Here is a 251446-nt window from a genome sequence, read left to right on the forward strand (position 1 = left end):
CCCTACCCACACCATGTGCATCGTATAGTGGAGAGTAGTACTGTGGTCTTAATGGCATTTTTTTTTTAGCTCTGTTGCATATTAGTTTGTCCTTTTTTTTTTTATTCCGTTCAGTTGTTGTCCGTGCTCTTCTCAATGTTACTGTTTAAAGTACCTCATCTTCCATGGGTGACCATTTTGTTCTCAACACCTCTCAGAGTACAATTAAAAGACCCTGTGAACATATTTGCATATTAATTTAAGCCATACCTAATAATATGTTTATAAATGTCAGCTAGAAAAAGCTGATGTTTCATATTAATGTAAAACTATGATCAGATAAACTAAGCCAAGAGTTTTAAACTCAAGTCCTTGTGGGCTGATAGCCTGCAGGCTTTATATGTGTCTCTCCCTTGATACACCCCAATTCAATAATTATCTCATCAGCAGAATATTGTAAGGCCAGACTACATGCTGAGTAGGTATTTCAGCCATTCAATTCATGAGTAATTGATATGGGGCACATCTGAACCCCGGCGTTCAAGAGCTGAAGTTTAACACCTAAAGGACTAAAATTCAATGGTTTAAGTGTTTGTCAGAATATCAAACAAGAGAAAAATCATAGGAAAGGTGAACCTGCTGAGCTTTCTTTTCCTTGTGCTGAAGATAATCAGCAGGTGTATTTTGTCTTCTAGCAGAATGCATGAGATCAGCATTAATGCACTATTCGACAGAAAAAAGAACTAGGACATGAGAATACATTACAGCTGACTTGAGCACATTCTGTGTCAAGTCTTAGAACCATCAGCATTTGCTAATACAGGTTTTATGAGCCTCCACTGTCAAAATTTAAATCTCATATTTACTTATCCAACAGAATGTTTCAGCTTCAATGTGAAAAAGTGAAAGTCCCTGTATTTTCCAGTAACTATGTTTAATGCTTTTAGCAATACAAGCCAAAAAAGTTTTGTTATTAAATTCTACCATGAAATGTGAAAAATTGTGCATTCCAGCTGTAGTTACTTGACAGAATATTATAAAGAACCCAAACGCAGAAGTAAAGATTTTTCCTTATCTATAAACATAAAAATGTCCAGGCTAATTTCAGTTTTCAATATGACACACACAGCATGTGAATAAATCCAGTCAGAACTAAGAAATTGAGTTCACTTAATGATGATTTGTGTCTCAATATTCAACTCTACTGTAAGATATCTTTTATCAGAGATGGGAAGTAACGAAGTACAAATACTTCGTTACTGTACTCAAGTAGATTTTTCTGATATTTTTACTTTACTACTTATTTTTATGGCGACTTTTTACTTCTACTCCTTACAGTTTTACACAAATATCTGTACTTTCTACTCCTTACATTTTAAAAAATTGGCTCCTTACTTTAGTTTTGAATCATTTCAATGGAGTTACCGTTATTATTTTTCAAGTCATCAAGACCAAATTCAATCTAATTGGATGGGAATCTACGTTGCATTTGACGCACCACTACAAGATGAATCGACAGATTCGGCGGTATTCATTGGCGGCAAATCATTGCAGCTTGGTGGCGGTGGCGTTAGCATAGTAGTATGGACGACGAGATGATTGAAAATGAACACAACGGAGATCTAGTCCTATTGGCAGACATCCATTTAAAATGTAGGCAACGGCATGAAAAAAGTGGTTTCTACTTTTACTTTTATACTTTAAGTAAATTTACAAGCCTGTACTTTGTTACTTTTACTTGAGTAAAGAAGTTTAATCAGTACTTCCACTTTTACCAGAGTATTTTTTAACACAAGTATCTGTACTTTTACTCAAGTACGGAAAGTGAGTACTTTTGCCATCTCTGTCTGTTATATCTTGTACCTAATAGACTGACTATTTATTCTGTTTACATCCATAGCATGAAGTAAATTAAATATCATTTAATTATTTTTCTAATAGTTATCAGCACCACATCAGTTAGCAAATCTCACTGGTTTTCAAGCTTAAAGGTATAGTGGAGGAAAAAAAAAACATGCACAACCCTATTATAAAGTTGAAAAATAAAAAAAACTTATCTTCCCAGGAAAGTTACAATATAAAGGTAGATAACTTTTACTAGCAGTGATGTGAAATGGATTTCTCCAAATAGTGGAAATTTTGAGTAGAAACTTTGCAACCAAGGCATCAGATGGAAGCCCAACCTGTACTTTCAGTGTGCGCATTTGCGTGAAATAATCTCCCAACACTCTGATCATGTTTTTCTATTCTGAGGCCTTATTTTCTTCTCATACACCTCGTAGACACATTTGTCTTATAACCATCTGCCATTTTCAAAGAACTGCGGTGAGAAAGGCGAGCTTCAATGACTGGTTAAAACCGTAGCTCGACACATAAAAGTGTGCATGCACAGAAAAAGATAACTAACTAACATGTCACCAGAATGATTGACAATCAGAGGGACCACTTATATTGATGATCCACCCGGAAAAAGAACATCCTCCACTATACCTTTAAAGCACCTAGCTCAGTGCTGAATGAAGTTTTTTATAGAAATAATCTTTTTTTTTTTATTAGCCTCCATTTAAAATTGGGGGTGGTAAGTAACTTATATCTTTGGAAGTCTAAATCCTGAGTGTTTTTCAGACTATGAACATTAGAAAAACTCCCATACTGACTGTTTTACTGCTTACAGCTTTCCACTGGCTTACCCTGCAAAGACAATCTAAAAATAAGCCAACATTTATTGAATTAATAGTATTTACCCTTGGTTTTAGCAGGTAAATAATATGATTTGCCAATGGAATTAGTTTTTTACTCCTAAAATAAGACAATTAGATAATATGTATTTAAAATAGAACAGTGCCATGTTTTTTTTTCTTATTTTAAATGTAAATTGTCTATTGGCAAAGTATCTCATTCAAGCTGTTTTCCAGCCTTTATTTTAAATAAGACAAGTTGTTGTGATTTATTATTTAGAACTCCAACTTACTTCAGGGTGGCTTACTGATTTCAGATGTTCTTATTAAGCACCCTGTTTTTCCAAATTCCCTCTATTTTAAATTGATATAATTTAACAACACATTCAATGAAGTTAAATAGTGCAGTACTGGTCACATAAAATTGCTGATGTATGGCATGCAAATTGGCAAACTAATAGAAAATACTCAATTAAAGTAGGTCTAGAAATACTATGAATAGAAAATTATACTGAGAGTTGTAAGTTCTGTTCTAATAACTTAAGGACTAGAAATGGTTTTCAACAAAATATTATTATACTGTTTGTTTCAAATTTTCTATCTCAAGGGACCATTCAGTGTGAAATAGTTTGAAAGCTCTGAAAAAAGACCTATTTTTATGGCACATTCGTGGTTTGCAGATAATTTACTGCAGAGGGAACTATTTTGTTCCTTTAAGATGATTTATGCAAACTCCATTTTTGTCCCTTGTCAGAGATGATGAAAGCACAGATTCTTTGTCAAGATGAATAACTAAACAGCTGTTGAAATATTCATGAGACCAAATGAGAATGGATTGCAACACTGGCCTGATTTTAATACTCCCGTTATCTTTATCCATTGCTTCTGTTGCTCTCGTGGTGTTGAGAACAGGATGTTGCTATCATAGATGTCACTCCTCCCCAAACCAGCCCTATGATGTTTCCCCTTTCCTGGTATTTCTCAGTGGAAATTAGGTTTAGAAGACAGTAAGAATGTCTGTAGTGATTGTTAATGGTGTTATTGTGTAAGCATCATGCAGAAATGTAAGTGTAGACGAAAGTGTGTTGTTATATTTCCTTCACTTGCCTCTTCCTGTTTATCCCCTGTCATCTCCCATTTTATTTCTGTCGTCTTCTTAGTAAGTCCTACCTCTGTCGTCCCTGTTCACAGTATTAGGCTGGAGTATGGTTGTGTGGTAGTAGAAACGTATTCTGTGTGGTCGGTGAGTCGATGTTGTAGTGCAATGATCCATCGCTACTCGTCATGTCACCAAACAGAGAAGTGATCGGATCGATAAAGAATAAGATGAAAGGGGTGACCCAGGTTCCCTGAAAAAACAACAACAACAATAAAAACTGGTTCCATGTCACACCCAACCATTCCTTTGCAAACTCATCCTGAACATTTCCAGTCTGCACCGTGCTGCTCTGGGATCTACTTAGGATATGAGAACCATGGACTGTACTGTATGTATGTTGGATATCTTATAATTGTAGAAAGGTGGCTTGAGATTGTTTTGATTTTTTATTTACTTTTTTTGTAAAAGCCTACTCTGATTTTCTGCCTGCTGATTTAAGCTGGCCATTTATTAGAAAGTGATGTTTCTGAGATGGTCTGGGTGGGAAAGAAGTAATTATATCTGTTCAAACCTCATAAAATCCTTGAAAACCACAGAAAGTATTTTACAAGATGATCAGAAAGTTTGAGTGATACTTGAAATCTCCTTCTAAAGGTAATAACAGATTTTACGGAAATTCAAAATATTTTAATAGACAATAAATCCCGGCAAGCCGTTCTTTCTTATGGATTTCTCTAAAATGGCCATATGCGTAAAGTTCTGCAGCAAAGCCTTAACCTTTCTCTAACTAACAGTGTCTTATCTGTTTTGCTTGTTAATGTTGGAGACCAGATTGGTTTATTTTCAGCTTCTTCTGCTGGTTTTAAATGTAGATTCAAAGAATCCACTTCTGCTTCCTTTGGTTTATCCTTGCCATTGCAGTGTTGTCTATATGTGTTTCCCTGTAAAAGTATTCAAACCCCCTAACTTGTTGGTATTTTAACACCATACAGCAAAAGACCTTTATGTATTTTATTGGTAATTTAAGCCCCTACCGCGACTTAAGCCTTGCTGCCTTGAGCGGGTCTTCTTCAAGGAATAAAAGTTTATTCATGACCTGAAGACCAAGGTATTTTTGTCTTCATGTTTCTTTTTCACTAATGTTCCCTCATAAACTTCTAAGGCCACATTTGGACAAATTAGGCTTTACACAAATGCAAGAATATCTTTAAAAAAAGCAAATTTTCTTAAAATGTACATTTTTGTCTTAGCCAAGATCAAATCCTGATAAATGCACAGACATCTATGGCTGCCGCATGATATGAGGAAGGAGTATGAATACTTTTACAAGGCAGTGCACAAATCTTCTACAGCACTTAAAAATTTCACTGCAAGACACTTTCCATTTTGGGAAGTCCTTATTCACACAATAAAGTGAAACCCCAGACATTATAATTAAGCCATTATTTGGTTCAAAGCCTAATTATTCCAATTTTGCTTTGTTATACTGTTTCCATGCAGCTTCAAATTATAGAAGGCTTTGCTTTCATTATGTTAAAATGTGCTCTTATTATTTCTGATGTTTAGCCTTCCATTTTAAATCTGTAATTTCTGCAGCATTTCTCTCCACCTCTGTCATTTCTCATTCTGCTTTAGCTCGGATAAATCCCTCTCCCACTCTACACCCTACAGCTGCTGTTTTGATTAGATTAGACTGGAGCTGAATTTATCAGAGCAAAGACGAGCAGTAACGAGATGACGGAGAAGTGAGCCCGTCTGATTGGGTGATTATTTGCCTTATTAGTTTCATTTCCTCTAAGAACACTGTGTCGCTTTAACACTGAATTAAGGATTTTTTTTATTTTTTATTTTTGTGGAATCTGTCAAACATAAATTGCATCTGCTGTCACCTTTTACTGCAGGCCAACTGTCACTGCTAGCAGATATTCAGTATTATTTGAGCAGAGCTTTTCCAAGGCACCTTGGGCAGATAATTGCTTTATCCTAACCTTGACCAGTGGACTGTAAGAAATCTCTCCATTTTGTTTGATTACACTGCCATCAAGTGGAAGAAATGAGAAAAAGCAGCACGTACAACCCTGCTGGTGCACCAGTATTTTGTAGAGATTAACCAGATAGGTTGGAAAAAAAATAAAGAGAGCAAACTGACTGTTAGATTTCTTCATCGGATCATTTTAGCAATAGCAATGGATGTGTGGGGACTGATCTGAGCTTAATTTGATTAAAATCTGCAGATCAGATAATGGACTCAGTCTGTAGATTATATTCATGGCAGAAACTCCAAGAATCTAAAAGCTCTTTTCTTTCTCTGATCAGCAAATAATTGGTTCCCCTTAAGAGGAGAGACAGCCTCCAGCTTGTGGATTCAACAGGCTGAATCTATGCATGCCTTTTGTATAAAATGATTGGTAGTGCCAAACTCACACCTGCACCTGTACCAAGCGCCAGAGGTGCCATTGTTGCTGCTCCTATACAGAGCAAATGAGCTTAATCCAACTGAAGCCAGAGGAGAGGAGTTTACAGAGTGCATTTACAGATATTTAACAAGAGGGTGCATCTTAAAGGTGAAACAAGTGTTTACTTGGGATGATTGTACCTTTACACATATCTAGTAACAGACTCTGATGTACAAGCTGTAGATAAAGTGACTGATATTCCATGCAGGCAAGTGGGACTGATCAATTCTGTTTGGGAATAAGATTATTTATGGCATACTTTTATATATTTTTCTGCTTTAAAGATACTTTGGGGTTTCTGCAAGGCGTTAAGAGCTGATTTAAAAGTGGCTGGCACTCATTCCCAGGTTGTTGTTTTGTTTGTTTTTTTCTTAAGAAAAAGAAGGCTCCATATCGTTACTTTTTCTTTACTAAGCCTAATTAATGTGTCATACTCTCCTATTTTCATCAGGTTTTAGAGGAACCTTTTGCAGGTTTAGCTCTATATTTGTAAGGCATATGTACTGTACAAGATGGCTAATACTTGAAAACCCATTTTTTTTATTCTTTCCTTTTGTTTTCTGATTTTCTGCCATTTTCTCTGTTTTTACAAATTTATTTAAGAACAGATGCATTGACCATTTTTTCCTTTTAGGTATTTATTGCAAAGTCTATGTGTTCTGTCAGACACAGTCTCTCCTAACTCATAAACCTTGAAATGAGTGCCCTGGGCTTTCACTACAGCACCTTGCAAAAATTTTCATTCCTTTTTCACTTTCAACATTTTTTCTTATAAAACCTACAAACTTCAAGATATTTAATAAAGATTTTAGACCAATAGACCAAATCCAATTAGTGGATTATTTTTTAGTAAAATAAAAGCGATAAAAATTATTTAAGATTACTTTACGAATAAATATCTGAAAAATGTTAATTACAATTGTATTCTACCACGAAAATTTTTGCAGCCATTATAGCTCAAAGTATTTTAAAGTTGATCTCTAAGAGCTTTGCACATCCAAAAACTGACGTTACCTAGTCTGGATTTAAAAAAAGAATTAAAAACTGCATAATTTTCATATTTTTTATTAGGAAATTTTGAAATTAATGTGTCATTTTCCTTCAGCTTCACATTTATGAAACACTTTATGTTGATCTGTCATATGAAAGCCCATATAAATCCTGCAACATTTTACTGTAATTACATTGAAATTTAAACAAATAGTAACAAACATAAATATATATATATATATATATATATATATATATATATATATATATATATATATATATATATATATATATATATATATATATATATATATATATATATATATATATATATATATATATATATATATACATACTGGAAATGCAGAGCTGACTGAAAGAGGAAAAGTTTCAATCGTTAAAGAAATTGTGTTATATCTGTTATATCTTGGTATGAGGGACAAGTTCCCTCTTGGCCAGGACTCCCTTGAAAAAAAGCTTTTTAATCTCAATGGGATTTTGTTCCTGGTTAAATAAAGGTTAAATAAAATAAGAAAAAACAAGTATAACAGACTGTTAGACATAAAGTAGTAAATTTAGACCGTGTTCCACTTTAGCTACATCACCAACTGTGAGTTTTTAAAAGACACATTTAATGCCAGAATATCTTGATCCTTGGATGACATGAAGGGAAGATGTAAATATTCAATCTTTTAGCCATATCACGTCATCAAATCTGTAGACTTCCTTGCCATGTCTGACAGAGGAAAATGACTGTTGAATTGTAAATAGTGTAGGTATGTTAACATAGGATTTAACTGCTGCTTCTTTCATCCAAGGATCACCCAGGCTTTGTTCAGTCCCATGGCTGTCTGGTCTCAACGGGATGGATAATAATATACTATGTCTATAAGGAACATATTTCTTTTTTATTTCAGTGTTTGTTTTATATAATGTTTTGTCTTGTAAATGAATTTCTCTTTCGTCATAAAAGCATGATGTGACTTAACTGAATCCCATGTCTCTTTTTTGTGATCCATTGTCAAAATATGCTGGAAAATGCTTTTTAAAAATAATAATTTTTTTAACCCATTCTGGAGCCATACTTAAAAAAACAGGGGTGGATTATGAAATTGCCTTAGCCTGATTAAAATAAATAAATAAAACAACATTAAAACACAATTGCAAGAATAAAAAATGAAAACAAAAACTGCTTTTTAAAGGTGTAGGGGAGGATTTTTGCAAACTTTTGGAAACACTTGCCCTCTGCACTTGCACACTTGCAAAATACACATGCACAGCCCCGTACCTGCTCCCGAGAGGGAATGCCTATTAAACACGTGCAAGAGCATTGCACAAGCCCATTTCTCCTTCTGCACGCTCTGTTTAAAAGTTGCTGTTTGCATCGCTCATACAAGCTTACTTTCCAAAAGAAGATTTGCAATTTTTCTACTATGTCACACTCGCCACCGGTAAGTGAAAATGGTGATGAGCATGTAGGATGGCCTTACGTAAACATATCACCAGAATGCTTGACAATTAGGAGGACCACTTCTTTTTTATGAGAAAAGAACATCCTCCACTATACCTTTAAGGTTTCTGCATATCATTTATGATCAATTAGCTAGCACTAATCCGTTAGCAAAGGTTAATGTCATTTTCAGTGATTGAACTCATTCTCTAGCATGAACCAAAGTTAACATTAACATTAGCATACTGTGCAGAGGCCTCATCTTACTATCATAACATTTCTTATTTCATCCTGATAGGGTTACTATACATTTAAATATGGCAGTCCGTGATTAATAACAACCTCAAGTATTCCCTTCTTTTACCTAACACAGTAGGTTGAAATGTTTAATTCAATATAACTTTTTTATTCTATGATTGCACTTCTATTATAAAAGCCAACCTGTCCAGGGTGTACCCTCCAATAAATGAAGGATGGATGAATACTCTATGATAGAAGCATCTCTGTCTTTGCCATCTGTTAACAGGATGGAGTATTGGAAAGACCATTAATAATACCCACTGTTAAAGTGAGCCAAAAATGTTTATGTTTAAAATAAAATCCTTGAAATATTAGAAAAGATGTAAGCTGATAAAACAATTCGTTTAAAACTATCTGAAAAGTTTCCAATCCTCCTTTAGAATAAAATTCATGAAATAACAACACACAGCTGTATGTTTTTTTGTTTTTTTTTTTACCAATATAGCTTTGGAGTTATAAGAGAAAATCTATTTCTGTTGCTCGGCTTTGTCTCAAAGGAAAGAATAAAAGTGTCACCTTCCAGAATCTTTTTTTTTTTCTTTAAACATCTTCAAATCGCTGCCTTTTTAACAACATGAAGGGTGCTGAAATGCCCAAATACCAAAACATCAAGTTAGAAAAATAAAATGATTAACATTTATAACTTTGCAAAGGGAAAATAATTTTTTTTTTAACTTAAGCAAGAAAAAGTGAAAGCAGTCATTCATAAAATGGAGAAAACACTGAAAAATTATCCACTTTGTCATGGGTGGATTCACTAAAATGACTTCAAGAGTATTAAAAAATGTCTTCAGTAGGTTCCAAAAGGACCCATTTCAGCTTGACCTCTGTAGATGACTTGACTTTAAAGGCATGCCTTGCCTTAGCTAAGGTGAGGGTTTATTTTTCCAAAACAAGAAAGAAATTTTGCAAAAAGTTGAACCCCGTGAGAGTTACACACTAAAAATGGAGAATGTAGCTCCAAATTAAATTGCTTAATTTGATAACAAGCAGCATATGAAGCTTGGAAAACAGGTTTCTATTTCCATCACTCTGGTTCTCTGCCGCTCTGCAGAGAGGGTAACTGGCTGGAATCTTCCAATTCTCTTCAGGAACTGTACACCTCCAGAACCCAGAGGGAAGCAGGTAAGTGACAGGTGACCCCTGCCACCCTAGAAGCACACAGCTTCAGACTGCCCCGTCTGGCAGGAGACTGCGGTCCATCAGGACCAGAACATCCTCGATGATCGGCTTTGCAGAGGCAGAATGGATCCAATCAAAAGAGATTTTTTCTTCAGTCCAGCTGAATTAATGTTTTGGCATTAGAGGCCTTTATTTGAAGTCAGCTGACAGGATAATGTGTTGGGATAAGAGGAAAACATGCAACAGGCTGGGACACAAACCTAGTACCTTGTTGAGGACTGAAAGCCTCTTTACATGGGTTTCACTTTTACTCATGCACCCCCATTGCCCTAAGCTAAATACTATAAATCTTGGTTCGAGCCCCATATATAATCTGACACTTTAAAAAAGATTTAAATAATTTGGATAAAAACCATAAAAATTGTATTTTTTATCAAAACTCAGTTTCTATATTAAGGTTATAATTACTTAAATAAAGGCTAAACCTTTTGCGAAAAGAGGATGGATACATTTTCCTCAAGGTGAAGATGATGTTTGTGGAAAATGACTTACTTTAAGTGTCAATCATCTGTGTACATTTAAGACAGTTATTGGATGAAAACCAGACAAAATACTAAAACTTACAATTGATCATGTATTTTTATTGAGAAAAATCAGTTGGATCATTATCATTTTTAAGCAATGTTATTAAGAGCCATTGTGGAATGTCAAAAAGCCCACTTAGAAGTTACTGTGTACATTAAATGTTTTCAAACAATAGAAAAGAAAAGCACACATAGGTCAGTTTTATTGTCAGACAAAAAGAGGATATAATCTCACGTGTCTTTTTATTGTGTGTAAACATTATGTCAATAGTAGTAAATAGCTCAAGTGTCAGGGTTCTGCCCTGTGCTTGGGTTTATTTATAAGTTTCTATGTGTTCTGTGTCTTTGAAGTTTATTTCTACCAGTGCTGACTTCTTTAGTTACCCTCTGTTGCCCCCTTGTGCTTGTTTTGCTTTCCTTTTGGCCTCCTCCTAGTTGGTCTTGCCCACACCTGCACCCAATCTGCTGATTAACCTGTCTTGGTTCAGTCTCCCAATATATATACCACCTCTGCAGTCACTCAGTGTTGGTTTGTTGTTCCCTCATCTCTGGCTTCCCTCATGAGTTTTCCTTGATGTAATCTTATTTTTTGGTTCTCCGTATTTTGGATTTTTGGATTTTACCTAAGTTGCCTCATTCAATTTGCAAGACTCACCTCTCTCTCCTGGTCTCTGCATTTGGGTCCTCAAAAACCTTCACCCAACCGTTACATCAAGTGCTTTGTATAGATTTAAACTGTTTAAACTTATACTTTAAGATAGCTGACAGGAGGCCCCCTCTGTTAGAGATGTCTCTAACCATCCAGTTCGCCTACCGACGGAACCACTCCACTGAAGGGGAAAAACACCCATGTGCGGATGCTGTTCCTGGACTTCAGTTCAGCTTTCAACGCCATCATCCCACAGCATCTACTATGAAAACTGCAACAGCTGGGCTTCAATACAACCCTCAGCAATTGACTGCTAGACTTCCTTACCAACAGATCTCAGTCAGTCCAGGTCGGACAGAACACCTGTGATGTCATCACTCTAAGAACAGGCTCCCCTCACGGCTGTGTCCTGAGCCCCCTGCTGTTCACGCTGATGACACATGACTGCGACCTCAGGTTCACAGGAGCAGCTGTTGGACTTATGCAGAAAAAACAACCTGATCTTGAATGTGGAGAAAATGAAGATCAATCAACAGTTCAGCTGTAGAGGTGGTCAGCAGCACCAAATACCTGGGGGTGCACATCACAGACAACCTCACCTGGACTGTAAACACCACCTTACTTGTCAAAAGGGCACAGAAGCACATGTACTCTCTGCAGAGGATGAGGAGAGTCCACCTGCCCCCACCCATTCTGTAGAACAAGCTTCTACAGAAGCACCATAGAGAGCGTTCTGACCAGCTATCTCATGTTGTGGTGTGGAGACTGCAGCTCCTCAGACTGGAAGAAGGTGATGAGAGTAATGGGAACTGAAGAGAAGATCATCCTGGATCCTCTTCCCCCCATAAAATACATTTCATCGCAGCTCTGCGTGTGCCGAGCCATTAACATTATAAATGAGCCCTCAAACCCCCACCATGGACTGTTCTTCCTGCTGCCCTCTAGGAAGAGGATTCAAAGTATCCAATGCAGGTCCAGCAGATTCCTAAACAGCTTCTTCCCCACTGTCATTAGACTGCTGAATGTTGAATGAAAGAGAAAAATAGGTAAATGTTTGAAAAACTTTAAATTATATTATATTAGTCTTATGTTTACTTTTTTATCAGCATGTTTACATTTGATCACTGCTGCAATTTAAGAAATGGAAAAGCCTTGAAAGCTTTACACACCTTGTGTGTACAAAATGACATTAACGTTTGTCTAAGTCTAAGGAATCAAAGTTAATGCCAAAAAGGAAAACAGTTCAAACTAGTGTTATACCGCTAGATGGCAGCAAAGCGCCACAGTGAGGAATCATGAAAGAAAAAATGAAAAACATGTTTAGTTGCTTATTTCTTTTATTTGTTTTGTTTAAAAACACATAATTTTGATTCATACTATTTTGTTTTTGCTTTTTTACTCACTGTATCATTTGTAGCCTACAATTCGTTTCGTCCTCAGGTTGATTACAGAGCAACATGACTGGCAGACTGCCTGAATTGCTGAGATAACCAGCAGAAGAAAGGATCGGCTCTGAGTATTATAGTGAGTGTGCATATGCTTTCAGGCATTTGATCAGCATCTTCGATTAGATGTCCACTTAACAAGTCAGATCCCCACTACTATCTGCCTCATAGCCAAGGGACAGCCCTGAATTTCCCGCCCCCACCGTAAAGGTCACTCTGCAGAGGTTAAAGGTGATCCAACACACACATTCTGACATATGTATTTAAATACGCACAACCACACCTAATCTGGAAGCCCTTCTCCTCCCTCTTCTTCCATCTTGTCCAGTCAAGTTCTCCACCATCCTCCATCACTCTCTTTCCCTCTCTCCCTCTATCTTTTTTTGTCTCTGTTCAATTTGAAATTGATTGTCTCTACCATCACAAAGACACTTGGTTCTGATTGATTGGTAAAGGATGGGGGAGAAAATGTTGACACTGAGCTCAGAAGGAGAAAGCAAATGACACCCCTCTCGTGGTTCTGCTTGCGTCGGTATATCTTTTGTATAACAAGAAAGAACGATGAAGTAATTCACAAGAGCTAAAATAAACTAAAACGCAACCCCAAATCCACAATCGTACCTTAAATCGACAATATGTGCAGACAATTAGAGACAAAGAGGAAGGAAAGACACAGTTATGAAATATGAAAACTAATGCATAAATACACACATTTTATACAAATACACAAATGGCACAAAAAAGACTAACAAAAATGACCAAATGCAGCTGTTGTTTTTTTACCCGTTTCTCTCCTTTACCTTCACCTTGCTGATGATACATTTCATCCTAATAATTTTATACAATTAAAATCCATGCAAAAAAAAAAAAAAAAAAAAGAACACAGATGTGTTTCAATAAATCAGAATGTTATTATGAAATGTAGTTCACAAATTCAGTTTAAAAAGTAGAGCTTCTGTTTAACATAGATTCATTACACACACTATGACTGCAGACTGATCCAGAATGTAGCTTGCAAATAGTGTCTGCGGGAGACAGACACCAGCAGAAGGAAGATGAATTATTTTAAATGTTTCTGTACTGATTATGAACTGACCTGGTGTCCCAGATCATCACTGATTGTAGAAACTTCACAGTGAGCCTCAAGCACTTTGGATTCTGTGCTTCTCCTTTCTTCCACCTTGATCCAAATGAAATGCAGTCTTTACTTTTTTTTTTTTTTTGAAAAGAGGACTTTGGACCACTGAGCAACAGGCCATCCTTTCTTCTCCATTCCCTGCAAATAAAACCTGCCCCTGGAAAGGCTTATCGGAGAAAATGCTACAGTTGGGGTTCATGTCCTGGATATGTCTGTTTTCTCACCTTCTGAATCTCCCCAAAACTCTTGAATGAGCTTTGCTCTGAATGCTACAGTTTTCCAGGTTAGTTTTCCATAAACGTTTGTCCTTCCACTTTCATTAGTATACTTTCCGATACATCACTTTGTTATTAACCTGGCTTCTTTAACAGCAACCTTCTGTGTCTATGACTTTTTTCCCCACACAAATGTGTACACCTTTGTATAACAATATCCTATTAAGAAATACATTTTAGTTAGTTATAAAGTTCTAAAATTTGAGTTTTTGTCAAATGATGAGCTTCATTGAATTTAACAGAAATATATCACTTTGTGTGTAATGAATCTATTGCATGGACTTTCCTATGATATTTAATGGTTTTGAAAATGCATTTGTAAACCATCCCACCCCTAATGACAGAGGTCATCTTGCTTGGTTCTGTTTTTTTAATATGGACTTTTGCTGTGGAACACATATGATGCAATATTCAAACAAATATTAACCCAAAAACTAATAAAATCAAAAGTAAATGAGTACTTCATGTGTCAGTATACATTCCCTTTTTGGTTTCATTATTCCCCCCCAAAATATTCATGTTTTTCTATAGTTATATAGAATCGCAGAAATCCAAATATACCATGTGAGTTATTCTCTCTGTATCTCACTTTCATGATAAAAGAAAACAGTGGAAATCTACGAACAATAAAAAAAGTCAAGCACATGAAATAATATAGCTGCTTGTATTCCACACACTACAGTATAAGAAAGTTGATACATAAATGAACAAATTTTGCTGTGACTTTAATGCCACATTCATTGCTAAACACTGTATTTTTTCACTACATGAACCTTTACAATACAGATTTGAGGTATATCGAGATGAAATGTCTACAGATGCCTTGCTTGTTGTAAAGCTACCCTGGTGGGAGGGACCAGGGAAGAGGATTCAGATGGGCAGGGAGCAAAGCTGGTGGGTTTCACTGGAAAAGTTGAAAATTCTCCAACTATTGGCTGTAGGGAGAGTGGGTGGAACATATTTTGTAAACAGTCAAATACAGACTCACAAACTATAAAGTACACAAAAATATCTCTGACTGGAGTGTTTGTATAACAAGAAAAGACCTTTTCAGATAATGTTAACTCAAAAGTAGGTTAAAATAAATAAATGCATTAATAAAATTGTGGTGGTAAAAGTACAAATACTAAGAGTTATTTTAATGGTATACGTCTACACTAAAGAGACTCTCCCAGGGCCAGCCCAAGGTATAAGTGAACTTGAGTTTTCTAAAATATATGTTGGTAAATGCACAGTTTGTATAAACACTAAGAAAAACAACACATTTATTGAAGGGTCTCTCACCAGCAACATAGTTTAAAGCCTATTCAATCATTTATATCACTTATATCTAAGTAGGGAACAGATTTTATCTAACTTTCTAGCTTAGATGAGATGTTTTTTTTTTTTTTTAATACACACCGTTTTAAGACTGAATAAAACATTTACCAAATAATTTTGGGAAGTTTAAGAATATCTGTTTCCATGTTATTCTCTAATACTGTAAAATACTATTTTTATATCCTTTTAATCAATAGATATTTGTTTACAGTTGTCATGTATTCCATTGTGGAAAATTAAATATAAATGTTAAGTAATAAGGAATATCCTTCCTGATTGTTTATAGTGACACATTATAGTGTGCTATCTTCAAGTTTGGAATAAAAATGAATGACAATATGCCTTTCTTTTGTTTTGTTTTATAAACAAATTCTGAAACCAAACTTAGAGTCATACCGAATAAGTCAGGAAATAAAACCCCTAAATGGATCATGAGGTGGCTTCTGTAATGCTATAAAAGCCTGATCTGTGATTTTTAATATGCTCTGTGTCGATACAAAACCTTTGCAGATGTATGCAGTTTCCAAAAAAAAAGCTTAATAACTGCTCTCTCTCCAATTAATTATGCTACATGTTTATATATGATCCTCAGCTTAGGCTGCAGGACTTTATGTTATGTTCGTATGAGACCAAAATGAACAAGAATGACAACAGCTTTAGCTGGACTGTATGCTAGTGCTTTGGTGTTCCAACCATCCACAAAAAATAGAATTTTTCTTTTAAACCTCTCAGTTTTTCATCAAAGTAATAAATGTACCTTTGATCAGCTTATAGACATGTAGACAACTGACAAGGAAATTGTATAAACAGGTATATGGAAAATTTAATTTTTGGCACTTTTGGTAACCGTTAGCACAGCTTTAAAAAAAGTGGCCAATCATGAACAAGAAAAATTGGAGTCAGAGGGAAGATGATGGAATTTACCCAACATGTGCACTCCAAATGATCTGCTGTTCTGTTTCAGGGCTTAATAGAGCCTTGGGCTGGCTCCGGTGGCTTCCTATTAGCATCCTATTTAGATGGCATGTATACCTCCATTTTACAGAGATCAGAGCAGTCCAACCCTCTGGTGGAAGGAAAAAGGCACTCAACTCTTCCCACATTACAAACACATTGCAGTGTTTGCAATGCAGCGCAACTGCTCTGTGAAACCTCTGCACATCCACCACATCTAGCTAGTTTTATTTATGGTTGTGTTTTTATTTAATTAAATTTTTTTTTTGCTGTTTTCTGTTTGTTTTGTTTTGTGTGCCTGTATGTTTGTGTTTGTTTTTCTGTGTGCATGCCCGGGTTTCATCACAAACACAGCGAGCTTGATGCTGCTTTGGTATCAGCAGCTGTGTCACAGTCCACATCATTCTGCAACAAAGAAATGTTTCCATTTCTCCTTCTCTTTTTCTCACTTCTGAACTGCAAACGCCTGCACTAACAAGCTCTGCAAATCTGTAGAAAAAACACAACAGGTAATGTAGGAATATGATCTAAATATATCCTTTAATCCTCACAGATGTTCTGAGATGCTTGCTGCCTCCACTGCCACACCCGCGTTCCCCCTCTCTGAACCTCCTCCTTTATATGATTATCTCCCGCTTGAAGATGCTACACAACAAGTGGCTTTGCCCACATAAAAATGTAAAAAGACACTTAAAAAATGAGCCAAAGAACATAAACAGCAGAGGAATGCAGCGACAGTCCAGTTCAAAGAAGATTAGAGATCAAGGAAGAGGTCCTTCACATCCAGAGAGTCCATTGATTCCACACGTATTCACAGATATGCACAGTCTTTCCACTTGTGATATCCCTTCCTTGTCTGTGCATAGCATCAGTTTGTGACATGTTGATTTGTCTTGTTTCCTAATCTAAACATTTTTTTTTACATATTATCAAGAAAGTGCTTCTATACATATAATTTCAGCACAACATAGCACAATAGCCACAAGAGTGTGTCTATAGTACTAATTTTACCCGCATCAGTATTTGAGGAAGAGGGGAAAACTTGAACAAAAGACACAGCAAAGGGGGGGGGGGGTAGAAGTAGAGTAGATAAATAGGGAATAGATAATACAGAGAAGAGGATGAAATTAAAGATTATTTACAGTTTTTCATGTTCATCTGTGTTTTTCTGAGGTACGGAGCTGGCATCGGGCCTGTATTAGTGCTCGCAAATTGAAAGTTGTGATGAAAAGAAGCAGAAAAGATGGCGACGGAGCAAAGCTGCATCTGTTCTCTGATTATCATGAAAGAGGCAAACATCATTGGCACTCTGAATCCTGTATTGTGACATTTGACCTCTGTGTTTGGCCACTAGAACAGAGCAGACCCGCCCTCCGTCCCTCCTTCGCCCCACTACACTATAGGGAGGACACCTTTTTTTTGGTTGTGTGGAGTGCCGTCCCACTTTGATTGTTCTCCTTTTGGTAACCTGAATATAACCTCTCATATGGCAGCATAGCCGCACAATGAGCACTTGGAAGCAAACATTCAAATAGTATCAAAGGGTTTGTTGACAAGAGCTGTAATCATATGGATTCACCATCAAAGTGTGTGTGAAAGCTACACTATGGTGCTTGTTTGGATATTGTTTCTATAAAGTAGGCAGATTTTTGTTTGCAATACCTAATCAAAACCCATTTAGATTTATTTTTTAACAGGGCATTATAATTATCTCTCCACCAAAAAGCCTGGAGAGTAATGCATGTTACTTTCTTTAGCTGTTTACACAATAAGCACAGCTATATCGGGTATGTTTCTATATTAGGCATCAGTAGAAAAGGATGATGCATTAGCCTCTTGAAGAAGTCTCCCATTTCACCAGGGGATATATTAACCACTACCTGAATTGGGTGGAATAGAAAGGGATATGGAGTGGGTGAGGGGCAATCTTTGGAAATGTGCTGCAGCCAAAGCCTTCTATGACAGAGCATATATTTTCTTCCTATATTAATGCTCCAACACAAACCTTCAATTCAGTGCAGATTGATTTTCTTTGGTTTTCATTTGGAAAGTTTAAAGCTACATATTCTTTGGTTTTAAGGAGACTTATTTCAAAATGCAAGTCAGCCCATTTGGAAAGGATGTTCAAATGTAAAAGAAAACACATAGTACATTCCATTCATTGGTACAAGAGGAGCAAATGAGATCCAAGGAAGAGTGCTGAACCTGCACACTCAAAGAACTCTACAGAACAGCAGTTTTTAAACACTGGTTTATAAATTAGGGGGAAAAAAAGAAAAATTAAATTATCCCTCTTTAGCCATCAGGCTTTGGAGAACGTGTTTGCAGACGAGGTGCCGGGCTGGATTGGGGATGCGCTGTTGGTGCTGCTGCTGTTTCCGTGGGGAGCATGGACATGGCCATGGCCGTGCACGCCATGACTGTGCTCCTCTGGGTCCCAGCGCTCTGGACAGCGGCGCCGTGAGTTCATGAAGAAGTTGGAGACGGTGGAGAGCTCCAAGCCCAGCTGCTGAGAGATGGTGAGCTGCATCTCTTTGGAGGGGCGACGGTTCTCTCTAAAGATGGCCACAAGGGTGCGACGCTGCAGGTCTGTGAAGACCAGCCGCTGCTTCTTTGGCACCTGGCTGCGCTCCCGTCCCCGGTCTTCCTCCTTGCGTTTACATGCTAGATATAAAAAAGGAAAGAGATTACGTTAAAAGAGATACCAACATGCATTAATAGGTTTGTATGTGCATAAAGAAAGTGAATTAACAGATTCAGAATGCCTTTATTGTCATTATATGTGGTACAATGGAATTAAAAGCCATCAATATCAGTGCACAATATAACAATATAAAGAAAAATATGATATATATGCAATGTACGATGTAAACATGTGTACATCAGAGTAAAGTTAAGTCTTAAGACTTTAATGTAGTGTATATAATAGCAAAGAAAATGTCAAATCTGATGAAAAAAGTAATAAATATATATTATATAAATATATAATATATTACAGCTTTAGTGCAGGGCTGAAAGCAGACAATTTAAAAAATATACCCTTCATAATACAGCCCATACTTTCTTAGAATTTAGAGGTAACCTGTCAGCACTAATTTCCTGGAACTTACCTGATACTTTCTGGAACTCACTAAATGCTTATAAGGATTTAACAGATTCTAATATAGAATTTAAAGGCATACTGTGGACTTTGTGGCCTAAAACGTTGATGCATAAGAGTTATTTTATATGATTCTTCAGCCCAATATCATTGAAAACAAAAAAAATGCAACCACTTTTGGAATTTATTTAATCATATTTAGTTACTTTAACGCAATTGTTTCATGTTAGCAGGGTGGAAGATAAAAAATTGTGTTAAAGTAACCAAATATAATTAAGTAAATACCAAAAGTGGTTGCATCTTTTTTTTTTTTTTTTTTTATTGTACAGCGCTCGACACTATCAATGCTATGAGCCGGGCTCCTCACTTGAACTACTGAACCAGCTCATATGGCCAGCTCATATGACCTGGAAGAACATATAGCTTCATGGCCCCAGGCTCTTATATAGTCATGGAGCTAAGGGTTTTGCTCTACTGTTTTTTCTGCTGGATTGACTCCTGGTCATGGCTGAGGCAAGGAAAAGGTTTAAACCTTCTGAGGAGCAGAGGCGTAGCCAGAAAATCCTAATAGGGGGGCCCAGTCAATAACCAATGAACATTGAGGGGTGGCCGAAAGGCACCAGAACCTCAGGGTCAATCTACACTGTTCCAACAGGAACAAGCACAACATCCATATTTTCTAAATAAAAGCCAAATTACTTTTATCAAAGGTCATTCTGCTAAAAAAATATATATTTAAATCTTCTAATATCCACATTTAATGAATTTTTATGTTATTATTAAAGTAGTTATTTATCTATGATTTCACTGAAGACTCCTAGATGACTTGCAGAGGCACATTTTCTCTTTACCCCAAATATTTCAAAATTTAGTTCTGAAAAGAGCATGAATTCTGTATCATCTTTAATGTTTGTATATTGATGTGCATAATTAAAAGGTGTTTCTGTTGTCAAGTATTTGTTAATATATACAAAATTTAAATGTTTGATAAGTTTGAACATTCCCCTTCAGGGTATTACTGATGCCACTGTCTGTATTAGAGGGAAAAAATGGTCAGGGGAAAATGATTGGCTAAGGGTGGCCATGGCCACCCCTGGCCCCCCATCTAGCTCCGCCCCTGCTGAGGAGGCTAAAAAGAGAAAATGTGACAGGGTCTGTGCGTGAAGAAAAAGAAGAGTGGATCATGGAAAGGAGTTGGCTTTGGCGCAGGCTGAAAAGAAGCCAGATGTAAAACCGATTCTCATTTCTCAACTTTATTATTAGACTGGTAATTTAACACTTAGCTCCTAATATACAGCCATATATTTTTGTTAATATTTTCAATGTTTAAAAGAAGCAAAATACTGACAGAGAAAGTTAGCAGACTACAAACAAAAGCTACTAGGGGAGCTAGACGTGAAAGTTACCAGGCTAGCGCCCCTAGTGGCCAAAACTACACGTTGTGCCTTTAAATGAAACTTACTCAGAAATTATTGTTCCCTTTCCTTAAACTTAGTTTCAATCATTTTAACAGAACTTACTGAAAGAAATCATTCATGCATCTTTTGCATCAAGTTAAGAAACTTTACTGATCAATTCCCCAGAACATGGAGTATCATTGCCAATAACTAACTGTTTATTTTCTAAAACTTGTAAAAAAAAAAAATAATAATAATAATAAAAAAAGGTTTTTGGCCTATCCTTATGAAATATTAAATCTTAAGCGACATCAAAGTACAGTCTGGTTCTAGGACTGAAAGTCCTAGAGGGTTCAATTAAATTATTTTGCATGTTTTGGCGAAAATAACACAAAAATGATTTACATTATAATACCACTCAATAGACACATCCTCCACTCCTTTAGGTGTCAGTTCCATGAACATTCAAGAAATTCCCCTTTAATAGGAGAGCAAATGTCAAAATTGTCAAATTCAAGGCTCAAATTCTTGAATTGGTATGGTTTCCATCAAAACTTTTTTCTTTCACTTAACTTTCTCTCAAAATGCTTTGGCATAATACTCTGTAACAACTTCTTTAACAACATGCATGCTCATCATGTCACAATCTGATGGATGGCTGCAAACTTAAGTATTTTAACACAATGCAGATATGGTGTATTCAGAAGGAAATCTGCATTTTTTTGTATCTGTTATGCTAAGCATGCATCAACATTAGAAACATTAAAGCCAATAAAAAGGAAGAACATGACTAGAATGTTGTTTAGTGGTTCAAATGGCCCAGTTTAAATTTGGAAATCAAAAGAAAGGCAGTAAATTCAAGTGGTGTTGGGTGAAGATTTTGGATTTTTTTTTATAGGCATTGCAAGCAGGAGATTTAAAAAATACATTTAGTAATTTATAAATGATAAATAAAATGTAGCAGTTTTATTTTTTTTTTTATTAACAAGTAGTCTGAGGTTGAGATCTATTTACAACAAGTTAGTTAAATGTGATTTCTGCCACCCAAAATAAGGCAAAGCCTGTCTTTAAAGAAGGAGGTTATGGATTTGTCTGGAGTGTTTTGATCGTGGGTCGGTGTGGCTGTGCGTGTGTGCGTCTTGCTGAAACCGGAGGAGCGTGATGTGAAATGCTGACAAAGAGAAGCGGATTGCCGCGCTGCCTGGATGCACCGTCAGTAGTGCGGGGCTCGGCTCTGGCTGTGTAGACTGGAGGGAGTCTGTTCTGTTCTGCTGCCCTAAAAAGCTGCAATGATCGATTTTCCGCGGTTTTCTCCTGAACACGTGGTCCAGTAATCAGGGCTCCCTTCCCCACCCGATCGATCCGCATCGATCTCCTCGAGCGAGGTGCATGAAAGTGTGATGGTTTGTGTGTGAGTGTATAGGTGGGGGCGCGTGCGTTGGCGCGCCTTTGTGACAGACAGATGAGAAGAAATTGTTTATCTGTGGAGGAACAAAGGAGGTGAGGCGGGAAAAGAGTGGCAGCCATCCAGTCTGTGAGCTCTCAAACGAGTCACTGGTTATTAAAATAAAAAAAAAAAGATATGAAATGTTCTTAGGAGACAGAGTTAAGACTAAGAGGATCAGGGAGGATCCCAGGCTAAGATGCCTGTGTGCATACGAGGACCAGAGGAAATGAGGAGAAGATTAAAGGGGAAAGCAGTGGGGCTGGATGCAGTGTGCAGCTGGAGTACATGCAAATGATTGATGACTTTACAGCAGGTAAAGGCAATGGCTGTAAAACGATCTGAATGTGAGATAGGGATCAATGTGAGTGTGCACATGCATATCTGTTTTGCGTATTTGCTAGTGTTTATCCTTTAAGAAAAGTCTAAAATCAGAAACATTTCTCCTCACTTAGATGCAGCCATGTAGGCTACCTCTGTCTTCCAGTTTCCTACTTGACTGTTTTCCTCTTGTTGTTTTCTCTATTTTTTTCTCTCAATTGTTTTAATTTGCCCCCAGATTGATAGCCCCCCATATTGATTGATCCTCACTTCAGAACCATTTCATGGAACGTTTATTCAATGGGTTCGGGCCCAGCCTTGCCAGAATTTCCTGCAGGCTCTCCCTAAGTGCTGTCTCAAACCAAACTCAATACTCTCTAATGTAATGACTGAATTCTAGTGCTAATATAGTGATAATTTAATATGTAATGCCTGTTTGCGAACAAATTGTGCTACTGGCCATTTTACAACGCCAACACCAATCTGGTTCTCCTCTGTGAGCCAATGAGAGCAGCTCAGAGGCCCATGGTAGGAACACAATGAAACCGTGATCATAACTAAGCAAAACTTGAAACTAACCACAAGAATGGAGGCTGGTCAGAGCACATTTCAGTTAATCAATAGGTTCCTTTTCAAATGAGACCCCTTCAGTCTCTGAACAAGCAGAGGATAGCACAACAGGGAAGATGGGGGATGCTCATTAGAGGGACCTCTCTTGAGACAAGAACCAAACAGTTATAGGCTATCTTTAACTACCTTGTTACCAAATCAGTTACACTGAAGAGACCAAAGGCAGTCTCAAGTGGCTCTTGCACTTTACGTCTTTATTATAATATCCAAGTGTCAACAATGGCAAAGATTATAAGGCAACAGCCACTTCAGTCTAGTCTCATCTCCTGCTGATCCCTCATCAAGCTTGTTCCTATAAAGCAACAATACCTTGTGACTGAGGTGTTGGCTGAAGGTTTTCCTGCAGCTTTGATCAGTTTAACTATTCTCATGGAGCTGTGTCTGTTCCCCCATATAAAAAATAACTCTTAGTAAAGAATGTGGAATTGTGATTAAAAAGAGCAAGGGGCCACTGAAAAAAATATATTTTTCAGTATTTAACATCTATTTAATTATATTTACTTACATTAAACATTTTTTTTATGTCCTACCCTGTTAAAACCAGAAAAACAAAAAGACATTTAATAGTGATTACATGGTTACAACCATGCTGGGGTCAATCAACCTGAACTGGTTTGTTTTGGCTAAGTTTCAATGGGACCTATGAGTTTAGAAAAAAATACAATTTTAACATGATTCTCTAAAATAAAGACAAGCATTGTGCAATCTTAAATAGAAATAAAAATAAATCTATGTACATCCAGAATATGAATAAACAATGATGCTGATGTTCAAAATATGTTGATGTGTACATAGATTTTTGAAATGTTATTTCTTCTATTGCAGGAAACATTTGTGAAGCTCATCATGCTTTGAGGCTAATGTTTTGTGATTAAATTAGAGTAGCATTGTCTTCTAAACGTTTTTAATCTAAAAATTGGACTCATAGGTCAGATCACAGGAAAATCTTGCTCTTTCTTATGAAAACATATTTATAGCAAGGTCTTGAAGCTCAAATATCCCTATGATATGGCTAATAGTGATAACAAAAAGTAACAAAATAAGAAGTTAAAAGAAAAATAAGGGAGATGTTTAAAATGGTACTGATTTTATATTTTTCAAAAAAATAACTGCGATCTAACTGAAAAAGCAAGTTTAGGTATTAAGAGAGAGCAGCACTGATTCCAGGACTCTGTTGTTACACCTTCAGCAAGTGGAATAGCAGTCCTGCATGATGAACTTTGCTTCAATAACTTAAGTTCTTATTGTGAATGTCATTGTTGAATAGAAAAATAACAACTTGCCATAAACCCAACTGTAAAAAAAAAATTAGAGCTTTAAAATCAAGATATTGAAAACATTCTGCTAATTAAAATCTTTAACATGTTCCTGTTTGAGTACATTTAACTTAAACCTTTAGATTACTATGGTTGTGTGTTAATTAATCATAACTTAAATTACTTAATAAAGAACAATTTAACTGAAATAAGGAAGTACTCCTGCAGGTTTTGACAAAAAGATCCCATTTGTTAGTTGGCAGTGTGTATGGCCGGTCCTGCAACACAATTAGGGAGGTTGCTGATGGATTTAATGGGGACTGTTTAATGTTGCTTGAAAGATGTTAATGCCAAATTTCTATCACAATGGTGCTGTTCATATAAAGAAACAACATTCTAAATGCTACTTGTTGGTACAAGACCATAAATATAAAATTCACTCGCAAGTAGATGTCTTAATATCTTTGTCTGAACAGTGAAAGAGAAGGAAACAAAGCTTTGCTTATAAGTTCATAAAATAAAAAACTATAGTAAGTGAAACGCTTTGAATGGGCATAATTAAATATATTAATTAAACTGAAATCCAATTGGAGACGTACAACATAAAAAATACATTTCTGAGAACTTGATATTTTCATTATATTAAAATTAAATTTTGCAACTTATTCAGCTTACAGTGCAGACAAAAAGTGGAAGGACTCTTAACACCCCCCCCCCCCCCCCCCCCCCCCCAAAAAAAAAAAACACCACTGATTAATTTACATTTGTTAAACAGCTTGGAACACAGCTGGACATCAAGTGTATGAACGTCATTGTATGTCAAGACACTCCCTCACTTCGGCATGTTTTAAAATTCTGCATATGCAAGAAAATACATGATATCGTTGGGTATGAACTACGTCTCCTGGGGTTTCAGTGACATTGAAGAGAGATGAAAGCTTGAAAGTGGAATTGAGCCAAATGGAAAGGTCCTTTATATGTTTTCCCAAAAGCAGCAGCCACAAGAACCACTAATTATACTTAATAACGTATGCATGTGCAATTTGCATCATTTTAACATTTAAAAGTAAGGTGTGTGTATGTGTGTGTGTGTTGGAGTGTTGATGGGCCATGTGAGGCAGACGGTGAACTAACCGCACCGTGCTGCTGATAGTCGACGCCTGGACGGAGGGATGAGATCGGGCTTTGTGTGCGGTGAGACGGGCCCTCTCCCGCCCTGGACGGACTACTGCGGGCGAGAAACAGTTTGGTGTCAATCACTCTCTGTCACACCCCTTCAGATATACGATTATTGATTATATTGATCATGTGCATATGGGCCTATTCATTGCCTAGAGTTAAAACGCCTCGGTGCCTCCTCTCACCTATCCGTAGCAGAGCAGCGGTGGAAGCCAAGCCGTCCTTTTTTATCCCTTTTTCTCATCTAATTGATTCGAATTGGCTTATTTGGAGGCTGTCATTTATTTCCCTGTGAAAATCCCATGTTTTCGTGTTTAAGCGAGTGATCGGCAGCTTTTTAGCACATCAGTTATTGACTTGCAGCCTGTAAAGCTTCCGAGGAGATTTGAGCGACTTTGTTAACGACCCAAATCGCCATTTTTAAAATGTCACGGCTTAAAAGAATCGCAGCGGGTATGGATGGAGATTTATTAAAATGAAGAAAATCAGTAATTTTAACTTTTGAAAAACAACAAAATTAAAGAAAACTAAAAAAAAAAGAAGCATAGAAACAAAGGGAGGCGATTTATAGCCTACTATTTCTGCCCTCGTTGAAATTAGGCAGTATTTTTTTTTTATTAAAGAATAAAATACATCTTTTTTTCTTTTCTTTTTTTACAAAAATATGAAAATAATTTTTATGAAAACATCGAAAGTCACTAAACACTACTTGACATCCGTTTTGAGGGAGCAATTTTAGGTTGAAAATTATCATACCCCCCGGACAACTTGAAAAAAATATATTTATTTATTTATTTATTTTCACCTAAAAGGCTTGCTTCCTCTCTAAATGTTACTATGTTAGACAACAACTTTGAAAACCGGACTTAAAAAAAACATAAACAAAATATTAGATTGACCTATTCCTTTCAAACATATTAAGACATAAAGACTGTCCGACGAATTTCTGCGCTGTTAGTTAATTTTGAGCGCGTTTCCGGAGACGCTAAAAACACTTTTGGGGATATGAGGCCTCTTTGGGACTCATTTATCAATGCACCGTATTAACGACAACGATAAAAAATACACGTTTGAGCAGATTGTGATTTATGATCAAGTAATAAACATTGCGTATATTATCAACTATCCATTTTTGACTGAACAAAAAGGTTTGTATCCTCACAGCTTATAAGGTCGTAGATTAGAAACTATGTAACATATTTTACATTAACAAGGTGGTGTCTCTGGGAAACAAAAGTTCACACATAAAGTAAAATGTTAAATTAGATACATGCTTCCCAAGCTAAAATTTTCATATATTCACTTTAATATATGAATTTTTAAGGTAAAAAAAACTGTTTACAGGGGGAACTGAAGACTTAACACCAAATTGCACAGGTGTAAATGACAGGGAGCTGTCCTTTCAGCACCACGAAGTTACATCTGAAAGATGAACCAAACTGAATACTATAAGGGCTTTCATCTATTGTTTGATGTTTTGAAATTATATAAATTATTAAATAACAATTTTGCCAAGCACCTCCCAGGTTTAAGTAGCTTGGGACATGATAGTGGAACTTTACAATTACTTTAATTTACTAAACCAGATTTTGATTATGCATTAACCATCAAAATTCTCTTCACAGTTTTATACTTAAGCTTGAACAGACTTATCTGATATCTTTACGAGCTATATATTTTCAGCTTTTGTGAGAATAGCTACTCTAAACATTTTTTGTCTTGCTAAATACATATTGTCCCCATTGTTTTATTTATGTAGTTATTTGTGAACTAATACAGTCATCTAGTCATCAAACATCTAAAACTACATTTTGTGTTAATTTTTTACTGTTAATCTAAAGAAATGTGTTACACCAATGCCTCCTAAACAGAGGGTCAAAGAAGAGGATACACAAAATGCAAGTTAGAGTGAGATGACCAGAAAGCAGAAGTGAATTAAGGCTGGAAGGCTGGTATGGTGCCAGATGAAAAAGAGAAAGAAAAGAAGAAGGAAGGAAAGAGGAAAAGAATATGACAGAGCCGGGGAGAGCAGAGGAGAGAAAATCAATACCGATTCAGAGCGAGTCAGATAAGCCTGAACAATGTATAGTGCAGACACACTCTATAAACCAGTCACACACATGCAGTGTGCATGTGGAGGAACTTACGCAAACACACGGGGAAAAAAGCACTCAGTAAAATGTGCTCCAGTCTTCCATAAAGATGCTTTACAAAACCCATAAGGCATACCCACCTTTAAAATCAAATGACATCACAACCTTGGATTGCTGAGAGGATTCACATGAGCAGAAAGTGCTCATTAGGTGTCGATAGCTAGCTAGATGCTCTGATGCCCTTTGTCTACTGTATGATTCTCTTTGGATCTGATCTTCTAGTGCTTGAGTTGAGAGAATTCCCCCATCCTGCACTGAACCAAATTCTAACGTCTGCGGCTTCATTCAGCAGTAGCAGTCCAGGGCCTGCTAAGCTTGTACTATTGATGTTTCTCAGTATGTTTTGGTTGTAAACAGCAGTTTTTGAAAACCACTTACATGCCCCACGCTGTGATGTTTGGGAAGTAGTACTGGTGTGTGTGGTCCTCGGCGCTTAACCACAGATTTTACTTTGCTTACCAAGAAGATGCTGTTGCAAGTGCTTACACCACCACTCTCATGCCTCTCTCCCCCTTCCTCTCTCTCACTCTCTCTTGCCTCCGTCTCTCTTATACTTATCAATTATTAAGGCTGGTATTGATCCTTCCACTAGCCTGCCTCTATCTGACTGTTCACACAAAGCCCAAACCTGCCAGCCCTCTCTCAATCAATGGCATCTCCTGGCTTCTGCATGGAGCTTCTGCACTTTTTCTCATGTCAGATTTGGTTTTCTCACTTCTAGATTTAAGACGGGCTGACTGAAGTTTTGTACATTCCAATTTTGGTCCATTCTGACTCCTCTGAAAAAAAAAACACTTGCATCAATATTTCATAGCACAAGTATATTTGATGGGCAATAAAAAGGCAGGGAAGGGATGCCTTTGTACATCGTTTGACTTAAAGAATTTATCCTCATGTGTGCCTTTTGGGTGAGTTTGGCAATTCAAACGAGCTTCCTGTCTGTCGCTGGACTAAACAGAGAAAGATTAAAGATATTTTTGTCATGTGCTACAGAAAGGGTGAGCACTGGGGAGTGGGAGAGAAGGGGGTTGGGATGGGGAAAGGGCCTTATTGATCTTCTATGTGCAAAGCCAGGCAAACACTGAAAGGACAGAGCAACACTATTAATAACACTCAAACCCTTGGCACTAATCCTCACCATCTATCTATCTATCTATCTATCTATCTATCTATCTATCGATCATCTAGGCGTTATTCATAAGAGCATGGAGTTTGTGGACAAATAAAGCATGTTCCAAAATAAATGTTACACGCCTTTAGAGTTTCTGCTTCAATAAGGTCTGGATTCTGTTTTGTTTTGTTTTTCTTCTTCATACTATTCCATGTTCCAGATTCCAACTCCCAGTTTCAATCAATATTTCATCAAAACAGGCTACACATACAGTTGGAGGGTGCCATAAATCTGTGGAGGTTGCCAACGTTGGGATTGGATTGGTTTAAAAATATTAGGAATTTTTGTCAGGGCGCCTTCCAATGGGGATGCAGAGAAGTCATCCCTGTAAAGATATTTTCCTAATTATTAGAAATGAATTGCACATTAATGTATTTTGATTCAAGAGATTTTCATTATTGATTAGGTGAAAATGCTCAAATCTTGATCCAGTCTACAGCATTGGTTGCCTGAACCCACTCCATGCATGAAAACACTTCATCTTTCCTCATACAATAAAAAAAATCACCTTAACAACCTAAACCCTAATCCACCTGCTCTTTACTTAGCTTAGATTGTTAACGTTACTTCTATTTGAAAAGCAGGAGAGGATTGTATGGTTATTACGTCTTTCAGTTGTGTTACGGGTATTGATCGGTGTGCCACATTTAAAAAGGAGAGTGGGAACTCGCTTATTGATCAGGCAGTCTGAGGTCACCCCGCTTCTGCCGGCGCAACTAGTTGGCCCCTGTAGCCTCACCACCGCCTGGCGGTGAGAAACAGGCGTCGTGGGAGTATATTCATTTCTTCGTTATTGTGAATCACCTGGGATTAGATATTTCGATCAAAGATATGGATTACATTTTAGTTTACAACAGCGTGTCTAAATGTCAGCCTTCATAGCCCGGTAACTGATCTACTAGGTTTATATGGAGTCAAAATGTTCATGTCTGTTTCAAAACGAGTCGACCCGATATTCCCCAGCCTTCATCATTTCCTTCCCCATTTCCCCCCTCACTTTATTTCATCCCTGCAAACAAAGAAATCAATTACAGCTCACTTTTCCTAAGAATTTAAAAATATTTAAATATTTAAGTCTTAAATCTCCTCTATTTCTAAGGATTCTCCTGACCATCATTTTGATCAACTTAATCTTAAAAATATTATAGATAATGGGACCTGATCCAATTAGCTGAAATGTGCTGAATGGATTATTTTTATGGGCTCATATCCACCAAAAAAATATTTATTTAGGCTTGTATGACGGACTACGAAGTTGTAGAAGACGCCTTTAAATCCGCATCAATAAAGTTGATAATTTTCGTCTACAACAACTAAGGCACAAAATGACAAGCACTCTGGTCTTTAAAAAACTTTTTTTTAGCTGACTGTACCACATGAAAGGTCTTATATTAAACTTTTGAAATAACAAAGGTATAGCGAGGAACACAATAAAAAACAACTGAAAAGTGAGGTAAAAAGACAAAAACTGTAAGGGTCCGAAATGGTAATTGGCCAACTCAATCCTTTGCAACTTTTACTTTTCATATGTGCCTGAATCAACTAAAAAAGAATGAAATGACAAGAAGGTAAAAAGACCATTGCTTTTTTTCTCTCTGCGAAAGCTGCCCTGCAGAGGAGCTGTCTGTGGTGCTGGATTTTAGCTTATGTGCGGCTCTTTCAAACAACCCGTGTGCTGTTTAAAATAAGGTTGTAATGTCATGTCTCTGTTGTTTGAAAATGTAGAATGTGAAAGATGGATGTAGTGAAATGACTGCCTCACCGGCCAGCCGCAGAGCGGACATCCGCTGAAACTCAGGCTCCTGCAGCCACTTCCACATCCTCCTGAACGTCTCCCGGCCTGACTTGAGTTTACTCCAGGGCTTGGGGTTCCGCAGCAGGTCCGACAGGGTGCCTTGCGACCGGCTCAAGATCCGTTGGGCAAAAATAGCCTGCGGAATAGAGTAGCGCTTCAACTCGGCCGTTATCCTTTGAGCCACCTCCTTCGTGTTGATTTCCTCTGCCTGGATCCCCGACCCCGACGCTCCCTGACTGGCTACATGACCGTGCCTCTCCCGATCCATCATCACCGCACCGTTTGCCTGGGAGTGAAGGTGGCTGTGCGGATGGTGGTGCATGCCGTTTAGGTTGGAGATTAAGCCGTGGCCATGCCCCCCTAAACTCCTGGCTAAGTGCTCCTGGTCGCTTCGAGACAGCATGGAGGCGTGAGACTCGAACCCTGACACCGGCGAGAGCATCTTGGTTTCGGTGGAAAGGTGCGTGCTGGGACCGTAGGCGGATAGCGACTGTTGGGAGTTGTGCAGAGATCCAAGCCCGCCGGACAACGGCGACAGCGATCCATGACCCATGCTGGCAACAGACATCTCTTTGGGGTAGTGACTGTATAAGTTGCCCATGGAGGCCAGTCCTCGGTGGTCCTCCCTCATCAGCGTAAAGCTGCCGCTGACGTTCCCGGCGGACAGTCGTTGGTGGGCGGCAGGGTGGTGGTGCGAATGCGGGTGGTGAAACTTATCCGCCACAGTGGATATCGGAGGTAGATGCTGCAGAGGGGTCAGCGTGGTGTAAGTGTTACTAAGGCTCATCCCGGTCTCACACATGCTGATGGATGAATGGAGGTGTCCCGACAAGGCGGATGGGTCCGTCCGGTAATCCCCGCCGGACCCTTCCAGAAGTGAGGCCATGCCGGATACCATGGCCGGTCTCCCACCTGGAGCGTGCGAGACCAGGTTCCGGGGTGTGGAGCTTGGAGACGGAGACGGTCGAGCGTGCGGAGAGCTCATGAGGTCCCCCGGCTGGGAATGCGATGAGACGCTGTGTAAGTTGTCCATGGTGAGCTCCATGGCTGAAGGAGCGAATGTGCGCTTCTCCCACCCTCCCCTCGCTCTCTTTCTGTTCTTCTCACTCGCGTTCGCTCTTGCCTTCCCTTAACCCTCCCGGAGAAATGAAATTACCGATCCGTTTGAACACAAATCCATCGAAAAAAAATTCACCAATCGATTTGAGCCTTTATGAGAGAGGTTTGGTGGTTCACAGAACCGGCAGGCTGTGTGCTCAAACATGTGCTTTGGAGCTTTCTTGGTCTGGATCTCATCTGTGGTCCGACAGCGTAAGCACTTGTGTTTCAGAGGGAAGGGTGCGCGCCTCCGTGTGTTTTTAACGCAGCACGGGCACGAGCAGAAGTTCCTAACGAACTGACTCACGGCGCTGTCAATTCTGGCAAACAATAAAATATTTATTTAGAGTTCTCAGCACGAGAAAGAGCTCCCAGTCTAATATTAATTATAAGATAATTTTAAAATTACTTTTGTCAAGTATATGTTTTTGCCCACAAACACAACCTCCTCCATAACCATTTTCCACCGACTTTTTATTTTATTTTATTTTATTTCCTATATATAAAATTTCTATTCGAATTCCTATCAGAATCACTTTGTTTTCCCACGGACTGTATGGTTTTGCATTTATGCGCTCAGTGATAAACCTGATCGAAGTATTGACTGACAGAGATTAATGAAGGGGCGCGGGAGGGGGAGGGAGGGGGCGATGGAGGTCACAAAGTTAGGATCCCCTACTCTACTATAAGGACCAATGAAAGAGTACCAACTATGTAAAAGTTTTTACAAATCAGAGCGGAATTTAATTTCCCTGAAAATAATTGCGTAGCCATCTCTAGAATATAATTCCTCCATATTTTTGGTTTGTAGATTATTTAAAATAAAGAATAATATCAAAACAAAAGGAACAAAAACAAATATTTTGCTCTACTGTCGAGTCTGGCCCGAAATTTTAATTCCTGCAAATATGAATATAGCTATAAAAGTAACAGAAACAACAATTAGATGGCCGAGTTGTTAGATTTACAGGCAAACAGCAAAGAGTTCAATGATTCATGAAAATCCGCCTTTTTCATCCACAGCCCGTTTATTCTTAATGTTGATTGTGTTTGGTGAGCGCGTCATTTACTGGCCCATCTTAAACGAAAAGAATAAAAAAAAAAAAACTCAAAAGCCATTAAACCTCTTTTAATATATTTTTTAATTGCTTCTAATATTGCTCTCTTGTGCAATATTTCGGAGTAATAAACTGCCAGTCGAAAACGAATAGGCTATCTAAGATGTGAAGGGGGAAAATACGAGTTTCTCATAAAATTTTCACGTTAGTTTATAGATTAAGTGTACATTTGCTTTTTTTATCTATTTATTTATTTTTTTAAAGGCCATTGAACAGTGTCAGATTTTATTTATTCCGTTGCACAAATCTAGGCGGCCTTTTTAGAAATGCAGTTAAAAAAATTAATAGCTTTAATAAAGATTTATACCCGCCTTGAGAATTACTAATTAATCAAATCCCAAACTTTGGTTATTTTATCGAAACGACTATTTTATTTATTCAGTCCAGCAGAGAAAAGATTATTGTTCGGCCTATAAATGACAAGAATGTCTATTCAAAACATTTGTTTCCGGTTATCATAAAGCTGGAAGCTGTTTCCCCTCAAAGTTCAGCTATTGATCAGAATCATTCAATATATTGATCCTCGATCAGCCCGCAGTTTCCTAAACAAAGAGGCATTTTGCTGTTGGATTGTTTCAGCCGTTAGGTTTTGACCTGTATGGATGTTGGACACCAGGAATATTCTGGAAAAATAAATGTTAGCTGCGTTTTTCTGTTTTCTGCAGAGCAGAAGGCCGTTAAAGGCTTCACTCCCTGCTGATCCCGTTAAAGGTGATAATAATATCTCTGCAGGCCTTAAATTCTTAAATAGAATTTTTTTAACTGTTGCAATTTTAAGCACAAACACGCACGAAAAAAAAAAACAGAAATGAGGTATAAAGACTTACAGTTTCATCTGCACCTTTATAACATATTCTATTTAATTTTGGAAAGTAGGCCTTCCTGTTATTATCACAATTTTTTAATTATATATTATAATTATCACACATTTTTAATGCCAGATTTAAACTGTAGGTGCTGGCAATTAGTTTTGTTTTTAGAAGTTTGTTGTGTCAGCTGCTTCGGGCCTGCATTATGTGACCATAGAGCCCCACAAAAATACACAGCAATTTTGTTTCTGTGGTAATAATTGACATTATTGGAAAATATAACCTAAGAATTGTTGCACTCACTGTTTGCTAGGTTTGCTCTAAATGATGCATACATCATTATGTCCATGTTACTAAAATTAGAGTATTAGTCTAATTGGTGTTTTTCCCCTCACTGTAATTTTTGTAATTGAAGGGCTGCAATAGAAAAGATATTTAACTCTCACTGTTAAAGAAGACAACTAGGGAAAGGAAATCTTTTACACAGTTAAGAAACTTTGGAAATTAAATGAAAATTTAGAAAGCTAAAAAAAAAAAAAAAAAAAAGATAAGATGCTGATTAGAATAAGAAATGTTCTGTTTATGTTTCGTTTTTAACAAAACTGTTTAAATAATTTTACTTATTTTCTTAAATGAAAATCTACCTTCATGTGGTAACAAAAACATGTTTATTAGAAACTGTTATGATTTGCATTAGTTTGACTTTGACGTTTAAAATTATTTTAGAGAACCAAAGAAGAATCATTGCTTTAACATTTTATGTTAAGATTTGAATGATTTATTTATTTTGGGTTCATTGATCTCGGTTGTAATTTGTGTTGCTTGTATTTCTAAATACTTTAAAAAATATCTAAATTGGTACAGTTTGTACCTCCATGTTCTGCTCAGAACAAAATCAGTAAGAAATCATTGTGTCACAAAAGTCTTAACATTTGATATTTTTCTAAACATTTTAGGTACTCAACATATATCTTTAAAATTCAGCAAATATATAATGTTTATAATAAAAAAAATATATATATGAGTATGTTAGCAGCTATTGCCATATTAAGTGGATATATGGGTCACTGTTTTTAATTTTTTTTTAGAATTACTCCTTTTGCTTTTAGTGCAAAGTCGAGGCTCCTACTGTACATGTTGTAACAATGTCAGCTTGCTGTTTACCAAATTTCTGTATTGACTCTCTATTAACGGAAAAATGTTTAATATGTTTTATGACAGTATTATCTTTGTTGTCTGCCTACTTTTGGAAGCATGCTTAATTTGCAATAGTGGAAGTTTAAGCTGGTTTTATCTGATATGAATTCAGCTACAACTAGAAAATCATAGCAGCAAAATGAAACAAATAAAATGATAAAAACAATAATTGCCTATATGTACATCTTTTATATCACTAAAAGCTATATCTGCTATGTATACTTTCATAAAGCGTATCCATCTGTTCTTGGTCATAATTTAAATGATTTTTTTCTCTAAACCTTTTTTCCTCTGCTAAAAAACACAAAAGAAAATTTGTTGTTTTTATTACAACTGAGTTTGCACTATATCTAACTGAATTTTATTTTATTTTTTGTAAATTTGAGAGCAGTTTAAATCACAGTCGGCACGCCATTCTCATTACTCATATGTCTTCATCAATGCAAAATGCAGAGAAGTATAACTTCTCCAGCATCCATATCCTCCTAGGCTCTGGTTGCTAAGTAACAGAAAGGGAGATGTATTGAGACCGAATAGTCAATCAATTTTCCTTTGAGGTGTTTGGATGTGTGTGTGTGCATTCGTTTGTCCAAGTATTGCACATGCAGCCGTGTTGTTTGCACAGTTAGGTGTTGAGGAGAACACTTAGAGACTAAATTCAAAACAAAAATATGGCTGAGGGCTGCATAGCCAGTCATTGATCACTTATATTGTTTGATCTTTCACAGATATATTTTCAAAAGGAGGTAAAGTTTATTTAGAATAAAGCCACATACTATTAAGCAACACAACCACTGATAAACATCATTCTAACAAAAGTCAAAATGAATTGAGCTACAGTTGTCTGCCTCTCGCAGCTTAAAAAGAAAATCAGACATAACAAGTAGATTTGCACTTTTGTAGAACGTAAATGTTAAGGTTAATTTTGTTTTCCCTGTGAAATTTATGATGCCATTTTTAAAAAAGTATTTAAAAGACATTGTCTTTAGAGTCTTTTGTTTAAATTAGGGTTACTTTATCTTTTCCTACTGCATTTCTCCATATTTAATCTAAGTTAATTATAAAATATAACAACATTGAAAAATTAACGTACTATAAAGAAACAACTGAAAACAAAAACATTTCTTTACAGTAAAAATAACAATTTCTGATCAAGAGTTAATTATAACATCTACATTGATTCTTACTCAAATAGTTAGTGTATCCCTTTGCTGCTGCATGCGATTAGAAAAAGCTTCTCAACACTTCAAAAAAAGTTTGTCCTATTTAACCTCTCCGTCTTTTAAAGTGAAATAGAAAACCAAAGTGAGACTGAAAGATCTATTTGAGGGTTTCACAAAGAAAAATATATGAAAACATCATCAAAATGCCCATGAAAGAAGCAGTCTTCGAAAGCCGTCATTTGCCATGAGGGACCTATTGAATGCTGTCTGCCATTGTAAAGGTGCAAGCATTTATCGGGTGAAGGTGACGTGGGGTGTAGGAGTTTGCCCTGAAATGGAAGGATTGAAGGTTCAAGCCCTTGCTCTGGCTTCCGGTGTCGTTGTATCCTTGGGCAAGACACTTCACCTGCATTGTCTACTGATGGTGGTCACAGGGCAGCTGTGGCTGCAGTGTAGCTTGCCACCGTGAGTGTGTGCATAAATGGGTGAATGACTGAATGTAGTGTAAAGTGCTTTGGTCAAGTCTCCTGACTTAAAAAGTGATATATAAGTACAGATCATTTACCATTTCTAAAAAGAAAGAGACTGCAGAAGTTTCACCTTTTTTGGAGAGGTGCGAAACAAGGAAACCTTCAGTCTCTAAGAATAACATGAGGTCCAGTATGCAGACAGACAGACAAACAGACAGACAGACAGACAGACAGACAGACAGACAGACAGACAGACAGACAGACAGACAGGAAGGAAGGAAGGAAGGAAGGAAGGAAGGAAGGAAGGAAGGAAGGAAGGAAGGAAGGAAGGAAGGAAGGAAGGAAGGAAGGAAGGAAGGAAGGAAGGAAGGAAGGAAGGAAGGAAGGAAGGAAGGAAGGAAGGAAGGAATAATTTGGATTCCGGTACCTCTTTAGCATAGACCAAAACCAGGGAAGGAACCCAAAACTATATTTCAAATGGACAAGTCATTTTTAGGGAGTTCTTTGCTGCGCCATGAACTTTAACATGTGTCAGAGGGTGCATGATAAAAATGTAAGACCATATGGAAAACACTGAATGCTTTAGCAGAACCAGAACCACCTACAGGAGAATGATCCAAATATATTGCTAAAGCCACCATGAACTGGTAATTTAGAAGTTCTGAATATGTAAAAATAATCAAATCCCGTGCTTGTTGCAGTGAAATGCCATTTAAAATTAGGAGTGCAGCTAGTTTTCTCCGACTGATGTCAAACCTGGCAGACGGCTGAAAAATACATCTCACCTCCTTCCTCAGCTTCACAATTTTTATTGCTGCAAAAGACATGGCAACAAAAAGTTAACATTGAACTGAGTATTAAAAAAGGTGTTTTAAAAATGTCATGGATTGATCACACTTGGTGAAATAAACCAAAAAATGTATTCAGGTTTTATGAAAATAATCAGAATTGAGGAACTCTACAGAAGTTTTTTAACTATTTCAGATTTTGCCATTTTTACAAGTATTAATTGCATTTTATTAGGACTTTATATAATAAATTGACACAAGATTGCATGTAATTGTGGCACAAGGTGAAAGATACCAGCTTAATGGTGTTTGCATTCTTTTTTAGGTCTACAAATTATGACTTGCATCTGTTTTTTTATCCTCTTTAATAACCCTGAGTAAAACAGTCATCATTTGTTTGTGGCATGTTTCTCACAGTATAATATAATGTAGCGAGATTCCACCTTTGTTTGTTGATTTAGGTTTTGCTATGAACAAATATGATAACTTAATTGCTAAAATAATTTTTTCATAATGTGTTCTTGGGGGTTGGGGGTATGAAAATCTTCTTTTGCCACCTTATACATGCCTTTCATACACAAGTCTCCTTAACCAGGAGGAAGAAAGATCGACTAGATTCATATTTTCTATTGATTTCTCCCCAAACAATGACAGACAGGGAGAAATGGAACCTGGAAGTGGAATGAGGGGGGAAAGAAATGAGAAATAGATAAAGAACTTGCCACCTTCCTGATTTTTCTTGCTTTATCTTCCACTCACATATAAATCTAGCAATTATAGTCCACTACAGGAGGAGATATGAGGATGTGCATTTAATGTTTGGAGTCATCCAATATGCTTGTTTGTTTTTTTACTCACGGAGGAATGCATTAATGAGGCTGGCTATGAGATTTACAAATCTTGGGTATAAAGTTCTGTTTTTTTAGGGTAAATAAGTGTGACCACAAAGCAACAGAAGCAAGAGGCACAAGCAAAGAGCAACAGGAAAGGAAGATGAGGACAGAAGGGAAGGAGAGGGAACGAGAGCTGGGCTGGTGTTAAGGTGATTAGTCTGGTGGGTTGGCGATAGAGAGAGTTGATCAATAACCTATCGATTGCCCATTGCAAGTGTCAGGGGGGTAGTGGGAAAGAGAGGGACGGTGAGAGAGAGGATTGGGAGGGAGTCGGTCTTGGCTTGACTTTTAAAAATCCTTTACACCGCAGATGACAAATAACCCATTAGACTGCAGGAGAGCTGAAAAATGTGGAATCCCTGCATGAGGAAACATACAAACCCGCACCCACTCACTGGAATACATACATATATATATATATAAATATATATATATATATATATATATATATATATATATATATATATATATATATATATATATATATATATATATATATATATATATATATATATATATATATATATATATATATATATATATATATATAAATATATATATATATATATATATATATATAAATATATATAAATATATATATATGTGTGTGTGTGTGTGTGTGTGTGTGTGTGTGTGTGTGTGTGTGTTCATATAAATATGAACACACACACACACACTCTCAGTGAGAGTGAACACACTCTCCTGAGTTAATATGTTCAATTTTTCAGCCCCGGCTATACTGGAAAGAAAAATCATTCCTGCAAGTAGTGTGGAAGAACTATCGAGCTCAGTGCAGAGAAGTTACTTAGCAGACCATTACTTCAAAGTATTCCTGTAGGCTGAATATTCACCGGAGCAGGCCTCACTCGATACCCACCCCGAATCCTTTTACAATGTTCTGCAATAAGTCTTTTAGAAACAGATGACAAATCTGAGCGTAAAGCAGACAAGAATCATGCTGAGTTACACTTTTAAAGTGAGTTTTAAGCCTTGGGGACCAAATCAACATCAGGGCCATCAGAGCGTGCTCATTGCAGGTCTGGTTAAAATATTGAGAAATGCTGTAAAAGCTTCACCCAGTCTACCCTAAACCTAAAAGTTACATTAGTCTGAACAATTAACAAAGAAAAGAGTCCAGGTAGTAAGGCAGAGAAATATAAAACAGTTGATTGACAGTCTTAATTGATATTTGTGTCCATGTGCCTCAGTAACCATGCAAGAGGTTGAAATCTGCAAAGATTTGTACGCATTCAGTGTCAAATAGTCAAAGGTGAAAGTTCACTCATTCAAAAAGAAGTACAAAATCCAAAATGCTTTTTCACTACATTTGGAAAGCTCAGGGTTCCCATGATGGATGCAGTGGTTGATGTAGCTAGGTGCGTCATAAAAGCCACACCTTCATGCTGCCTGAATTTTTCCACATCGGTCAGATACAGTCATAAACTTTAATGGGATTAATCAGTCAGACCAACACTATTTTTATTTTTTATTTTTTTGTATAATAAGTTGTTTCCACATATTCAAAAGTTTTGGAGTCCTCACCAGATTTGGACATATTCCTATCATTTCTTGCAAAATACATGACTAAAAGTCTGATAGATTGATCGTAGGGATTCTGTGAATATTAGCTTTAAGTTCTTCCTTATTCTGAAATGGATTTTGACTTGGCAATTCTACCACACAAATGGGCTTTGATATAAACTGTCATAGCCTATATACACTCTGCTATGGCTATGACAGCATAGTAGCTTTTACTGCCAGCAGTTAGAGATTTAAGGTTGAAACATATTATGTCATACCTACATGCCTGTACAAGCCCACCAAAACCTTCACTTTTGTGACCTCCTTGGGGTTTTATTTGAGAGATCATGATGCTCGTGATGCTATAAAAGAGCTGCTAAGCTGACATCTACTTATCCAACAGATCTGAGGAGTCCCTTGTTAGGTGAGTTTATACAGTTCAGCACTTTGTGCAGAATGAGACTTCAGCTGTGCAGCTGCTGAAAGATTTTGAGAGACAGGGACTCAGGACAACATTTCCAGATGTTTATGTTATGCTATGACTGATTAATGGTGCTTTAAGGCTCTCTACACTGTTTTTCTTAGTCTTTGAACATTAAATCATGAGTGGACCTGGTTCTTTAAGATTATAAACACCAGTTTGCACAGTCAAAGACCAGATAAAAGCCAGTGTAAGATGTGTTTGCCAATTGACGGCAATCAGAGTTAAATATGTACTTCCGGGTGTGTAGGCGGCGCAGTGCTTAACACACACGGCCCATGGACAGAGGCCTTAGTCCTCGACCCGGCCGACCTGTAGTCCTTTGACGCATGTCTCTCCCCCACTCTCATACCCCTTTTCCTGTCAGCCTACTGTCGAAAAAAATGAGCCACTAGTGCCGTAAAAGCTCTATATATATCTATATATAGATATATATAGATACACTATATTGCCAAAAGTATTTGCTCACCCATCCAAATTATTGGAATCAGGTGTTCCAATCACTTCCATGGCCACAGGTGTATAAATTCAAGCACCTAGGCATGCAGACTGTTTTTACAAACATTTGTGAAAGAATGGGTCGCTCTCAGGAGCTCAGTGAATTCCAGCGTGGAACTGTGATAGGATGCCACCTGTGCAACAAATCCAGTCGTGAAATTTCCTCGCTCCTAAATATTCCACAGTCAACTGTCAGCTGTATTATAAGAAAATGGAAGTGTTTGGGAACGACAGCAACTCAGCCACGAAGTGGTAGGCCACGTAAACTGACGGAGCGGGGTCAGCGGATGCTGACGCGCATAGTGCGAAGAGGTCGCCAACTTTCTGCAGAGTCAATCACTACAGACCTCCAAACTTCATGTGGCCTTCAGATTAGCTCAAGAACAGTGCGCAGAGAGCTTCATGGAATGGGTTTCCATGGTCGAGCAGCTGCATCCAAGCCATACATCACCAAGTGCAATGCAAAGCGTCGGATGCGGTGGTGTAAAGCACGCCGCCACTGGACTCTAGAGCAGTGGAGACGCGTTCTCTGGAGTGACGAATCGCGCTTCTCCATCTGGCAATCTGATGGACGGGTCTGGGTTTGGCGGTTGCCAGGAGAACGGTACTTGTCTGACTGCATTGTGCCAAGTGTAAAGTTTGGTGGAGGGGGGATTATGGTGTGGGGTTGTTTTTCAGGAGCTGGGCTTGGCCCCTTAGTTCCAGTGAAAGGAACTCTGAATGCTTCAGCATACCAAGACATTTTGGACAATTCCATGCTCCCAACTTTGTGGGAACAGTTTGGAGCTGGCCCCTTCCTCTTCCAACATGACCGTGCACCAGTGCACAAAGCAAGGTCCATAAAGACATGGATGACAGAGTCTGGTGTGGATGAACTTGACTGGCCTGCACAGAGTCCTGACCTCAACCCGATAGAACACCTTTGGGATGAATTAGAGCGGAGACTGAGAGCCAGGCCTTCTCGCCCAACATCAGTGTGCGACCTCACAAATGCGCTTCTGGAAGAATGGTCAAAAATTCCCATAAACACACTCCTAAACCTTGTGGACAGCCTTCCCAGAAGAGTTGAAGCTGTTCTAGCTGCAAAGGGTGGACCGACGTCATATTGAACCCTATGGATTAGGAACGGGATGTCACTTAAGCTCATATGTGAGTCAAGGCAGGTGAGCAAATACTTTTGGCAATATAGTGTATATATATATTTATTACATTATATATAGATAGAAGAAGACATAGTAGTGCATTTGTAATTCTATGAGTATTTGGAGAATAGTACATCAAAATACAATTGATTACAATTGGAATTTGAATTATGTAGTATATTTAGTGTATACACAGTAACTTAATATGTGTTTTGCCAGTGATGGTGGGGCCCTTGAATAATGTTACCCAGGGTAAACCTTAGGGGTTATCAGGCCCTGGCCCTGCTGGTAGGTAAAACTTTTCCCCAGGCTCTAGTCTTCTGTTGCATCTAAGAGTATCTTTTTTCAGCAGCTTCATCTATTCTTCCCATCAAATCCCAACCACTATCGCTGTAAATGAAAGCAAGAAACTAAGTATATATACCTTTTTACTTTACTTAACTAGTCTTCCTCAGTATCTGCACTTAAGTATTTATTTTTCTAAGGACTTTTTACTTTTACTCACTGTATCTGAATACAAATGTCTGTACTTTCCAATCTTTACCTGCTCCAAACTGGTTCATTACTTCTATAGATATTTATGATGACAGGACAAAACGCCTGCAACAAAAAAAGATGGAAAATGAATGGTGCAAAGAGAATCTGTCCGGTTGGAGCCCAGCTTGTTTATAGACAAACACTGACAGGGACACGGATTAAGACAGGGGTCTGGTAAACATTGCAGATGATGGATCAGATTCTGAGATGTAAGAAATTCCCTTTGTTAGATTTTAAGTGTTCATGTTTTTTTTTTTATTAACTTTATTTAGTTTTTTTATTTCATTGTTTTTTTTGCAACTTTAATGCTACAGTATGAATAGCACAGCTCTAAAAAAATATATTCAGACTTCAGTTCAATCTACATTCTGTCTGAATTCTTAACTGTGGAAAAAACTAAACAGTCAGTACTTTTTATGTTCTATCAACACTGTGAGTAAAAGAGAAACAAATAAGCTAAATTCCGATAGAACTATTTTCAAAAATGAAAAATAGTTTATTAAGTTATTTTAAATAATTTAAGGAAAAAAACTCATTTGAATTTTGTACTTATGTACAATATAAACCTATACTTTCTACTTGTACTTAAGTAAAGGGTTTAAATCTTTCTTATAGAGGTTTTTGTACTTTCAGTCAAGATTATTAGTTCTTCTGACACCTCAAAATTAAAGTATCCCTAATACATGATCCTACATAACCAAACTGCACAGGATGATGTATTCATGTTGTTTTAGCCTACTTGTAAAGGGCTTTGAATGTAGGCTAATAGGTTTATGTCACTATAGTGTATTTTCCAACATGTTCAATGTGTCCCCTAAATGACTTGTCCCAAACTTTAAACAGGATCCCTCATTATTTCTAATAGTTTTCTTGTCCTCAAATTCTCCCAGGTGTAAAGAATAACAAAATACTTCAGATTAATGTTTGCACTGGCAACCTGTTCAGGGTGTAGGCCTACCGCCTATCACCAAATGACCACTACAGATAAGCAACCTGCAAAGGTAAGTTGGTATAGTCAACAGAAAGATGCATGTATTCTTCTCCCTCAGGCTCACCAAGCACTAGCTGTTGGTCTGTCTCTTAAAATCCCAATAAAATACCGTCACATTATAATGAATTTTGCAATTGTTATTTATTAAACATTTAAAATGTCTGTCGGTCTGAATACTTTTGCAAGGCACAGTATGCGGTGTGTGTCATTAATCAGCTTTTCACAGTTTCTCTTCACTGAGGCTCCTGTGTTAGATAGAAGACCAAGATGGATTCTCCTCGTACTGTGGCGCAGTATTCTAACAGCCATTATCGTTACGGATCCTGCTAAGTGCAAGGCTCATTTGAACAAATGGAAACACTCTTAGAGATCTAAGGGAAGATGTTTAAAAGAATGATGAGGAAAAACTAAACCTTTTCCATCCTCTCATCACGCTTCCATTTCCACTTTTTATTTTATTTCCATGCTCTTCCATCCTGCCTTTCTCCTTCTAGTGTCCTTGTGCCACTTTGCTTTATCAGACGGCCCTTCCCCCAGACAGTTCTCTCAAATTAATGTAGAGATATTGACAAGTGATTGGCTGGGGAGGAATAGATCATCAGGAAGATGAAGACTGGAAAAAGAGTGAGGCCTAGCCAAACTACTCTAGCTCAATCAGTTTTCTCATTATAGCCCCTCAGCCTTCCTTTTTATATCAAAACTATCCTCACTGAGTGATCCAAAATGTATTCCTCCTAAAAAAAACTTTGTGCTTGTTTTAGATGAAAAAAAAAGGTAATATGTAATGTATAAAGGTTTAAAGACACAAATGCACCTTTGGAAATGTACGAGGCACATTAATACCCCAAATAGCAGCGTTTGCGCCACACAATAGTCTGTGCAAACAGAATAAAGAGACGCAAACAATGTGCAAAGGGCCAGTTGGTCAATATGCCGATAAAACAGATGAGGGTATGGAAAGGGCAAATAATAGCCAATCACTGAAGTGCTTTTACTGTCCTCTAGCGAGTACTGACCCCATCTGAGGGCCCTTAGGCCAAAGGTCACCTCTCGAGAGGTCAGAGAACATATCCACACACTGACCAGGGAGGTATTGCCATGGCAACAGTGCTGACCAAAGAATAAGATGGCCAGGATGAGATGATTCATGACTGCAGCTATGGCAGTAATGTGATACTACGTACCTTTCTCCAGGTTCATCCTCAGATTGCAGAATTATTCTGACATGTTTACTTCTTTTCTTACCAGTATTTTCTGCTATACGTCTATTTTTCTATCATTAATGAAAACAGTACTTTAATCTCTTCTATTTCTAAGCACACATTGGTTATTCCATTAATTTACTTTATTTAATGTAAACCATGCACCCTCTGTAGTCTCTTTTTTTGTTACTGTTCTTATTTAAAGATAATTTTACCCTCTATCAATGTGTTGGTAATTAAAAAAAAATCAAAGGTTAGTAATACACATTTATCATAAATTTATTAAATTGATAAGTGAAACATTTTTAAACCAATAAGGCATTTTTTATTTGATTTTATAAATAAAAAATTTACCTCCATTTAGTTTTGGTTGTTATTAATTTATGTATAAATTTATTTTATTTTACCTTGAAATTATAAATTATAAAGTTAGAAAATAAAAACAATTTGGATTCTTTAATATATTTGAAAATATGTGGGTTAAAGTAATCCTTACTCTTATAAATATAATAGAATACAATACAATAATGAGTTAACAAGTGAACAAACGTTTCAGCGACTGTCCTGTTTTAGTGATTTGACTGAATTTATGTTTTTTTTTTGTCCTCTATTTAAACTGCATGTCTTTTATCTGGCAGCAAAATAATTTTTTTTTCTGTAAATTTAGCTCAATATTTATCAGATCTGTAGTTACCACACCTTTATATGTGTTGGATTTATTTAATGAGGTACTTTTTTCACTTTCACTTCAGAAATTAGGGGTTTTTCTTTCTCTCCAACTATCATACCAAAGATTTCAGATATTTTTTTTCTTTTGTCAGAAAACTAACACAATCATTTGCCCTCCTTCCTACATCTATAACAATGCATGTCAGATTCAGTCTTTTTTTTCAAACTTCCCCTGCATTTCTCATTGATCTTAAGTTAGGCCTGTGATGGACTGGTGACCTGTCCCCAGTCCATCACGCCTGCCTACCCTGCCTGCCTCCAGCCTTAAGCAGGATAAATCGGGTACAGTAAAAGGATGGATGCTGCAAAACCAGACCCATCAGATGAGATAATCACTTTTTACTGCTGCTCAAGCTTTTTTAAAGCACTTTGACGTATCTTCTGAATAGTGCAACATCATATGTAAAAGTCCTTATGAGTAAAAATCTTTTCTTTATATTAACAGTGAAACTAAAGGATTGCTCTTGATTGTCGGCTACAGCTCTGCTGTGTTTTGCAGCAGAAATCAGTTCAATTTATTTATACAGTCTAAATTTAAAACACCTGAAATCTCATTACACTTTAAGACAATTCTCTCACGTTATACAGATAGATTGCCTAGAAGGTGTTTCTATCGAAGGAAACCCAGCAGATTGCAGAATCATTGACTAACAGAATTCATTCCTCGCCCGCCTCAACCAAACGGGGATTTAAGAAGTACGTCTGCAGTATGTTTAGAAATACAAATGCAGTATATCACTATAAATGTAAAAGAAAATGTATATTTTGGTGAAAAATAAAATACATTGCTTTAAATTTAGTATTGGATTTTAGGTTTTTTGGGTTTGGGATTATTCTTCTAAAGCTTCACATTTTATTATTTGCTTTTAACAGAGTTTTTTACCTGCTTATAGAATGTATGTAAAGTGTCCAGGTAATGAGATGATATCTGAAATGCTATGCTTTTTTCAATTCTGTACCGTTTTTATCTCCAAGGAGACCCCCTGTTTATTAGCTGAAACAACAAACTAGTAAGGGGTGAGTTTAAACCTTTTTGTTTTATTATTATTGTAAAGCAAGTCAAACTTTTCTATCTACTGAATAAAATTTTGACTTTAATTCTTATTATCAGTTATAATAACTAATTTATAATCAGTACAACCATCAATTCTTCTTTAGCATCGGTGTTAATGTAATAGAAGCTTCACTTAACAGTCTTTTTTAATTCTCAATTTACCATTTTAGTTATTATTTAGTCAACTAAACTAGGTTTGTGTTTTCTTCTTACCTGTTTTCCCTTTGACGTGTCAAAGCATGAAACTGTTAAACCAAACACACAGATTGGCTCTGCAGACACCAAAAGCAGGATGGTGCAGCACCTTCTACAGCTTTCCTCCACTTATTTGTTTTTTTTGTTCTTTTTTTTTTGCCTTTTATGTCTTCGATGTGTCATATGTGTAATAAGAATCTCAATTAAGGGGAAATTATTTATAATAACTAACCTGGCTCTACTGCATGTAAAATATCCAATCCTTCCTGCGAGTAAAGATAGACCAATACTATAAACCTTAGGTTTAATTTCTGAAAATAACTTGACCCTAAATAAGAAAGGGCTATATGGTTGTTCAAGCATGTAGCAAAACAGAATCGATTAATTTTAGTTTAATCTAAGAGAGATAAATAAATAAAAAATCATTCATGCTTTATCCATGCCTGATTAGAGTACAACTAATTATAAGTTTTCATAACCCATCAAAATGATGCAAACTGAATCAACTTAATACAGCAAAAAGAAGAGCTTTCTCTCATTTGAACCTCCTTTCATTGGCAACCAATTAGTTTTAGTATTGATTTTGAGATTTTATTGATGACCTTTACTGCCCATGCTAGCTTAAAACCAAAGCAAAGTGCAGATCGCCTTAAACCACATGCTTCTGGCCAGAATCAGAGATCCTCACTGTTCTGACAATAACACACAGAGTACCTAAAGGTATGTTTTTTCTACAAGCATAATTCATTTAAACAACAGCAAGGCAGGTTTCCATATTATTACAAAGTTATATGTATTATTTGAATGATTTGATTGATAAATATTTATTACTACTTATTATTATTGTTGTTGTTATTATTATTACAATCATATCAATATGATCATAATTTCTTCTTTATTTCTTTATACTTTTGGATCTGCTGAACCACTCAACCTCAAGTAAAAGAACTAAGGATTTAAGATTTTAAACGCTTTATTATACTTTTTGAAATTCAATTATTGATGGATATTTTATTTAAAGTTTTAACAGTAAATAACAATATTCATTATTAATTGTGACTTAATTAATATATGCCTTTCTGCTGTGCTGCAGAGGGAACTTCCTCAGACCAGTCTGATGCAGCCGCACACCCAATATAAAAAAAAAAGGAGCAAGAGTGCCACCTGCTGGTAGGAAAGCAGTGCAGCGGTGGCGAGCAGCCCAACAGGTTCAGATCGCTTTAAAACATAATCAGGATTTGGTCTTGTGCGTCTTATTCTTTTGGTATATAAATCAGATTTTATTTTACTGCAGAAAAAAAAAAGAATGATATAACAGTAGATCTAATAGTCTATTAATGGGATTTTACTGTTGTATCTCGGTTAGAATAAGAAATACAGTGTTTTATTTTGAGCATTCAGTTTTACTTTGCACAATTTTTTCTAGTTTTATTGATTTAAGTCCTATTTTGTTGCGTTTTCTGAATGTATTTGAGTTCTCGGGTTTTTATTTGTTGCCCTCTTGTGATAGTCTCCTTTTTCCAAGCTCCTTTCTAGACTCCTCTCTTCAAACCTGCTCATAATCAGCTCATTAGTCCAGTCATTGTTCAGTCTCCCATAAATACTCTCCTTGTGTAATTCCTCAGTGCTGATTTCTCGTCTTTTCCTGGCTCCTCATGTTTGATTCCCCTGATGTAGCCAAGGTTCTGTTTTTTTTCTGTTTTTTGTTTTATTTGATTTTTGCCTGCAAGTACTAAGTCATTTCATTAAATCTACAAAAGCTCACCTCTGCCTCCTCACCTCTGCATTTGGGTGCTCAAAAACCACAACCAAACTCTGACATAAAGTTTAATTGTGCTGTTTTACATGTGTTAAAGTTAAAGTAATGGCAAATATAAATGTTATATTTTGGATTGAGGGATCAAAAGTCTTTCTACCTTATTCTGTTCTGCAGGTTAATGACGTGGCTACAGCACTTGAAATATATCACAGTTTTCTTTGCTTCATTTGACGACTGTTGTTTACTAAACATACTGACAGTTCTGTTGACTCACCAAGAAGATATGCTTCTTCTGCCAGAGTAAATCCATGATGCGTTACACTTAAATTTCAAGATGGTCTTCACTTTGATCCTATTTTAAAATATTTAATCTTAAACAGTGTAACTCAGCAGATCCCACTGGAAATGTTTCTTAAACGGTACAGTGGTAGAGGTTTCATTGTTTTTCTTTAAAGGAACAGATGGAGCCTCTGGTCGTGAAGCTGGAGAATTAGCACTGCAAAGTCCTCCTGAGTGAAGGAACTTGTCTGTGTTAAACAAACCTCTGAGAAAAGACATCTTCAAAGAAAAAGTTATTTTGGATCATTTTTTCATGTTCCTACATCTCAGTCAGTACATTTGTGGGATGGGTGTGAGTTCAGATTTATTCACCGACAGAAATTTGGAGTCACATTTACTGGGGGGGAAAAAAAAGTTTTTTCACTCAGATATTATTTGTACATTTTAAAGTTGAATCAATTTGACAAACAAAATCAAATACATTTTAATACCAAATTTCTCTTTATCAATAAAAGATGTTCTTTTTATTTGCTAGTAACTTTTACTCAACTCATATTTTTATAAAATTCTAAAACTTCTTTAAAATGTAATGATTTTTCTTTGTTTTAGATTTTTGATTAATATTTAAGTAAATTTTACTCAACTAATCTCAACTTTATACTTTAGTCTTTTTTTTCTCATTTTATATATATATATATATATATATATATATATATATATATATATATATATATATATATATATATATATATATATAAAGTCCAGCAATCTATGGGCAAGAGGCAGGCTACACACTGGATCGGTCGCCAACTTGTCACAGGGCAACACAGATCCCAGACAATATCAGAACCGAGCTACAAGCTGCACCACCGTACAGCCAACAAGTTAAAAAAAAGACATTAAATTTCTGATCTAAACATGGTCAAGCAAGGAAAAAAGCACACAGTTTGCTCCTAATATCCAAATACATTTTACTTGCATCAGTTAAGTTGGGAACTTATTTCAATTGTTTCATTAATACTATTTGGCCAAATAAATTAAATGAATTTTGATGGTTATAGATTTACAAATAAATTCTAAGTAACACATTAAATAAAAGGGTGTCATCTACTCTTTCTGCTTTGTGTCTTGCTTCTTGTTCTTGGGTTTTGGAGCTCTGCCTCCAATGTTGTTTTAAACAACAAAATGTAACATTTCCAGTTTAGAAATGTTGGTGTGGTATTGGAAAATATCAAGGAATTTTAATTATTCTAAGTTATTTTGTGAAAAACATGTTTGCTGTCAAAGAATGTGTTATTTCTTATGGACGTATTTTTATGTTTCCATATGTGTGTACAGTTAAAAGCATTGGTACTTTCATTGCATTTAATAAAATATGAATTTTAGATTTATTTATAAAATCTGCATCCCATTGACAAATAATCTAACATTACACATGCATAGAGAGGAGAGAATGCATATTTTTGGTACTCATAATCTATCTGTTTTGTTAAGGTGTGCTTTTTTCTTTTTTTGTATATTTTTTTTTTTTTTTTAAACAGTGCCACAAACTTTAACATGTAAGAATTACACAATGCTCTTTTAACCAGGAGCAATCCAAAGACACAAACACAATTTCTCTAATCAGAAAAAATCTGTGACCAAAAGTTAGATAAAATATTTAACTTAACTTTAACTGTTTTATCTTAACAGCTTTGTTGTTTTTCAATATTACTATGTGGGTCTGTATGAGATTGACTTATTTTTTCCTTATATGCAGTCAATACAAAAATGTCAATGAAAAAAAGGCATTCAAGATAAAAACAACACAAAATAAAATTTAAATAGTCCTTTTGCAAAAAGCCTGTCATCCTTGCTTCTCATGTTAATTTTTTTTTATTGTTGAGGGCCTACAGTAACAAGGACATTCATAGAAAGGACAAACATAAAGATCTGTTTCTCAGGAGAATTTCTGGTACGGTTAGAAAAAAAAAGAAGTGAAGAGTGGGGCTCACCTGCCTGGCTGTGTGTTTCCTGGACGGGGCCGCCTTTTACAGCTGCTTTTTGTGTCTCTGCTTCTGTCTCCTTGAACCCCAGTCGGCCTCGGCAGATGGCCGCTCACACTGAGCCTGGTTCTGCTGGAGGTTTCTTTCTGTTAAAAGAGAGTTTTTCCTCTCCACTGTTGCTACAAGCATGCTTAGTGTGAGGGATTGCATTTGAGTCAATGAGTCGATGCAATCAACTGGCTTTCCTTAGATAGAAAACTTTGAATCAATTTGACTGTATGATCTGTTGAACTGTAAAGTGCTTTGAGATGCCATGTGTTGTGAATTGGTGCTATATAAATAAACTGAATTGAATTGAACTGAAGTATTTGTGAGCATAGGAATCAAATTGTTTATGGCTAATTGTCTATTGCCCAATTTAGACAAATCTCTTTTGAAGGCTCTGCACTGCATTTCATCAGCTGTATTTTAACGTCTACACAAGAAATCAAACCTTAAAGGATTTTCTAAAACAAAGGACTGTTATGTTTTGTGAAGTTAAATGGAGGAAAATGCAGGGCCTCTGGAGCAGCATAGTGAAAAGAAAGAAATAATATGTCCCAAACAGAAATACTCAAGCAGCAGCACAGGACAAAGAATTTAACACCAAATCCAGTAATGCACAATGAAAACCAAAGAGCATATATACTGATGGACAGGTGGAGAATGACATTGAATGCAGGTAAGTTAATAAGGAGCAACAAAATAACATAAACACATGAGCTTGAGATGTAAGAAAACTAATTTCTAACTTTCAAAACAAAACAATGGACTCCTTTGCAGTCTTATTTTTGAAAAATCGCCACTAATATGTTCATCAATCATAAATGTCATTTATAGACTACTGAATCCTTGAAGAGAATGTTTTACTAAGACTAACAGATTTTATCTTTAAGTAAAGCAGAGTTTTTCTTAAATATTAAAAAAATTAAGGCCTGATCTTCAAAGATTTAAATTATGAGCACTAAATTGTTTGTGTAAAATATTAAAGATGACCTTGCATGTGCAAGTAAAGACAGGTGCTAAAGGGGTATGGACCATCCAGGTGAGTGTTTTTTCATGTTCTGCAGACAGTAAAAAAGAAATAAAGTTCTAACCATTAAAGGTTGAGGTAGTAATGATACAAGTATAAAGAATAATGTTATTTTTAATTTATCTCATCTGTAACTTACTCAAACTGCAACAAATATTAGTGAAAAGGCCCTTAGTTTTACATTTGACAGTTTTTTATATTGGTTATTTATGCAGTGCTTTGTGGTGGTTTGGTTTGCTTTTGTTTATTAATAGATGTAGATACTCTGCAGACATCAGATAAAATGTACCACTCTTAGTTATAGTTAGGCTCAATTATGACTCTTACAATTTCTATAAATATATTTTGATAATAACCATCTTATGTAGCTCTGGCTGCATGTTTGGGGTGCTCTACTTTAAGATAAGAATAAAAAAACTCCAACTTTAGTCTTGATCACCTAGATGGGTTACATCTGTAAGTCCTGTACAGAGGACATTGTCTCCTTTTGATATTGTTTTGGTTCTTGGAAATATTTTTTTAGAAACTGAATAAATTCTCTCATCTGAGCTACAGATCTCTGCAACTGTCACACACACTAGTATAATTTATCACCTTGGGGTGCTGTCTTCAGGGGTGATGTACAATGAACATTGCCCAAATATACTTGCCTAGAAGTTTCTCCTACCCAATTTATGGAAATCTGTAACTGCTCCTAATTCACCATAACCCAATTCTGCTAGAAAATGTCTTGCCATCTTTCATTTATATGTCTTCAGTGCTAATTGCTTTTCATGAAGTTTTTTGCTAAATAATATTCTCAAAGAAAAATAAATCTACTGATTTGGTCAAAAAGAAGAGAAGTGCATGCGGTTATAAGACAAAATATTTTTGATCCACTCATTTTTCAGTCTCATTTCATTTTAGTTTAGGCTTATAAAGACTTTTTGACAATTTAAAGTCAAATGCTGTAATTTGAGAAAATGTAAAAATCTTCAGGTTGCATAAATACTTTTACAGAGTAGCGATATATATCATATGAGCATGCATCATTGTTATGAGTTATAAAAGTCCAGTAAACTTTTAGCTTAAATCTACTATTTAAACAAACTCAGGTGCAACCATTGCTCATTGTTTTAAAAAAAACTGCATGGTAAACAGGACATGGCTTCCAGTGTTTTGTCTGTTTTGCTCCTTTGCTGACTTAATGTACCCTCTCACCCCATCCACCAGGTCTTTGTTCTTTATACAAGAGTCATCGAGGTCATTTGTTTGTTGTTGTGTTATGTTTTTTTTTTTCAAAAGATATGTTAATTTTCAAATAAATATGTACCAGAAGAATTGACTTCATGTGCACTTTTGTTGTACACTTGTTGTACCAGCAGAGGGCAGCACCTGAGCCACATCATTAAGGTCTTCAGGTTTAACATGTAAAATGAGCAGACTCCTATTGCAGGATTTGTTATAAAAAATATGTTTGATCAGGTGTTTTGTCCAGCAAAGTAAATAAATGTTGCTCATCCAGGGGACAAAAATTAGAGTTTCAGCCTCTGAGAAATACAAACAAGTAACACTAATGTGCTGTGGCTATGTGTGAGCAGTGTTGATGGGAGGAAGAGAACTGCTGCAGAAAAACAGCTAAGTCTGCAGTCATTAGTATGCAAATATGCAAATGAGGGGTAATTAAGATTGGGCGTTTGTCAGTGGCTCTTTGATTGCTAATGAATTCCTGTCTGCAAGAAAAGGGGGAGGGGAGCAAAAAAATGAACAGAACAACATTGTGTTTTCCCCCTTTTTCTATAAAGGACTACAAAACAATACCATGACCACATGAGTTTGTTGTAATTGTTTGCATTTTATTATTTTAAAAAATAAACACTGAGATAATAAGAAGAAATCAGCCATTTAGGGAAAGTGCTCTGCTGAAAGTCTGAACATTTCAACACGTTCAGGGGAGTTTTTGCTCCAGACAATTAAGCATGCACATTATCACCAAGCATTCAGCATGGCAGGATAGAGCCACTGCAGGAAGCCGGTAAGATTTCTGCTCATTAACAGTGATGTAGCTGACCCCTGTTGTTCAGGTATCATAGTGGGGGATTTATATTGGTGGCATGATATGTGTGATGGTGGAGCGTTGTGTTTTCTATGTTTTTTTTTTATTATTTTTTATTAGATTTCTTATGAAACAGCTCTGAGTTCACACACAAGTAAACACTGATGCTTTTGTATGGGAAATGGTCCCTTGGCACCTTTACATCTTCGACTTTGTTGTGTGAGAGATGTGTACATAAAATAAGGACAAATTGAATGTGAGCGATGGGGTGAAGCAGCTGCTTCTATCAGAGTAGTGCTTAATGACTTCTTTACAATAGCCTCTTATTGCAAATATTCTTATCCTTTGAATGCACCCCATATTAACACAATAAAAACCCAAACCTTAATGACACTTTTACATTTTATGCTGCCATCATTAAGTTATTCATAATTTTTAACTAGGGAGGAGTTGAGACATTTTTTTAATCCCTTTCAACAACAACAACAAAAAAAATATCTGAAAAGTGGGGTGTGCTTTTCCAATCAATGCTATGCGTATAAATAAATAAAAATTGATTGTTCTGAACCTTCTTTCCTGGTCCTTAGAACCCCCTGTCCTACATGTTTCTGGTATTTTTTTCTGCTGCAACACACCCAAGTCATACAGTTGTCAAGGCTCATAACAGAGGACCCAGTATGTAAGGCAGACAGACAGATTTCTCAAAAAGCATTTATTTAAAAACAAGGGATTGGCAGTGGGTAGCTAGGCAGGATTAACCAGGATTAACCATGTTAATCTAGCGGAAGATGATTACCAACGTGTGAGTCACTAACCTGGTCTTAAAGTTAAGTCCGTGCCCAGAGGAAGAGGTTTATTCCAGTCGAATGGCTGCCAACCCGAAGCGGCGAACGCTGCCCAGAGAGTTCAAAGCTGAAGCATTGAAGACTGAAGAACTGGCAGGAGATCAGATCCAAGCAAACGAAGGAAGGCAGGACAATCAAAGCCAGAGCTGGTGTCGAAGAGGTTCACAGGAGTACGGGCCAGAAGATCAGATATCTGAACAGGGAAATCCAGGCCGGTGTCAGGAAATAGTTCCAGGGTCTTCAACAGGCAGAATCTAGCAGGAGACGGGTCACGCAAACAGATCAGGATGGGAACAGGCAGGCTCGGAGGCCCAAAGGCAGAACATGTCAGGATCAAGCAATCAGAAACGCTATGACTTGCTAGAAGACTGTCACAAAAGGCACGAAAAATGTAGTATTGATGACAGGAAGCAGGCAGGTTAAATAGAGACTGGAGCAGGTGACACAGATGAACATCATGAGAAACTGGCCAAAGCTAGCCAGGTGAATGAAATGAACAATCAAGCAGTCATCAGCACCAAGATCGTGACAATTGGTTCCGGTCTTCAGCAGCCATTACAGCCTACAAAGGCCTGCTAATCACCTTCTAATGAAAGTCATGCTTTTTTGCAGGAAACACTTAACCCCCCCCCACAAAAAAAAAAAAACAAAAAAAAAAAACACAAAACTCTTGATCTAAACTGTCTCCTGATTTCTTCCAGAAATGTATGTTTAGCTTCACCAATTCTCCCTTTTTCATTGTGCTAAATGAAAAAAAGTTTTCGTCAGGATGATGTTATTGCTATGATGCTTCACAGAGGGAATGTTGTCTTCGGGGGGAAGAACAGTGTTTGTTTCCTGCTTCATGTTATGTTTTGCTTTTTGGCCTAAAGAGTCCAACTTTGCTCTGATCTTCTTTCATATGTTTTTTGCATTTTATTTCCACCACTCTTTTACTCCATAAGGCAAGCTTTATGGAAGCTTCCAACAGATTATGTGAGCATTGTGCTTTCTCATCATATCTTTGACCTATAGGGGTATAATGAGACTCTTGCTTATGCAAATGATTTCCTTTGCCCCCATTTTGCTCCCATGATGTCAACCCCCCATTTTAGCTGAAACTTTCAGCTAAAATGGGGGGTTGACAATTCTTGCTAAATTTGTATTTGTGAAACCCTCTTTCTGTTTCCATATAATGGTGAGAGTTTTAATCTATATAACTGTTTCAAAATCCAAAACTGGTTTAAAGATCTAAACATTGATACCTCTGACCTGTCTACTTCTGTCCTTGGTTTTCATGATGCTGTTTTTAAACTGATCCTGTAGTTGGCTGCCAACATTTCATTCTTAGGCTTACAACAAATGCAAAATTAAGTCTTCTTTGGAGTAAAAGACAAAACAAATAACGACACAATTAAAGCCCAGCACAATTTAGGCCAGAATTGAAAATGGAAACCCTCCAACTAATTTAATCTGTTTGCGGTGGGTTACTTGAAGCTGATCCCAGCTCTCTTCTGTTTGCTTTTTGACAGGCTGTGGAGTGTGAAGTGTGTTTGTGTGAGAGAACGAAAGCAGAGAGAGAGAGGGGGGGCTGTATTTTTTACAGGAAACAGGAAACCAGAAGTCATAACAGGATGCCCCAGGTTTTGATACTGTACCTGATGCGTGGGTGGCTTCATGGGGTAACCCATTTACAAAGCCTTACAGAGTTGATGCCTGAAAGAGGAGAGAGCCCAGGAAAGAGTGGGTGGAGAGGAGGGTGAAGACTTTTGGGGTTAGGAAAATGGAGTTCCACTCTATTTATAGTCTTCATTTCTATCTTGCACTCTGCCGTAGAACCTTGACGTTACTTTGCCCCAGCCTTGTTGTCCTACTTTCAAAGAGGCAACAAAGCAAACAATCTTTGATGTTCCGTGGAACACAGTGATATGATCGCTTCCATGCGAATGTGTGTGCCACCTTTCTCCAGGTGTACTGTTGGAGTGTCACACTGACTCTGTGACATGAAACTCTTTTTGTCATAATGAGGTTGATGTGCTCAAGCCCACTGAACGCTTCTCGCCCTATTGCAAAACACTCAAGCTGTGTGGTACTCTTGCATCCTTTCTTATTCAGGTCACTATGAATCAAACTATAGGATTTTAGAAATAAAATATTATAATATCTGCATTGCAAACCAGAAAAGCTTTATTTTTGAGCATAAACATGAAAAGATATTTGTGTTGAGAGTCTAATAAAAGCTTAACGAGGCTGAATAAGATTATAAACAGACCCACTCTGTTAATCACATACAGGTGTGTGCCTGGGTTGCATTTCTGCAATGCATGCCAAATATGTGTGTGTGCGTTTGTGAACCACAAAGTTGATGGTATACTGTTCTTGTAAAGGCCGGCACAGATGTCACTTTGGTTTTTTCCCCCCAAAGCATTTGAGGTTTTCTTTAGAACATGTGTTAGTATCCTGCACCCTTGTTTTCATAAAGCCAAAAATAGATTTCTTGATACACAACAACACTGGCATGGTGTTTTTTTTATAGATTACAGACCAACATGCTATACATTTAGAACTATTCTTAGTTCTAAACTGGCACAGATTTATGTGTATCCTTTTTTTTTCAGTTATCCTGGAGCTTTCTGAAATTTTTTTAAAGGCATGAGAGCACAGTTACTATGAAATACCTTTCCATACAATGGTATTTATTTATTTACATTTCATAAGGCTACATTATAGAACATGGCTCCACTTCATTTTGATCCAGGTACCCACCAAAAAAGAAATTATAACCTTTTTTTTTTTGTATTTTACTCACTTTGAATATTATTCAGGTGAGCTGACATGAGATAAAAGATTCCTCAGAGTTTTCTAAAGACTCTCAAACAGAACACTAACATTAAAATTAAAATCTCAAGTTGGCTGCTTTAGTTTTTTTTTTTTTTAGATTTTATTATCAGAACTTCACTTTCATTAGATTTAATCTAGACATGTGAGAATGTAGGTACTGATAACAAATGCATGTCACACCTTGTGCTGGTCTGATTACCTAAAACACAACTGAAGGGTCGTAAATCGTGTGACAGAAGGTGACAACATGTGAAAAATTCGAAAGGGTTGGAATATGTTTGTAGGGCATGTAGTCTAAACCTTAACTTTAGAAATAAGGATAACAGGTGAATAATAATGAAGAAAATCCTCTCAGTTATGTTACTGTGTGGCATTCCTGCGCATCAACCCTGTCATTTCTGTAAAGTACGTCTTTTTTTTTCTCTTTGTGATACAAGCAGCAAAAAAAAAAAAAAAAAAAAAAAAAAAAAAAAAAAAAACTGCCAAAAAAAAGCAATAAACCCTTTGGCAAATTAAGACTGTCCCTAAGGGATAATGCTACAATCTAATTGGTCGTCCTGTACGTCAATCAAAATTGTGCGTTACCCAATTGGTTCTCCCCTCTATATTAATGTTCCATCTTGCTCGGTTAGTCTGTTGTCCTCATCCGCGAATTGACGTAGATCCCCTAAATTCGTGGCTAGACGTTGTTGTGTCTCGTTCGCAGCTTTAGAGCCTTGACATTTTAGGGTGCAGAGGTTAAACGCTGCCTATAACATAAACTGACAAAATCTGATAGATTTTATTTTTTTCCTTCTTAGTATTTGAAACTCGACACCGGTGATGTTTCAGCGCCCTGTGTAGGCTGTGCTGCGGATGCATATTCCATTGGAACCGACAATGTGGAGGCTGTGAAAATGTCTACTTGGGAAAAGAAATGATTGCAGTTTAACTAAATAGAAGGAAACCGAGTAACGAGTTATGGTCCATGTTTAAGACGTGAGGTCGGCTCTGTAACGAAGACAAAAAAAGGAGGCGAGGCGACAGAGGAACCGTCTATATTGTCCTTCCTGCGCTTCATCAAGCCCCACACAGTCCGTCCGGGACCACGGGGAGGATTCTATCCCTAACTTTGTTTTTCCCCTTCTTCTGACACACTTCATATCACTCTCCGCCGCTGGATGCCACACAGCTAACTCCAGGTAAATGTGGACGCATTCACAACAAGCGAACTCACGGGAAGTTATTTAGTTAACGTCGGCGTAATAACTTAAGTTTTAGGCGCAGTGGTTAAGTTGTTGCGGCGCTTCAGCCGGTGAAAAGACAAGCGGGGTGTTGGATTTTCTTCACTTATTTCGGTCCCTACTGTCTTGCTTAGCATTAGCAGTCCTGGCTCTGATGTTAAACACTTTTCTTTGTTCACTTAAGTGAGCTATAACGTTTTTAGCATTTTGCCGGAGTGAGTTAGCTCCCCTGGGGGGTCTTGGTACTTCTCTGTAGGTTCTATGTTTAAGTGCTAGCCGTTGGCTTCTTTTATAACAGTGTTTGCGGTTAATATATACACAAATACCTTTAACATTCCAATGTGTTCAAAAATAACTATGAAATAGGCTCCTTGAATAAAAATAAAGACAGATAATGACATGGGTTATTTTCTTCTCCCCACTTCAACCCAACCTTCTACCGTATTAACCTTTATTTATTTAAAAGAAAGTGTCCCAGACACTTAGATTAAATTCTGTGATTTGTATACTTAGTAATATCAATATCTGTATTATGACTCTGTAATGTAAAATGAACTTTGGTGGGATGAGTCTTTGTGTTCATTTCGGTGTGAGGCAACAGGTTTTTTTTTTCTCAGATCCTTTTAAACTTCCCGCAGCATTTTCAAACCCTGAGGTGAAAAAGACCTTTAAATACTGCTGGGAAAACAACAAGCATTCGTGTTTATTTTATTTATTTATTTCGGACGCTATGTTTTCTGTAACAATTTGAGTAACTTTCCTCCAAATGTCGCCGGCCAAAAGGTGGGGGTGCTCAAGACAAGCTTAATGCAACTTCCATTTGTTAGGAGGGGCTAAGCACTTATCCCCCATTTTGACCTCGGCTCGGTGAGAGATAGAAATTGCTAGATTATGTGCTGTCAGGGTCCTTGGCTGCCATCGTGCGAACACTCTTATCTACAACCTATTGGTCGTTTTATTACATTCACGTTAAACATATTAACGCAGGAATAGCAAAAGAAGTACCATAATATTAGTAATATGAGTTAAATAAAAACAAAGAAAACTACATCCCCTATTTTCCCCCTCTAATATTCATCACATTACTTCTTATGTATGTCCTCCCACAATCCTTACATAATTTGCTAAATGTGTTGGTTTATAAGCCCGTGACATTCATGCATATGTAACTTAAGATTTATAAATGAAAGAAGAAGCAGTATGGACTTTAAATTTGATCAGATTCTTTGGTTGTCATTGTGATGTGTTGTCGCCTGTAAATGCATCACTGCCTATGACCAAAGCCTCGTGTAAACAAATACTACTAATTAGAAAAAACCTTCTTCATTACATTTAGCAGTACAACTTTTTATTTAACCAATACTAAACTATTGCATTAAATCCTCTTTTCTTTTTTTCAAATCACAAACAGATATCAATAAGCTCAACAAAATTAGAGTGGACAAATCGTTCAAACAGCAAAAGTAACAGCCCCATCTGTAATAACAGTATTTAGGTGTTACAACGTTATATATGTTTATTTTTTGTATCATGAGATTTGATGGGCTTATGCTGAAACATTGCATCATCACACAGTGTGATCAAAGGCTCTATCTTTAGTCAAAACCTTTTACAGCAAAAATAAAGGAGGCACAGAAATGTTCCTTATTATGAATGAATACATTATAGTTGCCTTTCAAAAATAAAATTGTCAAAAGATTTGTTGGCAGTGTCAAAGTCTGGACAAATGTCAAGTTAGATTACATCATTTTCCCCCAAAAATGAGAAAGCATAAATAAAATGAACTATAACAATTTTTTTACATTTAAAAACCCAGCATTTTATTTAAACAAACAGTATTAAATGGGTTTAAATTCTGATAATAATAAGATGCTTTGCTGCGTTACAGGTTCAGTGTTCTTTCTTATACTTAAAAAGCGTTTTAGCCATTGAGAGAGAACCCAGAGATAATTGCATGTTTAATTAACAGCGACCCTCAACACATTTGGCTGTTTTTTTGGGGGGGTCGATCCCCTTACACGGAGGCTTGAAAATAGACCAGTGGTGATAAACAAGCAAGGCCTTGAACGCTGTTTATTATTTCATTATTGAGGGGAAAGGGGACTGACTCTGAAATGCATGAATCATGGATCAGGTTGGGATTTAAAGAGTCAGCATTGGGTGTCTAATAATCCTTTCCCGATTTAAAGGCTTTTGAGTTAAAAATATTTTGCAAATGAGCCAAAAGACAATCAAATAAAGTCATTCTTAGGTAGCTGTATAGCTGTGGCTGCACGCCACAGCAATCAAGGCTTAAAATCATACTACTTTCCTAAAAATATGCAAATTTAAACTACGCTTCTTCAGAATACCATTTACATAAAGAAGTGGGATTTATATCATTAAACTTCCCATAGTAACAGCATTTAATCAAATTCTTTACATACCAATGCCCCAAAAGCTAAATTAACAATTTAACAATTTTTTTCCATCATCACTTATTCTAATTTATTGTTTAGACATTAAAATAGAACAATAAACAATAAATGCCCACCCCTACTCAGGATATTATAAAAACTTTTCGAAAAATATTAAAGGTAAGTCAAATACAGTAAAGAAAACAATATTAGTTTATTTTTCTGCTCTTTATGTATATGTTATTATGTTAAAGAACAAAAAGTCACATCAGTAACATGTAGGAAACACAGGAAGATCATTGTTTTGCTAATAAATGCTATGTTTGTTTTGGCATTCGGTATTTTGACTGGTGTTTCTTTTCCAAGCTTGCAAGTAAACAGTTTACAGTGTAAGAGTAGCATTGCAGTGTTTGAACACAACTGGAAATGTAATAATATTGTGTCATATTTCAGGAATAGCCACTGAAACCCAGTAATTATTGTGTTTCTCAGATGTCATAGAATGTTGCTCTAGTGCAACAATTAGTATCAAACCCTTTCTCAGCTAACAGGGTAAATGTGTTTAATTCAATACAGTGTGTCTTCTACAACAACACTGACTTAATTAGCTTTATATCTCACATTCAGTGATGATCCAGTGTAAAATCAAACCTTATCCACATCCAAGTGGAGCAGGACTTATCTGGGATTCTTTCTTGTATTTTGTTTTTTTTTCCTGGGTCCATAGTTTTTAAGATGTTTTCTCACTCCGAGGGAAAATCTGTTTATGCTGCCTGGCCAAAAAAAAAGAAAAAAAAAAAGCTTGTCTTGGCCAGCCAGCTTTGTTATCACTCTGTAAAATTGAGTGAAGATATACTAAACACAGTTGGTTTTGATGTGGAGGAAGCAGCTTAAGTCCAAGAGCTGACTAAAACCAAATGCAGTTTGGATTGTGGCTGAACCATGGTTTGATGTGGGCTACTTTTAGCCCTGCCTTTGCTGTTTTTACTACTTGGCCACAATGCTGACTAAATGGTTAGATGTGAGGGAATGCACCTTTAAAGGTGATTCAGATTGAGATGGTGATATTGCTTTTAGTTTTTAAATCTATTATTTTAAATTCTTTAAAATGGTCATATAAGAAAATAAGACACAGCTCCAAAATGTATTTGTGACTGTACCTTTTTGTAGATAAAAAAATGTATGAGATCATGAAAAGTGCATACGTTGCTTAAGTTACTGAAGTTAATTTTAAATCTGTTTATGAAAAGGCTTTATCTGCTCATTTGTCAATCATCTTTATAATTGTCGACGATGGAGAACCAATTTTTTGCAACGTTTTTTTTTTTTATTATTTTTTTTGCATCTTTTTAACCACAAATGAAAGCTTCCTCTTTTTTTGTTTGGTAGTTGTGATTTTATTTTACTTCCTTAATGTATTTGTGTGAGGGTCAGCTAGAATATCAAACCAATTTACAGATAGAAATAGTTTTATAAGTTCAAATGTAAGGAGGTCAGTTCTTATTCTCTGATCAAAGTCATGGATCCCATTGATTCGCCTCTACTTGCAGTGTAGCCGTTTGAAATGAGCCTTAAATGCTTTTTTTCTAGCTGAGCTTCACAGATCTTGCTTTAAATGAACTGAATAATTTTTGTCAGTCCACCCCTATCATTTCAAGCCACGTGAGAAGGGTGAGGCAAGTACATTATGGGAATAAATCGTGACGAATGATTGAAAATTTCTTGGTTTTGTGTTCATCATTTTCTTAATCTTACTCCTAATGAATCAAGTTTTGATGTTTTATTTAACATTTGATGTTGGATTTAAAGAGTCCACATAGGTAAACTTTTGAGGCTGAAATGAGACATTGATATGCTTTTCTACTTTAAGAAACACATGGCAGAAAACAGTCATCTTAACATGTGTGTTTAACTTGATAAGAATCGAGTTATTGAAGCAAAATGACACCCTGTTGTCCGTGCTTGTCCTTGTAGTCTGTTGCTGAGACTGAAAAGGCCCAGTGAACAGCATCAGAGAATGGCTGCAGTTGAAAACGACAAGGAGCTGAGCGACTTGCTGGATTTTAGTGCGGTAAGGCCTTGTTAAGTCTGAATCCTACCTTGATAATCCGGTTAACTTCAATAATAAGCCATGAACTGGTGATGAGTGCCTTGAAATATGAATGACTGGGGTTTATTTTCAATTAGCAATTGATGGATTTAAACAACCATGCCTTTATTAAGCTGTGCTTTTCTTGGATTTGTCTAAATTTTCCTTGTCACAAACCGTAGCTGAAAAGCTTAGGTTGGCTGTTGTTTGTTGCAGTTGTTAGGAAAAGCACACAGGACAGTTTGGATTACCATCTGATCAGCGTTTGCATAAACATCGAGGGAACATTCAAATGTTTTATTGCCTGGCAGTGGTTTTACAGATTTATTGCTCGCTTTTCAGATGTTTGAACCTCCAGTTTCGAATGGAAAGAACGGGCCGACTACTCTTGCCAGCAGTCAGTTTGGAGGTCCTGGTAAGAGACAATACACAAAGGAAACAGTTTGTTTGTCTTTCCTTCACTCAAAGTCTGTGTCCGTATATATGTGTGTATATATATATATATATATATATATATATATATATATATATATATATATATATATATATATATATATATATATATATATATATATATATATATATATATATCTCTTTTGTGGCGCTTCTCTGAGTTTCTAAAAATAATTCCATTAGAGCTGGTCTCCAGTCTCACTACCCCATTTTTATGCTCTACCTTTCTTTCCAGTTGTAATACAATAAAATGTTGTTCCTGTTTCACAGATTTCGTTTCTCATAAATTTTGGTGTATATTAAAGATAAGTGCTGTGAGCTTGTTTCAAGGTATATTGATCAAATAAAGAAAATTATAATAATTTCCCTCAAAGGTTTCCCTCCCCTCAATTCTTTTTCTCTATTGTGAAATTCATTTTGCCTCCATATCAGTCATTACCTTTAGAACCTATATGGTCTTCACAATCTGATATTATTATTGTTATTAGTTTCAAGTAACTTGGCTTTACCAAAATATGACAATAATGCTTAGAATCATACGGTATTGGTATTAGTTTTGTTTTGTATCTGGGCGGTGATGCTATGCAGATCCTAGTCAGTGTTTCCCTACTCTGCCAGACTCACTATTAGCAGACAAATAGAAATCTCTGCCTTCTTTGTATTTTTTTGGAGGTGCATTAAGTCTTTTAGTGAGCAATAGAAAGAAACACGATATTCAAGGGGAAGATCAAAGATGGCACGTTTGGTTGCTGGGTGGGGTTACTGGGGGCTCTATTTCATCTATTCACAAGAAAGCCGCTTGTGTGTTTTTCTGTAAGGATGAGGCGCGCACTTACAAAAGAGGCATGTAGATGTTATCAATTCAACGGCTTCTCATGAGGCACCTATAGCCCTGGGGAACCTTATCAGAGTTCTTACAACTGTTTGAACAAGTCTCCCCTCATTTCTGTCTCTAAACCAAGCTTAATAGTTACCCCCCAAAAGCCTTTTTCATTTTGTTTTATTTTCTGAACATGCAGCAGTAGCTTTTACAACATAACGATAAATAAATGCAACCCAAAATAGAAAATAAGAGGTGTGATTTTAATAATGTTTCTCAGTGATTTGTTTCCTATGTTCAAAACTAGATCTAATGATTTGATAGACTCTTCCAAATTAAACTGATTTGGCAAATTTTTATTACTAAAGCTAAATTGTGTTGCCCAGATGAGTATCAGTGACGTTACAGAAGATACAATGAAAACACTACTCCTTAGCTTACATAAAATTTGTATAGAGTTTGGATATACATCCCTGATTGTGGACTGGGCTTTATTGTATAATTTCTAAAATCAGGGCCAAAACTCTTATCCTGAATGAGTTTGTAATAATCAGTAGTCTTACATACACATTAATTCAAACATGAACTGATTACTTCTATAAAGACATGCCAAAGTTATACTTCAAAACGATTCCCATTCATACGTTCCCTGTGCTTTATCTGGTTATAGTGTTTTAGTAATGCAGCATTTCCCCACACCCATCTGCCCACTGACAGTGAGGTGTCTCACAGAACCTTACTACATTATTATCCTGTCAACAAAAACAAATTTTTCTGCTTAGAATAATTTAGTTAAAATAACAGACAGTGGTGGTGTGAATCAAAAAGGCGAGCTTTAATAAATCACTCTATAAATAAAACTCTGTTTTTTAGGCAGCATGTCTGAGTGCACGGTGGCAAGCCAGATGCCCAGTTAATCCCAGCAGTAATAATGGACTTTATTTACGACTAGTGTTCGTATAAAAAAGCAAAAAGGCTAAAAATAAACACCTTTGCAAATGAAACAGTTTTAAGCTACATGCAAACATGACTGTTTTTATATAATATGTTTGCTTAAGTCTATGGATCAGAATCACTTAAGCACTAAATATGTTTGAGTGAAAACATCATTATAATTTCAGTATTCAATATGTTTTATTGTTAATTGATACTTTTTCACATGTAGCAAGTATTTTTGTTTTAATTCAATATAGTTAGGAAAAAGTATTTATACCACTGGTAAATTTATGTTGGTTAACTGACGAAGCTAAAGTTTTGGAGCGGCCAGGTCAGAATCCAAAGTTTAATCTAACTGAAAAGTGATGGAGGGACCTAAAGATCAGAGGAAAAACTCCAACCTTGAAGTCCCCAGCTTCCAAAAGCTAAATCATCCTAATATCCGGGGAAACATGCAAAGTGCAACCATAAGAAGGGCTAATTTGCTGTAACTGGGATAAGGGTTTTTCCCTTGATTGTTAAGGAGGGTGTATGTCATTTACAACATGCCATTTTTTATATGAAATATGTAAACCTTTTTTATTATTTTATCTCAAATTTGAGTCCTTATATTATTTTATTTATGTATTAAGATATGCTTTTGTCCTATCCTAAAAGAAACATATTGGTTTGATGGAATAATGTAAATTCACCAGGGTATGAATTATTTTGAACTAAAATGTATATAATGATACCAGGGAAAGATCAACACATTTTTGATGATCTAATACATGCCTATTACTACATCGAATCATGAGAAACTTGATTTAAAAGAGTCTATATGGATCCTAATACCTAATAATAATTAAAAAAATAATAATAATACTTAATTTTATACTGTCGTAATTAATTTTAATAATTTTTTTTACATCAACATATCTCATTTTGCTCAATAATTAGTTTTTTAATTATTTGCATGGGTTAGATTTGCATTTATGTGAACGCTTGCTGCATCTTTTTGTGCTCTTTATCAGAGATTTCAGTAAATTTCATAGTGATTAAATCCAGTTCTTTTTTTCTGCTGTTTCATTTTTTAGTTCACGAGAAACCGAGACTTCTACCATTTATTTTTAGGGTGGTATGGTTAGAAGTTCTGAAGGGAGAGATGATGTAAATTTGCATGAAAAGGTTCCTTGTTTCAAGCAGATGTGAAACTGGATCTTAAAAACTCAGGTGGGAAAGTTACATGAATGTCTGCTGTGTAAAGCCTCAATACCTGTTAGACACCAATGTTTAACATAATAATGTTCAACATAAGCTTTGCTCCTGATGTTAAAAGGCTTGTGTGGCACATTGTCTTGGGCTGAGGAAGTCTCCTGTGACTAACAGGTTTAAAAACTTAGCCATGTGTCATTGTACATTGTTTAAGATTTCATTTATGGTGCTGACTCCCCTGAGATTTTATCTGACATCACACTTTGTGTCTGTGTGAGTCATTTTTCCAGGGGAAGGAAGAAGTTGTGTAGACAAACGGCACGCTCGTTTATAGCTGGCCCGGGGCAATGTTCCTGTAAAAACCAAGACATGTCTGCATGTTTGGTCAATATATCTGCCTGCGTTTCAGTCATGAAGCCGGGGACTCAGGCTGGCTGCCTGTTTCCGATAGCCCTGTCTGTGCTGTGTAATTATAGACAAGGCAACCTTAAAGGGGTGTTGCATGCTAGGAGGAAAAGTGCGTTGGGGTTCTCGGGAGAATATGTCTGTTACTCACTCGCTTTTTGTTTTCGTTGGTTTTAATATCTTAGTCTGTCTGAGTTCCTAACTGTTGATAGTTCTATCCTGATTTTGGCATGTCCTATCGGTATCATGAACGGTAATATGTTAGAAATAATGTTTGCTGTAATGCATCATTGGCAATCAGCACTATGATCTGGTAAAGCAATTTATTTTGGGATTAAATATTTGTCCATAGAACCTAATGAGCTGAAAACTTGCCGGATGGAAACGATGGGCTGTAAATGCATTTATTCACCAGATGTGTTTGAGGCCTTGGGTAGATTTTTGGGTAATAATCTATATGTATGATACGTTTTATTATATTAAACAAACTATCTGATTTAAGTTAAATATAGAGAAAGGCAACCTATTCCTGCTGCTATAAGAACAATTTAAAATATTCACTTTTATAGTTTTTTTGCTACTTTAATTTCTTATTTTATTTCCTAATATTTAGATAATTTTTTTTTGTCAGAGATGGAAAAAAAAATATATACAATGAATGTCTAGAAATGTGGAAGCAGTTTTCTAATTACAGAATATCATAACATTTTGCCTGTTTGATCTTAAGAGTAGCAAAGTTAGTATAAGATGATACCAATAAGTTTGAATGATATCTTCTTGGGCAGCCAACCCACAGTCAGCTACTTTACTCATTTATTCTCATAGCTTACCAAGTGTTGGTTTTGGAAAAAGAGTGTTATTTAAATAATGATAAAGACACTGTTTTATTTTTCTACTCCAGAACTCTTTGTGCTTCTTATGTCTGGGAACATGTTCAAGCAGCAGACATTTTCTCTCCATCTGATACGAAGCTAGCAACATGTGTGTAGCGCAAGTGTAACGACACAGGAGCCATGATCAGTTGCAGTTTTTAGATACAACCTGTGTGCTACATTTCCCAAATAAGTATTGCTCTCTTCTGATTTGTTGACCTGTAAGGTTTGACAAACGAATGAGCTCCTTCAAGACCCTGCTCTCTGCTGCAATGCCTGCTGTGGAATGGTATTTTTTCAGCAGCAAAAACGGTTATTATCCTCATTGTTGTGCAGTTTGGTACACTTTCATTATGTGGCTCAGCTGATTGACCTAAATGAAAATGCCTTATTGTCTGTCCTGTGAGTGTATATCCTATGTTGTGGTTATATATCTGTTTGATATTGATATTTGTTGATTTTAGTCAGTGATTAGTCAGGATTGTGGGATGTTTTACAGAAGCAATGTCAGCAATATGGTCGTTTTCTCAATGTGGTAGGTAGGGTAGGGCAACACCTATTTATAATAAAAAAATATATAGCAAGTTGATCAGAACAGAAATTTAAAGGATATTGATACCAGAGAAAATTTTCCATATTGGTGTACCTTAGTCATTACCAATTTATCAATACACGTATCATGTGAGTGACAAAGAACAAATATTCCATTCTAATTGGAACTCATTTGTAATTCTGTCAAGCTGCAATTTGAAAGATATAACTAAATGAAAACCGTAATATATAGGTAGTAGGTGAGCTTGATGAAGTGGAAAAACTGTTTTAAAAGCTCCAAGGACAGAACGACTACAGAAGGACTAATGAGTGCAAATTGATGCCCTAGCATGTAGTTCATTTCAGCTGCATTCATGAGGCAATTTATTCTGTGTTTCTGTGACTGAGTGAAAACGTGGAATTAGAGTTAAAATTTCCAAATATTTTAATAGATTTAAGCCTTTTATTGTGTTTGAAGGTGACAGAAATCAGTAGGAGGAAAGTTGAATGTGTGTTTTATTTTTTTTGATTGACAGTCAGCCTGGTAGACAGACATAGAGAGGGGAAATGAAAACTCCTTCTTCATCTCTTACTCCGCTGGTGTCGTGTAGATCACACTTGTCACTGCAGTATAGCTGCTTTTGGCTCTATACGGAGCCATTATTTTTGTTCTACTGCTGATGCTGTCAGGATTCTAGCACCCCCTCTCCCCTCCCCTCCGCTTAGCTTTTTAATTAGACAACAAAACAAAAAATATGAATATTCATAGGGCTAAGCCTCATTAATATGCACAATTATGCAAATCTGAGTGCAATTAAGCTTCAGATTTCCCCTAGAGATGCTGTGTTGCAGTATGAGGAGACTGAGAGCAAGGGGATGGGCAGAAATTTCTGCTTCACAAATCCTTAACATCTCTTTCTTCCAACATGCGCCACCTTTCTGAAAGCTGCTTCGACCAGCGCTAACACATGGGGGCCATGTGAGTTTTGAGACATAGAGCCTGCGTTAAGATGAAGGTGTGGGCCTTATGCGTGACAGTAAATGGGTTATGAATGACTGTTGCCATGGTAAATGTAAAGGAGTGTAGTAGGAGACTGAGGAATGTCGTGGATAATTCTGGAAGCTTTGCACTGGGTGTTAATTATTCAAACTTCCTACAGCTCATATCCAGACTATGTGACAGCACTGTCACTGTGCTGTCTCTCTGTGAGCTTTGAAGTGAAGCTTTTCAATTGAGGTTACTTAAAGGAGCCGGAAAAACTGCTATCAAAGCAATTCATCGCTTTTTCTAGTGACACATCTGTTGCAATACAAGAACATAAATCTGTGATTACATTTTTTTGTTTTGTTTTTTTACTGTTTACCTGACAAAGTTTTTCTCCTGCAGGTATAGATGACAGGAGAGGGTCCACCAGTCCTTGGGGACCGGGGGAACAGACTAGCCCATCTTTCAACCAAGGAAGGGTACGATTTATTTTAGCCCTATTCATTAGACTCAGACATAGAGTGCAGATGTTGTATTATTCTTCATAGTAAGCATGATTTACCACCTTATACCGCTTCACCACACAAAGTGTAAATTAATAAAGTGTCGTAGACTTTAACATTACAACTTTTAATACTGTTAGATACCTGGCTTCCTTATATCAGAGTTTAAGTTGTAACCCATATGATTTGGCAATATGATAATGAAGCTTTATAAAAATCAAGAGTATTTTTTTTATTTTCTGGTACATGAAATAAAAATGAAAGGATCTCATCGTTTTATTTTGATGGATGTATAGAAATCTGTGTGCTGTTTGATAATGAGTTATTGGGCTTACCACCCAAAAACCTCTGAGGGAAGCAGCAGGGCAGAAGCTGTAGTGACATCACTGCCATGTCCACTCCATTGCTCTTTTTGGCAGTTGTTTAATGCAAGCCTTATAATTTGTTCTCCATTTCGCCTCACTTGTGCTCTGAAAAAGAAACTGATCCGCTAACCAGAGATTAGGATCAGCCTATTTTCTGTATTTGATTAGGTCAAATTGTGAAAATATTTTTTTCTACTTTGCATAGTGTAAAAAAAACAAAAAACCTTTTTCATGTCCAGTCTGTCCGTATAAGTGACCAGCATATGCTTCAATCTTAGTTTAGTAAAAGTCAGATAAACAATAGAAAAACATGTTTCAATGCTTGGATACGAATACTAATGTTATTACTTTTTCTGTCAGACAACCTTCAGCATATTTGTTTTTGTCTCTTAAGTCTCATAGTCAAAATATCTGTCAATTATCTAAATCTGTGAGTCGGACCTTAGTGATAAGGAGACTTCTGTATTGGCTAATAAATAATAGATCCATCCAGAATCAAATCCCATTCTTATACTAACATAAAATGTAAGATGTATTAATATATGTGTTTATATGCATTTGTAGATAAGAAAAAAGAGATTTGAGGCCTTTTTAACCTCTGATTCTATTTCTTTCCATTAGGTTTATGAGGAGGGTTTGTACAGTGAGAGAGAAAGCCTGGCCTCTACCCCAGTATTTGGATCAGGGATCACTGGTAAGAAGATTTAAATGGACCATCACCACTTTCAAATCATTCGTCCATTTTTGCAAATGAAAGCTAACTGGTTAAATCTCTGTCACATTCGGACTAAGTAATGGAAGAACGTGTTTAACTGTAGCAAAGACTTCTGCATCAATGGACAGTGTGACTGAACAGAACAAGGAGCAGTTTGTTTTAGGGGGCAGCCATTCACAAGTCCAACACTCATGTAGCAGTTTAGGGTAGCGCATATTTCAGGATGAAGGGTGTACGGGGAGGATGTGGAGGAGGGGCTTGTTTGTGTGTGTGTGTGTGTTTTTTCAGTAAGGGAGGGGTGGGGGTGTAAAGGGCACCCATGCACAAACAGGGCTCTCCCTGGGGATAACAGTGGACTAAAGCTCCTCTCTGTTTAACTGTCAGTTGAGGGGCCAGAAGTTGACTACAATTGCCCCAGACACATTTGTGATGATTCCATTTGTTTAAATTTTTGCTGTTCAGAGCCATAAATACCACAGCATATATGTTTGTGAAGCAAACGGGATGAAAAGCGGGTTGTGTCATTTAACAGATCCATCAAAGCTGCATTTTTACAATCCTCGCATGTAAATGTTTTGGTTTTTATTTTACAGGGAAGGCTCAGCGAAGCTCTTATTCATCATTTGGGACGCAGGTAAATTGGTTTAATTTTCTTTTATGAGGTTTACATTTTGTCAAAAATGCAAACAAATAAATACATATATTAGACTTGAGCCCTTTTTCAGAAAATGTGTTCAGAGCGTCTTTTAAAGATTTATTTTTAGTGGATTTCCGGTCAGGTTGTAAAGAACTTCTTAAACTTCAGCAAAAAATTGTAGAATCACATAACGCAACGCAGGTGTTAACATAGCATTGACTTACCAGCTGTGGGCAAATATTTAGAACTATTCAGATTCACAAATGTATTAACTGCTCTAAATCATGTGAGCATAACAGCATAAATGCAGAATTGTTAGGATGAGTCCACCGTAGTGCTGCACACCATTAGTCCAGTGAAGCTGATTAATTATACCTTTTTCATCCTTATTGCAGTTGTAGAACCATACTTAGAATTTCCTCGCAGTTCATTCCTAATGTGTTGTGTGCTCCTTTTTTTAAAACCTGAACCCTAGATCTACTCTAATGGTGGTAAATCTAGCTCACCAGGTCAGCAAAACACAAACCCTAGTTTATTACAACAAACTGCTTTTTTAAGCTAAAATTGTATCCAAGAAAACCTCAAGTTTTTCTTTACGTAGACATTTTCTTATGCTGTTTCCTTTTTTTTTTCTCTGTAAACTGTCTGTAGCCCGGTTTTATGCCAAGTGAGTTACCCCTGCCCAGTCCTGATAGCCTTTCTCCTCCTGCTACCAAGTCCAATTCCCAGCTGTATTCATCCTATGAGAAGAGGAGAGCATCACAGGACCTCACTGGTAAGATTACAAGAAAAAAAAAAAAAATTTTAATAGTCTTTTAGGGATATAACAGTCATTAGACACTCATTTGTTTTCACAGATGTTGTTTTTTGCAAAGTGATCTATATTTACCTTTTACCTAATTTTTTAAGCAGTTTGGTGTTTATATTTCTTTTAAGGAAGGAAATTCAGCTTTAATTACTTCTAAGTTTAAAGAGCTGTAAAACTTTTGCTGGTTACTTTTCTGATCAGGTAGTTATGAGGCAACATAAAGGCTAATAGCTTGGAAAGGAAGAACGAGATATAAATGAAAACTTCTATTTTATAATGTGTAGTTATTTTATCAGTAGATTTAGCGATGTTTCTTGACTTTTTTTAAGCAGACTTAAAAGGTTTCCCTTTTGAATCTTTCCCAGCAGAACCGCAGCCCAAAAAGATACGAAAGTTGCCACTTGGCCTTCCTTCCTCAGTAAGTAAAAGCTTCAAGAAAATATTCAGCTTTATGTTACACCTTAGTCTTTAACAGTCATACAAATAGCAATTTTCTGGCATTCATTTCGATGAATGCTCTATGATAGGAGCAGTGCAGACCTTTCAGATTGTACAGCTGTGCATCTGCTGCAGCAAAGTCCAAAAGCAACAGTGGGACTAGCCACTTATTTACTCTTTTGCAGCATATATATATAGTATGTTGTATTTTTGTACCATTGGCTTTGTGGCTACAGTTCTTGGTTTCTGCCAAGTATACTCCTCGAATCACGGAGGAGAATTCATACTTGAGGGGGTTGATGGTTCTTGTTCCCCTATCTTTTTTTCCTTCCTCCCTGTTTCCCTCCATGGACACCCTATTTCCTCATTTATTTTTTCTCTGCTCCCCCCAACCTCACACAGCCTTGCTCTCTCTCCCCTCTTCCACAGCCATAAACAACAGCCCTCCCCTTTCCCCCACTCCCTCCCCCATTCCTCTATCCCAGCTGCCAGCAGAGTTGGCTGCCGTCCAGGATTCGGCAGATGGTTCAGTAATTAGGAGTGCATCTCTCCCTTCCCTCTTCTCCTTTTCCTTCTCTTTTCCTCTTATTTTATTTTCTCTGTTTAATCAAATCACAGAAGAAAACTTCAGTTCGCTCTGATCAGAGTTTTACGGGCATACTTCATTTCATGATTTGACAGAGCTTCCATTAATAGAGAGGTGCTAAAAAAACAGTGGCTCCTTTATTTCCATTTCAATATGCAGATTATATTTGATTGGTTAAAACTTTATGAAGGTGGTGAGTTACATGCTAGTTTTTAACAGCCTAGCATGATCAAATATAAATGAGACGGTAGATGTGAGCTTATAACAGCCAATACATTTAAAACTCTCTGATCCATCTAAAGAAATTTGTCTTTAGATACATTTCCAAACCAGATGAGTAAAATGCATATTAGCTGAGGAGGGATTTTAGCTTTTATGTTGGTCATTTTGCAACTCCAGCTAAGCTACACATGGTTTATTAAAGGTTTAAAGCAATAACTTTTACATAAACTCTTCAAAGATAGTGTATTTTTTGTTTATAATAATAGAAAACATTTATTCCCATCTGAGTTGTAAACAAGAGATTGTTTCCTTTCTTTTTGACTTTCTTAAAAGGAAGAAGTTTTCATAAGAGTCAGATTACTCTGCCTTTCAGCAATCAGAAAAGCTCAGATTGTGATATTGTTTTTAAAAGGTTGTCATTGTTTAGTTTAAATCAATTAAATAAAATAAGTTTCACCCCGGAAATCAAGACTGCTTGTGTGACATCAAGGTTGTATCAGAAAGGAGGAGACAAGTTCTTTGTTCCCTAGATTATTTTTTTTTTGTTTGGTCAAAAAAATATTTGAACCAACCCCAGAGCAAAAGGATAAAGATGCTGACTGAAGCTGAGTTTCATTACCAACTGTCAAAATATAAAGAAATATAAACTGAACATCATTGATCTCACAATGGAGAAATTAACTCTGCATTTAACCCATTCCCTTGGGGAGGGGAGAGCTGTTGTTGTGTGGCGCCCGGGGAGAAGTGTTGGGTTAAGGGTCTTGCTCAGAGACCTAGAGTGCAGGCTGTGGGGATCGAATCGGCTACTTGCCACCTTCTCAGAGCACAAGTGCACTGCTCTAACCACTAGGCCAACAGTCCCCCTATAAAATCACCCTGTACCTATTCTTATCCAATTAGAAGCCCTTACTCTAAAAGCAACATAAAAAGACAAATCACAGTTTATAAATGCTTCGATTTTTGGTCTGTTTAAACTAAACCGGAAAAATTTGATCATGCAGACCACATATATATTTTTTGAAAGAAAACAAAGGGAAGCATGGAAGTCTAATGAAACCATCCCAGCAAGTCCATTGGTCGCAGCATCATGCTGTGTTTTTTTGCAGGAGGGACTGGTGCATAAAAACATTATGTGGAAATATTGAGGTAAGATCTCTAGAGATACTTCCTCGAAAGCAGGAAGAATTGTCCTGAGATCTGTGAATTCAAAAACTCAACAATACAAGACATCCGGCAGAAGCAAAACAAAATGTGGGCCACTGAAAGTCTAAATGGAAAGCTATGAATGAATAGAGCATTGAAGCACAATAGATGAAAAAAAAAATCTAAATCAAATTTACTTGTATAGCCCTTTACAATAGCCAAATGGTACACAAAGTGCTTTACAACAAAGCCATTAAAAATACATAACACATATAAAACTTACAGATACAATTAAAAGTGCTGTATTGGTGGAGCGCTGCAGGACATTAAAAGCCTTCCAGAGGTGCATAGAAAGGAGCACACAGAAAGAGGACATCTAAGAGACAGTATTATCATAGTCAGAATTAGATGCTAATTTAAAAAAGTGGGTTTTAAGCTTTTTTTTAAAAAAAAGGCTGAGGTCAGTAGTGGTGCGGATGAAAAACTGTTTTAATTAAAACAAAGTCATTATCTTTTCAGACTCTAAACCTAAGCCTGATATATATAATATATATGGACAGGTCTGCAAATGTATAACTCAGTAAAGCAGGCCTACTTTACACCAATTTTGTCAGGAGGAAATATCTTAAAATGTGGCTAGAAGCTTGTGTAGTCATGCAGTTTAAAGGTAATTCTTCATGCAACACACTTTGGAAATGCAGGCAAACTACTGGACAATCTGAATAATCTAGAATTGTCTGATTTAATATAAGTTTGAAGATAAAGTGGTGACTGTTTTTTAATGGGTGTATGTAAACTTTTGGTTTGAGCTAAGGGGTGGTCCACTTTTGTTGTTCTCTCAGATCCTGGTCTGTCATTTCTTCATGTTTCACTTTTTTTCCAGGTTTATCCAACACCCACTGGAGATGATTTCAATCGGGACACTTCTTGCTTCCCAGCCTCCAAAGCAGGAAATGTCTACCCATCTTTCTACGGGCAAGGTCAGCTGAAACAATATTTTCCTCTGGAGTCTCTACATGTTCTTTGTGTTTAGATGAAAAGTTTAGTCTGGCAAAATCAACAATTTCCTGGAATTTTCCTTTGAAGCAGCTGGGAAAATCATCCAGTTTTAGGTAGAGTGTGTACAGATGAACTGTAGGTGCTGTAGTTGCAGCAGGACACTGGGATTATATGTTAAACCACAGCTGAATAAAGTCGTCGGGCTAATGTGACATGTCTCATATGTGGTCTTCATTGTCTTCTCTCCCGTGGATGGTTATTGCTTTCCCTTATTTTTTCCCCTTTCTCTGCTGAATGCCCCCCTGACAGAAGGCCTCCACCCGCCCTCTGATCCTTGGGGCTCTGCTGGGTCGATGATTCAGCCTGGTTATTCTGCGGTGTTAGGAAACTCCCCCCATCTGGGCCAGCATGGTCCGTTCACTGCAATCAACCCTCAAGACAGAATGGTGAGCTATTTTTTATTTTTTTCTAAAATGTTTCAAATCTTATATTTGTAATGAAGTATTTCATATATATTTTAAACTATGTTGGATCTGCTCTTTTAAGAAACGGCATCCACTTCCCCTCTCCCCGCAAAACTACCCCCTACACGGCAGTGAGGTGAATGGAGCTCATCCTGCCAGCTTCCACACAGGCTCTAGCAGCTTCGGAGTTCCTAACCATACACCCCCTATCGCTGGCACTGAAACTATTTTGGGTAAATCAAAATGTTTAAGATATATTTACATAGATACTGCTGCCCTAAATTAAGCGTTTATACTCCTTAACCTTTTTCACATTTTTATATCATGAGAAGTGCAATCTTCTATGTACTTAATAAGGATTATGTGTGATTGACTCTCACAAGTTGGTGCATAACTATGAAGTGTGAAAAAGCTAATGGTATGCTAAGTGTTTGCAAATTACTTTGGTGAACCAGCAGCAGTGCTTTACTCTACACCTCTCTCTCATTTAACTGATGACCTGACAGAAAATTTTGGTGGTTTTGAAACCATAACTTTTAAATCCCCATATAAATTCATACTGATATATTACCAGAGAATAGTACCACCACGCTTTGCGGTGAAACATGGTGGCAGAATAATGCTGTGGGATGTCACCGCACTGACTTTGTCACGCACTCTAAGGCAGACTCGCTCGGTTGTCAAAAGCAATACGGGGCTTTTTACTATGATCAGTCTCACTTGTTTCGTCTAGCTTTTGTCCAGTTTGGCTCTTTATACAAAATCGCAATTTGCAGTCTTTTATGCGATTACATAATTGCATAGCATGACATCGCGATTGTGATTAGATTAATCGTGCAGCACTAGTTTAAACCAAAGTATATTCATATGTTAGAATGACCTAGTCAAAGTTTGGATTGTCCTATAAAGTATCTTTGGCAGTGCTTGAAAATTATGTTCACAGGTGCTCCCCATCCCAGCTAACAGAGCATGGACTTTTATGCAAAGAAAATTGGGAAAAAATGTAGGTGTTTTATAAAGTATTTACTCAGGGGTTCAACTAACATAGTTCCATTTGTTTAAAAACAAACAAACAAACAAAAAAAAGAGAAAAGGAAACTGTGTATTTTTTCACTTCACAGTTATGCAGTATCTTCATATTGCCACATATAATCCTCACAAAATACATTGAAGTCTGTAATTACACTATGATCACACGTTTAAGAGGTTTTAATACTTTTGCAAGGCATAGTAAAATGAATGTTTTCAACTAAAAGCTGTTTTTTTTTTTCATTCAGCAAATCGAGGGGCTGTACCTGGAAGTTCTGGTGATGAGATTGGAAAAGCCCTGGCATCTGTAAGTGGTTATAGAGGCTAATTTGTTATCAAGTAATCCTATTACTTCCATGAGAGTGAAGTTATTCTCTGAGGCAGTAAAATTAGAAGTAAATAATAATAATTTCTTTGTTCAGGTTTATCCTTCAGACCCTAACAGTAACGCTTTCCCTCCATCGCCATCCACTCCCTCTCGCTCACCCCAAGCTTTATCAGGTGAGTCGAAAACATTTCTGTGAGAAAGCTTTATCCATTGGGTTTAAAGGTGACTGAAAATACATTATTCTGGCCTTTTCTCATTGTGTGTACTGGTGCGTTCTCATGTGCTCGTGTACTTGTGAAACGTCATCAGCCTCAGCCCTAGTACTGTTCCAATTCACAACAACACAAGACTGAGAATGGACAAAGTTGTTCTCGCCCCTCCTTCTTTACCGAGTATGCATCATAGCAGACTTGTCTGTTTTCGGGAGCTTCTCCGGCATGCACTGCGGCAGCAGCAGCTTCTAGAGGAGGAGCGCTTAGAGTATCAAGTTAAAAGTTCTCTTTTCTGTTGCAGTTGTTCTATAAAAATACGTTTTAAGATCCTTTGAGGTGAGAACAGCATCACTATACTGATTTAATGGGTAATTAAAAAAAAAGTTCTGATGTTGAGAGGACTGTGGCAACCAGTGGACCTCTGTGTCTAACCGCACCCAGCGCTAACCTTAGCCATTCTGCAGCAGCCCACTCTCCTCATAGCCGTGTGTTAAGTACCGCTGGCTCTGATGGCGATTTGTTTTTTTGTTTTATTTGGCAAAATCTTTATTTGATTTGAGTTTATCTGACTGCGTTACCTATTATTCCCCTACAAAATGAAAAAGTTGGAATTTATTATTATTTATTAATAACAGAAGGTGAAATGCAGCTCCAGACCACCCGAGCATGTGGTGACGTCACAAGTAGGCTTCTGTTCCAATTTACCCATATGTGTGCTCCCGTTCTCCCTAAGTCCAGACTTTCCTGTGTTCTTTTTAAGAACATACTTGGCGAGGACACGAGTCCGTACTCGCGTTTTTGTGATCTGAGAAATGGCCTATGTATTTCATTACTATTAAAAGCTTGTATAAACATGACCCACGCCATGACCCACGCCAGTGGTAAACAGAAAAAAAACCAAGTATAGGATCTGAAACATTAATATATTCAATTTTTATTTAATACCTCTGCCAAATGCACATTTATTTTGAAACATGTTTATTTTCTCTATTGATGTAGATTAAAACAAAGATCCACTTTGCAGAGATTGATGAAGACTAAAAAAACGATGAGATTATCATGAATAGATGAAATCAGGATATAAAAGCTACAGTTATGTTAAAGTGTCATAAATCTTACTTTAATTTTCAAACTAGCATTCAATTTCAACTTAAGTCAAAATATGTGATTCTAATTAATTCTAAAAAAAAAAAAAAAAAAAAAAAAACAGAAAGCCCCCTAACCTTAAAAGCGGAACAGCAGTATCTTACTTGGGTTTTGTTTTACTACTCCATCCAAGGTACAACTTTCACTTTATAGATGTGGTACACTAGCAAGTAAACTCCCCGTCCTGATATAGCTTATGAGAGAGGAAGGGAAAATACAGTAAAAGTAAAAAACAAGGTGGGGTCACTTCCCTCTTTGTCTCTGCAGTCAATGCAGGCATTAATGACACACTTGGTGTGTGAAGTTCTGTCACAAGACCAGGGACAACAGAGGGGTGAAATATGTGAGGCTAATTAGGAAAAAGAATAGTTCTATGGCCTAAAGATTACCAAGATATATTACAAATACAGTTATTTTTATTATTATTTACATAAGTGAAGTGTGAATTTACTGCAAAAAATGAAAGTGTGTTTTTTAAATTTTAAAATGTACCATGATTAGAAAACACAATCACTTACCTAATATAATAATGATAATAACAATTGGCATAGTTTTTTTTTTTTTTTATGGATGCAGATTTTTGTACAATTTGCTGCTCTTCATTCCTAGATTTAGACAGTTTCTGCATGTAATCCTGGTATAAGAGCTTTATGGTCTTCATACCATCTGTAGTGAGACCTTTAGTTCTTCTGGTGGCTGAAATCACAGTTTGTAATCCCTGCTTGGATTGTTTCCAATCTGCACACTTACACATTTGGAAATGGTTTCTCCAAATCTGCGTTTGCAATTACATTCCTCCACACCACATTGTTGTTTCAGAGTCGTCCTTTTAGTCAATCAAACAGCCTTCTGTTCAAGGCAAGCATTTCAGTTCTTGACTTGTTGGACTAGAGAACCCACTGTCAGCTTGGCTTTGTTTCCCCGTCAGAGGAATGTTCTCTGGCTTCTGAGACCAGACATCTCCAGACTGTAGGTGGGTGTAGCAGGGTCCTGGTGGTGTCTGTACGTTCTGAGCTGATGGCTGCCCGCCACAGTGTGGGACTTTAGAGGGCGATTCATAGTTGTCTCTTATTGGCGTCTTTCAGTTTTCATTACTGCTGCCTGGAACCTTTCTTTGTTCTTTTAAAGAAGCTTGTGCAGCACATTTTATCTCTCACTAATTTTTTGCCCATTTCTTTAGGTTGACCAACTTACTCCCCTTTTTCTGTGCTGGAAATTAAATTGTATGTTTAGTGTTCAGATAAGCACATTAGGGCTGGGCGATATAGAAAAAAAGCTTATCGATAAAAAAAAAATGCATAATGATCGATATTGATAATTATTGAAAAGATTTGAAACCATATTTTATGTGCAGCTCTGCCTGGACTTTTTATAATATTGCTAAATGATTTAATTTTAATAAAGAACACAAACACAGACTTCCAATTAAATCTTTATTTAACCAACTTTTTTAACCATAACAGAATTGTTTTAAAGAAAAATAACTTAAGAGACCTGAGTTATGTTATTAAATACTGACAAAGAATAAACTAAAGTGACCAGAAAAGTGACCAAAATAAATACAACAAATAAATAACCCCCCTGCCCGCATTCTTCTTAGCTGAACCTGGTTCGGCTTAGCTTCCTGCTTTAACCTGAGTTATTACTTTGAAGTTTCTGGCCCCTCAGCATTTTTCTCTCACTTGTTAGAACTACGTGGGAAACTGCCCAGAACTGAAAATATATATATATTTTCCCGAAATTCCAGAAGATTCCTCGGAGGACGCCGCAGATGCGCGCCGTGGCCTACACAGCTCGTACTCCTGCGGGTGTGAGCGGCTGAGATGATAAATAAAAAGTTGGTTGTGTTATCAGACTTCGTTTTCACTGGTTCCCTGCACATTTTACAGATGACTGTGGTTTGTTTTTTGTCCGACTTGCCATGAAGGAAATACTGCCAAACTGGCGAACTACAAAAACCCTTCTTTGGAACAATTTCCTCCGCCTCTCCTTGCTGCGACATCTTCATGTGCTCTGTGTTGTGGTTTGAGAGGGCGGCGCTTTGTGACCATGTGCCTGGGTCCGCGATTGCGATTGGGATTGGTTAGGAGGAAGCAGTGACTAGCATAAACCTACATGATAGGCTACAATGAGAAGGAAGGAAAACTGCGTTTTTTTTTATCGAACTTTTATCGACCCGATTTTTTTCTATTGCACCACACGTCTATCGATCAATATATATTGTTATTGAATTATCGCCCAGCCCTAAAGCACATCACAAGATTCATACACAGTCTTGAAAAACGTGGTATTTAACTAAAATGTTCTGTTCTGGACATCGCCCTGGTAATTCCAGATAAATATGTTCCGGAAATACAGAAAATTCCTCATGTTTCCAGACCTTATTCCCAGCCCTGTTGCTTAAATATTGTGTCTTTCCGTCCGTCCGTCCATCCATTCATCCATCCGCTATCCATCATCTCTCTTTATTCCTTCCTTTATTTCTTCCTCCCTACCTCCTTGTCTACTTCTGTCAATTTTTTCCTTCGTTCTTTGTTCGTACCCTGTCCTTCCATGCTTTAATTTATTTTCTCCTTTCTCTCTCTTTTCTCTTTCGGTCCTTTCTTGCTTCTCTTTCTATTTGTTCCTTCCTTCCCTTGTCTCCTTCATTTATGCTTCTTGCCCTGTTTGTGTCCTTTTGGTTATTCCCTTCTTATTGTGATTACTTTTTTCTACTGTGACTGTTTTTCTGGTTCTTTTTTATGTAAAGCCCTACCATGATAGAAATACCTGCCAATTATTCACCCTGACATTATAAGATTAATGGACTGAGTGCTCTGAAAATGTATCTGGAAAAATTTGAATTGCGATTGTGTAGAAATCCTGTACCTCTGTAGAAAAACACAATCTTGTTTCTTCAACATATTACGCTAGTAAGGTTTCCATCATGTAATTCCAATCCAAAAATGTGATTGTTGGATGAGTTCTCCTGAGGGTGAGGTGAACTTAAATGGAAATGAATCTCTATAACTTCTTATTCTTTGTTTTTGTTTTTTAAGGCTCTGCATCACAGTGGACTCGCTCCTCAGGCCAGGCCACCCCTTCACCTAACTTTGAGTCTGGAATTCAGTCTGTTGTGAGTCACCTGTAATAAGGTTTAATGTCAAAAATCAGGGTGATCATTTAAATTTTGTATCAGCTTATAAGTTGTTGTTTTTTTCCTGCTCTGCAGCAGAGTAAAGTGCAGGACCACCTTGATGAAGCCCTCAATGTTCTTCAGCGACATGCCAGCGGACAGGGAGGACCGGGACTTGCTGAAATGCACAGCCTGCTGTCGGCTGGTTTGGGGATAACACCGGGCTTTAACAGCGCAGCGCTTGGACTGGCCAGTCGCCTGCAAGAACTGGTTAGAGTCTGAGGAGGGTTAAAAATGCTAAACATGAGTCACTTAGGGGTGGGGTCTAAATTCAGTTAAATGAACAGTTTCTTTGCCTGTAAGTTGGCACTAACAGAAATAATTGCTTTAAAGGTTTCCAACCACCTTCAGGATTCTGCTGGTCTGCCCTCTGGTGGAGGACTTTTGCATCACGGGCCTTCATCCGTTCATTCAGGCTCCCACTCTGATGTTTTTACAGGTGGGATGTTATACCCATAATGCTGTCTATTGATTTCACCAGAAATGTTAAAGTTGCCTATTTTTCTTATATATGACAAATATTTCCATAAATCATCACATGAAGATTTGCTCAGTGCCTTATTGTTTCTGTGTGTAGGTCTGACTGGAAGCGGGAATCGTTCCATTGGCACAACTATCAAGAGAGAGGAGAAGGAGGATGATGAGAATTGTTCTGTTACAGACAAGTCAGAGGAAGACAGGAAAGATCTGAAGGCTCGTCTTCGAACAAGGTGTCCAAATCAAAACTGCACTGTCCTTTTGACATTATTTTGAATAGTATCAGAATATTTACAGCAGCAGAATTAGACAAACCTAATTAGATGATTGAAGATTCTTCAGGTGTAATTTTAATGCTAAGAGAAATTGAGGAATTTTACTCACTAATTCAGTTTCTGTGTTACAACACAAAACAGAACAATTGTTGGGAATAGTTTTATTATTATAATAATGCCTTAAAAATTGTTTAGGGCATAAATCTGGCCATAAGTTTATGTCCACTTATGTGAGGGATGAATATCAAAAACAGTCTGGGCATTCTTTTTTTTAAGCCTAATTTATTTTGTGAGTAATCATTACACAACAAAAATGATTTGTTTCACAAATTAAGTTCACTGCAGTTTTTCTCTAATTTACATATGAATCTGAACTAAAGGGCTTTTAGCATTCAAAACATTTCTGGTGTAATTTTCTGTAAATAATTTGATCAATCTTTGATGCAAAACTGATCAATCGTATTGAAATCATTAGATTACGTGTCCTAGACCTGGCTTTTAGGCAAAACCTATCAACATCTGAAATGGAGCAGTTCAGAGGGTAAAGCAGATCAGAAAGCTTTTATTTTTTCATGCAGACCAGAACCAGTTTAGATTTAAGCTCAGAACTTCTTGGAATTTCCAGTTGTGTTCAGGTCTTAACAATCCCACCCCAAGTCCAGTGCTTTGAGGAAGGGTATTTGAATGTTAAAAACAACCGAGCAAACACCAGACCTAAATGAAGTGGAATGTGCTGGAACTCCAGAGTCTCTGTCCTTACATCACCGCTACCTAAGAAGGCACCAACCACGAGAGAAGTCTTAGAACAAGTCTAACAACTTCCAACTCAACTAAAACTTGTAATAAAGATTAGACTATTTAGTAGGAAGTATACTTGCAGGTGTAGAAGTAAAGTCTTAAGAGCAGAAAACAATGAATCCGATTTTGCGTCATATCCGACAGATCGTGTCGGACGAGGTCATGGCTTTTAGCGCTCATTTAAAGTCAATAGGGCTGATCACACCTGACACAAATTTGTGCATTGGGGCTTGTGTATGTCCGACCGAGATAGACCCCATGTCTATTTAAGTTTAGTTTAATTCAGCTGCAATTTCGTGGGTCTGACAGGAAGAGAGACGCAGCTACAAAGTAAAACACATCCGCTTTGGGGGAAAATGCTAAATAAAACTGCATGCGGAAAGAGTCTGTTTCGGAGACACACAGAGCATAAACAGCAAGCGGGAAAGACTCATGCAAAAGCATTCAATGAAACATTGAAAAATATAATACTTCACCCACAATAGGAGTTCAGGAGGACAGAAAACGGATAACGGATTCAAAAAACCAATAAAAGTCCAAAGTGATGACATTTGTCCCTATCATAAGTGGATCTAAACACCAGACTGCAACTGTAGATGTTAATTGCCAAATGGGACTCTTGTCCAAATGAGCTATACCCATATTATTGTTTCCTTCCCTCCTTATCTGCTATGGACTCATCAGTAGTCTGGATGATGAGGAAGACGAAGAAGATCTACCAGTGGAGATAAAGGCTGAGCGGGAGAAAGCACGGAGGTTGGCAAACAACGCTCGCGAGCGGCTCCGTGTGCGGGACATCAATGAGGCTTTTAAGGAGCTGGGCCGCATGTGTCAGCTCCACCTCAGCTATGAGAAACCCCAAACCAAATTGATCATACTGCAACAGGCGGTTACAGTTATACTCAACCTGGAGCAGCAAGTTCGAGGTCAGTGGGTGTCCAGAGAGAAAGGAAGCAGAGGGGGAGGACCTCTATCCAAATTAAAACTCCCACACAGCTTCAAGGCTACATAACTGGCTTCTAAATCCTAACCAAACCTTTTACTGAAGTTGGCTAATGATTTTAAAACGGTTTCCTGCTTTATAGTTCCTGATTTGGTTCTAAAATGGTCTATAAGCAAGAATAGAGTGTTAGAAAATAAAGCTGTGTCACAGTTTTAAGACGTTCTCCAGTTCACCCTGAAAGGTTTCCATTTTCTCATAACACAAACGGATCTGTTACTTCTCTTAACGTGTCTGCTGCCTGGCTCACAGCTTGCTGTCTTTCAACACTGGACTTAATTAACGCTTGTTATGCATTCATTGAATATTTTTTCACAACCGCTTTTGTTGTGCTTGCATTAAACAACTGGGTGATTTTAATTAAATGTCTATTAAAATAACCCTGTTTTTTTCCAAATTAGACTTATTTGCCTCAACTCAGAGCTGTGTGCTGTGAATTAACATCCCTTCATGTTTGTGTTCTTTGTTCTGCATGCTCCAGCCTTTCAAACATTAAACCTCTCATGCTTTTTGCTACCCTGCTTTCTAATGCTTTACGTCGGTGCTCTTCCTTCCCTCATTTGCTCTTGCAGCTGGCAACAGGGACAACCCCTTTTTCCCTCTCAGATAAATGCATTGCTTGCTGATGTATTTAACATCGATGCCAATCGGCCTTCCTCTCCTGTTAACTCTACCTCTGTGCCTCTTTCTGTGCACGGCATTTGGCAGAGGGCGTTGCTTCCTGTCTTTCTCATAACTCCTGTCATTTTGTGAGACGGTGTCCATATCCCCCGACTTCCATTCTGGACCCTAATGACCAAACTTTATGCTCTCTATATGAATATTTGAAACCACTTCATCTTGACTCTATATTTGCCTAAAATTGGTTGAAATTGAATACCAATATGCAGGAAGGAGATGCCTCTTAGATGAATTATTATTATCACTTCGTCCATTCTCCTATAACACAGCCCCTTCTCCACTGAGATCTCATTTAACAGTTACACTCATCTTTGCAAAGTATTTGGCCTACAAAGAAGAGGCTGAAAAGTTTTATTCAAAATATACATTTAGATTGTTTAGGTATATCCCTGAAGGTTTGTGATTTGGGATTCTTAACCAGACCCTCCAACCTCCCCCCCACTTCTCCTCCGTGCAGCAGCCTTGTCTCTTTGAGCGACGAGAACCTGACTGCAGAGGAGAAGGAGCAGAGGGAGCGCGAGCGTCGCCTGGCTAACAATGCTAGGGAGAGAGTGCGTGTTCGCGACATAAACGAAGCCTTCAGAGAGCTGGGCAGGATGTGTCAGGTCCACCTGCAGAGCGACAAGGCCCAGACCAAGCTTGTCATCCTGCAGCAGGCTGTCCAGGTCATCCTGAGCCTGGAGAAGCAGGTGCGAGGTAGGTCAGCCGGTGCAAGCAGGTCTGATCCATTTAGACTACTTTATTTCTCTAACTAAAGATGGACACTGGGAGGTCGGTCGTTTAACTCTGTCTCCACTGACTGCTCTGTGTTCATTCTGGCTCCCTCTGTGGTTCTGTGGAAAATACCTGAAGACAGGAGATGAGGAGAAAGATTAAGGAAGTATAGCCCTGCTTTCTGCCAAATGCTTGCATTTCTTAACACACACACTATCCTTCTGTCTTGCTTTCCCTGTTCCACTGTTTTTTTTTTTTATTCTCTTTTATTGTTTTAGTATTTTAGGCTAGAAATGGTCTGAAGGACATTTGTTTCTGATTATCTTTTTTTAAGAGCGTAATTTAAACCCAAAAGCCGCCTGCCTCAAGAGGAGAGAGGAGGAGAAAGTCTCAGCGCTCGACCACCAGATGCAGCTGGGTGGGGGTCACCCCACTATAGGAGGGGATGGGCACAACCCTGTGAGCCATATGTGATACTCAGGTATGTCTTCAGAAACATAGAAAAAGCAGAATTTAACTTAGCTGAAAGTTTAAGTGGACAGCAGTCTGCTCAATGCAGCCTGCTGAGCCCCGGGAGGAATGAACACAGAATGGAAGCAGTTGGCATTTGAATGAAGCCATGCTGCTCAGCAAGAGTGTCTCTGATTGGTTGGGTCATGATCACATCTTACATCAGGTACATACCCCCAGCTAATGCATGTGATAATGTAACATCATTAAATGGAAACATTTCTTTCTTTTTTATAGATATCATTACTCAGTTTTAGTTGCTAAATTATAATGATAGTAATGTTTCATTAATATACTGTAGTTAGTATACTTACTAGTGTTTTGTGTAGTGTATTTGAATTAATTTAAATATGAAAATGACAACTAAAAGAGTCATTTGCATGTAACATCCCTGGTGAGTGAATTAGGTCCCCGTGGAGAAGTGGTTTAAATCTTTGCCTGTAATGCTGGGTTTGATTCTGTGAGCAGGTAGTGAAAACTTGCTGTGATGACCTCTGAACATGGGAGCAGCTGAAAGGACACAAATGCTTAAAAACAAATATGTTTAGTTTAATTATGAAATATATAAATTTTTAAGATGTTTGCAGCAGCAATATTTGTGCCAAATATAGAGGTCCTGTAGAAGTTCTTAATTAGACATGCTGTAGTCCTTTGATAAAAATTTGTCATCTACTGTTTTATTCTTTACAAACATCAGATATGTTAAGGTGACATTGAAAAGGCACCATATAGACATGCTTTTCAGCACTGGGTATGTTAAGAAAGTAAAACAAATTTTCTGCACCTGCACTGGACGGCTTAATGATGTCCTAAAAATGGCATTCAGATATTGACCTTATATACAATGTGTAGGCATCTATAATAGGTCATCAACCGACCATCTCAATATAGGTAGGATCTACATGTCCAACAGACGTCTTTATTTTTAGTGGGTTTAGATTTTAAAAAAAAGGCAGATTTAGACTTTGCTGCATCATCAGCTTAAAAGCTAACTTCAGTGTTGTGTTATCATAAATTATGGAACATTTTTATTGTTAAACTTGAGTCAAACATTCAGGCTTCACAAAAGAAAATAGAAGAAAAAAATAGTCTGAATTACACTGCGGGAGAGTGTAAATTATTACCTATATTTTTATTTTAATAATGGTGATTTTCACTTGAATATAAATAATTTTTTTTTTCTCTTCCAGTTCCTGTTGTCCAGCCCTATGAACATGTGGCCTTATCGACCGTTGTTGTGCATCTCAGTGCGTGATAATCACGCAAACACCTCATTACTGACAAAACAGGCGGCCACATTCCTGACCGTGAGAACAAAGAAGCTCACAGGAGAAAGTAAAAGAATAAAAACCTTAGTCGACCTTTACGTGAAAGTTCTTGGGACTGTACACACTGCTTTCGGAGACAGTGAATAATGGACTAAAAGAATGCTCTTATGATCGTGTATTTGTAGAACATTGTAAAAAAAAATTGCTTTATACATTGGGAGCAAAACCTGTTTGGATCAAATAACACTTTTGGATCAATTGCTCTTCTGAGTGAAGTTGGGATTTTTCTTGTTAAGTATTTATTGGCATTCCCATCAGAAAAAAAGAGGTCTTACATTCTTTACAAGCTGAGAAGGATGATTTGTATCTGAAGATTGAAGAAGAAAATAGTTTAACCATGCCTTAATCATGCCCTATGTGTGGTGTTTGTTTTGACTCCTCCCCATGGCTGGGCTGCAGAAGATGGAGATGTTGTGCCTCGCTAAAGCATTGCAACCACAAAGATCAGTGTGTTTTGTTTTGAAGATTTTATGTTATACTCCCCAAACCAAGAAGTGTTAGATTTTTAAAGTGCTTCCAACAACAACAACAAAAAAAAAAAATCAAAGCTCTAACTAATTAAATTGGTTCTTAAATTACATTTTTCTTTATTTACAGCTGAATGTTGGAGGGAATGTCTCTACCAGCTTTGCTCATCTAATTCTTTGAAAATCAACGCCAGTCTCTTAGAGTCGTATGTACTACTTTACATGACTGTCAAAATAAAATCCAGATAAACACACTGAAATTTGGGGTTAAAAGTGACAGAATGGAGAGCAGTTCAGAGGTGTGTAAATCTTTTTGTAAGGCACTTTACCCTGTGAATCAGAAGAAATTGGCAGTTTTTTTCCCCGAGTTTTTCTTGATTTTATTTCAGTGGCTGACTGTCACTGACTGGGTTACTTTTGTGTTCTCGGTTCAGAACTGTGAACTCCCCTCTAGCTCTTTAATTCACGTACAAGTTTTATTGTCACTGCCATGCAACTGGAACAGAAAGGCTGCCAAGAGAGGCAAACACACGACTCGCACAGGGAGGTTGATTTAGGTCTGATTTAAACCAAACTAACAGCCCGTTCGGCCCAGTTCTGGGGAAAGCTGTCAGACCCAAGCATTCTTCGACACACACATGATCCTGCACACATCATATTCCACATGAGTCTGCTGTTACAACATGGTGAATCATTTTAAGTCTAACAGCAGTTTGCCTTGGGATGAATAGCATTTTGCTTGTAGACAATTTACTAAGTATTGAAAGGGATCATGAGTGTTACTGCTACCTTTAAGATAGTTTCCTCTTTAGCCATTGACTGACTTGTTTTGGTTGCTCTGTGTTGAGCGTCCTTATTGACTCCCCTTATTGAACAATTGTGAGGCCTGTTATAAGGATCTTCCTGTTGTAGAATTCATATTATGTCTTTGTTTTTGTATTTCATTTTTTACCTTGTAACATAGTTGTTTTGTTTGTATTGTTTGGAATGCGCTTTCCTCTTTGTTTACGTTGTTTTAATGTAAGACGACAAAGTTTAGATTCCACAAACAAAGTGAGGTGTTTTCTTTGGTGCCAGGGGCTTGGAAATGTTAGCAATGACAAATTATTCCGCCATAACGTCACATGTTGTGATATTGGTCTATTTTCTTTTAGGTTTTAACACACCAAATGTAATGATACAGGTGTAAATTCCTTTTGTTTTTGTTTTTTTTATATTTAAACAAATTATTTCTTTCCTTTGTATACCTCCCTAGGCGGTTACAAACCAAATTTTGTTTAATTCTGATTAAAAACAAAATTAATATAGAGTGAAAAATGTGGCCTTTGTCATTTTCCCAACTTTGGGAGCTTAGATAATGGTTACTCCACCAGTGCCTGAATATTTCCCAGTGGAGGACGTTATTTCAGAGTTTTATCACTTGTGTCTTCTTGCAGTAGAATGTATCTACACTTCATTATCATCTGCCACATGAATTATGCTTGATGATGTATCCAATACATGTCATGAAATGTTACTTAACAAGTAACCGGATTTACACATTAAATAACTCCTCTTTTACATTGTTTGGTTAGGATTTTCCCCTTAGAACTGGCACATGAATTAATACATATGTACAGTTGTAAGATATCTTTGTCAGCTTTGTCGCATGAAGCTGATGGTGATAGGGATCAGTATTTGTCATAATGTCTCTTATCCTGCCCAGTGGACAAGCCTCAATGATTCAGACATTTCCCAAGGAAAAAAACAAACAGACTTTGTTTAATTTGGAAAACCACTTTTAGAGATTTTGTTTTTTTGTTAGTGGATATTTCTGCAGTAATCTTGTCTAAAAAATGTACAATTGATATGTATAACAGACCCTGTCTGTCCTCAGCGAACGATATCCTGCTACAGATTTCTGTCTTCTCATATTTGGGGACATTATCTATGTAGGCTATGTCCTCAAAGTGCCTCCAGTTTCCTATTTTTTTATATATAAAGTAGATATTGAGATCTGTTGTGTATATAACAGTGATGTAGCAATAAATGTGCCATTTTTAATATTTGTTCTTCCTGTCGTTATTTAAACCTTAATATTAAAAAGTTTAATTTTTATCATTAATGACCGTATTAATTTGATTTATGTTAAGATTTTATCTTATAATTGTTTTGTTTACGTAAATATTTAATTCTTAAAAACTAGTCTGTTGGTGTGTTAAATGTGTCAGTGTCTCTATAAACAAGAAACTGGCAAAGCAAACAGTCCTGTCATAGTTGGATTTTTGTGTTACTAAGACTGTGTATAGTAAAAAAAAATAAAATAAATCACCAGTTATAATGTTAAATTTGTATCCAAATCTGATAAAGCTGAAATGAAGTGTTTCCAGGTGGATTATGTGTGTTTCTAAGATTCTGCAGTGAGGCTATAAGGGATCTAATTGTACCAAGATTTGGGTCACAAGAAAAGAGGAAAAGGTCTCTCAGCATTATTCTATCCCACAATAAAAACCTCATTAAATAACTGTTAGGAAAGTATTACAGGGATGAATAAAAAAGTGGATATCACTGCTTATTTTTAAAAGTCAAGGCAGAATCAGGAAAACGGACAGCAATCCTGTCTAGGATTGTTTGTGTTCTGTTACAAAGTATTATCTTTATGTTTGGACTAAAAGAGTTTTACAGAGAGACCCCGTTTTATCCTGGTAAATACTTTATAAAGGGACCAGATGGGAATATGGACAACTATTTTGAAACCCTGAACATGCATCACTGGAACCTACTCTGTCACAACAAGCGAAACGAGCAGTGGGATATGGGGAGAGACCAAGACTTAAAAGAATTGGATATAAATCTGAAGGTCGAGATAATGTTCATTTCTATATTAGCAATAATTATTTCTTTGCTAATAGTAAATTATCAAAAAATTATGTTGTTTCATAGGACATCGTGCCACTCACAATATGATGGAGGTGATAAAGTAGAACAATAGTGTGCATATATATATATATATATATATAACTTTTTTTTTTTTTTTTTTACTTGAAAACAAATTTGAATGGTACCATTACAGAACTAGATAAAATCTCTTACAAATGTGTATAAAACATCTTAATATACAATAATTAAAGAAAAACAAGAAGGAACAATACTAATACAGGGGCATAATAATATTAGGCTTACGGTAGTTTAAGAATCAAGAAGATTGAATTTACTCGAAGAAAGATTGCCCTCTCAAATTTTAAAGACTTTGCCTAAGATTCATTTCATTTTTTTCATTGGGATATAAATACTTTATATTTTAAAAGATGGTATTTGTGTAAATACAATTTAGATAATAAAATTAAAATACTAACAACAGATTCATTATCTCCAATTTTGGTTATAATACTGCTCTTAGGGTAAGGTCAGGAAACTGAATCCCTTTAGCGTGGATCCACATCAGAAAATCAAGCCAAAGGCTTTGAACAACAGCAATCTAGGAAAAGGTGTTCAAGACTTTCACTTTCAACCTCAAAAAAATCAGTTTCCAGCGGCAAAATTCAGCTTAGAAATTAACAGGGTAAAATCGGTTGATAATTTAAAATTCAATTTCTTGCATTTGAGGTATTTTATTTTTTTTTTATTTGTACAAAAATCTTTCAGGATATATATATATCATCCTATTGTTACATCGTGTGCTGATAAAATGACATCATCTATAAAAAATATTCTAAATTTTGGAGAAATGTCAGAAAATGATACATCTTGTCCCACCATAGCCTGAAGAGGTCAAGGGGATGCTTTTAAGATCTGCATATATTTACTCTGGCTACAATAGATTCAATATTTTTCACAAAATTTTTGAAAACATAACAGCCCAGATTCCTTTTTTTATTCCAGTTGTCAATAAATATAGATTTCCTACTACTCAGAACCTATTCTTCCAGATAGTGGGGAGTAAAATTATGGTAAAAAATGAGTTTCCAAGAATAAAAAAAAAAAAAAAAAAAAAGAACCTGTTAATGAAAACCAGACAGTTTAAGTGGTACTTCATTTATCTCAAAATAATATTGTAAAAGAAATTGAATTCCACCTACCTTTTTTGCACATTAAATTGGGTATAAATGATCAATTGAATGATTATTCTTTAATATTACTAGTCTGTCTTTTCACCGCTTTTATTTTGAAAAGAAGCGGAAGTAATTGAGTTGTGAGGAGCCGGAAGTTCTTTTTAAAGCAGCGAGTCCTGTAGGTAGAAGGGCATCTGTCAGTGAAAATGATTGGCAAAATCGTCGGTCAGAAGTATATATCTATCGCCAAGTCGTGGTATGTATCTTAATGTTGGAGTTTTTGGTAAAAGATTGAATGAATGAAATATTTAGAGAGCTAAGTCGTGTCGTTGTCCTTTCAGAAGTTAGCAGTTAGCCTAGCCGAGGTCATAGCAGTGGGGACAGAGGTGTGAGTTTAGCCTTTTAGCTAAACCCTGGATCAAACCCCTGTGAAATTGTAACAGTAGTTTTATAAACAGCACTCAGAATTATTTCGGATTTTTCCAGATCAATTACGAAGTATTGATAAATGCCCCCTGTGTAGTTTAGTGGTAGTTGAAGGTGAATTATTAGCCAGCTGAGTGTTTTAAATACATTTGACATAAAAACAGGAATGAAAGCATTACGCTAAACTGTTTTTACATATATGGACTTGAAGAAAAGTATTCGTATGATATAAATATTTATCATTACAGTAGCTAAACTGGAAGAGACAAGGCCCAGTCATTTTTTTATTTTGTCCTGACTGTTCAATAACTGTCAGGGCAAAATAAGAAATTGTGAATAACAAAGTCACAATTTCTGGGGATTGTAGTAGCAAAGTTTCAGCATAGTTTTGGAATATATTGAAGATGGTTAAACCGATATTAAATATAAAAAGTTAAACCAAAAAGATTTTTGAAAATATAAAATTGAACATTACCTTTTTGAGTTAATTTAACATTCTTGAAGATAAAGCCACCCTGTGGAGAAAGCTCATTTCATCTGCTTGTATCCAGAATCTCGTTCTTTTGGTCAGGATCCAGATTTGTCGACCATAGGTGAGGGTAGGAACATACACTGACTGGTAAAGTGAGAGCTTAACCTTTTAACTCAGCTCTTTCTTCACCACAACAGACCGGTGGAGCTTCTGCATTATAGCAGCATGCAGCAGCCACACCGATCCGTCTATCGACCTCCTGCTTTGTTCTCTCCTAACTGCTCCGCTTGAGGCAGGAATTCTCCTCCAACCTAAACTTGGAAGGGATGTTCTTCATTGCCACTTTGGCTGCAGACTGCCCCATTGCATGCTGTAGATCTTGGAAGGAGGGAGCCAGCATTACCATGCCACCCGCAAAAAGGAGGGAGGAGATTTGCTGGTCCCTGAAGTAGGCCCCCTCCAGCCCTTAGCTGCACCTAGAAATCTTGTCCATAAACAATATGACCAGGAGCGGTGACTGCAGGCAGCTCTGTCGGAGTGCAACATGCACCGGGATCAGGTCCGACTTAATGCCTGGAATGCGGACCAAACCCCTGCTCCGCTTGTACAGAGACTGGAATCTGGATGCCCCCTAGAAAATCCCTCTGTACTTGGAACACACCCTCTGGTCCCCCTTCCTATGCAGAGGAACCACCATCTTGGTCTGCCAATCTAGGGGCAGTGTCCCCCACTTCTAGGCAATTTTGAAGAGGCGTCTTAGCCAAGACGGCTAGAAAACATCTGGAGGTACGTGGGCCGGATCACATCCACCCCCAAAGCCTTACCATGTGGAGTTTTTTTTAACAACCTTGGTGACTTTAGCGTGCGTGATGAACGAATCACATCCCGAGCACACCAACTCTTCACCACAGGAGGTGTGTCAGCCAGTGTTCCATCCACCGTCCAACAAAGACCCATCTCAGGGACCGCAGCTTCCCACTCCTACTGAAAATAGTGTTTAGCACTGCTTTCCCCTCTGAGGCGGCGTACGGTTAGCCAGAATCATTCTGAGGCAGACCCATAGTCTTTCTCCATAGCCTCCTCAAAATCATTATTATTCATAATAGTGTAAATGCATTTCAAATAAACAATCTCGGTATAAAAAGTATAGACTCATTCTTTTTATCACGTTTGGAAAAAAAATCTCAAATCTTGATATATTGCCCAGCACTGAAGTATTTTAACGTTACCTCCACAGTTGTTAATAGATTAAGAACTCATCCCGCAACCTGTTAAGATGAGAACAGCTGCATTTTGATCTATACCGTAGTCTGGGGACATTTTGGCAATTAACGTAGAGCAAATATTTTCTCTCTTTTGTAAAACAAAGAAACCAAAAAAAGTCTCTAAAATTAAAATGTCGGTGTGTTTTTTCTGTTGCAACATTTGATCACTTTGAATCCAAACGGCTCATAAAATCATCTTTATTGAATTAATGAGGTTTTTAGCTTTTGTAATTATTGTATGAATTGCTATAATGATACTGCAACATGATTGGCTGACCCATTTTGTGTTGTTCTCAAACGGTTTAAACTGGAGATAGATTCTCTTGTGTATACATATGGAGTTCAGGTAGCAGGCAAGGTTCACCTCAATATGTGGTGCTCTAGAATAATGAAGGGGTTTGAGTTGCTTAAGTATCTCAGACCAAATGCTCTTTACTTTTCAGGGTTCCTACTTTGGCCATATGGGGAACAACTGGAGGCGTGGCCTTGGTCTACTTCACAGACTGGCGTTTGATCTTGGATTATGTTCCCTACATCAGCGGCAAATTTAAGAAGGATGAGTAGATCAGTCAGGTCAGTAGAATAGAAACCAGATTATCTTGAATATAATTTCCTCTGTCTAAAAAGACTGCAGCTTTTCTGCCTTTAAGAAAAACAAAGATAGTTTCTGATGCTGTATTATCCAACTGAATACCATATCTGACATGAAAAAAATAAGTCTGATTTGTTATTTTTTAAGCCCAGATTATCTTCACAGGGTTTTATTTAAAGTCTCACAAATTTGTGCTGAGTTACTTTCTTTTTTGTTGTTGTTTTGACATTAATTTAAACTCTGCCTGTTGTGTTTCTGGAAGTACATTTTATTATACTAGAGTTGAGTAATGTAAAAGCTGATTTATTAAAGGTGCTTTGAAAAACTTAAATTGCATATTTGATTTGGGAGCACAAATAAAGGAAGGAAAAAAAGAATCAGTGTGTTTTAAGCACCAAGAAAATGGTTGGTTCACATACCAAATATATGTGGTGAAAAATAAACCATTTCTTCAGCATTGTGAACACCTTCTAGGATGCTAAAACTCAGAATGAGTTGATTGCATTTTATTATGATGGGGGAAAAAGAGATGAATGGAAATCAGAAGCAGATTAAATGCCAAGCAGGTCTGCTTTTACAAGCAATTTGACTTAGTACTGGCGGTGCAGATGAACTATATAATATATATATAGTATCTATAGCTATATACAATATAAAACGTACAATATATAGTATATAGCCATGTACTATAAATGAGGGTTGATTGGAGTTCCCATTATTATTGTAATGCTCAAAACTCAAAATGTCTAAAGTTGTAAAACCTTGGTGTAAGTATAGGAATCTTTGTTCAAATTCCACAATTAAATTACAAGTAAAGTAGTTTCTGATATGACAATTCTTGCTTGGGTTTTCTGAGCAGAGTGTATAATAAAGTGCTATCTGCTCTGTTGGGATCCATCAAATCAACTTTGTTTGCTATGTATAAACTTTATTTAGTAACCCCCTAAAATAAAACTTGCTTAAGATTTTAAATCCTCCAATATAAATAATATGCAAACATCAAAATAAGCCTAGTAAGACTTATAATAGAAGCTTAAATATTTTGGAAAAATACTGTTTGTGATTAGCTTTGTTATGGAGGTTGGATTCCCAGGACAGAAGGTGAGGAATTTGCTGATGATAAAGATTTTAGTGTTTAGAAAAACAGAACTTCTCAATTCCTGGACAGTGACATGTTTGGCTTTGGCAGCACAGTTGAGACTAAACAAAATTCTGAGACAATCGCTCTGTTTAGATGTCAGAATAACACTGAACTACTGTGGAATACTTCTGATAAGTATCGGCTTGTCGTTTTCTCTCCTCAGGTTGTTGCCGTTTCTTGTTTGCTATGACGAATATGGTGAGCATGAACCTCTGCAGCCTGACTGTGGTCCTACTGCTGGAGAGCCCGTCATTATCATCACCTCAGCCAACACTGAACTGTTTTCATCAACTTTCAATGAAATCCTTTAGCATTTGATGTTTTCATTGTCTTCTGCCAGTGTAAACAAAAAAATGGATGAAAAAGATAAATAATGGTGACAACTTTGCTACTTCCTCTCTTCCTGTTCAGTCCGGGGATTTATTTTTTTTATTTTTGAAGTCCTACTCGTCATTTGGATCAAATTTGATTTTTGTCTCTGCTTCAAAGAGAAGTAAACTATGTATTTTATGCTGTGTTTGTGTGCTTTTTTATGAGCAACTGTAAAACTACGAATACCTATAAAACCGGGTTGACGTATTTTTTACATCCTAAATTAAATTCCTTGAGGAATTTGCTCACAATAAGGACTGTTTACTTAATCAGATATTTAATTTGTTGGAATGTGCAATTATAAATAAAAGGTCTTTCATTCTTGTTTTAAAAGACCACGAGATAGGGATCAGCTGATTAGTTTGTTGAAGATGATTGTTCCTCTACATTTCTAAAGCTGCTTAACCTGCTACCTTTAATTTGGCCATATTTGATCTTATGAAATTATTTCCACCTTCATACGTATTACAGATCAAACACAAGACTATAACATTGTTAATAAACAAGTATTGGTTCTGATATGAATTCAGCTAAATTTAGAAAAATAAAAAACATAGATTTCCAAACAAAAAACTGATTTCAGTATGAATTCAAGATTGTTCTTTAACCACAGTTGTGTATTAATTTTGTAGGTTTAGTAATGGTGCAAAATGTCCAAGATTCTATGAATCTTTATTTGCATATGCAGTATAAATGCTTTGCATATAATAAATAAAAAAGTAAATCCTGTAGATTTAGGGTTCTCTTGCTTTCTAACGCTGCAAGAGAAAGTTCAGGGGATCATTTCGGACTAGTTTACAATGTTGTGGCGCATGCATTACAGTAGATTATATTATGTTGCGCGCCCGGCGGAGTGATCTTAGAGCGTCAAAAGGTCCTGTGACAGCAGGACTCGACTGCTTAACATACTGTAATTTCAGAGCAGGTAGATAGCAGACTTTTCCTCTATTTATTATCGCAGAATCTCCAGCCAGCGCAGCGATACAACCGGGACCATGGAGAGAAAGAGGTGAGGCGTTTAATTGCGTGCTAGTTTACTTGTTTTAACAACGGAGTGTGCAGACACGCGTTCGCCCTGTAGTTAAACATTCATTAGCATGTGTACATGTCGGAGTTATTTGTTTTCACTGTCACCGTTCTAAATAAATTCGCGCCTTTCGGGCTCTTTCGGTTGTTAATTGAACTAGACTGGATGCGTTACAACTTCGTGTGGGTCGTTGTTGTTCTCCAGGGTGCTAGCTTGATTAGCTAGCTAAGTTTCATTGTTTACACACGCTTGAGTTGCGAGGGCGCAGGGCCCGGTGTTACACTTTATTCTGTAACCCCAACACTGGGACCGTGTGACGACTTCCTGTATTTAAAGAGATAGCGCACTTTTTCCCCGTAGAAAACAAACATAACGCACCAGAAACTGCGCAGCACAATATCACATAAATTTACTACAAAGTGCTTGAATGTGGCAAAAAAGTTATTAATGTCGGATTATAACGTGTACTATTTTTTTTGTTGAAAATATAAGCATTAAAAATGACAATATTATACATACATATTTACTTTATATAATAAACCAGTACTGTACAAAGTCTCGTTAAGGTACAAACATTACAACATGGGTAGAGAAAGAAAATTGACAGAACATGGGGCTAAAAACAAGAACAGATACATAAACAATAAGGCTAATGAATAAATATAGAGCAAAATTTAAAACCAAGGAAAAGTAGAAATTCTGGCAGTTTTTTGGCAGAAACAGATTTCAAAAGTTTCAATGAGGCGCAATACAATTTAAGTTGGTTAAGAAAAAATTCAAAACAAGGAGTAGAACCTCCCCATTTACAGCAATGTATATGATATTTGACAAGCAAGAAAACAATATGAACCGTATCTGAAATTTTACTATCAAGGTCATCAACATAATGCAAGACGTGGGTGATTGTTATTTCTAGGATGTCCTACATTTTAAGGGACAGGAAAAAAAAAAGATGATTAAGGGATTCATCCAGACATTCTCAACAGGCACAGCATGTTAAATCAAATTAAAATCTTTTGTGCAAAAATTCTGCCACTGGGTAAATACTGTGCGAGATTTTAAAGTAAGTCTCTTTAACCTTTGGTGAAACCGGCCATTTAACAAGTTAGTTATTCGTTGTTGACAAAAAAATATAATGTAATTTAGTATTGTGGCTTCTTGGCCAGTCCCTCCCAGTTTAACTACCTTTGGTTTGCGCCATGCTTAAAACAGGAAGGATGTAGGGGCCTCACATCCAACCGACTATTTTTTGGTTTACAACAGTTCTGAATAGGTAAACTTAATGCTGGCATTTCTTTAGATTTTTTTTTTGTATGGGATTAATTTAGGTTTATACTTCGTATTGCTATTTATCAAATGATAAAATGTAAAAAATATTTTTTATTTTCTTTTTTTGTTTTCTGGAGTTGTTAGTCTTATCAAATAAAATGATTGACAAGTTTAGATTTCAAACAATTATTAACTGTGTTTTAACTATGAATTATTATGAAAGATGGTTTTATGTTAGTTTTCATACATTAAAAAGAAGAAGAATTAATACCCCCTGTGATGAACATTAGAATACTTTCGAATTTCCAGTTCTTTGAATGAATATAATAATAAAAAAAGTAATTTTTTGGTATCTATAACTGTGACATAATTTCCTTAAAAATTAATATAATGTTACAAAAATGTTTTGAAAAAAATGTGTCTGACATGAGAAGTTATTGAGAAATATTGGTAAAGATCTCTGAAAGTGGTCTGAAAGGATAATCCTAGTATGTACGGTAAATCCACAGCTGACAACCCAGACACAAATCAGAAGTTTCCACAGATGTATTTCAGTTTAAAGGCAAAGCAGAGTCAGAGAAAAAGATCAGTCATCAGATGGCACACAGGTCTTAGAGCATGGGAGACGACAGCGGCACACACAGGTGAAACATCGGCAGAGGAATTATAGCAGCATGAGGGAGTAACGGCAGACATAAAGGATGATTTAAGAGTTTAAAGACCCCACGTTATTTTTTTTTAACCTTTACTTCAACATCAGAATCTGTAGTAAAGCATTTGTTTAAATGCACATTAGGCATTTACTTTTTGTTTTAATTAATTGAATCGAATAATGAAACAGATAAAAAGGAAACTGTTAAATGATCAAATAGTGTCTTGAAGTGCAGCTTGTTCATCTTAAAGTATTCAAGCATGTATATTACATACTAGCTACATGCATACTAGCATGTACCAACTAAACAATTTATGAAATCTTCATTACAAACACGACCTTCATTCTTTAACCTATATTTTTTTGCACCATGTGTTTTTTTCTCCCACAATGTTTACATTTGACCAGTGCTGCACTTTAAGAAATGCAAATGCCATGAGAGCCATACAAAATGAAATGTCATTTTGTATACACTCTGTGTATTCATCATCGATTAGTTGTGTCGCGCGATTAATGCATCATCCGCCGCCATCGACAGCTGCTGCCGTGGGGCGCCTCCCCCATCCCAACCCCGTTCTCACGCTCCCGCAGGAGTCCCTCTCAGCGCTGCAGTCAGAGCAGCAGGATGTTTACCCTCAGCGTCCAGACTTCAAATGAAGCGCGCATGCGCCGGGATTGATGGCGCAAATTGATCACAATAATTAAAATAGCCTGCGCTTTGTAAAGGGAAAAAAGTCGTAACATGCAACTTTTGTAAAAACAAATGAACATGGCACGGAAGCACCACTGTTATGATGCAGCACCTGAAAAGAAAACACGTTGGAGCCTTCGATGGCAGTGAAGAGAGCTGATCAGCAGGATGAGCGACCATGTTTGTTTCATTTTAAAGTGGGGAAACGTAACGTTAGTTTCTCAGGTAGCTCATCTGATGCTTTCCTTACCGTGTTAGTAGGTTACAGACAGGGACAAGGTTGGCTACTTATTTTACTTTTAATTTCATTTGAATTAGCTTAAGCAGCGTTTATATTTTCTTTATAAATAAATTAACTTGCAAATTATGAGGGCAAGGCTTTTAAAGTTTAAATCTTCTGGCAAAGATAAAGTAAAGAAGATCCTGCAATTTATGGAAGTAAAGCAGAATAAAATCCAGCAAGATCAGAAATATATCAATTAATTATATGCTACATTCCCATGTAAATATCTGTCTTTGGAGGATGTGTTTTTTTAACACCCCTAGTTCTCTCATTTTTATTCCAAATACAATTTATAATTTGAATCACAGGGTTATTTTTATCTCTATGGTTAAGTATTTTCTCAAGTAGCAACTTTAACTGCTATACTTTCCTGTCTTAAAATGCAGAACTCTTCTAGTCTAAAAAAAAAACCTCATTTGTTGAAATGGGGGGGGCCTATTGTTTGAGCCCCTTAGGGGCTTAAAAAACAAAAATGCCTGTCTTTTTTTGGCGGTTTATGAAACAAAGTACCCTATATTTTGTGGAGGTACAGCTACATTTCTCATATAAGTTTGCGTAGTTTTAACACAAACATTTATTTTTCATATTGCACCAGTACAGTTAATGAGCAACCTGTACTTGTGTGCTTGCTTGTTCTGTCTAAAATGTTTATTTTGGAATAAAGAGGTTAATATAAAAAAATATTTTTTGTCCGATTCATCGATTAATCGAAAAAATAATCGGCCGATTCATCGATTTTTAAAATAATCGTTAGTTGCAGCCCTAATATATATGTATATATACATATATACATATACACATATATATATATATATATATATATATATATATATATATATATATATATATATATATTAGGGATGGGACGATTTATGAAAACCGTCCGAACCGTTCGGTTCGACTGTCTCGGTTCGATTCGCGTGTGTTTCGTTCGGTTCATGCGCTGCTCCTTTTTCTCATAGGTGAAGCGTTTACACTCCAGAGCAGAAGGTGGCGGTACTGCGACCAAAGCCAACCACCAGTAGTAAACAAGAAGAAGAAGAAGAAGCGAAGCAGCTTAGCCGGGTGTAGCAGGGAAAAAAATCAGTGGTTGTGGAGAGTTGTGTGGGTATGGCGAGTGGGAAAGAACAGGAGTTGGAAGACGAGCCAGCAGCACTTTATAGGTCTGCTGTATGGGACCGCTTTGCATTTAGAGTGACCTACGATGACTGCGGAAAGAAAGCTGTGGATAAAAGTGCAACAGTGTACAAGCATTGTGCAACACGTTTTGTTTATGCTAACAGCAACATGACCAACATGTCATGCTAACCCCGAAATCCCTCATACTCCGTCAGCAACCCCCGCTGCGCTCCAGACCGGCTGCTCAAAGCAAAGCCTACAGCCTCCACTGTGGCTCCCGTCCGCTCCGCTCTGAGTTCCTTGGAGATGGTAGAGAGCATGCGCGAGATGATTAAATTCAAAGCAGCAAAACATACGGAAATGATCTAGGGTTTCCGCGGATCATTAAAAATAATTACAATCCATTATTTTTTGGGGGATTTTTTCATTAATTTCATAAATTTTTATGGGATTTCGGTGTAACAATCAACATATACCGAATCGAACAGAAAACCGCGACCACGAAAACTATATATATATATATATATATATATATTGTTTCTGGTTGAGTTTCTTGGATTGTTTCTATTTAGGGGAACAAATAAATCACTAAATGGCCTTTGTAACTCTTCTCCTATTATGTCACCTATTATTCTGTATGTTTCGCTAATAATAAGTATATTCAAGATTACTTTTCCACCAAGGAAGTACCTGCTGAGCCTTGATACAGCCTTTTCTTTGGCGAGTATTTCACATGAGATACACCCGATCTCCCTTCAAGGTCTTTACCCGTCTGTAGCAAGTCAGGTCCTCTGATTCTCCAGCAGATCCGGTAATTTCTTGTGTAAAGCATTTGCCGAAAAATTCTCATAGTACAACAGGCTGTGCTTGATCAGGCCAGCTGTTCCTTTTCAGTTTAACAGATCTGTTTCAGTCGGTATTAATCCTCTTCATTACAGAAAAGTTGCACAAAGTTTGTTGGTTGTGTTTTGAGTTTAGTGATCTGATAGATATGAGGTAGATATTTTTTAATGCCATTTGCCATTTTCTGTAGTTCAGTTTGCTGGAGCAGAAGCTTATCTATAACTGAAAAGAAGTGATTAGACAAGCTCATCATGGATGCCCCCAGGACTCAGTGCAGGATGTCAGGGTCAAAAGACCTCCTACAAAAAGAAAATCAGTTTTGGACAATTTTCCCACCCCATGTATTAATGTTATATAGAACGGAGAAGCTCAGTCAGTGACAGGCGTCTGCATGTTCTCTGATCCTTCCTTTCAGCAGCTGTTAGACTTCATAAGCGTCACTGCTCCCAACAAACCTGATGGGTTCACATCACTGCGGTTTTTACATAGTTTTTTACATTCTTATAAATAGTTTGTTGATGTTTATACGATTAATTCGCATGGATGCATTTTGTAAATCACTTCTTTAATCAAGATTAGCTGTTCTTAATAACTGCATATCATGTTCTTTAAATAATGTAAATGTGTCCTTACTATACGATGTCTTATTTCCATATTTCTGTTTTTATGTGTTTTAATTGCCACAGTATATCTGTATTTCCCCTTTTGGGATGGTAATCGGATATAAGGGCTGCAACTAACAGCACATTTGCTAATCTTTTGATTCTTTTTCACCAAATAAATGACTAATCATAGCAATCGGTGCTTATTAAATGATGTTTTGCTGAATTTGAACTATGTGAAAATGAAGTAAAGCCACAGAGGAGTCTTTCATCTTACATAAATAAAAATGTTTGTATTAATTGTAAGGTTTTGGCTTTATTAATTGATTTAAGCTGGTTTAAATTGTTAAGCTTGTATTCTCAAGTTAACAATTATTTAATGACAATTAGTTGATGGTTATTTCAATAGCTGATAAACCAATTAGTTGTTTACTATCTATCTGTTCTATTATAATCGTTGACCTAAAATGAAAATAATTTATAAAAAAAAGATTTCTGTTTGTAATTGGACCTGTCCTTCGAAAAGAAATTTGAATAAAAGGTAAAAGAATCTGAAGGTTGAATCCCAAAGAAAGCTGTAAATCTGTGTCGGCCTGTAAAGCCTGACTGGTGCAGCTTTAACCGCCGCAGGTCTTTGACTCACAGCGGCTGACTGTCAATAATAATGTCATGCCATGCCACCTACTGGAGCCGGATATTCATCAGCAGCTGTGTACTTCTGTGCCGCAATGCAAAAAAAAAAATCAAATGATAACTCTAAAAAGTTTTGTTATCATTAGTTTCTATAGATAAGTGACTTTATTGAATCACCTCTGGTCTATTTAAAATGTTCATTTACAAACCTAATTTGTGCAGCGTCAAAGAAAACAATGAAGCTTTATGGTTTTGTTGTGTGTCCTTCTTTCAGTCTACCTGTTAAACGCATTCTCAACAAGCCCCAGATTTTCCGCAGCGACCTTCGCACCGATGTAAACGCCGGCCAGTTGCGGGCTGGACGGTCACTACAAACTAAAGTGCAGAGGAGCAGACACAAGAATTTCTACGATACAAACCATCAGATTAAGGTGAGATAAAATCGCTAACAACCAGGATTGAATCCATCAGTATTTTGACATTTCCAGTACATCCCATTCTAATACTTTTCTGATACCAGAGCTCTGTTTGCTTTAATGTTAGCATCATTACCGAGGCTGTCATAAACCCTCTTTCGTCAAGCAAGTTTAATTTGTATTTATTTACACCTGCGGATCACAAAAGGCAACTTGAAATTATGAAGTCAGAAGAAGAAGTTAGAAAAACAGTCAATTATGTGAATGGAGACATTTCCATCCTGAAAAAAAATCTGTAACTGTAAGGGTTCAGATTTTTTGCTTTATTTTTTGCGTTTACTAGGCGTTCCCTCTCGGTAGCAGGTACAGGGTTGTGCATGAGCAATTTCTTTAAATGGAGAGGGCTGGTCTGTTAAAAAATTCAGGAAAAACCTCCACAATACCTTTAAAGCACATCCAGGCACATCCAATAGCTGCAGGACAGCAGCCATTGAGGACTGGAGTTTAACACCCGGTGGAGACTTTTTAAAGGAACTCAGGAGAAATGTTGTTTACATGGACATGTCTTTAGATTTAAAGGTCCTCATATCTTCCTGTCTCTTGATGTGATCCGAACCACACTAGACATATTGTCTCATTTTATAGTCTTTTCTGTTACAGTAACCTTTGTAAATTTGATGAATCATCTCAGAGGACTAGCTACAGTTTTCATGCATTTTCTGAGCCACTTGGTTTGCTTCATGTTGGCCATGTGGCTTTTTGGATACAAGTCCTCCATGCGGATAGCTTCTGGTCAGACCTCTCTGGTCTGGTCTTGTGCAGCCAGATTTTATTTCCATCGGTTATTAGCTGTTCCCACTGCTGTATATCTTCCGATTCCTCAGGGAAATGAGCGTAATGGGTTTTTATCTGCTGCATTAAGTTTCCTTGGCCAACTACTGCATCTGCAATCCTCCAGCCTCTTTGCGCCTTTGAAGCATGTAAAGCACATTCTGAACCCCCCCAAAAATGTTGGTCAGGAAGAGACCTTTCTCATCCAGTATAATTTACCTTGTGGTATTTGATCTGGTATGCAGTAGAGTTTTCCTATTGCTCACTCATTTGTAAACATCTCACAAGGCTGTTTCATTCTCTCCACATAACTGTGAAATTAATGATCATTAGCAGCTGTGTGTTATAAACAGCTGATTTATGAACCCGACTACAAAATTCATGGAAAAAATCTACATGTACTGTAAATGGTTTAAAAGTGTAGAAAACATAAAACACAGATTTAAATTCGATTTTCTTCCCTTTTTGCTCATTTCGCAATTTTTATGTTAATTTTTTTGCTGTACATATAAACATTAAGTTATTTATAAAACAACCTATGTAGACTTTAATGGTCACATCAAATTTAATTCCAAATTTGGTATTTGGAGCCCTATAGGTTCTCCACATGCAGGTACTTCCTACAAATAGCTCCCTCTGATGTTTTTTATCACGATTCTCTCATGTCGTCTCTCCTACAGCTCAAGCCTGATCTAAACACAACACTCCCTGTGCGACAGACTGCTTCCATCTTTAAACAGCCAGTCACTAAGATAACTAATCATCCAAACAACAAGGTGAAAACAGACCCTCAGAAAGCCGTGGACCAACCAAAACAAGTAAGTAACAGGCTGGAGAAAGAAACGTGACATTTTTTCACGTTTCCCTGAATAAGGAATGTATTATTTGGATCTAAAGTCTAACATCTGCCGCTCTGGTTAGCTGTTCTGGGAGAGGAAGCTGAGCGGGTTAAATGCATTCGACATAGCAGAGGAGCTGGTGAAAACTATGGACCTTCCGAAAGGCTTGCAGGGTGAGGACAGCTAACATACCTAGGAGGTGTATTTTTAAAAGAGCTTGTTTTTGTAACTTGACCTGAGGTAGCTTTGTGTGTTCCTCCCCAGGTGTCGGCCCGGTGTGTTCTGACAAAACACTGCTGTCTGCCATCGCCAGTGCCCTGCACACAAGCCCAGCACCCATCACTGGCCAGCTAACTGCTGCAGTGGAGAAAAACCCTGGAGTCTGGCTAAATACAACACAGCCGCTCTGCAAAGCGTTTGTGGTGACCGACGATGACATCAGGTAGGACCAATTGGTGTTAAAAGAACCGAACCGTTTTTAGCTCTCTCTCTGACAACACTTGCTTTGGAAGTTTTAAAATTACAATTAATTGGACAATGGATATTTTTAAACTTTAAAAAAAGGCTCCTTTCCATCCAAATGTTTCCAGTAGTAGATCTGTTAATTTTTTGTGTTTCCAGCCATGTTACCCTGTGCTGATGAACTACATTTAGCTGCTTAGGTTGCTTCAGTTTCTAACTAGCTTCTGCTTGAATTGTTGCCATCAGTCTGAGTTTTTGTAGTGTTTAAAAAACGTAGTATTGGAGTACTAGTGTGGAGGCTTAGTATCCAGCTGAATGGTTGCGCCGTAGGGAAACAAATCTTAAGTTGGGTCAGAAGATGACATAACAGACCATGTTTATGGTTAAACACATAACTAAAGGGTTACACCTTCCAGCCAGTGTTGTTTTCATCAAAGATGACTATGACAAAATTATTTCATTTACTTTTTTTTTATGACTATAACCAAAACTGACGAGCTAAACGTGGATCTTTGATGACGAAAATGTGTTCGCTCTCAGCAGTATGTCTCTTCCTGCTCTCGCGACTTAATAAACTATATAGCACCGATCATCCTCTGCCAAGTGTTTAAAAAATCCTTTTGTCTAACTATAAAGATTTTATTTCTTCCAACTCACAAGAGTTGATACTAAACCTTCTTTAATCTCTACCAAAAGGAATCCCTAAATTATATCCAAAGCAAATATTTCATTGCATGCAGTTCATTTTTGGATAAAGACCCAGGTTGTTTTTTGGAGTAATGAAGATTGTATTGATCTGTGTGTAATGCATAATTCATAGTAGATCCAGAAGTGTTTGCTTTTTAATGGAAACCTTGTATGTCTAAAACCATTCCTTTATTGTACATTTTGTTAGCTTGTCTGTCTGCTACATTAATCAATATGATGTGTTGAACTAGATCTGCTATTTTCAGAGTTTTTGTGAGACACTTTAGTATAAATTAGAGCATTTATTCATAAAGATTTTTTGAATTCTATGAAGTTTTCTGCCCAACAGTAATGATGAACTGCATGGCAGCTTTCTATACCCAGCAATTGTAGTATCTAGGGTTGTTATTTGAAATTGTAAAGGTTAGATGGTTAGAACTGACTATAACCTTATATAGTAATAACTTAAACGTGACTAAAACTAATAGACTTCATCCTGAAGACTACATCTAAGATGGCTGTCAAAAACAAAACTGTGTCCAGCATGTTTACTACTTCATTGTAACATGAGCATTACACTTGCGATTAAGATTCCCCTGTATTAGTTGGAATTGGTCTGCTCTGTATCTTTGTTTAAAAGTCTGGTAGACAGGTCCACTCTCTGCGCCTCCTGTCCACCTATAATAATCAGAGCACTCTGACCAGCTGTGCAACGTGAAGATGGGCCGCAGGTCTGAGAAAAACAGGATGACTCGTTGGATTTTCTAACTGTTAAAAAAAAAAAAAAAAGAAAAAAACAACAAAAAAAATTACAGAAACAAAAAAGACATGAGAAATTATTTTATTTTATCCTCATTTCTCAATTAATAAATGATTTACTCTGAGCAGCAGCATTAAAATGTGCCTATTTAAAATGCTATGTAGAAGCTTCACAGCCTTGGTGGATATTTTCTTTTGAGAAGCTCAGGCTGAATCTTCCTCAGGAAAACAGAATGTCTTGTGATCACATGTTTCTGTATATTTAGAATTGCTTGTTTCCTAAAAACTTAAAGTGTAAATATAGAACGTTATGAACAAGCTGCCAAACACCAGTGAGCAGAGTACAGACAAATAACTAATTAAGATCACAAAGTATATAAAACATAAACATTTGCATGTATAAGATTATTGTTTCGTAAAAAATGAAAAGATAACTTGAAATAATTTGAAAGGCAAATATTGGCTGTTGTATCCCAAAGTAAATTCCTGCCATAGATTATAGTAATTGAAATACTGAAATAAATGAGAGAAAACATAAATAAATGCAGACTGCCTTGGTAGAGCTAACCCGATTTTAGACTGCCTCTGGTCATTAATGCTTCTTAGACTCAGCTGGGTCAGCTTTGAGGGCAACGAAACACTTGGAGCATTTAGCATGTAGAAAATTGGCTGTACTATATCATTTCATTTGCAACAACCCACCAAACCTCAGGCATCTTTTCGAAGACCTCTGAAGTCTCTTGATTGGTTCTGTTCTGGTGCTCTTTAAGCCCGACTCAAACAATGTGCATTACAGGGGGAAACAAGCTGCAAGGGAGACCCTACACTGATTCCTGGTCTGGTTTTTAATTAATTTCATGGATTTTTAATTAGAATTTATGGCTGGACTTTGACTGGTCCCTTCCATTGTAGCTCTTGCTTTATGTTTATGCCTTTTTTCTACCCTGTAGATAAACTGCTACTCCAATAAAAGCCTTTTAGATCTTCAGTATTGCCCCGTGTTAAGCTCTCTTTATCCCTATCAATTGATTCGATTCCCTTTCTCTAGAAAAACATTCTCAAATCATCATGCTGCCACCGCACTGTTTATCTGTGGACATGGTGCATTCAGATATGCAGTGATTGGTTCATATTTATAGACTGTATGGCTAATAATTGTCACTGAGCTGTGGATCTCTACATGATTTTGATCTACTGTGGGCCTCTGCTATGGGCATATGTTAAAACCAAACAAAACACAAATGCAAGTACATTTTTTCAGATTTTTATTTGCTCCTGAAATGTGCTTAATAAATAAACTTGCCTTGAAAATTTTTGGAAGCATGTTTATTTTCCCCTCCCTTCTTAGTTTCATGCTAAGCAGGTGGAACAGGGTCAGCTTCTCCAAACCTAAGGCCGTGGTTCTAGTGCTTTATGCTGGGAGTCTGGGATCCCTGCAGACTGATAGATCGACTGGGGCTGTGTCTGCAGTAATGATGCTAATACTTTTGGCCTGTCAAGCTTTTATGGATGGTTGCATGGCTATTGTGTGGTAGATTATGACATGTTTATATTATATCCATTTTAATGACAGCACTGTAAGAAAATGATGTGTAAATCGTGGCGTTATATGTTAAACGACATTGATTGCGTTTATTTGTGCGTCTCAGGAGGCAGGAGGACCTGGTGCAGAACGTACGGAGACGGCTGGAGGAGGCACTGATGGCTGACTCTCTTGCTCATCTAGAGGATGCTGCTGCAGATGCAGTAGTTGACAAAGAGGAGAAGAAGGCTGAACCGCTGGAGAAGGATGAGTTATAGCCAAGGTAGATAGAAACACAGCATGAGTGGCAGAAATCCTTTCATTCATCAGAGAAGGGTTTACAGAGATATAAACTATTATACATTCCTGATTTATGTTCTCATCTTTCCTCAGGTTTGCTGTTAAACTCCATATACTAAAAAAACTCCATTTTGAATAGTATGTAGGAAAAAGAAAAACAATGAAATCTTTCATTTTTTTTCTAACCTAAACAAAGACTTGTCATCTTTATGCTCTATAGTTTTTACACTTGTTAGTGTAATCCTCTAAGGGTGCTTCTTTTTGTTATGTTTGTTTTACCTCTACTAATGTAAGGCAGCTGTGGATGGTGCTCAATACAATGCAGTATTACATTTAGTTTCCAGCTGTTTAACCTCAGTGTTGAAGTTACAAACCTCACATATGTGAATTTCTATGTTATAACGTTTGTCTGTTCAGCAAAAGCTGTATATTTTTAACTACCCCCAGATTGTCTTGCTTTTACATTTTACTGATACTGCAGGTTGGTTGTTTTATGGTGTGTTTCTGAAAGCATTGATGAGCAGCAGTATTTTTATTTTTTTTTGTATGAAACACAGCACTCATGGCTGTAAATAAACTGTCTTCAAGTTTTACGGTCAGTTCTTCTCATAATTCATTTGAATTTACTAAACCGGAGTCATTGTATTTGCATTGTCAGATATGTTTTGTTCTTTTGCCAACAACGTTAAAGTTCGGAGATTCATTAGAGATCTGAACAGGTATCTGAAACTGTACAACGCTGATGTACTGTACGTTGTTACTTTACTTTATGGAATAAATGCAGCTTCTTTTGAACAAATCTGTTTATCTTCACTGTGTAAAGATTAATGAGTACGATTAGCTGTATTGAACTGTCAAGACTTTGAATGTTTGTGGGTTTTTTTTTCTAACAAACACATTCTATTGTACGCTTGATTGATACACTCACACAACCGAGGATACAGGTGTAAGAAATATTCAACAGTACTACTTAAATATATGAAACATTAGGGGATCTTAACCAGTTATCTTTAATCCTCTTTCTGCGTCTCATCCTGGTTAAGTGGGCTGACCTGCTGTGGGAAAAAAAGGAAATTGAAAGCAGCATCACTTTATTTCACATTGTAGGGGAAAACTCCCTTATCACAACAATATAAAAATGATCTGACAACGTTGACGCTTCGTGAAGCTGGTACAACAACCAAATTTGATATGTGTAAAGGATATTTGTGTAAGAAATTTTTCCACCATTGTGTTTGCAGAAATGGGGACAGTGAAACAAAATTATAAGAATATAAGAATCATTGTTTCTTTGAATGACATGATCTTATAAATTGGTAAAGAAACAAATATGTAAAATATGTATTTATTCAAGTGTATTATATAAAGGGTCCTTTCAGTATTTTTGTGAATGTTGTAATTTAATCAAAAACGTTCTGGTTCCTCCTGTTATAAAATAAGCCATGAAGCAAACAATACCACTGAGCATGAGCGTCGCTCAGAGATGTTATTGGACCACCCCAAACACCTCATTGGTAGCCATAATGAACACACCCAAATAATGACCATATACTTTTATTGGAATTCAGTTATTTTTCGGATCCATCCGTCCTGCAATAACGCGCTTTAAACCGCTCCTCCAGCAAATTAAGCCCCGCTGTCTGAGATTGGGAGCCAGTAGATGCTGCATGTGGCCTCTGAACCCATTGTTGTGTCGCGGCTGACGTCAGTGCCGTGTGTGCGGCAGACGGAGCGGCGTGCGCCTGGCGAGACAAAGGCGGTGGAGCGAGTGGGGTCAGGCGGCAGCAGCGAGAGGAGCAGAGAATCACTGGTTTCTAACTCAAAGGGAACTCCCAGCTTCGGCTTTCAGCCACGCTTCTAACGAGACTGAGAATGAAGACTGAGCGCCGCTGTTAGGACTGTGCTTTGGCTTTCCAGGAAGAAAGAAAAACACCACTGACCCCCTTTTCGCTTTTTAATGTTTTTTTCCTCTTCTCCAACGCCCCCCGTTTAGCTTTGCTAGCTAGCTGTCGCGCTAAGCTCACTGCGCCGCACTCATCTCCTCCTCCTTTCTTGCTGCTTTTCGTCTTTCCCTCGAGGCAGAAACACCAAGCGAAGAAAGGATACCAGCAGTCAGATAAAGTAAGTTTGTGATGTTTTTTTGAATTTAAGAAAAAATACAACAACGCTGCTGCTTTCTCTATTAAACATAAGTTGGTGTGGCAGAGCGGAGCTAACGCAGCTAGCCGCGGTGCTCCCAAACAAAGGGGTCGACAACGTGACTGTGGAGCTAGCTTGTTAGCTCTCCTCTTTAAGCTAAAAACAGCTCATTTTCATTCTTTACTTTGCTTTTAAACTGTCCTAATACTTATATTTATGAGCGGAGATAAAGGTGGACGTTTTCTGTGTGGATATTTTTAAGAAATGATTGAATTAATTTGTGTTGGGACAAGACAAAACAAGCAGTCTGCTGGATGGGTTCAGTTGTCAGACTTACTGCCACAACAGACAAAGCAAGGCGCTTAAATCAACACTTAATTCATGCTGCTTTTAATGGGTGCTCATCCACAACATGTTTTTAAACTTTTATTAAAAACATGCTTTAATGTTTATCATTCTTTAATTTATCTTTTTTTTTTTTTTGTTATTTCAGCTGAGGGTGAGATCACTCCTTACAAACGGGCATCCGTGATCTGATGTGAGATCCACGGAAAGACTATGCCTAGCCCTTTATTCCACCCCGAGATAATGGACCACGACGTGGTGATCAGCAGCCAGCACAGTGGCGTGGCTCTGCCCCGGGAGACGGACCAGGAGTCCCGGGATGAGGACCACCAGGAGGTTCTACGCTTCGCGCTGGACCAGCTGTCACTCATGGGCCTGGATAAAGTGGATTGTGGGGGTGGTGGAGGTAACGGGCTGGTGGACACTCTGGACGGGACCCAGGGTCCGAGCTCGGATGGGTGCAATGGTGTAGGTGGAGGGGGCTACGTGGATCTGCAGATGATGGAGCATCCCAACGGGTCCAGGGACTCGCCCTCGTCCTGCTCTCCTTCCCCAGAGTATTATGGTTCGGGCGGCTACCACATGGCCGGGTCCCACTCCATGCTCCACGGGGAACAAAGCTCCGTCCTCTGCAACAGGAAAAGAAGCGTAAACATGACCGAATGTGTGCCTGTCCCGAGCTCCGAGCATGTGGCTGAAATAGTGGGGAGACAAGGTAAGGGAGCGCGTCTGATGGAGGTGGTTGTGATAATTATGATAATTGCATGTTTGTGTTTATGTTGGAGCGTGGTTGCTCTTTGTTTGGGTGGTTGTCTGGTGGGAGGAGGGCTCCCCGGACTTAAAACTTTATGAGGATAAAGCATGCTTCTCTGATCACGTTGTTTTGATTATTTTTTTAAAAGGAGCACAGAGTGGAATCTAGATTTAAAAAAATGTAAACATCTTATTTACCGCCTTAATTTTCTTAATAATCAGACAATACTCTGACAGAGAGTGGGTGAGCGAGGGTGGCTGATGAGGATAGAGGGGGAGGGGTGGAAGAGGGTCAGACAAAGCAGCAGATTGTCGGGAGTCTGGACGTGTCTAGAAGGCTGCACCAAACAAAGAAAACCCAGCAAAAGCCTGCTCCGGGTCTGCATGGCGCATAGAAAGTGTCCGCTTGGACTCCTTACATTGCATCTCTCATGTAAAAACGCGTCAAAGTCTCTTGTTATCGCGATTTCTGAGAGGATTGGAAGCTAAAAACAGGGGCAAGCAGGCGCACAAACACGGGACTGGGCGGTGTAAACGCCCTGCACCCAGCGCTGTCTGTCGATGCTGCCGATCGCCTGGAAACCGATCGCTTTCACACAAACGGGTCCTTCCTGTCACTATATATCATTTTAACATATTAACTTAATTAAGGATGTAGGTGTGTTTCAGGGTTTGATATTTTCACCGCAGCCGCGCTAACGTTACGGCATTGTTCCCTTTGTTTGAAAAAGCCATGCTTTCTGCTTCCCAGGATGACATCACGCTCCGCGCGCCCCATTGGTCGCCGGCAGTGAAGAGCTGGCATTTAAAGAGACAGTGCCGCCTCCTGGCTTCTAGGCCAACATAACATAACACTGCACGGCCAGACTGCAGTTACCCACTTTAGGTTTTACTTTGCCTCGTTTATACCAGGAATACCTGCTGGCTGGGTTGTCCTCGTTTTCAGTGATGGCTGACCACGATTAGACAACACCGGATATAAACAAGGCGGCAGCAGGGTGCGCTGATTGAAGTTAATTATCCAATCTAACGCTTAGAAGTGTGTATTTTCCACATAATGGAAACGTGTAGGTGTTTGTGTAAAACATTTGCAGTGATTTAAATTAATACAATGGTTGCAGGATAACGTTAAATTCATGTTATTAGCGTCATGTTGGGCTCTTTGTGTTTGTTTTTTACTACTTTTACAATTGTTGACTTAATGCATCTTAACTTGTGCCAGGCATAAGCATCCATTACTTGGATTTTTGCAGGGAAAATTCTCAGGACAGATTTCCTATTAAACAGTATATTATGATTTCCTATTAAACAGTATATTATGATTTCCTATTAAACAGTATATTGTGATACAGTTTTAGTTATGAACCTGTATAAAAGTCATAGCATAGTTAAAAAAAATAAATAAAAAATGCATCTCTAGAACAGGATTTCTTTACCTTAATTTAAACCTAATAAGATCCATATTAAAATCTATTCCCTCTGTAATGTATTGATTAGTTATCTATAAAAGCTTTTGTAAGTGATTTCAAGAAAAAGCAAAAGAAAAACAGACCAAATATATTATGACATATGGAAATGTGACAAAAACCATATCAGCTTTTCTTCTAAAGGGAAAACAATGGAAAAAATAAATTGATATTTGATGGACTGTGTGAGGGGGTTGTAATTTTTTGTTGTGGGGTGGGGGGGGCGCCTTTCAATCGGACTACAAAAGCAGTCTGCAGGTGGGGGGGAGGACTGCATTAAGCTATCACTCCACATTGTCATGGTAATTAATAGCTCTAAGCTCTAAAATTGTATTGTAGTTTGAAAGATGCTTATTAATGATTTGGCTGTCTTTTCTTTTTAACTGCCTCCCTTCCATAAGTCTTTTTTTTTTCCCAGCTCTACTTTGTCTATTTTGTTTGTTTTGTTCCATATTTTGTCTCTGAAGATGTCCTCCATGTATTACAGACAGATGCTCCTGGAATTTCGAGTTTTAGCAGTAGATAATTGGTTGTAAACATGGGATGCATTTGAAGGCTTTACAAATGTCTAAAAAAAATGTCAAAATAATTAATATCATTATAACGACTGTTCCACTGAGCTTTCTTTATGGAAGTGAAATTAGAAACTTGTGATATTGTTTAAAATTATCCACAGAAAGCCTCCAAATTGTATCCTGTTTTCAGCAAATGCTTTAAACTTGAACTAGCTGCTGTTTTGTTTACAAATTTTAAATTTATATTAGGCTAAAAAGTGTTTGTTTTAAAATGTTATGTGTTGCTCTGACTTTTCAGGCTGTAAGATCAAGGCCCTGCGTGCCAAAACAAACACCTACATAAAGACTCCAGTCAGAGGGGAGGATCCGGTGTTCATCGTGACAGGGCGCCGGGAGGATGTGGAAATGGCCAAGCGTGAAATTGTATCTGCAGCCGAGCATTTCTCTATGATCCGGGCATCTCGCTGCAAAGCCGGAGGGCCAGGAGGAGGTGGCTCTCTGCCCGGCCCACCCCACCTGCCGGGACAGACCACCATACAGGTACAGACACAGTTTGGGGTTTAATAATTAGAAATATCTGAGAATATTATTCGGGTTGGATTAATGTCTGTTTTTGTTGATCCAGGTGAGGGTTCCTTACAGAGTGGTAGGGTTAGTCGTGGGGCCAAAAGGAGCAACCATCAAGCGCATCCAGCAGCAGACTCACACCTACATCGTTACCCCTAGCCGAGAGAAAGACCCCGTCTTTGAGGTGACGGGAATGCCGGAAAACGTAGACCGAGCGAGGGAGGAAATCGAGACCCACATCACCCTCCGAACTGGAACCTTTGTAGACCTACAGGGAGACAACGACTTCCACACCAACGGCACCGACGTCAGCTTAGAAGGCCTGGGCTCCCTGAGCGGAGGACTGGGAGCGTCTCTGTGGTCCAGGGCTACAGGCCACCACTCTGGCCCTCCTCCTCCTGCTCCCTCCCCTCCACCATCTCTTCCCATGTCCATACACCACTCCTCGAGCAGGAAGATGTCCTCCTCGGTTGCCTATCACACGCACAATGGCGGGATGAGCTCAGAGAGCTTCAGCTCCAACAGGAAGCCTAACGAGGGGGGCAGCCCCACCAGTCCTTTCAGCACAGGTTCCAGCAGCGCTGGAGGTGGTTTCACCTTTGGAGGGGACTCGACCCCTGGACTGACTTCCTCCGATGAATTGGGCTTTGAGTTCAGTGCTTCCAACATCTGGGCGCCTTTCGTCAACGGCGGAGCAGGGAATAAGACCTCCGCTTCTTCTCAACAGCAACCTCTACGCCGAAACAGCAGCGGCCTCAGCGGCGGTGCCATCACTCCGCGACTGTCTCCGACTCTGCCTCAGGATACGAGTGTTGGCCCCCTGGATCACCCACTGGCTCGTCGCGCGCAGAGTGACCCCCTCAGCACTCTCTCCTGGCTGCAGTCTGGCAGCACGGGAGGCGGCTCCTTCTCAGGCGCCTCCAGCTCCAGCTCTGGCGGCTCATCGACTGGCTACTCCTCCTGCTCGGCATCATCCCTGCCCGGCGGTTCGCCCACTGACTCCGAGGGCGGCGGCAGCGGCGTCGGGATCACCTCCGGGATGCTGAGCCGGCTCAAAGGTGGCTCTGGGGTCTCGGCACTGGTCGCCGTCGGCCCGGGGGTCAACAGGGACTGCTTTGTGTGTTTCGAGAGCGAGGTGACAGCGGCCCTCGTGCCTTGTGGCCACAACCTGTTCTGCATGGAATGCGCCGGGCAAATCTGCCAGTCTGCCGAACCCGAATGCCCCGTCTGCCACACTCCGACCACACAGTGCATCCGCATCTTCTCCTAATGCCATGAGCGGGGTCAGATATTTAGGGAAGGTGTGAGAGGCAGCCAGGTACCAGCTGTAGTGGAGGAAATGGAAGGAATCACACTAATAACCTTCACACAGATGATGGACCATATTAAATGCATTAATAAAGATGATGATACTTTAATGGATGTTGATATATTGCTGATAACTGTCAAGATGAATAATATCAATAATAATAATAATAATGACTTATTTTCCAAGGGAAGTGGATTGAAACGTGTCTGCAGACAGTTGGGGCTCAGGCAGTCTCTCAGCAGTGAACTTATGGAAGGAAACTAGTGTCTTATATCTCTTCAGGCCTTCATTTTGACGTGGAGCGCCCCCCCTCCCTCCCCCTCCCACTGCGGGCGGCCCGCCCGCCAGCCCGTCCGTCTCCACGCGTCTTCATTCTGGCTTCTTGAGATCTGCCTGCTTCTCTCTCTCTCACAGCCTTTTTTCCTTTTGACACTTTTGTACTTAACAGATATTTTTCGATAAAACTGTCAATGAGGCCCGCACTTTTCTACTCCTCATTTTAACGCCCCCGAATACCCCAAATTCTCCTCTGTGCTATTTCGCTCCTTCATGCCAATTTTTATTTTTTATTCCCTTTTGTGACACAAAGACGAAAAGGTTCTTGGAACATTATTCTATTTTTTTAGGTTTCTTTTGGTCGGCATGTCTGTCAGGCACCTATTGGGAAAACACTACATTTTAGCAGGAACCTTTTCAGGGTGAATTCTCATTGTCGCACGAAATTTAGCCATCCGATAACCAAGCCAAATGATTATTGAGACCTACTCCTTGATTCCGTTTGGTAAACACGTTGGGTAAAACTTGGATGAGTCTTTGCCGCATTATTAGTGTGGCTGTTTGATGATTCTGTAATAAGTGAAGGCGTACCAGTTTTAGCGATGCTGATGGCCTGTGACTGTGGTCAGTTTGTATGTTTGGACTGCCTGACAATCCCTTCACTCCTCTCTCTCTTGCGCGCTTGTGTTGGAGTGATGCCCAGTCGTACCGATGTGTCGTCACCTCGACAGGGCACCATTACCTTCATCCGATCATCTCGTCTGTTACACTTAGATCTGTGCATTTTATTTTTTTGTGGGTTCTTTCTCTAGTTTGTTATTGTCTGTGTAGTGAGTGTGTGTGGTTAAGACTTATGATCTTTAGGATGAGACAGGGCTTTGATGTCACATGAGAATGTTTTCTCCAATACGGTTTAGGACAGAAGACTGACAAGGGGGTTGATTTTTTTAGTTTTCACGCACTGAAACCCCTTTCTTAAAAAAAAAAGAAAACTGAAACGGCTGTTGCTGTTTTTTTATTTCAGTCTTCCACCTCTCTCACAGCAAAGCTGTACGGCACTCAGATGACACTGTTGTACCTATAGATGGATTCAGTCTCCCCCTCTCTAATGGCTGCTCCCCCATTTATTTGGGGCAGAAAGGAAATGAGTAATTTTGAGTGGGAGTAAATGGATCTTCCAGGGAGCTGGGTGTGATAAAAGCAGAAATGGGCATGGCCTGCTCGCATTGGGTATTACATGAAGGAAGTTATTGATTGGTTGGAAAACCTGGTCATGTTCTCATGCTACATGCAAACCCTGCAAATGTAGTTAGTATGCAGGCTTATTTAATGTTCGTTGGCTGTGTACAAGTGGATTATTTGTGCTTCTGTATGTTAAGCATCTCATTAACAGTGACTTCAATGGATATTTAAAGGTATAGTGGAGAATTTTGTGAATTTTTGAAATGTTCCGTCCTCTACAATTTAAACAAAATGCAAATGCACAACCCTGTACCTGCTCCCGAGAGGAAACGATGATTGACAATTAGGAGGACCACTTATTTTGATGATCCACCCAGATAAATGATATCCTCCACTATACCTTTAAGTCTTATGTATGCTAGAATATAGAAACCTGCTGGTTCACCATTATTGCAGATCATTCGATGCACCTAAAGCTGCAGTTTATGCTTGTTTTCTGCTTTTATTTCACTCAACACCCCTAGAAGAGATGCCCCCTTTAAGGGTTGAGTGCCCAGGTGTGTTAAATCTATCTATACAGCGCTGTACTCTGCAAAATGTAGTGCACTATTTAGTTAGTAGTTAGATTCGTCCTGTGTTTCATAGCATTACTTCAATAAGGCAGGAACGTCCTGTTTTGTGTTTGTGTTTTGTTCTTTTTTTCCCTTTGGGGGAAAAAAAAAAGCATTGAATGAGTTTGCAGTAACTGCCTCTTTATAAGTGTTAAACGCTGCATTTCTGGTGGCGGAGTCTGTATCGGTGGCCCTCCTTTTTTTTTTTTTCTCTCCCTCATAGAATGAGACAAGCCATGACGACTAAAAGTAAAATGAGCATTATTAAGGGCTTCCTCTGACTGCACAGACACATAATCACACATGTTCAGGCTCTCACCGTATAGGAAGAATCAACTTATCCTTTATGGCAGCTAGTAGCTAGGTCATCCAGGGCTTCCAGACACTTCTTGTGTTCCAATCCCAGCAGCTGCAGAATGTTCTTGCTGTTTTCTGTTTTAATCAGTCATCCCTGCACGCTTCATCTCATTCGGGTCCTGCTTGTGTGTAGCCAGAAGTCGGTCACTGATCAGGACAGGTTGCAGGGGGTTTTTACTGATTATATGAACGGTGATTTATCCAAGTTATGATTTTGGTGCTCCGGTTAGTTATCAACTTGAATGCAGACGCGTCCATGGTGCTTTTTGGTGCAACTCTCTACTGAGTCTCAGACGAACAAGGCAGTGAGGGAACCAGAACAACCCCTCCTAAAACCCTGGGTGAACCTTAGACCCGACAGCTCCCCCCTCCCGTTCTCGTGTTAAAACCGGCAGCAACCCCCTCCCTTGTTCCCCTCTTCTTTCCTGTCGGATGTGTTGCTGCGTTTTGCGTCTTTAAACAGGGAACAGATGCCGGGCTGTCTGAACGAGCACATCTCTGATGCCTGGTGCGAGTCTGTTGAGGCCCTTTCTTTAAACTGTCCAGGCTGACGTGTTAAAGAAGAAATCGTTGTATTCTACCAGGTGGGTTTTTTCTCGTTCACTCTTAGAGGGGTTTTTATTTTGGGCCAACAAGCAAATGTTAGGGTTGATGTACAGTAATTTTAAATGTTAAAAAGGTACAGTTTTTTTCAAATTGACTTTTCTAAATGTTTTTTTTAGATAATTGTATTGCCCTCCCCTAATTCCTTCCTTAAGGTTTGAAAACAGGGTTTCCTGAGGCATGCTAGTCAGTGACCTCTGACCTTTTTTTTTTTTCTTTTTTTTCTCTCTGGTGATTAGAGGGGGGATGCTAAGAGAGCTACGCCAGCTAAAGGGGGTAATGACTCCCCTCAAGCCTCCCTGCTCTCTTCTATTTTTGCTTTAATTCTCTTTGTATGCAGAACCAAAATGTTAAAACCGTCAGTGAACTAGGTTTCAGGCCTAACCTGTGTGTAAATACCCTGGATACAATCAACACCTTGTTTTGTTGGGTTTTTTTTTCTTCAAAAGCAAAAAGGACTTAATTGATAAGTGTAGTTTCTAAAGAACATGTATCATTATTTGTAAGTTAACCATCTGCATGTCTTCAAAGCCACCTGGCATTAGCTAATAATTTTTAAGAAGAAAAAAAAAAAGTTTTTACATGTTTAATTTTTTACGATTTTATTTGCTTCCTAAATATCCCAGACAATAATGTGACCCTTTTTATGACTTCAAAATTTTTATTTTTTAATTTTCCATTTTTTTGTTTTCCTTATTTCCTGTGTACTACATATAGGCAATTTATAACAAAATGAGAAAAATTATTGAAGAAATTTTAAAATTGAAATATATTTTATTTGAAAGTTTATGGACCTTTTAACCGTGAGCCGGAGAAATTGTATAATCGTATAATTTGAGCTGACTTGACGGTTATGAGAAATGTATCAAGAGTTTTATTTTTTATGCTTCTTTAATAAAGTCTTGTTTTTTGGTTTCATTTTTTTACTGTAAAAATACCACCTTGTGCCTCTTGTCCTCATTTATAAAGGGGGGGGGTGATCTAACCACATGATGGCAGCAGACGCACAGCTGATACCTAAGCTTAAATAATGAAGCACTTTAGAATGGATCAGATAATAGATTTTCCTGTCTTTTAGGGTGTAATTTAACTATTTAAAATTGACAAGTGGCAATTATTTACAGGGGGAGTTTATGGTAAATATTTTCTCTTTATTTGGATGCTTATGGTTTACAGCATCAAATCCAACTTTTTGATTTTTGAGCCTCTATTTTTTTTTATTGTATCTAACAGCAAATTATGGTTTTATCCATGTTTCTTTGTGGAAAAAAGCTCAGCCTGAATGAATATTGACCTGGTTGATGTGATCCAAACCGTTGCATGGCATCTCTATGCTAAAGACATATTTCCTGAGGTAGGTGAAACTCTATCCCTGCTCTCAAGTCTCACAGAATCTAACAGATCCTCTTTAATGGTTTAAATTAAATTAATCCTCTTTTTCAATCAATTTAGATAAACTTGACTGATAAAGGCATCCTCACAGAATGATGCTGCTTTCTTTCACTAATTAAAGACCTGCTAAAATCTACTTTTCTGACCAGTTTACAACCTGGGATATTCTGCTGCCATCATCCTTTCTATTCATTGTACTGTCTGCTTAATGATGTTCTCGATCAGGCTTTCACAGAATACCTCAATGACAACAAAGGTGGACTCTACTAAATGGGCGACTCCCAGAAGGTATTTGTAGCAATTATTTTTAGTTTCAGTGTAAAACGAGCTTAAAAATTAAATGCTTTTCAGGTTTTCTTAGACAGCTCGGTGGGAGATGCTATTAAAGGGAACCTCAAAGCAGGTATCCTGATCCAGTCTGCAAACAACCATTGTAAAATCCTATTAATGTAAAGAGCAGCAGGATTTGGCTCAACTTCTCTGCATTTTTAACTCTTTTTTTGAGGCTGTCAGACACCTAATGGGGAAATTTTGATCTTTTTTTTAATTAAGCCAGACCTCTTTTTAATTGCTTTTTAAAAAGCAGCAATTTGTGATCCACAAAGATTTCTGATAAGAAAATTTAGCAGTCACTTTTCCTGCCTTTGCATAACTTTTTTTTCCCGATAAACAGCCTTTTATTTACATTGCTCTATTTATTTTATGGATGTAGCATTTATAAAAAAAAAAAAAAAAAAAAAACACACTCTCAGGGAGACTTCTTAGTTGTGACACAAAAAAACATCCTTTTAATAGGAAGCAGATCACAATCAGGCTGCATTCCAGCTCCGCTTCATCCTCATTTAAACAATAACGATAAGAAACAAATTACAAACATCTTCAGTAGAAAATAATTCTCTCATGCGAGTTCTGTGTTCACACTACATTCAAATCAAAAACAGAATTTTTTTCTTTTTTTTTTTCTTTAAAAAAAAAAGAAAAGAAAAAACACACAGATGGCTTATTACATAGCTCTGGAAAATAAGAACAAGACCTAAAGCAAAAACAAAACGGTCAAATAACACCAAAGAGACACGTGCTGGCACAGTTAAGTTTCCCATCATGCAAGTTTAGTTGAATTTATTCACAGGGTGGGCGTTATTGTTCTCCACAAAGTTGTGTCACCGTGCATGCATGCATGTGTGTCGTCTCACATGTGCCCGTTTTTGTGCTTGAGCAGAAATCGGTGTGCAGGTGTGTGTTGTCAGTGCGCCTGTGCAGTAGACGTCTACATGTCAGCTGAAAAGTTGTTGCTTTTTCAGCTCCAGGCTGAAAAGGAAAGTTTGTTTTGAGCCTCAGGGTCTCACACTACACAAGGCAACAGGGTAACCTGCTTGAGGGTTCACTCCACCAATTTATCACTGCAACTTTTTTTTTTAAACGTATTCTGTTAAAATAAAAAAAAAGTGGTTCATGCTGATGCAGCAGAGCAAAGTATTTTTTTCTGGACATTACTAACAATGTGACAATATTGTCAATGAGGTTTGGTTAATTTTAGAATTAGTGTAAGATGAGGTGAAACTTTACTTCACAGTTCATTATAGGTGAGGTTCTGTTCAAATATACTGTAAGGAGTTACCGAAGGGAATAACTCATAGGATTTTCTTTTAGTATAGATGGAGGCTAAAGCTAATAAAGGAGCCATCATTAAAGAGTCCTCTCTACTATTAAAAACATTTAGAATAAAAACAAATGGCAGTAAGTTTTTTGAATATGCCTGTAAACTTTTGAATTATCACCACATTTAGACAGAAAGGCTGATTACTCAGAAATACCTGATTTGTTTAGGAGGCTGTCATTACCAATGATCTTCCTGAGTGAAATATCAAATAAATGTAATTAATATGGTAATCAATGTAAAAAAAAACAAAATGACATTACATTATTTTTGCATTTTGTGCAGCTTTAACTTGATCCACCTCTGTCCTGTTGGTGTTGCTGTAAGATGGTGTTTATAACACCCAATATCAAAGGCTTTGGTAAAGCCTATTGTGTAGGTAGCTATTTGTATGTAGTAAGGTAGATTTTGTTTTAGCTAGTCAAACATGTATTTTATCTATGCAAAATATTCATGTCAAAGTAAGTCAGTATTTCTTAAAATTAGTGCATATTTAGTTGAATTGAGCAGGTAAGTAGGACACTTGACACTATTGCCAATGGAATAAGAATAAGACAATTTACATTTAAAATAATTAAAAAACTGCGGTCTTTTATTACAAGTGCATAATATTAGGCGGATTATCTTGTTTACCAACTCAAATTAACATTAAATAGACTTATTTTAAGAAGGTTCTACTCATTTTAGATAATTTTTGCATTGTAGATGCTGATGTTTGCAGCTGCTCCCATCATCAGATGAAGGTGTGTTAAACATTATTATTCATTATGTTTAACACACACTCTTCACTTTGCCTAAATTTGAAGTGTTTTCCAAAAACTATATGTTCACTCTGGAGAGGAAATTTAGAGATTAAACATCCGCTTCTTAAACAGGATTAAAAGCACTGCTGAGGATGTATCACAAAGTAGGTTGAAGACAATTGTTATACAGTTATGTTTTATGATTACTAAGAATTAACCAGTATAACACATCCCTGTCCTTCCATCCCTAAATGCAATCCTGACCTAAAAGGGAAAATTTCCAATAAACATGATGGGATCAAAATAATGCTAAAATAAGAATCTGCTTGCATTTTATAAGTACAAAACCCCAAATTAATTATATTTTCAACCCTTCTCTTTGTCCATAACTTCAAGCCATCCTCACAGACTTTAAAGGACGAAGCTGTAGCTAAGCCAGGATAAATCTATCAGTAAGATGAACAATTTAAAGTTCCTACTTTCTTGTGATCAATATTTTTGCTCCATAAAAGACCAAGTACCAAAAAATCCAAGTAGTTCTAAAGGATTGTTAAAGATTCATCTCTAAAGCTAATGTGATGATATTTTAATACAGTAGCAGTATTTTTTAACCTAGCCTCTCTTGGAAATGGCTGCTAACTTTAGCCTCTAACCAAATTTAGTGGGATTTATGCAGCCTCTTAACAGAACCCCACCTCAACAATCCTGAAGCAAGACCATTAACGGACATTTATGTTACTTCATACAACAATAATGAGACTTTTTTTTTTTTATTGGCATCTAGAAGGTTTTTGATGTGAACAAATCAGTGGAGTTCTCCTTTTGGTGAGGACAAAGATTCGTAGAGAAACTGAGCAGGGTCTGTTGGCTCAAATCAAAGGCATGGGTTGGTGTCCTTCAGCAAATCCTGGTTTTACATTTCGCAATCCGTTCAATCAGAGAGAGAAAGAAACAGAGAGAGGAGGCTCTGCTGAGGATAAATGACATTCAGAGGGTTTATTTTTGGCAGATTTTAGCCTCGTGAAAACATGTAATATGCCGATGTGTGGGTGGAAGTAGTCGCTGTCGCTGACATTTAGAGATACAAAGAAACTACAAGGTGAGCTGGAATATGGCTGTGAATGTCTGTTTTATTTTTTTCATTCATTTTTTTTTTGCAAGCAAAGGTGACTGATTTATCAGCCTTTATGACTAAAATAATACTTAGACGTTATAAATGCTTGGCGGTGACTTTAATGGCTTAATTCTTTAAAAAAAACAAATAAGAGCTCTGGTTCTAGCAGATTTACAACTAATGCTAAATCAAGACACTTTCATTAGGCAAGTATGTAGAAAAACAAGATTACACACTTCCATCAGGAATGGGAATTTATGAGTCCGTCAAGAAAATATCTCAGTGATTTACAAAAAGATGCGATCATAAGTTTCCCATTCCTTGGATCTGGATAGTGCCCTTGGTGCTCTTGTAGTTTTCTGATATTGACAGCGCACAGATTGGTGGTGTAGGTATTGCTCACAATCTTAGAGCCCATTTAGTAGGAGTGTCACTCCGCCCAGACAGACACATTAACGCTTTCACACACATACATGTAGACGTGAACAGAAGACACAGCAGTGTTAACAGAGGGGTTGCTCTCAATCTATGGAAACATAAGCTGCTATTGCCTTATTGAATTTAGTGTTATATGTAGCACTGAGGGTCTGTTTATGAAACATTTCGCCTTGCAAAATTATTTATACTTGAAATTGTTCAAAATTTGTGAATGAAAAATGATAAAGTACAACTGCAAACTTACACAGCCATGGTTTTCCACCTAAACCTAGACTTGTGGAGAAAAATAGGAAATTAATAGGATGTAGAGGAGCTACAGAGAGTCACAGCTAAGGTGGTAGAATCCCACTGCTGGACAGTTTTAAAAGACATCAATCAGAAACCTGCTTGTAGTTAATCTCGAGTCATATAGGGGGCACTGCAAACATGTGGAAGAAAGCCTTGTGGTTCTTTGAGGCAGACAATTTCAACAGTACATCACCTGTCAAATATCGTCACCTTCTTAAAATAATCGCATAAGTCATTTTTCCAGGTTAGGGTTAGGGTTAGCCTAAGTCACATCTCTTGACATAGGCAAAAATCATAAATGGGTTTTACCACATGATTAATTCAACTGAGGGTTCTGGCCATTTCACCATAGGTGGCCAGCAGGGGGAGGACATGAGTTATGCAAAAAAGTCAATTTGGCCAAAAAATGACTTAGGCGATTATTTTAAGAAGGTGACGATATGGTAATGGCAGCAAGGTGCTGTGGGGACTTTTTTACCTATCATGGACAAGAAAACTGGCGTTAATGAAATGATAGATGCAGATAAATATATGCTCTTCTTACATATGTGACAGTAAAATTAAAATGTTTCTCGCTCAGTAGGACAACACTTAAAGGATCAATGGAATGCTTCATATCATAATATTAATTAGTTAAACTGCTCCAATAAAATATCCAATTCAGAATCTGTGCCAAGTCTTAAGAAATTATGCTTAAAGTCACTCTTTATCCATCTTGACTGAGTTTAAGCTAATTTACAAAGAAGAATGGAGAAATATTTAGGTCTCTAATTCAGTTGCTGCACCATATAATGCATTTTTTTTGTTATATCATGATACACAATAAGTGTGACTAAATGTCTGCTCCTTATAGAAGTGCCATGGATTTCTGTACCCACAATATAATGGATCCCCGTTCTTTAATTCAACATGAACATTTTAGAAGCAAGCTTTGTAAATAACACATTGTTGCTTAGATAAGATAATTTATTTTTAGTAGGTGGATAGGCTGTTCTTTATCTGGGGTTTCTGTTAGGAATAAACACAAGTTAGCTACTTTTATTTTTAAATTAACTCAATCCCATGTTTCCCATAGGACTGCAACCCTACTCTAGACATGCAAAGCTGATAGACATACCTCTGAAAAACACTTGCTGCTGTTGCTGTGGCCAGAGTTTGTTCTACAAACTGTTCAGTCATGGAGGCTGAATACATAAGCAGGCCACACCCTGTAGATCTGCATTTGTAAAAAATCTCTAAAAGCTCTAATCTGTTTTTATAATAAAATACATTAAATGTGCTGAATGTAACTAAATAAAAAAAAGAATGTGTTAAAGGAGTATAAATACTTTTGCAAGGCTTTGCAGCTGAGAAGAATCTTGTGTTCAGTTTGCCAGAAGAAGCACTGGCTGTATGTTTTAGTAAAAATGACAACCCAGTCGACATATCTTATAGCCCTTTTTTTTTGGGTGGGGGTTAATGTGCACTCAGGGGGTGTCGAGGGGGTGGGGGTATTGCTGCGTTTAACGTGATGCGCATTCTGGTCACATCTGCATTCTGTGACTAAAGAACCGTTTCACTGCCTGTGTGTCCTCTCTGCAATAATAAGCATGAACCAAAACCTTGCTGTCAGAGGATTATAGGCATCATGCTCAAAACTGGTACCGTATTGGAGAATGGGGAAGGTGAGTCACAGTGTTTCTGGGGTCAACATGCAGGACTTTAATACATTACAGCAAAGACTAGAAACATGTTGCCCCCCTCGACGCTGATACAGGTTTTCTTTTTGGATTATTGGGCAGAAGTGACTAATGAACCTGGTCGTACTTTAGGAAGACTGCGCAGAGAAATGACACAAGATGGTGGGGCAGATGGCGATTAACATGGTCAGACACACAAGCAAACAGACGGGCAGAGAGATGAAGAGTTAACGATAAGGTCTGCTCTCCTGAAGATGCTGAGAAGCAAAAGTGCAAAGTGGTCAAACTATTCATATAGTTTTGTCGTTGGTTCGCGGTGCTTTTCATCACAACTAATAGTACAGCGTATAAAAGGTGTGATGTAGCAGAAAGAAAGTTTGGGAGATTAAGGAACGATTGACTCAGAGGCTGGAGTAGTGCAGATGCAGAAATATTCTAAATCAAATAAAATCTTTATATTCTTTTCTTATAAACTCACTCTCCCGTGTTTGCATTGATAACATTACAATGTAGATGTTGCATAATGTATGCAGATATATTTACAATAGAGCAGTTTCACATGTGTGCTTGTATATTGCACGTGGTTTTTCAATGTAGACGCGGGTGTCGTGTGCGGAACACGGTGTGTTTCTGGTGTTTTTGTGCACACGTATTTTTTTTTGATGGCTCTCCTCCTCATCAGCTGCGGCCCTCTTCTGCTGAACGCTGGTCGGACTTGAGTTTGACGAATTCTTTGGCCACGTCGTCGTTGTTGCGCTGAGAGAGGATGCGCAGCACCGTCAGGCCCGTCTCATCCATGTGGACCCGCCTTCCCAGCGGCAGCCAGCAGGTGACGCTGCCCTTGTTTGCTATGTCCTTCACCTGCAGCACGGCCATTCCCACCGTGCGGTCCTCCCTGGCGAAGCAGTAATCCTTCACACACACCTGCAGCTCGTAGCTCTCTGGACCCACTTCGGTGCCTAGCGAGCTGACGCACAGCAAACATATTCTCAGTTTCAGTCATGGATCATTTCAGCTCCAGCCAAAGCAATTTAATGGATACTTACTACTGATAGCTCTCACTGAACTTTGGTGACCAACTGTTGTTCTTGGACTTGGTGGCAAATTTTCTTTTCTTGTCACTGAGGTGAGGCCCGATAACGTAGACTTCCACAAAAGGCCTGAAACCCTGTGCTTTCCATTTCAGGTCATTAGCGGCCACCACTGGAGGAAAAATGCAAAGTGAGCAAAGAAGGAGAAGTAGCAGAAAAGCAGGACTCATGCTCCTCTAGTAGCTACCTTTAATACTGATCTTGTGCTCTCCGTTTGGCTGGGGTAAAATGTCCACGTTCATGACCACTTCACCCACCGCGTCCACTCCTGATGCTGCAAAGGGACATGCAGATGTGATCATTATATCTATGACAAACTGAAGTATAAAAAATATCGAACAAGATAAAAAAAAAATGATCCATTGCAAAAGTATTTACACCCCTTAAATAAAAGAAAAACAGTCATTTTAGTTATTAAAGATCAACATGAATTAGCTCATAATTGGGATCTAGAAGCAAAAGGATTGACATTGCTCCAGTTTTCGTTTGTTATATTGAATCAAAATCTAAAGTGGTTTTATTCAGCTTCCTGCCTATGAAAGCTTTCTTTCAGGGTTTACTTCTCTGTGCCATTTGAAGAAGATCCCAATAGCATGATGCTGCCACTGCCGTGTTTTGTTCTGCTGAGCGTGTCATTGGGATGATATGCAGTGCTGGTGCCTGCTGCTTTCTGCATGTACCTTTAAAAGCACAGTTTTGTTTTATCTGACCCTAGCAGTTTTTTTCCACTTGTTTAAACTACAAATTAGACTTTTTATGGCTTTCTTTTAGAAGTTGCTGTCCTCTGGCAGCTACTCTAGACTGAGAACTAAAAAAGTTATTAAAAGACTGCCACCTGGGCTTTGAATCTCTGATCATTCAGATTTACTACTCCTCAAATCATTACTCTTCTTCCTTTAGATGTCAGTTTCATACATCGACTTCTGCTCAGACCATGGTATTGATCTGAAGAGGAATGTGAAATGTTTTAAGCTTTTGAAAAGGTTTTACAACCTAAACTGCTTTAAATTGTCCTCCTCTTTATCCCTGACCAGTCTGCTGAGATCCTTGGACTCACTCATTCTTTTTGTTAACCAATGATCCCTCACAGACCTCTGGGTCTTCACAGAAAAGCTAAAGTTGTACTGAAATTAAATTACAAACAGGCTATATAAACAAATTTGAAAGGAAAAGTAAAAACCTGTTTCTATTCCAAATGAGTGTATTTAGCAGCTAAAAAGCTTCAGCAGGACTGAAAACAATAGCTTATTGACAGTTTCACCAAAAATAAGCTTGGATTGAAATTTACCTTTCTCTGGTGGGGTGTCTTCATTTGCAGAATACCTGATTCCTTTTCCTCCATGGACTGATGATAGCAGAAAACAGTTAAGATTATGAGGTGACAAAGAGGTAAAAGGATCATTAAACACACTAACTGTAGGTACTAAAGCAGATCACATATCATTCAGATGTATGTAGCAGCTGGGGGAAATTCTGACAGTAAACATTTAGTAAGATGCAAAAAAAAACCCCACAAGAATAGCAGACAACCCTTTGCATAATTCATATTTTTTTTCCAAGTCACTGTAAACACAATCTATTTTGAGTCCATAAGTGTACCAACATAGACTTTTAACAGGTTTAAGCTATCCTTAGTGCAACTCCTAATCTTTACTCTTTCAAAATGTATCTGTTGGTGTTTGTGGGAAGTTGTACCCTGAGCATGCTGAGAGAGGATAAACTTTCTGATGAGCTTGTCAGTGGCCTGTGTGTACAAAGACAGGGCGTAGCGCAGAGACTGCAAATCTGGACTCTTCTCTAGGAACGTCTTCTTCAGGCCAACTCCGCCAGCATGGAAATATTGCTGTTTAACAGATATGACACAAAGAGAGATTACTTGACGAGCTCCAAGGCAATATGAGCTTATGGGATGTGCTTTTACTGTGCAGGGCAGTTGACACCAGTAATAAAGGATGGGACCATGTTTCAAGCTGCTCTGGTTATTCATTTAATCCAACTATAAGAAATCTCCAAGCCAGGTGCACTAAAGAAAAAACCTAACAGATAACTGAAACGCCTGTGGATCAGTTGCCCCCTTTGCTCCTTATCTTGCACCAACTAAAGGACACTATAGAATCCTGAAGTTAACCTGCTTTTTCCCGTTCAAAACCACTTCTGATTTGTGCTCACCCCTATGCCACTTTGATGTCTCTAAGTTGCAACCATTTAATTTTTCAGTCCACTTTGAGCATCAAACCAGGATTAATTATAACTACTTTATTGTAATCCAAAGATGGAGCCAAGCAGGGGCGATTCTTTGTGAGCTTTTCAGTCGACCTTAAAAAGTTCAGTTTTGAGCTTAATTTCTTGCTGAAGCACTTGGGATGATTCTGAAAAATTTCTATGCTAAAATTACAAAAAAACAGCTTGGAGTTAGAACTTTCAAATAAATCAAACTGTTTAAAGCAGTGGACTTTATTAAAGTTAACATTTCAATGGTTTAAAATCTAATGTTATTTAATTTTTGGATGCCACCAAAACAAAATATATTTTATATCATAAAAATCTTATATTTTCCTTTTTTGTGTTCAATAAAAAATCATATACAAAAAAATAAAAATGCCATTCAACAGATTTGAGACTAAAAAAAAAAAAAAAATCAATTAATACCAAATGATATGAGCAGCCTTCAGTAAAAAAGCATCATTCTTTTTTTAGAGATTTAGAATGGGATCCCTAGCGGGGAGGCTGTCATGGTTGTGTTGCGTTCAAGTGCCTTTATCAGCTCTGCTGGTGGCAACAGGATGAGACAAAGAAGGAGTCCTTTTGCAGCTGCTAGACTTGACATCAATACAGTGTCTAAGATCTGTTAAATGTCATTCTTTTCTGCAGTTAGTAATTTTGGATGTATTGTTATGCAAATCAACCCAGCCTCCCTGCAGCTGAGAAGATGGATGTACGAAGAGTCAACAAGCAGGAGAGGAGCTCACTTTGCAAATAATAAAGCTATGGCACAGAGAGGGGTCTGTGCTGAGAGAATTAGCTGTTCAGAGGAGAGATATTCTCCGTTACACACACACACACACACACACAAAAAATCAATGCTCAGCAAGAGTCACAGAGAAAATGACACTCTGTGGGACTCTTCTGGTTTGTGGAGAAGAGGATCCATCAAAGGAGACAAAGATCTGACATACAGTGATAGCTGAGCCTGCAGTTCCTGAGCACTGAAACAAACATACAGGCAATACAGCTCAAACAACCAAACATGAGTGGATATAAACAATATTTTTTAAATTTCTATAAAGCATCTTTGCATAAAAAGTTAGGCCAGTTGCTGTGGGTTTGGAGCTTATCATTCAAGCTATCATTGTCTTTGTTATTAAAGCATGTTCATCAGGTCATGTGAGCCTGATGAACATAAAACAGTGTGGGAAAACACATGCATTGGATATATTCCAATTAAAAACAGAAGAATTCAGGTAGTGATTAAAATTAGTTGATTTATAATGACTTGTAACTGACTTAGTAACCCCATGTATGAGTTATACTGTCATGCTAACAGTACTTCAGTATGGAGGTGGTTAATTTGGAAGAAAACTCAGTCTCCTGTTTCATGTATCAATAAATAACCATTAAAGCTGTAGGAAGCTATTTTTCTACAGAGACAGGTGTTGATGATTTTGCTCCTTTGCTATTTTATACTGTTGCAGTTTTAGTTGTTTTGCATTCATGCTTTTCAAGAGCAGAAAGCCACGGAACATATCATTAATTCATATCATAACATGATTGACAAGTTATGATTTCATATTGACCACATATTCAAGTTTCAGAGTTATTTGAATAATAAATGTTGGTTTTTATGAACCAACTAATGAATTATTTGTAGATTTTCTATTAAATTCATGTATATTGTATCTTTATCTGTATCTGGTGATGCTTTTCGAGTAATGAACAACAATCTTCCAAAGATTTTTATGCAGAATTTATTTTGGTTAAGAAAAAGTTGATATAATTTAACAACATTTTATTTTTTATTTTTGAAACAGGTTAAGTGGGAACTAATACAAAAAAACTGATTTTTCTATTTGAGGGGTTAAGCTATGGAACGGTCATAATGATGATCATTGAAGAAGATTAAAGAACATTAGATGATTAAATAAATGTGATAATTACTTATTTTCTTCTTTATTATAATGATTCTTTTTTCTTATTGGGTCTATTTTTCCTTTTTCAGATGCTGATTGTAAAAACTATTAGTTACAAACAAATTTTTCATGATTAGAAGATGTATGTATCTATCTAAAATAAAGTTCAGTCATTCAATATATTTCTACAGTTCGTGAAGGAAAAATTTACTGAATCCAGATTTCAGCAAGACAGATAAGAGGAAATTAGATCATATTCCAACTAATTAGATCTATTATTATAATTATTTTTTAACCTTAAAATGCTTTCTATGGTGTCATATGCTGGGAAATGTTGTCAGGCTCTTACCTAACAAGAAAAATTTGTAATTATGCTATTATTTATTGTTGGTTTTAAACCAGTGATATCTTGTTTTATAATGTCTGCCCTAAAACATAAAGTAAGAGCGCGCCTCTATATTAGGGATGGAAGGAGGCTAGAAAGAACTATATAAAAAGGCTGTCAAATTTAGACTCTTAAAGCAAACGTCAGATAGGCTTAAATGCTAATATCTAGATCATGCAACATCAAGAAGTGGTCGTACCTTAATAGTATCTAGTGCCAGCTCTATGACTGCACACTGTTTGGGAGTCAGAGCTTTGGCCTCTTCTCGGCCCATGTGCTCCTGCAAGACAAAAAAAAAAGGCAAAGAATAAATATTTTTCACCCCCATTTCCAATACCTACATATAAAAGATTTCATTTATCTTCCTGCCATCTGCATCAGTCACCTTGAGTTTGGAGAGCTGACCCAACTCCTTAGCAGCGTTAAAGATCATCTGAGTTCCCTGTGAAAGGAGTGATAGACATCAGTGACGACAGAGAGAAGATAAGAGTAGCAGCAGCCTTTGAAGGGATGTGCAGGACGGCGGATTTGTAAAGTGAGAGGTGTGTGATGGAGAGTACAGCTTTAAATTGTATTATTCGATGATTTGGTTGGAGTGAAAATACCCTTTAAACAAACACAATAAACAACCACCTTGGGAGAAGTTTTCAAAAAGAGGAAAGACTTTAGGAGGTTTAGTGTTTTTGTGAACAGTCAGCATTGGTTGGATGTGCTGCCATTTAGATTAAGCTCTGATGCACTCCACTTAGGGGGAAACAATTTGACAGGAGTCACACAGTGTGATAGGACACACATGTTAAAGGCAGTGGTTCTTCATGCTTTTAAAAGGCTTTTCACACATACTTACAATGACCTATAAGGAGAATAAGAGCAAAATGGGAAAATGGCAGGATAGATGAGTTACTGTTCAATCCCAGTTAAACACACTATCATAGATGAGGGAGAGGAGAGGAAAGGAGTGTTTCTGTGTGAGGGTGTTTTCTTATATACCGTCTGATCTGTAAGTGTTGGAAGCACAATAGTTTTTTCCATTGTGTTCATCACGAGTTTCCACAGTTCCTTCAGCACTCTCTTCAGGACTGTCTTCTCACAGATCTTTGCAAACAATGACAAGCTAAAACACAAACAACACACAATGTGTCAAACCACAGGAGAAAAACCACATCTGAGATCTGTAGTTCTATATTCATCATACACCAAGGGGGGAAAAAAGCTAGGAAGCGGTTTGATGTATGTATAAAAAGAGAAAGCACAGATCTGGGAAATTATTTTGTCTGGTAAAATATTACTAATGAAATGGAAACAACTGATTGCACACAAAAAAAGAATGCTAAGATGTTTGCAGACAATAGAAAAAAAGCTGAGAAACAAAAAATAATGATTGAACTTTATGCCCGGGGGGGGGGGGGGGGGGGGGGGTGCATAAAAAACAAAAACAAAACACAGACATCTCTGTTCTAAAAATCACTGCATGAACTGTGCAGCGCCTCCTAAAAACTGTCATAGATTAATTTTGCTTTGAATGGAAAGTTGAAACTTGTGGTGAAGTAAAGACAGACAGAATAAACAGCTGATTTTTTTTTGCCATGCTGTAAATAACAATGGTCTCAGATAAAGCCATACAGATTCTTGGGGATTTTTAACTTATCATATCAAATAATTTAGAAAAAGCATAGATGATGAGTTTCAAAACCTTCATCTGTGGCCATCTAAGCTAACAGGTGTCTTATTAAAGGCACCAATTGCAGCATAAAAGTGTTATCTTTAATAATGGCTTACATTATGTACTGTCTACCATCTGTCGGGGTTCCACTAGGGTCTCCTTTTGGACCCCTCTTGGTTAGACTTGTTGATCATGTTCTAACATACTGTATTCCCAATGTATGTGCATAACACTATGAATTTTATAAATAGTTACACTTCATGATCTTAATCAAAATCACACCCATATTGCAGTTGATGCATTTGCAGCTCTTGGGGGGATTATGTGAGCTTACCAAATTCACAACCAGCATAACCTTAATCTGCTAGCATCAGCAGTAAATAAAGATGGATGCCTTTTTCTATGACAAAGAACTTTTTTTACTAATCGATGTTAATCCTTTTTAAAACTGAATATTTTAGGTTGAACATGTTTTAGCCTTTCATTAGCCTTGAATTATATAGGTTTTATCTTTATTTCATAAAAGATAAGACTGCAAATTTGTTGTGTGTTTGAGATCTAGGACTGATGTTTGGAAAAGTTCACAACAAAAAAATGAGACAGCTATATTGTATGTTTCATTTCTCAATTAGTGGACAGAAACAAAGCCACAAAAGTACATCATCATGTAAAAATGATAGGAAAAAGCCCTCAAACATTTAAAATATCTAATTTAGTGATTTTGTTTTCAGCACCATTGTTTTTCAGATCTAATTATGATACTTGAAACAATGATCACATTGATTGCTGCAATATAAAATGTTCTTCTACAAATAGATTAATAAAACAAAATAAGAACTTTCACTTAATCATTTTAAAATTAAGAGTAAAACAAAGTATTTAGTTCCAAGCATTTTTGATTATTGCAAATATGTTTGTTTTCAATATAAGACTATTTTGGTTAGTCTAATTAAAAGTATAACTATAGAAGTAACAAATATGTATTGTCATTTCATAAGGTTTTTTTTAATCATATTTACTTTGTAATTTAGAAATTTTAAATTATTTATTATTGCAGAACCTGAATAATTCTTTCCCCCCTTCTAACAACCAGCCTTTCTTACTTGCTATCCAGGAAATCCATGATTGGCTGCAGGACGTTGTCAGCCTCCTGAACCACACTGCCATTTGCTGGGACAGTCTGACCTTTCACCTGGGCAAGGATGTCCCCCATCTGCCTTACGTTATCCTCAATCTGGGGCTGGAAGCTATAACAGAACCCGACAGAGAACAATGTGAGCAAAGCAGAACAAAAGTTTGCAGCCGGTTTAAGCAGAAACGCCCACCTGACAGCAAAGATGCGGCTGAGGTCATCCATGACGCTGTTTAATTTGTTCTGCAACTCTTTTAGGAAGTCACTTGCCTCAACGTTGAGCTAGAACAAAGATAAGGTTCATTTGTAATGTCAGTAAGAGAAAACAGTATAGCTCAAAGTATTTTTGAATTTGAAAAACAAAAGAAGGGGATTAATAAAATATTCTTTAATTGAATGGAATTTAATTATTATTATTCTTTATGCCTCTAGAGCTTTGTGTAGGTTTTATCACATTGCAACAACAAACCTAAAAGACTTTTAGGCAGTTAAATAACAACAGTGTGTTTTCAGTCAGGTTTCAGAAGATCCTTCCTATCTACAGCTATCAACAACACCTGGTTAAAAACAAAAAAAACTATGAATTACAGCAACATTTAATATTCCTTTGAGATTAATAAAGTACCTTTTGATAGAGAGGATTTCAACACAAATAGGTGGACAACTATGGAGTAGAAGTTCAGGAATAGATGGGCCCTGATTTAACCCATCCTGCTGCAGCTCTATATTAATGCTTATGGTTTATGTTCCTCGTTCCTTCCCGAGTTTCTTCCAGGGTGGTCCTGGATGTAGCTACATCCATATTCCTAATAACTCTGACCAGCGTTTCAAACCCAGCAGAAGTAGAGATTCTCATAGCATGATGTTGTCTACATCATGTTTAACTGTGGGGATACTGTGGTCAGGATAATGTGTAGTTATTGTTTTTGTAGAGGCTTTTTTCTTTAAAAAAGCTCTATTTTGCTGTCGCCACATTTTTGCTGTGTCTCTTGCAGTCCCATTCGGCTATAGCTTTCTTTTAGCAATACCTGTCCATCCAACAGATTCCCGAACTACAGCTGTGGCTTTCTACAGCTCCTCAATGGACATTTGGTCTTCTTCTCTGATTAAAGTTCTGTCTCTCCATTCCTTAGTCTAGGTAGACAGTTTGTTTTGGTCCTCTAAACTAATCCTGCATCAATTCTTTTTCATAATCTTCCCCTGATCTGCTTTGTTTCATGAGCTTAATAATGTAGTTTGTTTAGTCTGACCTCTAAAACACAAAATTATCACACAGAACAGCAGGATTCATACTAAGAGTAAATCAGACACAGGATGAAATCTGATGGAAATCGTTTGAACTGGGTTTCAGTGGTATCAAAGTAAGAGGTCAGATCATTTTTGTTGTTTTTTAAACTGATAATTGTGTATAATCATTTTTTTGGGGTTAGTCTGTCACTGGAATTATCAGTAAATTACATTGATGTTTGTGTTAAACCTACATCTTTTCCTCCCATGGCCTCAAACATCTTCTCCAGCTGAACCCGGAGCTGCTGGATGTTATTGATGATGATACATGGCTAAAAGGAGGAAAAAAAATAAAAAATAAACATTAAATAGCATAGAAACACACACCTCTCTTAGTTCTCTTTTAGCTCCCATCTCCTATTTATAATCTGCCTTTACCTTTGTGCTGCAATCAATCACTCTGCAGCACTTTTAACTTTTTCTTAAATGCTTCTTTTGCATAAACATGTAGTGGTTTAGGACAGGAGAAGCTGCAGTCTTCTGTAATTACTGATTCTCTTGGTGGGGGTGGGGGGTTCTGGTCTCTGTGGGAGTGTAGCCTACTTTCCCCCTCCAAGTCTATACCACTTTGAGCTAATTACACAGCAGCCCTAATTGAAAGTCTCAGCTCTAGGACTGAAGAGATAGGAAAAAAAAAACAGGAAACTAAAAAAAAAGAAAGAAGCTAAGATCACACAAACTTCAATAACTCACCTCTTTCTTTCCAATATCTATATATATTGTATATAGATATCTATGTACTGTGTTTAAATATTGCAAACACTTACCACTTTCTCTTTTTTGACATGATTTGGGAAGTCCTTTGCTATGATGTCAGCATAAGAAAGCAGGACATTGCCAATAGTCTAGAGAAAGACACCAAATGAAAAATAGGACATTATATTATCTTGAAATCTAAGGTAAAGATGTTCAGAAGGAGCAGAGAAGAAAGTCACCTTGGCGAATCTCTTCATGTAGTTGCCAACAATCTGAGGATCAGGACACTCCAGCTTGCGAATGATTTCGAAGCTCTGATTAAGCTGAGAGAACACGTCCACCACCGAGCAGGAGAACAAAGCGTGTTCCGACGTGACCTGGAACTGGAGACCAAGAGGGGCAGCGGGGGAACCAGAGGGAAAAGTTGAATGATTTGCTTTATGGTACTCATGCTATCAATGCTAACATCCAAGTTTCCGAACCCGGACACTGAGAGGATTTATTCCCCACAAGAGGTTCCACCCAGTGCAGGAACAATGAAATTGCCCCCCAGCTCAGCTGCCTGTGACTGGAATCAAAACACTTGTGGGTTGGTTTCTCTGAAAGCCTTTGGATCAGAGGCATGGGGGGTAATCAAAGTGTTATGATGAGGAAAAGTGCCCTCATTAGCAGCCCGGCCATTAGCCCAGAGCTAAATAGCGTTACGGTATGCGACTGAGCTCAGGGACCACCATCTCACTGATGCAGGAAAGCAGAAGCTGCCTTGGGCTACAGTAATTGGACTCAAAGGATCCATGACATATGATATGGGAGACTTTTCAGCTGCTCTCTATCGACCTTCCCGCTGCGGGTACGTAGGTGTGAGACGCTGCATCGTACGCGTGTGTTTACACTAACTCGTACAGGAGCATCTGCTCTCATCCACGGCAAAGTGTTTTCCACAAGCCTTTGCTATTCAGTCATCATCGATAGCCTTGAGGCGTCCAATCTGTTGCCTTCTCACAGCTTGGAATGTGAGTTGCAAAGTTGAATGTGCATAAGAGAAAATCATGAATATTTTCCTCTTTTTATGGGGAATTCACCGCAGAGATCACAGCCAGGTTAGTGCCTCAGCAGAATTCAACTTAAATTTATTGCATATCAGTTCCCAATAGTTGCCTAACATTTTGTAAAAACTTTATTAGCAAATATCTTTTTTCTTTTAACACTTACCCCATCTTTCTTGTCCCTCTCCAGTGCTCCATGGAGAAAATCTCTAGAAACTTCTTCGTTTTCATCCAACCACATGATGACGAATGGCTCGAACCAGCTGCATAGAAAAGGTCCAACAGGTGTGAGATAAATCTTTGTGTCAGGGTGGTAAATAGGACAGGAGAGTTATTTAGCAACATACTGTAGAAGACACTCACGCTGGATACTCGGGTACGTGCTTCTGGAAAGTGGGCAGCTCCTTGCAGTACTCGTTATAAAGCCACTTTACCTTGAAGTGCAAATTCATGTAGTCTGCACTTTTACACAAGCGGTTCTTCTCATGCTCTAAATGTCGAAGAGAAAGATGGAATAAGGAGAAGCCAACACTTTGCTCATTCCCAATCCATGTATCTAGGGTCCATAGAAAAGTTATTTACAGCCTGGTAAGTTCTTACATTTTACCATTTCATTTGGCTTTTGTATGATAAACAAAGATAATAAAATAAAATCCACTATTTGCTTTTAAAGACACCTAACACAGTACATCTGCACATAATTGAATCTCAGTATATATCCAGTCGTTCTATGAAGGTCTTGGAGGTTTGTTAGAGAAAGTTGGTCAAACAGGATCATGAGGAAACAAAGGACAGAACCTACAGGTCATGGAGAAAGTTGTGGAGATTTTTGATACAGGGTTAGGTTATAAAAGTGTTATTGTGGTTCTCAACATCTCAAAGAATAGAGCTCAGAGCATAATTTGAACATGGAGAGAGTATGGCATTAATGTCAACCCACCTAACACCTTAACCAAAAAGGAAGGAGAGCTAGGCCCTGCAGAGACCCACAGCTTGGGTGGGAGAGTTTTCAGCTTGTAGCCTGTTCTTAATGGCCACTATGGCCATAATGACATCTTCTATGCAGTGTTCTGCACATATCATCATCATCATCCACAACAGTGGTATCTGACAATCTGACTTATAGCTGCATTCATAATAGAGAACTGCTACAAAGAGTTAAAGTAGCAATGTTTAATTACTGTTAAAGCGAGTAGCATTCATCTTGAATGTGGAAGTCGGGGATCATTCTGTTATAACGAAAAGAAGTTTTAAATTTTTACTTCTAAAGACAAATGGCTACACACTCCACAAATCTGGCGTTTTTGGATGGACGCCACTGCAGAAGGAATGCCAGAGGAAATCCCATTTAAATTTTGACACAATCTACGTAGAGGACATCTGGAGGAAGGCGCCGTTCTCATGTACGAAAATAACTGAAACTTTGGCTATGAGTGAAGAAAAACCTGGCAGTTTTAGCTGAACACAACATCTCCAACATCAAACATCCTGACATGGAAATATTAGCATTAGAGTTATGAGGAAGATGATTTCCCAATAAATAGAACATCAACAAAATGCATTAAAGACGGAGCTTGTAACTAGACAAAAAATGAAAGACCTCAAAGGTAAAGGAATTTGAAAGTGATTTTTAAAACTTACCCTCCATGGCGTATTTCATATCTTGTGCAAACATGTTCCACATGACTTCAGCGCTGATCTTCCCCACATTGAGTTCTTGGGGAAACCTATGGACAGACGACGGCAGCTGTTTCTATGTTTATTTCAACGCCCATTAGAGGAACCGTGTTACTAAAACCTCAACAAGAGGCAATTATTCTTATTGTTCCTCAAAAAATAACCCGCAGGCAAGTTTGAATTAATCATCATGCATAATAAATTACATATCCTTCTTTAATCCCATTTTAAAAGGCTTAACTGTTTTTGACATTGTCCTCCATGTGTTCCATCTCTGTGGTCTTTATTAAAATAATTTCCAACAAAGCTGCTGTCTAATAAGTATCTAAATGAAAACACACTCACTGGTTAAGGCAAGGGGTGTATGAGTTTTTGTCCTCCTCTATGATGGAAACAATCAATGTGATGAGCTTTGACCAGAAGTCCAGATTTTTGATGCTGGGACCCTGCTCATCTGGAGGGACCGCCTTCGACTGGAAACAGAAAGAGGTCAGGAATTCCCATTGGCACAGCAAGGGGAGAACGCAGACCGATATGTATAAGAGTACCGAATGAACAACAGATACGTGCTTTGTACACATCCACTCACCGGGTCTGTCTGATATTCCCTGTTGTACAGATCGTGGCAGTTATTGAAGATGTATTCGTAGGTGGAGTTAAGACAGGCTTTCACACAGTCCTTCACCACCTGACTAGCCCTGGGGGGACTCTGCAACTCCTGGACCTGAACAAAAATAGAGAGAAGCGCATAAAGTACCTATCAGTTCTGCAATACTTCAGCAGGACCTTATTTTACAGCAAATGCTGCTAAACAGCCTAATAAACTGTTAATAAACCAAAAAAATGACAAACTGCTTCAGAATGTATCCATGGGTTCATTTTATTTAAAGCTTGTTTCTTTAGACGGAGTAAAAAGAGCAGCTTTAAGATGTGTGTGCTCACCTTCATTCTGAAAAATGTGATGCTTGTCAGCAGGTCAACCGTAGACTTGAGGTCTTGTAGCCTTTCAGGACTGCTGGCGGGGAAATTATTCTTGTGGCACAGACAGAAGGAAAAGTGGTAAGAAACTGCAGCATCAACCAAATAACCCAAATAACACTTTCACCACAGCCCAAAAAAGGTGCATGTATGCCTAAAAATAGCACATGCAGATGCACCCAGTAAGTCACAGATAATCAACTGCACCCTTGAGACTACTTAGAGCGGCGTGTAAATTAGAGTCAGCGGTAAGTACCCGATACATGGACAGGTCGATCCTCAGGGAGTTGTGCAGCTGATCCAGCAGTTTGACAAACCTCTCCTTCTGCAGAGAAAAACAGAGCAGAGCTCAGAAACATTGCCCAGCTGGAACCAGCTGACTGCTAAAAAACAGGACAGGATTTATTAGGCCTCACAGAGTTGCAGTGTTCAAATGTGACCTTTTATCTTTCTGATTGTGCTTTTTATTTTAAAATGAAATTTAAAACTTCTAATCCAACATGTAGGAATGGGAGATATGTGTAATATTTTATATCATTTGAATCTGCTGTACTTGAAAAGAGACAAATATAAAGCATGTAGGGATGTGAGTCCTTGGTACTTCTGCATCGGCGATTCGCCATTTTGCTTTTGCTCCAGAGTGAAACTGTATCATACAGTTCATCATGGTATTTATGTTCCCCATTATTTCCCTTTTAGCTTTCAATCAGTCACCAGCAGGGACAGTTCTCGTTCATCTTACTCAAGTAGTTTTATTTCTGGAACTTACACCAAAGTTTGATGCAGCGAATCTGTCTGAAGCAGAAACATTGTTGGAGGACTGGGTGGTGTGGGCGTAGTAGGCGTTGATGTTGGCGAGCAAGGTGCTCATCACAGCCGGCACTCCTGGACACATGTACTTAGACGACAAGCAGGCGAAGTGGCTGTTGGAGAAAAATTGTAACAGGACCTTTGTATAATTTTTTTCTTCCATTCTATCCTCACATGTATTCCGTCTTTTTTAAAACCCTCATGTAACCACTGAATGAATGAATGGCTGTGTGTATTAATAAGATTTGGGTACTGACGTCATGGCCTGGTAGATAGATTCGACCCCATATCTCATGGCAAACTCATCTACGATCTCCTGTGCTGTTTCATCAAAGTACACCTTCCATGCATCGTCACCTTTAGCATCTGGGATCTTTACTACACCTCCGTTTTGGTCCTCAGTGGTGTACTGGAATAGGTGCTAAAAAACAGATGAAAGGACCAGAGAATACATTGAAATGTCTGAAGGTATTCATTTTAATACTGCTTGGCTGCTCTTCTGTTTGCAGGTAATAATTCACCTATGACTGTATCTTGCTAACTCGCTTAGTAAAGGAAATTAGTTGCAAAATTTTGAAGATTCACATGTTAACAAACAATATCTCCAGTCCAACTGACCTCATGGAGACAGGTGTACTGCACATGGTAAGGGGCTACAGTCTCCTCTCCTTTGATCTCCACACTAATGTGCATCCTGATGGCCCCTGACACGGCGGACTTATCTGTTCTCTTATCTGTTCAATAAATGTAAGATATAGACCTCATTAGCAGGGGTAGATCTCCTGGATGTACAGCATTAGAGCTCTTTGGTTAAATGTTTTGACTTGCTTTTCCTCTTACATATTTTTTTAAATATCTGCCAGAGTTACTGCACAAAACTCACCCAGGTTGTACCAAACATCCATCTCTCCGCTCAGAGTACGAACTTCAATGATGGTCTGGCCCAAGAAGTCATCACTCTCACGTTTGAACCTCTGCTTCACACGGGACTTGATGTCGTCATCCTCGTCCCAGACACGGACCTTGATGCGATCGGAGGAGTTGTGGCACTCGCTGGAAGAGGCAGGTGCAGCACAAACAGCAATTAGGCATTTTTAAATGGAAATATTAGTAAAAGCAACCCTTTGGTGATCAAAATGAGTTTAAAATATGCATCAGAAACTGCCAAAGTTTGCTGCTATACTCACAAGTGAAAGCTCTCTTCCCAGACTGGGTTCAGGTTGCCATATATGGTTTTGGTTCTTTTCTTGGTCTTTCCAACTTGGACAGTAACATAAGGGTCACTGGAGCCTGTTTTGTCTTTAGCCTGAAGACCCTGAGCACAAACCACTGAGGAGGAGAGCACAAACAGATAGCTAAAGACAATGACAGCACAGGATACACCAGATTATAAAATATCCTTTTTTAAAGTTTGGTGTTTTATTCTAGTGGAGGCTTAGCCCAATAAAAAAAACGAAAGTTACAAAGCAATTCTGGTTGACTGTGGAGGGCCTGAGCCTGGGTAGAGCATTCATATTGGGGGCAAAACAATAAATGCTAATTTTCACAATTTTTTCTTGGCAGGTCCACACTCAGGAAAAACAAAAAAATGTAGTGTAAGGAACCACTACATTGTTGGATCCTTTAAAGACCATTACAATAGAAAAAAAAACCCTCACATTCCTTGCCCAGAAAAACAGGCTTTCATTATGCACAGAGCTCTGATTTGCTACAACCTATTTAAATTAGGGCTGGGCAATAAATCTATTTTATTCAATAAAAATCCAGTTTAATCAAATTTATTGTTAATAGACATTTAAGTTGTGGGCAACATTCTTTATTTCACCTATGCACTCCTTAGACTTAGCTACTTCAGAGTGACGCCAACCCGCCATTTTTTCCATTCAGTAGTGAACGGGCTAATTGGGAAACACCATTCCCTTCACAAACATGTTTTGATATGTGTTTTCATTGTGGACAGCAGCATTACCTTACATGTTAACTTATTTAGCAAGCATTTTCATAGCTTGTTCAGGTCAACTCAAAGAAAGGATGATTAAAGTGAAACAAGTTTTTTAAAAGCAATATCTGTAATTTCTATTCTTTTTAATGAAACCTAAGCGAGAAAAAGAAAAACACTTGAAGCTACATTACCCATACTTAATTTGAGCATATTTCTTTGCTTAGAAAAATCTAAACAGACTTTATTAGAACTTGTCTGTTTCCATTCTGATTTTTTATGTACTTTTTCTTGAATCTAATGATGAGTAATTTTGAATTTGAAGCTAAGATCCTTATGTGACTTTATTACTTCTGCAGACATGTTTTCACCGCTGGGATTATGATAACAAGTGATTCAACTATTTAACAGTTTATAGCAAAATGTAATTGAATTACCACTAAGCCAGAACATGTAAAACCAGTGGGAAATGCAGCAGAGAGTGGGAACCATAAATTTAGCATAATTTAGATGTGCAGATGAACAAGTCAAAGTCCAAACAGTAAGAATATTACCTAAAACACTTGCAGACAGAGCTGCAATAAAGATGGCTTTACTAAATATTGAATCAGAGGGATACAAACACATGCAAACATTTTTTTTATGTTTCAAAAAACTGTTTTGTGTATGGCATCATTTTCCTTCTACTTCACAATAATTATCTAATTTAAATTGTACGTTCATATAAAATCGAGTTAAAATATACCAACGTTTGTGTTTACTGTGACTTTCAAGGGACAAGAACTTTATTCAAAAGAGTCTAAAACAAACCTGTGATGCTAATCTTCGCTGACCACTTGGAGGTACCGTCAAGCACGCTCTGCTTGATCTGTTTCATGTGTGTGCTGTGCGTCGCCTTGTCCAATCCAAACACTTCTTGGATTAGCTCAAAGATCTCTGGCTTATTCCTCTCTCTGATCTTCATGCGGTCCTTCAGTACCATGATGATGTTCTGGGTGCGGTCCTCTGCTCCATGCTTGGAGCTCTTTTCCGCTGCTCCTGATGTGATTAAGAATTGCAAATGAATACTTCTTGATCAAAACCCAACCAAACATTTTTATGCAATAACAAACTTTAGAGCTCCACTTAAAGTCATAATAGCACCAGATCCCAAACTCAACCATCTAATTAACCCACTTAACGCTTTGATGTAATTATTGAACAGATCTTCAAATAAGGACAGAGGAGATAAATTCATTATGCATACAATGGAAGATGTTAAAATGCAAAGTCTTAGGGAGATAGGAGGGGATAAAAGAGCTCGGGTTGTGACAGTGCATTACTCAGCAGGTAAATTGGAAAGGAGGAAGGAAGAGAACGTGAGAGTGGATAGAGAAACAAGAATAATGGGATGTCAATCCCACCGTTTAGTCAGAGAGACCAGGGGAATGGTCATTATTAAAGATACATTCATTTTGGGTGAATATTTGCGGATATGTGTGTGATCTTACGCTGCAGGCAGTCGGCGTTGAGAAGATCCTGGCACTTTTCGTGGCATTTAACACCACACTCAGAGCAGCGCATGCCCTGCCGCGCAATGCCCCACAGCAGTCCTTCACATTCGTAACAGTATGTGGGGGTGGTGGCTGTCCACACTTCAAAGTTATGTGGAGTGGTGGAGGAGATGGGGTAAATTAAGGCCTGCAGGGTCTTTTTATACACATGGCTCTTCTGCAAGCACAGTGATGGGGGAGGGAATATATATTTTTAATTCTGTAGTGATAATACATATTGGAAAATTTTGAGAGCCGTGACAAACAGCCATGAGGAGAGAAAACCCACCAGCTCCTCATTGCCCAGAGTGGTTGAAGCCATGGCTGAGGTGATTCCAGCTTTGCGCGAGTTCTGCACCAGAGACTGAAAGCAAGAGGACAGATAAAAAAAAAACATATGAAAGTGTCTGAATATCAAGAACAGTTACATTTTATTGAATAGTAGAAAATGATATTCCTATACCTACCATTGCCTAAATAAGCCAGGCCACCATGACACACAGGAAGTAAAATAGAAAAAGATGAGAAAATCATCAAAATTCTGTTATTTAAAGACATAAATAATGGTACAGTATAGTACAGTATAAGTATTAAAACAAGCCTAGTCACAGGACCCTGGTTTTTCCTACATGATCTCAGTATAAATTGACCTGTTTTCAAAACAGATATCAGCAAATTCTCTAATAGCAAGACAGAAAAAAACAAACAGTCTAAATATGACTAAAATTACAGAGCCTCAATTAGAGCACCGTCAAATATAGCATTAAAAACAATTATATACAGAACAAACTAATCAACTCTTGAGGTTTCTGGTTTGGTTTCTTTCCTTTAAAAATATAATATTAGAAATAAGAGAGTTGGCAATAGCCATCATAGGTTACACTTGGTTCTGAATTTTTGGGCTTTGAAAAGGCAAATGTTCCACAAGCTGTAAACCTCTTTTCACTTAAAAAATAAAAAAAAGCAACAAAGAGGCATGTTAGTAACTGCATAATGCTGTGACGATGTTTTATCCTGGGATGCTGGTAAAAAAAAGAAGACTTTGTGTGTTTAATATAGCTTAAACACATGTGAAACCCATCAAACTTTAGGGATGGAAATGCTTCCTGGTAAGTAACAGGCTTGTCCACAGTGATGAGCCAATAGATTTTACTCACGTGACTTCAGGGTAAAGGAGGGGTTTGGAAAAGTAGTCTCTCTATGAAGATTAATGTTCACTAATTGAAAGAATTCACTCTTATTTTTTAACACTGGAAAATATTCTAGGAATGTTGGTGGACATCTGTGTTAATTAACTGACAAGTGACTGTTAAATTCATTTAAAACTCTAGGCTACCAAGGTATAAAAAAGTTACAAACTGCTGTTATATAGAAACTTTTTATTTAAAGAGAGGTTAAATAATGAGGAATTGGTGTGAGGTTGGATGTGCCATTCTTTGTGTGTTTGCATTGTTGTTGTTTCTCACCAGATCTCTGACGAGAGGAATCGCTTTTCTCTTGCGGAGGTCAGGCATGCTGTCAATACTGTAAAGTGCACCTCCCATTCTGAATAAGACAATATTACATCAATACATAATAATTAATATGGTAATTACTATTTCTAACTGGTAAAAAAAAAAGAAATAAAAAAACACAACCATTAAATAGTAATATCTGGTAAACTGTAAAGTGCCCTCAGATGACATGTGTAGTGAATTGGCACTATATAAATAAACTGAATTGAATTATTAGTAGTGATGTAATATATGCATTTTATCACTGATTGTAATGCTATGCAACAACTGGAAATGTTAGTTATTCAGACCTCCTTTCCTCAAAAACAAATAACAGCTCTCCCTCTATATAATTGATTCTTTTAGCTTATTCATAATTTTTTAGAGGGCATCAAGAATATTTACAATTAGATAATATGCCTCATTTCAAAATGTCCTTCCTAACAGAACTAGAGCAGCTTTATAATGTAATAAGATTCTTACACATCTTTCGCTTCAAAACTCAACATTTTTCCAGGCCTTTATAATTTTGAGTACAGAATATTTATCCGATTTTGCAGTAGGTGATATAAGTTATCATTTTGCCCCAAATTATGAAACAGCACAACAAAGAAGCTGGCATTGAATTTCACAGTGTGGTAAAGGAGCATTTTACCCATCTTTGATTGGAAACTGTAGATGAGCTCCCTTTTAAAAAATTGAGAGGCAATAACCTTGCAAAATGTTTTTGTAAGGTAATTTTTATGCCTTGTTTTGCATTCAGATAAGATTCAATACAACAAACCCCTATAACCCTAACTCTAGTTTAAAAGCCTTTAGGCAAAGTTACTATAGGCCAAAAATAACAGTAACAGAAATGTTGCCCTTCATTATTTATGTGAGTGTTTTAATCTGTGGATTTTGCAATAATTTCCTTAAAAAATGTAAATACTGGTGCTTAAAATGTTAACTGAACTCTTAGGTGGAAAATTTGAGATTAAAAATGCAATATCAATGTGACATATATTTTGAAGATGCATGCTCCTCTATAATAGAAAAAAAAAGAGTCATTTTGGGAACTTGTGCATTTTTCTGTACTAAACTGTATTTTTCCTCATTCTTATCCAGCCCAGGAAAAAGGACACGATTCAATAACTTCACAGTATAGGAACTTTGAGTGTACAACGTTTTTCCTCAGAGACAGTAGATTTTTAGGGAGTACTTACCCTCCTTTACCAAACCATAGTGAGTTTGAGGTCTCTCCTCGAGCCTAAGTAAAAGAAAGAAAGAATATCAAATAAGGAAAGAATTTTTCATGCTTGTCCCTGCTCTTTATTTTTTGCCATCATACTGCAGGGATGCAGCTATGTAAGAATAAAACATTTTTCAGACTCTTACAAACCATTCTTTCCATATTACTGTCAGAGGAAAAACTTTGTGGTTGAGCAAACAACCATACAGACAGACAGCATCACATATCTGGACTGTGGATCTCAACATGGTTGTTGTAATCAACCAGTTTCAATGCACTAACCACTCATTCACTTTTAGTCAAAAGATCCAACAAGATCATGTCTGAACCTAGACCCTGCAGGGAACCACAGGCTTCAGTTATACTTGCTAATCTTTTAATTTGTTTGACTTATTAATAAGAAACAAAATATATCAAGGTTTCTCCCCATTTTTATGCTGATCATATTCAGCTTTATTGCTCATTTAATTCAAGTGAACTTCATAAAACATCTTTATTATTAAATAGAACCTCTAAACAGCATCAGTCTGGTTACAATATAAGGACTTGTAGGTAAATAAATAAGGAACATATTTTTTTATATTGCGCTTTACAGATGAACACAAATTGCTTTACAGCAAGACACATAAAAACTTAAAACACAGATCATCGGATGAATACATTACAAACAGGCTTCAATAAAAAAGCCTCTAATGCATAGCAGTATTAAGCCTGTCTTTATGTCAACATTTTGAGCAAATTAGAATTTTTCCCTTAAATAACCAACAACAGATGATTTTAAAGACACTGAAACGCCTATAACCTAACTGCCGCTAAATATGACCAATCTGCAAACACTTTGGCGAATCGGAGAGCAACATCTCTAAAAACAATGGAGTTAGTTTTGATCTCCTGTTTGGATTAACCGAGTGTGCAACTGAGTGTGCAGCTGTTCAGAGGATCTCCATCTGAAGTTAAGTTATTTTCTCTGTGATATCTCTGTATCTAAGTAACTCTAACTGACTACTTTAAAACATAGCACCTTCTGCTGCACTTTTCTACTGAGCACTTGTCAGTTTCACACGGTTTTATTTCTGATAGCAAGAAGTAGCTAGCCTAGGCTAGCGCTAGCTTAGCATTGCTATGGCTTCTCTCTCTCCCTCCCTTGACTCTTTTCCAACTCTTCCTTCTTCCTCTCCTCTCTCCTGCTCTCTGTGTCAGATGTTCAGTTATTCCTCTGCCTCCTTTAGTGATAATGGGATGTGTAATAAGTGTAGTATTTTTGTAGCTTTGGAGGCGAGGGTGTCAGAGTTAGAATCCAGGCTTCAGGCTGTTGAAGTAGGCCCCCCACGTAGCTGTCCTCCAAAAGTGCCTGAGCAGCCAGGCGATTGGGTAACTGTACGCAGAAAGCGTAGTCGTGGATCTCTGCCCACTGGTCACCACCAACCCGTTCACGTTTCTAACCGGTTTTCCCCACTCAGTGACACACCCACTGAGAAGCCCACTCTGGTGATTGGCAGCTCCATAGTCAGAAACGTGGCATTAGAGACACCAGGGACCATAGTCAAATGTTTGCCGGGGGCCAGAACGGGCGACATCAAATCCTACCTGAAACTACTGGCTAAGGATAAGGTTAAATACAGTAAGATTGTTATTCACGCTGGTGGTAATGACACCCGGTTACGCCGATCGGAGGTCACTAAAATTAGTGTTGCTTCGGTGTGTAAGTTTGCCAAAAAAATGTCGGACTCCGTAATTTTCTCTGGTCCCCTCCCTGATCTGACCAGTGATGACATGTTTAGCCGCATGTCGTCATTCAACCGCTGGTTGTCTAGGTGGTGCCCTGAAAACAACGTGGGCTACATTAATAATTGGCAATCCTTTTGGGGAAAGCCTGGTCTGATTCGGAGAGACGGCATCCATCCCACTTTGGATGGTGCAGCTCTTCTTTCTAGGAATCTGGCCACATTTATTAGTCCTCCAAAACCCTGACCACCCAGGGTGCAGACCAGGAAGCAGAGTTGTAGTTTAACACACATCTCTGCAGCTTCTCTACTGTTACCCACTCTTTACTCCATCCAGACAGTGTCTTGCCCACGACCAAATTCTAATAAATTAGCAAAGATTCCCAAAGGAGTAAATCATGATAATCTAATTAAAATCAAAATAACTCCAATTGGGGAAAAAGTTAAAACAATTAAATGCGGTCTGTTTAACATAAGATCGCTTTCCTCTAAAAGTCTACTAGTTAATGACTTGATTTGTGATAATCACATTGACTTGTTTTGCCTTACAGAAACCTGGCTGCAGCAAGAGGATTATGTGAGCATAAATGAGGCAACTCCTTCAAGCTATTTAAATTTTCACATCCCCAGAAGTTCTGGGCGAGGAGGAGGAGTAGCAACAATCTTCCAGTCTGACTTACTGATTACTCCCAAAACAATTAATACCTACAACTCTTTTGAACATTTAACCCCTAATTTCCCTGATCCAAATTTCAAGGCAAGAAAACCTCTTCTTTTTGTAACTTTGTATCGTCCACCAGGTCCTTACTCTGAATTTTTAGATGAGTTTTCAGAGTTCCTTTCTGATTTGGTATTAAATACTGACAGGGTCATCATAGTGGGAGATTTTAACATCCATGCTGACATTGAAGGCGATAGCTTAAGAGCAGCCTTTAATGCTATCTTAGACACTATTGGCTTTGTTCAAAATGTGAATAGTCCCACGCATTCTCATCTTCATACTTTGGATCTTGTGCTGACATACGGCATAGAATGTGAAGAAATAACAGTATTTCCTCACAACCCTGTCCTCTCTGACCACTTTCTAATAACCTTCAGGATTACTTTAACAGAGTTCTCCTCCCCCAAAAGAAGGTTCAATTTTAGTAGATCTTTATCAGATAGTGCAGTTATAAATTTTAAAGAATCTGCTTCACTTTCTCTCGGCTCTGTGTCACTGAGCAGTGCTGCAGAGTGCAAAAGCTTAGCTTATTCCCCTTCACAGGTTGATGATTTTGTTGATGGGGTTGCTAGTTCTCTGCGTATTGCCTTAGACAACGCAGCTCCTTTGAAAATGAAAACCGTTAAAAATAGAAAGCTTGCTCCTTGGTTTAATGCAGAGCTGCGTACTTTGAAGCAAAATGCTAGGAAACTGGAGAGAAAATATCGCTCCACAGGCCTGCGAGAGTCCTTCCTAGTCTGGAAAAATGGTTTACTGCTGTATAAGACGACCCTTTGTAAAGCAAGAGCAGCATACTTCTCCTCATTAATAGAGGAGAATAAGAATAATCCTAGATTTCTTTTTAATACAGTTGCCAAACTCACCCAGAGCCATAGCTCTGTTGAACCGTCCATTCCACCTGCTCTTAGCAGCAATGATTTTATGGGATTCTTTATAAATAAGATTGATCTTATTAAAAATAAGATCATAAGCACTCCTCTATCCGCGATTGTACCTGAGGTAGTCATGGAATCTGAACCGGGTTTAGACTGCTTTGATCCAGTTGAACTCTCTGAATTAGCAAAATTATTGTCTTCATCTAAGCCTTCAACTTGTATGTTAGATCCAGTTCCAACCAGGTTATTTAAGGAGGTATTCCCTTTGATCTCCTCCTCCATTTTAGATGTGATTAATCTATCTCTGTTACAGGGATATGTACCTAAAGCTTTTAAGATTGCTGTAATTAAACCTCTGCTTAAGAAACCGTCTCTTGACCCAGATGACTTGGTCAATTATAGACCTATATCCAATCTTCCTTTCTTATCCAAAATTCTTGAGAAAGTAGTTGCCAAACAAGTCTGCGATCACTTCCACCATAATGAACTTTTTGAAGAGTTTCAGTCTGGCTTTAGAGCTCATCATAGCACTGAAACAGCTCTGGTGAAAGTCACTAATGATATTCTCATGGCCTCAGATAATGGACTTGTATCTGTGCTCGTCCTGTTGGATCTTAGTGCTGCATTTGATACAGTTGACCATAATATTCTTTTAGAAAGACTTGAATATTTTGTTGGAATTAAAGGAACAGCACTAGACTGGTTTAAATCTTATCTATCTGATCGAATTCAGTTTGTTCATGTTAATGATAGATCTTCAACACGCTCAAAGGTTACCTGTGGAGTACCACAGGGATCAGTGGTAGGACCAATTCTCTTTACTTTATACATGCTCCCAATTGGTAGAATTATTAGACAGCATGGGATTAATTTCCACTGTTATGCTGATGATACCCAGCTATATCTGTCTATAAATCCAGATGAAGCTAACCCATTACATAGATTACAGGCATGTCTTGAAGACATAAAAACCTGGATGACTCTTAACTTTCTGCTTCTAAATGCAGACAAAACAGAAGTTATAGTCTTTGGACCAGAGTCTCTGAAAAAGAAACTGATTAGCCAGTCACTTCATTTGGATGGGATTAAACTGATTTCAGATAATAAAGTAAAAAATCTTGGTGTTATTTTTGATCAGGACCTGTCATTTAAATCCCATATCAAAGAGGTTTCTAGAATTTCCTTCTTTCATCTGAGGAACATTGCAAAAATTAGAAATATCCTGTCCAGGGGTGATGCTGAGAAACTAGTCCATGCATTTGTTACTTCAAGGCTGGACTATTGTAATTCTTTACTATCAGGAAGTCCACAAACTGTAGTTAAAAGCCTTCAGCTGATCCAAAATGCTGCAGCCAGAGTTCTAATGAAAATGAAAAAGAGAGATCATATCTCTCCTATCCTGGCTTCTCTTCATTGGCTTCCTGTTAAATCAAGAATAGAATTTAAAATCCTCCTTCTCACATATAAAGCCTTAAATGGCCAAGCTCCATCTTATATCAGAGATCTGATTGTTCCTTATGTTCCTAACAGAGCACTTCGCTCTCAATCTGCAGGTTTACCAGTGGTTCCTAGAATTTCTAAAAGTAGAATGTGAGGCAGATCTTTTAGTTATCAGGCTCCTCTCCTGTGGAACCAACTACCAGTTTTAGTCCGTGAGGCAGACACCCTGTCTACTTTTAAGGCTAGGCTTAAAACTTTCATTTTTGATAAAGCTTATAGTTAGGGTGGCTCAGGTTATCCTGAGCTATCTCTATAGTTATGCTGCTATAGGCTTAGACTTTTGGAGGACATAGGGACCCCCATTTCATCATTCTGCTTCATTCTCTCTCTGTTCTCCTATTCTGCAGAATCTGTTAGTTCAATCTCTAACCTTCTGCTCTCTCTGCTTTTCCTCAGAGTAGCTTTGCCTCGTCTGTTCCTGTTTGGCTGTGACGTCATCCTGGAAAAAAACATCAGCTGTGCTGCTTCTATCAACACCCTTGTTAATAGATGTTGGAGATCGGCCTGTTTTCCAGTGTGGTCCTGTTTCTCTGACCGTGACTGAGTGGATGTGCTCTCTTCGTCCTCTGGCATGGGAGCTGCCTTGGAGCTCGTCTGCCTGGCTGTGTGTTTCCTGGACGGGGCCGCCTTTTACAGCTGCTTTTTGTATCTCTGCTTCTGTCTCCTTGAACCCCAGTCGGCCTCGGCAGATGGCCGCTCACACTGAGCCTGGTTCTGCTGGAGGTTTCTTCCTGTTAAAAGGGAGTTTTTCCTCTCCACTGTCGCTACAAGCATGCTTAGTGTGGGGGATTGTATTTGAGTCAATGAGTCAATGCAATCAACTGGTTTTCCTTAGATAGAAAACTTTGTATCAATTTGACTGTATGATCTGGTTGAACTGTAAAGTGCCTTGAGATGACATGTGTTGTGAATTTGGCGCTATATAAATAAACTGAATTGAATTGAATTGAATCTCACTAGACAGTTGATAATAAATCAGTTCTTTAAACCGAGAAACATTTGTAAGTTTTATTATATTCTCACACAACTAGAGCACGAGATGATCTGTCACATATTTAACTCTCCAGATCTTGAAGGCTGTAAAAGAAATCTTTTACATAAATAAGAAGCCAAAAATTAGCCTGCAATTCATCACCAACAGGAAAACATTTATTTCACTGTGAAAACCTCAAACTGGCTCTCCTAAAAGAAGCAGCGGCATCTAGGAGGAAGGTTTACAGGACCACAAGTTTATAACTCTAATTAAGAAGTCTGCAAGTTTCCACAAAATATTCCCTGATTATCCAACTGTTGACAGTAGAAATGATCCATCAGTAAAAGGTCGTAGTTTACTGTACAATAATTAGCAATCACCGAACAGTACTAGTATAATGGAACAAAATAAATCCAAGTACTAGCTTTTGATTTTATGTGAAGAAAATATGGACCTAAAATCATCAATTGCATTAAGTAGTGAATAATATTCAGAAATATTAATAGTTGAAGATTTTAGTCCAACCTTTTCTTTACCTGCCTTCTTTATGCCACTAGAATGTTCCTTACTTTGGGTTCTTTTTGTTCAAGTACAGCCCGTTTAATTCTCTTATTATCACAATGTGCTACAGAAATAATAATAAACCTGCCTTAAAATAACTTATTCAAGCAATAGAAAACATATTAGAAACTCTAATTTGACTAATTTTCTAAGATCTGTATGGTTTATGGATTGGGTATAACTCTAATCCCTTAGGTTGTTGGTAATCTCATCTCAACTGGTTCTTTAAAAACAAAAACAAAAAAGATTTTTCCGATAGGATTTATGAGGAAGTCTATTTTGCAGCTTGTTTACCTTATTCTCGGTTTTATCCTGTTATGCCCCCTGAGAGCTTGTTTTTGTATTTCTAATATTTGGAAATAATTAGACAACATAAGCAAACTGCAGTTTCCAAAACATGAATGTAATTAAGCTGGAGTTTAAAACCTATATTTCTAACCTTTACTTCCTCCTAAAAAGCAACGAATGAGAATATGGTGGGACAACTCTCCTAAAATACCAGAGAGGAGATAATTGAGCTGTGAAGATGAATAAACAAAATGGAAATATCTGAAATGTCAGCTTGTAGAACAGAAGGCATCACCGATTGGCAAACGTTTAGGCTGCACCTACCTCTCAGCATGCTCCAGTGATGGCCGAGCAAAGTGCATGTGAGTGTCACTATGGCAATGACATGAAACTGGAAAGAAAACAAAGTGGGTCGGCACAAATAAACAAAACAAAATAAAAAATAAATAAAAAAAAAGACAAGAGAAAGGAAGCCAAATGCACATAAAACGCAAAGAAACAAACATCAACAAAACATTGAAGCAAGCGGTTAATTCTTTGCACAACTGAATTCAAAATGTAATGATTAAACAAAATATGCAAGTGAAAACCAACCAAGCAAAAACTGAAAGGTGCTCAAAAAAATCAAGCTGTGTGGGGCTTTAGCTACTTAGTGGTGCCCCCAAACTTAAAATTGAAGCTTTCTTTTTGAGAAGGATTAATATTTTAAGAGAGCTGAAAGATATTAATTATAGAGGAAGAGTGGCATCATGTCTGTTTCTTGGTGAACTGCAAAATTCTGGATCAAAATAGACTTCAGGAAATTGCTGTATGCATCAAGTCTGCTCGTCAATAATGCACAGCACATGTATATTTCAAAGGCTTAGTAGAAACTTTCAGTCTCTTCAACTGGTGTAGGTTTAAATCACTGTGTGGAGCTGAATTCAACCAACACAACTGGGACCTGACTTAGCAGATTTGGAGCAATGGTGGCACCTAAGTCATAGCAGGCACTTACCTCTCGTAGCTGGTCTAAGACCTTGTTGTAGAGCCTTAGCCAGTTCTCTTTAGCCCGTACAGCTGGATCAACTGGTTCTTTTGGTTCTTCCGGGGCTGGGTGGCTAAAAGAAGGATATTTCATATTTAATAATTAAACCTGAAGGACTGTGTTTTAGTGTGGTGTTCCAGCTGCAGAAGAACAGACAACATTGCCCTGCAAACGACAGTGAAGTGAGCTCACCCTTCATTCTTTCAGTGTATTATAAAAAAATCTGGAAGACCCATTAAACCTTCTTAAATATTTTTTAACTATGGTGATCGGGCAAAACTAAACACACCATCAAAGACACAACCCCTACAATCCTGCACAGCTCCCCTCCTCAAGCAGCCAAAATACTGAACTGCCATTAAGATGGTTCACTTTGTAATATAATATTAAATCCCCAATGGCTGTAAAAACACTTCTGTTGAAAAAACATACATGTACACACATACGCCACTACCTCCCTGTGCAATAAATGGACCACTGTGCATTGTTTTACATTAATATTTACACACACTATTGAATTAATTCCAGAATAAATATTGTTGCATAATGTCCAATCACATTAAAGCTATTTATTTTTGCACTAAATTTGTATGTGTATTATCTGTTTGTCTTTTTATCTTTTCTATGATCTAGTATATATTTTAACATAGCCATTTTTAACAGCAGTACATTAAAAGAAACAATTTAATGTTTCAATAATGTTGCCATTTGATTTACAAATGACATAAAAGGTGGCTTTTTTTATCAGCTTTTAAAATGAATAATCATAAGATACACTTTCTACAGATGGCATCTATAATTGTATCCAGTCTTATAAAATAATAAGCTTTTTTGAATTGATTTAAATAATGTACAAACATGGAAAGGTTAACAAACACAAGCAACCATATGTAAGAAAATATTTGCAGCTTGATAATGCTAATCGTCTATCTATTGTTGCTAGTTAATTAGGTATGTGTCTGAAAGCTGCAGTTAAATTAAAACTGCAAATAATTAATGGAATACAGTTACAGTTTTCTGCTTTTCTGTGAACTTATCTTATTAAGCTGGCCCCTCCGTCCTGACTTCACCAAGTCTACCTTAGGAAGGTGATTTTAGAGACAACAGTCATATTTTTGTAGGTTTGATCTTGTGGTGATTTTTTTTATGTTAATTAGTGCAATTGGGTAAAACCATTACTTATTTAACAGGAGTTTTATACTTCACCGTTTAAATCAACTAAATCAACTAAACAGCACATAACAAAAATAACAAAAATGTATAAACCAGATAAAAACATTTTCAGATGAATTTGTCTCAAAGAACGAGATGAGATACTGGCTGCTAAATAATTTTGACCCTCTAATTGACCAGTAATAACTTATCAACACTATACAATAACACGCAATAAAACGTGATTTGTGGAAACAGCTCTGCCTCAGTTATTGGGTCAATTAGTGAGGTATAGTGTGTGACTAAAATTACTTTCCAATTACAGACTCTTCAAAAGGTTAAGTTAGACGTATAATACTTGGACTTTTATCGTGGAAAAGGCCCTAAAATACAACATTATCTTTAGTCCCACATAACTTTGGAATGACTGAAAGCTCTTGATTCTAATTAATTTTGAAATGAATGTGCTAAACAGATATAAGTCTAATTTCTGTTTATCTTTAAATTATTCTGTCCATCTTTTTTCTTCCTAACATTTCCTTACCTTTCTAGAGGAACATCATTTTGATCCTCAGGTGCCAGCAGTCTGCTCTCTTCATAGTGCTCCTCTTTCTCCTCTGTAGGAAGCTTCTCCTCTTCTGGAGCAGGGGGCGTACTGACCTCTTTCTCCTCTGTCATCTCATTTTCTAGCCACTGTTCCTCTTCAACTTGAGGCATCTTGTCCTCAAGACCATCTGGCTGTGTGTTAGAGGGATCGTTGGCATATGATTGTGGCGATGTAGAGGATTGGGGCTGCTGGGATGAAGGACCTGTAGCTGTAGAAGGAGGCTGGGATGCTGAATTAGCCAAGGAGGCTGGATGTGAAGGAGGGACAGAGTTTGCTGCGGTGGACTGTTGCAGCTGCTGAGGAACCCCTGTTGATTGAGACTGGGCAGACTGGGCAGACTGGGTTGGCTGCGCGGCGGGAACCGACGACAGGAATGATGATGCCAGGCCTGTCACTGCAGCCGTCAGAGGTTTGGCCATTGAGAAGAAGGATGTGGCAGATGGAGCTGCTTGAGGTGGATTTTGTGTTTGGGACTGTGGTTGTTTTGGTGGCTGAGCGCCTTGCTGACCTGTAGTTGGCTGGGCTGTAGAAGGTTGAGCCTGACTGGATGTTTGGGTGGGGGGTTTACCTGGAGGCTGTTGGTGTATAGAGGATTGTTTCTCCAGGGGAGGCCTGGAGCTGGATACATCAAGCATCGGTGGTGCAGTTGACGTTGGAGTAGGAGTAAACGGCGGCTCAAGGTCCTCACTGAGGGTCCCATCCAAATTGTACAAGTCCTCATCGTCATACATCATCTCCTCATCCTCATACAGGCCTTCCTCCTCCCCCTCGTAAAGGTCTCCTTCATCCCCCTCATACAGTGCAACCTCCTCTCCTCCATCTTTGCTGTAGCCGCCCTCATCACTGTACGCCCCCTGGGTCTCATCAGGGTCCAAGTCTGGAGAGCCTTTACTATAGCTGACAGAGGAGTGGCAAGAGTGGTACGAGTCATTCTCGTCGTACGGGTCCCTTTCTCCGTACTCTCCTCCATAGTCTTCCTCACTCAGCTGACTGCTGCACCGACTGAGCTCAGCAGAAGATGCATAGCTACCAGTGGGACTGAAAAAAAGAAAAAAGAGATCAAGAAATTGTCATAATGCAGCAAAATACGGTGAACAGTCATCCTCTTTGTGAGGTATAAAATGAAAAATAGTTGGAGAGACCCCAATACTGATGCACTTTGCCCCGTGCTCCCCTGGACAGCCCCTCTAAGTGGCTTTTATGCATGTCTCAGAGTAGCAAAGAGAACTGCCAATGGCTAATCAATGGAAAACACAGGAAATACAAGAGTACCAGACAAGCATCAAGGAACAGAGCAGAGCAGAAAGGTGAGAAACTGCTGGACAGCTGACAAAGGAGAAAGGAGCAAACATCAAGAAACCAAACCAAACAGAAAAACACCATTTGCACGTGTTGATGAATGGAGGTTATTAAAAAGCTGAACGGAGGCACTCGGAGAGAAGGGAGGATGATAGATAAGATCAGAAGAGAGTAGACAGCCAAAACAGAGGGAGGGAAGGTAGAGGGGGAGGGTGTGAAGAGCTGAGTGGATGAGAAGGAGAGGAGGACGTGTAGAGAGAGAAGGGGAGGGATGCCCCTGTCCAATACACTCACACAAGCAGCTAATCTTATGTGCCGTATTGACCGTTAGCCTGCCAGCTGAATTATTCATAGAGCAGGAGGTGGATGCATAATTTCACTCCCCGTCTGAAGGAAACCACATCAGTAAATGCTGAGAAATCACACAGCACCAAAAATAACTAAAAGGGAAACGGCACGCATCTGATCGGTCTAATGAAAAGTTGGCATAGGAACAGAAAATATTACAAATTCTAAGGAATAAATCCCCTCATTTATTAGTCGGAACCAGGTTTAATTTTTACAACTATTCAATTTTTATTGATTTTCCTTCTATTGATATTGAAAGACCATACTCTTTAAGGTACATTCAGACAATCAAAGGAAAAGTTCACTGAAAATATTACCAATAAGTGTTCAAAGTGTCAAACACAAAGAACTTTTAAACTCGTCTTTTACATAAAAGAAGTAATTAAAAATACATTTCCACTAAAGAGTGAAGACAAAGCAAAAGTAAACTACTAAGTAGTAGTACTTTAGTAGTACTCTTAAGTAATACTTCAGTACTTTTAGTACAAGCAGAGCACGACTATTAACTGTTTAAAACAGTAAACGGATGACTTAATTAAAGAAACTTAAAATGGAATACGTCAACATAAATAAAATGTGCTACTTTCCTAGAAGATGCTGTATTTAGAGAAAGTGGGGGAACTCTGTGGAAGTACAGTATATGGATTAGGAGGACAGAGTTTTCTTCACCCACTAGATACAATCTCTTTAATCAGTCTTGGCTTTAAGGAAATGAACAAACCGAGTCTCAGGGACAGAGACAATACAATTCATGCCACATATAGAACTAATGGCTATAGGGGAGTCAGCAGCTGGATCAATAATGGACCAACAGAAGCTGTTTGTGATCATAAGGTTCCCTAGGTAAGTACATAAGAGACCTTTCAATTATTAAATCATACAAATAATAATTTTCTTCAATTAACTTGACTTTTTTTCCCAGTGCCTGAGCCATTAGTAGTACTAGTTTGAAAAGACTATAAGTAAAAAAAAAAATAGAAATTACTTAAAGATGTTTAGAGTTCGAGTGGCATCACAGATGTGGTTTCTGAATAAAAATTTGACCACTGCATTAATGTTAAACACCAACTAATAGACTATTACAAATAAAACAAAAGCTAATCATAAGTGTAAAAGTCAGACTTCAGCTCCTTCCATTCATGATATATTACATAGATGCACAGAAATGTTGGGTAAAGTAACACCTCTTGTGCCTTTCTAAACTAGCATTGTTATCAGAAACAGATCAGGAATGTCAATGTTTATCTAATTTTGTCTGCATTTCTTTTTGACTTACAGACTAGGCTCACCTCAGAGCACTTTTCATTTCTAGGGTAGGTAGCCGGTGTGTCAGGTCTCTGAACTAACTACTCTCAGATAGCATTTCTCTTGTTTCCCCTTCATAGATAGTGGAGTCATCATAAGTCTTTACAATAAGTATTAATGTTCTTTAGTGTTAACATCTTTATCTTCGGTAGAGTTATTATCATTTGATGCTCAAGTCTTACTTTCCATATGTAAGGTAATTAATTTTGAAATAATGATCCGGTTCAACCTGAATTTTAAGTTGATTGAAGCCTAAAAAGTAGTTAAATAGTCATTTTTATTATTTATATTTTTATTTTATTCATTTTATTGTGAGTAAAAATATTGATATATAAAATGTTAGAATCAATGTTGATGGGGAATATTCTGAGTCATGCAGGTCATAGTCATTCCAAAAAAGTTGAAAAACAAACCACTGGACTTTGTTTCCAAAAAGCTTCCTGGATGGGAAGCGAAACATCTTCAAACTTACAGGTGCTGGTCATAAAATTAGAATATCATGAAAAAGTAGATTGATTTCAGTAATTCCATTTAAAAAGTGAAACTTGTATATTATATTCATACATTACATACAAACTCATATATTTCAGATGTTTATTTTGTTTAATTTTGATGATTACAAATGACAACAAATGAAAATCTCAAATTCATCATATCAGAAAATTAGAATATTACTGAAGACCAATAAAAACAAAGGATTTATAGAAATGTTGGCCAACTGAAAAGTATGAGCATGTACAGCACTCAGTATTTAGTTGGGCCTCCTTTGGCCTGTATTACTGCAGCAATGCGGCGTGGCATGGAGTCGATCAGTCTGTGGCACTGCTCAGGTGTTATGATAGCCCAGGTTGCTCTAATAGTGGCTTTTAGCTCTTCTGAATTGTTGGGTCTGGTGTATTGCATCTTCTTCTTCACAATACCCCATAGATTTTCTATGGGGTTAAGGTCAGGAGAGTTTGCTGGCCAATTAAGAACAGGGATACCATGGTCCTTCAACCAGGTACTGGTAGCTTTGGCACTGTGTGCAGGTGCCAAGTCCTGTTGGAAAATGAAATCTGCATCTCCAAAAAGTTGGTCAGCTGCAGGAAGCATGAAGTGCTCTAAAACTTCCTGGTATGTGGCTGCGTTGACCCTGGACCTCAGAAAACACAATGGACCAACACCAGCAGATGACATGGCACCCCAAACCATCACTGACTGTGGAAACTTTACACTGGACTTCAAGCAACGTGGATGAAGTGCCTCTCTTCTTTTCCTCCAGACTCTGGGACCTTGATTTCCAAAGGAAATGCAAAATTTACTTTCATCAGAGAACATGACTTTGGACCACTCACCAGCAGTCCAGTCCTGTTTCTCTTTAGACGCTTCTGACGCTGTCTGTGGTTCAAGAGTGGCTTGACACAAGGAATGCGACAGCAGAAACCCATGTCTTTCATACGTCTGTGTGTGGTGGTTCTTGAAGCACTCACTCCAGCTGCAGTCCACTCTTTGTGAATCTCCCCCACATTTTTGAAGGGGTTTTGTTTCACAATCCTCTCCAGGGTGCGGTTATCTCTCTTGCTTGTACACTTTTTTCGACCACATCTTTTCCTTCCCTTCGCCTCTCTATTAATGTGCTTGGACACTGAGATCTGTGAACAGCCAGCCTCTTTAGCGATGACCTTTTGTGTCTTGCCCTCCTTGTGCAAGGTGTCGATGGTCGTCTTTTGGACAACTGTCAAGTCAGCAGTCTTCCCCATGATTGTGTAGCCTATAGAACTAGACTGAAAGACCATTTAAAGGCTTTTGCAGGTGGTTTGAGTTAATTAGCTGATTAGAGTGTGGCACCAGGGGCCATCAATTTTGAACCTTTTCACAATATTCTAATTTTCTGATATGACGAATTTGAGATTTTCATTTGTTGTCATTTGTAATCATCAAAATTAAACAAAATAAACATCTGAAATATATGAGTTTGTATGTAATGTATGAATATAATATACAAGTTTCACTTTTTAAATGGAATTACTGAAATCAATCTACTTTTTCATGATATTCTAATTTTATGACCAGCACCTGTAGAAACAAAGTCCAGTGGATTGTTTTTTAACCTTTTTGGAATAGAATCAATGTTGCAAATCAAAGAAAAATAATGTAGTTGAAGTATAAATTAGGATGAATTAAATACTGCATTTATAAAGCATCTCCAGATAAGAAATTAAAACACTTATTTAAAACACTTACAGCCATTTATTATGTCTGCAGATCAAATAGTTCTCATTAGCTGCACATGAAATCTAAAAATTTTCTGCAAAAGTTTGCATTTCAAATAATCAAGCCCTAAACTCTTAGTTATATTTGGATCTGAAGACATTTTTTTATGTGGAAAGAGAAATGTTAAGGCCAAAGTAAACATAAATAAATAAAGATGGTCTTTTGTAAAGGTACAAACCTGATTGTCCGTTGATGATGGTAGTCGAGATCTTGGTTGTTCCCGGAGCGTGGATATGAGAAGCTTCTGGAGCTGCGATGCTGGTGGTTGATGGGATACTGGTGAACAGAGGCATTGGGTTGGGATGTACTGTAGTAGGGAGGTGGAATGCTGTTACTGGTTTCGCTGCGGTAGTCGCTGTCCCTATCATCAACAGCGCTGTCTGGGTCCTCATCTGCACAGAAACACAGAAAAGCAGGAAAGGGAAAAAGTTAATGGCAGGCAAGACATAAGAGAGATAATCTCAACAATACTAATCATTTTAAAGTTATATGTATTTTACCAACCCTGGGATTGGTTGGCAGGATTTTCAAATTGCCTTCCTGATATATACAAAAAAAGACAGACTTTGCTTTTAGACCCAAACTCCACCAAAATCTCAGCTGTTTTACACCATTTTAAAACAAGAGCTGTTGATTACTAAATCCTGTCAGATATTTAATGGTGGGGCTGCCTTAAACTGGCAACAAAACAGAAAGACAGCAGGAAAGGAAGAACTAATAAAAAAGGCTAGAATATAATCAAAGTAAAGGCTCAAAGTAACAGAGACATACTTGACTTCACAGATTTCTGCACATATTCAAGGTAAACCCAGTGCAAAATGGGGGTTGGGCAGATCAATCCAAAATATATACAATATTGACATTAAGTTGGTATTAATTTCAGATACATCCCAGTCTGGTGAGGTTGATACTTTAGTTACAGATTCACGCTTATTTGCATTGCAGCGCCGGCCCCCGAACACCCTCCTCACTTGTACAACATCTCCCGTGTCTAAGGACTAATGTCTTTACAGGATCTTGACAACTCATCCTTGCATTTATCTTTAGGTGAATTGATTGCTGAATTGTATCTTCATAGGTCTACTTAAAAAGTTGATTAGATAGCAGATAATACAACAAACTGTCTGCAAAATTGGCCCTGCATTTATATAGTATTGGATTAATAAAAAAGTATAAAGTTATACCTTTACACCTTTTTTACTAACTGTAAGCGGATATCCACTGGAAACATCAGATAAAAGTTTAGTTTTTACAACTGCATACTGACACAAAACTGCTTGGTGGTAAATCCTGTTCATTAAAATAGTTCTGTTGTGTTTCACATCATACAGAGAGTACTACTTGCGACACAGCTGATGTACACAGGTGATAGCTGGCTGCAACACACTGTTCTGAGGAACCTAGTGGCAAGAACACACAGTGTCACAGCCCCTCTCTGTGCAAACATGCATTAGGTTAATAACACTTTTTTTTCTTTTGTTTTATTTTTTAAATCTACAAGGCAAATTTTCTCATACCATGGTGGAGGAAAAATTTGTTAGAAATATACATTTTGTGCACTCCTCTGTAAAATCCCAAATATCTGCAGATGGTGGGTACAGTTTCTGCAAATCTCACTATAAACCCACAGAAGGAACACCAGGCAAAAGGATGAGCGATAGAAATAATACAAGATACAGGGGGACAAGAAATGAAGGGAATAAAAATGAAAATATGTAAGAACAAGTGAATTAAGGAAAGACAAAGAGAAGCATAAAGCAAACATGAAGAATAAAAAAAACCCAATAACAGTGTGCGACCCATGTATGGACGCTTTTGTCTTTGATGCTGCCACCAGCTGGTGACCCTTCGGCATGTCCCCCCACCCCCCCACTCCTCTCCAACCTCATTTCCTGTCTGACAGACTACTGACAGCAACTAGTGCCTAAAAATGACACATAAAGACATAGCACATAAAGACTTTCAGAGACCTAAAATAGTGAAAGCCAATTCCATCTTTTTTCCCCTCTCTGTGTAGGATCCCTATACTAGTCCTACAGAAAGCATTCACACATAAAACACATGATGAACACTAATTTAATGTGCCAGCTAAATAGATGATTTATATTTCTGTGGTGTTTATAGATCAACAATTACCATCCCAGAGGAAAGTGCTGAAATGCTTTTATAGTTTGAAGTATTCAAAAGCCAAACAAGCTATCTATTAATCATTTATGGTAATCCATCATCTTCAGCACTCTGAAAGGCAAATGACGTCTAGGGTTATTGCAGTGCTAACCCCTTAAAAACTATTTAAAGAGTTTTCCTTTTGCTACTAGTCTCAGTTTCTCTGTTTGAACACCTTTATCTGTTTTCCTCTGAGCAGCAGCAGCTGTGTGGGTGAGTCTGACAGGTACTTATATAACATGACCTGTCGATCACCACAAAGGGAAAAGTGACAGAGAAAAGCTGCCTTTTTTTCTAAGCAATTAAAAGTTTTCTGTTTTGACTCTGGCAAACATTGTTATAGCTTTGTCTATCTTAAATGGGTTTCCTGCTTAAAATGAAAGAATCAGCAGACGTTATGATGAAATTCCTTTTACCAAGAAAAAAATATTTCACTGTTTTGAATATCTAAGATAACAAGCAAGGTTTCTTTAGAAATGAAGTTTCTTGTTGTTATATTCCATGCTATAATAAACTTAAATGTAGGAAAAAATGTTTCCCAAAAATTACTTTTTGTGACAAACAGCAATTACAGCTTGTTTTAAAGGGTGTTTCAAGGTGAACCATTAGAATGTAGGAGGAGAGACCATGTCGATTGTTGCCCATTAAACAGTCTGTACTTAATACGCATTATTTAATCCAACATCTAATGAAACACATTAGTGGAAATTCACAAAGCCACAAAACCTTTTTGTCTCTCTTTGTAACCAATACTGGTGTATAACAGCTCCAGATTCATAAAGCAGTTTTCTTTAAACACATGCAGATATGTGTGCATCAGGTCCAACATAGAGGAGCAGTAGCATCAATTCCTTTATAAGTATTTGTCCACTCTTTAGAGGCAGTAAGATCATGAAAGTAAAAGGAAAAAAGTATTTCACTTTTGATTATCTATGCAATTAATAGGAAATTTGAAGTCTTGCTGAGGCATTCCTCAAAACGACGGCATCAACATCTGTTCAGAGATTTGGAATGTTCTTTTTTGAATAAAGAGGCCATGTTGCACATTACAAGCAACAGTAATTAATCTAATTTACTTAAAGATTAAAAGAATTAACTGTAGAAAAAATGTGTTTTAATCATAACATAATTAAATTTTTTTCTATATACTAGTTTGTTATTATATCAGAAATCCTTATATGTTATAATCACGTCTAAAATCTATCTTTCTTTTTTTTTTTTTTTTTTTACAAGAACCATTCTATCACCAACGTCTCCTCCCCATGACTGGTTTCCAATAAATTTTATCTTCTTTGCCAAAAACACCACCAGCCATATCTAAGATTATTAAGGTGTGTAGTAAAATCACGGGTGTTCAACAGAAAAACATGACTGAAATATATAAAGATCAGGTAATCAGGAAGGCTGAGTCCATTTTGGATAATTATACCCATCCCCTACATAACGAATTTCAGTTCCTACCCTCTGGTTCCCGTTTTAAATACCCACCAGTTCGGACCAACAGATACAAACACTCCTTTATTCCCTCTGCTCTTCAGCTGCTAAACTCTACCAGGAAAAGCAGATAGCCATATGTTGCATGCATTCAGGTCTATGCTCTCATTTGCACATATTTATTTACTTTTTATTATTTATTTTATTTTTTTTACATTTCTGTCTCTTTTATCCACCTTACTTTTATCTTTTAAATATTTATGTGTCTCTTGTGCTTCTTTTATTTTTTTATCTGTGATTTGTGAAATGTGAACATGTGTGTGAAAGGTGTACTACTACTGCACAAAATTGCCTATACTGGGACAAATAAAAGCTACTGAACTGAACTGAACTGAGCTTTCAAGAGCTTTTTTTTCTGCATAAATTGCACAGTATGAGCAATTAGCATCATGCAAACAGCTATAGTCTTCAAGAAAGTAGAGGTATTTTCTTCTACTTTGATTTTTTTAAATCAAAAAGAGTCCAGTACAAAAATATGGTGCACTTACTTTGCTGATCTCCCCAAAGGCTCCAGTTACCTGCAAATAAACAGAAGAGAGCTAGTATTGATCATGACATAGACTAGTGCTCGAAGTCATACATGCATTCCCACCATTAGTGCATCAACATTGCCAGTTGATGCAGGCAGCGAATGGAAAGAGTTTCTCCATGGCCAAAGACAGCTGATTTAGCAAACTCTACTAACATGGCAGACATTAGAAAAACGTGGGCACTTTTAAGGAGCTTGACTCCAGACATTTGATAGCACTATTGATCCCTTCTAATGCAGTGAATCAGACCTGTTTCTGCCCGACACAAACAACCCATGTGTGGTCAAACACAAAACAATAGAAGCTGAGTTAAAGAAATCTGATTACACTTAAATGGATATTTATCAGTTTTGCACAATCAGCGGCAGGTCTCTTACAGCACTGCGTTCCTGGTACACGGAGAGGGCGTTCCTGCTCCTCCTGGTATGAGTACTGCTTGTAAAAGAAGCAGAGGAGATAAAAAAAAAAGGATCATTACAGGGGGAATTAGCTGGTAAATACAGAACAATAAACTGGTTATTAACAAAGTGTTGCAAAAAACCAACTACAACTTCATACAACTACGAATTTTATTCATAGAAATTGTATCTTAATTGTATGGTGGATGAAAATTAATGCATTCATATTTTTCTCAACACAAAAATCAGATAAGTTTACCATGTATTTGCAACCTGCTCTTTAATTAACCGTTTTAGCTTGTGCCTTTACTGCAAGACGATGTTGGGGTGTTAAAACAAACAGGCTTACATCTTGGTCCCTCATGGCATTGAGCTGCTCCAGTTTTTTGGCCCAGTAGCGAGCCTCATCCTCTGGGATATCTGAAAACAATCATCAGGTCAAATTCAGTTGACACAACCTACTAAAATAAACCTAATACAACTGAATCCCTTTGAATAAACCCCACAAAACCGCCTGCTAAATGACTCTGAACCGTGGGTAACAAGTCCTGCTCTGATAGCCTTTTTTTTTTTTTTAAATAGAACAGAAATACAGATCAAGATGCTTTGGCTTGACCTCAAAGCTCTATATTTAAAACTGGCCCTTATTACCAACAGCCTCAGAGCCAAACCTCTATAAATAGGCAGGGTCCACATATAGAGGAGTCAGGTGTACATTATTGATTCGAGGAAGAGGAAACAGGATGGAGATGACACCTAATCAATGCTAAGAGGAGCACAGCTTGATCACCAGGATGGAAAGAGAACAAGCACTCCTACTGGTACTAACTATAAAACCTAAAACTGGGTCAGGGTAATTAATCAGGCAGCTTTCAGGGCTCATTTGTCACTGTTCATTGTGAAAACATACTGACGGGCATAATTTATTTGCTCCAAACCCAAGCCAACAGGAGCAAGGATTTCCTGTGACTTCACGTTGAAATAAACCATCTTCCACCTATTATTTGACTTCACTGAAAGCTGAAGCAAGCAGATAATACCTACTGTTACATGTTCTAGGCTAAATTAAAAGAGATACTTATAGAGGTTGTTTTTTTTTTTTTTATCATATTTTCTGCTACCACTTTTTAAGGTAATGTTTCTCCTACTTGAGTCAAATCACCGGCTACACCAATCACCTCAGTGAAAAAAAGACCAAGGACATTTTAACCAAAATGCATCAGACACACCTACAGTTTGTCAAACAGTGCAACCTCCTTTTAGAATACACACTTTTTGTGATAATTTTTTTTTCTAAATTTGTTTTGCTGTGCAAATATTTATCTTATTTTCTGTCAGTAAAACGTATTAGTGGGGTAATTTATTGTTAATAACTGAAAAACACCAACATTTGCACATGATTGTATATTTCTGTGTTTTTAATTCGATTTTATTTTACATTAAATTAAACCTTATGTTCAAATAGTTACACGGTACTTTTAGCATGTCTTTATTTACTTAAAGATATAGTGGAGATTGATCTTCTTCTGAGTGGATGATGAAAATAAATGGTCCTCCTAATTGTCAATCATTCTGGTGATATGTTTACGTAAGGCTGTCCTACGTGCTCGTCCCCATTTTCTCTTACTGATGAGTCTGCATGGTGGAAAATTAGCTAAACTTAATTTGGAAAGTAAGCTTGTATGAGTGATGCAAACAGCAATTTTTAAAAGAGCGTGCATGAAGAGAAATGGGCTTGTGCACGCTCTCACACGTGTTTAAATGACGTTCCCTCTCTGTAGCAGGTTCAGGGTTGTGCTGGTGCATTTTGTTATTGCAGAGGGCGGGTCTTTTCAAAGATTCATGAAAATCCATTAAAACCTTTAAATTAATATATAGAAGGACTGCTACTCTTACTTTAGTACAATTTCTGGCTCATCTGTCTTTCTCTGGTAGTCTCACCTAGTGGCAGTTCAAAGCGTGTATCAAGCAGCACCAGGTGTAGAGTGGGGTCTTTGGTTCCACAGATTTCGCTGTCAGCCATTATGACTTGAGAGTCCAGTGTAAGCCACTCCCCTGGACCTTCCTGTGTGCGTAAAGATTGTAAGTAATGTAGGACATATTTCATAAACCTTTTTACTGAAAACTGAAGATCAGAGTGCGTATAGAGGGTTCTCAAACTTCACAGTAGGGGTGGTTATAGCAAACCTCATTTGACTGTCTGATGCTGCGGAGGGGAATCCACACGGTTCCGACCATGGTGTCCCAGATTAATCCTTTGTTCCACACTTCCACTGTCAGGCCCAGGTCCAGGCGGTTGATCTCACTATAAAACAAAACAAAAGGAGAAAAATCAAAATAAAAACACTATGATTTCAAGACAGCTAAAGCAAAAAATAAATAAATAGAAAAAGTACAATTTAATTATTTTTTACTCTCACAGATAAGAGAGTTGGGACTGTTTTTCAGTGTTTAGTCTTGTTTCTCTCCTAAACATACATATAGGCTCAGCTTTTACAGTAACTTACTGTATGTGCTTTCTTTCCTTTTGCCTGCTTAACTGTTTCCTTCCCAAACAGAGAAAGTGTTTATGGATCAGTGCTACTATTCTCTTTTTGTGTCTCTGCTTCTGTCTCCTAGTACCCAAAGTCTGCCTTTGCGGAAAGCCGCTCACACTGAGCCTGGTTCTGCTGGCGGTTTGTTCCTGTTAATATGGAGTTTTTCCTCTCCACTGTCACTGCAAGCATGCTGAGTGTGAGGAATTGCCGTAGAGTCAGCAACAAAATACAAGCAAATGTCCATTGTCACAAAATGCTCATCCATGATCATCCAAAATCAATTACTGCAATTAGCTGGGTTTCATTAGAAATAAACTTTTTAGCAAGTCTGTCTTTATGACTTAATTAAATTCTTTGTAAAGTACCTTGAGATGACTTGTTTTTTTGATGCTATAAACATAAAATGAATTGAATGGAATACTGTCATAACATCTAGACTTTTGATTATTTGTTATTAAAAATAATTTGTTTAGGAACCCCTGGTTTAAAATACTGACAGGGTTAAAAGTGGAAACAGCTTTCAGTATTTCACCCAGAAATGAAATAATTTATTGCAAGTTTAGATGCTATTAGTGTCAGCCTGTTAAACTGTAAAATGGGAAGCGAATACATTTAATTTAGTTAATCATTTTGTTTTGTTTGTTTTTGAGAGGGAGTTTGTTGCAATAACTTATTAAAAGGTATAAAAGTAAGGGACGACGGAATTCAAGTCATTTAGAATGTTTTACGTCCATGAATTAAAATCCTTTCAAACACAATTGTCCAACATTTCTGTTGATCAATCAGAAAAATCGCTATAAAATACACCCAAGCTTGTGTTCTGATTTCTTGGTTTCTGGTGCTTCTCATATTGTGCCTCTCATAAACATGACAAACAGTATTACATGTTGTTTGGGTCTAATATATAGGCTGATACATTGGGAGCAAAGCGACAACAATCTAATATAAATCCTTTATTAGACAGCAGAAGGAAAGGATGGAAAGTGATGAGGAAAGTGATGAAGAAGAGAAGAAAGGGAGGTGGTGATTGTATCGCCTGTCTGGAGGGACAAAGAGGAAACTTTAATTAAGAAATAGAGGGAGTAGTCTTGCCATATCTGTGTTCCTCCTTTTTTATTTAAGAAAAGTGCCTGTCTGATTTAAGGCAGTGACTGAGGTAACTGAGTCGGTTTGAGGGAGGACATGAGTCCCTTTCTGTAGCCCAAACATTACATAACACAGCTCTACTGATGCAACCCCGCTACAATGCTGTACGCCTCCAAACATCATACAGATGCAGAGGACTCCGCAGTAATCCTGCCTGCTGCAGCCCACATCCCGCTAAATGATTCTCACCCTTCACCGCCCATATGCAGCTACACTGTCAACACTGAATCATTCTGCCATCCAAATATTTGGTGTTGTGTAATATTAGCAGCAGCAACAAGATATCATTCGATATCTAAAAGAATATAAGATGAAATAAAAGGATGCAATAGGAATAAATGGCTAAATATCAAGTGTGAAGAAGAAAACTGCAGTGAGGAGGAGAAAGGGAGACAACGGCGGGGGGGTAATGGGGTTAGTACAGAGTGGGGAGAGAAGGAGGTGAGGGTGAGATGAAGATGAACAGGCTGCATGCAGGGAAGTGACAGAAGAGAGGAAAGAAGGGGTGGAAGGAAGCCAAGGTTGAGAATGAGGATGAGAGGTATCGTGGTAGAGCAGATGAAGAAGAGCAGGAGATCGCCAATGGAGGAGTAGAAAGAGCTGCGAGAAACAATACCGGCAGAACGGGCACTTAGAATGAAGAAGTAGGAAGAAAGTGCAATGAAAGCTGATAGTAATCAAGTATTCCAGCAGCAGTGGAGGGAAAAGTGGATGATGGGTGAATGAGAGGAGGCTGACGTGGAACGATGTGTGACAGAGGGAAGCTGCTGAAGGACTCACAACATGAAGTCCTGCTCCCAGCAGGGCAGGTTGCCCCTGACAGCAATGGTTGTGCTCTTCACATTTTGAACCTTGAGAGTCACATAAGTGTTAAACTTTTCTGCAAGGAGAAAAAGACAGAGAAGAAGGGGAACCCTGAGACAGAGAAATTTGATTTTATCTTTGAATATACATCCTATTTGACACAATTCATAACTTTAAGCTCAGATATATAAAAAAAAAAACACCTCCTCCTATTATTTCCATGTACCTAGGTCTTACCTTGGGGTCCATCCAGCTTGGCTTTCTTCACTGTGGGAACACAGAGAGGGACATGGTGACACACAGAAACACCATCTGTTTCATGCTTACGTGTCCTCTGTTTTTAGAGAGGACAAACCAAGGAGGTTTGCAATATACTAAAATAGGAGTCAAAGTGACATGCGGAGCAGTGAATCAAAGCCTTTCACCAACAGTAAAATATATAAAACAGAGTGTAAAAGAATAATTCTAGTAGTATTTTAATAGAATGATGTGGGTTTTTAAAATGCATGTTTTTCTATTTAACATCCACTTGGTTTCGATACCCCTAAATAAAATAATATAGGTTTATGTGCATTTATTAGCTTTCAGAGTCACAGTGAACACAGGCTTTTTGCTCCCCCCCCCCATTTAATAGCATAAACAGAGGCTGATTTTCAGTCTGACGTGTCAGTACCGGCTGATCGCCGACTACTCACTATAAGGACATTGGGGCGCCTGATCTATATAAAGTGGAAAACATGGCTGCCACAAATCAAAATTGCGATTATTTTCAACCAATGTTGCAACTGCGATTTCATTGCAATTTTCCTTTGCAATAAGCGCAAGCGTGTACATGTTTCCACCCAGGGTTTCATTTTATTCATGACCTTGAAAGCTTGATTTTCCAGAGTTGCTTGACGAAGGACTTTAGCGTAACCTATCGGTGAAAAAGTTCTTGCTTCAACTGTCATTTTAGTCTGCATGCTAGCTTCAACTCTCTCTTTCCATCTAATTAATGCCCCTTAAATGGCTGGAGTTGTTTAATGTAATGTGATTAAAATTGAGTTTCTCTACAAATCTAAAATTCTATTTTTCTAAATTGTGATTATATTACAACTGCTTTTAATTGCCTAGCCCTAGTAGAAAGCAGAATATAACCTTGATCACACTGAAACATGGTCGTGGTAGCATTAAGCTATAGGGGGACATTTCATCAGTGGGGCTAGGAATACTGAATACTAATGCCTGTCATGCTTATTAGTGTCTTGTTTTCTATAATTATTATGAAAATAATAGGCAATTTTAGACCACAGTTTCATGTTGGTCTATAAATCAAAATCCCAGTGAAATAATCTAAAATTCTGGGTTTTTATGTTTACTATTAAAAGGTTTAAAGGATCTTAACACATTTTCACACCTGATATTATGGTAGACTCTGACCAAAATTTCAATATCATTACAATTTGCACCAGCAAATTGTAATGATATGCATTCCCAAGGCTAATTAAACATGTTACATAACATTTTGCTCACTTTTTTTGCAAATGAGTTGTGAGAAACAAAGAAGCACCTACATTTTCCTCACCCCTCTTTTTGTTTTAATTGTTCTTTATACTGTTCTAAGCTCTCTGTGCATCCGTCCAACTTAATACTGACAGATTAGAATATTGTTAAATGACAAATTTATCTTCATAAATGCGCATTTTTTATATCATAAACAGCTCAGACATTTATATAATCATAATACCCAAACATAAGGCACATTTGATCAGCTCAAAGAGGTAGATCTTATCAAACACACTATAAGCATTGCATAAGTGTGAGCAATGCAAACATTCAGTTATGCAAATTCTGAAAAAAAAAATGCGATACCCTGCTGACCTAATGTTTCTTAAACTTTAAAAACACATATTTTAAACATGAATCTCAAAGTACACATATTTATTATTTGGTATCAATCCCTTTAACCCCTTGTTTATCACACATTTGATGTAAACTGAAATTTATAAGGAGTTTTATGGAATTTTTTTAATTTTTCTTCCTTACTATTTAAGGGAAGCATTCCGATCAAAATCAAACAGTATGTGCTAGTGGATTTTTATGTGGATTGTAAGACTAGGCTCCCTCTCTGCAGCAGTGGTTTACCAGCCGTGACGTAACTCACACATGCATTTTTAATGTTCCACTACCCGCTACTCTCAACCACCTTCACTCCATGAGGTCCACACAAGCCACACTGCAGATGTTTACGTAGCTCGCGCTCACACGTTTAAAGAATAGGACAAAAAAAAGTCTGTGGTACATAAAAAAAACCTAAACCTTACTATCTTTAGAGATTAATCATAGCTTACAATCTTCTTACACTTTTATTGGTCACCATAGTAACCAACACAAAGCACAATTGCCCTGAGTCAGCAAGGCAATTTTCCTTTTCCCAAGCCTTTTTTTTTTATATAACATACACAAACCCAAGATAAACCCGCAGCTTCTGTCTCCTAGTGGAGTTACAGGCAAAATGCGGTGGCTTGCCTCTTTGCTGTGCACCTGCAGCAAGGAGAAAATTACATAATCGTTGCTTTTATTCAGCATCAGCAACATCAAGGGAAGCTCTGCATGTTCACAAGACATGCAAACATGGATATAGTATAGAGTACTGTAAAAGTATTTATTTTATGCTTGTAAAGGTGAAGGAAAATTATGTGTTTGACATACATGCAAACGATTATCTGAAAAGGTAGCATGAATTGTTTTTTTATTTCCATTTATTCTAAAACCTTTGAATAAATTCAGTTGAAACTATTTACTTTCATTAGCAATCTAACTATAGCAGGCAGAGTCAGTTTAACTAAAGCAGGCAGAGTCCCACTGCTCCCTGGGCGCCGCACAATGGCAGCCCACTGCTCCCCAAGGGGATGGGGAGCATTTCATTGCTCTGTACTTGTGACAGTGTAATAACAATTAAAAGAAAGCTGGAAAAAAAAACTATTGTAAATGTTCTGCAAGCTTATGAAACGTTTTTAAAACACTGCATAGACTATTTCACCCCATCATCCAAAAATATGAAGCCAATGGCACAATTACAAAACTACCACGACACCAAGCAGAGTATTGGTCACAGAGGCAGCCAAAAAACCAGAAGCAACTGTGGAGGAGCAACAGAGATAAAAGGTTTAGATGGAAGAATCTGCTGAATATTAGTCATCCAATCCACAAATCAAGACGTTTTGGAAAAAGTGGGTGAAAAAAAACACAGTTGAAAGAACCGCAAAGGGTTTGGAATCAACACGTTGTTTGGGCCAAATGGGACCATGCAATGACTCCTATTCTGCAACATATAAAGAGAAGCTGATCAGAGTAGATGGGATGATGGATTTCTCGTTAAAAAAAAATATATTTTTTCATGAGAAAAAAGCCCTGGCTACAGCCAGAACTCCAAAGGTGTGGTTAAGATTGTGCATTAAAATGTCCTAGTCAAAGTCCAAGTTGGGAATCTTCAAAAAAACTGAACACCTTTACACATATTTCTTATTATCATAAGAAAAACAAATCACAAAAGACTTTACGTATATTTACACACTAATTTGCGTTGGTCTTTTACTAAAATCCCAGTGAAATACATTAAATGTTGGGAATGTTTAAATGTTTAATGTGTGTAAACATTTTTGCTAGCAGTAATTTTTACCAAAAACAAAATCTTACAAAAACTACATCAACAGAACGCCCAAAAGACCAAAAGCAAATCAAGCAAGGCATTTAATTAAGGCAGCTGAAATACATGCAGGAATGAATTAATTTAATCCTAAACTCAAAGAATTGTGACAGCATAGAAGGGGAATCTATAACCAAAGAATTTAATTTTCAGAAGCACAGAGCTAAAGCTTATCACAAAATCATAAAACTCTCTGACAGACTGAGTTGTGAGGGAAAATCTCCAAAGCATCTGCAAAAGGAGGGTTTTCATACAAACAGACAGATCTACACATACAGTAGGATTAATTTACAAAAGCCTGGGAGGTTAACAGACATTCAGATTGAATGTAGAAAAATGTGGGTTATAACAAAGAAGCCTAAAGTAAAAAAAAAAAAGAAGAAATAATGAAATGATACTGCCACTGACCTGAAATAGCAGCTACTAATATCCTGCATTAACTTCATTCACAAATTACCTCCAACACAGCAGAATGGGATATATGGGGACTGTCTGGGTGTTGCCAAGAAAACAAACCAAATAGGGAATCAAGCAGACCCTTCAGCTTTAGCTGTCAGGGAAGATAAAACTAAAAAAAGGGCGAGCTGACTTCAGCTGTTTCATGACACAAAGAGGGATGCCTCCATCGGGATAGACGGAAGCTTATTCTGAGGAATCACATATGCAGAAGAGAGAAGCAGCAATCCAGCTGCTGACAGAGACATCAGACAGCATGACTTAGTGTCCAGCCAAAGACAACAAGAGGGCAGGACTTCAAAGAAGGAAAAGGTTTCAAAAAAATTGCTTGGATTTAATGTATCTGAAATCTGCTTGGGTGGCAGATATGCCGACGTTTTTCTATTCAGAGGCACAAAGTGCAGCAGAGGCCCGAAATAGCTCAAGTCAGGTAAGCGTGAATGATGTAAGCAGAACAGAAAGGGGCTCTCTGCCAAGCCTCGTAGTCTGCAGCAGCCAGTGTTTATGAATGAATGACTCTCTGGGTCTTAATGGCATCTGGGAATGACTCAGAGCAGGGACAGTCAGTGGGTGGAACTGACGGGACAGGCTGAGGTGGAGCAGCATCTATAAAGAAGCTGGAGGGAGCAAAATAAACGTGCTTATTAATACAGATTGTTTCTGTATCAGTCCGAAATTTCTGATGGATCAGACCTTATTACCAGTAAAATGGTCATTATTTTCAAATCTAATCCACCGTTCTAAATGTGTTATGTCACAAATAGTTGAATATGAATTAAAATGAAAAACACCACAGTAACTTTAAGTGCTGTTATTAGAGACAAAAGTAAATTTTTCCACCTTTTCCTAAATTGCTCCTGGAAAGCATGGAAGTGAATTTTATTTGCCCGAGGTCAAACTCAATCTTGTTCACTGTAATGGCTTTTTACTGGACTTAAAGTACCTGCGCCATGGCTATTATTTCCACCTGATCTTTCACTTTTAGAACAAGTCATGATAAAAAAGGTGGATTGGGAAAACTGTAACAGAAGAATAAAGTTTCTTATCTAACAAGTCTATGCTTTATTGAGAAGTTTCTAAGGGCCTGCAATGATCCAGGACATTTTTACAGAAAAAGAATAGCATCTTTATTTTTCATTTACAATGTTGTTCTGACAAAAAAAAAGGATGTACTATTTTATTTTGGATTGGATCAGTCGAAAAAGACATTTTCTATCATTTCTCTAACCCATTGTTTATGAGGGGAAATTATTGCAACTACACGGTGCTGCCAAACAGTATAGTACATAAAAAAAACAACATTGTTCATGAGTTGTTTTTTTGTTTGTTTGTTTGTAATTTACAGCAAAATAATTCCATCAATAATAAAGCCATAAATAAAACACTCAACATTTCAATCAAACTAATAAGTCTAGTTTTTTTTATTTAAATAACAAATTATTGTAGATCCTGAAAAGAGTCTGATATATTTTATTAGCAGAAAGGTGTATTATTTCCTAATTTTTGGGTTAAATGATTTTGCTTTTTTGTTTGTGTAATTTATGTTTTTTTTTTTTTTTTTTTTTTGTCCAGCTACAACAAGCTACAACAAGAAGTTAAAACAAAACAAAACTCTGTTGTATTAGGCAGAGTTTAATAAAGGAATGGCCGTGCCCAAATCAGTTATTAAGTAAAATCTCTCTGGATGCTTATAATTTTTGTGGCTTATAATTTTATATAAATTAATTAATAAATGTGGCCAATAAAAGAAAAAAATACTTTATTTTTTATGTAACATTTTAAAAATATACTAACAGAAATATTTCCTTGCATCAGTGCATCTGTATAATAATAAGCATTATAACTGTAATTAAGAAATTTAATTGTTTTACCAGCAGAACCAACAGACTGATTTTCTCATTTGAGGTAATTGACCAATCAGACAGTAACCATCATTAGTGATTATTATACTAAACTAATAAACAACATAAGCGGTTGTTGCTGATTCAGCTCTTAGTCAGTAAAATAAAACAATCAGAAACGTTTCAAACAGAACTGCTGGAGAGAATCTCCCATTTAAGCTCTTTCCTTATCCGCCCTTTAACAGCAGAGGATCCAGTCACGTTTGCTCTCCAGCAGATGCTTATTCATCCAAGGGGCAACAGTGACAGCATCAAGTGCACTTTGGGCGGGTGGGGGGGTGACGCATGGCATGACTTTTTTTCCTTTTTTTTTTTATTTAGGGGGAATACGGGATATTGGAAAGGGGGTGGGTGGGGTGCCATAGAGGCGCACCTCCTGCCACCAGCTCCCCTCAGTACAGCAGAGCGGTGCGGCAGGGGCTTTCCCCCTCCTCCTCTTCCTCCTCCTCCTCCTACCCACGCATGAATGAGTGGACCCGCACACGCGCGCGCGCGCACAATCACGCATCAGCCGCAACAATACTATAAGAGACAACAGCAGCCTGTCCGGTAATTGCCACATATTAGCTACCAGCAGATCATTTTACCATTTATCAAAATGCAATTAAAAAAACATCTTTTTTATTATTATTATTATTTTTAATAAAATGAAAGTGAAAAGAAGCACCGTTCAGTCAACTGAAAGTCTCTCAGCATCACTTCTAGTTAAAAGACATTTGAAGCTGCTGTGTTTTTATAAATGTCCATTCAGCAGAAAGCCTCCTGCGCGTGGACAGCACTTTCCCCGGCAGCTGACAGCCTGCAGGCTCTAGGTAACATTATTCCACCGTTTCCCCCCCATCCTTACCTCCCACACACAGCAGGGACATCTCTGACAGCGGCGTGAGCGTCCCCGGCTGTCCGAGGTTTGTTTGCTCTGTCCTTTTTATGGAGAATTAGCCACAGAAGGAGGAAAAAAGAAATAATCACTGAAGCCGACAGGAATGGTTACCCTGAAAGGTAACAGCAGGGATGAACAGGCAGCATCTCTGCTCTTTCCTTCTGCGGGACTGTTGCTCTTTTAAAGACGAGGGCAGGACAGACGGGAGTGGATTCCTGGCCCCCCTCCCCTCTGCTTCCTCCTCTGCATTGCCTCAGCTCTCCGCCGCTGCTCCTCCTGCGCGCACAGCCATCTTGTTTCAGCAGCATCCACCGGGCTCAGGCGCGAGGACAACTCCCCCGTGCCTCACCGCCCTGACGTCACGGTTGATGGAGAGCAGGCTGAGAGGAGGAGGAGGGGGGCAGGTCCTCCAGGATGCACAGAGGGAGGGATGGGACCATATAGCATCATCCTGAAGGAAGCAATGCAGCCTGCACTGTAAAGCAATGGTGGTTCATCCTACAAATGTTAGTGGGAAGGGTTGGCCTCAGACACAATCAGGGATGGGTCAGCTTGCATTGTCAGGAACTATCTCTAAGTTACATGCATCCAAGTCACAGCAGAACTAACTGGCAGTGCTTTCAAGAGAAAAAAAAGAAAAAAGCAACACTTTGAATCAGATTTAAATTCAAATCAGGTAAACTTCTGGAGGACACTGCGGGGGCTATTCCTGCTTATTTTCTCTATTCGCGTTTTGTAAGTGATTCCTTATAGATTTGCATTTGAACAAGGTCAGTCCATCTCCACCTGGATGGAAAATAAAGGCACCAATGCCACAAGATCTGCTTTATCTCCCAGCATTTAAGAGATTCACAAAACTTGATTCGATCAAATCAACATGCATTTTGTTTAAAGAAGGGGTTCCCAGTATTGGTCCTCAAGTACCACTGCATGCTCTGCGTGTTCTAGATGTCTCACTGTGGCAGCACATGTGCTTCATGAGCTCCTCAGGAGCCATCAAATCCTGCAGAAGCCTCTTAGTCATAACTTCCTATTAGTTTGGTGTGTGGCACCAAGGAGATGCATAAAACCTGCAGGACAGTGGTAATTGAGGACCAGAATTGAGAACAAATCGGTTTTGGGGTTCAGGGTTTCAACATTGTAAGGTATGATCCATTTGTTGACAGCTCAGTGATAGGGAATGTAGGGAGGTATACAGTATCCAGGACACAGAGACCTGCACAGGTTTAACAAGAACATCCTGACTGCCATTGATTATCGGGATGAAATCCTTAGACCCATTGTTGTCCTGCGTCCATGAAAATGCCTGGCCTAATGGGTCAACACTGTGCAAGCAGTTTGTTAAAGAATGAATGAATTGTCGCCAGCGACAGGGCTCCGTACTACCATGACCTACATCCAATAGAACATCTCTGGTACATCATTTTAGGTCTTTCTAATAGCCCCAGGTTCATCTGTGATTTGGTCAGTATTTTAGAGAACATCTCGTAAGAAACAAGCCATGATGCTCTGAAACATACATAAAAGTACAACTACTGGAAACCATTCTGAGTAGCTGCAGTGACATTCAACCATACAGAACTAACCTGCCTCATCAGTTTTTCAGCTCCCTTAAAATAATGTGGCATCATTTTGCACTCCATATAAATATAGTTATCCAGCAGTATGTTTTGTCATGCTCTCAATCTGGATCATATGTGTTTGTCCAAGTCTCCCTTTAGTTTAAGCTGGGTTTTGTCCCTTTACATATCTATTTTATATGTTTTACCTTTTTCAAATCTCACTTTCTAGTCACTTAAATAAAGTCTGCAAACAAAGGTGTGCCACTAAAACAAAACATATTAATTGCAGACAATAGACCCAAGAGTCGGCATTAACAAGGTGATAATCCTACAAAATTCAAACTATGTCTGCATATAGAAACTAGGGGATGTCCTAAAAGTTTCTCCCTTTACAAAGGAGCAATTGTTGGATGAAGAGCAGTGGCTATAGTTCAGGTTGGTAATGGAAAGGAGAGCTCTGGAAACTTCAAAGTTCTATAAATAACAAACACCAGTCTCAACGACATATTTGGGTTTTAATTAAACACAATCCTACTTTATTTAACAGGGTGTTGGAATCAAATAAGTGGTTTGCTCAAGTTTCTCAAATCTCTGCATTTGTGATCTTTGCTATAATCTGCTGTAAGTTTAAATAATCATTCGATTTTAGAAAACAAAAATTAAGTTCTATATTTTCACCATGATTGCAATCAAGTGGTCACTAATGATTTATGAAAAATTATGACTTCATCCAGCTTGTTTCTGCCAAGGATTTTTTATTTCTTAATCCCTAGCAAGCCCGAGGTGAATTTACTATATGTAAATGTATGCATTATTTTAAACTGCAATTACTGCAGCATCAGCTTTTGCTCAATCTCAATCATAAAGTGATCCAAAAAAATATTTGGTATAATATTTTTGCTTGATGCCACACAATGGCAGTCCACTGCTCCCCAAGGGGATGGGGAGTAGAGAGTGAATTTCTCCATTGTGGAATAATAAAGGGATTTACATGACATCTGTTAAGTTACAGAAATTCAAAAAGGGTGATAAGGAAATTGTGATGATGGAATACAAAAGGCAGGATAAAATGGTTAATTATAATTAATATAATAACTGCTGTATATAATGGCAAATACACTTCCTTGTTGCGCAACTATACTGAAATATTTGTAGTCTTTGTCGTGCTTCAAAAGCATTTATGGTGGATTCTATTAAGGTGACCAGGTCCTGCTGCACCAAAGCATCCCAAAACCATGACTCACCATCCTATAATACTGCTATATAATGCTGTCTACCCTACCTTTTTCCTCAAACGTTTGTATGTAATCTCTCTCAATTATATATATATATATATATATATATATATATATATATATATATATATATATATATATATATATATATATATATATATATATATATATATATATATATATATATATATATATATATATATATATGTGTGTGTGTGTGTGTCTAGCCCTCAGAGTCAGACCCATTTTTCCAATTTCACTATCAAACTGAGTTATTGCAAAGTGTGGACATTTTGATGGTCCTCACATGCTATTTTGCTAATGGTTAGGTTGGGGGCTAAGGTGTCAATTGGTTAGGGTTAGGGTGAGGTATGCATTGGTGATGGTTAGGTTAAGGGTTACTTTTAGGGTTAGGGCATAGAAAGGGTTGAAAATGACTTAAAATCAATGGAAGTGAATGGGACTCAACACATGGTCCTCACTACCATGGCAGAATGAGTACGGCTGTGTGTGTGTGTGTGTGTGTGTGTGTGTGTGTGTGTGTGTGTGTGTGTATTTGTGTTTGTGAGAGATGGAAACTGAGGTAAAATTCCTTTTGCACCAAACGTAGCCTATAAAGTATGTTCTGATATCGATTGCTATTTATGTACCACACCACCTAGTGACCAAAATGTGTAACTGCATCCCACATTTCTCGAGAACGTCCATGTTGTCAAAGTTGTAACACCTTGAAATTTTGTCGTAGTTCCTTCAAGAGTTGATGTTCATTTTATGAGTCATCAACGTGCCCAGTCATTGATATGTTTATTTATAGATATCAAACATCTGAGTTTTTTTCTATTTTTTCCCTTTTTTTGTGTGTGGCGTTTTTAGTCAGTGCTACTTTATTTGTGTTACATTAAAATACTGTGGAGTCTTTCTAATAAACTGACGCCGAAGCGTGAAGAGTAACCGGTTACTAAACAGCTGATTATCATCGGGCAGTAGATTGGTCTCCCCATGACACATTAACTTATGTTTAAAAACTATAAAAAGAGAAAAAAAAACACCAGAAATAAAATCTTGTATGATTAAATAAAGTTTAAAAGTGATTACTAAAAACGTTCGCAATAAGAGTTGTAAAAAAAGGAGATAGAGGTCTTGCAGTACCGATGATAAACGCCAGGGGGAATAAAAGGCCCACGTGAGCGTGTGGGCCACCGAAATTACGGAAAGCGATGAAGTTTGTTGTTTACGCCTACAGCAGGTTGAAGATGGCCGCTGGAGACAACAGCGGCAGGCCTCCTTGCCTTAGTTACTCCGGCCCGGGTCCTTTAGGGAACAGCCAGCCCAGCAACAGCGTTTTCTCAATGCCAGCATCCAACGGCGGAGCGGTCGGTGCTGCCGGGGGAGCGCAGGGAACGACGAGGCGACCCAACCCGCAGTTGGGGCCTGCCGGAGCAGACGGCGGCGGCGTATCGAGCGGAGCTCCGCCGTCTGCGCAGAACCCCCTGCAGCCGTCCGCTGCGTCAGGTGTTGCTTCTGTCGCAGCCGGAGCCATGGCCTCCCCGGCGTCCAACATGACAAGCGGCGCAGCGTCGAACGCCTCCCCGGCCGCTGCGCCGAGCGCCACTCCGGCTGCAGCGTCCGTGCTTGTGTACAGAGAACCGGTGTACAACTGGCAGGCGACAAAGAGCACCGTCAAGGAGAGGTTTGCGTTTCTCTTCAACAACGAGGTGCTCAGTGACGTTCATTTCTTGGTTGGCAAAGGAATGGGCGTTCAGAGAATACCAGCTCACAGGTAAGAGGATTTATTTGAGCTGAAACTTCCAGGTTGTGCTGAACGAGCTGACCCCTCCTCTTGTTGTCGCATTGGTGTGTCAGGTTTGTCCTGGCTGTGGGCAGCGCAGTGTTTGATGCTATGTTTAACGGCGGCATGGCGACCACCTCTACGGAAATCGAACTTCCGGACGTGGAACCAGCTGCCTTTCTGGCTCTGCTAAAGTAAGGACTTTGCATTGTAGCCCAATTGTATATAGAAAGTTTGCATGTGCAGTTAACAGCATCCCCATCCACGTCATTCATAAAAGAGGAGAGGATTAAATCTGTTGATGTTTGTTTCAGGTTCCTGTATTCAGATGAAGTCCAGATCGGCCCTGAAACTGTGATGACCACCCTATATACAGCCAAGAAGTACGCAGTCCCAGCCCTGGAGGCTCACTGTGTGGAGTTCCTGAAGAAAAACCTCAGAGCAGACAATGCTTTCATGCTGCTTACTCAGGTCTGCCTCCTGGCCTAAATATTCAGCACTCAAAGCACTTGAGGATATATTTTTTTAATCACTTCACTTCTTCATCTGTTTATCATAAATCTCGGTTACATTGTGAACTTTATGATCTACTAAGACATTTGCTAAAATCGACAGTAGGGTTGGTAATTGATAAGATTTTTACGACTCAGATTCCCTTATCGATTCTGTTAAACAATGCGATTCCTTATCGATTCCCTTATCGATTGTGTGAAACGATTTAATTCTCCTATCAATTCTGTGAAACGACGAACTTGGTAAGTGCACGCTGACATTCGTCCTTCGCCTGGGACATTCTATTTCTGCCTGTCTTGGCAAAAACAGAAGGCAGTGAACAGGAGATGCCAGCCTCTCAGCCAGCCAGGCTACCCGTCTCGTCACAGTCATCTAAATCTAATGGAGAAGGCATCTGTTTAATGAAAAAGCATTACTGTACAATTTCAGGAAATAAACTCATCTCCCCCTGATTTAAATAAACGAGCATCAAACTTAATAACCCCAAAGAGAGGTAGGAAATGGGTTTATTTACAGAAATAGCATATGATTTACTGGGAACCACATTAAGCGCAACCAGTGATATAAAACTCGCTACTCACCACCAGAGTTGCCTTCCATGCTGGTCGTAACTTTAGCTTCTGTCCGGAACCATTAAAAACACAGCATTTGTTAAAATGTACACCATGTTGTCTGCGCAGGTGTTTCTGCATGTTGGATGTATTTCCTCCCGTGGATGTAATTGCCACTTTGATCGCAAGGTGCCTTGTTGCCATCTTTTTCTTCCTTAAAATGAAGCCAAACTTTCGATCGCTTTAACCGATGGGACACCATTTTTTATGTTTTGCTTTTCTAGATTTATGCCTGGTCACGTCCTACTTGCTTACTGAATGCCTTGTGCGTAACTTGCGTATAAAACGTGACCTAAGTTGTGCTGCCCAGCGCTAGGCTCTGGTGCTGCCTGGAACTGCTAACAAAATTGTTAAGCGAGCTGCCAAACGGTGCCATGGAATTGAAACACATGGAAGCGGTTCTGAATAGGAACCGGTTTTCGATTCCCATCCCTAATCGACAGTGAACTTGGGAAGTTTGAGTCTTGATAAGTCTGCGCTTTAACACAAGGTTTGGCTCCATTGTCAAAATGTACAAAGAAGTGTGGAGATAAAACTTATCACATGTAGGTAGGTCTCATTAAAGTTTTGGGAGCATTTCAAAAGTAAAATATACTCCTAACTCAGACCAATAAGTATGTTCTACAGTTGTTGAAAGACATTTTTATGCTCATTTTTCATCGCTTGGGAGGAGAGAATGGAAACTCCATCACGCAGGAGCGTTGACTCCCTTTGTGTTTGCATAAAAACAGATCATGTTCTAAAGTTTGTAATGAGCCATGTTCTCTTCGTTTCAGGCTCGTTTGTTTGATGAGCCACAGCTTGCCAGCCTTTGTTTGGAGAACATTGACAAGAACACTGGAGACGCTCTTGCTGCTGAAGGTTTCACAGACATAGATCTGGGTAAAGACTCATTTTAAAGTTTTGTTGTGATGGCTTAAGGTTGTATCACCCCTACGGTTCGGTTTAAAACTTGTGGTTTACCTCCTCCAGATACTTTGGTGGCAGTGTTGGAGAGGGACACTTTAGGAGTAAGGGAGGTGCGTTTGTTTGGAGCCGCTGTTCGCTGGGCTGAGGCCGAGGCTCGCAGGCAGCAGCTTCAACCCACTCCAGAAAACATGCGTAAAGCCCTGGGAAAAGCTCTCACGCTCATCCGCTTCCCTCTCATGACCATCGAGGAGTTTGCAGCAGGTTATATAAAGCTCTCATCACTTCTTCTGTTTTGATTAACCGCTCCGACTTCAGTCTCCATTTATGCCTCCTCTCCTTATCCTGCAGGTCCTGCCCAGTCTAACATTCTAACAGACAGAGAGGTGGTGAGTCTTTTCCTCCACTTTACAGTAAACCCAAAGCCACGTGTGGATTTCATCGACCGTCCTCGCTGCTGCCTCCGCGGGAAGGAGTGCAGCATCACCAGATTTGGCCAGGTGGAGAGCCGCTGGGGCTACAGCGGGACGAGCGACCGTATACGGTGTGTTTATCAGGGATGCAAAGCTTGGACACAGATTTATTGCTCTGAATCTTATGTGGGATATGAAACATAATCTGGTTGCAGTAGCCTGCCTGTGGTAAAGGATCTAGAATGGTCATTAAATGATTTGAATCAAAAGTTTTTGTGATACAGACACTCTAAGCAGTTATACCTGCATACTGTGTTGTATTTACATCTGCATCTTTTTTGTTTCACAGGTTCTCTGTTAACAGAAGGATTTTTGTGGTTGGATTTGGACTTTATGGATCTATTCACGGACCTACAGACTACCAAGTCAATATACAGGTACTGACTGATTCCTTTCCGTGTTTATGGAGTCCTACAAAAGTATTCATGCCTTCTTTTGTTCATTTTTTCACATTAAAGCTGCTAACTTCAATTTATTTTATTAATTCCTTAGAAATAAACCATAACATGGTGTTGCATATTTGTGAGGTGGGGGAATATGATACTGATTAAGAATTTAAAGGAAAACTAGGGAGTAGTTTGTACTGTGGCTTGCAAAAGTAGTCATGCCCCGTAACTTTTTCTTCGTGACATTACAACTAAAGGCAAAAAATATATTTTATTGGAATGTAATGTGAAATATCAGACAATATGGTGTACAATAAAGTAGAAATAAATGTATACACATTTTAGTCAAGGCAAGTTTATTTGTATAGCACAATTCAGCGCAAAGACGATTGAAAGTGATTTACATGAATTAAACAATAAAACAGAAGAAAAAGAAAAGCAAGTAAAGATAAAACATGATTAAAGCAGCTAGAGAAGAAAATAACAGCTGGACCACAACCTTAAACTAAGTATACCTCAGTTACCAGTTTAACTTCAAAAGTCAAAGGCAGCTCCAAATAATTGGTCTTTTAACTTTGACTTAAAAGAACTCAGGCTTTCAGCACTTTTGTAGTTTTTTGTTCCAGATAAATGAAGCTTAGGAACCAAATGCTGCTTTTCCATGTTTGGTTCTAGTTCTGGGTGAACAGAGTTGGCTGGAACTGGTCTGGGAGGTTGATACACTGACAATCAATCTGTTATGTATTGAGGTGCTGATCCCTTCAGGGATTTATAGACTAGCAGAATGATTTTAAAGTCTATTCGCTGAGCTACAGCAAGCCAGTTGAAGGACTTGAAAACTGGGCTGATGTGCTCTACTTTCTTAGTTCTAGTAAGAACACAGGCAGCAGTGTTTTGGATCAGCTGCAGCTGTCTGATGTGGACTTTTTGGGCAACCCTATAAAGAGACTGTTGCAGTAATAAAAGATACTAAAGATACATTCATTAATGAGTTTTTCTAGATCCTGCTTGGACATTAATCCTTAAATCCTGAAATATTCTTCAGGTGATAAAAGGCAGACCTGGTAACTGCTTTAATGTGACTCTGAAGGTTCAGGTCTGAGTCCATCATGACACCAAGATTTCCACCATAATCAGTGGTTTCTAGCTGTAGTAGCTAAAGCTTTGTGCTAACTCTGGATCTCTCTTCCTTTGGTCCAAAGATTATTACCCCAATTTAAAGGATTTTTTTTATTTATTTTTTTTTTACAAATAAATTGGAAGCAGCCTTTTGCAGAAGTATCTGTCCATTTAAATTGTTTTATTGTAAAATAAAGGCCCCTAGTGCTGCATAAAAAAAGCTGCTCTGTGAAGGCAATACGAAATTTGTAAGAGAATTTTCATGAATAATCTGTTGTGATCAATGGTAATGTATATTTGAAAGTATATGGATATAAGTAGATTTTCTTGTAGGGCTGGGCGATAGGATGATACATATTGTACGGAAGATAGAAAAGTGTCTGTCGTGCTAATTCTATTCTATCATTTCTAACACAATTGTATCTCGTATTCAAGCAGATATTTCCCATGGTAGACTATGACGAATGTATTAGTGTAGCCACGTAGACTACACACAGCTTATAAGTGATCAACAAGATTTATTTATTTTTTTAATCCACAAAGAAGCGCCGTCCTGTGGTTTTGCAACATGACGCTTCTTTACGGCTTTTGGCTCACGCGGGTTTGCGACATGCTTTACGTTACTTAACTCATGAGAGATGGAGACGCAGGAGGCTGAAGTATTAAACCTGTGGTCGCAACACACAGAGACAGCTACGCAGGCACCCCAAGATGAAGACATTTTACCAAAAAGAGGGTGCATGTCTGTGATTTGGTTACATTTTTAATTTAAGAAGTCCAACACGGAGTAGATAACGTTCATTTGCTCCCGACGGCAACACGACAAACCTCTTCTATAACCCATGGGCGGATCTACAGGGGGGCAAGGGGGGGCAGCTGACCCCCCAATATAGAGCCTTGCCCCCCCAGCTGCCCCCCTAACTTTGATGATCCAAAAGCTGTACCTGTAAACACAACCTGCCACTATGTTCACAGGCTTCTCAAAACAATACATTTACCAAAAGGTTGCAATTTAGTTTTTTATTTTTAATGTATTATTTGCCACCGTCCCTCAAATACTTAGCTACGCCCCTGATTCAAAACCCCCGGGTAAGCTTTAGAAAAACAGCATGTGTCGTCAAACCTTCCCCTCGGGATTTGTAAGGCACTCTTCCTTTTTTTGTTAAGAAAAAACGCAATTTTAAAAAAAATTTTTTTATTATTTTTATAAAATAATTAGAGTTTTAAATATTGTATTTAAAAATTGTATGTAAAAATATATGTGATAAAAAAATGTTGTAGGAATTAAAAATTTGGTTTTAGTATTATGTTGTTGTATGTAATGTATATTTAATATTGTATTTAATTTTTTGATGTATTAATATTGTAAGTATGTTTGTTGTATTATTTTATATTATGTATGAAGGTTTTTTATGTAAATAGATGTAATATAAAGAAATTTAAAAATAAAAAAAGATGATATTTTTATATTTGTAGGGGGGGGGGTTTAAATATTTTTTATTTTTGGGGGTTTTAAATTATTATATTATTAAATTTAATATGGGGGGATATTAAATGGTAGGTATGAGAGTTGAAACATTTTTTATTTTATTTTTTTGGGTATTATTTAAATTTTTAGAGTTTATTTATTTGTATGTAAATAATATATGTTTTAAGATTATAAGATTAATATATATAAAAATTTATTGAGATATTTATAATATAAAATGTTATAATATGTTATAGTATATAATAAATAATTTATATATAAATATAAAATTTTTTATTATTTATGTTTAATTTATTAAAAACTATTATATTTATTAAATATATATTGTAGTGTATATAATATAAAATTATGTATTTATATTTAATAAAATAATATTGTTAGATAGGTATATTACTTGATATTAATTTATTAAAATAATTTAGTAATATCTGGAATAAACATCTGATATTGTAATTAATATTATGTTTATTGTTAATTAATTAAATAAAACTATAAAAAATATATATGTATTTTATAATATATATATATTATTATAATATATATATATTAATTATAATAATATATTATAATATATATATATATATATTTATAATATATTTTAATATTATTTATTATATATTATATGTTTTAGTATTAATATATTATAATTATTATATATATATTTTTATTATATATAGTATTATATATATATATTTAATTATAATTATAAAATTTTATGTATATGATGTATAATATATAATATATATATGTATGTAAAAATAATATATAAAATATAAAGTATATATAAATATATTTAACTAATTATTAATAAATATATTATTGTATATATATTAATAAAATTATGTATATTTTATAATATATATAAATGATAATAAAAAATATACATATATATATGTATAATATAAAAAATTTATATAATAATATATTAAATAAAAGTATTATATAAATATATATATATATATAAATAACACACAATACACGATAAAACTACAACCACAATGACAAGACAACACCATGACAACACATACCATAACATACATACACAAAACATACATAACACTCAGCACACACAACGAAAACACATACATACACAAACATACATAACACATACATACCACCACACATCACTACACACGAAAACAAAAACAACATACATACACAAAAATACACCAACAAAACTACACACACAACATACATTACACACATACATACAACTACATACACACATCATCCCCAATAAATACATACCACATACAAATACACACATAATACACTATACATTACACACATAAATATACAAACATACATACACACACAACAATAAGATACACACACACACATACATAACATACTAACGTACAAACAAAACACATATATACAAACCATACAAAAACAAATACATACATTTACACAACACACAACACAGAAACACACAAACAATACACACACTTACATAACCCCAAAACACAACATACAGACACAATACATGCCACAATATAAACAAAATAATACTACAACATGATTACACACACATACTACAACACACACTTTTACATAACCACACAAATATATAACACACAAAAAAAAACAACCACTTTTAACATGACACCTAAAATACATACATACAAACACTAAAAAAATAATAACCCTTAACATACATACACACCACAATTACATAACAACGACACACGTATACAAACCCATAAGAATCAAAAAACCCATAATAAACGAATAATTAAAAAAAAAAAAAAATAATAACAAAACCTTTTTAATAATAAAATAATAAAAAATAAACAAAATAAAAAAAAATAAAAATAAAAAAAATTTAATATAAACAAAATAAAAACAATAAAATTAAAAAATAAAATTTAAAAAACCAAATTAAAAAAAAAAAAAAAAAAGAAAAAAAATAAATAAAAAATAACCTAAAAATAAATAATAAATAAATAAAAAAGAAAAAAACCCCCCCCGAAAATAAAAAAATTAATATAAAATTTCCCCAAACCCAAAGCCCCAACCCCCCTTTAAAAAACCCCCCAAATTTTAAGCCCCAAAGGGTTAAACCCGGGCACCAGCAACCCGCGTTTTCCTTTTGGAAGGGAACCCCGTCAAAAACCCGGAAATTTTAAGGACCACCCCCCCATCCACAACCCCCTTAAAAAAAACCCAAAAAAAAAAAAATGAAGGAACCACCCCTGGAGGGGGGAAAAAAACTAACGGACGGGGTCCGCGGATGTTTGAGCGAAGAGGTCGCCAACTTTCTGCAGAGTCAATCACTACAGACCTCCAAACTTCATGTGGCCTTCAGATTAGCTCAAGAACAGTGCGCAGAGAGCTTCATGGAATGGGTTTCCATGGTCGAGCAGCTGCATCCAAGCCATACATCACCAAGTGCAATGCAAAGCGTCGGATGCGGTGGTGTAAAGCACGCCGCCACTGGACTCTAGAGCAGTGGAGACGCGTTCTCTGGAGTGACGAATCGCGCTTCTCCATCTGGCAATCTGATGGACGGGTCTGGGTTTGGCGGTTGCCAGGAGAACGGTACTTGTCTGACTGCATTGTGCCAAGTGTAAAGTTTGGTGGAGGGGGGATTATGGTGTGGGGTTGTTTTTCAGGAGCTGGGCTTGGCCCCTTAGTTCCAGTGAAAGGAACTCTGAATGCTTCAGCATACCAAGACATTTTGGACAATTCCATGCTCCCAACTTTGTGGGAACAGTTTGGAGCTGGCCCCTTCCTCTTCCAACATGACTGTGCACCAGTGCACAAAGCAAGGTCCATAAAGACATGGATGACAGAGTCTGGTGTGGATGAACTTGACTGGCCTGCACAGAGTCCTGACCTCAACCCGATAGAACACCTTTGGGATGAATTAGAGCGGAGACTGAGAGCCAGGCCTTCTCGTCCAACATCAGTGTGCGACCTCACAAATGCGCTTCTGGAAGAATGGTCAAAAATTCCCATAAACACACTCCTAAACCTTGTGGACAGCCTTCCCAGAAGAGTTGAAGCTGTTCTAGCTGCAAAGGGTGGACCGACGTCATATTGAACCCTATGGATTAGGAACGGGATGTCACTTAAGCTCATATGTGAGTCAAGGCAGGTGAGCAAATACTTTTGGCAATATAGTGTATATGTATGTGTATATATATATATATGTATGTGTATATATATATATGTATGTGTATATATATATATATGTATGTGTATATATATATATGTATGTGTATATATATATATATATATGTATGTGTATATATATATATGTATGTGTATATATATATATGTATGTGTATATATATAAATGTATGTGTATATATATAAATGTATGTGTATATATATATATGTATGTGTATATGTGTATATATATATATGTATGTGTATGTGTATATATATGTATGTGTATGTGTATATATGTATGTGTATATATATGTATGTGTATATATATGTATGTATATATATATATATATATGTATGTATGTATGTATGTATATATGTATATATGTATATATGTATATATATATATATGTATATATGTATATATATATATATATATGTATATATGTATATATATATATATATGTATGTATATATATATGTATGTATATATATGTATGTATGTATGTGTATATATATATATATATATATATATATGTATGTATGTATGTATATATATGTATGTATGTATGTATGTATGTATGTATATATATATATGTATGTATGTATGTATTGTAGTATATGCTACTTAACTTATAAGTTCCATGGCCCTACAGTGTAGGCTAATGAAATACAAGGATAACCAGAGGTTTTCACATATTGACTTTTGCATGCAAATATTACTTCATAGGCCTAGCCATGAAAAGGAAGGCTAAAAGTGGGGATATAACCAGCTTTTTTGCAAAGAAAATTCCAACAAGTACACAAGAGGAAGAGCGCAAGGGAAATGAGGGAGAAGGCAGTAAACTGGAGAGCCCAGGAGGGTCAGTGCAGGAAAAGACTGAAGGAGACACAGAAATAAGTGACGAAGAAGAGGAAATACATGAAGGAGACACAGAAATGAGTGAAGGAAATGAGGAAATAAGTGCAGGAGCTGAGGAAAAAGAAGAATCAGTGAGAGATGAAGAGGAGGCTCCAGATTCAGAGAGAGGAACAGACGCAGGGAATGATCAGGAGGAGGAGGAAGATGACAGAGAGGAAGAGGGTAGACCTGAAATTCTCCCTGGACCACATGGTATGTTTTTATTATTCTTCTATATAAATTGCCATACAGAGGGATAATATATGTAATGCCACATATGCATTAGCTATGTCCATGTACTGTTCAATTGCATTAGATAATCATATTTGGCACTCTTTGTTTTTTAAGATATATCAAAATGCAAAGGTGATGCAGCAGTGCAGCCTGATTTAAAGACATTTCCAAAGACACAACATGGAGCAGCAAAAAGAAGCTTCCACAGGGAGTGGTACAGTTCTTGGCCATGGCTTGAATATTCCATGTCTAAAGATGCAGCATTCTGCTTTGCATTCAGACATTTTGCACATTTGAAAAACAGTGTATTCACTTCAGAAAATGGCTATTCTAACTGGAAGAAGGCCACTTCCAAAGACAGTGGGTTTAGTGTACATTCCAGAGCAGACACACATGTGAATGCAATGATTGCATGGAGTGAGTTTAAAAGAATGGCCAAGAAAAACACAACTGTCTTGGGAATGATGGGAGATGAAAATCAGAAACAAGTAATCGAAAATCAAAAGTACATCAAAACTTTAGCTGAAACCTTGCTGTTGACAGCCACTCAGAATATTTCCCAACGTGGCCATGATGAATCAGAAAACTCAAAAAACAGAGGAAATTTCCTTGAGATTTTAGATCTTGTGAGTAAACATGATGCCTTAGTGAAAAAGCGGCTGTGTCAGGGTCCCAGAAACGCTAAATACACAAGCAAAAGCACACAAAATGAGATTTTGGAGTGTTTAGCAGAAATGGTGAGAGAGGAAATTATAAAAGAGGTTAGAGAAAGTGAGCACTTTTCTATTTTAGCTGATGAGACTAAAGACATTCAAAAAAAGGAGCAGCTATCTCTGGTCGTACGATATTATTACAATGGTGTGGTTCAGGAGAGCTTCCTTGAGTACCAGAATTTAGAGCACTTAGATGCAGTAAGTTTGAAAGAGAAAATTATTTCATGTCTAGAAAAGTATGGACTGGAATACAAAGAGAATCTGGTAGGCCAAGGCTATGATGGGGCTGCAGTCATGAGTGGCAGGTGCTCTGGGGTCCAAACAAGGGTTAAAGAAGTTGCCAAACATGCATTTTATGTTCACTGCAGGGCACATTGTTTGAATCTTGTCATTGTGGACAGTGTCAAAAATGTCCCAGAAGCTGCATGTTTTTTCACTTTGCTGGAAAGACTGTACACATTCATGTCAGGCTCATATGTTCACATTAAGTGGATGGATGTTCAAAAAGAAATGTTCAGTGGTGTGCCACCACGAGAACTTCCTAGGCTAAGTGACACTAGATGGGCCTGTCGCTATGCTGCATGTAGAAACCTTATGGACAGGCTGCCTGCAGTAATAAGAGTGCTGGATGAAATTTCAGATGAGGCTAATCCACAGAGAGCTGTAGACGCAAGAGGACTTCGTTCTCAAATGGATTTTAATTTCATAGGGCTCCTTGCAGTCTTCAGAAAAGTTCTAGGTGAAACTAAGATTTTATCTGAGATGCTCCAGTCAACTAATGTGGACCTTACCAAAGCAGCTGACCTTACTGAAACCCTCAGACAGACATTGGAAGATTATCGTAAAGAGGAGAGCTTTAATGACCTGTGGAGTACAGCAATTGACACATGCAATGGTTGTAACATTTCTATTGTCAAATCCAAAAGAACCAAACACACATCTAGGATACTACATGATACTCTTTTAACATCTACACTTGGACAGCAAACACACATTGACAGCAAAGATGCCTTTAGAATAGGTATATTCATTCCCATCATAGACTCAATGATCAGTGAAGTGGACAGGCGCTTTTCTAACTCTAGCAGTAAAATTATGAGGGGTATACAAGCTTTAAACCCATCCAACAATGACTTTTTAAAGGAAGAATTAGTTTTGTTAGTGGCTGAGGAATACGGCTCTGACTGGCAAGACTTAAAAACTGAGATACACCAGGCAAAAAGACTTCTTGAAAGAAGCAGAGCAAACGGCAAAGTAAACCCGTCCAGTCTGACGGAGTTTGTGACATTCTTGGTGCCTTTTAAGGAGGTTTTCTTTGAACTTTTTCGCCTGTGCAAGATTGCTATTGTTTTGCCAGTTAGTACTGCTGGGTGTGAGCGAAGCTTTTCCACTTTAAAGCTTGTAAAAACTCACCTGCGCTCAACCATGGCAGATGACCGTTTGAGAAATCTGGCTGTTCTCAGTATTGAGAAACAGCGTGCAAAAGCACTAGATTTAGATAAGTTTGTAAAACGTTTTGCTGCTAAGCACAACAACCGTCGCCTTAAGCTTTTTTAAAGAAATGGCTGACCATGGGTCATTTGTGGTTTCAGGGCATAAGTTTTTAGGTAGAGTATTGTCCGCTGTTTCATACTTGTAGTCCACTGCATCTTGGACACAATTATTATAACAAATAAATTAAAGGGATTTTGCTTGTTAGACTTTTACTTTTTAAAAGATGCAGGTTTTTTTTTGTTCGATCACTGCACTTTGCTAATTCTGTTGTGAATTTAAAAGAAAAACTTTGTAGTGTGTAAGGGCATGATTAAACAACAACTACTGTAGTTTAAAAGTGTTTTGTGTTTATTTGGTTAAAGCAGCTCACATATAAGGATTCCCATGTACCGTCTACTTCTGCCACCCTGCCAAGACCTCTTGCCACCCCTTTGCCCCCCCATGTAAAATTTTCTAGATCCGCCACTGCTATAACCTAACCAGTAATTTCATTTTAATACCTGTAGGATTTTGAAAAAATGTGAAGGATACTGTAGCCCTACCTCCGCCTCATCTTATGCATATATATTGCTGCACTACAATTTATTTTTCTAATTTGTGACGGTTCTATAAATGTCACTTCAAAATAAAGTTGAAAAAGTAAGCAATTGTATTGTTTTGTCATATTTTTCAGAGATTTGCTGAAAATGTACTTAATTGGGGCATATTTTGATATATATATATATATATCGTTATTGTGATATAAAATAGTCCATATCGTGATATATGATTTTTTTCCATATCGCCCAGCACTATTTTCCAGTATAGTTTGTTTTTGGAAACAAATTGACAATATCAGTCTTTACAAAGCTGTGAGACAAATGATTAGTATTCATATCTGCTGGAAGACTGAATACAAATTCATCCTTTTTTACAATTTCAATTGAAGCTGTATATTGATTATTCTCCACCATCATGTTTGTTAATCTCATAAATTGGCTCTAATTAGACTGAAATGAATTGAGGTGCTTTAAATTAGTGGTTTCATGCCATCTTTGATATTTGTGTCTTTTCCAGATAATCCACACAGACAGCAACACTGTGCTGGGACAGAACGACACGGGCTTCAGCTGTGATGGGTCAGCAAACACCTTCAGGGTCATGTTCAAGGAGCCGGTGGAGGTTCTACCCAGTGTCAACTACACTGCCTGCGCCACACTGAAGGTCAGCAGGAAGAGATCAACGATTAATACAGGAAAGAACCCACACTTTGAAAAATGTGTACTTACCTTGTTTTCTGTGTGTCTGACAGGGTCCTGACTCTCATTATGGGACCAAGGGAATGCGAAAGGTAACGCATGAGTCATCCTCTACCGGCACAAAGACCTGTTTCACCTTCTGCTACGCTGCGGGCAACAACAACGGCACTTCGGTAGAAGACGGACAGATCCCAGAGGTCATCTTCTACACATAGTCGCCCCCAGACGTCCCAGAAATCTTCCATCAAATGTGACAACCCGACACCAGCGCAAGGCCACACCTCTGCAGCCATACTGGGGACTAATCTGTCAGACTCAAACTGTTCCCTCCTTACAATGTGTGACTGTTAGCTGCATGGGAGGACAAATAGCTGGTGGACGACGTGGCTTGTTGCGTGAGGCGACGCCTGTCGACTACCTTAGTGCTCTAATTTTACAAGCTCACTGAAACCAGCTGGGAATGATGCAGAGATGTCTGATCTGGAGGGGGTCTCTCAGATTATTCACAGTATCATTGTCACTGCTTCGGGTTGACAGCATAAAGCTTGACACAGGATTATTATTTTTTAAATCTGTAGGATCCTCCTCCTCCGATGCTTGATGGCAAAGGAGACCCAACTGTAAGATTGTAAAGTTTAACAAATTTGCCAAGATGAATCCTTGTAGCGTTTTGTACAGAGTCAGCTCTGCATCAACTGTAACTTCCACTCAATGATGGACCTCATAGGCTTCATGAAACCTTGAATTTGAACCAGACTTCATGACAATGTTAAGAGGTATGACTAAGATGAGCATTTTTTTCTGTTTTTTACTTAACAGTACAATCTGTGATTTCTTGTGTCTTTGCTTGGTAGTTGCCTATACCTGGTATACATTGCACTTCTTGGCCTTGCCTTCCTTTTATTTTGTTGCTCTGTGAATGCACACTAACTTTTTTTTTTTTTAAGCTTTATTTTAAAAGTTGTGGGTGGAAGAGATTTTTCTCGTGGTGCCGAAGTTGATGGGTTGTATATTAAAGTGGCATTTATTAATTAACAGTATATATGTAACTTGAATTAAATGGAAATTAAAATGTGAGGAAAAAGAATTGTGTGCAGCTTTTTAAAATAAAACCAAAGACAAAAGTGAAATTGGACACTAGCAGTAAGAGTTGAGGACTGTTAGCCATTAGCATTCATATGTTAAATCCAATAGGTCCGTTGTAGATAGAAGTACCAAAAGGAGACATTAATACATGGTTTCCATGGTCGTAGAAAATTGGGCATTTTGAAAAGGTAACATTTTCAATGCCCTGGAGATTTTTTTCTATTTAAATGGCCATGAGAAGACCAACATCTTTGAATAGACATTTCACAAGATTGAAGGCTGACTACTTTTTTCAATTGGTTTGACATGTTTTTGTGTTTTCTGTATGTTCTGCTCCAGTTACAGTTTTTATATCTCACCGGCCACTTTATCCAACTGCTCATTAACACTTAATTTCTAAGCAGCCAATCACATGGCGGAAACTCAGTGCATTTAGGCATGTAGACACGGTCAAGACAATCTCCTGCAGTTCAAACCGAGCATCGGTATGTGGAAGAAAGGTGATTTGAGTGACTTTGAACGTGGCATGATTGTTGGTGCCAGAAGGGCTGGTCTGAGTATTTCAGAAACTGCTGATCTACTGGGATTTTCACGCACAACCATCTCTAGGGTTTACAGAGAATGGTCCGAAAAAGAAGAAACATCCAGTGAGCGGCAGTTCTGTGGGCGGAAATGCCTTGTTGATGCCAGAGGTCAGAGGAGAATGGTCAGACTGGTTCGAGCTGATAGAAGGGCAACAGTGACTCAAATAACCACCCGTTACAACCAAGGTGGGCAGAAGAGCATCTCTGAACGCACAGTACGTCGAACTTTGAGGCAGATGGGCTACAGCAGCAGAAGACCACACCGGGTGCCACTCCTTTCAGCTAAGAACAGGAAACTGAGGCTACAATTTGCACAAGCTCATCGAAATTGGACAATAGAAGATTGGAAAAACGTTGCCTGGTCTGATGAGTCTCGATTTCTGCTGCGACATTCGGATGGTAGGGTCAGAATTTGGCGTCTACAACATGAAAGCATGGATCCATCCTGCCTTGTATCAACGGTTCAGGCTGGTGGTGGTGGTGTCATGGTGTGGGGAATATTTTCTTGGCACTCTTTGGGCCCCTTGGTACCAATTGAGCATTGTTGCAACGCCACAGCCTACCTGAGTATTGTTGCTGACCATGTCCATCCCTTTATGACCACAATGTACCCAACTTCTTATGGCTACTTTCAGCAGGATAATCCGCCATGTCATAAAGCTGTAATCATCTTAGACTGGTTTCTTGATCATGACAATGAGTTCACTGTACTCAAATGGCCTCCACAGTCACCAGATCTCAATCCAATAGAGCATCTTTGGGATGTGGTGGAACGGGAGATTCGCATCATGGATGTGCAGCCGACAAATCTGCGGCAACTGTGTGATGCCATCATGTCAATATGGACCAAACTCCCTGAGGAATTCTTCCAGCACCTTGTTGAATCTATGCCACCAAGAATTGAGGCAGTTCTGAAGGCAAAAGGGGGTCCAACCCGTTACTAGCATGGGGTACCTAATAAAGTGGCCGGTGAGTGTATATATATATATACACTCTTAAGTGACTGTGGAGGCCATTTGAGTACAGTGAACTCATTGTCATGTTCAAGAAACCAGTCTGAGATGATTCCAGCTTTATGACATGGCGCATTATCCTGCTGAAAGTAGCCATCAGAAGTTGGGTACATTGTGGTCATAAAGGGATGGACATGGTCAGCAACAATACTCAGGTAGGCTGTGGCGTTGTAACGATGCTCAATTGGTACCAAAGGACCCAAAGAGTGCCAAGAAAATATTCCCCACACCATGACAACACCACCACCAGCCTGAACCGTTGATACCAGGCAGGATGGATCCATGCTTTCATGTTGTAGACGCCAAATTCTGACCCTACCATCAGAATGTCGCAGCAGAAATCGAGACTCATCAGACCAGGCAACGTTTTTCCATCTTCTATTGTCCAATATCGATGAGCTTGTGCAAATTGTAGCCTCAGTTTCCTATTCTTAGCTGAAAGGAGTGGCACCCGGTGTGGTCTTCTGCTGCTGTAGCCCATCTGCCTCAAAGTTCGACGTACTGTGCGTTCAGAGATGCTCTTCTGCCCACCTTGGTTGTAACGGGTGGTTATTTGAGTCACTGTTGCCCTTCTATTAGCTCGAGCCAGTCTGGCCATTCTCCTCTGACCTCTGGCATCAACAAGGCATTGCCGCTCACTGGATGTTTTTTCTTTGTCGGACCATTCTCTGTAAACCCTAGAGATGGTTGTGCGTGAAAATCTCAGTAGATCAGCAGTTTCTGAAATATAGTATATATAAAGTATATATAAATATAGTTTCAGACCATCCCTTCTGGCACCAACAATCATGCCACGTTCAAAGTCACTCAAATCACCTTTCTTCCCCATACTGATGCTCGGTTTGAACTGCAGGAGATTATCTTGACCATGTCTACATGCCTAAATGCACTGAGTTGCCGCCATGTGATTGGCTGCTTAGAAATTAAGTGTTAACGAGCAGTTGGACAGGTGTACCTAATAAAGTGTCCAGTGAGTGTATATATATATGCAAATGTAAAACTAAATCCAAGTAAAGTGATATGTGACGTGCATATATGTCAATTACAGGGAGGGGGGGGGGTCTGAATCACTTATAGAGATTGTTATAGAGATGGTAGCAGTTATTTTTGTAATCCCAACATTATGTTAAATGTTGGTATAAACATTTTCATACCTGTTTGAAGGTAAAAAATGTGGTTGTATATTACATAAAGTATATATCTGATTTTAACTGTAGGCAGTGTGCCCCTACCCCCAGTCCTAATGAGTTACACACATATCACATATATATGTAAGGAGAGATAAACATAATTTTACAAATTTATAGTAAATTTAGGCAAATTAGCTAAGTAATAAGATCCTTGTAAAGAATTACCGGTTTAGTTGATTTTCCCACTTTAAAAAGTGGCTTGGAAAAGGTAAAATCAAGGTCAAGGTAAAATAACTCTTGGCACGTTAATAGTAATAAACATTTCTAGAAACTGATTAACATAAAATTTACTTATAATTAAAAAAAATATCTCAGTAATATCTAGGATTTCTAGATTAGCTAGAAATTGATTTGTTTTGCTTTTTGTATTTTCCCATCCTGAATAAATTCAATTTTTTTCCTCTAAATGCCCATCAGTGCTGAGTTATCCTGCAATAAAGATTTGGCTTCATATAAACACTCTGTATTAAAAAATAAGGTCTTCTGTCTTCATGCAGGTACATTTAAAGCTGGAAAAGATTTATTAGGTGTTTATATGGTGTTTCAGTTTCACAGAAAGGTAGGTTATATCCACTGTTTCAACTGGATTTATCACCTAATGTTCAGACGCCCATTAAAACTGTATAGCTGTATTAGTGTGCAGCCATCTGTGGGTTCATTTAGACACTGATGACTCATGTGGCAGAGGAAACACAAGAGGACATCATGGAAAAGCACTACCCTCAATATATATATATACTTTTTTCCAGGGTGTCTTTGCAATGCTGAATTGCTTCATAACTGAAAACATATATATATATATATATAGGAAGGAAAGGAGGGAGTTACTGAGACTATTCTAGGCCTTTAGAAGGAGGAGGACAACTTGCCGTGTTAGGGATGAATTTTGGTCCACCAATTTATGGTTCACATGGTTTAGACAAATATTCAGTTTCCTAAAGAAGTGATTCAGGCTTAGACTATCACACTAACATGTTTGAATGCAGGCATTTTGTTCTATTTCTAATATGTTTTTAGCTTTGAGCTAGATTTAATGCAACAGCCCACCTTCAAAATTCCACCGTTCTCAAATATTTTCAGAATGCTTGGGGGCTTGGTGAGATGTTCTTTTCCAAATGTGAATCTCCTCTTGGTTTTGTCCTGGGGCTCCTCCTTTGGAAGCATTTTCTTAACCTTCTCACTTTTGCATCACAAAGTCTGGCCTTAATGGAGGTAAGTGGGGCCTGCAGTTCTTTAGATATTATTTCCTAGCTCTTATTTAAACTCCTTGATGACAATGATGCACACCTTGTGTCATTTATACAGGCAGCCTACTTCAGGTTTCACCACTGTTCCATGTTTATTCTATTTGTGACTGTTTCACATATGTTATTTTCTTTAGATTGGGCTTTACTGTGCTGCTTTGTGAGATTTCTTAGCCTTCTTCGCCTTGTCAGATGAGCTTGCACCTGCCAGTATTCAAGCTTGGTTGTAGCTATTACATGGTTTAACCTTTTTATTTCAAATGAACACTACAGCAAAGTGGTAGTGAGGTATTATGTTTATACTATGGCTTTTTTCTTAATTGTAAGTACAAATCCAACTAAACTCTTAACAGAGTTCTATATATGGATCATTGTCGTATGTTGGCTTTGAAACTTCATAGTTTAAAAGTTCAGTCAAACATGCTGAATGATATAATTGTTTTGCAATTTTAAACTAAGAAAACATGTATTAGACACAGTGGTATGAATGTATTTAAAGTTCCTACATAGGTTTTTTAATTTCAAACAACTTCTTTTAATGCAAGTAATATAACTTTTTCTCTAAATAACACATAATTTCTCTTTTTAAAAACTTGAATTAAGGGATATGGACAAATGTTCCATCCTACCTCAACACTGAGAGCCTGAAATCAGGTTTTAATTGGAATGTACCTGAAATTAAATGTCTCTCTAATTGGACAGATTTGATCACATATCCCTGTATGTAAATTGTATCTTTATGCTGAGAGGACAGTTAAGACATGACAATATAGAAAGTGAATGAAAAATGGCTGAGGGGAAAACTACTGTTGATTATTTAAAAGAGAGAAATCAAACATTTTTCTTAATTTTCTTTAGGCTAAGTTGATTGGAATAAGTTGGAATCTTTTGATCCCAAGCCCCATAAAAGTCTGATGAATTCAGCATAACCTATTCAGTTAAATAATAACATTAGTGATACAGTGTTTATTTATTACTTCAGAGGTCTTTTACTCTTCTCAGTAGAAATAGGTCAAACTAAAATGGCTTCTGTTTGGGGGGCCGTCTGTAGAGGAGAGGGGCACAGATGACAAACCGCTCCCTTCCCCATGAACCTCTATGTAAAAGGAGGGAAACAGTGGAAAAAACAGGCCATGATTATATTTTAAAATGGTTGCATAAATATGGTGCAATAAAAAAAGGACATTATTCAAAATTACTTCAATCTGGACTCGAGTGAGAGAATTGGTTTCAGATCTGTGTGAGAGCGATAAGTGGCATCATAGGCTGCATAATCCTTTTTATTTCTCAACACTTAGGCAAGAACAGAATCTCAAGATTTATATTTGTATCATGATTTTATTTCTTTTATTTCATTACATCCACTGAACAACTGATCCATTCAGTTTTACTTCTGTAACACTGTTTTGTGGTTTACATCTGGCCATGATCCGTTTCTAAGCATTATTGCAGCAGTATCACAGTGCACTGTACAGACCCTTCATAGCAGGTAGGTGGAAGGAAAGGAGATAGGAGGGTTGAAGTAAAGGAACCGAGGAAATGAGCAATAACTGCTTTAATCTAATTGTTGTCTAAAACCCTCACCCTAGGCACTTGGTGTACGGTAGCTGTGAAATGAAAAAGAAAAAAAAAAGCATCACTGCTCCCGCTACCTTACAGCTAAAGCTTTGATTCTGCTTTGGGCTCTGAGTCAAACGCAAACAAACTGTGTGGTGGATCTTTAAGCCTGTGCAACGTTTTTTTTTCAAAGTGCCCATGGGGTGGGGTTTTTGTGTTGATTTGGTATTTTATGATCCAGAAGTTAGAGCTTTACAATTTGTCCAGGTAGTTGTCCAGTGCCGGTATACCCTCTTTCAGACCTTTGCGTTTCCTAATTTCAGCAACGACTTGGAAGGGTTTGCTGGTAGGGTCACTGGGGTCTCCTTGGAGGATCTGCCAGTGGTCAAACACACATTGAGGGAAGGCCTGACCACCAGTGTTACTGCGCAGGTCAGCTGTGAAACCTGAAGGAAATTAAATAAAGAGGAAAGCTCAAGTTTTTGATAAGGTTACAAGGAGATATGTTAAAGAAACTAAAATACATTGATCCTCCTTGGTCTTTTTCATGTTTTGCAACCAGCTTAATGTATAATTTAAAACAAAAAAGAAATTTTTTTAAACTGATTTAAAAATCTTTTTCCACCACTTTCTCTTTATAGAGATAGAACTGTTTTCCCCATTCTCTGTAAAAAAAAAAAAAAAAAAAAAAGCTCTAGGGTTTGACTAAGCCATTCTAATACACGGGATTCGATAAAAATATCTTACCAAAGGATTCATTAACCGGCAGGTAGGCTTTCACCACAAACATTGGAGTTCCCATAACCTGGGATTCCTCAAAGACGTGTCCTCGTTTCCTGTTCAGAACACCATAGATCCCACCAACCACCTGTTCTGGGCACTGGAAATGGAAATGGATCAATGAATCAACGGACCTAAAACACAGCAAAAACTTAAAAGAAGCATATTTTTCCTTGATTTGAGCAGGTAAGGAATATTATAAGAAGATTTATGCTCTAAATTGTAAAAACTTACTCAGAATGAACAAATATTTAATGCTTAATCTGAAAAGATGTATGTAAAACATCCTCCCTAACTATAAAATTGGTTCTTACAGCTGCTTTGATGGCGTTTGGAGGGTTTTCCAGACATCATACAGTACCTGTATCTCCACTAGATAAACCGGCTCCATGAGGCGGGGCTGAGCAGTGAGCTGGCAGGCGTACAGGACCCTGCGAGCGGTGGGGATAATCTGTCCTCCACCGCGGTGAATGGCATCTGCGTGCAGTGTGACATCATGGATGTCAAACCTGATGGCTCGCATGTTTTCTTCACACAGCGCGCCCTGAGGGTTAAGGACAGTAAAGATTACCACCTAACTAAGTACATATAGCAGAACTTATCTGAACATTTAAATGGTCAAATAACCTCTTTGGTTGCCCACTGGAAACCAGCCACCACACTGTCCTTGATCTCATTGAGGTACTGGACTCCCTTTGTGACGTCTATTAGCAGATTGGGTCCGGTTCCGTCGGGACCGAAACACCAGATCTTCCTGGCCTCTGTCACCTCCCACTCGTATTTTTCAGCAAGATAACGAGCACGAGCTTTGAGCTCCTGCCGGGAGGTGACCTCTCCTTTCTCGATGTCTTCAGCCAGGCCACCTGGGAACGGATGGGATTTCATGAAGAGCCGATTGTGCTTGTTGGGGGACTTGGACAGACACATCTGATCTGATTCCTCCGTCACCGTCTCTCTGTAAGACACCACAGGGTCGGATTTCTAAAAAGAAAGGGGAGACGGTCAGAGAATATGTAGGAATGCTGTGAAATGAAGACAAAATTAGTCCAGGGTATGGCCATTTGCATGTAAACAGTTTTGTCAAGACCTTTAGAAAAAGCTCAATTTTTATTGCCTTAAACCCTTAAGTTATTCTAAGGAATCTTTAGGTATTTAAATGAAACAAAACATCTAAAAAATGATGTCATTAATATCCTTATCTGATTCATCATTCAACCATCATCTAGCATCAATACTCTGACTTCTTTGTAACTCAGAGAAATCCGCTCTATCCACCTTGAGTGGAATGCAGGCATGGTCCTCCTCCAAGTCTTTGAGGCAGATCTCCAGGTGGAGCTCTCCTGCTCCAGCAATGATGTGCTGTCCTGACTCCTCGATGATGCACTGCACCATAGGGTCGGACTTGGCCAGACGCTTCAGCCCCTCGACCAGTTTGGGCAAGTCAGCTGGGTTCTTGGCTTCCACGGCGACTCTGACCACGGGGCTCACGCTGAACTTCATCACCCTCATGTTGTGGGCCTGCGGAGAACAATCATTTGAGTATTTCTGTGTTGAAGCTGGAACAACAGGAAGGAAGGAAGGAAGCAAGCAAGGAAGGAAGGAAGGAAGGAAGGAAGGAAGGAAGGAAGGAAGGAAGGAAGGAAGGAAGGAAGGAAGGAAGGAAGGAAGGAAGGAAGGAAGGAAGGAAGGAAGGAAGGAAATATACTTGTTCAAAGGTAGTGATGGTCCCGGTCTTAACCAGGAACTGGTCAACTCCAACTAGACCAACAATGTTGCCGCATGGAACATCCTCAATTGGCTCCACATACCGACCCATCATCAGAATAGTCCTGTATGGAAAGTAAAGTAAGAGAGAAGGCACATAAGCAAGTATTAATCTAACAGTGCCTCTAAGCAATGCTTTTCAAAAATATTCATGCCTCCTGGAACTCTCTGCATTTTGTTGTCATAGCATTGATGAACCTTTTGTAAAGCAAAAGGAGCTTATTTTAAAAGCTTTTTTACAGAAATGTTCCACTCATTCTTCTTTTGAACAGATATAAATTAGTCCTTCTGGATGCAGAAGATCTTTAAACACAAGAAATTAAGTTTTGTCACAGATTCACAGTAGGACTTATAGGTCTGGACTTTAACTGGACTGTTTTATTCACATTTTCTCTGTCAGGCTGTATGTTTTGGGTTAATGTGTTGTTGGCAGTTGAACCTCTGCCACAGATTTCCTATCCTAACCTAAATGGACAAAGGATTATTTTAGAGGAATTAGAATAAAAGTGGGTCAATTGAATCAAATACCACATTTGGGCACATTTTATATATGACCAAATGTGGTATGGTCACAATAATGTCACAATAATGGAATGATCTATTTTCCCATGATGGCTTTAGGTTCCATAGAAAGGCATCCCCAAAAATCAGGGCAAAAATGTGAAAAAGTTCAAGAGCAATGACTTCTTCAGCAAATCACATTCTCACCTCTGGATAGGTTTGATGTACAGGTCTTCCTTTTTTCCAGGGGTAAAGTTCGGCCCCATGATGCGCACCTTCAGGCCTGTGGACACGCAGCCAGAGAAGACTCGTCCAAAGGCGTAGAAACGCCCCTTGTCGCTTGTTGGTACCATCTTAGAAATATACATCATCAAAGGAGCCTTGGAATCACAGTTCTTGATACCTGAGAAGAGAGTTGAGACATTGAGATTAAATCTGATGAATTGAAATTGCCATTTTAAATGGTTCTAATTAAATAATGTGGATGTCTGACCCATGGCAGCCTCGTCGTCTCCTGGTCCTTCATAGAGCAGCTCACAGCGGTACTTCTGTGCAGTGACAGGAGAGGGTAGATGGATGGTGATCATCTGGAGCAGGGCTTCCCCAGCAGGAAGCCAGCGGCGCATCACAGCCTTCAGCAAAGGCTTTCCTTCCTTCTCCTTGTCCTCAGTGTCCAACTTGACATCTAGCTTTTCAATTAGCTTGGCTGTTTCCTCCTTTTTGAAATTCATGATGGCATCAAACACCTGCGAGGGAGTTGATAAAAGGGCCAAAGAATGAATAAGGTCTAATTACCTCAGTGCAATTTTCAATGAATATTTAACATCTAGAATTATAAACTCCTGATAAGGAAATGAAATTTGACTAATTTTCACCTTGAAAATGGGATCCAAAACAAGCTGGGAAAAGGTTCGAGGTAATTTCTGTCCGTCAGGACCGCTGGCTGTCTTACTAAACTTTCCAGCACTTGGGTCGAAATATCTAGAAAAAGATTAGTGCACAAAGGTAAAAGAAAGTATTCAGATCCAGTGAAGGAATCTACAAGAATATAAATTTTTATGGACAAACAGATCTGAATTGACTTTGCTGAAACACGTTTTCTTCATCCTACTTGACAGAAGAAGGATTTAAAAGTGCCTAATCTGATTTTAATTAATTATACATTAAAATAACTGAAATTAACATGAGAAAAAGTAGTGAAAATATAAATTTTTTCTTTGCATAGAAAGTTATTTTATGTTTAACTTAGCCTTTATCCTGGAGGGAGCCATGGATTAAACCATTCTTGGCATTATGTCATTTATGTCATTGTTTTTTATTTTCCACAAAGGGAACACCTTGCTCTGTGTGACTATGTTTAACTGTGTGTTTTTATAAGAAGCATTCATATGTGCTCTCTCTTTGTTTTTCCTCGGATAAAAAAGCTGAATATTTTTGGAAAAAGGGTCGTCCATTCAACTTGTAGAAAAGTGGTTCCTCCTTACTGTCTCCACCTTCTTTCTCAGTTTCTGTTGCAAAGTTAACACATCACTGCACTTTATTAAACAGATAACCTTCTTATACTTCACTTCTAAAAACAGTTTTTCTTATTTTGGTACCATTGAAACTGATCGATTTTAGTGTCAACTATATTGCCTGACTGAAATCTTGTTAGGTTTAAATATGGACCTGTACTCCCAAGGAAAATGGAGAAAATAGATTTTGCAATAAAAGGAAAAAAGTAAAATTCAAAAATAGATGGGATTCCTTTATGGAATATTGTAAATCCCTTCAAACCTTGCCTTCAGAATAATACCCCCTCCCTCTCCCTCTGTGTAAATGGGTGTGTGTTTTTGTGAGTTTATTTTGATGTTTGTTTGTTCAATACGTGTGTTATATTAAATGGCCTTTAGATGTGGTTTGACTTGACTTTTTTCCATTGTAGGCCTATTGTTTCATGGGAGGTAAAACAACAAAATGTAATAAGGAAATGTTTTTATTTTCTTCACGTATATGACTAATTTGTTTCCTCAATAAACAAATGTATAAAAAAAAAAACTAAAAAAAACTGCCAAGGTCAAAAGGATGAAATCTCCAGATTGCCCGAAGCAGAAGCCAAATTCCAGTGTATTAATGGCAGAATTATAAACTAGAATAATTTACCCATTTGTTCAGCATTTATTTTTAGGCACTTATAAACATTCAACAACAGGAAAATGGCAGATAAATCTGTTATCATTGCATCTTTCAAAGACTATAACAACATCTGCTGCCTTAGACACCCTTTTCAAGTCTGCTCATAGTTTTACCTGTCTCCCCATAGCTTCTTCATCATGTCCTCCACTTTTTTACACCTCTCTGCTGGCCCCAGCTGAGCGACTCCTTTCGCCGCAAATTTAGCTACGTACATCTCAGCAAACTGCTTCAATGTGAAAGCCCAGCCGTGGAGGCCGGAGCCGAATCCTACTGTTCCGATAACGGGATCAATCTGGAAAGAAGAAGGTTTTTTCTGTTACCATTTCATTGGTTGCCTTATTACAGAGGTTTGTTTTTGTGCAGGGGCCTCACCATGATGTTCCCCATGGGTCCACCTTCGTCTTCTCCATAGGTGGAGATGATGACGTTGACGTTCTCCACGATGCGTTGAAACGTCTGGTAGAGTTCGTCTGGCTCTAGCTGCAGCTCCAGCAGGGCCCGATCCATCTTGTTCATCATCAGAACCGGCTTGATGCGTTCAGCGATGGCCTGCCGCAAAACGGTCTCAGTCTGGACGCACACACCTGTCCCAAGACATGAAAAGGTGGGTGACTGCTGACAGCCTGAGTACTTAATAGCAGGCGCAGCTCATACGATTACCTGAGACACAGTCCACCACCACCAGGGCACCATCAGTGACTCTGAGGGCAGCAGTGACCTCAGAGGAGAAATCAACGTGACCCGGGGAATCAATCAGGTTGATGAGGAAGCCGTTTCCGTCTTTACTCTGCTTGATGAACGCCAGGTCATTCTCTCCAAGCTCATAGTACATGGAGATGGCCCTGAATTAGAAAAAAGTGAAAATAAGAGACATGTTCAATCTACATTTAAGTCCAACAATTTGTTTTAGCTCAACCTTGTGGTAAACACACTAAAACCGATGCTTCTGCATCACCATTACAAATGAAAACAGATGCATAACAGAATTTCTAATAAGGCATACCATACAGTGACCAGGGTAGGAAACATTTAACCAATCAGGGTGGGGGGGATTTAATTATTCAATCTCCTAACGATTTTATTGGTTCAATTAAAAATAAATTATCTGTCTCTAATATAGCTGTTTCATTTGAATGTAAAGAGACAAAAAACAAAAATAAAAATCAAACTCTTATAACGTTACAAATTAATCTTCATGTTATGGAATTAAATCTGTGTTTGATACTTTCTTAGGGCAAAATTCTGGCTTCCATAGGTTGGTCAAGGGCCAAAATAGCTACTTAGAGTGATTGAATGAATTTAAAGTTAGAAAGAAAAAAAAAAGAAAAGAAAATCCCTTTATTGTCCCACAATGGGGAAATTCTGGTGTTTACAGCAGAAAAAAATATGGACCTTAGCAAAATATATAAGAATAACATAAAAGTGAAGAGTTAAAGTTGGCACAATCTATGGGAGAAATGTTTAAGCAGTAAACTGTCTTCTCTAGAGAACTTAGTTTTAAACTGGGACTGGCTCTTGACAAAAAGTCAAATGTGTTTCAGCCCACTGTGTCATGAAACACAGCGGATTTGGAAACACTGAAAAAGTTTAAAAATATCTCAGCCTCAAGTTTAACCTCATTTAGAGCAGAGGTTACTAATATCTAGTTGACAAATACCCCCTTTTAAATTAAACCTCTATAATGGAAAGCTTTTCAGAATAATAATACAGCAGGGAGTTCACTTTTTCAGCTTCTTGTTTTATCCTAATTATAAATAAATTAAAAAAGTAAGATATAGGGATTAATATCCTTAACGACTCATATTTATATAAGTTGTTATTTATCAACACACGATTGAGTTATACATCAAAGTGTATAACTCACCAAAAAATATAGAAACAAATTATTTAAGATGAATTTTCTCACACATGCAGTGTATTATCCCCTTGGCTACAGTGCTAGACTGACCAATCACAGCGAGAGGTACATTGTATTATAACATATAAGTAATTACAGCAATTGTTTGAAAATGGTTCCATTTGAAATAGTTCATTCTTAGTTTACTCTTCAAACCTCATTCTAGTTTCCAGGGGAAAATGGAGGCTAATTATTTATCAAAACCTAAACGACTCTCACTTTGGTTTATAAACATAGCAACCAAAAGCATGTATTTTGATTTTCCCTCCTTGGTTTCAGTGAAATCATATAAAAGTTACATAACTATGCAGATGGGTTTGAGTTTTCTTAGTTGCGTTTTGTGAGTTATAGTTTTAAGAAAAAATGGAGTCAGTAAGAATCTGAACGGGCACGTTAAAACTCATAAAATCAGTATCAGTAGGGTCTGATTAATGAATCTCTCTTCAATAATATCTGAACTGAATGTTGAACCATGTTCCACACACGTTGATTTAATGGTGATGCAGCGCTCCTGCTCGTCTTTGCGTGTGTCTGTGAAGCGGGTCTCCCCGGCCCGGGAGGACGCTATGATCCCAGCCTTGGACACCAGCGAGTCAGTCAGGGTGGACTTCCCATGATCCACGTGGGCGATCACAGACATGTTCCTGATGTTGGACTTTTTGTCCATGATGGCCCGGATCTGATCCACAGTGAAGTTCACCTGTGGGGAGTGGGTTACATGTCACATGTTGCATTCACTTTCACACCAACAGCAGCAGAGGTTCACTTTATTCATCGTATGCTTCTATTTTTGTCATGTAGTCAGCGTACACAGCCGCTCCGGGCAGAGTTATAAAAAGAAAGACATGCCTGAAACTGAAGCTAGGAGGAAAGAAGTGGTCGGGGGTTAGAGTGGGGGGTGTAGATTTTGCCTCCTCCACAAATCCGGAATTACTTAGTCACCATACATATGCTCTAGCTCAATGGGTCAAGCTGGATCACTCTGTTCTAGAGAATAACACTGCTTTAAATATTAAACCGTGAAGATGAAGCCAGCGAGAATATTTCTACCCATACTATGAACTGATAAATACCATATTACCAAAACAAACTTCTAACTACTAAGTCTGAGCTAATGATCATGTTTGGTTGTAGAAAGACTGATTTGTTAGATCCCAGAGTAAGCAATAGCATTTATATTAGCTGTTTTTCATAGTTTGATTTAATAAAAAAAACTCTATGGGACTTAAAAAGCCTTAGTTTAATGTGGAAATTTCTGTTTTTAAAGCCAAAATGATCTAAAATTACAAGATGAATTCATAAACAGGAGTGATCACAAAAATGGTAAGATTTATTGTGGTATATATACAAATTATATTTTATATAATTTGTGAAGATTCCATGTAAGGATAAAAAAAGCATGATAAAAATCTTTATATGACTTAAAGGTATAGTGGATGATGTTCTTTTTCCGGGTGGATCATCAAAATAAGTGGTCCTCCTAAGCTATATTATAAATAAATATACATTAATCTAAGCTATTCCAAGGAGTAACCCATTCTGAAATTAATAAAATATAAAAATAAAAATCTGTTGCCTACAAAATCCTCTTTATTCTTCTTTAATGAAAGCTTTACTATGATGACACATTTATTAACCAGTTTGTCTTAAAACTTTGGAGGATTATAAGAAATATTTTAAAAATAAAAAGATCTTATAAGATTTCTGTGAACATAAGGATCAACACATTAATATTAATTATTTACTGAATAGGCTCCTTTAGAATGAAATATGTGCTAAATGATCTGACCTAGATCCAGGCCAAAAAGGACTCCATAGGACATCCTGTTTATTGAACAAAAACAAATAGACCCAAAAGGATGATGGAAAGTCGTAATAAGCGGTGGCATAACACGTCTGTGAATGACGTATTGTTTCTGGCCTGTATGTTGTTTTATATATTAAAGCCCCCAAATCAAACAGAGTGACGCAATCGCCTTAAACATCATTTTATCATTCAGTAAAGCTACGATTCGCAGTATTTCCCCCAGACATGTCAGCTGGAAGGTGTTTTCTTTCTCCACCGTAAATAAGCGGAGTATTTCTGCAGTCATGCGTGAATTAAAGGCTTTGCGGTGAGCGTCACGCAGAGGCCGTGCGGTAAAGGCTACAGCCCTGCTTTACCAGCCGGCTGCTGCGTATGTTACAGCCCACCGCAGCCGGAGCCCTTATCTGGTCACGCAACACCGCCGGGCACCGGCATCCATTTCACGCACCTGACAGGCTCCGTCCAGGCGCGGCTTGTTGAGCTGTCACAGTTATATCCACGCATTACAGTGGAGCGGCTCTCAGACTGGCTGCGCACTTTTTCCAGACGCATTAAAACAAACCTAACCCTTTTCTAGCTTTAGAGAAAAGCGCGTTAAACACTCACCATGTTGGATTGTGGTCGTGGATCCTCGTATGAGACGGTTTATCGCAGTAGACACTGCCTCTGAGGACAGGCAGTCCCGGTGGCGTGAGAGAAGAGACCGGGCTGCTGCTGCGGCTGGCGCTTTCAAGTGCAAGAGAGGGCGTGCAGCAACAGGGGGCGCTGTTTCTCACAGAGCCCTGCTTAGATCAGCTTTATTTAGAGGATATTTGTTTACTCTGTTTATCATCTAATAATATTTTTTTATACATTTTTTTAAAGAAAAGTTTGAAATGAGGTACGCATTGTTGTACAGTGTGATTTTTTTCTGCAATTTGTCTGTAAATCTTAATTTTGGCCTTTCTGACCAGAACACCTTTTTATGTATTCACATCTTCTCCTAACTGCCTTATTGCAAACTGCTAACAGAACTTGCTCAATTTAAAGTTTTTGAACATTAAATTAGTTGTTCTGTCAACTAATTCTTTCAACCAACTGTCCCACATGAGCTGTTGATCCTCACAGCTCATCCAGTGGTGGTTCTAGACCAAATTAATCAAGGAGGGAAGGGTTTGGCCAATGCTTTTTTATAGGGTCACACCTGGACTTTGCAGGTAATGAAGCAGACTGAAGATGTTTTATCGTTGTCTCCCTTTTATCTCCTCTTTCTTTCATCTTTTATCCTTTTTTCAGTTTTTTCCTTTCCTGTTCTATTCAAATTGTAGTGTCCATATTATCTGTAATAGTCCCAGCATGAATTATAGTAAAGCTGTTTATATCCATAAATCAAGCAGAACACTATGACAGATAGCCGTACTGCTCCACTTGTAAAAGTAAAATCTGTTGGGCTCTTTTTTGGCATCAAGACAATTATTCTTATTGCAACATTGCCAGACAGGACACTGTTAAAAAAAAAAAAGAAGAGGAAAACAGCTGGACTAAAGAATAACGTCCCCCCTCCACCAAAAAACAAAACAAAAAACAAAACATAAAAACAGGGCAAGTTGGCATAGTTTCATATATTAACTGAGCCACTGCCAAGGTTACAGACCCCCTTATGATGATCCTATCTTAGCAATACTAAGTCTTAAAGCTGACTGTGATTTCTAAATAATTGTTAAAGGAAATTGTAAAGGCCGAATATCAAATTGGTTAAATGGACAAATTAGTTATGGAGTCTTCTGCCAACACAATTTAGTATAACACTGCTAAAACTCATGTGAAAAAATAAAAGTTTCATTGAATAAATACATTTGCCATTCATTTGAGTAAGTAAATAATGAGTGTCTTTGCCCTTAAAATGAGATATTATGCCCTTTAAATACAATTGATTTTTTTTTATTTGCTTTAAATCATCTTATTCCATCAGCAAATTGTGTCACCCACTTAGTTAAATCAGGGGTAAATACACCTATTTTAAGAAAGATTGAATAACTTTCAATTTTGCAGTTTAGGATTTCAGTGCAGAGGCCATAACAGGTACTAGTTCCAGCTCTACAGGGGGGACTGGCCCCTGTTCATTTTAGCAGGCAGCCATGCTGATAGATTTGCCGTTATGCTTATAAAGGTTGGAACATGTTTTTCTAACCAAAGCCAGTTCTAAACCTTTTCACACCCTTATCTGAGATGTTAGGATTATTTTCCTATTTCCTTCACAGTGAGCCGTCTGCTTTGTTTATTTGTCTTTTTCAGTGATGCTCTGAAACAAACCTCTGTCATCCTTCAACAAACTGAATTTTATTCAGGCCTATCAGAGTGAAGGGAGCTAAATATAGCTGCATACCATATCTTTACAATTTTTATTTATACATTTTTAAATCCATAAATCCTTTTCTCTAGAATTAGGTAACAACATCAAAACAGAATAGAATACATTCAAGGTTGTGATTGTAATGTGATAAAATCTCAAGAATTTCTAAGGTTTAAAATGCTTTTGATTATAGCCACTCTGTGTTTTGGTAAAATGTAAAATCAAACTTTTTGCTCTGATTGCAGGGAAAATGCCCAGCTCTTTTTAGAAGGTCCTATTCTGTAGCGGTTATACAATTTGAAGGGAATACCTAAAAGTTTAAATTTTTGGGTAATAGAGAGTTATATTGGCCAACTGAATGTTTTTTTTTTTTTTAGCAATGCTGCATTTAGTTTGCACCAACCATTTCCTCTGTCCTGCTGTCATAACATTTAGTTTCTCTGACCAAACAACGTTACATTTTTTGAAAGGGCAAAGGTTTCCTCCCTGCGTGCCTCTCATGAAAGTTTTAACTCTAAAGTTCCTGTTTTATTTTAGAGACAATCACTTTCGCATGGACAATAGGAGCCAGGTGTAGGTCCCGCATTAACATTTAAAGTTCCTCTTTTTTTAAACATTATTCTTTTTCTTGTCATCTTCAGGCTCTGCTGTCAGGGTACTTGGATGGCCAGATCTGGGCTGGTAGATCATTTTCCATAAACTGGTATGGCTGATTACAATGTCTCAAGATCCTAAAGATGCTGCAGTTTTCTTTCTAAAGACCTGAGACAGCCTTCAAGATCTCACCAGCCTTCAGCCTTTACGCCAGTTCTAATAAGCCCACAAAACAAAATATTGACAGGTTGAATTGAGTAAACCTCCTTTACAATTCTAAGCAATAATGTTTTAATCACCTGCTTCCGAGCTGATGCTATTGTGTGTTGTTTAGTCATTGTAGTGTTTAGAGCGTCCTCATTGATCCGTCAATAGAAATTACTTTGCTAATTAGATTTTAAAGCAAGCTTTAGATGTCTAAATATTCTGTTTCATTCTTTGTGGCCTGGGACAGACGGATGGACTGATTCAAATTACAGAGCAAATGCAAAGAGGATTGATTTGTTATTATCTTACCCCACTATTAAATGTTAGCAGCGTTAGTAACTATTATCCATTTTCATTTTAAACATAATCACTCTTCTGCCACAAACTATAAACAACAAAAACATTAAAAACCTCCCTATAGAAATAATGCACCGATACACAACAATAGACTACAATGCAGCGGTTTATGTGAACATAAGCTTCTGTGCCACTGTGGTCATTTGTTACTACCTTATAAAATATTAAACAGTTATTCATTATTTATCGGCCCCCTTTGAAGGGCTCTGATAAATACAGCATATTTATAGAAGAGTTAGAACACATGAATCTAAAAGGGCTTTTTTATTCCTTTTTTTTATTATAACATTAGGAAATCTGTCTGGTTTAAGTGTATAATCCATGCCTGAATGATTCAGTGATGAGGGCTGGAGGTTTTCCATTCCCATCTGTTTAATATTGCACTGTGAAGCAGCTTTAGCATGCTGTAAGTGCTTTCCACCAGCTGAGGGCAGAGCAGAACAAAACATCTCTGGGGAGGCCTGGACAAAAAAGAAAAAGGGAGATTATCAAACAGAGTGGAAAACATTGGATATGGAGTATCTCGAGTGAGAATTATTACTGACTGCACTTTTTTTTTTTTATTACAGTAACTATTAATGTCCTGTATATCAGATTTTGTATAATTCACCAACAGAGAATAAAAACAATTGTTACATTTTTTTTTTTTAAGATAAAAGAAAAAATCTGTGGGCTGCATTTGTGCACAATCCCATTTACACTGATACAGAAAATATTTTCAAGTCCTACCAAGGTCAGTCAGTGGATGGAGAGCATCAATAAACATTGTTTTAAACATCCCAGCAATGTCTTTCTGCACAGTTGTGCAAATCTCAGGGGAGTGTGGGCTAGTGGTTAGGGCATTGTGCTTGGATCCCATAGGTTCTGAGTTCAAGCTCCACTCCATCAGACTGCCACTCTGGCTCTGAGCAAAGACCCTTAATCCCACGCTGCTCCCCGGGCATCCATCTGCTCCCCAAAGGGATGGGTTAAATGCAGAGAGTTCATTGTTTTGCTTTGTACTTGTGACAGAACAATGACAATAAAGTTGAATTTTTATTCTATTCTAAACCTTATTTAGATCAGGACTTTGACTAGGCTCAAAATCCAGCTCTATCTGTATTATTAGAATAATTTTACTGACCCAATATAGACCTCTAACAAGGTTTTCTATGAAGGTAAATATGTGCCAAAATGAACGAACTTGTGAATTTAATGTGAAAACTTGAGAATACAATGTGAGAATTTGTACCACAAAAATCTGAACTTGTATGCCAAAATGTTCTGCTGTAAAGAAAAACCGCACACACACAAACTGAATTTGAAGTTGCACTAAAAGACATATCAGGCAAGACCATGTAAAAAAAAAATTACACTTTGGCACATATTTACCTTCATAGTTTTCTCAACAGATTTTTGTGTCAGTGCACTTGTGACAAACTGCAAACAGAATCCATCAATAAGAATTTCCTTATTGATGCATTCTAGAAATTTAGGTGAAAAGCCTTCTCCCATAGGTTTGCAATTAATAAATACTCTTTTCATTTTCACGTGATATATTAAAGAGTGCCCCATGTTATGTCCACAACTTCACAGCTTTAAGTCTACAATATTATCCTTGTCTTCTCTGATCCTTAGCCTCGATGATGTTGTTTATTTTAAAATTTCAATCTTGTCCTTAAAACGGCTATTTAACTGGTGAGATTAAAATGCACATAAATGGACTCCTTTGACTTCTCAAGATATCTTATAACATCAGATGTTTTCGGGTATCACCATTAAGGGGCCTGAATGAATATTGTATCACGTTTAATATCTGTTGATATAAAGTGACTGGTTTGAGTTAGTCTAATTTGTAGTGTTTTATAAGGAAAATGTTGGAAAGTTAATTGGGTGGAAATCCTTTTAAACACACGACTGATGGGAAGTACTATTGCTAGTATTTTGATTAGAGTTTACAGGAAAAAACACACCAAGGCACTAAAAATGTGATACATCCTAACACCCTTTTTTACAACAGAGAGTATGAAATATATCAAGTTTCTATTGTTAGTAAATAGCCAACCAATCTCCAAACATTCTGAGCAGTCCAGCCTGGGTTTTTACCCCACTTCAGTGTTACAGCGCTCTAGATCACGCCTTCCACTTGTGTAGCTGACTTGCTAACCGAGTGACTGATGAATCCAAAGCCATGTGTTTGCAGGTGTACACGTTTATTCAAAATGATGAGCACAGATTGGTAATTATCATATGGAGGGGCAGGTTTGTGAGAAAGCATTGCAGAAATATTACTTTTTTCATGCACAGCTGGTGGGCCTTAAAATGACTGTCATCCTGCTGCTTTAAGTGCAAGCAAAAATTTCACAGAGCTCCAAAAAAAAAAAGAGAGATCTCCATCATCACACAGCATGAAAGGATTTTAGGGTGGCAAAAGAATAGTTCTTACACTGAACATGAAAGGCTTTAAAGACATGAATTCTTTGGCGGTTTAAACTCCTTAAAAAAAAAATTTAATATTTAGTTTTTTAACATTTCATACATAAAACCAATTGCATTTCAAAGTCCTAATAATTGCATTTCAAAGACCTTTAAATCTTTTGATATTTTGTCCAGTCATAACTTCATATGTCATTCGAGTTTGTTCTATTATTTATAATTTTTTAGCTACTTAAAGGTCATTATTGGCCTAATGTACTCTTTTAAAATTGAATTAAATATATGTGAGTTCTATTTACAAGACTGGTAACTTTTGAAGACAACTAGTTGCACTGAATTGTATTTAGGGGTATTGGATTAAAGGGGTTTGAATGCAAATCAAAGCCAAGGATTTCAGATTTTTATCTGTGAAGAAAACCTTAAAATTAATCACAGCTTTCTGTTGTTCCATCACATAACCTAAACAGAGAAAACATAAAAAAAAAACATACTTTTGCACAGCCATACTTTAACAGTCTCCCTCTAAGTGAAAATCATCACGCTTAGATTTGTTCACAACCTTGTTTTAGTGTTCCTGGATATATCAAAGATCTCTGCCTGAGTTTGCACACTAAACTCTGGAGACTTCTCTTTCATAAGTGACTAAAAATTTGGCACACTTCAGTTTTTTTTATTCGGATCTCTAGGGTGTTTTTCTGCTGGCTCTGTTTGGGCTTTGCAAAATACAGATTCTGCACCATTTCAATACCAACAATAAAGAAATAATAATCAGTAGAACCATCTGAAGTGTTGTTTGTTGTGTATGTATTCATTTCTCATTAAAAACGTGACTACAAGATGTAGTGCTGTAAGAGCGGAATGGGAAAATTATGAAGAAATCCAAAGGGTGCATAGATCTGACCACCATCTTCTCCTTATGTTTTGTTGTTGTTGTTGTAACGTTTTCTGATCATTTCAGTTTCTCCAAAGCCCCAAACCTAAAAGGGGTGACCTTTCTAGCTGTTAATGGTTGTATTCTCTCAGTGGCAAAGCTCTAGGCACTAGACAGCTAACGTGGCTTTAAGAATTTGGCTGGGGGGAACAGAGGAATAATCTTTGCCTTTCGTCTTTCAGATGCCCATAAGGAGTCCAAGGTCACTTTCCTTGGAGCTGTTGATTTGATTTCCCCTGAAAAACTGGGCTAAGCTTAACAGAATATCATAAAAAGTAAAATAGATATTACGGGTTTGGATTTGCTTTCTGCGACCAGTTTGAAGTCTTACTACCTTTGTAGAGATGTTTTGTGTTATAGAAAAAGAAGAATCCTTAGAGGCCCCTTAAAAAATATGGACATCCTCAGAAAAAATTGACAAAAAATGCTATATATTATTAACTCTTTTAGCTCTTCTGAGGAAAAAAAATATAGTTAATAGAAGTTGAGAGAAAAGCCTGTACGTAGAAATATAACATGCAGGGATGGGATGTAAGTGTCTACTGGGGGACAATTACCTTCGCAGATATCAGAGATAAACTCTTCCTAGTTCAATGTTTTTCCCTAATGGACCTGTAATTTATTTTACTCCACCTGCCTCCATCTTACTCAAGCTTAAAGAATTATGAACTATCTTCAGTTGGTCTATCACAAAATCCCAATGAAAGTTTGTTTTGGTAATTTTAATGAATAAGTTCCCTGAAGAATGCGTAGTGATAAAAAATGTAAAATAAATCTTAACAGAAACCAATGGAATCACTTTGACATTTGCAAGACAATGTAATGCAACATATTTTCATAATGTTTTTTTACACTTAACCATAAAGTTTTTTTTTCCAACTCTCTTCATTTGATTTTATTCTCGGTGTCCAAGTATTTTTTTAGGTTTACTAACCCACCACTAGTGCAAATGAAAGACATAATAAAGTGTACACCTTCGGCTATACACTGGGCTTCCATGTTTTGCATTTAGTGTGTCCCCTGCATCTCCAATCTGTATTTATTTTCTTCTGTTATTAAATACTCAGTCACAGATTTTTCTGTGGACATTGAATAAATTAGTCGCTGTTAAGGAAGAGACACGTCAACTCTAAAAGCCTGCATTAACAGCTACGGCTTTGTAACCTTCAAGGCTGAAGTCACTTATTGTGACAATGCTTTTTTTCTTTATTAACTGAGGGTTCAGGGTTATGAGCATGGGAGCAAACAGCAATATATGGAAAGAATATCTATAAAACATTTTCTGCTATTCCAAATGCTTCACTTTAAATCGTTGTCCTTGGCCAGGTTTCAAGGATGGAGTGGCAGACATCCCTGCTGCATTTGAATAAACTTGAAATGTTTCAAGAATGAAGAGCCACTTGACATCCCTCGGTGTTACCACTTTAGATAGGTACCGCATCAAACAGCCAGCACACTCAGTCTAATTGCCCAAATTATATAACTGATCATTTGGTCTAAAACAAGATAAGAAGCTTATGCTGGATTTATATTGCTCCAATTTCCCTCCTTTCATTCTATACAGTGTTAGTGATGTTGGTCTTCTACAGCAGCACTTGTTTTTTCAGACTTTGGAAACTGAAAACAGGATAAATAATATACAAACTTTGCCCACCTCTAATATGACATATTTACAATGCTTGTCAACTTAAAAAATGATTGCACATCTTCCAGGGGACCCACTAAATGATTCTATTCTACCACCCCAACTCAACAATGGTATGAATTTGGCGTGCCAACTGGCTGCTGATGCAGAAACTCCTTCAAAAATAATTGCTTTGATGAAATTTTGGCTTATGCAAGGACTTCCCCAAAGAATTCAGCATATATATCTTTTTTTTAAGCAGCAAACGTTTTAAACCTTATTTATACTTTTTTATATTTATGTGATATCTGATAAACTGGAATATTGTTAAAACATAATTTTTCACTTACTTGATATCCATGTGACACACTGAATAGATTATATGTAAGTACCAATGCACAGTAAAGACAATAACATGATTCAAGAAATAAGGGACAACTCTGACTAAATGGGAACCTTGTTAGAATAGATAAGATTGAAAATGGTTAGGAGGCTTCAAGGAATGAGGCTGACAATAACACTGAGGAAGACAAGCACTGGTTGTCTTCAAACGTTAAAACGCTTTAGTTTTAGAAGGCTCAGCTAGATTTAGATTTTCCTTTTAGATCTGCCAGCTTCATCTTTGATACACAACTGACAATGTCTAATGCACTGGACTATTTCAATTCTTTTTATTTGCAAGAGTTCCTCTGTAAGAAAATCTGTTTCTCCCTCAGCTGCTCTTAAATTTTGGAGTTCATCAAGGATCCAGTTTTGTTCCCATCTTATTTTCCCATTAGAATTTCCTTTACATTAACATTTCATTTATTGAAAGGCAGACGACACAGCAAAGGCAAAAAGCATCCTTTTCACTACAAACACTTTGTGACTGCTTTAAGGTTGGATGGCTTTTACATTTCTTAAATCTAACTGATAATAAACCTGAAGTCATTGTTTTGCTCCCAGTGAAAATCACAGTGCTTCTTGCTGGTGAAGATTCTCAGTCATCCAGGTCATAGTCATTCCCAAAAATGACATTTGGGAATTATAGTGCTTCTGATTATTTAGGTAGCCTATAGCAGTGCGTACAATGTCATGCTAATTCTTGGGTTGAAACTGATTATATCTGGTTTTACCTTTAACTTTAACCCAATTCACAATTCAATTAGTCATTTAATCTGTTCAGTTTGGTCCACAGAGGTCATCATGCCTTTTCAGTTGTTGCTTTTAAAATGTGGGACCAGTTGCCCTTTATATTAGACAGGCTACTCCCACCTTTACTGCAAGGTAAGAGTTTAATCTTTTGGGCTCTCTTTATTGTTACGGTATATTTTGTCAGGTTTTCTATTAAATAGCTTTAAATTATTGTTGTGTTGCTTTTATATGCAACATATTGGTCAGGGGCAGTTTTTCTAAAATATGCTATGAAAAGAACTTTGATTTGATTTAAATACATCCTATTTGGTAAATCTTTTTTAATTAGCTGGACTACATGTTCTTTTTTTGACCCAGAACCTGTTTTTCATCCTGTCCCTGCTTGTGACACACAAGCTGTTGGACATAATATTGCACAATTAAAAGATGATGTCACATCGACTAACGCAGTAATTATGGGTACCAAGCTGAAATGTATTACAGCTATCAAGAAACATGCTTCAAATTACGTGTTTAGATCATATCTCCCTGTACTTTGATTCTTGCTAATCTAAAGTCGGAACAACAATAAAGATAATAAAGTGCCTCTGCAATGCAATGAGGGCTATTACAGGACAGATAATAGGCTCCTGGTCATAAATGAATTGAAATGCAACAAATGCACCCAAGAAGGTGAAGAGCTTTAAATGCTGAACCTCTCATATTGTATTCATATGTTGAACTCACTCTGACATCTTTTATAAAATAAAAATGAATCTTTCACAGTATAAATGTCTAAAACACCTCTGGAATTAATTTCAAAACCCATTAGACCTTGATCTGACCCTTTTAAATATTAGAAACCCTTTGAGATCGAATTTAGTCACTGCAAAATACACATAAAATAATTCATAGCTCTTCCAACTCAACAAATGTAGTTGTTTTTCCCCCCTTTGTTGTCTTTTGTGATGTTGACAAAAAAGAGCTGGATGAGCCTTGCTTTCAGTGCAGAAAATTACTTTCCAAATTTTCTGTGGATACTCATGGACTATATCCAAGGTTTGTGTAAGAACCTGAAATAAAGGTTTGAAAGTTTCAGAATATTTATTTTTTCTTTTTGTGCATTCTTCTGTGGGTCTATTTTGAAAAGAGGATGTCAAAACGAATAGAACATCAGAAAAATAAGGACAAAGAAGACTTTTATTCTTTTTTTTCTGATATAGAAATAGAGGAAAAGGTATGTGGAGAAAATGAAAAGAAAACTGGTTTCTTTAAAGGTGTAATACTGCATAGCCGTTGGTGCATTGGTGGCGTATTGATTATAAAATGTTTTTTCTGAGAATTACAGAATGAAGAAGCAATGTGGTGGCTCAGTCCCGAGACGCTCCCGTCTCTGATTATAGTGGGATATGTCTTTGCAAGTTTGCTTTGTCTTCTGTCCGTCCTCCTCAGAGAACACATTATGTAATATGTTTTGACTTATGTTCTGGATGCTTAGAAAACACAACACAGCTGCTATTTAATGAGAGCAGTAAAGATAAGAAACGGGGAGGCACTGAATGAACATGCAATAGAAATGCAAAGAAGAAAAAAATGAAATATTTTGGAATTAATGGAATCTAAAGAATAAAAAGTGTATAATTGCTGGACATAACATTTCTCCATAGGAAAAAAAAAACAGATTTGAATATTTAGAGGATGAAAAACATTTGCATTTACAGACTTTCTTTATTTTCTTGTCAGATTGAAATGTTTGAGATTTTCTAATTAATTTATTAAAAACAAAATATCCTCAGTTATATACAACACCACACTGGATAGCTTTTTAACATGGCTGATCTGTTTAAAGCCATGCCAGAGAATTTTAGTTAAATTTAAATCCAGACTTTGGGTGTGCCACTTCAGAATCTGTATTTTATGTTGTTTTAAGGCTTTTTAAAGACTCACTTGCTGGTGTATCTCAGATAATTTTCCAGCTCCCAAATCACAATGTCATAATTGTTTTGCTGCTCAACATCTTGTTATGTTCTATAAGGTCTTGCAGTATACGGCTCATTACTCTATATTTATTGTTGTCTTCATGGTGTTGCCATAATTGTTAGAATTCCAGTATGTGTGGGGTGTTTTTTGTGTTTTCCTCTCTCCACCACCAGGCGGTGCCCTGTCCTCGTTGGGCCTCCCTGCACACCTGCGGGTCGTTGGGTCATTAGCAGAGGAGTACTTTAGCAGCGGGCTGTCACCACCTCGACGCCAGAGTGTTTGCCAGTATTGGGAAGACTTCCTGTGTTACTGGATAAGCCTGGACCTTCTACCCCTGGAAGGGTCTGCTGAGTCTCAATGAGTAAGGGGTAAACATCCACATGATCCGTTCAAGTCCACTCCTGGATAACCAAGTGAGAGTCCACTCCTTTACTCCTCTGGGTCCAACGTATGTCTGCCTGTCAGCTCTTCAACGGGTTTCGTCTTCTCGGTTCTGGTTCACCAGTCCGCTGAGTTCCAGCAGTGTTTCCCCACTGAGTTTCAATCTCCATCAGTGTTTGCTAACCTACAATAAACCTGTTAAACTTTTACCCTTGGTCTCTGAGTGGTTCTCTGCATGTGGGTCCGATCTTTAAAGCCCATTATGAGAATAATAGTTTAATTCCTTTTGCGTTTCTTTGCGTGTTTCTTTGTTTATTCTGTTTGATCTCCTCTCTTTTATTCCCTTTATGTTAATATCTGTATTTTCCATTTTGATAAGCTTGTCCTGGCTGCTCTGTGTTGATTAGTTCTTTCCCTCAGACTTTCTGCTTTTCTTCTGTATCAGCTGTTCCTTGTAATCTTATGATTATCACACAGGCGTTCACCATCCTTTTCCTCATTTCCTTTAGTATTTAAGGTCTTTTTTGGCCATTGTTCTCCTGCCGAGTCATCCCATTTCACTGCTTGTCTTCTCTCAGTTACTGTCAGTGTTTCATGTTCTGTTTCTTATGCCAATCTGTAAGTTTAAATCCTGTCTTATGAGGTATATATCTCCATATCCATCCTGTGTTTCAATCTGCTTTTGGGTCTGACTCCCAGCCACACCCAAAGTGGTGAAAAGCTAAAGCCTACAAAATCCCCTTCAGGGCTTCCCTATCAGTGGCGGCTGGTGAAAAATATTTTTGGTGGGGCTGATATAGCCTAGTGTATGTCTCCAACTAATCCGGAATAAGAATTCAAATAAACAATTGGACAATACATACAATTTAACAGTAATGATTTAATCTACTATATAATAAGAGTAACAGTGATGATTTGGGTCACTGTGACGGGGTTCTTTGGCCTCCAAGAATCCAGTCTCAGTCGGGTTACCGGTGTTGGTGATTTATTGAGCTCAAAAACTCAAAACAGGGTGCAAAAGAAACTAAACATACAAGATACTCTGGGCCTCAGCCTCCCTCCAGTTACCAGCAATGTAACAAAGAAACAGAAAACAAAAATTGCCACTTTTCTTCCCACAGCCCTCATTAAATAGTTTAAGCCCCTCACATCAGGCTCTCTTATTTCTGATTTCTTCTCATTAATCAGTTTTGTCCATATATTACCTCCACAAACAATTGATGTACAAAAACAAATAATTTTTACAACTTACTTCTTTTACACAGATTCATTGACTTATTCAATTACACCAAACTGGGTTTGAACCCAGCAAAGACGCAGCCAGACTGAAGATGACAAGTCCCCGTAGCATAAACACGTACACACCCCCCCCCCCCCCCCCCCCCCCCCCACACACACACACGGCTAACCCCACTGAAATATTAAGTGTGCACCCTCAATACGCCAGCAGGTAACCAGGAACAGCTTGTGTGTTTTAAGTTCATGGAGCTACTGGTCTCAGCGCGAGTGTATTGGTCCTCACAAACACAGTATAACAGGAATGTGTGTGTGGCGCGCAAAGTTAGAGAGGTTGTTTTAAGCGACGAGGTGGATTCGTCACAGTCACAATAAACATGACATGAAATGTTCATATCCTACAATAGGGATATTCTTCTGGCAAACGGGTAGATAAATAAGGATCTCACCGAATTTGGTGGAAGCTGCATCTCGGTCGTTACATTCGCCATCTCCCCTCTAACTGTCTGCACCTGCGCTTGGGTTCAGAAGTAGGGCTGGGTATTGTTCAAAAATTTTCGGTACCGGTACCAATACCGATACCTTCACTTCGATACCGGTTCCTGAACGATACTTTTTTCGATACCAGTTTTATAATATCAATTCGAAGAAAAAGAAAATTACTCAACATAAAAAAGTACAAATCTTGAGTTTTATTTTAAGCTCTGATTTTTCCATTTACATTTTTCCTCTTACATAAAAAAAAAAAAAAATCAGTGTCTAATATTCACTGTAACATTGTGAGGACCTTTTTACTTAGCAGTTTTACTTTAGAAAAATTACCATGTCTGACAAACAAGCCCGTTGAATGGGATCCTATTGACAGCGCACCGCTGGTATGGGGGGGTCTGAGCGGCTCCGACAGAAAGAATATTGGAAGGCAGGATGAACTGACTGCACTGATTAAGTTTTCAGGTGGATTTTCCCACTTACAAACATAATAAAACTACTTTATTCCCACTGATCACAGCAAATATAGCTGCAAGGCAAATAAAGGATAGAGTAGCTCCGCCCAACGCGCATCAGAGCCACTTTTGCACCGCGCAGCCGGAGCAGCAAAGCTTCTTCAGCCGCGCGTCAGAAGCTGGTACAAGCAGCAAAAAAGGAAGCAGCAGACGTGATTTTGCTTCTCCTGCTGCGTCCAGTTTGAAATTGCAGCATTATTACATTATTACAGCATTACTCCGCTCTGGCTTTGCTCTGCCCACGGGCTGCTGAGAGGAGGATGGTCGCGCTGGTTGCGGTCCGCTCTTCTTGCAGTCAAACACCGAGCAACTTTCTGCTCTTAAATTGCTTACGTCTACTCTACACTATTAGCATCAGTCTTAATAAAGTGAAGCCGCACTTTTGACCTGGGGGGCATTTTAAAGGAGTTCCGCAACGCTCACAACCAGTTCACAACAGATACACATCAACCCTGGCTGTAGGCGGGACCACCTGTGTATTTTTCCTGGATGACGCAATCACGTTAAGTGTTACAGCCAATCACCGAAACTTGGTACCGAAAGACTAGGCATGTTTCGATACTCGGTAGAACCGAAGCATTTCGGTCGGTACCATAAAAGACCCGAAGTTCGGTACCCAGCCCTATTCAGAAGCCTGTTAAAGCGCAGTATTTTCAGCGCCCCAATACCATAAAGTTCCGAGACGCTGATTGGCCATTAAATTCACCTAGCAATAGTACATGATTGACAGATTCTCTGCAAATGTGGGTCAGTCTGATCAGCGCCCCCAGAACAGAGACGGTAGGAGTCTGTCTGTGGAAATCCACAAATTAATGACAGTAGATAGGGAAATGTAGTTTATATAATTTGTTAAAACTGACATTTATGAGTTAATTTCTAAAAATATATTTTACGTTTCTCTCTTCTTATCAGGGAGGGCGGTGCCCCAGCGCCCCCTATGGGCCGGCCGCCACTGTTCCCTATATAATTTATAAGGGACCTCTTACTGTGAAGTGCTATCACAAACCCTCCAAAACTGTCACTTTGAATGGGCCTCATGGAACAGTTTACTTGTATTAGATGGAAGAGCACTTCAGTAGTTGATTTTTTTTCTTATTTTTTTACTAGTTCCCTGAAACAAGGTGTATGCTTAAAATACATTTTCACTGCACTCACAACATCCCAAGTCACAGTATTTTGTGGGTTTTTAACCTCACTAACAATTTATCCAAAACACTTGTATTAAAACAAGACAGACAGTGGGATTATTCACAGCGTTTAGTAAAAAATTTAGTGGATTTGTGGTAGCCGCGGCTAGGGTGTGTATAACTGGAAGCTCTGGTTAAAGAGAAACACAGGTTAGTGACCACGACAATCGTACGGAGGATGATTATTCATGTGTGGCACCAACCTGGTTTAACTGTTAAGTCCATTGTCAGGGAACGAGGCAGAATCAAGCCGGTAAGCTGCCAACGAGATGCGGCGGGCGCCGCCCAGAGTGTCCCAGATGCTGTAGGAGTCCAAGCCAGGTCAGGGAAACCGATCAGAACAGGACGACTCAGAAGTCCGTGAGTTTGAAGCCCGGTCAGAGATTCTGATCAGGAAAGGAAAAGGCTGGTTTAGGGTCCTAGGACTCCACAGACAGTTCAGGCAGAAAGTTCAGATTGGAACAGGTCCGCTCAGGGGATAAGAGGCAGATCAGGATGAGAAAATTAGAACCATTTAAGAACTCTAAAAATCCTCTTTCCATTGGCCTCTGAGAACAACATAATCTTGCCCTGATAGCTGGATGCTAGTACATTAAATATAGCAGAAGCAGGTGGATCAGATGAGCGGTAATGAGCAACCAGGCAGAGTTAGACAGGTGAAGGGAATGAATCAGTAATAGTGAGTTAGTTTCAGATACTGTTTTCTCTCAGAAAATGTAATACTCTGTGGTGAATGTTATTTAAGAGTGCTGCTGTTTGCTTCCAGTCTGAGGCTGAAAAATTGTTCTGTATTGTTTCTGCCAGATTCCCCGTAGGTAGTAATAAAACATTTCTGTGAATTTAGGCTGTGCTGGTAGGAAATGAATGTGAAAGTACGCAGCAAATACTTTCTATCATATCACATTGGCATCAAAGGTCACTCGAAACCACCGCTGACTAACTTTGTCAAATGAATCTATCAAAGAGGCATCCTTCTGAGGCAATTGGCCCTCTCAGCTGTCAGCTTAACACTGGATTGGACGTTGATAAGGTGTACTGTTCTGCGACGCACCATTTCAACTTTGTCCCCTCAGACAGACTCCAAAAGTTCTACTACACACTCAAGCGTATTGATCTGATTGTCTGTTGCATTTTCTCTCCTGTCGGAGAGTTTCATTGAAATTTCATCAGCTGCTCTCTTCTCTGGATAATGACACTGACACCAGACATGGTAAGATCACTGCTTTTCTTATTCAAGAGGAATGTTTGATAAAAGAGAAGCTTAGTTAAACCCTGGTCTGACAGTTTATATTTAATCAAACAAGTGAAGAGTCCCTCAAATAAGAGAGGGGCTAATTAGAAAAAAGATTTGCCTTTGTTAAAGAGAATCAAAAGGCTAAAAAAAAGCATCTAATTATCTTTAGGAAAAGGAGAATTCCCTTTAAATAATTCACTTCTGGTTACAGGAGTGCAAAGGAATGCACAACTTCAACCTGCTCACCAGCATAGAGGAATCAACTGGCTACTATCCATGGACACCTAATGAAGTATGTTCCTTGATCATTCACCACAATTTGCTCCAAACATAACAGCACTTGGGAAAAATATTTGAAACCTCATATTCATTTAATGCCATGATAAAAATTGATACTTTAACTGTGAAGTCCACTGTGAGCACAGGCCATGTCTGACTGCAGAATATTACTGCATCACATCTCGTCTTTTTACTGGTATGCTACCTGCCTTATAATCATATAGGTGAAATCCACCGATCGCGGCCGTGGATTTCATTTTTATTTAAGGCAATAAAGGGTTTATTTTATTCTTAAACACACAATATATATATATATGCTATCGGATTTGAAGTTAAAAATAAAAATCCACTCCAAAACACTGTACAAAGGGGCTCAATTAGAAATGTTGCTCCCTGGTAAGATTTGGATGTAGTGTTGCACCGATACCAATACCAGTATCGGACGGGGCCCCGATACTGCCCTAAAATGGTGGTATCGGTATCGGCGAGTACCAACAAATAGGGCACCGATACCATTTTGAGAGCCATAAGTTAATTCAGCTATTGTCACCCACTCCTGGTAGGCAATAAAACGTTCTACTGGATTCACTTTGTATTAGATTTTTTCCTGCTTCACCAAGGTAGGCAGCAGCTTGACAAGCCATGATGGCAATTATTTGACATTATTATGGTATCGGTATCGGCCGATACTGCACAGCCAGGTATCGGGTATAGGTTTCGGGGCCAAAAAATGGCATCGGCGCAACACTATTTGGATGACTTCAATATAATTTTCAATTCAGTATATTTATAAAGCGCCAATTTACAGACAATTCAACCAGATCATACAGTCAAACTAGTTCAAAGTTTTCTATCTAAATTGCATCGACTCATTGATTCCAAGGCAATCCCTCAGACCAATCATGCCTGTAGCGACAGTGGAGAGGAAAAACTCTTTTAACAGGAAGAAACCTCCAGATTTTAGAATCTACAGAATTTTTGTAACCATCACAAAGTTTCTAAGTGCATTTTAAAAAACTGGTTTGATCCTTGTCATAACCTCAAATTTTAAGCGTAGTCCTGATTTTTCCATCCAACAGGCTAAATGGGGATTTAAGCTGATTTATTCCTTAAGTTATTTTAAATTAGTGCTCTCTTGTCCCTGTTTGAGCAATCTGAATGGCTGCAAAACTGCCCAACAGATGCCTAACAATGCCTAATATGTAGCTGAATGTTCTTAGGACCAAAAGACTCACATTTATCCTTCTAAGCACAGGAAGTTTGAATAGATTAATCTTTGTCCCCTCTGACCAGATGCCTTTTCATCAGACAATATTTGACAAAGTCAGAGTCAGGTAGGTTTGAGTCTTGGTGGTCTTTTGAAACATCGTAGCCAACTTTGGGTCACATAGTTGAGCTTCGAAATAGTTGGGCAATAAAACAGAACACGGATCCCAAGCACAGGAGAAATCCTTTTGGCATAGATGAAGTGTGCTTACATTAAATATCTCTGATGCTTTCCTCAGAGTCCTGACTTCAACCCTTTCAGATTTGAAGGGATTATTTGCAAACCCGTCGTTTGCAGAAAACCAATGAACTTCAATTAGTGTTTTTAAACTAAAACAAACAAACAAAAAAATTTGGTTTGTTGATAAAACATTTCAAAAAAGTTAGAAAAGGTTAAAAAAAAACAACTGGACTTTGTTTCCCAAGTTTGAAGATGTTTCGCTTCCCTGCCAGGAAGATTTTTCAATTCAAAATGTCTTGATTAGTGTTGAGTTCTAAGCTTTATAGAGTAGCCCAAACAAAGCCTTGTTATGGCTTAGAAAACATGCAAATTGGACCGAAAGAACAGGTACACCTCTTTGTAATGGGGAGTCGTTGAGGTTGACTATGACCTGGATGACTGAGAATCTTCACCAGCATATTGATAAAACATTGTGTTTTTTTACTAGCTAAAAATAGTAAAACAAATATCATACAGAATATGAGGTCCAGAAATGTTCATACCCCTGTCAGGTAGATTTGGAGGTGGATTTATTATAGGCAATAGGAAAATCTCCCCAAAATAAAAGCCAATTCAGAAGTTTTGAAGAAAAAAACAAATTCTTATTGCTGTGTTATTTTAAAGGCAAGCTGAACAATATTTAATTTAGTTCAATTAGCATATATGCTTGTAATGGATGCATTAAAGCATCTGAGTAGCAGTGAAGGTTTCCTTCGCTGATGTGCACTTATCCTCTTTCTTCTCCTCAGTCTCCAAGCCCTCCGGGCAGTGGTGCTGATGACTTCCTAGACACTCTTCTGCATGACTCCTCGGTGCCAGCCTCCCCCCTGTGGTCTCCATGCACCACAGACAATGGTGTTAACGAGGACCCCCTGGTAGAACTTACGGAAAGCCCCCATCCAATCTCCTGCACACTGTTCCCTACCCTTGACACACAGGTTTTTCCTCAGCCCACCAACCTGGAGAATCCACCTGCTGCAAAAGAGAAGGTGCCTGATTTGTCAATGGATTTCGGTAAGGCTAAAAAGCTTAATCTAATCTCAAATTAATAGTTCTGATCAAAAGTAAATACGTAGGTCGGTATCTTATATAGAACAAAGCCTGATCTTCTGCCCTACTACATTGTGTTCCCAGCATCCTGCACATTCTATCATTCACTTCTTCTCTGACAGTGTTGCAGCTCACTGAGGTTTGCAGGACATCATTAATTCGCAGCTCTCTCCCGCTCCAACACAGCATTTCAATCACACTGGCATTTAGACCTCCTTCATTCTTTTTATTTTCAGTCAGTCATCTGTAGATTTGCTGCTGTGCATAATTGTATAAATATTTGACAGTTATGCATTGGGGTTTACATAATTATCCTTTGGTCTGCCCCGGTTTGGGTAAAACTTCAGCTGTCAGACAAATGGCCTCCCTTTAAACTTCAGAAAGTCAGGGTATGCAAAGAAATCTACGGTTGACTCACGGACTGCAAAGTAACTATCTGGCCTGTCAGTATGCCGTGCATCGGGTCATATGGTGGTGTAGGTGTTATGGCAAAACAGTTACTTTACAAAACAGTTACAAAGGACATTTTTCCAGAAGAGAGAAGATTATTTTCCCTGATGAATCCTTTTACGTCTTTTTACAACTGATCTTCCACTATCATCTGCATTAAAACTGTTGCATTTTAATATTTACCCTTCTTCATGAAATATGACTGCATGAATCACTGGCTGAAGATGGACTAATCACTGCATTCAATTAGTAGCAGCACCTGGCTTCTTACTCTCTGTCTGCCTGTTAATAAAGAGAGATTATTTTCTGAATTAGCAATATACTGGAAAAGATTGTGAAAGCATTAGAACTCTTGTGTTGCTGCAGGGAAAATGCTTTTTAAACAGACATCACTTTTATTTATACAAGTGGTCTTATTCAGATTCTGTTGAAGAAAGACCTGTTTTGATAAAAACCAAATTAAAAACACAACAATAAAACAATGCAAAGTAAAAGGTTTGACTCAATTTAGATAAGCTAATAAAATTAACTAAGACAAGTTCCTTGCTTTTCATGATTTTTGTCTGAAGAGGAGGCCTGATATTGTTTCTTGTGAAGCCCTGGGGTTGACAGTTAGCTCTATATAAACTCTGCCACAGGACAGTGCATTTGGTAGTCTTTGTAGACCTCTCTTCAAATGGAAGAGTTCAAGGATCATGGTTTGGTGTTTATGAATGATTGTAGGATGGAAGAGAAGGAGGTTAGTTGAATCAGGGCTGATGAGGGTGTTGCTCCAGTGTTTCAAAACCAAGAAGGGAAGTTCAACATTTTACCAGTCTTTGTTCCAGCCCCCTCGCCATGAGAAGTGGATCATAAATCAAAAGGAACAGAACTTGTTCAAGAACAAGAACTTTTGTCAAGCCTTAGAGTCGGTGTGAGAAACTCTGTTAACGGGAGAGCCTTTGAGAGGAGCAACATCTCCTCTATGGAAGGAATAAAGTATCTAATCAGGAAGCCACTATTGCACCTACTAATGGAGGTTTATTTTAGGAATATTCCACTGTGAGGAGATCCAAAGACAATCTCTGAACATATCTAAAGGGACTAGGTCTATCTCCTTATGTCTGGAAATCCTAAAACTATCTAGAGTTGCTGGGGAATGTGATGACTGGATTTCCCCCCCTGACCATCCTCCTCACCCACAGCCCAAAGTCAGATAAGCAGGGTGGGTGGGCATTTCATTTATCTGGTAAAGGTACTTATTTAAATGCTTTCAGAAATTTTTATTGCAGATAAAAGAAAAAGATGTTTTTGTAGGTTAAGATTAGAGGAGATGAAGAACAAGAAACATAAGTATGAATGCTGATATTAACTTATAGATAAAGTGTTTATTCAAAGCATGGTTTTATCTTATCCAATCTTGTTCTCTCTCTATTTGCTTGTGCTCGGATCCAAACTTAAAAAGCATGGGATTTTTTATTATTGCTATCGAGATGACAGTCAAATTTATGTCCCATCTTAAAAAGAAAGATGCCCACTCACCGCCTTAATCAAATGTCTTGATGATATATAGGCCTGGATATCTCTGAACTTTTAAAATTTTTAATGAAAGAGAGACTTGAAGTGATGGTTCTTGGTGACACCACTGGCATAGATCTGGGCTCTTTGGCCCAACAAACCAGTCATCACTAACCTGGGGGTAAATGTGGATGCTGATATGAAGCTTGATAGCCAGATCAGGACGGTTGTCAAATCAATTTGGGCACCTGGCCAAAATAAAGTCAGTTCTTTCAAGGTAACATTTATTACCACTCTGCTGGATTATTGCACTGCCCTTTATGTGGGGGTTAATGCCTCCTCCATTGAATCATCTCTAGATTGTTCAAAATGCTGCAGTATTAGTACATCTCCCCAATTTTAGCCTCACTCCACTGGCTGCCCATACACTTTAGAATTCATTTAAAACTGCTTTTATTTGCTAAATAACATCAAGCCAATGCTTGAATGGGCTTGAGAAAGCAGGTTTCCTTATAGACCTACTTGCTCTCTCAGTTCAGCTGGTCAGCTGCTCCTCAGAGACCCTAAAACTAAGCGGAAGTTCAGAGGGGACCTCAAATTTTTTGTTGTTTTTTCTAAGATAGCTTACTTTTAAAACCTAAATTGATCATTTCTAAATTTAAATCTAACTGTTCTGTTGCATCCTTACAGATGAGCTTTAAAACTGGAGGATCAACCTTTGTTAAATATTGTTTTACAGTTTTATAGGATATTCAAATGGCAAATATGTCATACCATAACTGAAAAAAAAACAAAAATTAAATAGTATAATAATCAAAATTTTCTGTCAAAGCTGAAAACATTGCATTATCAGCGGGAGTAAAACCCTGGGAACAAATTGGAGCCTTGACACTGATGAAGATAATTTATCAACCCTGCTGTCTGAGTTTCTGCCCCTGATGTGTGAGAACAGCTTCTTTTGAACTGTGACAAATTCAAACTGTGACAAACCATGTTAACTCAGTGTCTTATCTATCTGATACCTTCGTCTTCCTCAGCTCATCAGCTCTTTTTATGTCTCATCTGCCTGTGGCGCTCCTTATCTCCCCTGCCATACTCTTTCTCTCCCCTGCTTTTAGTCCGGCACGTGAAAACGATGCGACCAAAATATAATTACATCTCAGTGTCTGATTTGAAAATTAGAAGCTGTATTTCTATGGCTTTATCAGGTCATTTAATTTGTTTGGAGAAATATCTTCAAACTGGCCTCGTAGATATAACCGCCTCAGCTTCATGACCTGATTCAGTTGCTGCTGTAGCAACGAGAAAGATCTCATCCTCCACATCCTCCTTGTTCACATTTTCGAAAGCATGACTTTTTTTCCTTTTCTTTGGAGGAAAAGCTTTTACACGGTCTGAAAATCACTTGACCAGCTAACAGCAACTGCAGGCTTTTTTTTTTTGCTTTCTCTTGACATTCTTACCCTTTAAATTTGCTCAAGCCAGACAGCGTGAAGCAGATGTGGTATCTTATTAATGCATAGAGCAACAAAATAAATAAAAAAGGTCTGACTGTTCTCTATATGTATGTAAACAGATCTATATTTTCCCAATTTTTCTTCTCCTCTTGACAGCACTGTATGGTTTTCCTGTATAGCTTAAAAGTTAGTCTTAGCTGTTTGTTGTTTTGTTCCTTTCCTTCAACTAAAGCCAATTTTGTGAGTTGCATTCACCTGTTTTTTATTTGGTGCAGGTTGGGAGTCGGAGGGCAGTCATGAAGAGTTTGGTATTACATACTACCTTTCCGACAGCCAAGCCCCACTGCTGCAATCAACCTGCACGCTCACAGTAAAAGACCTGCTTTTATCCAACCTGGGACAGAACGTAAGAAGACTTAAGCATCTATTAGATACACTTGTATTTGTTAAAGAGCTTACACTGCAAAACTAATTCAATCTCAATACGTCTTTTTGATTTAAATAAGTGCATTTTTTTAAATAAAGGAGGTAAGTGAGACATTTTACCAATGAAAAAAAGACAATTTACATTTAAGATAAGAAAAAAAAAATGCATTGTCTTATTGTGCATTATTATCTAATTGTCTAATAAAAATGCTCCATTGGCAAATCATCCCATTTACCAGTTCAAATTAAGGCAAAATATACTTCTTTTAAGACATTTTTTAGTTATTTCTCCATTATTTTTGCAGTGCATTGTCTTATTTCAATTGCATACTACAATATGATCCTATTTTAAGAGTAAAAATACTCACTCCATTGACAAATCATCTTATTTACCTACTCATATTAAGGCTAGATACACTTAATATAAGAAATTTGTACTTATTTCTAGATCGTTTTTGCAGTGTATATCAGTATTTTTGTAACTGTTTTTACTAAGCTGTGTTTGACTTTATGAAAGGTATGTTTATTTTCATGTTAGAAATCAAGAATATTTTTTCATTTTCATCATTTCTAAGTGTATATTAGGTGTGACTGTAACTTGGTGCTGTTTTGATTTGCAGTCAATTTAGCCAGAACACTTTTAGAAATTAGACTGTGGAACTCACCCAATGTGAATTTGCAAGGCACAGATATGTGTGAGAATTTGTCCGGTGTGGAGGAACTCAGTAGAAATATTGTTTGAAAGCAGTGGACTGTAGACCTAATGAACTGGAGCCCTACCAAGAATTTTGTGATGAGTTCAGTGTTGTGTCTTTTAATGTGCTTCTTTTAAAATGTTATAATTTTCTAATGTTTATATCCGACCATCAAAACTCAATAAGTATATAGTTAGTTTTCTCACATCCTGTCTGTTTGCTCTCTTTATTATTTTAAAGGGGTCATAGAATGATTCTATCGGGTATATAGTGCTTGCTGGTCCTTAAGGTCTCTGTATAGGGTGTGTAACATTGGTTGGGCTGAAAATCGCATATTTGCTGTTCTATGAGCCCTAATGCAAGCCTAGTTATAAGCCCTGGAATTAAACAACAGGTTTTCTTCCTTTTATGGTATGCTCATGAATATTTAGATGAGCTGTGCGCTGATTGGTTGGTTTACAACGAGCGAAGCTGCTGAGCAAAGACGCATCATCGCAACAAGCACTCACTGACTGAAACATCAAATTGTTGATATGGTAGTTTGACCAGATGTCCTCTTTTTCCCGGACATGTCCTACTTTTCATACCTAAAAAAATGTCTGGGGGGAATTTCAAAATCGTCTGGGATTTTGGTCGACTACAGCCCAGCACAGACTGGACAGGACGGGCATTTGAAACGTGCCATGAGCTCCGGGGCTGGCTTGAGCAACAAACATAATGCTGACACAAACAATACCTGTAATCATCTCCTTAGTTCTAGCTGCATCATAAACTATGCTGTGTGTCGACTCATTTTGCTGTGGCTTTAGGGTGTTCCTTTCTTAAAAAACAATATTCCAATTATTTCTACAATCTTAAGGATAATTTTTGTTCAGTAAGAAGAAATATGTCCATATTACCAACATTTTGACTGAGTGGTTTCTCCATCATTTTCTATACCAGTATTCCAGCATATTCTTATTGAGATTTGGAGGGGTTCCTGTTTAAAAAACATTTTGTTTCCCTTGAACAACATGCAGTGTGTTGACTCTGTTAGTGGTGTCTCTTCCTTGTGTAGATGGATAGCATCAAAGTTGTTTTTTGTTTTAAACTGCTCAAGATAAAGATGGATTATGACATATTTATTAAAATTTTCAAGATTTCGTAAACAAATACAGTCAAAACTTTTTGCTTTATTTATAACCACAGACCTCTTGGTCAAATCCGGCTCTCAAACAAGTAGCACACCCTTAAATGAGAATAATTTTATCAACTCGTATTCACCTTTCATTTCTTCCTCTACCTGGAACTGTTTCTGACAGGCGCAGCGAATCGCTCAGCATTCCTTGCAGGAGCTTGTGCTTAATGAGGATGAGAAGAAGCTTCTAGTTAAAGAGGGCATAAATTTGCCCTGCAAACTACCCCTATCCAAGGTAAATGAGCTGGTAACAGATGTTAGCAGTTCCTATGTAGACAAACACAACCCTTACCAATTTAATTAACTTATTTAGAAATATAAATACGAAGGTTCGGTTAAAAAAACAAACATTTTTCCACCTTCCTAACCTATATTTCTCTAACCTTTCTCTTCTTCATGTCTTTTTCTCCACTTGTCCTTGTTCTAACATCCGTTGTTTCATCTTCATGACAAGTTTGAGGAGAGGATTTTGAAGAAGATCCAGCGGAAAATCCGCAACAAACGTTCGGCTCAAGAAAGCAGAAAAAAGAAGAGAGAATATGTTGACAGTCTGGAAGGGAGGTAAGAAATCAAATGTGCTCAGCATCATAGCCCAATGAGACGGTGTTTCTCATTAGTTTGACCTAGAAAGCGACAATTTTCATTTGTAGTCATTTGTAGCACATCCTGAAACACGCTGTATCGTCATCTTTGATGTATTTCTAAAATCTCAGCAAAGCTTTAGAGAAATATTAACTCAGTTAATATTAATAAACATTAGATTTTTGTTGTTTTTTTAGGATAAGAATCAACAAAGAAAATAAAAAAAACAATAACACCTACACTAATGCTGTCACAGAGGACAGAACCCTTCCTATAATATACAAATATAAATTCATTCAGAGGTGATGTATAAGGTGAAAATTTGTAACACTAAAAAACAGAATTAATTTAACTTTTTTTTTTTACTTTATAAGCATAAACCACCATGTGTATCAATAAAAATCTGAAAAAGTATTGCATGCATTTGTATTCAGCCTTCCTAGGCACTACATTATTAAACAACCTTTGATGCAAACTGCAAGTCTAAAAGGTACAAATGTTTTTGTAAAACATGGCAATCTAACCTGTAAGACTGTTTTCTTATCTATTTCTAAGGACTGAAAAAACATACAAGTACAAACCTCCTTTTCCTCAATAAGGTCCAATTTTCACGATTCAATAGTAAGAAAGAAACTGAGGGCGAAACCACTATGGACATAAAGGATGGTCTCATGTTCGCTCAAAACGATCTTAATGATCTTTAAGAGTTTTTGGAGAACATTATATGGGCTAACCTGAACGAAAAAAAAGGATGGAGGTGATGTGATGGTCCGGGGCTGCATTGTTGTCTTTGTGTGACGTGTAATGGATGGAACCATAGATTCTGCTCCCTATCAGGAGAACAAAAGTCCAGTCAATCACACATGTGTTATGGAAGTAGGGCAATGATTTAAAGCACAGCAACAAGTTCACTTTTTGAATGGCTAAAGAAAAATGGAGGTTTTGAAGTAGCCCAGTCAGGTTTTAATCGCTTTGTGCTTTGTGATATTAAATCCTCCAACGTGACTGAAATAAAACACGTCTGTAAAAAAGAACTGGGTCAGTGTTCTTCCACAGTGATGGAAAATATTTATAATGATTGTTGTCGCTAACAAGGGCAGCTCAAGCTGGTAGGTTTAGCAGATTTACTTTTCCCGCTCAGCGATTGGTGTAACGTGGAAGTTATAATTCTTATGTTTTAGTTGCTGTTTGCGAATATTTTTCAAGATCTGCAGTTGATTTGCCTTAAGATTACAATCAGTACCTTGTTTATTATAAAGAGTTCATCAACTCTGAATAACTCTGGTATAATAAGGCTTATGGATGTCATTCTTGCGCCGTTTAATTCAGAGCGGATACGGGGTTGATGTGTTAGAGCTGTTTTTGTGGAAAATGTATTTAAAAAGACAAATCATTCTGTTAAAAAAAAGCAAAATTGGCAAAATGGGTAACAGTTTGTGTTGAACCATGGTTAATAAATCAAAAAGTATAGCAGATACTGATATGAATGTTTAACTGCGAGAATCAGGAGGATTTGGGGAAATATTATCCCAACTATCATGTCTCTACAAACGGCTGTGCTAACGATGTCATTTTCTATAAATAAATCAAATGAGGATTTTGTAATTTGAGGCAAAGTTTTTGTATTAGAGAGAAAATTCACAAAACTCCACAATAATATGAACAATTTCCACTAGCACAAGATATGCCAAAATGGAGATGAATATGGAAGAAATGTGCCAGTGATCAGGAACAAATTTATAGTTTTTTTAATCATTTGTGACACCACTGTTATGACTCCTAGGAGCATCTGTAACTCTATTATCCCAAAGACATATTCTCGCTATGATCCATGACAGTGATATAGATCCTGCAGAATAGATACGTGCTAGGCCTTATCCTGAACTGTCATGTCACTGAGTGATAAGAACTGTGGGACATTTTGATATCCGGTACCTCATTCATTTTAGGCTGTAATCTCAGGCAGCATTTAATGTAGCAGAAGGCCAACACTGATCAGCTGAACACAGAGAATATGTGAGAAGAAAAAAACTATTGATGTAGCAGAAACATCACAAAGATGCACATCATGTGGTTTGACTGCTTCAAAGAAGCACACGGGTCTAAGGTGGATCGGAAATCAAAATAAAAAAAAAGGGGCATGGAGTTCAATTACAAGCAATATTTCAATCTTTGGACATCTCCAACCACGGCTTAATCCATCCTCCAAAATAAATGGAATGACAAGCCAGGTAAGGAGATTATTAATCAGAGCAGAAGCCAAGACACCCTGTGGTATAGCTTTGAAAGACCTGCATAGATCATCACAGCTCAGGTGAGAGAATTTGTCAACAGAAACTATTGTTATGACTCAGGAAGAAATTAATAACAAGTCCTGTTTGCAGTTTGCTACTAATCATGAAGGGGACAAAGCACAGGTATAAAAAAGGCACTCAGATCAAATGAAATGAAGAAAAGTAATGCATTTCAGCCTAGAGGCAAATTGCTTTGTGCAAATTGAGATCAATGCCACACATATGTAACCAAACTGTCTTTATAGTTAAACGTAGTGGCTGCAGCATCCGAGGATAATTTTTTCTTTAGCATCAAGAAGCTGGTTAGAGTTCATTGGAAGATTCATAAAGCTAAATACAGGGCAATCCTGAGAGAGAAGCTGTTAGAGGCTGAAAAGACCTGCCACCTTATAGCAAATCAGCCCGCCAAGAAACAGTTTTGGCTTGTAGCCTGAAAAAAGAAATGTAGAAATACATGCCTACTTTTGCAAGGCAATACATGATTGAGTTTGTTTGGGGTGAATATTCAGCCCAGTGTTGATGATGTTGGTTTATGTGGTCGGTAACCCTGCAGTGTCTTCCTACACCTCTTAGAGTGAGATGTTCAACAATGAAATATAAAAAAAATCATCAACGCAAATCTGTATTGCAGCTGCAGCAATGCTTGAGCAAAACCTGACAAGATGCGCTATGACTCATCAGACGGGTAGAAGCTTTGCTGAGATTAAGCTGAATTCGGGCATTCTCCTCCCTCTCTGTCTCCAGGCTGCAGAGAGCCTTACCTTACAAGCTGCCAGCCTGAAAATTTCTCAGTAAAGATGGAAAGCGTGCCTGCTTCCCACGTGTTGGCACTTTCCCCTTACTTGCTGATCACTGGCACTATCATGGGAGAGGATTATTAAGGCAAGTGCAGCAATCTCTCCAGTTTACCAATTGACATAAGGTTGAGGTTAACTTGGCTGCTGTTTCCAAATCTGCAAACTGATTAATCCCCGAAAAACGTTATCTGATAAGATATATAAGAGAGTTGTTTAAACACAAATAATAATGCACATTATTTCCTATTATGAGTCAGTTGACCGTTTGAACAGTTCTGTTTTCTTCAATGTTTGATGTCATAAGCAATCTGACTCACAGCGAGGCCTCAATCACATTGTTAGAAGCTTTATTTGTGTTGCTCCTGCCTTTTGAAATTCTGTGCAGCAGCTTAAATGGGATGCTATTAACATCTCATTCAGGCCAGCTCTGTTGGATCTTATTAACAAAAGTTTCATGATGGGCTCAGATTGTCAGTGCTATTGAGTGGAGTCAGCGTCTGCTCGTAATTAAACCAGCTTCATGCAGAGCATAACAACAGGCTGTCATTATCAGCTGAGGGTCATAATGGATGGGTTATTCAGAAAACAAATGAGAAAGGAAAAAAACGTGGAGAGAGCAGGGATTTGATTTGATGGACTTGAGGATGAATTGTATGATAACAGTCACCAGGAGGATATTTGCAGAAGAGAACACTGTTTTTTGATATATTTTTTGTTTTTCATCTATTGTAAATTTGCAATATCAATATTATATTGAATGCATTGTATTGTATATTAAATGTGTGACGTGTTTCTTTAGGATGGCTGCGTGTAGTTCCCAAAACATCGAACTTCAGAGAAAAATCCAGAAGTTGGAAGAGACAAATAAGTGAGTTCTTACATTATTGTGTAAATGCTCCAACTGATTCTTGGATCATTTTTTGTGAACATCAACTCCGGATTAGTGATCCACATTTCAGCAGCACTTTTAATCTGCTGTAGATAAGTTGGTAAAGTACAAACCCAGTATAGAAAAGTGGAAGCGGATTTAAGGTACTTTGAACTTCTTGGTCCCAGATGGGCTGGCGAGTGAATTTCAGAAGCTGTTGATTTCCTGCGATGTTCAGGGACAACCAGCTCTCTGGTTAAAAGGGAATCATCTGTAACAGATAAAATATCCGGGGAGCAGCAGTTGCTTGTGGGGAAAATGTTAGTTTTAATGTGCTGGATCAAATGAGACTGAAAAGATTGGATAAAGATGATAAAAAGATAAGAGTAGCTGAAATAACAGTCATTGCAACTTAGATGTAAGAAGTATTATCTCTGTTTGCACAATAATCTCAGCCTTGAAGACAGCTACTGTAAAGCAGCAGAAGACCACATTGGGTGTTACAACAAGAAACTGAGGCTTCAGTATACTAAGGCTCAGTACAAAATGGACACGACACATTAGAAAAATGTTACCTGGTCCAATTTAATGTAAATAATGTGGAAACATGGAGCCGTTCCTGTCTTATATTGATATGGTGAAGGGGATATTTTCCTGTCACACTTTCACCTCTTATTAGAAATGAGCATCTCTTAAACACAAAAGCTAAGCCAAGCATTGCTGCTGACCATATGCAGTGCTCTCTTACTACATACATTCTGACAGTTTCTTCCAGCAACATAAAGCACAGTGTAACAAGGCCTGACCAGTTTAAAACTGCTTCCTTCAATATAACAATAGTTTACTGTTAATTACTCCAGTGAGCTCCACACTCATCATAAATCCGGTACAGCTCCTTTGGGAGGTGTTTGACACCTTATTGAAGGCTATAAGGAATTAAGACACGTTCAAAGGCCAGCAGAAATCCAATTTGCTACTAGCAGAGTGTACTTAATGAAGTGGTGAGTTAGTGAGTCTATGCTTTATATTCTACAATCTGGACACAGTTGTTTTGTTTGAGATCGATTGATATGCAAAAATACAGAGGGTAAATATAGTATAAAGCAGGCCTATCTGGTTTGTTTGAAATTGATTTTTCCGCTAAATAAAGACAAAAATATCGCCCAGGAATGTGTGTTTGTTTATTTCCAGTTTGTTTACTTATTAATGTCAGTCTGAATCTACTTTTTATGACTAAACTGGTCGTTTTTCTTGGTGCTTATGCAGCCCTGTTGTGGAACATGTTAGCCAGTGTTTTTGGTTGATCTATATTCATACAGCCTCAGGCTCTCCCTCTGGGGGTGCTGACAGTCTGGATAAGAATGTTTTCCATGTGTTGTGCCTCTCAGCATATAAAATCTTTTGGATGCATTTATATAATTTAACAGAACTTTATTAGTTTCAGTTGTGCTACCATCCACAATCTAGTGGTGTTGATTCCCTCCTTACTTTGGTGCATCTCTGCCATGAATTGAACAGAAGATGCCAAACACAGACACACACACTCCCCTCCTCCCTCCCCAAAGTGTGCAGTGCTACTTCTTTTTGCTTCAGTTGCCAAAGATCACAGATGCTGAGAAAGTGATGCCCATATTTCATCTGTGGGCCCTTATGTGAAATTTTCACACAGTCTCTTTCATCTCTCCGCCTCTCTTTGTGTTCGCAGTGCACTGCTGGAGCAGCTAAGCCAGCTACAGGCTCTCTTGCCTAATAGCTCCTGCAAAACAACAAATAGAGGAACCTGCATCCTGGTGAGACGTAACCCTAAAATACCTCAGTTTGCACCGTAGAGAAGATCGTTCAGATGCACTACACCTTTGCAACAACTTAGAACAGATGTAGGCATACTGGGAACATGCTGGATTGATCGAAAAAGGTGTTATGGAAAGTTTTTAGATATTTTCCATCTATGTTTCCCTAGAATATCTAAATTAGTCTGTTTTATTGATTGATTGACACTGATGATCATCTCTTTGTCTTTTTTATATTTGATCTGATGAGTCTATTTTTATTGTGGTTTTTTTGGTGTATTTGCTGATAGATTTTTTTTTTTCTGTCTGTGTGTATCTGAAGGTTTTGCTCCTCTCCTTCTCTCTGCTCCTTTCCCCAAACATTCTGCCAGACCCTTACAGCCAATGCAGCCATGCAGAACATACAGAAAACACAGGTCTGTTGACACAAACCCTCTTTTTTTTTTGTCCAACAAGCACACTTTTGCAAAAAAGCACACATGCACTCATCTCCACTATGTCTCTACCTATCAGTGTCGTCGCCCTCCCTGCAGTCGAGGGATGTGGGAGATGTCCATTCTCAACCTCTTCCACTTCCCTCCGTCTCCTGGGGCTTAGAGGACCTGCGAAGCCTGAAGATGAAGCTTTGGTCCTGGATGGACCTCCCACCCGTACACCTCCAGTCTCCTCATCAACAGGGACACAAGACCGGAGATGATTACGGCTCTCGGCGGAGCAGAAACATGTAGCAACAGGAGTGCTGACTTGCTTGCAAGTGCAGCAGAGTGTTCCTTTAGTTGCTTTTTTTCAGCATCTGTATCTGTCTGTAAGGTGGTGCTGCTTCAGTGCACAAACAAATGCTTCTAACCGGGATTTTTTTCATTAAATTATAGTGAGTGAAAAGCTCATCCACAGTGGTGTAAAAAAAGAAAATATCTTCAAGGTCCCTGTTTATGTAAACAAGTATTAACCGAGGATGATCAGTAGCTGTTTCACTCCTTTATTTTATTATGCACTTTAAATACATTTTGTAAAATAAGTTGGGAATAACTTTAACGTGGTCTGTAACATTTCAGTGAAATGATAATAAATGCAGAGAAGATAAATCGGTTTTTTTTTTTTTTTGTTAATGTGTATATTTTTGTCTAAAATAATTCATGTTCAGTAAAAAGTAAAATGTATTAAATAAGACAAACAGCATTGGAATAAAGTGAAAAGGATCTAAGAAAATAGGAACCCTATAATGATGGTGATGATATTTTCCCAGGTGCCGGTAGGACAACTGGAAAAAAATGGGATGAGTGTCAACATATTTGTGTACATGTTTGTGTGATAATCTAGGACAGAGCATTCAGGTCCTTAGCTACCGATGCAAACACCCTGGAATGCATCAAACAGAAACCATTAACTTATATGATTTTAAGCAGAATTTTAGGTGACAGACCAATATAAATGGTTCATAGCGACTGTAGTGACAATCGCATCTCTTCCACCTGTTCATATTTAGACACAAATTATTTTGTTTGTACTCTCCTCACCTGCTAGATTTAGCTCAAGATTTTTACTTGACTTTTCCAACAAACAAAAAGGTTCTAAGCTAACTTATTCCCTTATATCGATGATTTTATTTTCAAGGTTCTCCTGTAGTGTGAACCTTCTAGTTTGAACTATTTTTTGGTGCCTCTAGCAGGTTTTCTCAAACCATCACCCTGTATTTAGCTCTAGCCATCTTTTCCCGGCTGCGGATAAAGCATCCCCACAGCATGACACTATTACCACCATGTTTTACTGTAGAGATTTGGGTTCCTTAGGTTGATGTGAAGTGTTTTCTATTAAACATGGCATTTGCATATTGTCTTATCTGATGAGAGCACTTCTTCCACGTGTTTTTTATTTCCACTGCACAAGTTGTGAACTTTTTGTGTCTTTCTTTTTGCCTGTGTTTCTTGGTCTTATTTGTTCACTGATGTTCTCCAAAAATCTATAACAGCTCCAAAAATTAAATAACAGCGGGATTTGTACTGAAATTACATTATAAACAGTTGGACTCCTGATGGGAGAGCAGAAACACTAACATGTAACACCTATTCGATATTCCCTCAACTGGCTCTCCATCACAGCCAGAACGGAGCCGTTGTATCTTACCAGTGCAGCCGTGGAATGCTCTACCCTATCTAAAGCCTCAGCATGTTTCCAACCCTATCATTCTGCAGAGATCAGACTTTCGCTGGAACCATTCTTCCAGAAAACAGGATCTTAAAACATTTCTTTTAACCGAAAGTATGTATTTTGCAGCAAATGTATTTATTGTTTTATGCTACTTTTTCAATGGGTGCATTGAACTTTCAAATCTTTCATAAAAATGTCTCATACATAATAAATTAAATCAAGTATTACTGCAAAAATTCAGGCATTTTTTTGCACTAAATTTCTTTAGAATTTCTGAAGCATGACACACTTTTCTGAGCTCTATGTTGCATAAATCTTTGAAATAATTTTCCTTCCACCTTATAACCATGGACTTCCTGGGGTTGTAAGATTACATAAATCCTCCCAAGAATACACTGGATTATGTGTTTGAGGACTTTCTTTACCTTCTTTGCCAACGTTTATGCAGAGAAAGACAGCAGTTTCTTGCAGAGTCTGTATCAACAAAACATTAAAAAGAGTTTAAGGACATGCGGCATGTTCGAGCACCGAATGGCAATGGCATCAGCTGTCAGCGAAAACATCCATTCTCCCAGTTATTATCTGGAGTGGGCTCTCTGTATCCATGTGCATGCTACGCAATAGGGATCAGATTTAAGAGTTTTTGCAGCATCTGCTCCAAACTAAATAGTAAAACTTCAACTTTCCAATGTTCCCTCTTTAGTATTGTTTTGTTCTCCGGTCATTTTCGATGAGTATTGAACAACAAAATGTTGCCCTAAGTGAATTGTTTGATCAGGTTAGCTTGAGACATCTAGAGAGTGTAAAGTCACACATGTTTTGTAAACAGCTTATAATGATATCTTTTGTTAATACAATCCACAACAGCCTTGAGTGTGAAATTAATTATTGATCACATATCTCCAAATCATAAGTTTCTTTGTATAAATAGAGAGTTCATCTGTATTGGTTTAGAGCTGAGATGCTGCAACCTATTTGAAAAAAAGAAGTCACAGCTGAAGTTAGATAAATCTTGGTAATAATTTGGAAGCTTTTGACCATCTTGAGATTTTTTGAGTTTCAAATAAATTGACTCAAAAATGTCTCAAAATTCATAAAACCAACCAGGAGCAGTGTGGTTTCCATCCATGGTTTGTGCAATCAGTCCAAATGTGTTTTGTGGATCTGGAGAGGACATTCAACCTTGTCCCTCATAGTGCCCGGTGGGAGAGCTCCAGGAGTAGGTACTCGGAGGCCCTTTACTAGGGGCTATCTGGCTATCTGGTCCTGTTAACAACCTTCGTTTAAAGGATTTCAAGGTGAAGCTAGAAATCAGAGGGCTGGAGGGGTTCTGATTTAGGGACCAGTGGATTTCCTTCCCTCTTCTTGTCGATGATGTGGCCCTGCTGGTCCCTCCTGGCATTCACCTACAGCATGCACTTGGGCAGTTTGCAGCAGAATGTAGGGTGGCAGAAATGAAGATCAGCCCCTCATCTATGTTCATTAAATCTTACTCATGTCTAAAAGTGTGCAAAGCAGTAATCAAAGCAAAAGGTGGCTACTTTGAAGACCCTAGAATATAAGACATATTTTCAGTTGTTTCACACTTTTTTTAAGCATATAATTCAACATGTGTTAATTCCAAGTTTTGATGCCTTCAGTTTGAACCTCACTTTTCATAGTCATGAAAATAAAGACTGAGAAGGACCATTTCAAAAAGATAATAGTAGTGCTGTGGAAAAAAAAATAAAAATATATATATTTTTTTAAAATAAAATGTTCAAAGTTAAAGTAGAAGAATTTCAAAAGGTTATCCGTAAAATGCTTACAAAGACTTTTTTAACACAACATTCTTTGTTGAATGTTAATTTTCATATGAAATACAGTAAGAGGTAGAAAGTCCAATAGAATCATGCTTAAAATGAAACATTCAGCTTTCTCTACTTTTTTAGTGCCCACATCCTTCAGCTTCACAATAAATGATGAATTAAAAAATTTTTCTTCCATATTTGAATTTGCCATTATTATGAACTTTTGTCAGAATGTGCTCAACCAAGCAAGAAAACTGATAAATGCTAGCTGTTAGGATCTTTGCAAGACAGCCATTTATACTGTCTGATCTATACAGAGAAAAGCAGTTTAAATAACAGCCTTTTACCCTGAAAGAGCATTTGCTTTACCATGACAGAAAAGCTGTTTAAACCTTAAGCAACCGCATTCACAAACAAAATGAAATTTATCTACCGTTTTATTTTTCCTCGATCAGAGCAGAAATATAATGAGGTGAGAGAGAGGCGCTCACTTTGAGATTCCTCCCCATCTCCACTATTTAATTGCCTGTAAGACTCTGACGAAAATGAAAGTCGACACTTTTAAGCACCTTAAACAGCTTCTGCAGAATGTAAATTAACCGCTCCACAGGAAGAAAAACTGTCAGACTCCAACTGCATGTGATTGCGCTTGGTAAATATACAAAGAAAGCAAAAGACATATTTTTCCTAGAAATGTGTCCAATTACTTTAGGAGGAAAGGAACGCTTATTTAACATCAGCACAAGTTAGTTTGGAAGCCTCTGGTATTTGTGAGAGATTGGTATGATTAAACTGTTAGAAAATTATTGAACTTCAATTTGTCAATAGGTTTAAAATCTCTTATTGAAAAAAAAATAACTTGGAGGCAAATGGTAACTGGAGGAGTTGCAGAGGTCGGCAGCTGTTTTGGGAAAATTTGTTGATCAAAACAGTCCAAACCTCACTCAGATTGCACAGTTACCCCATTTGCCGCATCACCCTCAAGAGATGAACCAATCATATTTAGAGGGGGGCCAATGATTTCACTAATAATAGAATTGTGGCCACCCCAACCATTTTTTCCCTGTAATACTGATGGTGGCAGCGGTAATACTCCCAAATGGAATGTTTTAACTTATTTAACTTTTTAATTTTCTATATGTAAACAATTGCCTGACAACAAAAACACTGTGGTTAATTACGCACATAAATATAATTCAATTTCAATTCAGTTTATTTATATAGCGCCAAATTCACAACACATGTCATCTCAAGGCACTTTACAGTTCAACCAGATCATACAGTCAAATTGATACAAAGTTTTCTATCTAAGGAAAACCAGTTGATTGCATTGACTCATTGACTCAAATACAATCCCCCACACTAAGCATGCTTGTAGCGACAGTGGAGAGGAAAAACTCCCTTTTAACAGGAAGAAACCTCCAGCAGAACCAGGCTCAGTGTGAGCGGCCATCTGCTGAGGCCGACTGGGGTTCAAGGAGACAGAAGCAGAGATACAAAAAGCAGCTGTAAAAGGCGGCCCCGTCCAGGAAACACACAGCCAGGCAGACGAGCTCCAAGGCAGCTCCCATGCCAGAGGACGAAGAGAGCACATCCACTCAGTCACGGTCAGAGAAACAGGACCACACTGGAAAACAGGCCGATCTCCAACATCTATTAACAAGGGTGTTGATAGAAGCAGCACAGCTGATGTTTTTTTTCCAGGATGACGTCACAGCCAAACAGGAACAGACGAGGCAAAGCTACTCTGAGGAAAAGCAGAGAGAGCAGAAGGTTAGAGATTGAACTAACAGATTCTGCAGAATAGGAGAACAGAGAGAGAATGAAGCAGAATGATGAAATGGGGGTCCCTATGTCCTCCAAAAGTCTAAGCCTATAGCAGCATAACTATAGAGATAGCTCAGGATAACCTGAGCCACCCTAACTATAAGCTTTATCAAAAATGAAAGTTTTAAGCCTAGCCTTAAAAGTAGACAGGGTGTCTGCCTCACGGACTAAAACTGGTAGTTGGTTCCACAGGAGAGGAGCCTGATAACTAAAAGATCTGCCTCCCATTCTACTTTTAGAAATTCTAGGAACCACTAGTAAACCTGCAGATTGAGAGCGAAGTGCTCTGTTAGGAACATAAGGAACAATCAGATCTCTGATATAAGATGGAGCTTGGCCATTTAAGGCTTTATATGTGAGAAGGAGGATTTTAAATTCTATTCTTGATTTAACAGGAAGCCAATGAAGAGAAGCCAGGATAGGAGAGATATGATCTCTCTTTTTTATTTTCATTAGAACTCTGGCTGCAGCATTTTGGATCAGCTGAAGGCTTTTAACTACAGTTTGTGGACTTCCTGATAGTAAAGAATTACAATAGTCCAGCCTTGAAGTAACAAATGCATGGACTAGTTTCTCAGCACCACCCCTGGACAGGACACCTCCAATCCTTGCAATGTTCCCCAGATGAAAGAAGGAAACTCCAGAAACCTCCCCGATATGGGATTTAAATGACAGGTCCTGATCAAAAATAACACCAAGATTTTTTACTTTATTATCTGAAATCAGTTTAATCCCATCCAAATGAAGTGACTGGCTAATCAGTTTCTTTTTCAGAGACTCTGGTCCAAAGACTATAACTTCTGTTTTGTCTGCATTCAGAAGCAGAAAGTTGAGAGTCATCCAGGTTTTTATGTCTTCAAGACATGTCTGTAATCTATGTAATGGGTTAGCTTCATCTGGATTTATAGACAGATATAGCTGGGTATCATCAGCATAACAGTGGAAATTAATCCCATGCTGTCTAATAATTCTACCAATTGGGAGCATGTATAAAGTAAAGAGAATTGGTCCTAGCACTGATCCCTGTGGTACTCCACAGGTAACCTTTGAGCGTGTTGAAGATCTATCATTAACATGAACAAACTGAATTCGATCAGATAGATAAGATTTAAACCAGTCTAGTGCTGTTCCTTTAATTCCAACAAAATATTCAAGTCTTTCTAAAAGAATATTATGGTCAACTGTATCAAATGCAGCACTAAGATCCAACAGGACGAGCACAGATACAAGTCCATTATCTGAGGCCATGAGAATATCATTAGTGACTTTCACCAGAGCTGTTTCAGTGCTATGATGAGCTCTAAAGCCAGACTCTCTGTGGAAGCTCTCAATTACGCCTTGAAAACTGCAGGCGCTGAATCTCCCAGTATGCCATATATATATATATATATATATATATATGCCAAATATACTAACATTAAAGATGATAAGTAGAGAATTCATGCTCTTTTCAGAACTAGATTTTGCCTTTTATTGGGTAAAGAGAAAATTATGTCATGCAAGTTATCTAGGACTCTTCACTGAAATCAGAGATAAATAAATATTTTAATAACAAGTAATCAATTTAATATAGATATTAGAACATGTAAATATTCGTTTTATGAAGAATGATTATTAAAAAAGTAGGTAAATAATGACAATGAATAAGATGTTCACCCCAGAACTCAAAACTAAAAGAATTCTGTCCTCTACACCTTTAATTTAGGCAGCATGGAAGTTTAAATATATGCGTCTATTTGTTAGCAAAGGCTGTAGGAAAGTGTAGTTAGTTTTATTTGGAAAATATGGATGTTTTGATTGTTCATTTTCCTTTTGGAACAGATTGACCCTGAGGCTCTGGCACCATATCCGCTTTTGGCCACCCCTCAGTGTACATTGGTTATTGCCCGCCCTTATTAAAATTTTTAAGTTTGCCAGGTGTGTTAAAAAGAAATCTAACATTCCCCTTATTAATATTATTATTATTTAAACTGACATGAAGATTT

The 251446-nt window shown here is 37.7% G+C and overlaps 9 protein-coding genes across 26 annotated transcripts; 6 read left to right on the forward strand and 3 right to left on the reverse strand.

The window, feature by feature from the left end:
• Positions 1–14521: 14521 nt before the first annotated feature.
• Positions 14522–32206, reverse strand: onecut3b (one cut homeobox 3b). Of its 3 annotated transcripts, none has more exons than XM_038270351.1 (3): positions 30853–32206; positions 25727–25815; positions 18762–19103 (listed from the first exon to the last, which is right to left on the reverse strand). In XM_038270351.1, the coding sequence occupies exons 1-3, from the start codon at positions 31928–31930 to the stop codon at positions 18906–18908; spliced, it is 1365 nt and encodes a 454-aa protein (XP_038126279.1). In that variant the 5' UTR covers positions 31931–32206; the 3' UTR covers positions 18762–18905. The 3 variants fall into 3 exon arrangements, with proteins under 3 accessions (XP_038126270.1, XP_038126279.1, XP_038126287.1); XM_038270359.1 differs by having other exon boundaries at positions 18964–19103; positions 25722–25815; XM_038270342.1 differs by lacking the exon at positions 25727–25815 and having other exon boundaries at positions 14522–19103.
• A 25999-nt stretch (positions 32207–58205) lies between these two features.
• Positions 58206–90535, forward strand: tcf3a (transcription factor 3a). 12 transcript variants are annotated; one of them, XM_038270384.1, is made up of 21 exons: positions 58206–58747; positions 63160–63256; positions 63617–63689; positions 69873–69949; positions 70960–71032; positions 71647–71687; positions 72342–72465; positions 72864–72916; positions 75771–75867; positions 76196–76332; positions 76433–76583; positions 77628–77686; positions 77802–77880; positions 82104–82180; positions 82277–82450; positions 82574–82679; positions 82818–82950; positions 84478–84546; positions 85929–86167; positions 86520–86666; positions 87886–90535. In XM_038270384.1, exons 2-20 carry the CDS (start codon positions 63203–63205, stop codon positions 86657–86659), a joined length of 1956 nt encoding a protein of 651 aa, XP_038126312.1. In that variant the 5' UTR covers positions 58206–58747; positions 63160–63202; the 3' UTR covers positions 86660–86666; positions 87886–90535. The 12 variants fall into 12 exon arrangements, with proteins under 12 accessions (XP_038126312.1, XP_038126318.1, XP_038126334.1 ...); XM_038270390.1 differs by having other exon boundaries at positions 82280–82450; positions 84475–84546; XM_038270372.1 differs by having other exon boundaries at positions 58207–58747; positions 84475–84546.
• A 2118-nt stretch (positions 90536–92653) lies between these two features.
• On the forward strand, positions 92654–96927 carry LOC119773480 (cytochrome b-c1 complex subunit 10). The gene is made up of 3 exons (XM_038270452.1): positions 92654–92777; positions 95128–95257; positions 96581–96927. Exons 1-2 carry the CDS (start codon positions 92728–92730, stop codon positions 95246–95248), a joined length of 171 nt encoding a protein of 56 aa, XP_038126380.1. The 5' UTR covers positions 92654–92727; the 3' UTR covers positions 95249–95257; positions 96581–96927.
• Positions 96928–97639: 712 nt separating this feature from the next.
• On the forward strand, positions 97640–110523 carry mbd3a (methyl-CpG binding domain protein 3a). Of its 2 annotated transcripts, XM_038270447.1 has the most exons (7): positions 97640–97798; positions 104183–104339; positions 105836–105973; positions 106077–106167; positions 106259–106436; positions 109552–109707; positions 109818–110523. In XM_038270447.1, exons 1-6 carry the CDS (start codon positions 97785–97787, stop codon positions 109700–109702), a joined length of 729 nt encoding a protein of 242 aa, XP_038126375.1. In that variant the 5' UTR covers positions 97640–97784; the 3' UTR covers positions 109703–109707; positions 109818–110523. The 2 variants fall into 2 exon arrangements, with proteins under 2 accessions (XP_038126375.1, XP_038126374.1); XM_038270446.1 differs by having other exon boundaries at positions 109552–110523.
• A 788-nt stretch (positions 110524–111311) lies between these two features.
• LOC119773489 (RNA-binding protein MEX3B) lies at positions 111312–118989 on the forward strand. Its single transcript, XM_038270464.1, has 4 exons — positions 111312–111845; positions 112357–112923; positions 115241–115482; positions 115568–118989. The coding sequence occupies exons 2-4, from the start codon at positions 112422–112424 to the stop codon at positions 116777–116779; spliced, it is 1956 nt and encodes a 651-aa protein (XP_038126392.1). The 5' UTR covers positions 111312–111845; positions 112357–112421; the 3' UTR covers positions 116780–118989.
• Positions 118990–126916: 7927 nt separating this feature from the next.
• Positions 126917–179240, reverse strand: LOC119773497 (protein unc-13 homolog A-like). Of its 2 annotated transcripts, XM_038270475.1 has the most exons (43): positions 178846–179240; positions 172191–172220; positions 171930–172029; positions 169654–169771; positions 169408–169531; positions 167816–167886; positions 167446–167500; positions 167027–167056; positions 163057–163270; positions 157611–158711; positions 155885–155987; positions 148220–148263; positions 146988–147066; positions 145989–145994; positions 145811–145885; positions 145480–145699; positions 144800–145027; positions 143238–143379; positions 142934–143103; positions 142669–142784; positions 142308–142471; positions 142010–142163; positions 141497–141565; positions 141205–141294; positions 140852–140986; positions 140608–140735; positions 140227–140312; positions 138949–139075; positions 138752–138848; positions 137779–137922; positions 137611–137688; positions 137038–137115; positions 135750–135838; positions 135528–135671; positions 133752–133875; positions 133609–133614; positions 133147–133203; positions 132961–133041; positions 129945–130092; positions 129538–129594; positions 128437–128523; positions 128205–128361; positions 126917–128125 (listed from the first exon to the last, which is right to left on the reverse strand). In XM_038270475.1, the coding sequence occupies exons 1-43, from the start codon at positions 178865–178867 to the stop codon at positions 127837–127839; spliced, it is 5637 nt and encodes a 1878-aa protein (XP_038126403.1). In that variant the 5' UTR covers positions 178868–179240; the 3' UTR covers positions 126917–127836. The 2 variants fall into 2 exon arrangements, with proteins under 2 accessions (XP_038126403.1, XP_038126410.1); XM_038270482.1 differs by lacking the exon at positions 133609–133614 and having other exon boundaries at positions 178846–179239.
• Positions 179241–182892: 3652 nt separating this feature from the next.
• Positions 182893–197742, forward strand: LOC119773508 (BTB/POZ domain-containing protein 2). The gene is made up of 9 exons (XM_038270495.1): positions 182893–183455; positions 183539–183658; positions 183779–183935; positions 185365–185470; positions 185561–185758; positions 185846–186038; positions 186257–186344; positions 196474–196620; positions 196709–197742. The coding sequence occupies exons 1-9, from the start codon at positions 182893–182895 to the stop codon at positions 196868–196870; spliced, it is 1734 nt and encodes a 577-aa protein (XP_038126423.1). The 3' UTR covers positions 196871–197742.
• A 5766-nt stretch (positions 197743–203508) lies between these two features.
• On the reverse strand, positions 203509–213014 carry LOC119773517 (elongation factor 2). The gene is made up of 14 exons (XM_038270505.1): positions 212860–213014; positions 210932–211146; positions 209210–209391; positions 208922–209133; positions 208663–208841; positions 207250–207355; positions 206868–207120; positions 206582–206777; positions 205815–205938; positions 205385–205627; positions 204737–205090; positions 204471–204653; positions 204077–204209; positions 203509–203775 (listed from the first exon to the last, which is right to left on the reverse strand). Exons 1-14 carry the CDS (start codon positions 212860–212862, stop codon positions 203582–203584), a joined length of 2577 nt encoding a protein of 858 aa, XP_038126433.1. The 5' UTR covers positions 212863–213014; the 3' UTR covers positions 203509–203581.
• Positions 213015–228643: 15629 nt separating this feature from the next.
• LOC119773527 (cyclic AMP-responsive element-binding protein 3-like protein 3-A) lies at positions 228644–245540 on the forward strand. Of its 3 annotated transcripts, XM_038270521.1 has the most exons (11): positions 228644–228824; positions 229060–229140; positions 231363–231488; positions 231564–231627; positions 235343–235473; positions 237490–237600; positions 237820–237926; positions 241838–241906; positions 243612–243696; positions 244019–244112; positions 244210–245540. In XM_038270521.1, the coding sequence occupies exons 1-11, from the start codon at positions 228804–228806 to the stop codon at positions 244422–244424; spliced, it is 1104 nt and encodes a 367-aa protein (XP_038126449.1). In that variant the 5' UTR covers positions 228644–228803; the 3' UTR covers positions 244425–245540. The 3 variants fall into 3 exon arrangements, with proteins under 3 accessions (XP_038126449.1, XP_038126456.1, XP_038126442.1); XM_038270528.1 differs by having other exon boundaries at positions 228646–228824; positions 231363–231627; positions 244068–244112; positions 244210–244431; XM_038270514.1 differs by having other exon boundaries at positions 228654–228824; positions 231363–231627.
• Positions 245541–251446: the final 5906 nt, after the last annotated feature.

This window comes from Cyprinodon tularosa, unplaced genomic scaffold, assembly GCF_016077235.1.
Source record: "Cyprinodon tularosa strain WSP-4 unplaced genomic scaffold, ASM1607723v1 ctg12, whole genome shotgun sequence".
NCBI lineage: Eukaryota > Metazoa > Chordata > Actinopteri > Cyprinodontiformes > Cyprinodontidae > Cyprinodon > Cyprinodon tularosa.

Coding starts and splice junctions, on each gene's coding strand:
- LOC119773480 (XM_038270452.1), top strand. CDS start 92,728: ATGATTGGCAAAATCGTCGGTCAGAAGTATATATCTATCGCCAAGTCG. Junction 92,778..95,127: donor ATATCTATCGCCAAGTCGTG/GTATGTATCTTA, acceptor TTTACTTTTCAG/GGTTCCTACTTTGGCCATAT.
- LOC119773489 (XM_038270464.1), top strand. CDS start 112,422: ATGCCTAGCCCTTTATTCCACCCCGAGATAATGGACCACGACGTGGTG. Junction 112,924..115,240: donor TGAAATAGTGGGGAGACAAG/GTAAGGGAGCGC, acceptor CTGACTTTTCAG/GCTGTAAGATCAAGGCCCTG. Junction 115,483..115,567: donor CGGGACAGACCACCATACAG/GTACAGACACAG, acceptor TTGTTGATCCAG/GTGAGGGTTCCTTACAGAGT.
- mbd3a (XM_038270446.1), top strand. Junction 105,974..106,076: donor CCGTGGACCAACCAAAACAA/GTAAGTAACAGG, acceptor CGCTCTGGTTAG/CTGTTCTGGGAGAGGAAGCT. Junction 106,168..106,258: donor CCTTCCGAAAGGCTTGCAGG/GTGAGGACAGCT, acceptor GTTCCTCCCCAG/GTGTCGGCCCGGTGTGTTCT.
- LOC119773527 (XM_038270514.1), top strand. CDS start 228,804: ATGACACTGACACCAGACATG. Junction 228,825..229,059: donor TGACACTGACACCAGACATG/GTAAGATCACTG, acceptor TTCTGGTTACAG/GAGTGCAAAGGAATGCACAA. Junction 244,113..244,209: donor AGAACATACAGAAAACACAG/GTCTGTTGACAC, acceptor TCTACCTATCAG/TGTCGTCGCCCTCCCTGCAG.
- LOC119773497 (XM_038270475.1), bottom strand. CDS start 178,867: ATGTCCCTGCTGTGTGTGGGAG. Junction 135,672..135,749: donor AGCCGCATCTTTGCTGTCAG/GTGGGCGTTTCT, acceptor GTTCTGTTATAG/CTTCCAGCCCCAGATTGAGG. Junction 128,524..129,537: donor AGACACCCCACCAGAGAAAG/GTAAATTTCAAT, acceptor GTCCCTTTGCAG/CATCAGGAGTGGACGCGGTG.
- LOC119773508 (XM_038270495.1), top strand. CDS start 182,893: ATGAAGTTTGTTGTTTACGCCTACAGCAGGTTGAAGATGGCCGCTGGA. Junction 185,759..185,845: donor CATCGAGGAGTTTGCAGCAG/GTTATATAAAGC, acceptor CTTATCCTGCAG/GTCCTGCCCAGTCTAACATT. Junction 196,621..196,708: donor CTGCCTGCGCCACACTGAAG/GTCAGCAGGAAG, acceptor TGTGTCTGACAG/GGTCCTGACTCTCATTATGG.
- tcf3a (XM_038270372.1), top strand. CDS start 63,203: ATGGCTGCAGTTGAAAACGACAAGGAGCTGAGCGACTTGCTGGATTTT. Junction 76,584..77,627: donor TGGCACTGAAACTATTTTGG/GTAAATCAAAAT, acceptor TTTTTCATTCAG/CAAATCGAGGGGCTGTACCT. Junction 82,181..82,276: donor AGTCTGGAATTCAGTCTGTT/GTGAGTCACCTG, acceptor CCTGCTCTGCAG/CAGAGTAAAGTGCAGGACCA.
- LOC119773517 (XM_038270505.1), bottom strand. Junction 207,356..208,662: donor AAGAAGCTATGGGGAGACAG/GTAAAACTATGA, acceptor ATCTTTTTCTAG/ATATTTCGACCCAAGTGCTG. Junction 207,121..207,249: donor TTTTGGATCCCATTTTCAAG/GTGAAAATTAGT, acceptor ACTCCCTCGCAG/GTGTTTGATGCCATCATGAA.
- onecut3b (XM_038270342.1), bottom strand. CDS start 31,930: ATGGAGCTCACCATGGACAACTTACACAGCGTCTCATCGCATTCCCAG. Junction 19,104..30,852: donor GTCCGCTCTGCGGCTGGCCG/GTGAGGCAGTCA, acceptor TTTTATATCTAG/CATGTAAACGCAAGGAGGAA.